At 43.2% G+C, this 215,933-nt stretch overlaps 2 protein-coding genes and 1 long non-coding RNA gene across 20 annotated transcripts; 1 reads left to right on the top strand and 2 right to left on the bottom strand.

Annotated features, from left to right (window-relative positions):
* Nucleotides 1-14,968: 14,968 nt before the first annotated feature.
* LOC103566986 (protein FAM163A) lies at nucleotides 14,969-87,455 on the bottom strand. 2 transcript variants are annotated; one of them, XM_070591715.1, is made up of 6 exons: nucleotides 47,916-48,126; nucleotides 45,914-46,129; nucleotides 27,330-27,587; nucleotides 23,480-23,571; nucleotides 18,775-18,889; nucleotides 14,969-18,183 (listed from the first exon to the last, which is right to left on the bottom strand). In XM_070591715.1, the coding sequence occupies exons 5-6, from the start codon at nucleotides 18,865-18,867 to the stop codon at nucleotides 17,767-17,769; spliced, it is 510 nt and encodes a 169-aa protein (XP_070447816.1). In that variant the 5' UTR covers nucleotides 18,868-18,889; nucleotides 23,480-23,571; nucleotides 27,330-27,587; nucleotides 45,914-46,129; nucleotides 47,916-48,126; the 3' UTR covers nucleotides 14,969-17,766. The 2 variants fall into 2 exon arrangements, with proteins under 2 accessions (XP_070447816.1, XP_008541777.1); XM_008543555.2 differs by lacking the exons at nucleotides 27,330-27,587; nucleotides 45,914-46,129; nucleotides 47,916-48,126 and adding an exon at nucleotides 87,028-87,455.
* On the top strand, nucleotides 87,323-126,649 carry LOC103566991 (uncharacterized). Of its 2 annotated transcripts, none has more exons than XR_011532244.1 (3): nucleotides 87,323-87,480; nucleotides 91,231-91,309; nucleotides 124,978-126,644. It is a non-coding gene; the product is annotated as an uncharacterized lncRNA (long non-coding RNA). The 2 variants fall into 2 exon arrangements; XR_548607.2 differs by lacking the exon at nucleotides 87,323-87,480 and adding an exon at nucleotides 88,213-88,791 and having other exon boundaries at nucleotides 124,978-126,649.
* A 912-nt stretch (nucleotides 126,650-127,561) lies between these two features.
* On the bottom strand, nucleotides 127,562-210,366 carry TDRD5 (tudor domain containing 5). 16 transcript variants are annotated; one of them, XM_008543525.2, is made up of 19 exons: nucleotides 210,279-210,366; nucleotides 206,294-206,373; nucleotides 204,494-204,731; nucleotides 203,481-203,888; nucleotides 201,558-201,751; nucleotides 183,160-183,243; nucleotides 181,214-181,270; nucleotides 175,820-175,973; nucleotides 173,373-173,581; nucleotides 172,098-172,318; nucleotides 167,396-167,608; nucleotides 166,799-166,865; nucleotides 162,934-163,134; nucleotides 162,273-162,431; nucleotides 160,344-160,502; nucleotides 151,966-152,148; nucleotides 151,078-151,221; nucleotides 142,889-143,099; nucleotides 127,562-128,147 (listed from the first exon to the last, which is right to left on the bottom strand). In XM_008543525.2, the coding sequence occupies exons 3-19, from the start codon at nucleotides 204,723-204,725 to the stop codon at nucleotides 127,900-127,902; spliced, it is 3,144 nt and encodes a 1,047-aa protein (XP_008541747.2). In that variant the 5' UTR covers nucleotides 204,726-204,731; nucleotides 206,294-206,373; nucleotides 210,279-210,366; the 3' UTR covers nucleotides 127,562-127,899. The 16 variants fall into 16 exon arrangements, with proteins under 16 accessions (XP_008541747.2, XP_070447805.1, XP_008541759.2 ...); XM_070591704.1 differs by having other exon boundaries at nucleotides 142,889-143,096; nucleotides 210,279-210,349; XM_008543537.2 differs by having other exon boundaries at nucleotides 203,712-203,888; nucleotides 210,279-210,349.
* Between the last annotated feature and the right edge of the window lie 5,567 nt (nucleotides 210,367-215,933).

Here is a 215,933-nt window from a genome sequence, read left to right as displayed (position 1 = left end):
GACTTTGAAAGTCTAAAAAACTTAATCTTGCAGCTTAGAAAAATAGAAACGCTCAGGAGCCAGCATATCTTAAAATCTGTGCTTTCAGTGAAATGGGCTAAAGTCTAAGGATAAGATGAGCCCGAAGGGAAAGAACATAGAATTTCCCAATATTTATTCCAAAAGTCCACAGCAGGTTTGCAACAACATTATTTTTTTAATACGTCAACTCACCACTAGAGGATGTCACGTACTTCTCCAGGTACAGTGGGACAGACTGAGGCCTTAAGACTGTGAATACTGATTAATAAGGAAGAGAGGTGATGTGGATTACTGTAGGAGTTGTAATTTAAACAGGGTGCACTAAAAATTATGTCAGGTCTGAAGTTGCAATCTGGGTCATGGAATATTTGATACAGAAGCTGGTAAAGATTCTTTGCTCGATCAAACTTCAGGCTCCTGAACCTTCTAGGCCCCTCAGTGCCCTTCCTTGTAAAACTCAGTTTTAGAAAGAACCCTGCTAAGTCGGTGTAACCAGAACCTGCTCCCTCCATATCCCATCACTCTGGATATCTGATCAGGTCCCCCATCCTCCAGCATCCCTCAGGTGAGGTCTGATCACCCTGGCTGTCTTCAGCAAGAATCCTGTGTGAGTTGAGCCAAAACCCTACTTATCCCTGATGTTTTCTCTCAGTAGTTTTCCATCCACTGACCCCCACCCTGCTCCTGGGCTGTAAATTCCCACTTGCCCATGCTGTACTTGGTGTTGAACCCAATCTCTCTCCCATACTGTAAAATCCCATTGCAGTGGTCCCTACACCTATCACGAGGGTCCTGGATAAAGTCAGCCTTCCCGTCTGTAACAAGTGCCATTGAATATTTTTTCTTTAACAAAGCAGCTTCGTCAAGCTAAACTAAGATAGGATCTTAGCTACTGAGTGAAGAGCTTCACTACTTTAAGAAAAGGAAACAGAGTAAGCAGATCCTGTTTTGTGTACGTGCAGGGACTGCTTTACTGAGGAATCCTCCCACGTGGTGTATGATTTTAGGGCCTGCAGAAAGCCGCTGGGCACACATGCACTGAAGAGAAGACACGTAAACTGTCTTTTTTGACCTGGAGCCTGACACTTTCTATGATCCCTAATTTTCTAATATACAAATCAATATTTAAGATGAACCAACAATTCAGTAAGCCTTTTATTATCGTATTACCTGAGATGTCATTTTAAGTTCTCACTTTAAGTTGGCGTCCTTCTGTAACTCCAAACACATAACAATAATAGATAAAATATTTCAAGGGAAATTTAAAAAGACAGAGCCAGGCTCAAAAACAAGAGCTGCATCTTCAAGAATCAGAAAAAGAATAGAAACAAAGTGGTAAGTGGGGCTGAAGCCACAGGCCTACTGGATCCTACATCCAGTCAGGCAAGGCTGCTGGGCACCTGGAACTGAGTTCTCCATGTGAGCTATACCAGTTTGGTTGTGTAAGCAAGATGGCTTGTTGGCAAGCCCCACAGTATTGGTATTGTTATCTGCAAATGTTCAGTAACTCTTTTGTGTCAAGCAGGCTTTTAAAAAACATCTTCTTCTGGGGCCCACCTGGTAGTGCAGCGGTTAAGTTTGCGGGCTCCACTGGGCGGCCCAGGGTTCGCCAGTTCACATCCCAGGTGCAGACCTATGCACTGCTTGTCAAGCCATGCTGCGGCAGGCGTCCCACATATAAAATAGAGGAAGATGGGCATGGATGTTAGCTCAGGGCCAATCTTCCTCAGCAAAAAGATGATTGGCAGCGGATGTTAGCTCAGGGCTGGTCTTCCTTGGGGGGAAAAAAAATCTTGTTTGAGTGCCTTGTCTAAGTATGCTACGAGTCAGTTTCATAATTTCTTATATGTCATGTAGTTTGTCTTTGGCTGAAGAAGGTTAATTTGAATGTGCTCCACTGTCCTTCTGCTTATATCCAGTAATTCTGTTACATGATGTGGGGCTATAATTACTCACCAAACACAATTCTGAGCCATGTGAACAAACATCGTGTACTCCTGGTTATTGAGTCGCCATGTTGATTCTATCATCGATGACAACTGCATCGCAATTTTCCATTCTCTATATATTTCTTCAATCAGATTTTTACTATATTGCTTCCTGAGTGAAACCCAGAAATTTCTCAGAAAGCAAGGAAAGCAGAAGCCTAGATGAATTCATCATTAATCCACTGTGCTGTCAAAACCACTAACGATTGTTCTCCTATGACCAAATGTCCCTTTGTACGTGATACTGAATATTATTTATAATAAGAGCATTTATATTGCACTTTTCTGCATACTCTATTCTTCCTTATATCTGACACATAGAAGTCCTTATACATAATTTTGGAATTATTTCCTCCTCATGAAATTTTGAGGTGGCAGAGTTTTGATATCCTATTTTTAACGTATCTTTACAAGATGTGAAAAATTTCTAATAGGACTCTTTAAAAAAAGACTCATGGCCTAAATGGAAATAAATACCTAAACGTTAAATGCCATTTTAAAAGACTATTTTGTTAAGTAATAGTAAATAATCATAGGAAGATTAAAATTATGATATCTAATCTATCTGCTTTGTATTATTTACGTTTTCCCCAGCTTTATTGAGGTATAATTAACAAATAGAATTGTACATGTTTAAAGTGTACAATGTGATGATTTGATATGCATATATATTGTGAAATGATCATCACAATCAAGTTAATAACATACCCATCACCTTTCATAGGTACCTTTTTTTGTGAGGTGAGAACACATAATCTACTCTTTTAGCAAATTTCAAGTATACAATACAGTATTATTAACTGTAGTCACCATCCTGTACATTAGATCCCCAGAACTTACTCATAACTGAAAGTTTGTACCCTTTGACCAGCATCTCATTATTATTATTATTATTTCTTTTTTTTTTGCTGAGGAAAAGCTAACATCCATGTCAGTCTTCCTCTACTTTTCAGTATGTGGGCCACCAGCAGAGCATGACCACTAACAAAGTGGGGTAGGTCCCGGCCCAGGAACTGAACCCAGGCCACCAAAGTGGAGCACGCCAGACTTAACCACTAGGCCACTGGGCCAGCCCCAAATTTACCATTCTTAAAATATTGAAAAGTGGAATGAGCACTGGTTCCCTTGCTGTGTGGTGATGCTGATGAATATAAGGTGACCCAGTGCTGTGAGTGTCCTGTGGTGCAAGGTAGTCTCACCGAGCACCGCCTGCCTGGTTTGATTATCCTCTCCTCGACCGCCATCTTCAGCCGCCCGGACGAGGTGTGCCAAATTCCACATTCTCCTCCTCCTCAGAGCTGCCGAGGGCTGGCCATGTGATCTGGCCTCATGGCGAGGCGATGCACTGACCAGGCTTTGGCTCTGTTGGCCATGTGGGTACAGACACAAATGCACACATGACCAAGGTCGGTTACATTTGGTCCAGCACCTGTAAACGTACTTTCTTGTAGAATAACAAAGCTGTGATGAGTCCTTCATCCTCTGTCTGCATCTTACCCATCCTGTAGCCACCCCTGGGTTTCCTTGGTTAGTCCTGTGTGGCTCCAGTATCTAAGAAACTATCACTCCAGTGGAATTAGAACCCTTTTTATTTTATTTTATTTTATTGGTGAGGAAGATTGGCCCTGAGCCAACATCCATTCCAATCTTCCTCAATTTTGAATATGGAACGCTGCCACAGCATGGCTTGATGAGCAATGTGTAGGTCCATGCCTGGGAGCTGAACCTGTGAGCCCCACGACGCCAACGCGGAGAGTGCAAACTTAACTACTATACTACCAGTCTGGCCCCTGTTTTTATTTATTTATTTTTTTGAGGAAGATTATCCCTGAGCTAACATCTGCTGCCAATCCTCCTCTTTTTGCTGAGGAAGAGTGGCCCTGAGCTAACATGAGTGCCTATCTTCCTCCACTTTATATGTGGGACGCCTACCACAGCATGGCATGCCAAGTGGTGCTATGTCCGCACCTGGGATCCGGGCCGTCGAACCCTGGGCCACTGAAGCAGAACGTGCGAACTTAACCGCTGTGCCACCCGCCTGTCCCCCTTTTTATTTTTTAAGAGCCTTCTGCTTAGGTGTTTTCTGTAGCTCAGTCCTCCTCTTCCTCTTAGCATAGAAGCAGCAGGAGCTTGCATTTTCTGAGAGGAACGAGAAGACGAAGTCAAACCTTTGCCCTTGAATCTTTGCAGGTGATTGACCCCATAATAGTTGTCAAACACCAGTGGGTCACACTCTGCCAGGGCTGGCTTTGCCCTGTAATGACATCGTAGACTCCAGGATTGTCTGATTATCCTTCAGAATTGGATGCTTTTTTCCCTGTCAGAGGGTTTCTGTGGTCATGCATCGAGGTGGGCGTGGACGTAATGACCTCTGGCAGTCTTCCAGCCCTTGGACCCTATGATCCTAACGGCCAGGATCAAGTCTTAGAGTCTATCTTCTTTCCTCTCTTGGCTCTTTAATTCACCCCATTATCTATTTCCATCGTCTCCAGGCTCTAGCCTTTCACCTAGCACGTCTTTTGTGTATCTGCACCCATCTCTGGTTGAATTTCAGTTCTTCTTCACTGTCTCCAAATTACCTTGATCACTGGTTTCCCGCCCCTAGTAACTAGGACCCATATGTTATTGACCGAATGCTTATGTCCCCCGCCCAGTTCATGTGTTGAAATGCTAACCCCCAATGTGATAGTTTTTAGGAGGTGGCGCCCTTGGGAAGTGATTAGGTCATGAGGGTGGAGCCCTCATGAATGGGATAATTCCCTTATAAAAGAGACCCCAGAGAGCATTCTTGTCCTTTGCACCATGTGAGGATACGATGGGAAGACGACATCCACGAACCAGGAGGTAGACCCTCACCAGACACAAATCTGCTGGCGCCTTGACTTGGCCTTCCCAACTTCTAGAACTGGGAGAAATAAATGTTATTTGTCTAAGCCACCTACTCTGTGATAGTTTGTTGTAGCAGCCCTAACTAAGACACCATCCTTAGTAATTTCACTCTTTTCTCTCTGATCTGAGGACAAAGTCTGGCGTGAAAGAAGTGCTGAGGTTGGTATCAACTTCCTAAAGTAATTATGCCACCTCTGGCAGGCGGATAGACCCACCCGTCTCTGACCATGGCCAGTCTGAGAACACCAACTCTGTCTCCTACTATCTGAGACTCTATTATGTGTTTTAGTCCAGGACAAGTAAATACCTGGAAGGGTTTAGTATTTCACCTGTGAAAATGTGTGTCAGTTTTCCAACCTGGGGTATAAACATCTTGAGGGCAGGGTGGTACTTTCCATTTATGTTTCTCTAACATCTAGCAGAATGTTTAGCACCTACTGTGGGGCCCCCCAAAATGTTAGTTGAATGGACAGTTTTGCCTATATTAGCCCTCCTCTCTAATGACTATTTTTCAAGATCAGTCCCCTTTTGGCCCTCCTGCCTGTGTCAGGTTAGGAGCACTTGGGTTCACCTTAGAGTAATAGCTGTCACATGGGCCGAAGCTGTGGACACAGCTGCAGAGGGAACCACTTGACTCACCAAGGAAATGATGACTTCTGGCCGATTAACTTCTTATATAACTTTATGCAACACAGATTCCTGAAAGTTACACGAGTCAGATTTCTGACAATCAAGTTGCTTTGTCTTTACTGAAACATTCTGACTGCACTTGATTGGACTTGGGTAACCAGTAGGTATCTTACACTTTGGCTTTAAGTTTCTTTGCCTAGAAGTCTCTAAGTCAGGAATCTGTGTGGGGAAAAGGGGGCGTGCAATACTAAAATGATTGAAATGGTCATATAGTCTAAATCCCTCATTTTCCAGATGGGGAAACTGAGGGACTAAGTGATTATCTAAGGCCATGTAGTTATTGGTGCAAAACTGAGACCAGAACCTAGATCCTGAGCTCTAGGCCACTGCGAAGAAACCCAGCAAGGGAACTAGAGAAGCACAGTATTTACAAGAAGCTAGTGTGACATCAAGAACAAAGAAGATAGTGGCTGGGGCAGGAGGAGGGTAAAAATGCAGAGCTTTAGAATGCGTTCAAACTTGAGTTGTTATCAACTTAAAAAAATAAAACCCACTTACAAGATAAATACGTCCTGGGGATGTGACGTATAGCACAGTGACTGTAGTTAATAATACTGTATTGTATACTGGAAAGTTGCTAAGAGAATAGATTTTTAAAATCTCATCACAACAACAACAAGAACAAATCTGTGACTATGTGTGGTGATGGATGTTAACCAAACTTACTGTGGTAATCATTTTGCAATATCTCAGTAAACAAACAAACAAATAAAAGAAACTACTATTGAACTATCCTGTGACGTGGAAGATTGCTGTTGGCCCCACTTTGTGGCTGTGTCAGCACTCTGGACTTGTTCCACAGAGTACTCCCTCTACTTTGAGGTGCTTATTGTCTAAAGCACCAAGACGGCAGGACCAGCAGCCCGGCAGGGGCCTTGGTGGGAGCGGAAGGAGGCCCTGGCAGGGAGGCCCCACTCTGGTGTTCACTTGGTCCTTCCACACACGTGATCCACAGGTACTGTTCTCCATCCTCCCTGGCTCAATCCTCCTCTGCTTCCCACGTTCCAGGAGCCCAACATCACTCCGTGGGCAGCCCAATGCAGGTGACACCAGATGTGTGGGCAGCAAGTAGGGCAGCTTCAGTGCTTCCAGCCAGGCCGGAGGACCTCTGTGGGGTCAGGAGCAGCTGGGGCAGGCAGAGCAGAGCCCCCAGGCAGGGAATGCACAGAAACAGGGCCTGGCGTGGAGCTGGAGGAGGAGGGCTCCACCCCGCAGTCTCCACAGGGTGGGCTGAGAAGGGTGTCTAGACGCCGGTCCCAGGTTGTACAGATGCTTGCTGGTTCCCTATGCTCCCGCTTAGAGGACAGAGCTACTGTTGCAAATGCTGTACTAGGAGGGGACTGTCCTTGCCATGCTAAGTCCAGGGAGATAGCCACAGCTTTGTGTGTTTGCAGCCCTGCCCGAACCACTCAGAGAGCTTCGAGCAGCAGCAGAGCTCCAGTTTCAATGCCAAAGCCTTTGGGAGGCACTGCTGTGGGTGGATGCTGCTCCCCCCAGGTCGGTCTGTGCTCCTGAAAAATGTGCCCCGGAAAAAAGCCAAGCCTTGACCTCCAGACTGATGTCTCTAGAATCCCACCTTTCCACAGCTGGGTGTGGAAGCAAGAGGGATAGGGTGGGGGGATCATTTTGCATGAGTTGATTTGGAGGAGCTTCATTCTGGAAGAATCTTTAAATGACCAACTTGTTTTATTGGGGTTGGTCCTGGTTGCTGAGTAAATGCCGAAAGCGAGGGAGCTTAGTGAGGAGGTGATAGAGAAACTGGAAAACTCCCACGTCACCAAAGGAGTATAGCTTTGAATGTTCAGGGCTTGCTGCTCCAGATCCTGGAGCAGGCGCAGAAAGCTTTGGCGGCTCTCCCAGCGGGCTGAGCTACACTGCCCAGCAGGCAACCTCGCCCAGAGGCCCTGGAGTTACCCACTTTGCTGCAAATCCACTGTGGAATCATTTTCTCCAGGGGCTCACACTGCAACTTCCTTAGATCCCTGCCATCATCACAGGCTTGGGAGTAAATGAAGCCCCAGCGTTTCATAAACATTGTAACCTAACGCCACTTAAAGGGAATAAGGGGCATTCTCTTCTCTCTGAATTCAAATCTTTTCTTCTCCTCTCGTATTTATTGTATTGTTCTATTTCTTCCTGGCCACTTCTGAATACATCTGTCTCTTTCAAAATATTAAAAACGGCTCAACGAAAGGGAGAAATGCATCCCCCTTCTGTTAGCAGACTTTGCTGACTGGGAACTGTGTGCAGAGCCCTGAGTTGGGTGCTGGGACTGATGCAGTGGTGAATCAGCCCTCCAGGAACAGCCTGTCTCCCAAGGAAGATACAGGGCCTGCCCAGCATCAGTGCTCCAACCTAGAAGGCCACGGAGAGGAGGAGATAGGATGCTTGAGTTATCCAAAAAAGGGAGTGATTACTTCTAGGGATGGCAGAGGAGTAAATCATTGAATCATGGGAAAAGTTTGAAGCATGGGTCAAATTTGGGCTGGTGGAGATGGGTGTGTGGAGTCAGAATTGTAATTGAAAAGTCATTCCAGGTGGGATGATGAACAGGATCAAGAAATTCCTGTTTTGTGTTTTGAACTTTTTTTTTGGCAGGGGAGGCATGGATCTTTTCTGGAAACCCGATGCGTGTGCATTCATGCTGAATCCCAGCGGGTTCGTGGGCCTCATGCACATTCAAAGGGATCAGTTAGATGAGGTCCCTGTGGAGAGTCTGGTGATGCTAGTGTGCACCTGGTGTCCTCTCCTTCCCTCCCCGCTCTGTGGTCTGTACTCCACCTGCTGTGGCACTCTGGGGACTGGGGACCATGAGGTGGCTGCTCAGCAGAGGAGGCCCAGTGCCGTGAGGTCTGCAGCTGAGCCAAGAAGGTCACCTGGGGACCGTGAGTGGTCTGCCTGAAGCCTCTGCCATCCGTCCCATTGGCTGGCACAGCCCAGGACCTGAGTGTGCTGACAGCCAGGGAGGAAGGAGGCCAAGCCTCCAAGCCACCCTCCCACCACTGTGAGATTCCACCCGCTGAACCTTGCATCTCCCAGCTGGTTCATTCTCTCCACTGTCCAAATCCTCTTCTTTCTCATCTTAAAATATGCTGCCTGCCCAGGACTCCCCCCACCTTCCCCCAGGATAGGCTGTAAAGCTACATTCCAGCCCTTCTATCTTCGGAGTTTCCTTGAAGTTGGTTTCTGCTTAGGAGATTTCTCTCATCATGGGGGAAGGGACGTGATGATCCCACATCACCCCACCTTCCTACAGGGGTCCTGAGCCCTGTCCTTGCGGCAAGACCGGCAGGATGAGCCTGCCTTAAAACTTTGCTTTAATGCAACAATAAAACATAGCTGTTAAAAATAATTCAAACATCGGGGCTGGCCCCGTGGCCAAGTGGTTAAGTCCGTGCGCTCCGCAGCAGGCGGCCCAGTGTTTCGTTGGTTCGAATCCTGGGCGCGGACATGGCACTGCTCATCGGGCCACACTGAGGCAGCGTCCCACATGCTACAGCTAGAAAGACCCACAACGAAGAATATACAACTATGTACTGGGGGGCTTTGGGGAGAAAAAGGAAAAAATAAAATCTTTAAAAAAAAAAATTCAAACATGAACGGTTACAGAGTTTCTGTTTGGGGTGATGAAAAAGCTTTGGGAACAGTGGTCATGGTTGCATAACATTGTGAATGTAATTAACGCGACTGAATCCTATACCTCAAAATGGTTAACATTGTAAATTTTATGTTATATATGGCTTACCACAACAAACAATAATTCAAAAAGAACTTATACAAAATGACCCTATGTTGCCTGACACTGCTTTTCCGTCTAGTCTTCTGCCTGTTGGCCTTGTGGGGAGAAAATTGCTTCAAGCTTGTAGCATGGACCGCCTTTTGTCTGTGGAGTCTCTGGAGAGAGGCCCAAGGGCAGCCGTGTCCCAGCCCCAGAGCCGGAAGGATTCAAACGTGGCAGCATCTTAGGAGACTCACGGCGTTCCCAGGCGGCCACCGTCGGACAACACAGCATCTCTTACAGTGGGGGATGAGAACAGAGGCCTCTGCGGGCTTCCCCCGATCACAGTGGGCACACGCATGCCTACGTGCAATACCCGGAGGGCACCCTCTATTCTCAGGCACAGTTTTGGAGTAATTCAACTCAAAAAAAAAATCTTTTCTAAATGTAGAGTTACAAAAATCAAAATACTATAACAGACATACATTGAGGAGCTTTGTTTCTGCGTCCTCATTTTCTCCCAACAGGAAACCATTTTTATTAGTTTTTTATGTATCCTTCCAATGTCTATCTCAGGCACATTTTATATTACCACTTTTTTTTTTCCCTGTTTACAATTCTCAGTTCTTAATTGAACTGAACTTCTGGGCTCCTCCTCAGTCATCGTCACCAGCTCCAGACTCCTCCTCACACGGGGTGGGGTGGGGGGGGTTGGTTCTCGGGCCGGGTGGGCGGAGGGAGGCAGAGGCAAGAGAAAGTGAGAGGGCTGGTGAAAGCCTCAGACTCAGGGGCCTGGGGTCTAGAGTCTTCTGATCCTTCCGGATCCCTTTGGTTGGGCCCTCTATGTTTGGAGAAAGAATTCAGAGGGCGTTGTGAGGAGGGTCAGGCCTCTGCTTTAATTTCAGGATGTTTAATTAGACTCAGAACACAAATCCTCTCAGAGGAGTGGTCCTTTGTTAGGAATAAGGATGTAATTCCCAATGGGTGGAAAACCTCTGGCCCAAGGGAAAACCCATCCCAGAAGAATGTATAGATCTTGGGATGGGTTGGAAAGGACGTGGGACCTGGCTTGTACTGGCAGGCCAGCGCTGGAACCCAGTGTTCCTCCAGATGATCAGGTGCCTGTGGCTGGGGCTGGATGAGCTCTGTCACCTCCTGTGGAGACCCGGAAGGGAAAGCAATCTCACATGCCCAGTGTGGTCCAGCCACCAAGCCTCTGGACGTTCACTTCTGCTAAGACTGGAACTCCCCTGGGTGGAGCAGGCCTGGGAGCCAGTGAGTCTGGGGAAAAGGGCTGCCTTACCTACCCCCCAGCTCCTAGCTATGGCAGGGGATCCTTGCTGGTGGTGGTGGTGGTGGTGGTGTGTGTGTAGAATGGGGGGTGGGGGCCAGTTGATGACAGGATAAAGAGGAAGTGGAGGAGCCAAGCGCTTCCCTGGAGAACTGGGCAAATCCTCCCCCAGGGACTGGCCACCTTTGGGAACGGCCCTCCTGGAAAAGTAGGCTTGCCTGGGATTGTGGGGGAAAGTCTTCTGGAGAGGGGTGACTTCTGCCTTCCTTGGGGCAGGGCCCCAGGTGCATGTTCATCTCCCAAGCTTCAGCAAGAGTTCAGGGCTGCCAACAAATGAGTTAAAAAGAAGGAAATACTATCCTTAAGAATATTCATGATGTGCGTTTATCCTGAATGTATTTGGATATGTTTGTGGGACAATAATTTCACAGATTTGGAGAACTGAGATTTTCACAGCCTGCACGTGGCTGCTTTCAATGATCTTGCCTTTTAGAGATTAGGCATAAGAAGGTGGAGGTGACATCCTCCACCCTCCTCCCATCCCTTTCCCTGGGACTCCACTCTGCCTCAGGATTCCTGCCTGGGTAGGAGTTTGGGAGACCCCTCCCTGGGGTTTGACCCCTCCTCAGCTATACTGCTTTTGTGGGTAAGAGTACCAAGTGGCCATCTGGAGAGGCCTCTCCTTTTGGTTGGGCCTGCATGTTTGGGAAGAGTTCAGAGGATTTTGTGAGGAGAGTGAGGCCTCTGTTTAACCCTGAGTTGTTTAGTTAGATCCAGAGCAAAACTCATGGCCTAAGTGTCAAAGAGTACATCTAAAAAGTACCCTGAAAGCCCCTTGAGAAAGAGGGAAAAGAGAAAAAGGCAGAGGCACTATGAGCTGCCCTGACGGAGCCCTGTCCCACTTGTACCCACCGCAGGGCAAGGAAGAGAGATGAAGGCAGATGGTGCAGGCGGTCGGTCGTGGGCGCTTCGTGGGCTGTGCAAGTCCTGCCGGCCACCCACCTCCAAGGGTGCAAGTTGGGGGGTGCCTGGGAACGGTTTGATGTTCTCTTACAGAACCAGCAGAATGAGGCCCCAGGGTCGTATTTCCCAGAGTTCAGTCTAAACCCAGTCAAGCTGCCTGAGCTCATCTCGAAGTAGAAACAAATCTGTGGATATGACATTCCCTCAAACACCTTAGAATTATAGAAAACTTACCAGGAGCCACACAGTGAGAGGCGTGACAAGCACAGATGAACAGGAGCACAGCAGGCTTGCAGGGTTGGCGTAACCATTTTGTAAGCTGAACACAGAAAGAGAACTTTGATTTTATTTCTTAGGAAGTTTACATCCTTTGGAAGGAGGGGATGTGAGTGATCATATGATGGCCAGTCAGAGAAAGAGAGTCCTCTGTGGCCATGGGTTAGGTCTACAGCCGGGCCGTCACTTTTCTTTGTCCTTTGTGGATCCAGGCAGGACGTGAGGAGGAGGACGCAGGGCACAGTGAAGGTGGGCCCACAGAGCCAGCGCCGGGAAGGGCCGTGTGGACGGGGCAGGTCCACTCCTCCAGCTGGTTCTCCTTTGGTTTCCTAACTCTGTGAAGATGCAGATGGTATCCTGCAAAAACACATTCCCACCCTTCCCTCCCAGACAGCGGGATACCCTTCTTCCCCGCTGTCACCTCCCCACTAACGCCTGGGACCCCTTGTCCACTCCTGGTAGCATGGAAGCCAGAATGTCTTCCAGTTTCTGAGTGAAGCCCAGCAGGGCCAGGGATGGACAAGCCAGGCAGTCCAGGCTCAAGAGGAAGGGCTGGAAGTCCCCTGCACCCCTTCTGATGGGACGTTCAAACCCAAGCCTTGAACTTGGAAGCCAGTGAAAGGAGAAGCAGAGAGCCAGGCTGAGAGCTGTGCTCTGAGTTGGAATGTGAATACTCTCCTTCATTCGTTCAGTTTATTGGGGCAAATGTGAGGTGAAAATGCAGTCCTCGGGTGACGGGAGCCTTGGTCCCCCAAAGAGTCACAGGCAGTTATTGGGGAGGGGGGTTCCGAGTGAAGAGAGAGGCAGTAATGAGCAGAGAGGTGGTCCCGGCAATGCCTGGAACGGGCAGGGAGAGGAGGCGAGGCTTAGGGAAGGCTCGGGGGCGAGTAGAGACCAGGAGATAGAGTGGAACCCAGAGGACCCCCCCGCCCCGGCCCCCGAGGCCTGAGCAATCCCAGCTCGGGGCCCTGCTGCCTCCACATCTCAGTCTTGGGTCCACCTGAAAATCCTACTAATGACAGTGGCTACCACGTGTGTGCCAGGCTCACTTAATTTTTACAACCATGGAATAAGGCAGGCAAGGTGATCCCAGTTTTACAGATGAGGAAACTGAGACACAGAGAGGTCTAAAAGTTGCCTAAATCACACAGTAAGTGGTGGAGCTATGGTTCAAACTAAAGTCTGATACGAAACTCCACCCTCTGATCACGACTAGATTGCTACCTCTGTGGGATGTGAGGTCACAGGGAGGAAGGAGGCACCAGCTTCGTGACCCGGAAGTTCTTCCTAACCTGATTCCTGCTGTACCCAGCACGACACCAACTGTGTCTGGGGATGAAGGTCTGGAGGGTGCTGTGTGCTGGGCACCCGAGGCGCCCTGTGAAGGCGCCAAGAAGACTGAGGTGCAGGCAGCGTCTTTCAAGAGCTTGTGTACTACTTGGTTCTCCACAGAGGGAGATGCTCGGCGGTGGAGGAGGGACGGCCAGTGGGGCTGGGGGACTAAGGTGGAGACAGTGGCCAAACAGGGAGGAGAGAGGAGCAGCCTGGACCAGCTGAGGAGGAGGGAGAGGTGCTGGCTGTCCTTGTCACTGTTGTCTGTGACATGCCCAGGTCAGTGCCCCAGGTTCAAGGAGTGTGGGCCATTTCCATCCTGAGCAAGTGGAGCTGGGGGAGCATTGCACCTCTTCTCGCTGCTGCGCTGTCTGAGAGCCCCCAACCTTGGATATTTATGATTCCGTGTGCTTCCCCTGGACATGACCAGCGGGCTCTGAGCAACACTTGTAAACTGGAGTATAGAAAACGGCTGAGAAGTTTCTATGGTGGAAGAAGCTTCTTGCAGAAACCGCAGGGACAGGGCAATGCTTTGGGGATCTGGGTTGGCATGACACAGCTTATGGGCTGATGGGGTCTAGGGCGCCAGGGACTGTGTTGGTCAGAGAGACCCATGGGTGTTGGGGAGATGGGCCTGCGATATTGCCCACAGCTTCTGCCCGCCCCTCCTCACCCCTTTGGGCCTGGACAGTGGACCTGTGACCAGGGGCTGAGGCTGTGGGGGCTCAGGTGCTACCAGGGAGAAGAGCTGGGCCTGGGCTGTGATCCCAGCACAACGCCTGAGGCTGCACAGAGGTGCGGGAGGTGGGGGTGGGGGAGGGGGTAGCCCTGCCACACCACGTGTGGGTGAGAGGCAGGGGTGGGTGGGCATGGGCCGCTCTGCGGGGATGCAGGAGACGGCTTGAGGTTGGGGTGAGCACAGTGATGAGAGACTTGATCAGTTTCTGTTCCCAGAAGACAACTGGTGACAGAGCTGTGGCCAACTGCCTCCTGGGCCGAGGGGGAAGCTGTGCCCCCCGGAAGGCCTGAGGCAAGGCCTGCCAGGCAGAGCTCCCCGAGCTCTGGAGGCCTGGGTGCTGCACTGCTCAGGTCAGGCCTCCCGCTGCCCACGCAGCTGGAGTCAGGGCTCCCTGTGGCCCTGTGATGGGGAGAGTGTCTTTCTCTCATACACACTCACGTGCACACACACGCAGACCCACCCTCACCCTCATCCTCGCTGCATTCTCCCTTTCACACACAAAACTATTTCCTGGTCCTCTGGTCCTAACTCCATACCTCTCCTGTTTTTACAGTCTCTGCTGGAGTTTGAGCAGAGAATTTGGTCCCCAATCTCTCCTCTTCCCTCCCTTTCCAACATGCGAGAGCTCGCTGGATGACACTCTGGGGCTCCTTGAGCTTCAGAGAGTTCATGCTTTAACCCTGAGCTACAGATGGGGACACCAGAGGCCTGGAAGGTGAGCGTGGGTGGGGCAGGGAGGGAGGCCGAAGCCTGGTTGCTCCCCAGTGAGGCCCCCCACCATCGGCACGGCCACTTCCACCTGAGAGGTCGGCAGCAATGACACTTCAAGTGCCCTTTTCCCAACAAAGAACACATCCTCCCTGGATGTGAGCTCTGCCTGAGGCAACAAGGGGATAGCAGGCACACCGAGAGGGCTTTGTTAGTGTGCGAGCGCAGGGGAGAGGAAGATGGTGGGTTTGGGCCTTGAAAATAGACATTCTAGGTGATGAAAAGGGGCATTCACTCTTAAATCCACGCCCAGCTGCCCCCTCCCCAGGTGAAGAACAGAGGACCCTGTGGGATTTGTATTTCAAATTCCTCATTTATTTTGACATTCACTTGGTTGTGACTCCAAGTTATCAAAGATGCGGGACAAGAAATCCGGAGCAGGAGTGGTGAGGTGGAGGTGGAGACAAGATGGTGGAGAGGACTGGGTGTTCCTCCGTCCCTCCCTCTCTTCCTGTTTAGGGTGCAGTTTGAAAAGTGTCCCAGAGAGTGTCCCAGAGCACAGACTCCGCAGCTGAAAAGTGCAGTGCAGCCGAGTGGGGTGAGCTTCCTCTGGCACAGGCCAGGCCCCGCCGCCACGGGGAGACGCACAGGCCATCTTGAGCCTGTGCCCTGAGCAATGGGGACTGTGGGGGAGAGCCGTGGCCCACCATCTCTCCAATGCCCCAAATTCAGACTCTGATTTGTGGGTTGACAGATTTAGGCTGTGGAAGCTACGGGAGGATATGGACTGCATGACATGCTTTGCACTCAGGGACCCCAGTAGATCAGGGGCAAGAAGCGGGTCGGAGTTAACTGGGTTGTCTTGATTTCTCCAAAGTAGAAAGTACGAAAGCATTGTTACTTTTTGGTGCGGAGGGACAGCCACTGCCGTGGCCGACTGGCTGTGGAATTCCAGGGCAGCAAGGCACTGGGGCTGGTGGTCAGGAAGCAGCGAGGGCGGCCAGGCCCAGCAGCTCACATCAAGGGGGTGCGCTTGGCCCAAGAAGGGCTGGCGGTGGGACGGGGTATGGTAAGGCTGCCCTCCTAAGCTGGTCCCTCTGCACTGAGAGACAGATCTCATTACCTCCACCTACAGTCACCTGCTGGTAGAAGACAGATGTTCCCATCTGAAGTCACTCAGTAGGAAGGTCAGACAAACCTGTTTGCTTTTCACTGCCGGTTACAATCGTTTTGCCTGCTAGTCCTGTGGTTTACTGTGGTCTCTCATCTCCCAACATGCATCCCTGCACACAGGACCAGGCAGTTGGCAAGTGCATCCAGCCCCTGCCAGGATTAGGGCAAGAGAGGGTGGCCAGGCTGGCAGATCTCTGGGAGGCTGGCTTCGTGGGGCAATTAAGGACCCTCAGAGTCTATCTGGGCAAGTCTCATTTCCCTGGAGAAAATGGAGTCTCAGAGAGGATAAGTGACTGGTCCTAGAGCTAAGGAGTGACCGAAGAGTGACCAGAGCCAGGTCTTCTGATTGCCTTAGTTACAGACGGGATGCAAGGTGACAAGTGCCCGAACAGAGTAATGCAAAGGTTGTGGTGAATTCTCTCCCCTCCCCCGCTCCCCCAGCTGCCCCGGGCCCTTTCTCAAATGCAAAATCAAGATTTCAGCAGAGGGGCCACGCTCTGCAACATTCAGAAGCCAGGAGTGGGTGGAGCTTGGGGGCGGGGCGGGCAGAGACCCCTTACTGCAGGGGCAACCAGAAAACTCATCAGATGCATTCACTTAATTAGCATAAGGCCACAGCAGAGTTATAAGTGGGAAGTGGGAGCTGGACTTGGGGCTGGAGTGAGACAGCAATAAACAGGCCCTCACCCGGAGATGGGGCCGGGGCAGTGGAGGGAGGGCAGCGAGCGTGGAATCCAATTGCTAAGTCAAACCCCTCCAGTCCTGAGGAGCGAGGGCTGCCGTCCCTGGTGGAATGAGTGGTCTGCTCTGTGGCGTCATGGGTGGAACAGAACTCCGGACCTCCAGAGGTGCTTTATGTGGCTTCAATGGCTGCAGCATCGTCCCACTGGAGACTCGCAGGTTGTTCTGTCCCAGCCGGCTGGCTGCTGTGGGGATTGGCCACCTTAATCACCTTTTGGCACAAGCTGTCTGGGGTCAGATTTTTCTTTCTAGTTGGGACATCAGAGACCCTCCACTCCGCAGCTCCTGAAGGTGGCAAAGCCCCCGCTGTGTGCTGGTGGTGACTGCCGTGTGTGCACATACCTGAGAATGCACACATCCTCACAGGACCGCATCCACACACATAGCTCAGTGCGGTGCACCAGGGCCCGGTGACCATCAGCAAATTTCATTCACTGAGCCACCTGAACTCTAGCAACAAAACTCGAAAAAGCTTCTCCAGCAGGGGCAGCTGGTTCCCGAGGCAGAGGAAGAGGATTTGCGGGGAGACAAGGTTATACTGTCACTTTTCGGTGCAGACCCCACAAATAACCTTACGACATGGCCTTTAAAGTCGACTCGACGTGTCCCACGAGGAAGGGGGCAGATACAGATGTGGTGTGTTCAGGAACCGATACCCATGTTGGAGCAGTGACGGGATGGCCGTCTCTGTGATCACCAAAGTACAAACCAGATTGTCAACTAGCTCTTGAATGCGTTTTAGCAAGTCCTGAAGAGGCCCCTTCACCACACCTCCCCCTTCTCAGATTCTGCAGTGTCCCAGTTCTCACCTCGCTCCCGCCCCTAATCCCCCTTTCTTCTTTCACGCCCCAAGGATTCTGGAGGCCTCCAGCACCTTTGGTTAGCTCTCCCTGGCACTTCTCTCCTCACAGTCCACAAAGCCGGGGCAGGGGAGGAGTGAGGGGGTTGTGGTGGTGCTGGAGCTGGCCAGAGGAACGTCCCAACAGAAACTGGCAAAGCTGACAACTCCAACTGTCAGGCTGTCACCTCTGGGCCACCGGGTTGGAACCAGACAGACCCTGCCCGGGTTCTCAACGCACTGCCCAGCCTGAATCCTGGTGACCCCTCCACTCTGGGGCAAGAAAAGCCAAAGAAACTGAGGCTGTCCTTTCGGGCTGTCGGAGGGGTCATGGCTGCCCCCACGGCTCCTGCTGGGCCAGCAGCTTGGTGTGTGTTGGGGGGTCAGGGGTGAAAGGGGTTACACGTCTGTACTAATAGCCCTTGGATTGGTGAAGGCCTCACGCCCAGAGCCTGGCCACGTCACCGGGTAACTCTGGGGCACTGCCAGTTTGAGGGATGGGGGCCCCCCCTCCTTGTAGTACGTGGGAGCAAAGGAGAGCCTCTCGCCTCCGCCCCCATTGGGCACCATGTCAGCCGTCCGTATGTAAAAGGGGGAGCTGTATGGGGAGCAGGTGGCACAGTGGCTGGCTGCCACCCCGCACGGCTGGCTGCAGGGCTCGCCGCTGAGAGGCACCAGGCCGCCTCGGCCGTCCCGGGCCTGGGAGCTGCAGGCATTGCAGATGGGGCCTCTGGGGGGTGTGGGCAGGTCGTGCTCCTCCTCCTCCGCCTCCTCCTCGTCTGCATCCTCGGCTCCGCTCTTCTTGCAGCAGTAATACTGGGGGGAGAGAGGGGAGGCCTGAGGGCTGAATGCTCCCTCTAGAGTGTGCGCAGGCACCCACACCCCTGCCCCACGGAGGACCCTGTGCCTGGCACTTTGTTGGTGCTCAGATAAAACTCAACACCAAGAAGCCCACGTTCCAAAGTGTGTATGCCAGCCTTGCAAGACCATCACCTTCCTTTTCCTGCCTCTATGTCCCAGGGCATTAACTCCAGGCGGCGGTTGAGGGAGGCAGGGAGGGACAGCCTCACAAATCATATTGAGGACAGGGCTGCTGGGAGCCGCTTTCAGAGTCTTCCCAGAATGGTGCCCTTCCCACCACTCCTGCAATCTCAGAGGTGCAGGAGACACAACACAATGACCCGGTGTCTCTGCAGCACACTCTCTTTGGGTGCCCTGAAGGGTGGAGAGGGTGGGGGATGTATGGCTCACTTCTGATTGCTCCCCAACTCCCAGCCACCTTGACTCATGCCCCCCACATTCCACAGCTTTGGGCTTTGTCACCCTTGAAGTGGGCCTCCAGTTTCTGCCCCCATAATGAGGCAGTGGTTTGCTGGTGGCCTCTGGCCACAGGCGCAAGGGACTGACCTGGAGCCTACAGTAGCACAGGACAGCGATGATGCAGAGGAGGATGACCGTAGCTAGGATTCCGCCAGTGATCACAACCGTTCCCGCTGTCATCCGCCCGACGCCCCATCAAACTCTGCAAAGATGTGTGTGGAGAGGTGAGCATAGGCATGGGGCGGGCCCCCCCCGGAGCTTTCTGCACAGCTGGAGGCAGGGGGACCTGAGAGCAGCCAGAGCAGAAAGGGCCCTGGGCACCAAGACACCAGGCACTTCCTGAAGATGGAGCGTGGCTGAGGTTCAGGGCCTGGGCCAGCCAACCCGGGGGGCGGTGGTGGTGGGGGAAACTTCCAGCTGTGGAGGGAAGAGAGGAGGCCAAGAGCGAACTGAAGTGTAATTAGTCTGGGTGAGGCACGGAGCAAGCACTCCCCTGGTTCTCTCAGTTGATCCTCCCAATAAACTCTTGGGATAGTTCTTAATTATCCCTGTCTCACACAGGATCAACTGAGGCTTGATTGGTTTGGCTGGAATTCCCAGCTTAGTTCACCCTAATGGCCATGCTTTTCATCACTGCCCTCTGGGGCACAAACACCAACGGTCCCTGAGCCCTTGACCCCAGCTGGGTGGACAAGGCCCGAATCTCAAAAAGTTCCACCTGGTTCTGCCCTGGCTCACACACACACTCCTTTTGTGGAAAACAAGAGCAAGCTGAGCCCAAAGGGAGGGGGCAGGTGGCATTCAGCTCCTGGAAGGTTGTGGAGGCTGGAAGATGGGTCCTGGAAAATGGAGGCTAAACTAACGGGATAGACGCAAGCTCTGGCCATGAGGCTCTCTGGCCTTGGGCAGATTCCCCTTTTAGGCCACGGAGTGGGGATTTCTGAGCCCCTCGGGTACAGGGGGACCAAGGCTGACTGTGCCAACAGAGCAAGAGGGTGGGAGGAGACCTGGCATATTGAGGCTGGAAGAGTGACAATGAACACTTAGGTTCAGTAAAGGGAATGTGACCTGCAAGACAACAAAGGGACGGAGATGTTGGAAGATTAAGAATGTCACTCCCTGAAAAAGACCCCAAGGGTAGATTCCTCCCTCTGCACCACCCCACCTCATCTTGCTTTCCTCACTGCATGCACATTAGAGTTTGACAACGCCAAGGGGTGTTCCCCTAGTTGTCCAGACTTTAAAATCCTCAGGTTCTTCTTTGGCTTCTCCCAGTCTTCTGTTCACTGAGCCTGCAAATCCCGAATATGGGTCTCCAGCTATGTCTCCAAATGATCGTAGACAGACACTTCACTTGGATGTCCCACTGGCATCTCTAACTCGATGATGACCGGCTAAGCCATCACCCTCTCTCCGACTGGGCTCCCCTCCTCCGACCTCTCCATCTGTTAGCCGTTCCACCAGCGCTGCTCTGAAGGCTTCTGCAGGTTGTTCGTTACTCAGAGGGCAGGCGGGGCTGGCACTCTGCTCTGAAGCCATGCACCTTGCTGTGTTCACCTGGCGGACGGGGCACCTATCTCCTCACCCACAGACCCCGCCTGCTCCTCTCCATCATGCTGCACGCACCCAGCACTGCTGCTGCTTCACTCGGAGGTGCTCACCGTGCGCTCTGTGGACCACAGCACGGGTGGCCCCTGGGAGTGGGTAGAAATGCGGCATCTCGGGCTCCACCCCTGGCTTAATGAGTCCGAATCTGTATTTAACAAGGCCCCAGGTGATGACTTTGCGCAGTAGAGTTTGACAACGCCCCAGGGTGTTCCCCTAGTTGTCCAGACCTTAACACCCTCAAGTTGTTCTTTGGCTCCTCCCGGCTTCCGTTCTCTACCTCAGAGAAGACTCAGCTCTCACACCTGCGCTGCTGCAGTTTCCTAACCCGGCTCACGGGGTGTCGTTGAGCACCCGTCGCCCCACCCACGGTTTAGCCTCTCATCAGGCCCCAGCGCCCCTGAGTCCTCCAAAGCCTCCCCAGCATCACACTGCCTGCAGCACACATGGATCTGGGCACGAACTTTTAGACGGAACTTTCAAGGCCTTGTCCTGCCCGACTTCCCTGCCTGCTCTCCACCAATGACCTTTCCCTCTCCCCGCTCCCATTGTCCCCCTGCATGAATCCTCTGCCCTCAGACAGTTCCAGTTCTTAAGAAGCTTATAACCTGGTGATGAGAAGACACTTAACATACCTATGATTTGGCGTAACACACGCAACCAGAGACACACAGACCAGGGGCTGTGGGGACACAGGGCGAGGGCAACTGACTCCTAGGGGAAGGTTCCATGGAGGATGCTATGTGAGTGAATCCTAGCAGCTGAGTGGGAGCTTGTCCAGTAGACAAGGTGGAGAGGGTAGAACGGACAGTCCAGGAGCGTGAAAGAACTGGAGTTCCAGGAACTATAAGGAATCTGGAGAGGCTGGGACGGGGTTAGGGTGGGCATGCAGCTGGAGAGGCTGTGAGCCAAGCAAGAAATGGGGATTTAACTCTCGGGGATGACGGGGGTTCCTGAAGCCTTTCAGTGGTGGAGTGTGTGACCTCACTTCCTCCATCCACTTGAATCCTGCCCATCCCTCAAGGGCAGACTAGGATGACTTTCCATGTGCCACTTTTCAAATCCTGCCTTGGTAGGATGCTTGTCAACTTTCACATGGAAACATCTTGATTCCTCCACTAAGTCGTGAGTCCTTTGGGATGAGGAGTTGTGTCTTATACTGTTTCCTATCCCCCTGCAGCATTACACACAGTGCCTGGCACACAGCAGGTACTTAATACAAGTTTGGTAATCCTTCCGCCGTTGTGCATTTCTTTCACAGGCTGGGCAGTTATGACTCTGATCTACCACCAGGGGGCAGCAGGTTGTCTCAGCTCACACCCTTTCTGCTGCCTTGAGCATCAACGTTCAAGACCAATTAGACTCTGCCCAGATGCATGGGGGGCCATGATTCAGGGGTTCACTGGGGAAGTCGGTGGGGGGCAGATGAAGCTCAGCCTTGGGAAGATGTTTGTGCCTTCACTGCACCCTGCCCGGCTTCCCCTGCATGCTCACCACTGAGGGCTGCTTAAGATACAGACAGGCCTACGGAGTGACCTGAAGTTGGGGGAGCAGCAGTGACCCACTCTACTGAAACTTGTGGCCTGGTCATCCGGGATGTGCCAGCCTATGTTAGAAGACAGGGAATTATGAAGCCGTGTAAGAACAGCGCCCTCCCTCCTCCTGCCCAGCACGCCTGGCCTCCGCTCTTTCAGTGCCACAGAGGCTGTGCAGCAGAAGTGGCCTGGAGATGGGGGCGCACGGCAGTGCAGGCAGAGCCACGGGTCTGAAGGCCCAGGTTCAAGGCCCAACTGTGCCACTTAGCAGCCGCCCTGTCTTGGAAACTGACCTTCTTTCTCACTTGCAAAAGAGAGATTAACAGAAAACTCAGCTTACAAGCATGATTATGAGGAAAAAGTGAGATTCATGGATGCGAGGGCCCCTTGTAAACTCTAAAACATCCTCCAAACATGGTTATTTGTGGGGAAAGGGAAGGCCCAGACATTTTGTGGCTGCTGAAGTCTGGCATAAGTCTTACAAGCATAAGCCAAGAAGACGTGTGTAAAGGGCACATGTAAACTGAACTAGCCAGGTCCCAGCCAGTTTCCCTGAGGGCCCAGGTGTGCTAATAATACAATTCAGCCTTTAAATTCCCATATCTGGCAGCTCCCTGTGGTTTCAGGTGGGCTCACTTTCTCTCTGCAGCTAGATGCAAATGATAACAATAATTTCCTGCATCGAAACAGCACTCTACAGTTTACCAAGTGCTTCCGTTTACGTCCCCTCCTGTGATGGGCAGGCTCTAAGATGGCCCCACAGGAACGCTGCCTCCTGGAAGTCATACCTCGTGGGTGGGTGCAACCCGTGACTTGCTCCTAACACACAGAATACAGCAAAGGTGATGGGATGTCACGTCTGTGAGTAGATTATACAAGATTCTGACTTCCCTCTTGCGAGCCGACTCTCTCCCTTGCTGGTGCTGATGGAGTATGTTGCCATGTTGGGGAGGCCCATGTGGCAAGGAACTGGGGTGGCCTCTGGCCCCCAGTCCAGTGGACAGCAGGAGTTGAGGCCCCTCAATCCTACGGCCCCAAAGGAACTGAACAATCGCATAAGTGAGAGCAGAAGCGGATCCTTTCCCAGCTGAGCTTTCAAATGAAACCCAGTGGACACCTTGAACACAGCCTTGTGACAGAACCTGAAACAGTGGCCCCAGACAGCCATGCCTGGATTCCTGACCCACAGAAACTGAGATAATCAGTGTGTGTTGGTTCAAGCTGCTAAGTTTGTGTTAGTTTGTTATGCAGCAAAAGATAACTAATGCACCCCCTTTGAACTGTACAAAAACTCCACACGCAGGAGGGGAAGCCAGACCGTTAAGTGATTTGCCTGAAGTCATATAAGAGCAAGCGTCCGAGTCAGGACCCAAGGGCCAGTGCTGTGGAGTTTCCATCAGACTAGCTGCCTCCTGATTAGCTTCTGAGGAGAAAGAGGTGTCTGTGTTCCCTCCTAGGGCCCAGCAGGTCCTGACAGAATGATTTGGTGGTGACCAACTCAGGAACTGAAGGCAGCCAAACGGCACGAACCTACTGCCCACTAAGGAGTCCTGGGGTCTGCCTTCTGTGACCAGGACTATCCGGAGCTCCCTCCCCACCAGTCCTCCTCCCCTCCCAGGGCCCAGACACCTTCTCTCGAGCCTTATACTTACGTGAAACAGCTGGAGCAGCGATGGCTCAGTCACACAGGCTGCGCCTGAGCAGACAGCAGTTGGGGGTGCGTCATGGCCAAGGGCATCAGTCCCTGCCAGAGAAGAGAGGGGAAGGTCAGTGAGAGCTAGAGGGGGAGGCCGAGAGGACAGAGAGGCTTGCATTTGCACCTGCTTGTGACCCCATGACTCTGAAGTGGAAGATCCCAAAGGGGCTTGTTTCTTGACATCCACATCTTAGGCCCCCAGACTAAGAACCTGAGGACAGACCTCTAAGGCCACATCCTATCCCGTGTGAGGATCCCGTTCTTTCCTTCAGTGCTGCTCTCCAGAACCCTCTGCTCAGCACAGCTGGATACCGGGCAAGAGGCTCTGCCCGTTCTGGGAAGTGAGGCTCACTGTGGGGAAGGGAGTCCAGCAGCCTTGTTCTTCCTCCACTGGAGAATTCGGACATGTCCCCTGGCGGATGTGTCCTTGTTGCCTGCACGGCTGATCCCTCTCCCTTTTCCCCACAGACGTCTTTTCCATTCTCTTCCCCTTTCTTCCCTGGGTCTGTCCATATTCCCAGGGCCCAGAGCCACACTCTTTTCCCTTACTCCAATATCCCGACTTCCTTCAGGCCAACATTCCCATTGCACCGTCAGATGAACAAGTTCTGCAGTATGACAAGGTCGTCACACGACGATAAGATCATCTAACGAAGTGCTGATGGAGGAGGGGGAGACAGGACCCAACTGAAATGTTTAGGAATCCAATTATTGGGGGACCCTTCAAGCCAAAATGCTTTAAATATCCACTCAACATTATTTCAAGGAGAGCCTGGCCCTATCCTGGGAATGGTGGTGTGGGGAGAGGAAGGACGCCCTCTGGTGGTGATGCTCAGCCCCCCGCTGGTTGTCCTGAGGAGGTCAGGCCCCATTGGGTGTGTGTTTGTGTACTGGAGAGGGAACACAACCATTAAGTGGATTCACAGAGTCACCTTCCGTGGGGAAAGGGCGGACCACCTCCGGGTTCTCTGCCCCAGCCATAAGGGGGAAGTCAAAGGCCAGATGTTAGCCTGCCTCAGGGACTGGTGCTCATCCGAGGTCAGCAGGTCTCAGGAGCAGAGCTCCGGGAGAAGCCGAGAAGGAGCAAAATGCTCACCTTCGGAGTCGTCCCATCCATGCTTTCACCCCCCTCCCCTCCAGATCTGGGCCTCAATACTGTCTCCAGTGCCTGCCTTGGGTGTTGTGGGCATTTGGGCTTTCTTTTCTCAAAGCTGTTCTCATGCTCATTAAAATGGAAGTCACATGTAGCTGGATGTCAGAGCGGGACTCTTCCTACCTATGTTTTGATTGAGATGCCAACTGATAGAAATCAGAGGACTAAAGTGAGCTGGGGACGGGCCCCTCTGCCCTGGCCGTGTGTAGGGGAGTATACATGGGAACATAGGAATGTCTGTTTCAGGGTCCACGAACCCTTTCCCCAGCTTTGTCAAATAAAGATGGGTCAATAATTTGGTGAGGATTTGGTGAGGAAGATTTCCTTGGCAAGAGCTGTTGCTGAGCCATAATCCCTCACTCCAACCCCCAGGGGACAGGGCCATAGTGCTGGAAAACACTGGTTGTCTTGAGTCCTGTCTAAAAGTGCCATCTGGAAGCACGAGAAGACCCCACTCGAGGAGGCTGGAGGTGGCCTCCAAATGCCCAGGGGCTGAGCAAGGAGTTGCAAGAAACACCTGAAATAAAGACGATGTGCTTACCTGGGTTAAGGGGACAGCAGGAGAGAGGGGCCCAGCGGGAAACCTCAGCAAAGCCACAGAAACATTCACAAAAGCAAGAGCCAGTTTTAAGCTTATTCCTGCTCTCTAACCAGTGAGAATTCCCCATTTCAATCCCGGAGCTAGTGACACAGCAGCTCTTGGGGGTGGCAGGAGGGAAGGTCAAAGTAGGGGGGTGCAGACAGCAGAGGGACGTGGCCCACCTCAAGCCGCTCCAAACCTGAAGCTGATCCAAACCGGAGGAAAGAAGAACGCAATCAGATTGGGAGTGTTTCGATTATTATTTGTGACTGGCATTCTGATGTCTGAGTTGAGGCTGCATCCATAACTTAGAGTGACTACAAGACCATCACCTAAGAGTGAACAGGGCTGGCCCAAGTTTTTAATCTAGGGCCAGCGGAAGATTTCTCCCACTGAATACATTTTATAGTAAAGAGATACTCGAAGAAAAAAAATCAATGTTGCTTTTCAAGCACAACCTATGCAGCATGCTTGTTTGACATACCAGTTGCTTGTAGAGAAACGATCCATGGAAGTAGAAGGTCTCTAAGAGATCTGGCCCCAAATCTTTATTTAATAGATGAAGAAATCAAGTTCAGAGAGGACTAGTGACTTGCATAACCACACAGAGCAAGATAAAGACGGAGCAGGAGAGGCGCAGGGAGTGGGGCCTCCTGGCTTCAGGCCGGGGCCCCGCTGTTAGTACGCTGTCTCTCTTTCCAGATCTGCAGTCGTTTCACCAGGACCTAAGGTATCCCCTGAAGCAGAGTTTCCCAAATTGGCTTGATGGTAGCAATCACCTAGGCCACATGTTAAAAAACAGAGACCCCAGACCTACTGAAGCAGCCTCTCCAAGGGAGGCGCCCGAGACTCTGTTTTTAACAGGTTTGAGTCTTCCCATCGGGCCCTCTGGGAAATGATGTAGGCACGAAGGTCTTTGGGAGGATTTCAGGCTGGAGGCAGCAGGGGAGGTGGGTGACCTTGCAGTGCCTGTGGCATCATCTGCTGCCCACAGCAAGACTGGCTCTGGATTCTGCGCCCTTGGGGCAAGAGGGCCAGAAGGCAGAGGAGGAGGGCATGGGAGGAGAACCATAGGTACGTGGTGTCCCTGGGGGAGGAAGCCAACCAAGAGGTCAGGATGGGGGTCCTTAAAAGCCATTCTTCTAGTAGAGGCTGGGGGTGCATTAAACGCCACCCTGATAGAATGTGTTGGGAAATGGGTTTCCCACACAAGGCCGGGGGTCTGTGTTTTCTCCGAAGGGGCCCTGCCCTCAGTGGCTTCAGTGCTCTGAGACAGGGTCACCTCCCTCACTGCCCTGGCGAACGCTGGCAGGAAACGCCAGCCGCAGCTGGCACCAGCACATGTAATTAAGGATCGGCTGCTCCCTCTCCCTGCTCGGCCCCCTTAGGAGTGCAAGTTAATTGAGTGGGGCCTAAGCACCGGCTGATCTCAATTCCTTCTGGTGACGTTAAGCCTTCTCCAATCATTTATTAACTCGTGAAATTGACACAGCAGGTTAGCAGCTGCGGAGAAAAGCAACAGTTTTTTTGCCTGGTTACCTGTCTTCCCGACACCAATCCTCGGGCAAGGCTGGCAGAGCGGATAGGAAGAAGGGCTCCTTGTATTCTGGTTTTACTTACGGCCATGACTAAGCCCTGACCTCCAGGATGAGGGTGTGAAGAATCGGTGGTCAGATTCCTTCCTCTGCCACGGATGGACAACTACGGCAGCAAAGAGGCACGTGCCCTTCGAGAAGGGGCTTCTCCAAGAGATGCAAGGAAACTTTGCAAATCATCAAGGGCAGAAAAAAGAGAACCTCAGCGTAATAACGGGCAATGGACAGATGGTTTATGAAAGAGGAACTCAAAAGTCTAACAAGAAAATGAAGAGATGCCCAAATTCATGAGTAATCTGAGAAATGCAAGTTGAAACCACAGTGAACTATTGCTCTGCGATGGTAGGACTGGCAGAAAATAGGATGCTGGAGGATGCCAATGTTGGAGCAGAGATGGGAATTTAGGGGCACTGCTGGTGGGGTGTAGCTGTTGAGGGAGAGAGCTGGCACTACTTGGTCATATTAAATTCACACATACCCCGTGAGACAGCAATTCTGCTCCTGGCTCTATGTCCCCCAAATTTCTCGACACATCCATAAGAGGTCATGTGCGAAGATGTTCATCACTGAGTTGTTTATGGTGGCAGGGAACTGGAAGCAAGCTCAGTGATCGTCACTGGGGAGGGAAGAGGTAAAATCAGGTAGATGCACACCTCAGAGGATGACGCGATGCTGAAAGCAACGGGCGAGATGGACCATAGCAACATATAGCAACAAGGATAGATCTTGCATGGCACTGAGTGAAAAAAACAAAAAATCCAGAATGAGATGTATAATACTGCTTACATGAATTTAAAATACAAACATACAGATCAACAATTCACATTTTCTTTTTTTTTTTTTGGGGGGGGGACGATTAGCCCTGAGCTAACATCTGCTGCCAATCCTTCTCTTTTTGCTGAGGAAGACTGGCCCTGAGCTAACATCCGTGCCCATCTTCCTCTACTTTATATGTGGGATGCCTACCACAGCATGGCTTGCCAAGCGGTGCCATGTCCGCACCCGGGATCCGAACTGACAAACCCCGGGCCACCGAAGCAGAACGTGCACACTCAACCACTGCACCCCTGGGCCGGCCCCAAGAGGTCGCATTTTCAAGAACACATACAATAACAAAACAAAAAACCAAAAATACCAAGCTCATAGATATAGAGAATAGACTGGTGGTTGCCAGAGGGCAGGGATGGGGAATAGGAGAAATGGGTGAAGATGGGCAAAAGGCACAAACTTCCAGTTATAAGAAAAATAAATCATGAGACTGTAGCGTACCACATGGTGACTATAGTTACTAATACTAATTGCATATTTGAAAGTTGCTAAGAAAGTAGATTCTAAAAGTTCTCGCCACAAGAAAAAATTTTTTCTAACTCGGTAAGGTGATGGATATTAACTGACTTATTGTGATCATTTCACAATGTATACAAATATTGAGTCATTATGTTGTACACATGAAACTAATGTAGTGTTGTATGTCAATTATACCTCAATAAACAAAACAAAAACAAAAATACTTCCCAAAAAATGGATACATATTTAAATATGTTAGAATGGCTGACTATGGAAGGAGGAGAATGAGAATGGGAGTAAGAATAAAAGAGAAAAAAATAAATAAAACAAGGGCCTGTATAGACCAATAATGATGATAATATGGAGCATCTGAGAAGTAATATGAGTGCAATTAACTTAACCTTCTGCATCTAAGGTCCAATTCAAACAAAAAAGAAGGTGGCTCTCACCGCCCCCAGGGAGCCTTCCATGATTGACATTTTTATTTGACCTTCCTATTTGAACTCAGGTAACTGTATTTGTTGATACACTGGTGTCCTGTGGGTGTATTTTGCTTCCTTCATTAGATCACAGCCATCTGAGGGCACAGACTTGGAACCCCATGTCTTTGTAAAGCTCCACTCCAGCTGCCTGGTGTTTTGCACATTCTAGACACTGGGATGGCAGGTCTAACGGGGAAGTTGCTTTGCATGCAGAGCATTGTCCCAACACACAGCCTTCCATTCTGATCTCCTTTGCTGTGTATAGTGGAAAGAGCGCTAGTCTACGAGTCCCAAGAGTTTGGTTTCGATTCTATCTTCTATACTCATTACTTGTGTGACTTTGGACAATAAATGATCTCTTTGAGGTTCGTCTGCAGAACGAAGGTAAATGATACACCTTCCCTTACAGGGTAAGGATTATGGGAAAGTTGGGGGGGGGTGGTGTTTAAAATTATGCTGCTGTCTAAGGAGGGTGCAGGGTCCCTGCAGCCCTCTGTGCTGCTAACAGAAGAGACGGCCCTTCGTGCTCACTCCTCCCTTGATGAATTGGCTATGCCAAGGTTTGGGAGTAGACCTGGTAAGAGCTGGACCACTTGGCAACATAGAGGGAGAAGAGTTTATTGGGGTAGAAGGTGGCAGGCAGACCAATGAGGATGGGGGGAGGAAGAGAGAGGAGCCAGAAAAAATGGCTGAGGCTGGGGGCTTCTGTTGAGTCTCCTGGCCAGTTAAAAATCCCAGCAGTTAGTCACTGTAAAAGGCTTTTGAGATTTGGGAGGTCTCTAAGCTTTTTGTATTGTCTTCTCAAATTGTCAGTAACTCACAAATGTGAGTGATATTTTTCTCACTTGTGGCAATCAGTGAAGGGGCTGAGCTTAGACCTCGGTGCATATGGTGGAACACAGATGACGCAGCAAAAACAAATTCAGCAGACACAGGAGTTTAGAGCTAGAGGTGACCATGAGAATGATGGCCTTTGGGACAGATTTTGGGCTCCCTATGAGCTCTGTAAAGGGGGTCTGAGCAAGTCCTGTCTAGATCCTTGGAACACATGCCCCCCCAGCTCACATATGAGTTATGCCTTAGGCCAAGTACGTGAAAATAGTTTGTCGCCCCTTGTCCTTTCTGGCTTTGACTTGCCTCACAGATCAAGTGTGTCCCCAAGGTTCCTCATCATGACCTTGACTAGCATTCCGGCTGGGACCTCTGTGTCTCAGCATGATACTGTGGAAACGCCGTGTTATTCCCCTCGTTTATTCTTCAGCTACTTGTTATTGAGCATAGCGCCCAGCTTTGAGCTCACCTCAGGGACACAAAGATGGTGAGGCAGAGCGACCTCAAGCAGCTCACAGGGTGGGTAGGGGGCTAGTAAAGAGCAGTGGACATCACCTGCCCTCAGGGCCCAGGACCCCCAGATGGAAGGCCTGGGGGAGACTGTGCAGTCCCTAGCAGACCACCACAGTTGGGAGCCTGCAAACTCCCTGGGGCAGGTGGAGCTGCTTGTCCAGTACTCGGGTTACCAGTAAACATTTGGTGCAGATAAACAGCAAAGACAAGGGGCCCTCTCCTCTTAGCTGGGGCAGTCCTGGAGATGCTGCCCGCATCCTTGATGCCTCTGTCAGAGGCAACCCTGAGTTCACCTCCTCCCCCACTGGGGTGGCACAAAGATGGGCTGCTCTGCCTGACCCCTCAGTAAAAACTGTGCTGGTCACGGGAGAACAGTGGGTGCGGAAGTGTGGGCACCCTCACACCTGCAGAGCCTGAGAACCTGGTTATGGGGCCCTTGGGCTGGGAAGGGCATGTGACTTTGACCTAAAACCCCATAAGCACGTTGCTTTGTGTCTGCCAGCGAACCCCCAGCCCTAGAACATGGCAGATGCTCAATACTTATTTGTCAAACAAAGAAACTAGTGAATAGGCGCATGCCAAGTTTGTGGGAAGGCTTCCCCGCACCACCCCGCCCCCAACACTGCCCACCTGCTCCTGCCGCAGAGCATCACATGGGCACCTCAGCCCCGCCTGCCCCACCTCACAGCCTTCCCTGAGTGCTCTCCCTGCAAACCCCAGTTGCACTGCTAGGACACAAGTGGGACTTTACGTCTGTGGCATTTTAGGTGGGGGTGGGCTATTTTGTACAGATGACCCTTGCAGCTCTCACGGTCAGCGGCCCAATCGTGGGTCTGCTCTCTCTGCTTCGGAGAGACAGGTGCAGAGGCCAGGACACTTGTCAAGGGCTTGGTTCACTTTGGACTTGGCTTGGCTTCCCTCTCTGCCTTTCAAAACAACGTTCATTACTGCTCACGGAGTTTTCCTGTGCTTCATCTTGTTGGATCTCCAGGCACGGAAGTTTTGGATTTTTCTTATTTTACAGGAAACATTAAGCTCAGAAAAGCCACGCACACAGCTATGTCGGGGGGAGCTGGGTCACCCTGCCCGTGCTGTCCTTCCATGACCAGCGTGGCTTTTGCCGTGCAGGAACACACACAGCGGCCCATCTCCGGGCCAGCCAGGCTCTTCTGACTCCACGTCTGGTCCTCTTTCCCAGGCTGACCTCGTGCAGGAGGCATGGGGCACTGTGGCCTGTGTTGTGGGAAGGGGTTCGCTTTTCCTCCCCACAAGGTGCGTCGTCCTGCACCGCGGGCTCAGGTTTCTCTCCGTCTGTATTTGACGTCTACTACTGTTTGGAAGGTGTTCAGAGATCCCCGGGCAGCAGGCCTCCAGCCCAATGACTGCTAAATAGGCTTGTTAGGGACGGCAGAAGCGCCTGTGGGCTTTGTTCCTGCTCTCTGGCAAGAGGTCAGTGGACTGGAAGAGATTCAGATAAGAACACAGGCCATTGAAGGGACCAAGAGTTGAGTTTTAGAGGCCAGATGGCGCTAAGGAGGGGTATGGCACCAGGCTCACAAGCCAGCCAGAGGGAGCTGGCCTGTAGGGACCGGTCACTGGACCAAGAGTCGTCCCACTCAGGGTCGCAGGGAGTGGAAGGCTTGCTTAAGGCTTTCCAGGGGGGACAAGATTTGAAGTAGGGATAAAATCATACCGAGGAAAATTTAGACCAAATCCAAATTACATCTCACAGGACACAAAGAAGTGTGACAGGGAGATCTGGAAACTGTCAACCCACGTCTCACAGGGAGGCCTGGGGAGCATTATTGGGCTGCTCTCCTCTCCTCTCCTCTCCTCCAGCCCAGGGCTCCTGGCCTATTTCTCTCACCAGTCCGGTCTGACTGGGCCAGCTGAGGGCAGGCGGAAGGTGGGACGTCCAGGGTGGGGCAAGGCAGCTTCTGGGTTTGGAGACCTTAAAAAATGCAGCAGGATTTATCCAGAATCCTTAACCGCTTCAGAGAGAACATTCTAGAATGGGCAAGCATGCCCTGAGGAGGGCTCTCAGAAGTCCAGTTGGAGGTGACCAGGTGCAGCAGGCAGCAGCCTTTTGCTGTGTGGGAGCAGCACCCCATGGAAATGACGGGAGAAGACGGGAGAAGGGGAGGGGCCTTCAGCAAGTGCTCCCGGCAGAACCCCGTGGGCAAGCCCAGGGCAGACACAGCAGGGCCTGTGAGCGGGTCAGCAGAACCTGCAAGGAAAGCATCTGACTGGATCAGAACAACACTATCCTCTCGGCCACAGGGATGGGAGCTCCCAGCCTCACTTAGCGAGCAGGAATGGGAAATTCACATCCAACCCGCCTCCTGTTCTCAATAGTTCACACACACATGCTCGAGTCAACTGCCCACCAGAATACACGTGGCTCCTATCCCACAGTCTTCGTGTAGTAATTCTCAGCTAATTCGCTGGGTGCCTTTGTGAAGTTCCAAGTCAAACGCTACTAAAAATCGACCTACTCGACTATGAGAGTCAATATCCCAGTGTGCAGAGAGTAAAACTAAGGAAACAGCAGCTGTATCTCAACGAATCCTATTTCTGCCTGAGTTACACTCTGATTTCTCTGGCTCCCCTTGGGGAGGGTCCTGTGTGGCTCTTGCAGCTGAATCTTTATCGCTCTGCATTCTGTAGTAGCTGGGGTGGGGGAGGCTCGTGCTAATTCTCACCTGCAGCTTCTAACTCTTCCCAGAAGTGGAGCTCGAGGACTGGAGTCCCATTTCACCCACTGGCAGCTGGGGGGCACGGTGGGGGGCTGCATGTGGCCAGCTTACCCATCACAGGTAAGCCTTGCTCTCCCAGAAAACAGGTTAGGAAGGTTAGGTAGGAGAGCGACGTTACGCTTCTTTTTTGTAACAGGAAAACATGTTAAGCTATAAAGTTTAGAGCCTTTCCCTCCTCTGCTTTCTGCTAACCTGTGTCTACCAGCTCATCTCCTGCTAACCTGTGTCTACCAGCTCATCTCCTGCTAACCTGTATCTCCCAGCTCATCTCCTGCTAACCTGTGTCTACCAGCTCATCTCCTGCTAACCTGTGTCTACCAGCTCATCTCCTGCTAACCTGTGTCTACCAGCTCATCCCCTGCTAACCTGTGTCTACCAGCTCATCTCCTGCTAACCTGTGTCTACCAGCTCATCCCCTGCTAACCTGTGTCTACCAGCTCATCCCCTGCTAACCTGTGTCTACCAGCTCATCTCCTGCTAACCTGTATCTACCAGCTCATCTCCTGCTAACCTGTGTCTACCAGCTCATTTCCTGGACTGGGCAGATCAGGGGTAAAAGATAAGTTGGGAGGTACCATGCTGTCTGAATTTATATGCGAAAGGTCGGAGTACCCAACCTGAACGCACTTAGACAATGAGAGGAGAGAAGGAGGAAACCAAGATTCAGCAGGAAAGGTATTTGAGGAACATCGTGGAGAGGCTGCAGAGAGGAAGTGACTCGGGGTAGCCATCATATGTGTGAGCTATTGGGAGAAATGGACACGGGGAAAGAGGATTTTTTTAAATATATATTATGAATGAAATTTCTCTCTTTGGGATTTTTCCAAAATCTTCAATAAAGATTTAAATTGCTTTCCAAATATATTTTGCACATTGGATTTGAGTTTCTTTGAATGTGGTACATTGAAGAGATTGAGCCCAAAGGGCAACTTTTGTGGGTTATGATCATAAAGGAAGGTGACTTGTCCGAGGAAAAATAACCAGTAGGAATTACCAGTAACTCTCAGAGATAGGGAGATGCCAATTTAAGTAAAGTTGAAAAGAAAGAAAGATAGGTTAGCATTTATAAACTTCCTAAATTTTAAGCAAGTGTGTGTGTGTGTTTTTCTGGAAAGGCAGTATGTAGCTTTCATCAGCTACTAGAGAGTTTTGTGACTTCAAAAATGTTAAGGACCACTGAGTAAGATGATGTATAGGAAGCACGTGGAAGAGGAAGGGGATGGCTAAGAAGACAACATCGGTTAAAAAAAAATAATAAAGGAGAAAGACTCCTGTCTTGGGTCCGACAGGTAAATGAAGCAGAATAATTAAATTTAAATCAGTTCTGAGTGGCCAAGACAGGAAGTCATTTCCACAAGCAAAACCAAGCCAAATAGGAGGGAAAAATAAAAAGACAAAGAAGGTAGGGATTTGTTAGAAAACATGAATGATAAACAGTTCCTGGGAGGTAATCCCTCTGGGACCAGCTGATGTCAGCACTGGCCTAGTCCAAGGCACCCAGGTCTCTGACTATTTTTTAACCCCCAAGGGGGATGTAAAAAAAAAAAATCTCCTTTTATTTGCATGATCACTTCTTAATTTCATACATTTTTCCTACTTGCTACTTTGTGCTTTTCTTATCACCATCTTTGAATATCACTAACCAGGTGTATCAACCCTTGCAGTGCCATAAATACTATAAATATTTTTCCCAGTATGGACTCTCTTTCCATGCAAAGGTTTTACATTTTTAGGGAGCTAAATCTGCCATCATTTTTTCTTTCCTACTTTGTTTAGGGACGAACAAGGTTATATAAGGAATTTTTCATTTTTTTTAATTTAATTCTTCGTCTAGCAGCGGTCTGTTTTTATATTCTTAGGGTTTCGGGTTTTGCATATTTTTAGATAGAGAGCTAATTCTGCTGCGGAGCCTAATTTTCCTAGAACTAAGTTATCATCTTTAGCACTTCTTAGTTTCAGATGTATATGCAGATCTATTTCTGAATTTGCTATTCAGTTCTATTTACCTATTTGCCTCTATCCCTATACTCTGTTTCTATCAACTTGCTGCATCATAAAATTTAATGGCTGGTGAGACCATATTTTAATTTTTTATTGAAGTGTAACATATAGAAAGTGCCCAAATCATAAAGAAGCCCTGTGATGAATTTTCTCACATTGAGCACACCCCCCAGAAGCCTCCCCTGGAGCTCTGTCATTGGGTCTGTTTCCGCCCCAGGGCAGACCTTTGCTGGGGGCTGTGAGTGCAGACTTTCTCATGGCCACCAGCCCCTCTGCTGCTAGCTCTTGAGCCACAGCTCAGGGCCTCATAACAAGAAGCCAAGGTAGGGAAGATTGTTATGCTGGGCTATGACAAGGAGAGAAATGGGGACTTCTGCCCCAGGGCTCTTCCACTTGGAAAAAGCACCGAGCCGTGCCATCTTACAGATGGCAAACAGGAAAAGCTACTAAAGCCTGTAGGTAGCGCTCAGTTTCTTCTTATCAACAAGGAGAGCTGGGCCATTCCCCTTTCAGTCTCCACTGTCCAGCCCGGTGGGATTGGAAGTACCTGGGACACAGTCTCCTTGAGAGAGGGAGGAGCTATGAGTGCAGGGGCTGCTGCCTCCGTCCTCTTAACAGAGAGCCGCAGAGGAGAACATCCAGCCAAAACCCGAGACTGCTCTGTGTAACACTGTAAAACGATTTCTCTATTGTGGACAGAGCAACCTCTATGGGTGATACTGTGTTTAGGGAAATGCGGGCATACCTCGGAGATATAGTGGGTTCACTTCCAGACCACTGCAATAAAGTGAATATTTCAATAAAGCAAGCATTTTTTTTTGTTTCCCCGTGCATGCAATAGTTACATTTACACTATACTGTAGTATACTAAGTGTGCAACAGCATACGTCTAAAAAACAATGTATATGCCTTAATGAAAAAATATTTTATTGCTACAAAATGCTGACCATCATCTGAGCCTTCAGCAAGTTGTAATCTTTTTGCTGGTGGAGGGTCTTGCCTCAATGCTGATGGCTGCTGACTGATGAGGTGGTAGTTGCTGAAGGCTGGGGTGGCTGTGGCAAGTTCTTAAAGTAAGACAACAAAGAAGTTTGCCGCGTAGCTTGACTCTTCCTTTCACAGACGTCGTCTGTGTAGCAGGCAATGCTCTGATAGCATTTTACCCACAGTAGAACTTCTTTCAGAATTGGAGTCAGCCCTTTCAAACTCTGCCGTTGCTTTATCAACTTAGTTGATGCCATATGCTAAATCCTTTGTTGTCATTTCAAGAGTCTTCACAGCATCTTCACCAGGAGTAGAATCCACCTCAAGAAACCACTTCTTTGCTCGTCCGTTAGAAGCAGCTCCTCGTCCGTTCAAGTTCTGTCCTGAGATTGCAGCGATTCGGTCCCACCTGCAGGCTGCACTTCTAGTTCTGGTTCTCTTGCTGTTTCCGCCGCGTCTGCAGTATCCTCCAGTGAAGTCTTGAACCCTCAACGTCATCCATGAGGATTGGAGTCACCTTCCAAACTCATGTCACTATTGATATTTTGACCTCTTCTCGTGAGTCACGAATGTTCTTAATGGCATCTAGAATGGTGAATCCTTTCCAGAAGGTTTTCAGTTTACTGTGCCCAGATACATCAGAGGAATCACCATCTATGGCAGCTGTAGCCTTACAAAATGTATTTTTTAAATAATAAGATTTGAAAGTTGAAATTACTCCTTGATCCATGGGCTGCAGAATGGAAGTTGTGTTAGCAGGCATGAAAATAACATTAATCTCATTGCACATCTCCATCAGAGCTCTTGGGTGACCTGGTGCCTTGTCAATGAGCAGAAATATTTTGAAAGGAATCTTTTTTTTTCTGAGCAGTAGGTCTCAACAGTGGGCTTAAAATATTCAGTAAACCATATTGTAAATAGATGTGCTGCCATCCAGGCTTTGTTGTTCCGTTTACAGAGCACGGGCAGAGTAGATTTAGCAGAATTCTTAAGGGCCCTAGCATTTTCAGAATGGTAAATGGGCACTGACTTCACTTCAAGTCACCAGCTGCATTAGCCCCTAACAAGAAAGTCGGCCTGTGCTTTGAAGCTTTGAAGCCAGACATTGACTTCTCCTCTCTAGCTATGAAAGTCCTAGCTGGCACCTTTTTCCAATAGAAGACTGTTTCATCTCCTTTGAAAATCTGTTGTTTAGTGTAGCCCCTTCATTAATTATCTTAGCTAGATCTTCTGGATATCTTGTGCAGCTTCTACATGAGCACTTGCTGCTTCACCTTGTACTTTTATGTTATGGAGACGGCTTCTTTCCTTAAACCTCATGAACCGACCTCTGCCAGCTTCAGGCTTTTCTTCTGCAGCTTCTTTATCCCTCTCAGTCTTCACAGAATGGAAGAGAGTTAGGGCCTTGCTCTGGATTAGGCTTTGGCTTAAGGGGATGTTGTGGCTGGTTTGATCTTCTATCCAGACCACTAAAACTTCCTCCATATCAGCAATAAGGCTGTTTCACTTTCTTATCATTTGTGTGTTCACTGGAGTAACACTTTTAATTTCCTTCAAGAACTTTTCCTTTGCAGTTACAGCTTGGCTAACTGGCACAAGAGGCCTAGTTTAAGGCCTATCTTGGCTTTTGACATGCCTTCCTCACTGAGCTTAATCATTTCTAGCTTTTGATTTAAAGTGAGAGGTGTGTGACTCTTTCTTTCCCGTGAACACTTAGAGGCCATTGCAGGGTTATTAATTGGCTTAATATCAATTGTGCTGTGTCTCAGGGAATAGGGAGGCCCAAGGAGAGGGAGAGACGGGGGAATAGCCAGTCGGTGGAGCAGTCAGAACACACACAACGTTTATAAATTAAGTTCGTTGTCCTATATAGGCGTGATTCGTTCCATCCCAAAACAATTACAATAGTAACATCAAAGATCACTGATCACAGATCACCATAGCAAATATAATAAAGAAAAAGTATGAAATATCATGAGAATGACCAAAATGCGACACAGAGACACGAAGTGAGCAAATGCTGTTGGAAAAATGGTGCCAATAGACGTGCTTGACGCAGGGTTGCCACAAACCTTAACTTGTAAAAAGCGCAATATCTGTAAAACAAAATAAAATGAAGTATGCTTGTATCTTTCTTTCTTAATTTTGGTTCAGACTGAACTGTCTCTGGGAATTATTTGACCTCGGGAGATACGTTGTATGAGTGCGTGTGTGCGCGCGCGTGCGTGTGTGTGTGTGTGTATGCATGTTTGAACCAATAACCCTCTAGAGAACTGCAGTAACGATGAGAAGGCATCTCTGTACATCACAACGCAGGAGAGACAGAGACAGACAGACGTGGAATGCCCACATGGACTGCCTGTCCTGGTAAAGCTACCCCCTCACCCATATGCCCAACGTGATTCTAGACGGACTTCGGAGGCTGTGAAGTAGACTGCTGCCATATTGTGTCCTCACATTGCCACGGAGGAACGAGGGGGACAGATCTTAAGGGATGGTCAAATTCTGTGGGTCATGAACTGAAGAATGGTTCCCTCTGAGAAAGACAGAAAGAGGAGGGAGGGAAAGATGACTTGCTTTCTCTCCCCTTGAATTATGGTATAGGACTGGCCAGGCTCAATATCCACTTAAAATTTTTCTTCCCTGCAGAATACTCCCCTCTAACCATTCCCAACCTGCCAATCAAGTATGTTACACACACACGTCTTGGGGGCGGGAGGTGGAAGTGGTGGACCACTAAAGGCAAATGTGATTCCCCAGCCCACTGCTCCATGGAGGCTAATGCAGCAGAGGCAGCATGGAACCAGAAGGCCAGAGACCTACGTCCTGGCTGAGAAACAACCAAAGTGGAGCTGAGCGTGGCAGGGAAATGATGAGAAGAGCATTCCATGCACAGACGCTGATGCCAGCAGCTGACTTGTGATCGGATGTGGCCGCTTCCTTATTTTCCTAAATGTTCTGGAGGAGGTGTGAGGGGGAGAAAGAGGAAGGGCAGGAACACTTGGGTAACAAATAAAAGAAGAAATAAGCTGAAAGCTGCCTCTTGGGAACTTTCACCTGTTCAAGCTGGTTTGTCCCTAAGGGTCAATATGATACAGCTATTGCTCTTCAAAAGACAGCCTTCTCAAGATCTCAGGACAGACAGCATGGCATACAAGGCCCTTCATGCTCAGCTAGCTGCTGTAACAGAGAAATCCCCATATCTCAGGGCCTGGGGACTTGGCAGGTGCCCTTCCAATTGGTGATGTAGGGACCCAGGGTCCTCCCATTTTGTGACTCTTGGCCTCTGGCTATCAGACAGAGGAAGAGTGGAGGGTCACTGGAGGAAGGTTTCCGTGGGCCAGACCTGGAAGTAGCAGACATCACTTCCACTCACAGGCCATTGCCCAGAGCCTAGACACAGGCCACGCCCAAGTGCAAGCAAGGCTGAGAGGCATAAAGGGGCTGTGTGCCCAGGAAGAAGGAGGAGCAGGTTTTTATTGAGCAGAGTCACCGCTACCACAGTCCCTACCCTCTAGTCCATCTTACTTCTTGGCATTCTCTCTTTGTACTTTTGCTCCCATAATACTGAAATACATGTTGCTCCCCAGGTAACCCATCTTCTCTCATGTCTCTTAATCTTTAGATATACTGCTCCTTCTTGCTAGGCCAGCTTCTTTCCAAGCTTATCTACTTGGCAAATTTCTATTGCTCCTTTAGGAATCAGCTCAAGTACCTCTCCCGCCCCTTTTGAGCATTCCTTGACTCCTCCAGGCAGACTTAAGCACTTCCTCATTCTGGACCACATGGATACCTCCACTGCAGCACTTGCAAACTTTACAATTCATAATTTATAACTGTTTTGAGATAGACCTGTTTCTTCTGCTAAACTGCAAGCCCAGTATGGGCAGGAAGGGTGTCTTTATCTCTGCACCTGCTTGGCAGAGTGCCTGGAAGACAGGACTCAGTAAGCACTTATGGATTGAATGAATGAGCACAAGACAGAATATTTCTTCCTGATTTTCTTTTTTCAAGGTGAAATGTTCTCTTTTCCTTCTATCTTTCCCCAAGTGGCAAGGCTCCAGTTTCTTCGCTATCCTTGTCTCCATCTTCAGAATGAGCTCCAATTTGTCTATGTCCATCATAAAATGTGGAGCCACAGGTCTGAACAGGGCCCTCTGAGTTTGAACTGATTGGTTGGATTCACTGGGCGGACTACCCCCTTGCTTCATGGTAAAATTCACAGCAGGTGTGGGACAGGGCCTCAGCTGTGGTTAGGACCTTTCCTTCCTCTTGGAATACTTGCCCCCAGCCATGCACATCTAATATTCCACTCAAGAATCATCCCTTCTGATAGGGCATTTTAAAGATCTTAGAGAAGGGATGTTATGTTTAGATGTGTAAGGTATTGCTGGGTTATGCGGTATTTTGAAAATTACGCCAGATGCTTCTCTGTCTATAGATAGGGACAATCACCTTGAAGCAGATTTTCTTTCCTAGTGGAGGAATCACTTGAGTAGCCTCTTTTTGTCATACAAATATAAATTACCAGTGGGAATTGGATCTGTTCCAGGCTCCTTCTTGTCTGTCTTACTGAAGGGCAGAGGCAGGAACACTAAAAGTGACATTTTCCAGACTCCCTTGCAGCTAGGATACTGGATATGATTTATGTGTGACAAATCAGATGCACTCACATGAGATTTGGAAAGTAGAAATATGGTAGAAGCTGCTTTTCTGTTGCTTCTGCTGGCAAAAAAAATATGAGGGTATGAATTTGCATAAGGATCCAAAAACCCTTCTGAAAGGGAAGATACCAAGACTTCAAACCTTTCTTCCCAAGATTTAAAGTTAGGGAGTCCTGTTGGAGTGGCTCTGACCAAGATCTGCTGGAAGTAAAGGACTCCAGGGGACAGTGGGTACCTGTGAAGGTGATTCAGGCTTAACAGTTGAGGGGGATGGGTTGTTCTGACTTGTCACATGGCTCAGGTCAGAAGCCTCTTTTCATCCAGCTACCTTGCCATACTATGGAGCTTTGGGGAGTAAAGTCTGGCTGGGAATAAACAGATATTGAACCTGGAACCATGGCCTGTTCAGGGACCACGTCAGCTGGGAAGACTTTACTGCAGCAGCGAACACATACGTCCGTAGACAGTGCAGAGCTAGCATTCAACAGGACACCATCTACCACCAACCAGGGCAAGTAGACTGACCAGAATTTCTCGTTTCCCTCTTGGTCTTATACTGCGAAATAGGACTAGCCTCCTCTGGGCTGAGTAAGACCCTTAAGGTTTGCAGGGAGAGGGTAAAGAGGTCTCAAGAGGGAGATATTGAACCTTTGTGAAGTAGGCCATTTGAGGGGTTGAACAATTAATTAGAGAAATGAGACTTATGAACTTATTTGGATGTGGGTCATCCAAGTTACACATACAAAAGAAGAACCTAACTACATTCAAAATTAAAACTTAAGTATGAAACAATCCAGAACAAAAATTAATTAAAAGATGAATAGATAGGGAAAGTACCTGTAGTAAATATGACAGCTTATTTAGGTGATAAAGGAATACATTAAGACCAAATAGGTAAATGGGCAAAGTACATAGATAGACAGTTTACAAAGGATGAAATAAATCAATAAACATAATATAGAAATATCCAACCTCACAAATAATCAAAGAAGAGCAAATTGAGACATTTCTTTCTTCTACTAAATTAGGGGGAAATTATAATACCTAGTGTTGATCAGACTGTTGACCTCTGTTGCTAGGTGAAAATTTGTAAAGCCCTTTGTGAAAATATTTGGATATTTACTTTAGAAATGCACATCACAAAGTCTTCTAGCTCTAAACGGCCGATCAAAACTGTATATTTATTTTTCCTACCTCCCAACGTCCCACTGCAATAATAGAAGACAAATGAAAAAATAAATAAATTTACAGTAGTCCTGGAAAACCAGGCAGGTAGGCCTCCAGTGAGAAATTCCTGGATGAGATAAGGCTGAGGGGAACAGATTGATAGTGAACCCCAATAACCCATCGCGCCATAACAGATGGCAGAGAGGGGTTTTCCAAGCAGAACTCTGGTGCAATCCCAAGATGAGAGGTGTTCAACATTGAGAAAGGAGCTGACCTTGGGCCTTGAACTTGGGGCTTCAGACAAACTAGCTGAGCCAGTCTCCTCCCCCTACCAGCCGAGCTGCTGAATTCCCATTTCGCGTTTCCTTATAGTAATGTCCGTCCTACCTTACACTGTCACACTGTTGTGTAAATGTCCCCCTTCAGCACTTCCTTGTTACCCAGAGTTCACCCCCATGTAATATATGTCTGAATTCCTCACCAGACCTAAACTCCTCTGATACATGGTTCTGCCTTACTTATTTTGCATCTCCCACAGCATCTAGCAAATAGCGCTGTAAATCATGGGTACTCATATTTGCTGTTAAATCAAAGTCACACATATAAAAGTACCATATAAGCCTTTTACAAAAGCAAAGGATTATTGTTTTTTTAAATTAGTATTATCATTAATGATTTTTGGTCTACTCAGTTTCATCTCACCATCAGGATTTCTCAAAGCGTGTCTGTCCACCACGTATAACAGAAACACCCAGTATGCTAGTTTAAAGTTCAGATTCCTGGGAACCCTTAAATCTTGTAAACCAGTTTCTCTGTGGGTGGGGGCCTGATAAGCTACATCTTCAGTAGGGTGATTATTCAATTTATTGCCCAAACTGGGACACTTTTGAGTAAAAGGGGACACTATTAATAGTTACATTGAGACAATTGGCATAAACCAGAACAGTCACCCTCATTTCAAGTATTTCCTTTTACAATGAAATATGAGAGCCACTGCCCAAGGTTCTAATTCCGTCATGGCGGAACCAAGTGTCTTCCCTCCTTTAACTTCCACAGTAAGGACAAGGCCCTGAACCAACGGGGTGAGCAGGCAGCTATGGTGCTGCCATTAGGCTGAGCAGAAGCGGAAGACAGCAAAGAGTGTGAGTGCAAGGACAGCTGGTGTCCTAGGCAGGTCCTGGCCCGGGATGGCCTCCTGCTACCTTGAGAGATGCTGGCTGTGGCCACCGAACAAAGCTGACGGCCCTGGTGCCAGTGTCCCCCTCCAGCTATCCTTCAAGGACCAGGCTCTTTTCACTCAGAGATGGGGCTTTAAGGGGACTGCATTCACACAAATAATGCCCCATATTCAACAGTGAGAAAGAACACCTGTGTTAAGTCAGACGGCCTGGGGCCAACAAGAGCCACCTAGCGTGTGGCAGGGCTCTGCCATCTGCCAGATGCCCAGGGCCGCATTTGAGACAGCAGCAGGGCCTTCAGCTCCTGCGGCTGGGCTGTTGTTTCCTTCCAGGAGAACTTCCCTTCTGTTCCTTCTGCCTTTCCTTTTAATTTACAATCATGGAAAAGCACCCAGTTCCATCAAAGGCCGTTTTAAGAGCTTTGAGCCTAAGTGAGCTGGGAAATTACACCTGCAATGTTAGTCTCTGACCTAGCTCTCCAGGATCCCTTGAGATTTAATAAGACACTGTCTCGAGCTGGAGTTTCCATTGTCCCCTAATAGCATTAAGCCAGCAGTGCACAGAATCTCTGCGTGAGCACACACATTCTTTCTCTCTTTTCTATGCCCACACTCTCTTCAAACACATACTTTTTCTGTGTCCACGAGGCAAGCCCACACATGACCTTGATGATGAGCTTTCTGTGTTGCAGCGTAGCTTGTAGATGCTTGGAATTTTGGAAAGTATAAAGGGCTTTAAAATCAGGTTTTAATTATGCTACAGCTAACAAACTGGTCATAGTAATGTACGTGACATGTGTAGACCTTTAAGTATTCCCTGCCATTTGGACACAGAGAATGGATGAGATCCAGGGCGGGCCCAGGGAGACTTCTAGCCAATCAGGTGAGCGATGGTTGAAGAAACTGAGCTTGCTGAGCCGCCCAAGAGAAGATGCTGGAGAAAGGACGAGCGAGAGAGGCTATGATAACTTTTGTCAAACATCTGAAGACCTGTCACTTGAAAGAAGGATCTGTATTTATTCCATATTTCTGTTCCAGCAAATGACGTGACTCCATGCTTTCTTTTTCATGATATCCCTCTCTCTACCACCTCCACTTCTCTCAAGTGCCACAAGGCTCTGTGAAGCCTTCCTGAGGCACAGCAGTTGTCCTCTCCTTCAGGCTGCCACCACCTATCACATTGTATTCTTTGTAAAAAAATTATTATCTCTTTGTCTTATCCAGTAGAGTGTGGGGCCCTCGACAACAGGAGCTGGGGCAAACTTTTGTATTTTAGCACCCAATACAGAGTAGACCTTTCATGCACATTTACAGAGTGAACAAATGAGTAAATGATTTTCTGGTAGGAGCTTTTCAATATAAGAGCTCTGTGAGGGGCCAGCCCTGTGGCCAAGTAGTTAAGCTCACGTGCTCTGCTTCGGTGGTCCAGGATTCATTGGTTCAGATCCTGGGCATGGATATACACATCGCTCAGTAAGCCATGCTGTGGTGGCATCCCACATAGAAGAACTAGAATGACCTATGACTAGGATACACAGCTAGGTACTGAGGCTTTGGGAAGGAGGAAAAACATGAGGAAGATTGGCAACAGATGTCAGCTCAGAGCCAATCTTCCTCACCAAAAAAAAAAAGGTGTAAGAGTGCTCATTAAAAAAATGCTCTGGGAGGCCAGCCCGGTGGCACAGCAGTTATGCTGTGGTGGGCGTCCCACGTATAAAGTGGAGGAAGGTGGGCACGATGTTAGCTCAGGGCCAGGCTTCCTCAGCAAAAAAGAGGAGGAGTGGCGGTAGTTAGCTCAGGGCTAATCTTCCTCAAAAAAAAAAAAAAAAAGCTCTGTGAGGAGATGGAGATCTTCATCAACTCCATTTTACTGATGAGGTAACCAAGGCTCAGAGAGGATGGGCGACTCATCTAAGGTCACACAACTAGTAAGTGGTGTTGCAGACTGGTTCTTAGGTCTTCCTACATCAAATACCAAACTCTTTCTGCCATGAGGAAAGTGTGAAAGCACCTAGGTGAAAAAACCCCACTATTTATTGGCACTAATTATGTCCCTCCTCACTTGGACCGGGCCTTCTGTTTAAGACATCAAGAGTGAATAATGTCCTCACAGCTACAGAGAATAGATTGATGGTTGCCAGACACGGGGGTTGGGGGATGGGCAAAATGGGCGAAGGGGTGAGAAGGTACAAACTTCCAGTTATAAGATAAATAAGTCATGGGATGTAACGTACAGCCTGGTGACTATCGTTAATAATACTGTATTGCATACGTGAAAGTTGCTGAGAAAGCAGATTTAAAAATTCTCATCTCAAGAAAAAAAATTTCTCACTACGTATGGTGACAGATGTTAACCACACTTATTGTGGTGATCATTTCACAATATACACAAATATTGAATTATTGTTTCACACCTGAAAGTAATATGTTAGTTACACATCAATTTAAAAAAAAGAATGAATAACGTCTACCATAGATATTTACTACCCACAACAACCCTTTGAAGTGGGAATTATTTATCTTTTTTTTTTTGTCAGGAACATTGGCCCTGAGCTAACATCTGTGCCAATCTTCCTCTGTTTTATGTGGGATGCACCACAACATGGCTTCACAAGTGGTGCTAGGTCTGCACCCGGGATCCGAACCTGTGAGCCCTAGGTCGCTGAAGTGGAGTGTGTGAACTTAACCACTATGCCACCGGGCCAGCCCCTGAAGTGGGAATTATTATTTCCATTTTACATGAGGAAACCGAAGGTAAGAGAAATTAAGAAACTTGCCCAAGGGGCTGGCCCCGTGGCCCAGAGGTTAAGTTCGCGAGCTCCGCTGTAGGCGGCCCAGTGTTTCATTGGTTCGAATCCTGGGCGCGGACATGGCACTGCTCATGAAACCACGCTGAGGCAGCGTCCCCCATGCCACAACTAGAAGGACCCACAACGAAGAATATACAACTATGTACCGGGGGGCTTTGGGGAGAAAAAGGAAAAAAAGAAAATCTTTAAAAAAAAAAAAAGAAACTTGCCCAAAGTCACACATCTAGTAAGAAGCAGAGTCAGGATTTGGACCCTGCTCTACATGAGGCCAAAGGTCATTTACCTCTGTACTTTATCACTTGGCAGAGTAAGCCTTCAATTATTACTACTAAATACTGTTTCTGGAACAAGAAGACCAACTTTGACTCAAAACAAAGAACCACTTCTTACCAGTGAGAAACTGCAGAGACGGAGTGGTCTGGTGACTCACGAGGCGGTGAGGCCAACGTCAACCATAATTGGGGGTGTTTAAGCATGTGGTGGGAACCTGAGCTTGGCTCGGTGGATGGAGCAGATGACTTCTATGGTTCCTTCTATCCAAGGTCTTGCTCCTAACATTTGTGGGGTCCAGGGCAAGATGACAAATGGAGGCCACAGACCATATTTCTAAAAATTTTAAAGTTAGAAATCAAGCTAGCACCTGTGAAATAAAATGTTCCATCTTCCTACCCTGATAAATATACTTTCATAACACCTGGACAGCCAGGTTCAGTTTTAGAATTCCAAGACTCCTTGGAACTCCATGCTGAAATGCAGCAGCATGGGGATGGCTGGATCACTTGCCAGCATACAGCCCACCCACCTCCTCTTTCCACCTTGGACTTGGTCCTAGACCCATGAGGGGCCTCATGTGCAAGGAGTGTAGACACTCCAGCCTGAATATCCAGGGTCCCTTCACTGTCCCCAAAGAACTGCCTCTTGGCCACCCTGCACGGAAGTATGCATACCCGTGGAAAGACAGACCAGGGGGAAGAGGCCTACACAGGCCCTGGAAGCAGCTCAGGGCTGTCTAGACAGAGCAAGGGTCTAGAAGTGGGGAGGGGGCACAGACACATCCTCTTGACCCCACAGACTGGTCCTCACCTGGGAGGGGCATGGCCTGAGGAGAGTCAGGACAGGGGCCTCTCTTGCGTGGGTCCAAGGGCTACTTCCAACATGGAAGTTCCATGATATTAAGTTCCTTGGGTCTTTCCTTTGTTCGGGATATTTTTTAATAGCTGAGTTTAAGACCAAAATCCTCTGTCTGGGACAAAGACGTCTAGGCTGGATGATTCTGAGCTGAGCATTAGGGGAGCTTTGCTGGGCTATTAGATTTTGGATGCAGTGGCCTAAAAACGAATATTGCTGGAGAACCCAGACAAAAATAACTGGTGGGGACTCTAATTTATTTCCTTTTTTTTTTTTTTGCTCATTTCTCCCTGGCTGGCTGCCCACACAACATCCTTTACTTAAGAATGTTCTGGGCTTTGGGGAATTTTCCTCCTTTCTCCCACGACTTTCTTCTTCTACTTATCTCTTCTCTCTCCTCATTCTCCGATGTTCCAAAGGCCACCATCTTCCCAGGTCTGCCCGGAGTCTGAAGTGGGGTTGTCTTCTCCCACCCCTACAGTAGACCTTTTCTCTAGCAAATATCTTAAACAGAAATCCCACTCAGTGAGGGCTGACTGCCATCTACCCACATCAGTGGAAGGGTGAATTTGGTCTTTTAGGAGTGACAGCATCTACAGAGGCCAGGTCTGCCTTGATCACCAAACCAACTCTCCCTCTATCCCAGCTTTTATCTGCAGGTGGGTTGGAAGGGCTGGTCAGTGCTGGGTTAAGAGTGTGGATTCTAGAGACTGTCAGCCAGACCTGGGTTGAAATACTGGCTCCATTGCTTATTAGCCCTGTAATCTTGGGCAAATCACGTAATCACTTTGGGCCTCAGTTTTCTATCTCTAAAATCTCTAAAAAGGGGATAATAAGAGTAACTGTGTCATGGGGCCATCAGGAGGACTTAATGAGAAAATTCACAAAAAGCTCTTAATTTTGCCATGGTTGGCACATACCAGCTGCCCAAACAAAAAAAGTCAGCAGTTATTATCAATAGTTCCTACTTTTGTTGATAGTATTCCTTCCACCCCAAGGCTTCGAACCTCGTATTATCTCTGACACACTTTCTTTGTCTCCCATATTTTCTTAATCATCTCGCTCTTCCTTTCTATACCTACTGCCATCACCTGAGCTGAGGATAGTATTTCAAATAGTTTGTCTCCTTCCTACCAATGTCTTTTCCTTTCCATCTTTCCTGCGTGCTGCTGTACTCACCTTCCTGAACCATTCTTCAGTCATGTTCCTTCCTTCCTCTAAAACAGTCTGGGCTTCCCCACCGCCCGCTGCATAAAGCACAAACCTGCCTGTTCAGCCCTCCGGATCGTAGTTCCAGTCCTATATGTCCACCATTATTTCCCACCATCCAAAACAGGAGTCTTCAATTCAAGCCAGATTGGTCTATTCCTGGATCCTGGCAGTCAGATGTCCTGCATTCAAATCCAGTCTGTGCCATGTATTAGCCGTGTGCCCTGGACAGGACTCTTAATCACCTTTGAGTCTGTGTTCTCATCCTGCAAAATGAGGGTAGTAATTCTACTTTATTCTCTAATGACTTTACCTTCCTTTAGGGTGGTTGTGAGGACCAGCTAAGCGACAGCACTTTGTAAGCTTAAACCACTCTGCAAATGTTAAGTTTTTAGTCATTGCGGGTCTGGTCCAGGACACTCTTTGTCCTTCTTTTGAGGGACAACTCAAGGCAAAGCTCCTCCTGGTTGGATGATCAGATCTATGGCTTAACAATGTTCTAAAATGAGAAAAAGGAGGAGAAAGAAGAAAGAGGACGGTAAAAGAAGAGGCGAGGAAGACTGTGATCTCTTCTCCTGGGAACGCATTTGAAGAGTTTGAGATGAAATAACCAGAAATTTTCACTTATTTCAAATTGATTTAATGACCTACTAGAGCCATCTTTGGGCTCAGAGAAGGGGGCCTGGTGACAGGCATGTCCAGAGGGAGACCATGCTGTCTGTGTCAGCACGAGGCTGGAGGTTGGGGGCTGACATGTGCTAACTGAGGAGGCTGTTTTAGGGGCCACGGGAGGGCAGCAAGGGCTGAGGCCTGGACACAGTGCCCAGAGAGGGGCAGTCTCCATGCTGGGTGAGTGCAGTGCCTGGTAAGTGAGGCAGGCCACAGGGTCTGGCTTTGCACTGCAAAGCAGTCACAGAGCCAGAGTGCCCAGTCTGCAGACATCTTGAGCCCTTTCACTTTTTGTGACATCTCTCCTCCCCAAAGTTGCAACTCCGCAATTCAGTTTTCTTGCACCATGGCATACCTGATATATGACATGCACGCTTCATTTCAATCTTGCAAGATCCCTGGGGTATAGGTCTTATTTCCTGCATTCTAGAGATGGTGAAACTCAGGCTCAGAAATTTAAATTACTTGTCTGAACCCAGGCAAATGGTAGAGGCAGGGCCAGGATCTGTACCCAAGTCTGTGTGTCCCAAAGCCCCACACACCATGAGGGGATCTGGACTCAGCCCATTAGAGATCTGTACTGGTTCTCACAGGCTTTGGCACATACAAGAAGGCAACAGGGTCCGTGCAAGCACAGGTCTTGGCCAGAGCAGACTCTCCCTGTGAGGCCTAGGTCAAGGAAGTCCCCCTGTGAGGAGGGAAAAGGGCTCTGAATAGTTAACAAGTGCAGTCTGGGAGTAACAGTCTTATGTAAAAGCAGAGGAATGTCACTCGGATTTACCAAATACACGAACAGGGGAGTGGGTGGTGGGAAAGAGATTATTCACTTCCAAAATGGTTTCCCTTTTGTTTCACTTGGCTGGTTGGAGGCTGGAGGACCAGGGAAACAGATGCAGACGTGTTAGAGACTGAAGGTCAAACCTGTCACTGATTATGCATTGAGAGAAGTGATCAGGTGGTATTTGGCAAAGTTACTTTTACAGAGGAAATCCTGAGAAACATATTACTCATATCGCTTAGCATTTTACAGCTTACAAAGCCTACATACCAACTCATTGTCTCCTAGAGCCTCTGAGCTGGAGGACACACAGGCCAGCCAGCAGTTCCCAGGCCGGCACCAGCATCATCTGGGGATTTTTGTCACCATCCAGGTCCCCAGATTCCATGCAGACCAGTGGAATGAGAATCTCTGCAGGTGGAAGCTGTATGGTTAAATGGTCCCATGGGGCTTCCTGCAGAGCACTGGATTTGGGTACTGTTGATCTCAGCCAGGCCAGCTGCCCTGCCTCCCATCCTCTCACCTGGGCTCGGCCCTCCAGTCCTTCCCCACCCAGTCCCTTCACTCTGCCACCAGGTTAAGTTCCCTAAAACACATCTGATCAGATCCCTCCCCCACCTCCCTCAGGCTACAGCCTGGCACTCTGGGGGCACCCCACAGAGTGGCAAGTCTACACTTCACTCTCACACACGCCCCCTCCCCTTGTGCAAAGCTCCTCTGTGAAGTGTTTGCTGACTTCGTCCCAGGCCTGTAGCAGGTGCTGTGTATCTTCTATTAGCACAGCTCTCAGGATTATGTAGTTATTGGATTTCCGACCCATTTAACTGCACAAGAATGTGGAAGAGGGAGCCTTCAAGGCAGGGGCTGTGTCTTGTGCATTTCCGTATTCCTCATGCCTGGTCAGGGACCAGCACAGGGTAGGGGCTCTATAAACACCAACTGAATGAATGAATGAATGAATGAACACACACATGCATGCAGGTAGCTTGAGCTGTCATTTATGTTCACTTTAAGCAAGCAAGACTCAAGAATAGATGTGTTTAGGGGCCGGCCTGGTGGCATAATGGTTAAGTTTGTGTGCTCCACTTCAGCGGCCCAGGGTTCACAGGGTTGGAACCCAGGTGCAGACCTACACACCACTCATCAGCCATGCTGTGGCAGTGTCCCACATATAAAATAGAGGAAGGTCAACACAGATGTTAGCTCAGGGACAATCTTCCTCATCAGATAAAAAAGAAAAGAATCGATGTGTTTAGAGTGAGCTCTCCTTGCTCAAAAGCCTACTAGCACAGCTAACTGGCTTACTGTATTTACTACAAATTAAGAGGAGCCTTGGGCTAACGAGATTGCTTGGAACTGGAAGACTCTGCTTTGGGTTTGATACCACTTGTTCCATGACCACTTAATGTTTTTGAAATAATCTCATTTCAAATATTATAAATAATACTGCTTTGTAAGTCAAAGGATGTCAAGGTTCACCTAATGGACTTTATCTAATTCATCCTCCCGCATCCCTGATGGTTAGGGAGGTCTCACTGCCTTTTCCTGGCAGCAGGCCCGATGTGGCCAGGGTGCAGGCAGAGCTGGTGGCAGGGTGCCAGAGTAGAGCTCAGGCACTCTGCTCTCCTAACCAGTCCATTCCACCTCAGCTGGACCCCCAAGGAAGGGCCCCGGCTCCTGGGTCCTGAAACTCGCAAAATCTGTAAGGATGAGGATCAGAGATGCTGGACTGAGAAATGCCAGGGGGCAGATATGTTATTGGTCACATTGGAGATGCTCCGTATTTGGAGGCTGAAGTCTGAATGTAAATCCTGCTTCTCCTTGTGACCTCGGGAGAGTTACTCAATCTCTCTGAACCTTGACATTTCATTTATAAATGGGGATAATACTTGTATCTTCCTTACTGGGTTCTCTTGAGGATTAAATGACACAATTATGTAGAAGGGCTTGGCGGGCAGCTAAGTGCTGCACACACGTGTGGCTGGTGGGACGGAGCCTGGAGATCCCTCTTTGCTGCTGAGCTGAAGGCTTTCACAGGGAAGCTGAAAAGCCAGCTCTGCACCTGGGCCCACATCCTAGGTAGTTTCCCGTTGAGACTGGCATTTCACTGTGCGCATGGCTCTCAGGCCCAGAGCCCAGGTTGGTGGCTGGCCCAGAGTATACTTCTTTCAGGCTGAACAGGACAGGGACCTTTCAGCCAACCTGTGCCTGGCTCTGTATCTACCCTGGGGGAACCCCAGACCCCAGTGCTGTCCCTGCCTCCCTCCTCAGGGTGAAGATCTCAGCAGGGCCTAGCCAAGGGTGAGGGGAAGGAGCATCCGCCACAGGTTAAGCTCCTGGTGGTTCAGGGGCCTTCTGTGATGTGTAAGTCAGTGCTAAGTGCTGTTTAGATTAAACAATGTGACATCTTTTTTTAATCCAACAAATTGGTCAAGATTAAAAATTATATCAATAGTCAATTTTTGGCAAGCTTGTGGGGAAATGGTCACAAGCATACACTAGTGAAGTATAAATAGGTTCGATCTTTCTAGAAGACAGCCTGGCAACATGTACCAGTCTTAAAAATCAAGAGCCCAGCAATTCCACTTTGCATATTTACCCTATATGCAATATAGGCTATATGCAAACTTTAAGTCATTAATGTTCGCTGCAGCATTACAGATGAGCGACAATCTGTATGCAATCTAAATGCTTAACAGCAGGAGAAAAGTTAAATACATTATGGTACATATAGAATACTACGGAAAATAATATTAACATAAATACTGCTGAGCAAGCAGGCTACAAAACAGCATTACTAAATGACACTCTTTAAACATGATTTTGTGAAGAACAAATACGTATACATACGGCCTCGGGGAAAAAAAAGCCTAGAATAATAAATCCTAAAATGGTAACAGATTTTTCGTAAGGGGTGGGATTATGCGTTATTATTTCCCCATTGTGCTTTTCAGTGTTTTTACCTTGAACTCAAGTACCTTTTATACACTGTGAAGAAATAACTGTTATGAAGAAACAAAACAGAACCTGGAGTCTGGGCTGAGGGGCCTGAGGCAACAGTCCCACCGGAGGCTCAGAATTCCCAGGCGCACTCCAGACGGCGGGCTGCAGCATGAAAACTCAGGGAAGGGCTTTTGGATCCCGGCTGGATGTTCTCCCATTTCATCAAAGGAATACCTCAGCTGGAAGACGTGGGTGTGGAGGAGACAGTGTGCTTCAGACTTCCACTCACAGTTTAGAAACGCCTGTATTTATAGCCTGTGCAGTGACCTTTCTAGTCGACTGCAATTTATGGTTTCTTAATTGGTTTTCCTGAAACAAGCAGTGGTAACTTAGATCCCAGGCAGGGGAGGAGCAGATCCCATCGGAGGCGGGGGCGAGGGCTGGGGACTGGGGGGAGGGCATGTGGACGGGGGTGGCAGAAGAGGCTGGACCTGTTCTTTCCGCAGCCTCCCTGACACGCGGAATTACGGTGCCTTTAATTGATCTGGTGCATCGCAGCAAGGAGATGTTGGAGAAGCTGGGCTCTAAGTGAATAATCGCTTGATGTTCTATATTTATTTGTCCCCCCGCAGTGACGTCCATGGCCAATTTCTAAGGCTGGGCAGCTTTTTTCCACATTTGGGACCACCTGCCTGGTAGCCTGGCAACAGAAGAGTCCAGCTTGCCTGGCAGAATTGAAAGGACAAGGATGGGAGGATTCAAGTCACCTGTTAAGTCAGTGAAATAAAATCATCACAAGGAAGGGGTCTGGAGGGAATGCCCTAAACCCGCAGTATCTGGCTTTTGTACCCTGCAGTGTGTCTCAATTCAGGGCTCTCTTCTATATAAAAGAAATGAGACGCAGGATCTTTTTTCTTTCTCTGCCATATAACAGGAATTCAGAAAATGTTAGTCTATTTTTTTTTTCTAATTTTGTGTTTCATACATGCAGGCTTTTTGCCTTCACAAGATGAGAAGCCCCACCAGGGAGGATGCCACACCATATTCCTCTGGGTGTGGGCACGCCAGTAGTTAGGGCAGGGCTGGACACAGAGCAGGAAGGGACTTGCAGAAGGTGACACCGAGGGATGCCTTTGAGGGGCCAGGCTCAGCATTAATTGCAAATTTAGTTCATCCTCACTACAAATTCTAAAATGCAGAATTGTCTTTATTTCCAGAGGAGACAGGGGTTTCAGAGAGATTAAAGTAACTTTCCCAGGTCGCCCTACAAGGAAGCGGCAGAGCTGGGATGTGAACTTAAGCCACGTGGCTTTGGACCCCACACTCTTACCTTCTCCACCACTGCTCTCAGAGAGGAGGCACTGGCCCAAGGGGGCAGGGGGACAGGGACGAGCTGTGACCAGGTCATTCTTGGAGAGGACAGGAGGTTCTGGAAGGCCCAAGGTTCTGGTGGGTGTAGGGCAGGCCTGTTGTCAAATATAACCAACTCTGCCCAACCCTGAACTGCCCTAGCCTTCCAGAGATCCTCCAGCACAGTCACTGCAGACCAGAGCCAACGTCCGACCCCTGTGCAGACGGACGGGCCTCTCAGTGGGCCCAGAGGAGACAGGAAGCTCACCTGCACATCTCTCCTTAGGGACTTCTATTCCAAATGTGTCCCCGAGGGTGAAGATGGCCAGTGTTTCAGCAAACTCCGGAGCCAGGAGGTATGATCCGAGAAATATTCCTTACACCCACCTAGCCTCACCCGTTAGAAAGTATAATTAGGTTTTTTATATGCTCAACTGTAGAAAATGTGGAAATTATAAAAAGGTGCAAAGCATGTGGTAGTCCCCCATCATGGTGGGGGGTTCATATAGATTCAGGATCAGATTCTAGACTTGCTACTTAATATCTATGTGACCTTGGGCACATTTTTAAACCTCTCTGTGTCCTGCTTTTCTTATATGTAAAATAGGATTATCCTGGCCTATTTCTTCTATTATTTCAATGGAATGTTGGGAAGGAGAAAGATAGACATAGGGAGGCCTGGACTGCAACCCTGACACTGCCTCTGACAAGTTCCTCAGCTTCTCTAGGAAACATTTTCCTCTTCTGCAAAAGGAAGGTGTGGACCCAGGACCTTTAAGGAAGGCTCTGGAGCTAATGTTCTTCATTCTCAAAGCAGGAGGCAGCCTGGTGAAGTAGGCCTGGGACTGTGGGTCTAGAAAGGAGAGGAGATAGCAGCAGCTGCACGGTCCCCAGGAAGGCAGATGGGCACAATTAACTATCTAGAACGCTGGTAATGGTCTTTGAGAATCCAGATCCCCACAAGCAAAGCCCACCAGGCAGACTTACTGGGGCCAAAGGAGGCTGGGCCCCACGTCTGTTTGCACACCTTCCTTGGCAAATTAGAAGACATCCGAAGGCAGCCCCCCTGACCACATCGCCAGGCCTCACTCTGGCCCTGCTGACCGGCCCCTTCCTTGTCTCTTCCCCAGCATCCCTCACATTAGTGCCCTTCTCATCCCCTCTGCATTTGCTAATTCAATGAGTCCCAGGTCTGTTAAATTAAGCCCACTGCTGCCCCTGCCAGAATCCTCTAACAGCTCTAATTGGAAAAACAGCCTCAGCCTCTGCCCATCAAAGCTGATTATATCTGCGAGCAGAGGGGCCTGGTGCTTGTCCGGGATGCTTGCTCCACCCAGGCCCGTGCGATCAGCCCGCCCGGTTCCCTGGGGCTGTCTGCGGCTGGCAGCAGTCAGCCCGGGAGAGGCGCCTTCTCCACATCAAGGAGCAGCAGCTGGCCTCCCAAGCTTTGTCTCTGGCGGCATGAACAAATTTGTGCTCATCGGGGGAACTGGAAACAACTCGCTCTTAAAGCAAGAAGATATTTCTCTCTAACCTGTGTTCACTTTTCCCCTCTACAATCCCAGGGGAGTCTCTCAAACTAGAGGTGAGGATTTACCCCAAGAAAAGGTACACTTGCCTCAGGGAGCCATCCCGAGGGTCCACGGTGCAACCATGTTAATGCCCACGCACCCGCCCATTTGAACCTCCTTCTCAGGGGTCAGAGCAGACAGCTAACCACAGAGAACTCTCTGAGCATCTATTACGTGCCCCACTCCATTCTGAGGGTGGATGCGGGAGGAGCGGAAATAAAAGAGAAGTATAATCGCTCCTCCCCATTAAACCACTGTTTTTTTGAGATAAAATTCAAATTTTATCCATTTGAAAGTGTACAATTCAGTGGTGTTTTAGTATACTCATAATTTTCTGCAACCAGTACTACTTATCTAATTCCAGAACACTTTCATCACCCCCAAAGAAACCCTATACCCATTAGGCAGTCACTTCCCATTCTCCCCCCACCCATCTAAGGCCTAGAAGATCACTAATCTACTTTCTGGCTCTATTAAATCACTGGATTTAAGAGTCATCCTGCCTACCTGCTCTCCCCCTTCATCGCTACATTTTTTCATAACTGGGTACCAAGAGACCTTCACTTGAAGCATATTGGATGCTTTTATTTCTGAGATTTCAAAGCACTTAAATGCTGCAGGTTCCTTGGTTCTTGCCACACATTGAGATTAAGTGCCCACTGTCCCCGCACTGCCAGCATGCTGAGAAGAACACTCCTGGTTCTTTGGGTTAAGCCTGGGAATATATCTCTAGTCTAGCTCATGTAACTAGGTAGTGTCAGAAGTGTAACCAATGTCAAGAACCTTAGTTATTTTGGCATGAAGAGTAAGGCATTGTAAGCAAAGATGGGAAACCATGAAGATAGTTCATGCAAACTATTTTGAGGCAGGTACCTGCATAGAAGTCACACAACCTTTAGCAGCATCAGAACCCCCTGGGGGGCTTGTTGAAACCGTTGCCGGCCCCTGTCCCAGAGTTTCTGATTCAGCAGGTCGGGGATGGGACTTGAGAACGTGCATTTCTAACAAGTTCCCAGGCGATGCTGATGCTGTTGGTCCAGGACCACACTCGGAGAACCACTGACAGTATATGCATAATTACGACCCCTATATTGACGAATGGCTACAGCAAAGAACGATAATCACCCAGCCCATGCATTCGGCTTTGTTCATCCATCGCCTCTTCAAACTAACGGATTAAGTTGAAGTCTTGTCTTGATTATAGTCATTGGTAAATAACATTGCGTATATTTTCCTAAGTATGTTTTATGTTCAAAATTTACCATTTCACACTAAGGAGCCAAGATCAGCAATTCCTTAATGTGCTTGCAAAGGGCATGATCAAATAGTAAAATACTTCCTTTCTGAATAGAAGTGTGACTGTGAATTTACAGATTATGTTTCCCAACTAGTTATGGTCGCCTTTCAGATCTTTACCCGTAACATAAATCGGCATTCACATAGCCCTGGGCCCTTCTGGTCCATCATCTGTAGGGCTTTCCTTTGAACACGTGTGTCATGGCTTGTATCATAATATCCACATGAACCTGCTTGGCCCCAGCTCCCCACGTGTTTTGCTTCAGGGATGGAGCAAAGATCAGGCTTTGGGTTATAGCCAGGCAGTCCTCAGGGCATGTACTCTTTGCAAAAACAACCATATCTCTTCTGAAAAGAAATAGTATTGTTCTTAACAGTAACTACACACACACACACACTTATACATATGGCTCCTTATAACTTGTATACTATTTTTATATCATCTAATAGAAAGCTTGAAGCAACCCTACAACATAGCTGGGATGGCATTACTATTCTATTTAACACATAAATCAATTAAGGCTTAGTTTTCTGAGGTGATTTTCCCAAGATCCCCAAGCTGGGGGTGAAGCCAGGCCTCTAACCAAGGCCATAGCCACATGTCACCACTTTATCATTCACGTGGATTCCCAGAGTTAAAACCCCACCTGTCATCATGGAGGCCTTGGGACCACCCCTTGAAAACAACATAAATCTATCTGTTTATCTATAGTAGGATAGCAAAAACCAATGGGAGCAGATAAGCAGGAAATGCGAATGCCTTTTAGTGTTCAGTTATTAGTCTCAAATGTCCAGAAAGCAAGACCATGTTCCCTGGAACATTTCAGTCTATTCATTTAGCTGAAACATCATCTTGTCACTGCCTGGCTCCTTTGCTGAGACCCACTAACCAGCTCCCACTGGGACTTTTAAGGCCTTTGGGAGGAAGCAGCTGTCTGTGCCAGCTAAGAGCCACCCACAGTCCCCAGCCTCACTAGTTCTCAAAGTACCAGGGGGACAGGAACAGTGATGGGTCAGGGGGCACGTGGGCTCTCCTGCTTTAACCACAAAGTAAAGGCGTGATTTCTCTCTCTCTCTGTCTCTCCCTGTCTCTCCCTGTCTCTCTAGCTCTCTGTCCAGGCTAACTCCCTTTTCTAAAAGGCTCAAATCCAACCCCTTCTTTCTACTCTTGCTACCAATACCCTGGTTCAGAGCTTTGTGACCCCTTGCAGACGACTGCCAGTATAAAATATGTTAAATGTTTATTTTGATATAACTTTTATTGACTCCTTTTCCAATAATATAAACATCGGTAAAGATAAAAAAGTATAAGGAAAATAAAAACGACCCAGATTCTTAATACCCAGGATAATCAACTGTTAATATTTTCTATCATTTTCAATACATGAGTGTATTTTGAAAGCATTCAGTTTTGTGAGTTACTTTCTAAAATACAACCATGTTGGTCTCCTGCCTAACCCTTTTGAAGGCTCCTCCCACCTCTAAGATAAAACCTAAACATTCTCTGCCTTCCAGGGTCTGTCTTCTCCCTCCTTATGAACCTGCTTCCCAAGCCCCATGACTCTAGCTCAGAGCCTGAGGCACACAGGCATCAAGCATGTGTCCAGCTGGCTGCTCTGTGATGCCCCACAGTGTCTGAAAGGACAGCATTTCTAGGCAAGGCGGGTAGTACCTGGCTCCACTACAAGCCCCTTGGCACCTACTACCTTACACACACACACACACACACACACACACACACACGGCCTTAGACGTGTATGTTAACTGCACACCCCTGCAGGCCTGTGTGTCTAGCTACACTGATCTATGTACCCTCCCCCACATCTGCCTCTGCTCAAGTGATTTCCCCTGCCTGGAACACTAATAGCCTTCCTACCACCACTTGTCAGAAAACTCAGATCAAATTTTCATCTTTTTCAGATCCTGTGGTCAGAACAATCTCTTCCTCCCCTTTGCTCCTGGGGCAGGGGATCCTCCATTGCACTCCTATGTACTAACCATGGTCATTTATGCACATGCCGTCTTGCCCTCTAGAATTCCTAGTGGCCTGAGACCATCTTTAGGTTGCCTTTTATTCCCTAAAGTGCTGTTCACAAGTAGCTGCACCGGGTCAATTGAACTGAAACTGATGACAGATGTCTAAGGCCTTGGGCCCACCCGCCTTCACCTGATCTGTCCTGGGTGGCACCTCCTCCTTGGATCCAGGGCCAGTAGGGTGTGAGCAGGCTGCTCTGGCCTCCTCATGCTCTTGTCTGGGCCACCTGGGGTTCTGCGCTCAGAATTAATGGCAGGAGGACATGTATACTCACAACTGCCAAGATGAGGTATAGTCCCAGGCTTAAACCAAAGAACCAGGAGTGTTCTCAGCATCTTGGCGGTGCGAGGACAGTGGGCTCTTGTCAAGGACAACGTGCAAGAACCAAGGAACCCGCAGCCTTCAAGCCAAAGCTAAGTAGTTTCTCACAAACTTTTCTACTCTGGCTATTTCCCCGCTCCACCGGGCCTTTGTCTACAACTCCCTCACCTCTCCTCCCCCAAGTCTTCCACTCTTTATAACACTGGGTATCATTCTCAGCTTCTAGGGGCTTACAGATCCCTTTGAGAATCTGATGTCAGCCATGGACACTCTTCCTGAAGGAAAAAGCACAGACTCTCAGAATTCTGCCTTCAAGTTCAGGGAATTCATGGAACCCCCAAAGCCCATCCCTGGGAGTTCATGGGCTCAGGGTTGGGAAGCCCGGAGTCCTCTCCCACTCCATCAGGCCTGGAAGCCAGCAGCAGTGCTCTCAGCTGGCAGCCCCTGCCCTGCAACGTGCTGGTCCCTCAGGACACAGGAGGGCTCTGCCAGGCGGGCTTCCACGTTCTCTTGTTCTCTTTCCAGGCCCTTGACCGCTGGCTCTGCCTGACTCAGTCCCTCCTCCTCACTTTCCCGGGTCTGTGCCTGCTTCCCTTTGTTCTTGCCTGTCCCTCTCTCTCTTCAGAGTCTTTCTGCCACCCAGGCACCTTTTTCCACGGTGCGGCTCCACTCCAGGCCTTCGGTACCGCCCTTCGCCCCTTTCGGGGGGCCTCAGAAAGCTGCTGGGAACAGCCTCTGGACAGGAGTCAGGCTGCGCAGAAGCTCCTGACATGCTGTTTAATCCCTTTCCCTGGGGGCACCGTCAGGTTCAGCCAAGCAGCCCGGGGGTGAGATGGCAGCTGGTGCTGGGCAACGCCTGAAGGAAAGAGCACCGGAACACGGAGAAAGATGACAGGACGGAACTCTTTCAGAGTCACTTCAGAGCACGCTTCAGTGCTCCCTGCCCTGACGGTAGTCACTGCAGCGACATATGGATCCACAAAGTCCCTCTCTGCTCACTGCCCCTTTCCATTAGACAAGCCATTTTCATTTTCGGTTAGATGGCAACACACCTAAGAATCTCGGTGCTTTCTCAGCATAGAGGCTATTGAAGGGCAGAAAAATACATTTCGTTGGCTCTATTCAGGACCATACAGGTGAAGAGGCAAACGCTTCGTAAATACTGGTCACAGCTTTGGGGCCCGCCCTCTAGAGCTCTATGCTTTAACACAAACATTAACCTGGTGGAGGAGCTCAGCATGTGCCACCCCAAAATATGCCACACGGTAGATTGGTTATTTTGAACTGAAGACACTTGAAACCAGCAAATGCATGGAGGGGCTTTCTCTGAAGCCCCCTTATCTGCCTAAAAACACATCCTCCAAAAGGAACTCGATGGTCATAAATCCCTTCCCAGCGAGTTTCATCAACCAATTTCCTCTTATCACAGGAGAGGAAACTAGGAGTCGACACCACACACAGACAAACTTTGTCACAAACTATCATAGCTTCCATCTGTTCTTCTAAGGGCCCATTCATCTTTCCGAAAAATCACTTATTTCCCCTTAAATTCCTAGATTCCCTTTCGCCTTCCCCTATTAATACCATATATAAGCTCTTAAATCTCACCAACTTTTTGGGTATTCACTTTTTTCCCCTGTGATGCCCCTGTGCACGTAATATTAAAAATTAATAAATTTGTATGCCTGTCGTCAGTTTATTTCATAGACCCAGCTATTGAACCTAGGAGCGTAGAGGGAAAGGTTTTCCTCCCCTACACTGCCAAGGCACGGGCTGCTCCGGAGGTACCTTACTGCTTGATTGTGAAGGTTTTATTATGTTAAGAAGCCTGTACTGTTTACTTGGGAGGATGGGTTTGGTTTATGGCAGAGATCCCTGGTTGCTAATAAGATCTCCTCTTCCTCATTAGTAATACAATTTGTTGTTTTTTTTTTAATTTTTCATTTGGAGAAAATGTAGATTTACATGCATTTGACAAGCCATTTTCATTTTCGGTTAGATGGCAACACACCTAAGAATCTCGGTGCTTTCTCAGCATAGAGGCTATTGAAGGGCAGAAAAATACATTTCGTTGGCTCTATTCAGGACCATACAGGTGAAGAGGCAATAATAATAATAGAGATCCTATACACCCTTCACCCAGTTTCCCCCAAAGGTAACATCTTGCAAAACTATAATGCGGTACCACAGGAGGAAATGAGCATTGATACAACCTAGTGACATTCAGATTGCACCGGCTTTATATGAACACATGCACGTTTGCAAAAAACTCTATTTCCCAGCTTCCATTGAATCTAGTGTGGCTGTGTGACCAAATTCTAACCAACTGGACTCAAGCGGAAGTGTTATTTATGTCTCTTAAAGGGAGCTGACTCAGCTGAAGTCCTCCTTTTGGCTCTTCTGCTTTTCCTCCTGGTCTGTATTAGGATGTGTGATATTGTGATTTACAATAAGAAATATATATATCTGGTCTTTGTTCCATTCCAGGCACAGAGCTCCTAAAACTCTAGGAATTACCTAAGTGTTGAGAGTGGTAAAGGTGTCTTTTGTTACATTAATGAGATGACTTTCGTAAAGCTCCTAGGAAGCCAAAGGATAGGGGCTGGTTGCAGGGAATCGACTGTGTCATTAGAAGGTTGGAACTTCCAGTCCCACCCCCAACTTCCTGGGAGGGGAGAGGGGCTGGAGATAGAGATCAACCATCAATGGCCAATGAGTTAATCAATCATGGCTGTGTAACGAAGCCTCCATGAAAACCCAAATGGATGGGGTTCCGAGAGCTTCCCTGTGGAGATTAGGGGAGAGTGGTGGGCTTGGAGAGGGCATGAAAGCTCCACGTCGTCCCCCATACCTTGCCCTCGTATCTCTTCATCTGGCTGCTGATTCCTATCCTTTAACATCCTTTATAATAAACTGGTAATCTAGTAAGTAAAATCTTTCTCTGAGTTCTGTGAGCCGCTCTAGTAAATTAATTGAACCCAAGGAGCAGGTTGTTGGAACCTCCAATCTATAGCTGGTTGGTCAGAAGCACAGGTGACAACCTGGACATGCAATTGGTGTCTGATGTGGGGAGGGCAGTCTTGTAGAACTGAATGCTTAACCTATGAGATCTGATGCTTGGACACCCAGGTGGTGTCCAAGAATTGCATGGTGTGGGGAAAAAATCCCCACATCGGAATTGGAGCAGAATCATTAGATATGATAGCCAGAACTCTAGCAGCCACCTTGAACCATGAGGTAACCTTGATGAGAGAGAGTGCCATGTTCCAGGAGTTGAAACAGAAAGCCATGACCCTGGGTTCTTGATGACACTGTAGAGCTGCTGTATCAGCCCTGCATTGTCCATGGTCAGACTTCTTTTAAGTGACAAATAGATTTCCATCTTGTTTAAACCACTTTTTTAGTTGTTATAGCAGCTGAACCTAATCCTAACTAAACAAAGTGTTTTAGATTTTTAAGCAGAAGAGAAACTTGCTTAGTGCTAGGTTTGAGGGCTGTGGTTCCCCAATTTTAGTATACATCAGTATCACCCCACACAGATTCTGGCAGGCCCTACCCAAAGAGTTCCTGGACCTCTGGAATGGGGCCTGAGAGTATGCATGTCCCAGGTGATGCTGAAGCTGCCGGTCCAGGGATCACACCTTGAGAACCATCTCTTCAAAGGGATGGACTTGGCAGCAGAGTGAACAACGGGTCGGGGCATAAAGACTGGAAAAAAGGATCTAGGGGAGAAGGAAGGGGACCAAATGGCTTCAGGCAGAGGCAGTGAGACCTAAACTAAGGGTGGGAGGAAAGGAGACAGATGTGAGAACTTCAGGGACCGCAAAAGTGACAGGACCTGTGGGCTGACCGGATGTGAGTGGAGGAAGGTGCCAAAGGCGGCTGTGAGTTTTTGAGCCTGAGGGACCAGAGAATGACAGTATCGCTAACAGAAAGTCCAGGGGAGTTGCCATCCAGAGGGGAGCAGTTTGAATTTAGTCTTATTCAGCAAAGTTGAAATGCAAAATAAGAGCAGGAGAGTTGTTTGGCCTGGAGACCATGATCTAAGAGCTGTCCACTTAGAGGGGTCTTTTAGAGCAGCTGGGTAGATGGTGCGGGCAGAGGACAGAATCTCAAAAACACTTACATACAGAAGCTGGGAAGATGGGGACGTGCTAGCAGATGAGTCAGAAAGTGTGGACAAGGACAGAAGCCAAGGCAGGCGATGTGGTGCCAGGGAGCCTAAAAAAAGTGTTCAAGAGAAGAGGATGTCGGCGGCACCCAAAGCAGCAGAGTCAAGGAGACTACTTAGGAGTTGTGATTAGATGGGCATGGGTGGCTTTGGCCATGGTGGTGGGGCTACAGGGGTGGGGAGTGAATGGAGAGCCACGATGACACAGAGATGGTGAGCCTCTTCTGGGGAGGAAAGGGAGTAGAGAGGCAGGAGGTTGGCTTATGGGGGTCCCAGGGGCAGGGGGGAATTTTATAAGAGATGGATAACCAAGCACAGTGTAGACAGAAGGAAAGAACACAGGGAAGAGGGGGACAGACAAAAGATACTAGAAAAAGGGGGCAGTGACGGCACGAGGTCCTGAACGAGAAAGGAGAGGATGGGGTGGAAGCACATTCAGAGACAACATGTGAGAACTAGGGAAGGATAGAAACTTCCCAAAGGAGAGAACAACTGTGGCAGAAGCTCTCATGGAAGAACCCCAGCAGGGCCCAGAGATCAGAGAGGTAAGGCTGATGGACTTTGAGCATCTGAGGGGCAGGAAAGGACCCCAGTGCTGGGTGAGGCTCTGTGGGTGCAGAGGTGGCAGGGCTGCAGGCACAGGAGATGCATCTGGGCAGGAACCTCTCCTAGGGCTGGATGTGCGGGACCAGTGGGTGGACCAGCTGGGAAGGCCCAGCTCCCCTGACCAAAGGGGGTGTCCAGAGGTCATTGTGCAGGTCCTCCACAGTCGAGGGGTACAAGCAAGGGGGCTGAGATCGGTCTAATGAATGGCAGAAGAGGGTGAGATCACTCCTCCAGCAGAGGATGGCATGACAGATTCCGCAGCAACTGGAAAACTTCTTTCAATGATAATCAGACCAGGGAATATTTGTGGGATGACCAAGAGAGCACAGGGGTATCTGGGGACTGAGATACAGCAACCTGTCTGAGGCAATATATATCGCTGTACTTTTCCTTTCTTTCAAATCAAATTTATTCAGTCAATTCAAAAAATGTCTACTGAACACCTATAATAAGTGAGGCTAAGTGCCACGAGGGGAGAGTTACATGATGGGCTCAGAGCAGGCACACCAACTGACTGGGTCAAGGAACACTTGCAGGAGGAAGCGAGGGTGAGCTGAGAGACCTGCAGGACAAGTAAGAGTTAGCCAGAAGAAGGCGGGGAGGGAGAGCATCCCAGCAGAGGGGACAGCACGCGCAAAGGCCTGGAAAAGAGAAAGAGCATGGTGTTTTGAGGAACAGAAGGAATTTCAGGGTGGCTGGGGCACAGGAAAAGAGAGGGGTGGGGGTGAAAAATTATGCTGGAGAGGTAATCGGGGTCAGGTCTCCAAGGACTCTCTAAGGCACCGCCAGAGTATGGACGTCATCCTGAGGGCGGTGGGAAGACTTTCTGGGGTTTAGGTAAGCAGGGCTGAGTGACATGATCAGAAGAACGGATGGGAAGGAGCAGGACAGGGAAGAGTGGTAAGGAGGAAACCAGTTAGAAGGTGTTCTAAGTTCCTGAAGGGTGGGAGGCAAGAGTGGCCCTATTCAAATATAAGATTTAAAACACATTTTAAGATTAAAACTTTTTATTATAGAAAATTTAAAACATATACAAAAGTAGAGAGAATTGTATAATGAGCCCCCAGATTTGTTTCATCCATAGCTTCTACTGATTATTTTGAAGCAAATCCTAGACATCGTACACTTAATTTACAAACATTTTAGTAGGTATTTCTAAAAGCTGTTCTTTTTTTCTTTCTTTCTTCCTTTCTTTTTTTTGGTGAGGAAGACTGGCCCTGAGCTAACATCTGCTGCCAATCTGCCAATCTTCCTATTTTTGCTTGAAGATGATTGTCACTGAGCTAACATCTGTGGTAGGCTTTCTCTCTTTTGCACATGGGACACTGCCACAGTGTGGCTTGATGAGTGGTGTGTAGGTCCACACCCAGGATCCGGGCCAATGAACCCAAGACCATGGAAGCAGAGCACATGAACTGAACCACTACACCACGAGGCTGGCCTCTGTTCCTTTTCTTTCGTTTTTTTTTCTTTGTGAGGAAGATTTGCCCTGAGCTAACATCCATTGCGAATCTTCCTCTTTTTTTTTTTGCTTGAGGAAGATTATCCCTGAGTTAACATCTGTGCCAATCTTCCTCCACTTTGTATGTGGGATGCCTCCACAACATGGCTGATGAGCAGAGTAGGTCCACACCTGGGATCCGAACCCATGAACTTGGGCTGCCACAGTGAAGAACACAGAACTTTAACCACTTGGCCATGGGGCTGGCCCCTAAAAGCTGTTCCTTTCAAAACATATGACACGATACATTAGCACACCTAAACAAATTACCAATAATTCCATAATATCATTAAAAATGCAGTGTCCTTACACATAGGACATTTGACCACACCAAAGCCAAAGCCAGATGTTCTCAAAGACACACAATCATCAGGACTTGCCTGAAGGCCATCAGCTGCCTCTCGACCTGTAGAAATCTTGGAGGGCCTATCCCAGGAGCCTCAGGTCAGACCAGAGCCTCCCAAATGCTGAGGCCAGAACCCAGGAGGCAAGGGTAAGAGCCTGAACAAACAGACATCTGATTGGTGGTGTGGTCTTGGGCAGGTCACTTGGTTTATGTAGGTGATCAGCTGCAAAATAAGGAGTTACAAAAACTGAGGAAGCAACCCAAACGTCCATCAGCAGATGAATGGATAAAGAAAATGTGGGTACGCACAATGGAATATTATGCAGCCTTAAGAAAGGAAATCTTGTCACAAACTACAACATGGATGAACCTCAAGGACATTATGCTAAGTGAAATAAGCCAATCACGAAAGGGTAAATACTGCATGATTCCACTCATATGAAGTATCTAAAGTAGCCAAAGTCACAGAAACAGAAAGTAGAAAGGTGGTTGCCAAGGACTAGGGGGAGGGGAAGGAGAATTAGTGTTTAGTGGGTATACAATTTCAGTGTTGCAAGATGAAAAGGGTTTAGAGAGCCGTTGCATAACAACGTGAATGTACTTAACACTACTGAATTGTGCAGTTAAAAATGGTTAAGGTGGGGGGCCAGCCCTGTGCCTAAGTGTCGGCAGGAGCTCCACTTCAGCAGCCCAGGCTTCAGTTTGGATCCTGGGCACAGACCTACTCCACTCCTCAGCCATGCTGTGGAGGCGTCCCACATACGAAGCGGAGGAAGACTGGCACAGATGTCAGCTCAGGGTGAATCTTCCTCACACACACACACACACACACACACACACACACACAGATGGCTAAGATGGTAAATTTTGTAATGTTTTTCCATGTAAAAAACAGCTTGTGAGGTCCATTCTGGCTGTAGGAACTCGAGGGACATCATAAATTCTGGGATGCTGTTGCTTTGATCTGGGTTGGGAGCCGTCAGAACACCATTACTCTCCATCAGGGAAATGGGGTGAGAGGGATCCTCTATTTAGAACCTCCTCAACTTCTGCCAAATCTATCAGGAAGCATGTGGCTGTGTCCCAGCAGGCTGCAGGGAGGGGGCGCCAGGGGGCTGGGCGGGCTCTGTAAGGTAGGAGTTGGGGGCTGGGGTTCACCAAGTACAAGAAACAAAAGAAAGCGGAGGCCTCATCCAGGGCTGGGCTGTCCTCGGGGAACATTCTGGCAAGAAAGGAGAAAGCCCAGCTGGCCGGGAGCAGCCATGCGGGGCGATCCGAAGTGACAGATACAAATGTGTCATACACTCGGCAGACACGTGGGGGATGAGAGGTACACGGATGCTGACAGCGGGGAGGGGAGGGAGCTGGACAGACGGAGTCCCTGAAACCTCCCAGGGCACTGGGGTCTGAAGAGCGCTTTTAGCGGTCATTATCAGAAGGCTGTTTGCCAAATTAGCACAAGCCTGGCCTCAGGGAATCCAGACAGCACTGCTCTTCCGGCTCCTTCTCTCCGACCTCTCCTGGGAAGTTCCCCGGGATTCTGTACGGGCCAGAGAGCAGAGAACAGATGCGCTGCATGGATGGTAACATTATCTTGGCGCCCGATGCGGTCTGTGAGGGAAGACAGTTGGGAGAGGGAGGGCAAGAGGACCCCTGTCCGGGCTTTGAAAAAGGAGTGAAGCCACCTCCAATGTGAGGGGTCTTCTGTTTATGCTTAATTTTGATACTCAGATTGTTTGTCTGGGAGAGTTGGGTCCGTCCATCCGAAGTGGAGTATAAGATCGGGACTCCTGTTCTGAGGTGGCAGAGGGAGTGTGACATCCCTCCCAGGCCAGGTCGCTGTGGGGGAGTTTGGGGGAGACACCCGAGGCCCCAAGCGGGGGCTTCTGTCTCTTCTGGCCAGCCCTTCAGAACCTTTCTGCAGCCATGCTCAGCCTGCGTGATCCCTGGGCACTGAGGGGCACCACACGCCTTTGTCTACCACTTAAGAGAGCAAATCCATGGACACAAGTGAGCGAGAAGGATATGATTACAGCAATAGTCTTGACCCAGTTCTGATATTTACAAAAAGCAAAAAATTCCTCAAGCTTCACTTCTCTAACCAGTATTATTGACAGTCTGCAACACTCCTCCCCACAGATCTCAACACCTGCCTAGAGTTTGGGGGCCCTGCCGGCTCCTCTACTCCTCGAGCTCCTCTCCTCGAACACTCTAAGTGCATCTTAGCAACTGCTCCCAGGACTGAAGCTCCAACCTGAGGAGCTTCAGTACGGCATGAATTTCACAGGCTCTCGCTCAGACTCATGCAGGCTGACACATGGTGCTCTCAGGGTGATCCTGGACCAGAGCATCACCTGGGAGCCTGTTAGAAATGCAAAATCTTGAGCCCCACCCAGCCCTGCTGTATCAGAATCCACATTTAACAGGATTCAAGATCCTGGGTGATCTGTGTGCACGCTCAATTCTGAGAGGTACTGTACTTAAAAATTGCACTCTACCCACCTGGCCAACAGGGGAAGTGGAGCGGCATCCACTCTGAGGCCAGACAAACAGCTACCAGCTGCAGCTGTCACCTTTGTGGGGGGATGTTGTGGGGGGGTTGGATACAGAAGGGGGTCACTACTGTGTGTGCACTGAGATGAAATCTAAGAAGGCATTCCATCAAGTCTGAGAGCCTGTGATCTTTGTAATTCATTAACAGGCACATGGTGACAATGCTTACTGAGCCTTTATTATGAGACACACACTGATCTAAATAAAAGTGCTTTACATATGTTGACTTATATAATTTCACATAGCAACCTCTTCAGGTATAGATGAGGCCACTGAGGCACAGAGAGGTCAAGCGACTTGCCGTGGGTCTGGCCCGGATGCCAGAACCAGGATTTGTACCCAGCCATGTGCCCAGAGGCCACGCTCTTGACCACCATGTGACTCCACCTCCAGAAGAGGGCTGGGGAAACATTCTCCCCACAGGAGCTTCTTCTGAAGCAGTGACATCCCCTTAGGGTGACCAACCACCTCGGTTTGCCCGGGACTGAGAGGGCTCCCCGGATTTGAGACTTTCAGTGCTAAAACTGGGAGAGTCTCGGGCAAGTTGGTTACCCTCCAAGACCTCGCCCCCCACAGAAGAGAAATAGAAGGAGGGGAAATGAAATGTAATAGGAAATCCTTGAGATTACAGAATTTGAGCTGTTGGAGCACTAAATCAGAGGCTGGGCAACCTGTTTCTATCTGAGGAACCCCAAAGCCTGTCCCAGGACTTTCAAGAAGCCACATTCTCCATTTACGGCTCAGTTTCTCCACTCCTCAAAATGGGTAGACTCAGCTGCCTTGCTGCCTTCCCCACCCCTTCTGCCCAGATGGTCTGAGAATAAACAGGAGCCTGCTGCTGGTGCATGCAACGGCACCAACGTCCTGAGAGAACAAGGGCAGATAAAAATACCAGCTAGTGTTTCCCTCGTCAAGGTCACCCCACACCCACACGGGCGTCTCCATCAGCTCTATTTTCTGCAGTGCTGCCAGCCAGTTCTGTGAATCTTGTTCCTTTTGGGCCCCTGGGAAAGTTATTTGATAGGTTCAGGTTTCTATTTAGCCTCAGAACCATTGTGATTCCCCAAATGAAATACAAAGAGCTCACTCAGTGTGTATGTGTGTGTGTCTTTGATCTTTTAGAAATGATTTTTAAAAGCAGTTCCCCAATCCAAATTGGATGGAGCTGGCAAGGAAGCACCAGAGGCAGAATCCGAGGGAGGGTCAAGGAGAGGAATTCAGACTCCTCCACACACCTGGCGGAGGTCTCTGGGAAAGTACCTCTTCTCACACAGGGGAAGGCAGTTCAGCTGCAGCCACTGCACAAGTCCAAGCATTACGATTTCTCTGCCATTTTTTAGGGGGGGAGGTCTGGCCCTCAGTTTCCACATCTGTACAATGGGACTTGCAAGAGCCTCCCACCAGAGACCATGCGTCTCCCCTCAGGCTGAGATGCGGTTCTCCCAAGTGTCCTAGGCTCTTTCTCAGAAGTCAGCTCCTTCAGGTCTTCCTGATTAACCTCATTAGAGTTGTGATTAAAGAATGACCGATTGTTAGGGCAGACGGAGAATAGGAAAAAGTAGAGTCCGTCCCAACTGCCTTCATTTTTCAGAAGAAACTAGCCAGTCCAGTGTGCCTCCTTGCTCGCAGGTGTTTCATAACAACTTCAATGGCATTGCTCTGTAATTTAAAGTTGGTATCAATTCATTCTCTTTCCAAGGAAGCTGTGAACCCCCGGAAGACGAGGACCATCATGTTGCCCGAAGCATTTCTCTTCAAGGCTGCTGCAGGGCTCTGGACACAAGGGCGTTCATTCCTGTTGCTGGCTGACTAATGCAGAGCTGGAAAAAGGAATATGAGCCTTTTCTATGCACGGCCAGGAAGATAACTAAGGAGATAAGAGATGTTCCCTCACTGTCTACTTGCTGACCCAATAACCAATCTCGAGCGTTCCTGAAGTTGACAGCACACACAGGGAGAAAAACTGCTCTTCATTTGAGCCAAGGGAGGGCTGTCAGTGTGATATAACCTTGAAAAAATAATAAATAAAGCATTTCCCTCACAAGTGGCCGAGGAAGCTGCACTGTTTGTGCCTCTGTGCTCCCCTGTGTCCCTGGACCACGAGAATAAGGGATGCAGGACAACAGCTAAGACACAATGGGACCTCGGCCACCAATTTGCAAACGAGACCAGTAGACATCGAGCTTTGTGCATGGGAGCTGGACCAGGCTAGCACCTCTTCTCCCCCGAACGGTGACAGGATTGACAGACCCACATACCCAGCATGATCCCAATTCTCTCCAGCACTTGGAAAATGACTCTCCTGATGTTTACTCCCATTACAGGCATGTACTTGTAAATCTTGGGTAGGGAACAGAAAGAGCTGTTGAATCCTGGCCACATCCATTTGTAGCAACTAGCTATGAAATAGGTTTCTAATGTGATTATCTCTCTCTAACTTTATATGATTATATGACCTTTTAAAAATCATTCTTTGGGTTCATTCACTCACTCATTCATTCACCCATCCATCCATTCAACAAGAGCATTTGGCATCTATTCCATGCTGAGTAACTTCTAAGCCAAAAGCAATAGGCCATTTCCCAAGCTTTAAAATTCTCTGCCTTCAAGCAGTATCCATTAAGTAGGGAGGGGGTGTGTGTGTGTTGGGGGGGGGGTGTTCAGTGAAGAAACAGCTGTTTTGAAACCTAAACGCTGTTATTAACTAGTTCTTCATTCTCTCCGAGCCTCAGTTTCAACAGCTCTAAAATGGGAATAATTCCTCATAGAACTGTTAGGAAGTTTAAAGAGGGGAAACTGTGTATAAAACTATACTCGATGCCTGCACAAAAAAGGGATCCGATAACTGTTAGCCTGAAGAAAGTGACCCAAGAATCGAGTTGGCTCCCCAACGCTCTATTCTCCTAACACCTCGCTGACCCCCGTCAACATCTTTCAAGTTCATTTTGCTTCCTAGGACAGTGTTCTGTTGTTTTAACTCTCTGGTGAGCTCGCCCCGTCTTTATTCTCACTGATGGGCTATACCATTTTGAGGATGTGATCTGTATCTAAGTCAGCCGTGTCGCTCCTGGAGCTTGTGGGAGGATGGATACAGACAGTCCTGTTAATAAATAAACACACAGACATCAAGGCTACCGGCTGTCGTAGTAACAAGACTTTATGCTTTCCTGGCTCCTGTCATCTTCGGGACTGAAAGCACTTAATGAATTAGTCTTGCTTGCGGTCCTCCTGGAGAAAAATACTGCTGTGTCTACAGTGAGCAGTCAGGGTAACCAGCCAGAAGTCAGTCACTCTCGGGAACACTGCCAACCAGATCCCTAGAGCAGCTTTGTTTGTTGTTTGTTTCTTATCATAAAAGTAATGATTGTGTATTAGAAAATATTAAATATACATAAGTCAGAAGATAAAAATTAAAATCCCCGGTAACTGTTTACTTGGTGATAAGCACTGTTAACATTTTATTAATTATATTCTCATACACATACCCACATTCACTTACTAGGAGTACATTGTGTCCAGACTGTTTCATAATTTAACAATAGATCATGAGGATCTTTTCACGTGAAATATGTTTCTACACCATTTTAAGTGGAAGCTAGTTTACTAAAGAAATCCCTTATTATTAAACATTTCAGTTGGTATTAGTCATTTTAACTGTGAGGACAATCTTATGTTTTCTCTTTTGAGGATTTCCTTTTAGGATTTAGGGGGCAGCATGAGTGAGGGCACATGGAAGAGAGTGGCGGTTTTGTAAATGTTACTCCGTGTGGCAGGAGTGGAGTGGGATGAGGACACTCAGGAGCCACGTGGGGAACCTTGTGGGAGACACAAGTCAAGGGGAGCACCCAGCGATCTTGAGGAGTTCTAGACTTTAGGAGGAACCCTCTGGCAGCAAGAGAAGGATGCACTGGGGTGGGGGGGGGCTACCCTAGGAGATGGAGACCCCACACCTCTCATCTGCTCCTGTTGGCACCACGAAGTCAGTTGCCCCGTGAGACCCAGAGGTTGCATTTGCTGTCATGGTCTGGCCCTTGCCAACCCCTCCAGCCTCCTCTCTTACGTATCCCTGCCCTGGGTTTTATGCTTCTGCCCTGCTACTATTTGCGTCCTCTGAGTCTTTACTGGGTTGTGCTAGGCCCGGCATGCCTGTTCTCCTCCATTTCACTTGGTTGACTGATTTTTTAATAAATCAATTTAGGTGCCACCTCCTGCAGTTCTGCCTGACTCTCCCCCTTCCCCCAGGCGGGGTTAGCTCCACAGACTTCCATAACACCTCATGCACACAGAATCACAGCACCTCCACACTCTGTTATCATTCTGTTCTGTCTCCCTCCTAGACTTTGAGCCACCTGGGTCAGTGCCTTACATGTCGTGCATACAGTGGGCACTCAATGCCAAGGTGGTGCCAATCCTTGGGTATGAGCAAAACATGTGAGGCATCAGGAACAATCAAGGCAAATCCACACCTCTCCATTTCCACTGCCATGCTCCAGGCTACCCTCAGTCTCTTGCCTGGACCAGAGTAATCATTTCCCAACTGGCTGCCACTCAGCACACAGATGATCTTCAAACATCAACCTGCGCGTATCTCTTTCCTACTTAAAACACTGCACAAATATTTGGATTACTCCTAGAATACCATGATTTACAAGGCCCGACATAATCTTGCCCCTGCCTACCTCTCCAGTCTCATCTTGGACCACTTCCCCTCTGGTCATGAGACCTCAGTCAATGAGCCTTCTTTCTGCTCTTCAAATAGCAAAAGCCCTTTGTTCAGTCCCTCGTTCCTCACATGACCTGCTCCTTCTCATCCCTGGGGCCTCTCCTTGAGTGTTGCTTCATCTGTGAGGCCTTGCTTTATCGTCAAACCTAAAGTAAGTCTCCTTTCATTCTCTATCACGGTACCTGCTATTTTTTTTTTAAGAGCATCTTTATACTTGGTAACTGTATTTTTATTTTTGTGATCATTTGTTTGATAATACTTTTTATCCTCTCAATGAAGGGAAGGGGGACTTTGCCCCCCAAGGAGACATTTGGCAATGTCTGGACATATTTTTGGTTGTCACAACTGGGGGGGGTGCTATTAGCATCCAGTGGGTAGAGGCCAGGGATGCTGCTAAACATCCTACAATACACAGGACAGCCCCACGACAAAGAATTATCGGGCCCAAAACGTCAATAGTGATTAGAATGAGAAACACTACTCTAGGCTATAGGTTCCACAGAGGGACCTTGCCTGCCTGTTTACCATTGTACCTCCAGCCCCTGACCCAGTGTCTGACACACGGTAAGCTGTGTGTAGCTGAATGGAAAAACAGATAGATGGATGCAGGGGTGTTATTAAAACTATTTAACAATGGTAGGACACATGACGACAGAACTGATGCCCACCATAGCACTGGAGCTGGGAAGAGGAGGCCCTTGCTGAGCCAGGCATTACCCCTTAGCTTGCTGGACTGCAGGGAAGTCTGGGTGTCCTAAGGGAGGGGCTGGAGCAGCCCCAGGGGTGGAGGACTCAAAGAACTCCAGGAAGTATCCATTTATCATGTGAAAAGAAAGTATATAAAAACTGTAACAGTCTGCATGACCCTCCCAATGCATACTACTAAATATCAGTCCTGGACAGATGGATGGACAGACAGAAGGCCAGGAACACCAATGAAGTAGCCGGTGAGTTGAAGAGAAAACAGGGACTAGAGAGGACAAGAACTAGTGTCTGTGTAGACTTAGAACCTCTGTGCCCTTCGCACTTACTCCAACTTACCTAGTAAGAGAAGGTGTGAGGTGTGTCGAAGCGTGAGCAGACATGAAGATGGGGTGGAGAGAAAGGGTGATGGGGTTGGGGTGGAGCAGTAGCTTTTCTTTATCTGTTGTTTTTCTCCTTAACCATTAAAAGCCTGTTTCTGAGAAACTGCGACCTTTTTTCCTCAAATACTGTAGTAAAATACTTTCACTTAGATTCTAAAAGATCCAGAAGACACAGTGACCATTTGTCTGCCAGTAGGGAAACATCTGGGAAGATGGCCAGGATTGAGGAAAACTCTGAAATCCAAATAAGCATTCTCTCCCAGAGCAGATCAGCATGTTCTCTGAGCAAGGCTTTGTTCATAGAGACAGAAAGGGAAAAAAAGCTACCAGAAGAGTTCTTTCCCAACCTACCTTTCTCCATAGGAACTTTCAATTAACAAGGTGTCAAGAATCCCATAACGATATCAACATCTGTAAGCCCATATCACTCGGTGCTCAGAGACTCTCCCCCAGTGTGTTACTCACATCTCATTGGCCTCACCATGTCCTCTGTCCGCGGAGACTGCCCAGCTTCTGGGCTACAGAGCTCTGTTAGCAGAGTCTGGAGGCTGGACAGGATGCAGGCTTTTAGCAGCCACATACCTCTGAGATATTCTCATCACCTGTAGGACTTGTTCTTATGGGTTTCCTGCCACTGCCCTGAATTTAATATGCTCAAAAACATCCTTAGCATTATCTTCCAAATTTTCCCCCACACAACTCCCATATCTGTCAACACAATCCTCATGGTTCAGTTGTCTAGGCTCAACACTGGAAGCCTTTATTCCACAATATTTCCATTCCCCTTAGGGACTGTTCCAAACATTCACTCTTCTTCTCATGCCTCAACCAGACCCCCATCCTCTTCACTCTTAGCACACAACCTTACCTACATCATGGAGGGTACTGAGGCCATCAAGAGTGAACTACTTGATCTTCCTGCCCCCATCCCTAGACTAACCCAAAATCTGATCCAGGACTGCTCCAACCCTCATCCTCTTCCCCCCATGTCTAAAGGCTGAAAGAGTCTTCCTCCTGGTCGGTCCAGCCTCCTATCTGTGGTCTAGATCGCACCTCTTCCCTCTCCTTCCAGTCCAGGTTCCACTGAATATTCTGCCTGTACCTTCCCCTCTTCACTCTATCCCCTCAGCCCATGGACATGATCAAGTTTCTTCCACTCTTAAAAGTAACCCATCCCTTCTCCTCACATGCCCCTGTAGCTACTATGCCAACTATCTCTCTTCTCTTTCCTGAGAAAGCCACTAGGAATAAGTCTACACTTGCTGTCTCCACATCCTCACAATAATCATCCACCTATTGCTGCATTTCTCTGCCCCTCTGCAGCAAAAGTTCTCAAACATTTGTGTATAGTTGCTTCTCTACTTTCTGACAACTTATTCACTCTGATCCCACTGAAACCTGGCATCCAACTCCCCCCACCACTCTGAAATTGCGTCTGACAAAGGTCTTCAATGACCCCCATATTGCCTCTCCCAAGCAATCTACTGCTGCCTACTCACTCCTACTTGAAACTCTTTATCCCTTAACTTCTCTCTTCTTCAACTATTCATGATATACCTCTCCTAGTTCAACTCTTGCACCCTGACTATTCCCTTTGACTGTCTCCTCTACACCACTCCCCTCATAAACATGAGTCTTTCCCAAGGTTCCAACGTAGCCCCACCATGCCTGCCTCAGACACTCACCTGTTTATGGATGACTCCCAAAGCTATATATCTAGGCTGAACTCTCCTTGAGTTTCAGATTTGCACTACCAAGTGACTCCTGGACACTGTATACTTCTATCCCACAGGAATCTCCAATTCAAATGGTCCAAAATGGACCTTATCATTTTACCTGCCCTTCCCACCCAATGTGCTTTTCCTCATGCATTCCCCCTCCTAATTAATGATACCTCCATCCACCCAGTCCCCAATCCTAGTAACATGTGAGTCATCCCAGTCTCCTCCCTCTCTCTCTCCCCTCACATCCAATCAACCATCAAATCTTATCCATTTTATCTCTTAAATGTTTCTAGAGTTTGTTCCTTCTCCATTCTTTTATTACCGTGGTCTTCATTTGGCTCCTCATTAACTCTTTTTTTCCCCTTTGTTAAAATACTTATTCTTAATACGTTCTCGGCACTTCTCACTACGTCAACATAGGCAACTGAGCTCCACATCCCTCCTCTTAAATAAGCTGCAACTCTCCATTTCCAAATCAGAGCTCTTCACCTCCCCTCCAAATCGCTCCTCTGTTGTACTTCCTGTCTCTCTGAATCGCACCACCACTTCCCAGGCCTCCTCTCCCAATCCAAAAACCTGAAAGTCATTTTAAATTCTTTACTCTCTCTTTTCCATCTCTCTTAACTCTTGACTAGATAGTTGCAATACACTTACTTCCTTTCCTGACTGACCTGTACCCAACCACCTACCCTTTAAACTAGACAAGGCATTTATTGCCTTTTACTTTTCCAGGTTGACCAGTCTAGCTTTTCTAATTAGACTATGAGATCTTTGAGAATATGGATCATGTATGGTATTTTTCTGAATCCTCCAATGTGCCCAGAACAGCACTGGGTACAGAGTAGATGCCCAACAGGAAAGTGAGTGAGCAATGAGACCCCTCTGCCAAGAGAAGGCTGGTGCTGAACTGTCAGCACCCTGAGATGAGGGTGCTGTTTGTTTAACTCCTTTGCCATAGTGAGAGGACATGCTCAGTATCAGCAAGACCTCAGCAAAGAGGCTGGAAATGGGGCTCTGAGGGGACTGAGAAAGGGACTCCACTAAGGACCACATCATGGATTGTGGCGTCATGATGAGGACTCAGCTGATTTCTGAGATTGAATCTGTGGGCACCCATCTGTAAGGTTGTGTGGTGTCCTCAAGCAGTGCTCAGTGGTCTGTGATCTTGGAAATACATCCTGCCCGTTTTGTGGTGACTGCCTCACCCTGGAAATAAGCAACAGTTAAAATCTTTCATAAGTCTATTCTGTTTTCTAGAAGTAGAGTGTAGAATGTTTTATTTTCATTATCTTGCAAAAATCCTAATTCCCTTGAGGTCCATGCTGTTTGATTATTCTTCACTCTGCTCCTTGCCGCATCTCTGACTCTCCCTCACTCATTCAGGACTTTAGCAATTGTCTCCCATTCATCTGAGGGTCTGCCATCATCCTAGAAAGTTTCAATACGCATGAAGATGACCTTTCTAACAGCCTAGCCTCAAATTTCCATGACTTCCTTAATGCCAGTAGCTTTCAGTTTCATTTCACCCATCCACTACCATAGCCATACCATGGACCCATATCACTGAAAATGTCCAGTGGTCAGCTCTCACCTAGACTACCACTACTGTCTCCTGGCCAATCACGCTGCCTCTGTTCAAAAATCTACAATGACTCCACATCTCCTACAGGGTCAAGTCAAGGTCCTTAGTCCAGGAGACAGATGCCAGGCTGCTGTCCAGTCTGTCATCTCATCTCCCTAATCTGACATTTCCTGTTCTGACATTACTGGATTATATGCAGCTTCCAGTTCCCCCTGCCATCTCTTGAGCCTCCTGGGCCTCCCTCTGCATGGAAGGCCCAAGAGATTTCCCTTCTTGTCTGCAAAGATGTTCCCTTCTTGTCTATTTCCCTTCTTGTCTGCAAAGATGTTCCCTTCTTGTCTATTTCCATTCTTGTCGGCAAAGATGTTCATCTTCACGTTCTAGCTCAAACACTACCTCATCTGGGAAGCCTTCCCAGTCTAGTCTGGTCACAAGTAGGGGCTCTTTCTCCTGTGCTCCCCAGCATGTGATACAGTTATTACATTTATCTGATCAGATTAATATCACAAGGGCAGGAACCATTCCTATTCATCTCCATATCTCAGCCCCGGGTGCAGGCCTGGCACAAAGTTGGCTTCAGCAGACATTATGAAAGGAATGAAGGAATGAGTTCCACAGATGCCCTGTCCTCTGTATATGAATGAGGCCAGAGGAGATTGGGCTCCTGAATTAATTGAACCTCTTCTCTTTTCATGCTGGCCCAGTGCCCTGCCCAAATGATTAAAAATCTTCTAATAGAATTTGCGCTGGCTAAGCATCACACATAAATTCCTCAGCATTAAGTAGTGGAAAAGCTTCCAAATGCTTAGAGAAGAGCCTGGTGCTCCAGAGATGGGAAGTGAGAGAAGCGGTAGATGGAGACCTGTCCATCTATTTCTGAGCTACTACCTACCTGGGAGAATTGACGACTATTTCATACTAAAACCAATTATGTATTCAGTACTGTGCTAGCCACTGATGGTGAGGATAAAAGTTAAAATAGCAGCCTACATTTGTTGATCACTTTCTGTGTGCCAGGCGCAACTCTGTGGAGTAAGCGTTATGGTTATTATTCCCATTTCACAGGTAAGAAAATGGGCTCAATGTCACACAACTAAAAAGTGCTCCGATATCATCATTGTCTTCTAGTTTCTTCACCCTTTCTCTTCACGGTCCTCATCATCCCCGTTCTAAAATAAACTTCTTTCTCCATCTTCATCACCCCTCCATCCACCCTTCCTTCTCTTCATCAGATGGGAACACACTCATCTTCCCACCACTGCACACAAACATAGTTACATCTGTCCTTATTCTAGCCTCCTCTCCGTTAAGCCTGAAAAGTGGTCCCTTCTCCTGCTAAGGCCAGTCTCTCCACCTGCACGTGAAATGCCGCCCACACATCTTCTTAGGAACCTTACATCATGAATCATCCTTCTTTTAACTTAACACTTTTCAACTGGATCCTTTCTATTGGCATTTAAATGTGTGCGATGTTTCCCATTAAAACAGAAGGAAACTATCCTATGTCTCCAACTATCACAGCCGGACCTCTAGAAAGACTTGTTTATTCACGCAGTGTCCATTTCCTCACTTCCCACTTTCTCCCCCACCAACTACATCCTGACTTGGCCCATCACGTCCCTAAAGCTCTTGCTTAAACCACCTGTGATCTCCGTGTTTCATGGATCTTTTTGGTCCTCATTTTAATTGACTTCTCAGCAGCACCTATACTTTCTCTTCTCTTCTTCAGGAAACTCTCTGCTCTTGGCTTTCCTGACACTTCTACCTCCTGGGTTTTCTCCTGTCTCTCTGGTTCATCCTTGTCGGCCTACCTTTCAGGCTCACCCTCCTCTACTTGAAGTTAATCCCAGGGCTTCTCGTCTAAGCCTATCCTCTCTCCCCAAGCAGTGTCATCCACGCCACAGTTCCAGTGTCCCCTAGATGCTGATGATTCGCAGATGCATGTACTGCCCAGACCTCTCCTCCAAACTCCTGCCTGTAGGTCCACTGCCTTCTTGACCTCTCCACTCGGATGGTGCAAAGGCTCCTCAAGTACAACATGGCTGAGATTGAACTCATGATGTCTGCCCTAAACCCTGGTTCTCTCATGTCTCAGGGAATGATACCACAAGCCACTGCTACAAAATTGGAAGCCTAAGACTCATCCTCAACACTTTCCTCTCAACCCTCACATCCAAACCATCACTTTCTGTCCACCTACCCTCTAAAACCTTTCAAATTTATCTACTTCCTTCCATCTCCACTACAAACATCCCAGTCTAAACAACTGTCATCTTTCGCCTGGACTACTTCATGAGTCTCCTAACAGGTCTCCCTCAACCCACGCTTAAGCACCTCAAATATACTGTCCACACTATACAGCCAGAGTTTTGTTTTGTTTTGTTTTGTTTTTGGTGAGGAAGATTGGCCCTGAGCTAACATCTGTTGCCAATCTTCCTCTTTCTTTTTTTTTCTCCTGGAAGTCCCAGTACATAGTTGTACATCCTAGTTGTAAGTCCTTCTAATTCTTCTATGTGGGACACTGCCACGGCATGGTTTGATGAGTGGTGCGTAGGTCCGTGCCCAGGATCCGAACTGGCAAACCCTGGGCCACTGAAGTGGAGCACACAAACTTAACCACTCGTCCATGAGGCTAGCCCCAAGAGTGGTCTTTTTGAAACAGAAAATATGACTATGTTACCCTCCTGCTTAAGTACTCCAGTGACTACCCAATGCTTTAGAATCAACATCAAAATCCTTAATGTGGCTGGTAAGACTCTGCACGTACTAACCCCTACCTACCTCGCCTGCTCCTCTTGTAGGTTTCTCCCTCTCACTCTCTGCACCCTAGTCCACTGGGCTTTGTCACCTCAAAATGCCATGTTCTCTCTAGCCATGGCCTTTGCCCATTCCTGGAATATTCCGTCACCTCCTTAAGTTCTACTCATTCTTCAGGTTTCAGCTCAGTCATCAATTCCTCAGGATGACTTCCCAGGTCCTCCCTGCATGACCCCAGGCCTCCTATCAAACACTCTTATAACACCATGTACCTCTACTTTATAGCTTTTATCATAGTGTCACTTTACATTGACTTCGTGACAAACTTGTTTGCCCTGAATGACTTCCAGCTCCACGAAGGCTGGGGCTTTGACTGCTTTGGTTTTTTCCTCTCATCGTTGTATCCCCAGTGACATTCAGCAAATACTTGTTGACATCTTGTAAGTGAGGTCTTCACTTTTCAACCCAACTCTATCCAGCTTCTGGCCTCATTACTCCTCTGAAATTGCCCTTGCTAAACTCATCAACAACCTTCAAAATGCCACACAGCGCCCCTGTGGAGCCCTGGGCTTCCACCAGCTGCACTGAGGGTTTCCTGCACTAAAATAGAATCCTGGCAGTCCTTTCCAAATTCACAGAAGAAAAATGAGCTGACAGAATATTCTCAATTTAAAGCTTTTGTTTCATAAAGTTTTCTTTCTTAAGACTTGTTCGCCGCTATTCTACCTCTGTGATAGAATCTACCATGAGATGTTCTCTGATTTCGTTCAAAATTGCATGTTCAGCCATTTTAATATGTAAATATTTCACAGGGTTCTCCACAGAGCGCCATGATTTCCATGGGTTTCACGACATGAACCAGTGTTTGAGACCCACTGGCCAAATCCAGAGAAGTGTTTCCAGTCCTCCGATTGCTTCTCTTGATGGCATCCAGGACTGTTTACCACGTGGTTCATTCATTTTAGTAGCCAGCAGTGATTGAACATACATTATGTCTCCCGTAGCCCTCTGTCCCTGTTTTCCTGTGGCATTTATCACCTTCTCCTGTGACCTCTTCTATGTACTGCAAGTTCCCAGAGGGCACAGGGACCGTGGCTTTTCCTCTTCACTCTCTCCCTAGTCAGCCCAGCAGCTGGCCCAGGGAGATGGATCATGTTTACTGAATGCAGGAATGAATGAATGAGAGAATAAATGAGTGAATAAACAAATTAATAAAATGTGAGGCAGAACTTGAATCTTCATCACCAGTGCCCTTGCTCGTATGCTCTGCTGCCTCCCCACTGAGAAGCTCATAGTGACGCGGTGATTTGATACAACTGAAAGGTCAATTTTACACACACAAAATACCCTAAGTTGTTATTTTTAAAAGAAAAATTAATCTGATAGAAACTTATTATAGTTTTATGGGTCTTGTGCTTGTGGGCTTCTCTTCCAATAGCTAACCCATCATCAAGCCCTGTTGATTTTACCACCAAAAAAAAAAAAAAAACATCAGAGTGATTGACTATTTTATGGGGATATAAATAGCTTCATTCTATAAGTACCTAAAAAGGCCATGTATTATGTCTGTGGCAGAAGCTGGGAAAATAATGACATTGCTGATATTAATGTATCTTTAAACACATTGCATTCTGGCTAACCCTGTGCTTTTGCCCATGCTCTTCTCTTAGCTTTCTTATCTACTTCTGCTGAGCTTGTCTATCAAAATCATATTTAACCTTCAAGGCTCAGCTCAAAAGTCACCTCCTCCAAAAAGACCTTAATAATCTCCCAGAATGACTTGGGCCGGCCTTCCGTTCACTTTAGCCCCTCTGCACGCAACAGCATGTCGCCTGTACCTTGACTGAGCATTTATGGCTTCAGGCTGCAGGGTCCTGTTGGTGGCGTGAGTGTTCCTCTCCCACACGGCCAGTGGGCAACTGGAGCCCAGGGACCACGCCTTGCTCATCTTTCTGTCTTCCCCGTGCCTTGAACAATAGACCTTTTCTGAATTGAAGTGTGTTAGACTGATCCTCCGCTACCAGGAGGCTATGTAAACATCATTTTTTTGTGTCATAAGGTGACTTTTATTTTCTAACACTTGGGGCATCTGGCTTTCCCCCTCCTGGCTAGGTTGTGGCAGCCTTAGCTGAGAGCCCACTTCGGCTTCTTGCTCTCACCCCTGTGGGCAGTGGCAGCACATAGAAGCAGCAGCTGCCTTGTGTGTTCCAGAATTTATTTGGGGAAAAATTCAAGCTGTTTCTTTTTGAAGTGGAATGGGAGTCAGAGGTGAGCCCTAGCCTGTAAGCTGCGTGGGAGGAGAAAGGTTTGCAACGAGCAACATTCTCAGCTCTCAGGCTGTTTTTTTCCAAACAGCAGACAGACTCCCAGCCCAGACATGGGGCTCAGGGGCCACCCTGCTCACCTTCCTCCTTGGGTGCAGATACAGGGCCTCACGAGCACATCCTCACAACCCTCCACTCCACCAGAATCTGGACCAAAGCAGAGACACTCCTTTCTCCTCCCTCCAGCCCTGGGGAACATCACACTCCAGTCCACTCAGCCCCAGACCTAATGCACACACAGAGATAGAAGCAAGAGAGATGGAAATCCAAACCAAGAACGCTGACTGTTTTGTCCCTGAACCCTGACTTCTACAAATGTATCCAGACTGCAGAGATTCCAGCTCATCCATCAGAGCATGTAATGCTCAGCCACATGAGTCTGGGAGCACCTATGTGATCCTGTTGTGCCTGCACTGCAGCTTACTGTGCAAAGAATGGAAAAGTCACTGAAGGCAGAGCAGAAAAAGATTGTTGCTTGATGCCAAAGAGCCTGGGCTCTCATACATACCTGATCAAGAGATTAAATGAGATAATGGAGGCAGAGTGCTTAGCAGGGTGACTGGAACATAGAAAGCTCCCAGTGAAGGCTTCCCACCTAACAGCGCTGGAGGGCCCCATCTCGTGTGGCTGGAAGCAAGTCTTCTTTCCACTGCTTCTGCTTCTGTCAATAGTCTGTCCTACCTGAGGAAGGAAGGCAGTACCTAATTCTCGCCCCCATTCCCCGCATACATCCGGTGGCTTCAAGGCTGGGTGATCAGCAGAAGGGAAATCTTGGGGGGGGGGGGAAGATTGGGGGGAGTACTGAACTGGGCCTCTGTGCTGATGGGAAGTGCTCAGAGGGGGCATTCAGGGCCACACGGATTGATGCTGTGACAATTGCATCAATAACCCTCCTTCCCCCTCTGGGGCAATACAGCCCTAGACCCCAGAGTAATTTTCAAACCTTTTCTTTCAAGAGTATCTCTCTTCCTCTCCTTTCTGAGGTCCAAAGGCAACACCAGAAACAGACCTCCTCCCTATCTTCTGCCCTCCTGATGTCCAACCACAGTGTTCCTCCCGCTCCCTTCCCTGACACTATCCAGGCACTGACGCTGTAGCCCGTATAGGGGAGCATTATGGCAACAAACAGAGGGGTAGTTTCCATTTCTCCATTTTGTTTTCAAAGCTGGAGGATCATGTCTCACCTACCAGCTCAGAGAGGTGTCTAAACACACCTCCCCCTCCAGCTTTCCAAGCGCAAGCTGCATATTTAAAGGAACTCTGGATGGCCCGGATTCTGGGGCCCTGCGTGGTCTCATAGCCCTTCGGCTTTTATTCCAAAGGGGACCTCTCAAGCCACCTGAGGGTGGGGGTGTCACCCCACACTGTTCAGCTGGAGAAGAGCTTGAGGGAACAAGTCAGGCACAGGGCAAGGAGAGGATTTTTTAAATAGTTAATACATTCACATGGTTCAAAATTGAAAAGGTACAAAAGGGTTTACTCTCCCTGGTCCACAAAAAGTTCCACTCTCCCTGGAGGCAACAGATGTTAGGTTTCGTGTCTACACAAGCAAATATCTTGGAACTCTCCTTCTTCCTCCTCTTTTATAACATGAACAGTAGCACATTATAAACACTCTGTGCATGTTTTCCACTTAGCCATATATCTTGGAAATGGTTCCATATCAGTTAGAGAGTAACCTTCCTAATTCTTTTTTTTATAGATGACTAGGACAGTATTTGACTATCTGGAAGTACCAAAAATATTTAACAAATCCCCCTTTGATGAGCATGTAGGTTATTCTTTCATAGCTCAAACAATGCTATGATGTATATATGTCTTTGTCCCCATAGACAAGTATAACAGCAAGTTAAATTCCTAAAAATGGAATCACAGGGTCAGATGAAACGCGCATTTCTAACTTTGAGAGATGTTTCTAAAATGCCCCCCAAAGTTGTTGTGCCAATTTACCCTCTGACCAGCAATATACAAAGTGCCTGTTTTTCCAGAACCTCATCAGCAGTTTATCAATCTCTTTGATGTTTGCTAATTGAGAGGTAAATAAGTATGGCATTGTAGTTTGCACTTTACATATTAAAGAATTCATCCTTTTACTCAGGGGTATGTATTAAACCCCTGAGTCCTAGAGGAATGAAGAGCCTCCATGCAACCAGGTGGGCACTTTCCCTGAAATCTGATGGGGTCACAAACGTCTCTTGGACCAACAACAGTTTTTAGTCACAATGGCTGTGGATTTTCAGCTACCATGTGTGTGTCTGTTCTTCATGGGAGGAGAGCAGCCCTGTGGAAGGAGCGGGGACTTTGGGACAGAGAGACCTGGGTTCCGAGCACAGCTCTGCCACTGACTAGCTTTATGATCTTAGCAAATTATTTAACCTCTCCCAAGCTCAGTCTCCTCCCATGAAATATGGGGATAATAATACTGATTTTGCAAAGCCTGTGTCTGGCACATAGAAGGTACTTAATAAATGGTAGCAGCTTTCATTAGTGTTAATAGTATCAGGCCAGATTCTAAACCTCGAGGCATTTTTCACAATCAACAAGACCTGGAACCACCACCCAGGGTCAAATGGCTCTTTTGTTAAGTGGCCACCCAGAGGATTCCCAACTCCTCCTCTGACCCACCCCGGCCTCCCTCCAAAGTTAGCAGGTGATATCCCTGAGATCCCACCCTGGGCCTCTGGGTGAGGGGTGGGCTGCTCCTGTGCCAGGCTCCCCTGTGGCCAGATGATGTCTGCAGTCAGACTGAGGCGCTCTCTGGACTAAGCAGAGCTCATTTCCAATTATAGATGGGCAAGCTAGAGACAAAGCAGAGATCTTGGAAAAACACGAGGAACTTGCTCTCATCAGCACCAGAGACCATCTTGCCTTTCCTGAGTACCATTTTTGATGCGATCACTTAGTGCAGATTTCTCGTTCTGGCAGGAAGGCCAGTGATGCCCACGACTAGGGCTTCTATCTGTGAATGTGACCCCCCACCTCTACTTCAAAAGACTCCAGGGGCTTTCCCATTCACACGCGGGCCTGCCCCATTTCATCCCCCTGGATGGTAGAAATTAGAGCAATGCTCCTTATGTGAGTGGGGCACTATGAGGAGGGCGCTGCGGCTGATTTCCCTAAGGCCAAGGCTGAACCCCGGGGAGCCACATTTCAGTTCCTCCCTGGGTGCCAGCATGCCCGCCCCATCTCTATATGCTGGTGTAGAGCCTCTGAGGCACGGGAGTGGAAGCTTCGGAGAGAGGTCTGAGAAATTACCGCTGCTTTCACGGAATGTGCCTCAGCTCTTTCTTGCCCTTGGTCCACCTCTGTCAGTTTGAAGGAAAGGGGCAGGACCTGAATGTACTTCCAAGTACTTCACTGGCACAAAAAGGAAGCTGCCTTTTCCCCAGAAGACTCCCAATCCCCGCGACTCTCAGGCAAAGAGAACGTGTGGGATCTGCAGTCCCCCATCATTGTTTCTCTCTCACACGGTACAAAGCGTGGGTCTGGCTCAGACACTGCAGGGCCCAGGAGGGTACAGAGATGGACTGCGGAGACGTTAAGCCCTGCCATTTCCACTGCTGCCTCCTTCGAATCGGACCCCTCGCCCTGCCGGCGGGAACTTCTCTTCTTCCCAACCCGGGTCCTCCAGCCAGGCCGCGAGTGTAGTCCGTCGGGCTGGGCGTGAGTCCGCGGCGGAGCAGACAGGAAAGGACGGGAGAAAGTGCCGCAACCGACTGCAGGCCCCGTCTGCGGGTAGGGTACCTGCCCCCGCAAGACCCTGCCCGCCACGTCAAACTTGCAAGGAAGAGCAAACTTCCAGGGCCCCACAATTCCACCGAGAGAAAAGGAATGCCCGAGTTTGACAAAAAGACACGGGTGGTGGACGTAGCCCAAGGGCACGGACAGGCTAGATCCCCAGTCCTGCCCTCCCTGGCTGCCATCCGAGGCGCAGAGAACCGAGGAAGCCACCCCGCAGGAGGAGCGCCGCGCCGGGCACTCCACCCGCCCCACCCCAGGCGGACTCGGGGTGAAGGCGGTGCAAGCGGCAGAAAGCGGGGCTCATCCGCTCACCCCCTGGTCTTTAGACTTGGGCCAAACCCTCCTCCCGGCCGCCGAGCGGAAGCTTCGGTGTGGCCGGCGCCTGGAGCCAGGCCCGCCGCGCCCGCCCGCCCGCGCACGGCCCCGCGGGATGGGGGAGCGGGACCCCGGCCCTGGGGCCTCCGGAGGAAGCGCCCAGTGGCCCGGGCGAGAGTCCGGTTTCCCCGTCCCCTAGGCAGGCGGTCGGCCCCCGGCTGTCCTGGACCCGCACGCACTGGCGGAGATGCAGACCCCGCCGCCAACGCACCTCTGCCCTCTCGATTTTGGAAAACTTCAGGCAAATCACCAGCAACCCGAGCCCCGGGGGCAAGGCTGGCCCAGAGCGCGCGCTCGGCCGAACCCGGACCCCCAACGGACCGCGGCGCAAGAGCCCGGCCCCGCCCGCCTGCCCCGCGCCCGCCGCCCGCTCCCCGCGGCCCCAGCGCCCCGCGCACTCACGCGCCCGGGAGAGCCCGCGGAGCGCGCAGCGTCGCCGGCCCCGGCCGCCGCATGGTCCCGGGGTGGTCCGGGCGCCGCGGAGCTGCTCGGCTAGGCCGGGCTGAGGCGAGCGAAAGGGGCCAGGGACTCCGCGAGGCCGCTCCGAGGCGGGACAGGGCGACCCGCGGCCTGGCCACGAGGGCGGAGACGCCCAGCCCCCAGCCCCCGGCACGGCCAAGCCCCTCGGAGCGAACGGCTACCGGTGCGGAGCATGGTTCCAGCCTGCCACCGCCAAGCCGGCGGGGACGGTGAGAGGCGGCCCGGAGCGCGCTTACCAGGGTGTCGAGGCGCCCTCGAAAGTACGCGCCGGCCAGGCACATCCACGCGCCGAGCGCGGCGACCCGCGGGGGTCCTCGGCACTCCCGTGCCCCGCCCCCTTCCTTCTCTTTCTTCCTTCGGGGGAACCTCGGCGCGGAGCAGCGCCCTAAGCTGTTCCCGCGGCTGAGCAGCTCCGCTCCGGCGATGCCTCCCGCGTTCGGATCCCACGGGGTCTGCGCGCGTCCTTCCGGGTGCCCGGGGCTGGGGAGGGCCACGTGAGGCTCCTCTGCCCGCCCCGGGGCTCCGAGTACTGGCCCTGCACGAAGCCGAGAACCTCATCGCCCTTCCAGGTGGCCGGGGCTGGGGGCAGGTACCGAACGACCTGATTGGCGCTGGCCCCAGTCCTGGAAGAATCCCCCACCAGGGAGGCAGCTTGCACGAGGGCGAAGGGAAGGGATGGAATAGAGCAGGTTGGTGCCTTCCAAAGAGCCTTCCCCTTAGCTCCACTGCCTTTTTGCCTGGGAAATGTAAACTCAGCAGTCGGGCGCCCTAGGACCGCCTGGTGCCGGCGACTTTGCGTGCTACACATCGGGTCCAGCACGGAAAATCCTGAGAGAACGAGACTCTTAAGGACCAGGGTGTGTCTCTGTCCACTGGACTTTGCTTTGAGAGCCGCCTGAAAGGCTCATCTGTTTTCCTGTTTCTGATCCCTGGAAGTCCAGTGACACCTGATGTCCCCAGAGTTGAGGGGTACCCCGTCCTTGTGGCAGGGCAATCAGTGTGTAATCAGAGTTGTGATGGCGAGATCTGTCAGGAAAGGGCAGGAAAGGAGAAGCAATGTCCTCTCCCGTCCCCCAACGCGAGGAGAAAACGTTAACGGGGCTCTTGATTTCTTGTCTAAAATCATCCTCTTTTAATGTTTTAAAACTCTGAGTTGCTTATGTTGCTGTACCTGGAACAGTAAGTTCTGACATCAGTCAGTCTGCTTGCAGAACATGATGAATGAGATGAAAAGTGTCACTTTTGGGCACTTTCAAAGCATCTCAATATGGAACTTTTACCTGTTCTGGTCTGTTCATCTTTGCCCCAACCCTGCTCTCCAGTCTTGGTTGGACTGAAGACGGGGGTGGGGGGGGGCGGGGAGGAGGCGGGGATGGGGTCACCCAGGTTAACGCTCGGCTCGCGGAGGGAGCGTTCTCCCCGAGTCAAAGCCTCTGGAGGACTCTAGTCAATGGGGAATAATGCAGCCACCGGAAAAATGAAAATAAAAAACCTTTGTCCTTGAGCCCAGGTCCAACTTGTAAAGTTGGGGAGTAAGAAATTTAGCTCTTGGAGCAACCTTTATTATTCCTAAAGCACTATTTTTTTTTAAAAAAAAATCCAACCATCCAAAGGCAAGCTACCCGTCTAATCATCCCAGAAGGTTTACGGTTGCTTCAACACTCCACTTTTTTCCTCTCCCTCATCACAGGTTTTAAATTTTGACCTCAGATTTTCATGTGCTGCCTTTTCTCACACAGTCAAACCTCACGCCTACATCCGTCCCTCATCTCATTTCCTCTTGAAGGCAAACAGTGAAATATGATGAGACGTGTCACTTTGTTATAAACAATTACACACAGAAAAGTGAAGACAGAACAAGTGCAGCCTAACAAATCATCATAAACCCAAGCTGTGTAATCACTACCCAGGTCATTGACATCACCCCAGGGCCCCCCATCCCCCATTCCCTTCATCAGCTCTTCCCTTCCCCCTAGAGCAACAGCTGTCCTGACTTTATGGTAAGTACTTCCTTGTATATCTTTACCGTTTTATCAGCTTGTTTTGCATTTCTAAACACTATAGTTTAGTTTTGCTTGTTTTTGAACTTTCTATAAATGGGATAATACAACATGATGTTTTGGTGTATGTTTCTGGCCTCTTCTTTCGCTTGGTTGTGTCTGTGAGGTCACCCATTCTTGTTGCATGCAGTCTTAGTTGCGGCTATTACAAACAATACTGCTAATAACATTTTTGGTAATATGTCGTGGTGTGCAAGTGCAAACTTTTCTTTAGGGTGTATACTTTGGAGTGGAATTGGTGGGCTCTAAGATAGGCTTATATTTAACTTATTAGATATTGCCAAATTGTTTTCCACAGTGGTCGTAAAATTTACAGTCTCACCAGAGACGTTTGCTTGTTCCAGTTGCTCCACATCCTTGCCAAAACATAATATTGCTAGATTTCATAATTTTTGTCAATCTGGTGGATGTGTAATGGTATCAAAATTGTGATCTTCATTTCATATCTCTAATTACTAATAAGGTTGTGCACTTTTATATGTGTTTATAGCCTATTTGACCTTTCTGTTTTGTGAAGTGTCTGTTCAAATCTTTACCCATTTTTCCATTGAGTTGTCTGACTTTTTCTGGTTAATTCACAAAAGCTTTTCGTATATTCTGGCTATATGCCTTTATCAGTTATAGATGGCAAGTATCTTCTCCTACTCATTAATCTTGATCTTTTGATCAAAAATAATTTTTTAAATCAGAATGTTCATTTTTAGATGTTTGTAGATTCACATGCAGTTGTAAGAAATAATGCAGAGAGATTTCAGTACCCTTTACCCAGTTTCCCCCATTGTTGACATCTTGCAAAAACTGTAGTACAGCATCACAACCAGGATATTGACATTGACACAGTCAGGATACAGAACATTTCCATCACCACAAAAATCCCTCATATTTCCCTTTCGTAGCCACACCTACTTCTCTTAACCCCCAGAAACCACTTGTCTATTTACTATTTCTAAAATTGTGTGATTTCAAGAATGTTATAGAAGTGAAATCATGCAGTTTGTAACCTTTTGGATTTTTTTTCCACTCAGCATAATTCTCTGGCAATTTGTCCAGATTTATTTCTTGGGGAGTATGGATGTACCATGGCTCGTGTAACCATTCATTCACCCATTGTAAGACATCTGGATTTTGGGTTTTTTTCTTCCAGTTTTGAGCTACTATGAATAAAGCTGCTATAAACATTCGTGTACAGGTTTTTATGTGAACGTAAGTTTTCATGTGGCTGGGATGAATGTCCAGGAGTGCAATTGCTGGCTCATGCGGTGGTTGTGTGCTTAGTTCTTTAAGAGACTGTCAACCTGTTTTCCAGAATGGCTGTGCCATTTTGCATTCCCACTAGCAATGTATGAGTGACCCAGTTTCTCCATATCCTTGCCAGTGTTTGATGTTGTCAATATTTTTAAAATTTTAGCCATTTTGGTAGGTGTGTAGTGTTATCTCATTGTGGTTTTAATGCCCATTCCCCTATTTGCTAATTTGGCATCTGTATTCTCATCTATATGTTCTCTTTGGGGAAATATCTGTTTGTGTCTTTTGGTCATTTTCTAATCGGATTGTTTGTTTTTATGTTTTTTTATTTTATTTTATTTTTTTGTCTTTTTTTTTTTTTTGAGGAAGATTAGCCCTGAGCTAACATCTGCTGCCAATCCTCCTCTTTTTGCAGAGGAAGACTGGCCCTGAGCTAATATCCATGCCCATCTTCCTCTACTTTACATGTGGGACACCTGCCACAGCATGGCTCGACAAGTGGTGCATAGGTCCACATCCAGGATCCAAACTGGCAAACCCCGGGCCATGGAAGTGGAATGTGTGAACTTAACCACTGCGCCACCAGGCTAGCCCTTGTTGTTGTTGTTTTTGCCTAAGGATGTCCAATTACGCTAGCACCGTTTGTTGAAAAGCTATTTGTCCTCCCTTGAATTGTCTCTGCACCGTTGTCAGGAATCTATTGGGCATATTTGTGTGGGTCTATTTCTGGGTTCTCTATTCTGTTCCAGTGAGCTGTCTATTCCTCCACCAGTACCACACCGTCTTGATTACTGTAGCTATATGATGAATCTTGAACTTGGGAAGACTGGCCCTGCCTATGTTATTCCTTCTATTCAAGATTGTTTTAGGTCTTCTAGTTCCTTTGCCTTTTCTTTTAAATTTTAGAATAAGCTCTAGATCTAGAAAGAAACTTGCTGGTATTTTGATGGGAATTAGGGAGAAAGTGTTCAGTCTTTCATCACTAAGTATAAATTAGCTGTAGGTATCAGTTTGACAAATTTTCCTTCTATTCCTCTATTTGTGAAAGTTTTTGTTATAGATGGATATTGAATTTTGGTGAATGTTTTATATCAGGTTATATAATCATGTGATTTTTTTTTTTTTCCTTTTTAGCCCGTTAATATGGTGGATTACATTAATCTTTGAAAATTGAACCAGACTTCAATCCCTGGAATAAAGCCCACGTGGTCATGTATGTATGTAACTCTTTCTATGTATTGCTAAATTCTATTTGGCATTATTTTGTTAAGCATTTTTGCATCACTATTCATGAGAGATATTGGTCTGTAGTGTTCTTTCTTTGTACTGTCTTTGCCTGTTTTTCGTGTGGGGGTAATACTAGCTTCATAAAATAAATTAGGAAGTGTTCCTTCCTCTTCTGTTTTCTGGAAGAGACTATGTAGATTGGATGTTAAGTCGTCTCTAAATGCTGGCTAGAATTCTCTGGTGAAACCATCTGGGCCTGGAGATTTCTTTTGTGGAAGTTTTTAAATTCCAAATTTAATTTCCTTACTAGTTACAGAGCTATTAAAATTGTCTATTTCAGACTGAGTGAGATGTGGGAGTTTGTATTCTTCAAAGAATTGACATTTCATCTAAGCTGTCAAATTTTTATGAGTAGAATGTTCATTGTATTCCCTTGGTATCCTTTTGATGTCTACAGGGCGTGCAGTGACTACCCATTTCATTCCTGAAACACGGGGAATTTGTGTTGTCTCTCTGTTTTCCTTTGTCAGTCTTAGCTAAAGGTTTGTTAATTTTATTGATCTTTTCAAGGAAAACAGCCCTTCGTTTATTGACTTCTCTATTCTTTTTTCAATTTGTTGATTTCTGCTCTTGTCTTAATTATATCCTTCCTTCTTCTTGTTTTAGGTTTAGTTTGCCCTTTTTTCCCTACATTCTTGAGGTAGAAGCTTAGATTATTGATTTGAGACTTCCTTCTTTTCTAATGTATGCATTTAGTTCTATAAATTTCCCTCCCAGCACTGCTTTAGCAGGGTCCCACAAATTTTGATATGTTGTATTTTCATTCACTTCAATATATTTTTTTTATTTCCCCTAAGACTTCCTCTTTGATCAGTGGGTTATTTAGAAGTGTGTTGTTTGGTTTCCACGTGTTTGGAGATTTCTTGTTTTCTTTCTGTTAATAATTTCTACTTTGATTCCCTTGTAGTCAGCCTTCTTTGTTCCACCTTTCCTGCCCTGGTTAGAACCTCCACCGGAATTTCCTCCAGCAGTGGAAGGAGCAGACATCCTCGTCTTAGTCTTAATATTAGATCTTAGATGGAAAGCATTCGGTCTTTCACCATTAAGTATAATGTTAGCTGTGGGTTTTTCATAGATGTCTTTTTTCAGGTTGAGGAAGATCCCTTCTATTCCTAGTTTGTTGAATGTTTTTCTAATAAAAGGGTGTTGGGTTTTGTCAAATACTTTCTGCATCTATTGATGTGATCCAGTGGTTTGGGCTTTTATTCTGTTTAAATGGTGTGTTATATTCATTGATTTTTTAACATTAAAACAATTTGCTTTCCTAGGCTAAATTTCACTTGGTCCTGGTGTATAATCCTTTGTATATATTGCTGGATTTGGTTTGCTAATATTTTGTTGAGGAGTTTTGCATCTATATTCATAAGGGATATTTGCTTGTAGTTTTCTTGTATGTCTTTGTCTGATTTTGGTACTAGGGTAATACTGGTCTTATAGGATGAATTGGGACATGTTCCCTCCTCTTCTATTGTTTGGAGGAGTTTGTGAAGGATTGGTGTTAATTCATCTTTAAACGGTATCATTCATCAGCTGTCTGGGTCTGGGCTTTTCTTTGTGAGTAGTTTTTAAATTACCAATTCAATCTCTTCACTTGCTGCAGGTGTATTCAACATTTTCTGTTTCTTCTCAAGTCAGTTTCAATAGTTTGCATCTTTCTAGGAATTTATCCGTCTCATCTAGATTATCTAATTTGTTGGCACACAATTGTTTATAGTCTTCCTTTATCATCCTTTTCATTTCTGTAAGGTTGGTAGTGATTACCTCGTTTTCATTCTTGAGCTTAGTAATTTGAATCTTCTCTCTCTTTTTTCTTGACCAATCTAGCTAAAGGTTTGTTAATTTTGTTCATCTTTTCCAAGAAGCAGTTGTGGTTTTATTGATTCTCTATTGTTTTTCTATTTTCTATTGCACTTATTTCCACCCCTAATCTCTATTATTTCCTTCTTTCTTCTTGCTTTGGGTTTAGTTTGCTCTTTTTACTATTTCCCTAAGGTGGAAGTTGAAGTAATTGATTTGCTATCTTTCTTCTTTTTTAATATGGATGTTTACAGGTATAACTTTCTTCCTCAGCACTGCTTTTGCTGCATTCTATAAGTTTTGGTGTGTTGTGTTTTCATTTTCATTTATCTCAAATACTCTAATTTTCCATTATTTATTCCTTGATCCATTGGTTATTTGGGAGTATGTTGTTTAATTTCTTCATTTTTGTGGATTTCTCAAATTTATTCCTATTATCTAATTTTATTCTATAATGGTTCAATAACATGCTTTCTTTCATGTCAAACTTTTAGAATTTATTGAAGTAGACTTTATGGCCTAATATATGGTCTATCCTAGAGAATGTTCCATGTGCTCTAGAGAAGAATGCTGTTGGGTGGAGTGTTCTGTAGATGTATGTCTAGAAGTTTTATAGTGTTGTTCAAGTCATCTGTATTCTTGTTGATCTTCTGTCTAATTGTTCTATCCATTATTGGAAGTAGGATATTAAACTTTTTCTGATGAATTGTCTATTTCTCCCTTCAATTCTATCACCTTTGGCTTCATGTATTTTTGAGCTATCATGTCACTTTCACATATGAATATGCAAGCAAGATTTTTAAAGTTTCACCGTTAAGTTTGATATTTGCTGAAGGTTTTTTGTAGATACTCTTTACCACAGAAGGGAACTTCCTCTCATTCTGGTATTCATGACATTTTGCAATATGACTTTGTTCTCCTCCCAGAAAAGGTGGGGTTTCTTTCTTCTCTCCCTTCACTCTGGCTGCTCTTGGGACTTACCAACACAATATGGTGGAATATGGTGCAAATAACATTGTATGAGTTCCAAAGCCTAAGCCTCAAGAGGCCTTGCAACTTCTGCTCTTGTCTTTTTGAAGCCCTGAGACCACTATGATGTAAAGAAACCCAGGATGAAGGACCATGTGGAGAAACAGCATTACTTTTGCCATATGATATTCATTAGAAATTAGTCGCTAAATCCAGCCCACAGCCAAGTACAAGTGCTGCCCCACTTCCCATTCACCCTCTCCTAAGTATAGCTCATTTGGGATCCCAATCCAAGACAGGGGCGAGGGAGTGTGTGGCAGTTAGCAGCATGCATACCTTTGGTGAACCATGGACTCCAACTTTTGACCTCTAACCAGGATTACCAAATGGCCCCTAGTGGCCTCAAATGTAAGGCTCATGTCTTTGGATTTCTGTCCTCTCTCGGGGCTTAAAGCTAATAATTCCTGATTAACTTGTTAGCTCTTTGATGCTTTTAAGAAGATTTTAAACATATTTAGTTTAAAAAATAAACCTTTAGCCAATCAATTAGTTATCTTCAGCTTAACCTTCAGGAAGATGGGTCTGAATTACTTAATTGACATTATCAGAAGCAGAAGTTCTCCAGTTGCATGTGTGGATGTGTTGTTCTTGTTTTAATCTGGAAGAACTTCTTTTGGGTGAAAACTGCCTTTTTGCTAAAGACATATAGGATCACATCAAGGAAAATAGTGACTGCCATATCCCTTGCCCTCTTAGGTGCATTCTAGTAAAGTAAATTATAAAATCAATAATATTTTTCTATTGACTTTCACTATAAAATCAAAGGACCATTCAAACAGGGGCACATCTCTTAATAGCAGTGAGACTAAACTCAGATCTCCCTCCAGCCTCCTAGATTGGCCAGTGGACGCATCGCCTCCTCTATTATCCGAGGGGGCTGTTCCTCTTTTCAAAGAGTTTTGGTGTTGTCAGTATAATTGGGAAAAAATTTTCTTTTTTATCTATAGACAAGTTCTTCTGGTGGAAGCTTCCTGAGATATCGAAAAGAAGTGTTAGTTTAATTTCTTCCATATGGCCAATACTGCCATCAGACATTCAAGCCATGTATCAAATCAGAGCTAAGATTTAAGTTTTTCTATTTAAAAGCGTCAAGTACTGTTTAATCAGTGATTAAGACCACAGATTTCTCTAGAGATGGATCAGATCATATAGCCTAGCTCAGTGGTTTTCTCTTATACAGGTTACAATCCCTTATCCACAATTTGAAATTCAAAAATCTATAAAAGTCAGTTTAGAAAAGACTTCATTTGAGTACAAAACCTGAGCTAAGCTGATCTAATTTGGTGGCAAAACTTAGGCTATAGTGAGGGTATTTTAAATCTTTATTTATCTCGCTTGGCGCCAATATTTATTCATTTTGGTGCAAAAACACAAAAACATTGATGTGTTTGCTATTCCAGTCTTTATCAGGGATGTATTATGCTAAGAGACGGGAAATGCACCAAATTGCCTTTCTAAATTTAGGGGGGAAATTGATTTTCAAAAACTGTTCTCCATGAGGCAGGAAGAAGACTTTCTTTCTTTTTTTGAAGAGAGAGTCAGGGATATTTATTTTATTTTTTAAAGATTGGCACCTGGGCTAACAACTGTTGCCAATCTTTTTTTTTTTTCTGCTTTATCTCCCCAAACCCCCCCTGTACACAGTTGTATATCTAGTTGTGGGATGTGGGACACAGCCCCAACGTGGCGTGACAAGCAGTGCCATGTCCGCGCCCAGGATCCGAACCCTGGGCTGCCGCAGTGGAGCGCGCAAACTTAACCACTCGGCCACGGAGCCAGCCCCAGAAGACTTTCTGTTTCTCCTTGGATGTAAGAACAAGATGGAGGAGAGGAGGCCAGTGGACACAGGCATATGGCAGAAGACTTTTCGCTTTATCCTGTCACCCCTTCCTGTGACCTTCCTCTCCCAAATCTTCAGCAAAGTTCCTAAACTAACAATACGCATTTTTGTGAGTGGATTCGTGGGGGTGTGGGTACAAGTGAAGAGGTTTGGCTTTGCACCTGCTTTGATGTGAGTCAGAAAAGAGGCAGCACAGGTGGATATATGAGCACAGAGGCAGAGAGAAAAGTGAGAAAGTGCGGCTGAGAACTCCCAGAAATTAGGGGGGGGTGGGGGTGGGGTGGTCTTTTCTCACAAGGCCTTGGCATTGGGATTCTGGTAGGGTGTAATCAATTATCTAAGGAAAAGGGGCGTGCTACCTCTATGAAGGTCTGAATTTCATCTTGCATTTAAATGTATTCAGCTCTGCATTTTCTCCTGTCTCCCTGTCCTGGTCTCCGTCATACAAGTGAAGCATCTATCCTCTCTTAAGGATAGTCATTTCTTGGGAATCAGGAATTATCGAATTGCATTTCAAATAATCACACTGCAAAAACAAATAGTATAGTCAATAGTCAAATGATTAAGAGCATGAAACTTTTAATCAAACGAATTGGGTTTGAATCCTTTCACAGCCAGAGTAAACCTTGGGAAAATTACTTAATCTTTCCTAGCCTTAGTTTCTCAGCTGCAAATTGGGAGATAAATACTCCCTACCTCTTCAGGTTGCACCTAGGGAGATTGCGTGGCCCAGTGCCTTAGGCACAGTTAGTGTGCAATAAATGATAGCTTTAAAAAATGCTGAGAGTTTCCAGGCTCCCTGACTCCTCTCCATGTGCTTCATGTTCACATCACCATCACACATCCCTTTTTACTTTCACACTTTAGCCAGCCTTTCTGAGCAGGTCTCCGTCCACCTCCTCTCCTCCGGCTCCTCTCACCTGCCCTCGTGGCCAGGACTGACTGATGCACGAGACTAAACAACCACTTTACAGCCAGTGCAGCTACTTTCAAGACTGAATGTGGTCAGTCTCTTCTCTTGGAGGCTACAAATATTATTCATTAAAACAATGTGCTGAAAAGTATTATAACTATACTGAAGTACTTTCTCATGATTGAGTTAAGGTAATTGGTACAGCAAACTGAGGGTAAAAAGGTGTTTGTGGCTCAATGGGGACATAGTACCAGTGCCCACACCCTAAAAGCTACATTCAGCAACAAAAAGATTTAGGGATCTATGTGTCCATATAAAGCAAAGTTGACATCCAATTTCCATTTTGGCATGGGCCACCAGAAGATATTTAGGGATGAATTGGTTCTTGAATAAAAATTCACGAAAGAGCTATGGGGTAATTCAGTAAATGAGTATGGAGCCATCTCTTATTCAGATTTGTAACCTCTGTAAGTGGTTTCTGCAACTGCTGTAAAACCTTAAATCAAAGGAGAATGATTTAAAGAAACAGAATTAGTTTGCCTTTGGTCTGTTTTCAGCCGCCTAAAACATTGGCAAGATATTAACATATTTATCTTTTTTAACACAATTATGTATTTAGCAATTCATTCATATGGTTGGAAGCTTCTTTGGGTACGTGAAAGCTGGGAGTATTAGCTAATGTTACACATGGGGATAGAGTATATAAGTGATTTACTCAAGATTATGCAAAAGATCTGAATAGATCTAGGAGCTCATTGTTGCACTACAGTCTCTCTTTGCCATCAAGGATGTGATATTTGAGCCAGCTCTGGTGTTCTAGTGGTTAAGATTTGGCGCTCTCACTGCCACGGCCCCAGGTTTGTTTTCCTGGTCATGTAACCACTGATAAGTTGTCATTCTATGGTGGCAGCTCACAGAGAGAACTAACTAACATCTAAGATACACAACCATGTGCTGAAGCTTTAAAAAAAGAGTGGGTGGGGGGAATGTGATATTTGTCTTGTTCCTGATCTTAGAGGAAAAGCTTTCAGCTTTTCACTATTGAGTATGATGTTAGCAGTGGGTTTGTCATATATGGGCTTTATTATGTTGAGGTACCTTCTTTTTATACCTAATTTGTTGAGAGTTTTTATAATGAAAGAATGCTGATTTTGTCAGGTGATTTCTGTTGAGATGATCGTAGGATTTTTATCTTTTATTTTATTAATGTGGTGTGTCACATTTCTTGACTCACATATGTTGAACCATCCTCGCATCCCAGGGATAAATCCAACTTGATCACAGTGCGTGATGCTTTTCTGTTCAATTCTGCTTACTAGTATTTTGTTGAGGATTTTGGCGTCTATGTTCCTCAGGGATATTGGCCTGTAATTTTCTTTTCTTGTAGTGTCCTTGTCTGGCTTTGGTATCAGAGTAGAACTGTCCTCAGGAACAAGACAAGGATGCCCACTCTCACCACTTCTATTCAACATAGTACCGGAAGTCCTAGCTACAGCATTTAGACAAGAAAAAGAGATAAATGCATCCAAATTGGGAAGGGAGAAGTAAAATTGTTTCCATTTGCAGATGACATGATCTGATATATAGAAAACCCTAAAGACTTCACCAAAAAACTGTTAGAATAAACAAATTCAGTAGAGTTTCAGGATACAAAATCAGCATACAAAAAAATCAGTTGTATTTCTATACACTGACAACAAACTATCAGAAAGAAAACAATCCTATTTACAATAGCGTCAAAAAGAATAAAACACTTGGGAGTAAATTTAACCATAAAAATGAAAGACCTGTATGCTGAAAACTATAAGACACTGATGAAAGAAACTGAAGATGGCACAAATAAATGGAAAGATATTCTGTGCTCATGGATTAGAGGAATTAATATTATTATAAATATCCATACTACCTAAAGTGATCTACATATTTAATGCAATCCCTATCAAAATTCTAGTGGTATTTTCCACAGAAATAGAAAAAAAAAACCCACTAAAATTTGTATGGAACCACAAAAACCCCTGAATAGCTAAAGCAATCTTAAAAAAGAAGAACAAAGCTGGAGGCATCATATTTCCTGATTTCAGCTATATTACCAAGCTATAGTAATCAAAACAGTAGGTTTTGGCATAAAAAGCACAGATCATTGGAAGAGAATTTAGAGCCCAGAAATAAACCCATGCATATACAGTCAGCTAATCTTTGACACAGGCTCCAAGAGCACACAATAGGGGGAAAGGATAGTTTCTTTAATAAATGGCTTTGGGAAAACTGTATATCTATATGCAAAAGAATGAAACTGGACCTCTATCTTACACTATTCACAAAAATTAACTTCAAATGAATTAAAGACTTAAATGTAAGTCCTGAAACAATAAGACTCCTAGAATGAAACACATAGGGAAAAACTCGTGGACATCGGTCTTGGCAGTGATTTATTGGCTATGTTACCAAAAGCACAAGCAACAAAAGCAAAAATAAAAAGCTACATGAAACTAAAACGTTTCTGCACAGAAAGGAAACAATCAACAAAATGAAAAGGCAACCTATAGAAGGGAGAATATGTTTACAAACCGTATGTCTAATAAGGAGTTAATATCCAAAATATAAAAAGAACTCATACAACTCAATAGCAAAAAGACAAATAATCCAATTAAAAGTGGGCAAAGGACCTGAATAGACATTTTTCCAAAGAAGACATACAAATGGACAATGGGTACATGAAAAGCTGCTCAGCTTCAGGAATCATCAGGGAAATACAAATCAAAACAACAATTAAATATCATCTCACACCTGTTGGGATGGCTTTTATCATAAGGCAAGAGATAACAAACGTTGGTGAGGATGTGGAGAAAAGGAAACCCTTGTGCACTGTTGGTGGGAATGTAAATTGGTACAGCCATTGTGGAAAACAGTATAGAGGTTCCTCAAAAAATTAAAAATAGAACTACCATAGGATCCAACAATTCCAGTTCTGGGTGTATATCCAGAGGAAATGAAATAAGTGTCTCAAAGAGTATCTACACTCCCATGTTCATTGCAACATTATGCACAATAGCCAAGCTATGGAAGCAACCTAAGTGTCCATCGACAGATGAATGGATAGAGAAGATAAGGTATATATTTATCTCTAATGGAATATTATTCAGCCATGAGAAAGAAGGAAATCCTACCATTTGTGACAACATGGATGGGCCTTCAAGTCATTATGCTAAGTAAAATAAGTCAGAGAAAGACAAATACTGAATGATATCACTTGTATGTGGAATCTAAAAAAGCTGAACTCAGAAACAGAGAGTGGAATAGTGTTACCAGGGGCTGAAGGGTCGGGGAAATGGGGAGATGTTGATCAAATAGAAACTTACAGTTATAAGATGAATAAGTTCTGGGGATCTGATATACAGTATGGTGACAAGTTAATAATACTGTATTGTATACTTGAAATTTTGCTAAGGAAGTAGACCTTAAACGTTCTCACTACACACACACACAAAGGTGACTGTGTGAGGTGGTGGATATGTTAATTAACCTGATTGTGGTAATCATTTCACAAAGTGTATGTCAATCAAATCATCACGTTGTAGACTTTAAAATATGTACAATTTTATTTGTCAATTATACCTCAATAAAGCTGGAGAGAAATAAAGGACAGCAACATCACAACAACAACAGCAAAAGGATGTAATGTTTGCTCTAAAAAGACTTTATACAGCATATTAGTAAGCAGGTGAATGGGCACAGGGAGAAGAATGGTGTTCTAGGAACCGGCAAGCTGCGTGAAGACACAAGGGGATCATTCTATACACCACAGTGTGGACAATGCTTAGTTTTGCTGGCATGGCCCAAGTCTAGAGCATTTTTTATTCAGCCCAAAGCGGGCCCCATAAGTCAGTATTTTCTTCTTATATCAGAAGTTATAGTTAAAAATCTACCATATAAATTTACTTATTGTCTCATATTTCATGTCTTGTAGAGCAAACTGCCCTATTTCCTCTGGAAATTTCTTTGAGATTGCTCTCATACCGTTACCGTGGTTGTCTAGAGAAGAACCCTAAATCTTCGTACTTGGTTCGGTATTGCTCTCAGGGGCTCTCGCATCAGAAATGATTTGCTCATTGTCATTGGACGTGTACTGCTACTCGAGTCCCTCCTTCGCTATTTCACATCTAAGTTCACATTTGTAGCTTTTCACGGCATATTACCTCATAAATCTATATCCCTTTTCTCTTCCCAGGCCATTCTGTCCGAACCTGTCTCAAGTCTCCTATACTAAACGTACATGGCATTCTGACGGCTTTCCCTAATGGGAGTCAGCGCCTGCAAGTGGTGGGGGGGGGGGGGGGGCGGGTAAATGCCCTCGTGTGACACGGGAGGCGACTGGGCTGTAAGGATGGTGAGTAAGGGCCCTTCGCAATACCAACCTGTCTTTCTTCTTGATTACCAGTCTCAAGCGCTGTCCTCATTTCAGCGGGCTGATGGGAGGCCAGGCCCCAAAGGTAGAGGCTGATGCTCAAATCTCCTAATGGAGCTTGACAGCGGGAGGATTAAAAGCGCAAGTGCAGCACCCAGAAAGCAGCGCAGGGAAGCGCACGCCTCCTCTCGGTGCCCCTTCGCCTGCCGCTGGCTCGCTCTTTTAGAGAGCTGAACCATAAAGATAAATCTTTTCATAGAAACAGAGGTTTAAAAAAAAAAGAGAGCGATGAAAGGGCTTGGGAGAGAGGGAAAAGAGGACAGGAGTAAACAGTGCTGTGAGGTTTCCAGGGGCCAGGAGCTGGGATTGTCTGTAGAACAAATTCCTTTTGGGAAACGGAGATATCAGTGTGCAAAGGACAAACGACAGTTGCAGTAATGCCACTATGCTAGCCAGATTCAGTTGTAAAACCAGGCCAAGTTTCAAGGCTACTGACTTATTCTCTCAGGGCAAGTGACAATTGCTATAGGCAAGGGAGCGGCTTCTCAGAGTGCAGCAGCCTGGTGACTTTCCCTCCCCTGACAACCTCGGCAGCGTACCTCGTGGGTACTACTTTTCTGTACTACGTCTCTACTTTTGTTGCCTTGTCCTGTCATTGAACTATTTGACCTGGGTATCTCTTGCCTCCCCAGTGAAACTCTGAGATCCGTGGGGGTAAAGCAATGCATGAAAACTAGTTCAAAAATATTTACAGAGGGTCTATATTACATACCCAGCTGAAGAGAATTCAAAGAAGTTTAAGGGAACTCACAATTATAATTGGAAAAATAAGATCCATGCACATGAAACAACTGCATATCAGTGCAAGGCAATGATTGATTGAAGTCACAAATACATATAGAATGAATAGACACCAAATTGCTTTGAAAAAGGAGACCATGCTAGAAAGACTACAAAAGAGGGCTTTAAGAAGCAACAGCTCCAAGAGGAGAAGCTTCAGGATGCTGCCATTCAGCTGGCAGGAGGAGAATCAGAAGGCTCCATTCGGACTCTGTCACCCTGAAGGTGAGAAGGAATGTTCTTCTCTTGCCAGAACACTAGCTATGCAGCTGGGTACAAATAGATATATTTACTAGGAATCTAGGATTAACTGATTCTTTAAGAGGACTTACATGCTGCACATATGCCCAAGTTTTGGAACAAATGTGGATCTACTGCTTGGGACGTGAGATGGTGCCTTGAGGCCCGGGACTACAGTAACTCAAGGATTAGCACCACGAACCCTCTCTCCCTTCTGCTAGGGTAGTTTACCTTGGTTCTAAGTTATCCAAGTTGCTTTATCTTTTTATCCCTGTGGCTTATCTTTGGCCATTTAAGTGATTATAAATAAATAATGACAACTGGGGAAATATGTCTATTTGGCAGACATTTAGCAAACAAAAAAACAGAACAAACAAACCAGAAACATGCCAACACCACCCCTCCCAAATTATGACGGGAAAATATGGAAATGCCAGAGAACCTGTGTGGAGACAAGGAATTCACTGGGTGCTCTCACATCTGTACTATGATCAAGCTGAAGGTGGGACAGAGCAGCAGCGAGAAAAAGGACAAAGATCACTTACTGCCTGGAGTTCGGTCCCTGGCAGCACCCTCCAAAGCAGAGAGCTGTCATCTAATCTCATCCTGCCAACACCAAATGCACTCCGACAGGCCATTACAACACAAAGCCCTTCCGTTTACAGTTCCTGGAAAAGTAACTTTCATCTGTAGTGGCCAGAGATTCAATCATTCATAACTCTGGGTGATTCTCTGAGTCACTGTACATTCCCAGGACTCAAAAAAGATGATCATAGGTTGAAAACGTTTTTAGGGAAAAAATGAACTTTGAATAGACATAGAAAAGACTAGGGATAGGAAATATCATAGTAAGAATAGCTTGGTGCCCGCTCTGTGCCAAGCCCCGGGCTCGGCACTTTAAATACGCAATTTCATATAACCTGGGCAACAACATTCCAGCTACTGTCCCATTTCTCTGCCCACTCATGGCAAATCTCTAGAATGAGCTGTCTAACGTTGTCTCCACTGTCTCATTTCCCACTCATTCTTCTACCCATTAGAATCAAGGTCCTGTCTCTACCCTCCACTGTCAAGGTCACCAACCCTCTTCACATTGGGATATCTAGTAGACATGTCGCTATGTCCTACCCCCTACCTAAACTTTTGGCAGCATTTGACAGAGCTGACCTTGTTCTCCTTGAGAACCTCAAAGGCTGGTCCTTCTCAGGCTATTTTATTTTTCTTGTAGGATCTATCAGTATCCAGAGTTATTCTGTTTCCTACACTAGAATGTAAGCTCGTTGAGGACAGCGACTCTGTTTTGTTTGCTGCTCTAATTGCCCCTGGGATAAGAAACTGGAAGATTAAGGGAAATGGATGGGAGGGAAACTTTTCTATGGAGACCCTTTTAAATCTTTTAAGTTTTGTACGGTGGGTATGTTATTAACTATAAAATAATAATTGCACAAAATTTCCCAAACATTGGGTTTTACAGTATGGGAAGTTAAAGAATCTTGAGAAATCATTCATTCCTCTCCCCTATCTGTTACAAGACCACACTGAACTGCCCAACATATTGTTTTAGAGCAAGAGGAATGGAAACACATGGGAAGTGATATTTTTTTTAAATGTCACCTCTTTTTTTGTTGCTGGGAAAGATTTGCCCCGAGCTAACATCTGTTGCCAAACTTCCTCTTTTATTTTCCTCCCCAAAACTCCAGTGCGTGGTTGTATGTCCTAGTTGTAAGTCTTTCTTGTTCTTCTATGTGAGCCACCACCACAGCATGGCAACTGACAGATGGGTGGTGTGGTTTTGTGACCGGGAAATGAACCCAGGCCACCAAAGCAGTGAGAGCGCTGAACTTTAACCACTAGGCCCTGAGAGCTGGCTCAGAAAGTGATTTTTGTAGGTCACTTTGATAGTTAATTTTGGTTTTCTTGCCATTTCACTCAAACCCAGATGTATTAGCAGTTGTTTTATTAGACATTGTAGGTATCCATTCATCAATCTGAGAACATGTTATACTTGGGAAGACTGGCATTTTTCATCAACAGTATAGTCCTGGGAAAATGTGTAGTGGGATTTCTTGATGTTGATTGTCCTTGGAAACTGGGAGCCAGTTCAGGTTTTATTAAACCTGGCCCTGGTTTCTGGCCACAGATGCAAACTTCTCATCTGTAATTAAGCAGCTGATAACTTTGCAGGGAAGAAGGGTGATTCGTGAGCCCAAGATAGATTCAAGATGGTATGTGCCCCTCTCTCTGCCAAAGTGTCAGACGTGACCTCTGTAGGTCTGGACCAAATGGTGCGAGTCATTGCTGAGGTAAGAGGATCGTAAATCATGGAAACAGATTGAGGCCCTCCGCAGGGTTCTTGTCATGAGTCATTCTTCTTTTTCTGGGAACCACTATGTTTGGGACAACCCTTGAGAGTTCGTGTTCTGATACTTGCCAAGACTGAGGTTGTGAGCAACAGATTTACATACATAATGTCATTCAGCGATGAAGGATATTTCCAAGTTTCACTAGAATTCATATTTACTTTTAGATTAACTAGTATTAATCCTTACCTAAATTCTTTTAATCCCAAAAGTACTCCAAGTATTATTACAAAAGCTACTATTCCAAATTCCAAAGCTACTATTAAGGAAAGCTATTCATTCTTAAAGATTTAGGGGCTCAGACATAAGCTGATATAATCAAAGAAGGGAAAATAAATTACATTTATTAATTTCCTCTTACATGCCTGACACAGTCGAGATGTTGGCATGAATTTGGGGAAAGAAGTGTCAGTGACCAATATCCTTTGTAAGTATTCTTCATGAAACGTGGGGTGGACAGCAATTGCTCTTAGGAGAGAATCCTCAGCATAGAACCAAAATGACTTACAAGAAGAGGCATCTGGACTTCTTGATTCTGATTTCTAATGTTGTCCTCTGGGCAGTCCTAAGCATCTAAGCCTGGAATATATAAAATCCTAGGTTCGGTCTGATCCACACTTTAGGGATAGGATGTGCATGGGGCATGGAAACATTCATGGTCCCACCCCAGACCCACTAAATCAGAAAACTTAAAAGTGAGTCTGTTGACTGTGTAGTCTAAAAGCTCCACACGTAATTCTGATCCACGTCTCTGATTGTGATCCATCACTGGACAGCGCCATCTTTCCCCTAAGCTGCCTCTGGAGTCTATGAGGTCAACAGCTCCCTGCTAGATCAGACAGAGGCTTTTGCTCCTATCAAAAGGCTGTTTTTATTAATTTTTTCCTCAGATATAATCCATATGCCATAAAATTCACCCTTTTAAAGTCTACAACTCTGGGGGTTTTAGTTTATTCATAAAGTTATGAAACCATTGCCATTATCTACAATAACATTTTCATCACCCCCAAAAGAAATTCCATACCTATTAGCAGTTACTTCCTGTTCTCCTCTCCCCACTAGCCATTGTCAATCACTAATCTACTTTCTGTCTCTATGGATTTGCCTATTCTAGAAATTTCGTATAAGTGGAATCATACAATATGTGGCTTTTACCATAATGTTTTCAAGGTTCATCTATTTTGTAGCATGAATCATTATTCCATTCTCTTTTATGACTGAATAATATTCCATTGTATGATATACCACATTTTGTTTATCCATTGATCAGTTGTCATGAAATGGTTAGGTGGTTTCTACTTTTTTGGCTATTATGAATAATGCTTCTATAAACATTCATGTACAAGTTTTTGTAAGCACTAACTTTTCATTTCTCCTTGGGTAAATAGCTAGGAGTGGAATTGCTAGGTCATGTGGTAATTCTGTGCTTAGCTATACTGTTTTTGAAAGCAGCTCCCACATTTTATATTCTCACCAGCAATGTATGAGTGTTCCAATTTCTCTACATCCTCACCATCACTTGTTATTATCTGTCTTGTATAGTTATAGCCATAGTGACTGTGAGGTATTACATTGTGGTTTTGCTTTGCTTTTCCCTGATGGCTAATGATGTTTAGCACCATTTAATGTGCTTACTGGCTATTTGTTTATCTTCTTTGGAGAAACGTCTGTGCAGATCCTTTGCCCATTTTCTTTTTAAAGATTTTATTTTTTTCCTTTTTCTACCCCAAAACCCCCGGTACATAGTTGCATATTCTTAGTTGTGGGTCCTTCTAGTTGTGGCATGTGGGATGCTGCCTCAGCATGGCTCCATGAGCAGTGCCATGTCCACGCCCAGGATTTGAACCGACGAAACACTGGGCCGCCTGCAGCGGAGTGCACGAACTTAACCACTTGGCCACGGGGCCGGCCCCACCTTTGCCCATTTTTTAATTGAGCCTTTTGTCTTTTTATTATTGAGTCGTACGAGTACTTTATATATTCTAGATACAAGTGCCGTATCATATATATATTTGCAAAAGTTCTCTCCCATTCTCTGTGCTCCCATTTTCACTTTCTTGATGTGTCCTTTGAAGTGCAAAAGTTATTAATTTTGATGAAATCTAATTTATCTATTTGTTTCTTTTGTTGCCTATGTTTTTGGTGTCATACCCAAGAAATCATTGCTAAGTCCAAGATCACTAAGATTTACGCCTATATTTTCTTTTAAGAGTTTTATACTTTCAGCTCTTAAATTAGGTCTTTAATCCATTTTGAGTTAATTTTGTGTATGATGTGAGGTAGGATTCAACTTCATTCTTTTTCTTGTGGCCATCCATTTGTCCTGGCACCATTTGTTGAAAAGATGATCCTTTTACCCATGAATCATCTTGGTGCCCTTGTCAAAAATCAATGCCATAAATGTATGCATTTATTTCTGGACTATAAATTCTATTCCATTGATCTATGTATCTATCCTTGTGCAAGTGTCACACAGTTTTGATTACTGTAGCTTCATAGTAAGTTTTGAAATCTGAAAGTGTGACTCCTTCAGCTCTGTACTTGTTTTTTTGCCCAAGGCTGTCTTGGCTATTCTGAGTCCCTTGTACTTATATATGAATTTTAGGATCAGCTTGTCAATTTCTACAAAAAGCCAGCTGGGATTTTGATAAGGATTGCATTGATCAATTTAGGAGTATTGACATCTTGACAATATTGTTTCCCAATCCATGAACATAGAAAGTCTTTTCATTTATTTAGGTCTTCTTTAATTTCTTTCAGCAAAATTTTGTAGTTTTTTAGCGAACAGGTCCTGGACTTCTGCTAAATTTGTTCCTAAGTGTTTTATTCTTTTTGATACTACTGTAACTGGAACTGCTTTCCTAATTTCATTTTCAGATTGTTCATTACTAATGTATAGGAATACAATTGATTTTTGCATATGGATCTTGTATCCTGAAACCTTGCTGAATTTGTTTCTTAGCTTTAATAAGTTTCATGTGTGTGTGTTTATTAGGATTTTCGTTTCTACAAGATCACGTTATCTGCAAATAGAGATTTATTTTCTCCTTTCAAATCTGAATGCTTTTTGTTTCTTTTAGTCATCTGATTGTCCTGCCTAGAACCTCTAGTATAATATTGAACAGAAGTGGCATGAGGCCACATCCTTGTCTTGTTCCTGGTCTTATGAGGAAAGCTTTCAGTCTTTCACCATTAAGTACCATGTTACCACTGGGTTTTTCATCAATGCCCTTTACCAGTTGAGGAATTTCTCTTCTCTTTCTAGTTTGCTGAGTGTTTTAATAATGAAATGGTGTTGGATTTAGTCGAATGCTTTTTCTGCATCTATTGAGATGATCGTGCGGTTTCCTTATATATTTTTAAGCTATTGTCTTAGCGGTTGCCATAGGGATTACAACTAACATCTTAATTTATAACAATATACTTCAGATTCATACAAACTTTCAATTCAATTTCAGTAGTGTGATGATTCATTCTATGTGTCAGCTTGATTGGACCATGGGATGTCCAGATATTTGGTCAAACATTATTCTGGGTGTTTCTGTGAGGATGTTTTTAGATGAGATTAACAATGAAATTGGTAGACCAAGTCAAGCAGATTGCCTTCTCTGATGTGGGTGGGTCTCATTCAATCAGTTGAAGCCCTGAATAGAACAAAAAGAATGACCTTTCCCCAAGTAAGAGAATTCCTCTTGCCTGACTCCTTCAAACTGTGATGTCGGCTTTCTCTTGCCTTCAGACTTCAGCTGAAACATTGGCTCTTCCTGAGTCTCGAGCCTGCTGGCCCCAGCCGTGAACTGCACCGTCAGCTCTCCTGGGTCTCCAGCTCACTGACCAACCCTGCAGATCTTGGGATTTGTCAGCCTCCATAATCACATGAGCCAATTCCTTATAATATATATATATTTTAAAAGATATATATATATATATATGTTTCTGATTATATATATATATATATAATATATATATATATATATATATATATATCCTATTCATTCTGTGTCTCTGGAGAAGCCTGACTAATACAAATAGTATACAAAAACCCTGCTCCTATATTGCTCTGCTTCCCCTCTCTTTGTGCTACTATTTTCGTACAAACTACATCTTTGTACATTATATGCCCCTCAACACAGATTTATAATTATTACTTTATACATTTGTCTTTTAAGTCAGATAGCAGAAAAAGAGTTACAAAAACTGTCTTTTAGAGCCAGGCCTGATGGCCTTGTGGTTAAAGTTAGGCGCTCTCACCACTTCAATGGCCTGGGTTCATCTCCCAGTCATGGAACCACACCACCCGTCTATCAGTTGCCATGTGTGGTGGTGGCTCACATGGAAGAACTAGAAGGACTTACAACTAGGACATACAGCCACGCAGTGGGGCTTTGGGGAGAAAAAAAAAAGAGGAAGATTGGCAACAGATGTTGGCTCAGGGTGAATCTTTCAAAAAAAAAAACAAAACAAAACTGTCTTTTATATTTACCTATGTAGTTACCTTTACTGGTACCTATTTCTTTATGTGGATTTGAGTTACTGTATAGTGTCCTTTCATTTTAGCCTGAAGGACTCACTTTCTTATTGCTTTATTTTATTTTACTTTTTTGCTAAGGAAGATTCCCACTGAGCTAACATCCGTTGCCAATCTTCCTCTTTTTTTTCTTTTTTATGTGAGTCTCCACCACAGCATGGCCACTAACAAATGAGTGGCATAGGCCTCTGAACCCAGGCCGCCAAAGCAGAGCCTGATGAACAAACCACTAGGCCATGGGGGCTGGCCACTTTATTCTTTCTTATAGAGAAATTCTGCTAATGATAAAATTCTCTCAGTTTTTATTTATTTTGGAATGTCATAGTTTCTCACTCGTTTTTTTGAGGGATATTTTTGCTGGATACAGAATTCGTGGTGGACAGTCTTCTTTCAGCACTTTGAATGTATCATTCCACTGTCTTCTGGCCTCGATGGTTTCTGATGATAAATCAGCTGTTAATCTCTTTGGGGATTACTTGTGTGCAATGAATCACTTCTCTCTTGCTGCTTTCAATATTCTTTGTCTTTGGATAGATGGATTATGATGTGTCTAGGTGTGGATGTGAGTTTTTTCTACTTGGAGTCCATTTGGCTTTTGGTTTTCATCAAATTTGGGAAGATTTTGGCCATTATTTCAACAAATATTCTTTCTGCTCCTTTCCTTCTGAGACTCCCACTATGCATATATTGGTACACTTGGTAGAATCCCACAGATCTCTGAGACTCTGTTCATTTTTCCTTATTCTGCTCCTAATAATGGATAACTTCAATTGGATTATTTTTGAATTTGCTGATTCTTCCTCTCTCTACTTAAATGTACTGGTGAGCCCCTGTAGTGAATTTTTCATTTCAGTTATTTTACTTTTCACCTTCAGAATTTCTATTTGGTTCTTTTTCTTTTAACTTCTATTTCTTTATTAATATTCTTTATTTCACAAGGCATCATTCTCATATGTCCCTTTACCTCTTTGAACATATTTTAAACAGCTGATTTAAAGTCTTTGACTAGTAGGTCAATATCTAGGCTTCCTCAGGTGCAGTTTCTATTGAATGCTTTTTTTTCCCGTATGTAGACTATACTTTCTTATTTCCTTGCATGTCTTGTGATTTTTGTTGAAAATGGAACGTTTTAAGTAATATAATGAGCAACTCTGGAAATCAGATTCTCCCTCCTCCCCAGGGTTTGTTGTTGTTGCTGTTGGCTGTTGTTTGTTTAGTGAACTAGTTCTGTGAAGTTTGTATTCTTTGTTATGTGTGGCCGTTGAAGTCTCTGCTTCCTTAGCTTAGTGGTCAGCTAATGATTGGACAGAGATTTTCTTAAATGCTTAAGGCCAATAAGTCTCCCAGTCTTTGCCAAAGATCTCTGCATGCATGTTGGGGCACACCTTCCACATTCAGCTGGTAGTTTACAACTCTGCCTTAGCTTTCATCTTCTGCTTGCACAGATCCTCAAGTTTAGCCAAAGGTGAGCACTTAGAGCCTTCTCAAGTCTTTTCAGAGCATGTGCACAGCCTTGTACATGCACCTGGCTTTCTAGATTCCCAGGAAAATGTATGTCAGAGCTTTTCAAAGCTCTATATGTACATCTCATTCCCTACTTTCCTTTTAAGCTTTTTGATTCATCTATTCTCCCAACTATTATCCAATATCTCAAGCATTCGCAAAGCAAAACAATTGCCTCTGATTGTTCTCAATAAATACCCCCTGGGGAAAAGGCTGTTTGCACTGGTTGAGCCCTGGAATCAGGTCAAATAAAGATGTACTTGCTAGTGGAGTCTTCCAGGGAACTGCTAGACAGGTCAAATAGTGAAAGTTCTCTGGTAATGGGGCTTTGAAGGAGCTCCAATCCCATTGTGCCTCTTCCGGTGGCTGCCAGGCTGCTGATTTTCACTGTGATTGTGGGCTGTTATGTTTTAAGTCTACCGTGGAGCTGGAGAGAGGGAGAATGGAAATTGGGCGAGTTAAAATGCCACAAAGTTTGCTCTTCTTACTAATTTTTTCTTGAATAAACATCCTGAATTGCTGCAAGCCTTTGGTTAATATCCAGAGTTCTGAAAAAGTTGATTGACAATTTTCCAGTGTTTTCATTGCATCTGAAGGAGATTTTTGTAGATCTTTACTCCACTAGTTTCCCGGGTGGCTTTAGGTCCCGGACTACTCTGTTGTCTCCTTCTCAATCTTAAATAGCCAGTTGGGACCCCACCCCCTTCCAAGAGATCAACTTATCTGTCTCTCTACTGCATGTCAAATAAAATACCAACTTTAGCAAAAGAAAATGATGCATTTTTTAAAGGAAAAGTGATTTGATTAGTTATAAATGATTCATTGGAACTGTGAAAATGGAAATTTTCTGTTTTCAAAAGACTGGAGGGGATATAACTGTAGTTCAACATTTCTCCCAGTTCTCCTGAGGCTGCTCTTCCTGGGGATATGGGGGAGTTTTGTGGGCTCTTATGTGCAGCATAAGATACGGCAGGAGAGGCCAAATAGCAATAGATACTGTCCTCTGAATAGCCTCAAGACACGTAGGTAAAATTCTTGTTTGGAATTTTATTACCTCTCTTCATACAAATAGATTGTGGAGACAAGAGATGGAAAACACTTGCATTTTCTGATAAGATCTTTGGACAGTTTCCTTTTCAAGGGGAGGTAATCTGATCCTCTCTATCCCCTATGCCTTCCTTTAGGCTTTCATTACTTCTATGTGGATTATGGATTATTGCAATAACCTCTTAACCGTCTCTCTGTTTTCAGTCTTGCCTCCTTCAGTCTATGCTTCATATTTACTGTCAAAGTGATCTTTATAACATGCATTTGAAATCCTTCAATGACTACTTATTGCCCTCAAAAGTCCCAACTCCTTTGCATGGCCTGGAGGCCCCTTTTCATTTGGCTCCTGCCTATTTGGGCAGCCTTATTTCTCCATTATCTTATCTGCACCCAATGATCCAGTCATATCGATCTACTGGGAGCTCCTAAAATACACTATGCCTTTGCTCCCCACATCTCTATGCCTCTGCACATGTGGTCTCTTTGCCTGGTGCATACCCACTCTCCATCTTATTTATCTCTCTATTTATGTTCAAGCTCATTTGTCTCTCTATTTATGCGCAATTAATTAAGTGAAGAAGAAATGAAGACCTTTAAAAATATCCATGCACTAATTTAAACATTACTCAGTTTAAACTCAAGTCAAAAGTTTTGGGTCTTGTGATGGCCAACTCAGTAGAAAGTGTCCTAGTCACAGCATCGCGCTATTTCCAGCAGGATGCAAGGTGATTTGCTGGCAGGTATACACATTCTCAGTTGCCACATATGGTTCTGATATTCTCAGATTAATCGCTGTAAATGTGGGTGCTTTCTGAGAGAATTTTTAAACCTCAGGGAAAACACAAATTAACGTTTCCATAAGTCCCCAGAGGAAGCAGTGGAAAACCATGCCCATGAGTGCACACAGGTGCCAGAACAATAGTTGAGACTGCTGCCCAGATGAAAGTGCTGGGTCTACAACATTGTTGAATATCACTATTTTTCTTACAAGGAAAAAACAGAGGATCATGTAGCTAGTGAGGGTTGGGTGATCTAAGTAAATTAAAAACCTTTAATTAATAAGTACTTTGCATATAGCATATGCTTTTATAATGAGCTATTTATTTTCTGCTCGTACTTATCCATCAAAGTGTAATTCTCAAAATATTAAAAACCTAATTCTTATACAAAAAATAGTTAGCTCATTTCAGTTTTATTTAACTCTTTAGTGATGAAACCAGCAGGATGGCAAAGCTGTTTTCAAAGACAATGTGAAAACTCAGAATTTTTATAATGAGTGGGGGAAGAAAAGGAAGGATGAGATAAATTTCTAAGTTAGTTGCAAATTGGTTAACATCCTATAGGACGATAAATGATAACCCTTGGAGTCATCAGTACATTTGCGGAAAAGAAAATCACCTTAAAAATTTTAAAGATTTGTAAAATGTTTGGGCCATGGTCAGTTGTGGAAATAAAGTATGGTAGGCTCATTAGAAAATGCTCTTAGCGTAACATAAAAGGTCAAAAAAATCATCTTTTACCTTCGTTACAAGTTTTCTGTTATTTTCCTTAAACTGATTTTTTTAAACGTTTTTTTCCCAACCAAGTGGAATGTATCTCCTACACTTCCTTTCTTTCTTTTGTGCTTTTGAAATCCCTTTTTAAGTGCTTTCGAAATATTTTCCAAGTATATGACCTTCAAAACCCAGCATAGGTGACAACTTCTGAGAAAGCTTCCTGTGATATATCCTGCTCTCCAGCCCTAGGCGGGGTCAAGCTCGGTGCCGCCAAGGATCCTTTCCAGGCTCACAGCACTATTCACAGCCCGTTCGGGATGCTCATCTGCAAGCTCCCCCTCACCAAACTGTGAAATCCTCAAATGTCTGGCACACAGTAGGTCCAACAACAATCTGTGTTGGTTGAATGGAGACGCTGAGCTTTAGCCCTTCGGAGACAATCATCTAGACATTTCTTCACACTCGGTGTCAGTGTCTCCTCTTAGAGCCTGTTCCTCAGTTTAAAGTGGCTCCTTTGAGTTTGGGGGACCTAGCAACTTAATTCATCTTGGAAGAAATCTTTAACATCTTTCATTCTGTATGTGATTAAATTATACATTTTTGGATAAAGTGACAAAGAAATTGAAAATATTTTCCAGTTAAAATAATGCCACTTCAAGTTGCCATAGATGAGGAATTAGAAACAAGGGACCTACACACTATTTGTCCAGAAAAGGGGAGGATTGATTAAGAACTGGGAGTTGTCTCAGTTATAATGAGGGTCAATGGAATGTTTTCTCCCTGGCACAACTCTCAGGATTTTAGTTAATTCTCGTATTCCTTTGAGACATAGGATCTAAGAAGGGCCTGTTTATACCTGGACATTTACAGCCTCGCTTTCTTCATTCATTCGTTGCCTCTCCAAAAGGCAGGCACTCAGGAAGGGTTCTCGGGACTGTTATATTCATTAAGTCATTAGCTCTTCCTTTGGATTTGGTTTTGTCACATTCTTCTGCTAGACAGCTAAGTTTCCTGGGAATTTTTATAGGGAAGACATCGGGGTTTGGGATAAAGTTGTAAGTGGATCCTGTAAGATTCCCGTTTTCTGTAGCTGTGGAAACTTTATTCACTTTTAAAATAAAAGTAACCACTGAACATCTCGCCTGGATGCGCGGCAGTTGTGGACAGCCTGCCAGGCTCTCCCTGAGCATTTCGTTCTTGGGACAAGATCTACTAAACTGATTGAAAATAGTTTTCTTGCTTTGATGCTCAAGGTGTAATTTTTTCCTAGTAAAATTATTTAATTATTTTTTAAAACATATTTTTTTTTGCAGTTCGAATCTTATTTATTCCCACATTCCCACTTCATCAAAGTAATAGGAAGGATAAATGCACAGTGCCAAAATGAGTTTAAAATACTTCCTCATAGGGCATTATTACCAAGAAACAGAAAAGTGTTATATCAAGCCAAAGATAAGGACCGATGGGAAAATTTTTCAAATTGTTGAAGAAAGTATGCAGAAAGCATAGATTCTCTCCCCTTTTTACATGTGTTGTTAAAAAAAGGGGGGGAAGATTTAGTGAGGGGAATAGAGTTCACTATAAGGCAATAATAGTTACTAACAGTAATAGATAAAAGTTTAAACTGGGTAGCTAAATCCTAAAATGTGGAACAAGGGTCAGTGCCACCTAGCAAGGGCCTGGATGCGTCGTGACGGGGGAGGGCAGGCAGGGGAACTTCGTGGCCAGTCGTGGGGCACCGGGAACAGAGGTCAGAGGGAGAAGAGCTGAAAATGAAAATCAGAGAATGCTGAGGATCAAGAGGGCTCCCAGTTTTGCTGGGCCTGTTCTGCCTGACAAGATCTGCCAGGTCTAGGATTGCCCTCTACAACCCTGGGCTGTCATCTAAGGGGTCCTTAGGTGGTCATTTTTACAAGAAGAAAGAACAGGTTCCTGCGACCGGCATTTCGTTGGTCCCAAGGCCCACATTTTCTTACCCCCTCTCTGCCTGGTCAGTTGCGCTAGGGCGCTGTTGTCTTTCAGTAAAGGATGAGCTCTTTTAGTAAATTTAATACCATGGAAACAGGAAGTTAGGCAGCCTGTGTCAGACAGGTTCATGGTGAATCTTCACTGAATTCCAACAGGACAGCCTCTCATTTAGCAACTAGTACCTGCTGAAGGTCTGCCCGGGCTGAAGGGGGAGAGGCAGAAGAGAACACCATCCTCCCGCAAAGATGCTTCTTTCCCCATCTTCTAGTTTATGCATTTCAGCCATGTTACTACTACACTTCTGCAAACCGCCTAGATTTTCCCAGTTAGCAATTGCACGTTAAGATGGTAATTTCCCTAATCAGTGATTGAGGAACACAACAGTGCAGAAACAAGGTGGGTTGAAATTGTATACACAGCTATTGAGTAAACATTATTATTCCAGTTGTAATGGTTTTCTTTCCTCCTGGGACACTCGAGGGGAAATGATTTTCAGCAGCAAGTCTGCTTCTCTGAGCCCATGTGTGTACCCGCACATCCCCCCTCTCCCGCCCCACCTTCCTGTTGGCGTCATTCGAGACTGACGCCAACAGGCTTCCTGCAAGCACTGGCTTTAATCTGTCTCTGCCGAGCTACCGCACTGGGGTCACAGAGAGGTTAGAGCAGATGAGCTCTAACTGCTCCTGCTCCATATTCACTGTGTTCTTCTCCTGGGGGTTCCCCAAGAGTAGGACAAAGCTGGGGGGAGATGACAGGATATAAAGGACACCTGGGAGCTGTAGTGCTTTCTTTGGAAAGGGGCAAATGTGGCCAGTCTGGTCCAGTTCCTTCATGTTATCAGACAGGCAGGAACCTCAGCCACACTGTAAGGTCCTCCTAGGTAGGAATTTTCTTGATGATTCTCGTATTCTTTTAGTTTAGCAAAGGGCCTGGCAATATAGAAAATAAACAAGTGTTTTGTTAAATAGAGGACAAAGCTGAGGATGTGGGACACGGTAATTGACTGGAGCAGAGAGGCGTGGACAGTTCTGTGCCCTGACCCAGAACATCCCAGGACAGAAGGACCATTCCAGCTGGGATGTCAGTGCACGTCTCGTCTCTCCAGGCTGTGCACTTTCAGGTTCTTCACATATTTGTCATGGGACAAGTTGGAACACGGGGGATTTAATGCAATGGAAAGGAGCACAGGCTTTGGAAATCATTCATTCATTCAACAAACATTCATCGTGTACCTATGTGCTGTTGTTTTAGCCTCTCAGGATACAATAATGAATAAAATGGACAAAAACACCTGCCTGGTGGAGTTTATATTTTGGTTTTTGGAGACAAACAATACACAATAAAAAGTTGTATCATAGGGGCCAGCCTGGTGGTGCAGCGGTTAAGTTCGCACATTCCACTTCTTGGCTGCCCAGGGTTCGCCGGTTCGGATCCCGGGTGCGGACATGGCACCGCTTGGCAAAAGCCATGCTGTGGTAGGCGTCCCACATATAAAGTAGAGGAAGATGGGCATGGATGTTAGCTCAGGGCCAGTCTTCCTCAGAAAAAAGAGGAGGATTGGCAGTAGTTAGCTGAGGGCTAATCTTCCTCAAAAAAAAAAAGTTATATCATATGTTAGAAGTTAGGTGCTATGGAAAAAAGTAGAGCAGAGTAAGAGGGAGCAGGAGGGCAGGGGTTGAGAGGTAATTTTCAAAATGACCTCTTGGGAGATGCAGACACTGGAGAGAGAACAGTCAAGGCAAAGCAAAGGGTGGGAGCTGCCTGTTTACACTCAAGGACAGGAAGGACAGTGTGGGTGGAACGGAGTGAGCAAAAGGGAGATAATGGGGGATAAGGCCAAGAAAGGTAACAGGGGGCACACGTCACATACGGGCCTTGTGGGTAGGTTGGCAGACTTAGCAAATAAAAATGTGGATTCTCAGTTAAATCTGAATTTCTGATAAACAATGAATATTTTTTAAGTATAACCATGTCCAAAATCTTGCATGAGACATACTTATACTAAAAAATTCTTCGCCGTTTAGCTGAAATCCAAATGTAACTGGGCATCCTGCATTTTGTCTGGCAACGCCACTGGAGCGCCAGTGCTGGGACTCTGAGTAAAACTGGGAGCCCATGGAGGGTCTTGGGCCGAGGAGGAATTCCATCGACTTATGGTTTGAAAAGCTCTCTCTGGCTGCTTTGTGGAGAACAGAGTGAAAGAGCAAGGTGGGGAGCTGGGGACCTGACGAGGCTGTTGAAGTCTTCCAGGCTGAACACCGCGATTCAGACCAGGCAGTAGGAGGGAGGTGGTGAGAAGGGTCGGATTCTAGACACATTTTGAAGGTATAGCCAATAGGATTTCCTAGCTGATTGGATGCGGGGTATGAGAGAAAGAGAAGAGTCGGTGATAATGCCAAAGCTTTTGGCCTGCATAGTTAGATGGAGGGAGTTGCAATCACCTCAGGTTACTGAGGACCCTGTAAGTGGCGTGGTTTGGGGTGCAGATGGGGCAAGAACATGAGTTCCATTTTGGACCTTCTAAGTGTGAAACGTCCTTTGGATATCTGAGTGGAGAGGTCAAGCAGACATTTGGGTATGGAGTTCAGGAGGGAGGTCTGGGCTGGAGATATAAATCTGGGCATCTTCAGCATCGAGATGGTGGTTAGAGCCATGAGACTGAGGAACTTGCCAAGAAAATGAGGCCTGCTGCCTCCAGCACTAAGAGACCAGGGAAAAGAGGAGGAGACAGAAAAGGAGATGCGAAGGATTGACCGACGAGGCCAACGAGTAGGAGGAAACACTAGAGAACGTGACATCCCTGAAGGAGAGAAAGGGTGTCAAGCGCTACTGATAGGTCAGGCAAGATGAGGAGGACTGACTCCTGGCTTCAGCATTGTGGAGGTCACTGGAGCCCTCCCAGGAGCGCTTTTGGTGGAGCGGTGTGGGTGGAATTGGAGGGGGTTTAAGCGGGGAAAGGACGTGTAATGGAGACAATATAGACAACTCTTGGGAGGAGTCAGATACATTTAGTTCCTGCCACTTACTAGGTGTGACTCTGGATAAGTTACTTAATTTTTTGAGCCTCAAGTTTCTACTCTTGTAAAAAAGGAATAGTCATAGGGATTTTGTGAATATTAAATAAAATATCTAAAGGGTATGGCATATAATACGTACTTAGTAAATTGATATTATTAACATTATTATGACACAATATTAATTTCTTTCACCATGTGGGCAAGATCCTTAACCTTTCTGAGCCTCTCTTTCCTTCTCTGTAAAATGGGAGTAATAACAGTACCTATCCGGTAGTTTTGTTATAAGGATTCACTGAGATAATCTACATAAAGCACTGAGAACAAACAGCGTGTGGCACATTATATGAACTCAATAAAGCTCTATTATCCAAGCAATTCTTTTGTGAATGCTGGTCAACCTCTTTTGTAAGCACAGTGCTGCCGAGAAGTGAACAGGGTGCTGAACTTGTGAAATAACTTCCTGTCTTAGATACTATCCTTGTGTTGATGTGGTCTAAACTCATTAGTTTTTGTTGGCAGCTGTCTCTGCTGCTTTGTGATGTGTAAAGCCCTCCGCAAGTGATGGTTATCATAACTGACTCAGAGCTCGTTGGGAGCTAACGCCACTCTCTGCACCATGGAAGCTGCTCGTCTTCACCTGGGCGTGAAGGCACAGGGTCAACAGCTGTGTTCCATCTCCGCAGACCCTGCACAGCACGCAGTCTCACAACACAGGATGCGGAGCTCCTGCAGGTATGCGTCCTCATTTTTGAGAATCTCAGGAAGCCAAGGACCTTCCCCCAGAAAACATACAAACACACAAAATTTAATGCCCTGGGATAAGAAAATCCTTGTAAAGACTCAGAATGCCTCTAAACTAAGAATTTTGCTTTTTTTCTACAACAGAAACTTACAAAGGAGGTAAAAAGCCTCTCTGCCTGGAAAATCCAAAATAAAGATGGAGAGGTGATATTTTTGCTCAGAACTTTTTCAACGGAGCGAGATAGAATTAGTAGTTGTAGTTTCCAAATAGGATTAGAGACTTGTTGGTGTGTCCCCACCGCCTTCAAGGAATAAAGATGGACGTACAGGATGAAAGTCTAAGTGCTGTAAACAGGGAGGGCTCTGGCAGCTTCCTGTAGGGTCAAATTAGGAGAAACGTTAAACTGTAGGAGGGAAGATCATCTTATGAGAATTAATCTAAGACCCTTATTTCCCAAAGAATTCACTTATGTCACCTGTTTTTTTCAAGTAAAAAGAGAGGTTGGACGAAGTGAGCTCTAAGCTCCCTTTCCAACGCTACAATTTCACAGCGCTGTGAGACAGGATTTCAAGGAGAGGAGCTTTAGCACCAGACATGGTAACAGAACTCCTGTCCTCGAGCGCCGCCTAGCAGTGAGGAGAAAGCAAAACCTAATCTCCAAAGAGTAACTACTTCATGTGACTTTTAGAACAAAATAATTTTTTTAAAAATCCAGCTTTGGTGAAATAGCCCCTTCACCAACTCTGCGCTGAGAAGTAACTCGGGTGGAGGCACCCAGGGTTATAATCCCCAAGCTGAGTCTCGCGAGGAGTCCGGAGCTGCTTTCTCCTGCTCGCCCGTTTCAGCGGCGGCCCCTGCAGGCCGGGCCGTGTCTGGTCCTGGAGGAGCCCGGCGGTGCTGCCAAAAAACCCACAGCGACACCAGGCCCCCAGCCCTCCGACAGACTCCTCCCACAGACGGCAGGAAATGGAGCTGGGTTGAAGTTTCACCTCAAGGTCCCGAGTGTCCCAGTTTATCTTGAAGATAAAATGATTACTGTTTGGTTTCTGCTGGCTGCACCGGTGGGCATGTTGTTTCAACACTTTCCGTGCTGCTGGAACATTTGGTCCGTGTTGAGAGAGGGGAAGAGCCACCATTCAAGCCTATGGCACCGCCCATATTAAATCTTTACCGGAGTTGGTGGGAATGTGCCGCCGCGAGAGAACAGAGAACATGGGATTTAGACATTAGATAATCAAATTAAGATCAGTCTGGGGGAAATGGGGAGTCGCTAATCAGTGGGGTTAAAGCTTCAATAACGCAAGACGAATAAATTCTAGAGATCTGCTGTACAACAGTGCGCTGATAGTTAATGTTATATCGTGTACCCGGAAATCTGTTTAGAGGGTAAATCTGTTAAGTGTTCTTACTACAATTAAAAATTAAAATAAAAAATTCAGTTGCAGTAGTCGATCACTACCCTGTCTCATTTATTTAAAGTAAAAATGACTTTTGAGCACAGTAGTTAACTCTTACTCCCACGCCGGAGTTTCTGAGGGGGGAACACTCCCACCTGTCACAGCGGCTCACGGCGTCAGACATGCGGGGGACGGGGGTGGACGGTGGGCTCTGTCAGCACGAGGCAAAGGCGGAGGAAATGGGCGGGCAGCATGAGGGGAAGACGCTCTCCCCTCACCGGGCGGTATGCTCCTCTAACCCCCTCGAGAATGCCCACTCCAAAGCTCACGGTGAGAAAGGTCAGGAGCCGCGTGTGTGGTTTTTTCTCGCGGCTGGATTATCCTCCTGGACTGCGGTTCTCGGCCCCTGCTGCTCACTGAAACACTTGGGACCAATTAAGTCAGACCCCGTGGAGGCTGATGTGGTCCAAGCTGTGGAAGTTTCTGAAAGTTCCCCCAGGCGATTAAAATCCAGGCCAGGCTTGCACCCTGCTGCCCTCCCCGCCGCCTCGGTGACGCTCCGGAATGGTTAGTCGTCAGCTTTCAGTTTTCAGTGAGAATCCATCACTTAACCTTTGCCATCTAACAAATTTAAAGCTAGTGGTAGTTTCCCTGCTCATCTCTTTAGTTGCGTTAGCAATTTTTTTAAAATCACATTTTCTCACACTACAAAGAATTCAAAACAGAACAAAAACTTCACAATGGCAATTTTCAAAGTAAATATATTCGTAAAAAGTATTAATGGCAGAGAAGTTGCCAAAAAACTAAAAAGGAGTTCTTTGGCTTCTTTCATTTCGCTTTTGCCCCTGGAGTTCAATATTTGGCACAGCTCTCTCTCTCAATTTAGCCCCAAACTGAGAGGCCACCAGACAGTCCACAAAAAGCAATTTACGTCCAAACTAATACGTTAACCATTTTAAATGAATTTCTTCTGTTTGTCCACTGAACTGGGGTCTGTGGTGCTGAAAGGATTTTCTGGAAAATAAACTGGGAAGTCAGAGGTGTGCCTCCAAGAACAAAGAACGATCAACAAACTGAAAGAAGCCAGTTTGGTAAATCAGACTTTCCTGAACAGAGGCCAAGTGGCTGAGAAGCTGCACGCATTGAACTGCTTCTTTTTCTTCTTTGCACTTTCACAAACCGAACCAGGAAAATAACCAAATGAGGTTTATGCAGAAGAATAACCTTGACAAAATATTTCCAGTCTTTCTACTCAGTTCTCTTATCTGGAGGACATGCTCTTTATTCAATTTGAAATGCAAAGGTTAAATGGGATGTTTGATTAGACTCTTCTCGATAAAGCCTTCTGTTTTACAGATGTTCAGAATATGGTGTTATAGAAAAGGGATCAAGGTTTCAACAGACCTTATTTATATCATATACTCTGTCCTGTTCACTCATTAATTCACTCAATAAAACTTACTAAACCTCTGCCACATGCCCGAAAAGACATGAAGGCGGCTCGGCTTGGGTGGTGGCAGTAAATCGAGAGAGAAATAGGTGGACTAACGAGATCCTTAGGAGGTAGAATTTGACAGGCCTTTATAGAGGATCCAGTGGGGGGATGAAGGCCAGGAGCAGTGAAGGATCGTTCTCCTAGGTTTATGTCTGAGGCAACTTGTGGATGGTGGCAGGGAACACCCCGGGAGGAGGTGGAGGAGGAGCCGGGGGAGGAGGGAGATTTTTCTGACCTTTCCCTGTTCAAGAAAGTATAGGGTGAGCTTCAGAAGTCATAGACTCCTAGAAATTAGGGAACAATTTTGTATGAATGTGTACTTTCTGGGAAGACAGTCCTCAGTGCTTGACATTTACTTAAAATAGTTAATGACCTCATGGTTCTACCAAGTTGCTCAAGCAAATGGTTTTTAATAAGGTTATGTCTCAAGAGCACAAGGCAGTATGAGTGTTAATCCCCTTCAACTTAACTGAGAGACTTGACAAAAATTCCATAAACTCTAGATTTAATACCAAAAATCGATTTCCACAATATGTTGAATGACTCTGTAAATCTGAAAAGGTCCTAAGCAAAGCCAGTACAGGATGCAGGTTTACTGATAATTAATGACATGATGTTTCCTACAACTGATTTGGCTTTTATTGTAAACTCATCATTTTTCTCTTAAATCAAGTTGATTTTTTCCTCTGGTGAAGAAGATTGGCCGTGAGCTAATGTCTGTGCCAATCTTCCTCTATTTTGCACGTGGTACGCCGCTACAGCATGGCTTGACCAGTGGTGCACAGGTCCAACAGTTGACTTTGCTGAGCCTCGTGAATTTGGGTAAAGTCAACTGTTGGACCAATTTCAAGTAGAAACTAGATAAAGACCAAAAAGTTTTAGTGGAGTAATGTTTCTAAATATAAAAAGTTTAGCAAAAATAAATCTGCATCAAGTGCACAAAAGGTTGTTGAAAAACACATTGTTTACCTGATCATAAACAGATGTTCCACTGCCTAAAACGTGAGATGTAGAAAGCTTGCTATTACTTAATTACAGCCAAACCTTCCTACTCTGTTTAACTGTCCTACTCCAGATCAGTATAGGAATGTTATTACTTTTGAAATTCAGAAAAGAAAGGATAAACTTTTGGCTCTAGCCCATATCACGTACGTTTGCTTAACTTTCATCTTTCTAAGGGGAAGACAGGTGTCCACTAGGAGGAAGGATTCACGAAGAGGAATCAGGGAACATCCTCTGGGGATGTCCTTTGCCTACAAGTATCCTAAATAGGACACAGAGAATCTTATTTAACTGACAGATATTTTCACATATATGAAACCACATATATTCACATATATGAATTATATATTCATATTTCATATATATGAATTCATATATATCAGGAGAGATTTTTCATCAGAACATGAGTAACAACGCTGCAGTAACAGGACTCTTTGTTAAGGAGTCATTTGTTCCAGTAAGAAATGAACTGGGCTGTCTTTGGTTTCTACTTATGGTCCAGTGGAATGACAGACTAAGGAGAACTTTGTACTGAACATCACCTCACTGGAGTTTGAGAAGCACCTGGAAATGACCTGCTTGAGGCAGAGAGCCACTGCAGCAAGGCCCCGACTGCGGGATCAGGAAAGCGCTCTCTGCATTGCGGCACAAGGGGGTGCTGGTATTCAGTGTGCGCAACAGTCTCAAAAGAGAAGCGAAGACACTGGAAGATGGCTTAGAAGGGTTTGACATGTTGCTAGAAACAAGAGGAAGAAAACAAGTCTCTGAAATGTGGCCGTCAGGTACTCAAGAGGAGGCTCCAGGGTGAAGGAACTTCCAAGTTCATGGAATAAAAGTATTTGCCTACAATATAGCAAAGATTTGCAAAGGCCAAAGTACTTTAAGAATACAGAGGTTGTGCCAAAAGTGAAGACAAATATTTTAGTCAAGAAGAGTGTCAAACCTCTGTTTTTTACAACCACACAAGGAAATTCTGTATTTTACTCAACTAAGTCTTTTGGGTCACATATTTAAGTGAAATCTTCATTCCTGCACAATCATCACACAAAAACTAATTACACACACAAAAAATCTATAGATATTTTTGACAAAACAAATTCCAACTTCACAAATATTTAAATAAATCAAACAAAATGCTCTTACAAACTCCAAAGATTGGGCTAATCATAATTCCTGGATCCCAGTAACTTCCCGTTAGTTCTGTAACAAAAGTTTAGAGAGCAGAGAGAGTCATAAATCTGGTTTCCTCATCAAATTATTTATCTAAATTGCACCAAGAAGTAAACATTCTTCCTTGTAACTATTTTTCCATAAATTAAAAAACATCTTAAAAAATTTTAACAGAAATATAAAACAAAGTTTATACCAAAGAGAAAGCTAAAAGCATTTCCTGAAAACTATGCTTATCGGCAAGAAAATTTAGCTGTAAATAAATCCTCTACTCAGTATTGGGGTAGAGATATACTCAATTTCATGTGAAAAGTGGCACACAAGTCTATTGTGATTTTAAATATTAAAGAAGTCCTTGAATGAGAAGTTACAACAGTTTCTGTCTACACAGAGTTTAAAGGATTCTGGTTCCAACAGGCTAATGACACCAAAAGGTTACTAGGTTGACTGGTGACTGGCTGAATGAGAAAAATGACGCCTGTTAGGAAGAGAGCCACATTCAAAGCGCACAGATAGATTTAGTTGATAAGCACCTTGGCTGGCATCTTGGAAAATGTCAAGATCTGAATGGATTACAGGAAATGAAATCTTTTAAATGTCTTAGTGATGTCTCATGTAAAATTATGAATAATGCTGTCTGTGGCACTGCATATATAAAAAAGATAAATTTAATGCTGAAAAGATATCAAAAGTTTGTTAGAAAAGCCTTGCTACACAGTTGACATTTATATGTTAACAGGAAGCTTCAGAAAGATTGCTCTGTAAAAATGTTGGTTTCTCATCCCTGACAATGCCCTCCTTTCAGGTTCTTCAGCTGGAGAACGGACCCACTGGGACTTAGGCTGCGCACATTCAAGAACATGACACCTTCCTCAATCAGCCCCTCCCCCCAGCCCCAGGGGTGTGCTCAGCCATCAGAACAACCATTCGTCTGGACTCATCTACCAAACTACGTCTTCTGGCATCAACTCATTAAACTACACAAGATGGAGTTGCAGTCTTTTCCTGTGGGAAATTTCCCGCGGGCACTGAGCTAGGAGAAAGCAGATACAGGAATTTAAGCTGTGTGACCATAGGCAAGTCAGTTTTCTTAGGCTTCAAATTTCCGTATGTAAGGTCCCTTCTAGATCAAAATTCTGTAATTCTAACTCTCTAGGTTAGGCACAGTCTGACTGGAGGCAGAAGTCTCTCGTTATCTCCATGCCTTGAAATGGGCAACTGGCATCTCGAATGTGTGAGAATTAGAGGGAAAAGGGGTGGCTGACGGCAGCTGGAATGGCTCCTCTTTGGATACCCCACGGTGTGTTTTCGGATGGGAGAGGGGTATTGGCCACAAGCCACTGGAGCTAAAACCTGAGTGGCAATTAGTAAAGTCACTCCCTCTTCCATCCCTAAGGAGTTTATAAGCAGGATTTTCCTATATGTTCTCACTCCCAGTCCCTCTCACGCACCTCAGGGCCCCTTTCCCAGTTAACATTTCTTGAGGACCTCTATTATTTCCAATAGGCCGTTAATGCCAAAAACGTGCGGAGGGAGGGCTGTTCTTAGTAGACCGCAGCCCATCTTTTGACAATAAAAGATAATTAACAATAAAACCACACAGCATCTACCTATCTTTTGAACATGACCTATTGCTGTTCCTGACCATATAGAGAAATTTATTTGTTCATTTTCAAATTATCCATTAAATTTGTTTGATGCTTTGGGCTATTTTAGTTAACTACCTAACAAAGCCCACCTTGTGGGTGAAGGTAGGTGAACAGATTGGTTAGGATATTAATTACTAAATAGGCTTCTTTCAAAGTGTGTTGACACTCATCAGTTTGGGATGGCTTTGTCTAAGTGATTCTGTATCTGGCCATTTGCAAATGGAGAGGATTCTGAAAGAGCCTTAGCACAGTGATTTTATAATCCCGACCTAACTGGCAAAGTGTAAAATCAGTCACTGTCAGGTTACCCAATGTTGGCAGAGTTCCTCCGGGTAGTTGAGTCTGTTATAGAGAGGGTTACAGTTTGACCTAAATATGTAAATCTTGCTTCTACCAGATTCACCCTGCCCCAAACCCAATGATTGCCTATCTGGAGAAGTGAAATATATCACTCAAACTTGGTTTCTTCTTTAAGGGAAGAATTCTAAGAAGCATCATTCCAAAATGAATTTTCTTCTTTAGAAACAAATTGTAGATAATTACCTAAACCTATATGAAAAACAGAGCTTTTCCAATTCTTAGCGCAGTTGCGTATGATATATCTTTGACTGTCATATGATATTCAACTGTTCACTGACCTTCCATATAACTCTTCAATTGTCTTCTCCAACAAAGACGTCTGACGTAAAATCACAAAAACTCAAATGGGAACCTGTTCTTTCTGTTGGGTCAACTATCAGTGATGTTTCCTGATAAAAAACTTTTTAATATAATGTCATTCTTATAAATATATGAGAATTAAAGGTGAATCTGGATTTTTAAATTTTAGTGCGTTAAACATGTTTTCTTTAAGGTTTTTAAATAGAAAAAATATCAGTATTTAGAGACTTTGGGTTTAACTTTGTTTCATGGTTACTTAATTCTCAGAAAACTTTAGCCAGTAATACTCTAAATTTAAATGCACTTTTATATTTACTCTCATCTCACTCTCTTCCACAGTGGACATTTTGCTGATTAAGTAGTTGAGAAGGAAAGAGGAGAAATTCCTTGTTGTGGAAAGAGAGAATGGAACTAGGGGTCAGCTCTGCCCTTTACTGCCAAACAGGAGGCCTTGGAGGAGCGGGTGGTGAGGCGAGAACCTCGTCAAAGGCAGCCTGCTGGCAAGTCACACTCCTCCTCCGATTTCACTTCTAAGAAATGCTTCTGTATTGGATTTTTTAAATTTGGGGATAAGTCTGGTATTTTGCCACAAAGAAATTAGAATCACTCTCATTCTTTAATTTCATCTGTCAGTCTTTTCTCTTGATGATGTCATATAATATTTCACACAATTTGACGTCAGAGAAATCATGTTAAGTAAATGCTTACACAATACCACTGTTGAACTACTGTTCCATTCAGGCTCCTGGGAAGTGTGAGGACTACACAGATGGCTAAGTTTCAACAATCGGTCTCTATCATTTTGTTATTAGTCTTCAAGAAATTGCCTATACTGAAAGACAGCTTAATTTTTTAAAACGTAAAAGTGTTTACGTGACCAAAGCTTCAGGGTGTGGGTTTTAGTACTTAATCCTATTATTTCAAAGAAATAACGAGGGTAAGGACTGCAGCCCTGGATTCTCTCTAATATGGAAGGTTTCAAACGAGATCAAAAAAGCAGCCTTAAAATTCAGACATCCGTTTTCCTGGAGATAGGGATGTGAGAGAATTTTTGTCTTACTAAATATGGATCACAAAACATTAGTTTTTCAGTTTTCATTTATCATTCATGATATGTACAAGAAAAACTTTTACAGAAACAAAAAAACAAAAAAAATTAAAACTCCTTTAAACTACTACATTAAAGGTGGACAAACCTATACAGAATAAGAAATATGGTCAATAAAAATGGAAATTAACATTAATATCAATACACAACAAAGTGGACTATTGGCAAAGTGCAACTAACACAGTCACACAGGAAGACAAAGGCATCAACTATCAACATACCATTTCCTCTCAATACCTCCTCCTTATTTTGGCCTGAAATCCCCAAGCCCTAAGTATCTGGATTACTTTCCCTCCCTCCCCCCTTCCCCTCAGGCGTCCATCCTTTTCACACTGGGGTACCAGTGCAGGAGGCTCCTGGACGTGGCCAACCGCGCGGCAGCTCCTAAGGCAGCAGTGGCTGTACTTCGAGGAATATAGAGCTTCTGAGGAATCTGGTGCTGAGGAGACAAAATGAGAGAAAGCTGGCCCATGGCTCCCTCACTCTTGTCTTTGAACACTGGAATAGCAGGGCTACTAGAAAAATCTTCATTCTTGAGGCTCCCTGGAGAGCTTTCCACTGAAAAAGAAAGAAAACGGCCGTCTTTTCACGGGGTTCTCACACGCACTGGCCTCTCTCTCCCATTCTAGACCTCTACTAACATGTGCTTAGTCATCTTCTGTTAGGTGATGACAATTGCTAATGGCAAATCAGAGAGGATGGAACTCCGAAACCAATCAACAAATGGTAAGGAAATGAGGATGGGAATCAGGCAGAGATAAAATAAATTCTTGTCAGGATGAGGGCAAAAAAGAGAGGGAAAAAATGCACTTTCAAATAAGGAAGGGAAGATTTCTCCTAGGACATTATAAAAATGAATCAGACGTAACTTCACTTCCAGGTAAGACTCCTTAAGCTCCCCTACTTCTTTACAGCAGTGAGCAAGAGGGCATTCAACGGGCCATCAATGGGCCTTCTCTGTTGCAAAGTGGTTCTAATCCAAGTCTTGTGCCAGCATCAGAACAAAACTAACCAAGACTCTGGTTGCTTTGAAATTCCAAAAACCAGTTATTGGCCATAAAATGAACTCCTTAGGAATTAGTTTTAACTAAGAAGAAAGAACCTTTTAAATGAAATGAATTGCTGGGAACTCCAATGGCTCAGAGTTCCAAACAGCCAAGGAAAGGCATTCTCACACTTGTGCTCTAGACCAGCGCTATTATTTATTACCTGACTGCAACGAGAGAAGGAGCTTTCGCCAGCATCTAAGCCGACACACTGCTTCCTTCAACAAGGTCCTGCTTTGGGAAAAAAAATCTAGGTGAGCTAAACAATGCGCTATTGTGTTGTCCATCATGGCGAACACTTCGTGGACTAGCACCAGCGTGCTGACTACATCCTGAAAAGCACTGCTCTAGACCCCAAAAACACAGATTTCAAAAAAAAACAGAGAAAAAGCAGGCATAATGGAGTATTTCATTCATCTTTGCATCTTTAGCATCTAGCATGGTAGCATGTGGTAAATGTGCCAAATATTTATGATGAATTATGTTCAAGGAGGATTTGACAGGGTAGTCTAAAAAGTAAAACTCTAGTGCCCACTAGAGAGGAAAAGAGATGGTGAATTCCAATGAAATTTTTTGGTGAGCTCATTTTAAAAGGTATAAAAATATGAAAGCAGGGACCATGATGAAAGAATTAAAAGAGGAGTAAAACTTCTGCTTCTAGACATCATGTTAATTCAAAAGGAATTGGAAAAAAATCTCTCTTGCTTTAAGCAACTGGAAAACTGGACAAAATAAGAAACGACAGCTTCCAGACACTGAAGAACAAGCGTGCAGGACACCAAGCCCTGAGAGAAAGGAAATAAATGAAGTGAGCCCATGAGTGCCTTAGCTCCCTGTCTGAAGATATTTCCAGGCTGCACCACAAGGAGCGAGAATCCACACCGAGCCTGAGGTTGTACTGGGTTGAGAAGACAGAGTTTGTTATTCATGGAGGCCGAGGTGTCTGGACTTTTTAGGGGAAAAAGTAACAGAGAAGAGGCAGCTGCAGAGAGAGCAGCAGCTGGAATCTGCACAGGTGTCAGCCGAGCAGTGATCTGGCTCACACACATGAAGAAACCACCACGGCGGGGAAACCGACCTGAAAGGAGTCGGCAGAACAACCACTGGAGCTTCCATTGGTGCAAGCGGTTCATGTTCCCACCAGACACAGTGTAAAAAAGTCCTCACACACAGGACGTCAAGTCCCGTCAGTCCCCTCAGAAAGGTGCTGCCTAAATAGCAGGGCCGACAGAGTAAAGGCTCTGCTAGGCCAGGCTGGTGAAACTAAAAGAAACACAGAGATAATAAATCTAATTTCATTGCATCCCTCCCATCCAAACAGATGGATGGATAGATAGATACAGACAGACAGGAAAGGAAAGAAGGGAGGGAGAAAGGAAAAATGAAAGAAAGAAGAAAGACCCAGCCAACAATGCAAAATTCACAGTGTCTGCCATCCAATAAAAATTACCAGACAAGCAAAAAAGCAGAAAAATACGACTACTAATCAGGAAAAAAATCAATCAGTATAAGCCAATTCAGACAGGATACAATTGACAGAATGCAGAAATGATACATATGCTCGATTCCCAAGACAAGGATTAAAATAGCTTTATAAGACTACTCCAGGTATTCAAGAAGGCAGAGAAAAATATGAGTATAAATGAGGAGAGAAATGGGAGATATTAAAAAGACCCAAACCAAGTCTCTCGAGATGAAAAATACAATTTCTGAGATGAAAAATATACCAGATGGGAAAATAACATATTAAACACTGAACAAGAAAAGGTTAGTACACTTGGAGACATAGTAACAGAAACTATCCAAAATGAAACAGAGACAGCAAAGACTGGGAGAAAGAAGAGAGTATCAGGGAGCTGAGGAACAACACGAGTGGCCTATCACATGTGTAACCTGTAACTGGAGTGAAAAAAAAACGAGGAGGGAGGGAACATCAACAGAAAAAAATATTTAAAGAAATAATGAAGGAAATTTTTCTATATTTAATGGAAATTCTGAATTCACAGATCCAAGAAGCTCAATGAACCCCGGCAGAAGAAATATGAAGAGAACCACACCAAGGTGCCTTATAATCAGATCGTTGAGAACCAGTTTGCGAGAGAAAAATCCTAAAAGCAGCCAGAGAAAATACTTTACAGAGAACAAAGAAAACAATAACAGAATTCATGTCAACAGTGACAAGCAGAGTAACATCTTTTTTTTTTTCTTTTTTTGAGGAAGATTATCCCTGAGCTAACATCTGCTGCCAATCCTCCTCTTTTTTGCTGAGGAAGACTGGCCCTGAGCTAACATCTGTGCCCATCTTCCTCTACTCTATATGTGGGACGCCTACAACAGCATGACTTGCCAAGCGGTACCATGTCCACACCCGGGATCTGAACCAGTGAACCCCAGGCTGCCAAAGCAGAATGTGCACCCTTAACCGCTGTGCCACCAGCCGGCCCCTGAGTGATATCTTTTAATGCACTGAAAAATTTGTTGACCTATCACTTTATATCTAGAAAAATAATCTGAAAGAAATGGAGGGAACATAAAGGCTTTTTCTAATGCACAAAAGCTGAAAGAACACATCAGACCAGCACTACAAGAAAAGTTTAAGTTCTTCAAGCAAAGAGAAAATAATACCAGATGGAAACTTGGATCTACAACAGGCACTGGCAGACTACTCCTACCACTTGTTTCTTAAATAAAGTTGTACTGGAAAACAGCTATCTTCACTCATTTGTGTACGCCTGTGGCTGTCTTGGTGCTACTTGGCAGAGGTGAGTGTCTGCAGCGTAGACTGTGTGGACTGCAAAGCTGAAAATGTTTACTTTCTGGCTCTTTACAAAAAAGTTTGCTGAACCCTGATGTACACAATGGAATAAAGAGCACTGGAAATGGCAAACATGAGTAAACAACAAAAAATTTTCTCATTTTTAATTTCTTGAAAAGAGAAGTGACTGGGTAGCAAAAATAATAAGAGTGAATTCTGAGGTTTACAACACATGAAGAAATAAAATATATAACAATAGCTCAAAGGCCAGGGTTGAGGAAATGGCAACATGGATGGACCTTGAGGGTATTATGCTGAGAGAAATAAGTCAGAGGGAGAAAGTCAAATACCATATGATCGCAAAAACGACGACAAAAAAAAACACATAGCATTGGGGATTGGATTGGTGGCTATCATGGGGGAGGGTAAAAGGGGTGATTAGGCTCACATGTGAGGGGATGGACTATAATTAGTTTTTGGGTGGTGAACATGATGTAATCTACACAGAATTCAAAATATGATGTACATCCAAAAATAAATTTAAAAAATTAAAATTAAAATTAAAAAAGGAAATGGAAGTAGGCTATTGTAAGGTTTTCATACTATACAGATAACAATCTGAGAATGATAATTTAAAGATATGGATTATAAATCCTAAAGCAACCATTCAAAGAGCAAAAACGAAAGAAAGAAGTAAAACTACTAAGTCAATAAAGGAAACAAGTGGAATCATAAAAAAATAATTAAAAAGGAAAGAAAAGAGAAAAAAAGCATAAGAACAAATGCGAAAGATAGAAAACACCAAAATGGTAAATTTAAACCCAAACATACTGATTATCACACTAAATTATCCAAACACTCCAATTAGAAAGAAGAGATTATGAAATTGAATAGAGAAGCAAGACCACACTACAATACTGCCTACAAGAACTCCACTTTAAAGATAAAGATACATTAAAAGAAAAAAGGTGGAAAATGATATACCATGCTAATATAAATCAAAAGAAAGCTGGAGTGGCTATATTAATATCAACAAAGTAGATTTCACAGCAAAGAATACTACAGTGGATAATGAGTGTGTAATTTAATAATAATAAATGGGTTGATTCATCGATAGGGCATAATAACCCTAGTAACAGTGTCAAAGTACTTGAAACAAACCTGATAGAACTGAAATAAAAAAAAAGACAAATCAACAATATAATTGTAGAGTTCAACAATTCTCTCTCAATAATTGAGCAACTAGACAGAAAATTAGTAAGGCTATACACTATCCATCAACTTGACTTAATTTATTATAAAATACTTATCCCAATATCAGACTACACATTGTTCTAAAGTATACATAAAACATTTACAGAGATGAAACATATTCTAGACTATACAATAAGTGTTGTAATTTAAAAGGATTAAAAGTATGTCCCTTAGTCAAAGTAAGATTAATTAGAAATCAATAAATAATAGAAACGAATTTGGAAAATCTCCAAACAACATACTTCTTGAAGAGAAAACTCATAAGGGTAACTAGAAAATATTTTGAACTGAATGAAAATAAAAACACAACATATCAAAATTCATGAAAAAAAATTCATGAAATGCAGCTTAAAGCAGTGCTTAAGAGAAATATTATGAACATTTCATGCTAATTTTACAACTTGGATAAAATCTTTGAAATTCAAAACTACCAAAGCTCATTCAAGAAGAAACAGATAACCCAAAGAGCCTTATATCTATTAAAGACACTGAATTTGTAGCTTAAAAACTTTCCTACAGAGAAAACTCCAGGCCCTAAAGGCTTCAGTATTGAACTCTACCAAGTGTTTAAGGAAGAAATAACATCAATTCCACACAAATTCTTACAGAAAAGAAAAGAGGAGGGAACATGCCCCAACTCATTCAACGAGGGCAGCATTCTCTGGATACCAAAGCAAGACAAAGACATCACAGACACACAAAAACTAGAAACCAGTATCCTTCATGAACACAGACACAAAAATTCTTAAGATTTTAAGAAAAGAGCCCAGCACTCTATAAAATAAATAAGACATCATGGGGAGGACTGCTGGGAAGATGGCAGCATGGGAGGACTCTAAACTCACCTCCTCCTATGGACGCAACAAATCTACAAGCCCCTGTGCAACAGTGGCCTCTGAGAGAGCAGGAACCTGGATAAAAAGAACTCCCACAACAAGGGACAACACTGACAGAGGTGGAAGAGGCAGAAACACCCCCTCTGCTGAGGGAAAAACACCTTCCAGCTGTGGCGCTTCACGGCCGGGAGCAGTCCTAAGGTATGAAGCTTCTCCTGGAGGAGCGGGTGATCTGAGGAGAGCTTTGCCACAATAAGCAGCCTTTGAATTCAGCACAACTGAGACGAGTGCCATAATACCTGGCTTTGCTAGCTATTAAAATCAATGTGGAATAACCCCAGAGAAGGTGTCAATCACAAGAGAAAGAAAGCCTGCTCTTCAAGGGTCCATGCACAGACTCACCAATTCTGGAAACCAACACAAAGACACCAGAAAGGTGCATAGACCTTTGGTAACAGAGACTCACTTGATAAACTCTGAGCGCATCTCAGAGATTCAGGAGATGGATGGGCCCACCTCCTCACGGACTGAGACACTGGCAGCAGCCATTATTATGACCCAGTACAGGCATGACAGATGCTGGCAGATGCCGCTGGAGTTCTTCCCTTGGCCTCTTAGCACATGGGTTTGCCCCGCCCACTACAGCACTGATTTAATCCAGCTAAGCCAGAGGAGGCAACCCCCACTAGGGACTGGCCCCACCCACCATCAAGTCCACAGGGAACTTGTGGGCCCACACAGGTGGGGTGTGTGGGACCTCCACAGCAGGGCAAGTGGGCCTGCCTCAGTGGGGCAGGGCATCCATTTGGGGTGGGACTGCATTGGTGGGATGTGTGGGCCCGAGGGTTTGTTGGCTGCAGCAGACTTGTGCTGCTGGCCATGTCAAACAGCCACACAGGGGATCTGCCCCACTTCCAATGCCTGAAATGACTGTGTGCTGCCATGCTTGAGGCCAGTCCCACCCAGCTGTGCTCCTGAGAAAGCTGACAATAGCCTCACTAGCTTGAGGACTACAGCAATTGTGACCCCTAAGCCTAGCAACCAGCCACACTGGGGGCCTGACTCACTTAAGAGCAAAACAGCAGCAGGTGTGTGCCATTAGACCTTGCAGCCAGCCATGCTGGGGCTTGCCCCACCTAATAAAGTGACTAAAGTGACCATAGCAGCCACATGCAGCTGAGCCTTACAACCAGCCAGTCCGGGGGCCAGCCTAGCCTACCTGTGCACCCACAGCACGATTAACTCCAGCACAACAGAAGGGCACATGTAGCCCACAAAGGAGACACTCCTGGAACATTTGCATCTGGTGATGAGAGGAAAGCACAGAACTGGGCCCTGTAAGGTATCTCTTACATAAGGCCACATCTCCAACATCAGGAGATGTAGCTGATCTACCTGATATATAGATACAAGCACAGAGAAGCAGGCAAAATGAGGAGACGAAGGAATATGTTTCAAATAAGGGAAGAGGACAAGTCCTCAGAAAAAGAACTAAATGAAACAGAGATAAACCATCTACCTGATAGAGAGTACAAACTAACAGTCATAAGGATGCTCACTGATCTTGGGAGCAGAATAGATGAACACAGTAAGAATTTCAACCAAGAATTGGAAAATATAAAAAAGAACCAATCAAAACTGAAAAACTGGGGCCAGCCCAGTGGTGCAGTGGTTAAGTTCACACATTCCACTTCAGCAGACCGGGGTTCAGATCCTAGGTGTGGATCTATGCACTGCTTGTCAAACTGTGCTATGGTGGGCATCCCACGTATAAAGTAGAGGAAGATGGGGATGGATGTTAGCTCAGGGCCAGTCTTGCTCAGCTAAAAGAGGAGGATTAGCGGTAGATGTTAGCTCATGGCTAATCTTCCTTAAACAAAACAAGACAAAACTGAAAAATGCAAAGGAAATGAAAAATTTACTACAGGGAATCAATGGCAGAGTAGATGACACAGCAGAACAGATCAGTGAGCTGGATGAAAGAGTAGAGGAAATCACCCAAGCAGAACAACAAAAAGAAAAAAGAAGTAAAAAGAAAAAGGACAGTCTAAAGGACCTCTGGGACAATATCAAGCATACTAACATCTGTATTAATGGTGTCCCAGAAGGAAAAGAGAGAGACAAAGGAGCAGAGAACCTATTTGAAGAAATAATAGCTGAAACCTTCCCAACCTAACAAAGGAAACAGATATCTAGGTATACAAAGCACAGAGAGCACCAAACAAGAGGAAGCCAAAGAGAGCCACACCAAGACACATTATAATTAAAATGTTAAGAATTAAAGATAGAGAATCCTAAAAGCTGCAAGACAAAGGCAACAAGTGACATACAAAGGAAACTAGCTGACTTCTCAGCAGAAACTTCACAGGCTAGAAGGGAGTGGCATGATATATTTCAAGTGCTGAAAGGAAAAAACCTACAGCCAAGAATATTCTACCCAGCAAGGTTATCATTCAGAATTGAAGGAGAAATAGAGAGTTTTCCAGACAAGCCAAAGCTAAAAGAGTTTATCACCAATAAACCAGGCTTACAAGAAATGCTAAAGGGACTTATTTAAGTGGAAAAGAAAAGACCACAATTTTATCAAAGAAAAAAATGACTGGTAAAGGCAAATATACAGTAAAGGCAGCAGATCAACCTCCTTTAAAGCTAATATGAAGGTCAAAAGACAAAAGTACTAAAAACATCTATCTCCATGATATGAGGTTAAGAGATACATAAACACAAAGAGGTTAAATATGATATCAAAAACATAAAATGTGGGGGGAGAGGAGTAAAAGTCTAGGACTTTTAGTAAGAGGTCAAACTTAAGAGACCATCAACCTAATATAGATTACTATTTACGAAGGTTATTGAACATGAACCTCATGGTAATCACAAACCAGAAACCTATAATAAATAAATGAAAAATTAAGAGAAAGGAACTCAAACATAATACTAAAGAAAGCCATCAGATCACAAGGGAAGAGAGCAAGAGAAGAAAGGAACAGAGAAGAACTACTAAAACACCCAGAAAAAAAGGTAACAGAATGGCAATAAGTACATATTTATCAGTAGCTACTTCAAATGTCAATGGACTAAATGATCCAATCAAAAGACACAGGGTGGCTGAATGAATTAAAAAAAAAAAAGACCCATATATACGCTGCATGCAAGAGACAAACTTCATACCTAAAGACACTCATAGACTGAAAGTGAAGGGATAGAAAAAGACAATCCATGCAAATGGCACTGAAAAGAAATCTGGGGTAGCAATACTTATATCAGACAAAACAGACTTTAAAACAAAAACTGTAACACGAGACAAAGAAGGGCACTGCATAATGATAAAGGGAACAATCCAACAAGAAGATATAACACTTGTAAATATCTATGCACCCCATATAGGAGCACCTACATATATAAAGCAACTATTAACACACACAAAAGGAGAAATAGTAACACAATAATAGTAGAGGACTTTAACACTCCACTTACATCAATGGACACATCATCCAAATAGAAGATTGATAAGGAAACACTGACCTTAAATGACACATTAGACCAGAGAGACTTAGTAGACATACACAGAACATTCCACCCCCAAAACGCAGAATATACATTCTTTTCTAATGCATTTAGAACATTCCCCAGGATAGATCATATATTAGGCCACAGAACAAGTCTCAATAAATTTAAGAAGACTGAAATAATACTGAGCATCTTTTCTGATCACAACGGTATGAAACTAGTAATCAACTATAAGAAGAAAACTGGAAAAGCCACAAATATGTGGAAATTAAACAAAATGCTACTTAACCACTATTGGATCAATGAAGAAAGCAAAGGAGAAATCAAAAAGTACCTGGAGACACATGAAAATGAAAATACAACATGCCAAAATTTATGGGATTCAGCAAAAGCAGTACTAAGAGGGAAGTTTATAACAATACAGGCCTCCCTCAAGAAATGAGAAAAATCTCAAATAAACAACAGTTCACCTAAAGGAACAAGAAAAAGAACAAAGCAGCAAATCAGTAGAAGGAAGGAAATAATAAAAATCAGAGCAGAAATAAATGAAATAGAGACCAAAAGAAAAAAAAGAAGAAGTTCAATGAAACTAAGAGCTGATTCTTTCAAAACACAAACAAAACTGACAAACCTTTAGCTAGTCTCACCAAAAAAAAAGGAAAGAAGGCTTAAATAAAATCAGAAACACAAGAAGAGAAATAACAACGGACACCTCAGAAATACAAAGGATTATAACAGAGTACTAGAAAAAGCTATATGCCAACAAATTGGATAATCTATAAGAAACAGATAAATTTTTAGAATCATGCAAGCTTCCAAAACTGAATCAAAAAGAAATAGAGAACTTGAATAGATCAATCACCAGTAAGGAGATTGAAACAGTAATCAACAACCTCCCCAAAAAACAAAAGTCCAGGACCAGATAGCTTCCCCAGTGAATTCTACCAAACATTCAAAGACGACTTAATATCTATCTTTTTCAAACTCTTCCAAAAAATTGAAGAGCAAGGGAAAGTTCCTAACTCATTCTATGAGGCCAACATTACCCTGATACCAAAACCAAACAAGAACAACACAAAAAAAGCAAATTATGGGTCAGTATCCTGATGAACACGGATGCAAAAGTCCTCAACAAAATACTAGCAAATTGAATACAACAATACATTAAAAAAATCATACACCATGATCAAATGGGATTTATTCCAGGGATGTAGGGATGGTTCAACATCTGCCAATCAATCCATGTGATACACATCAACAAAATGAATAAAAGTCACATGATCATCTCAATAGATGCAGAGAAAGCACTCAACAAGATACAACATCTATTTACGATAAGTCTGAATAAAATGGGTGCAGAAGGAAGTACCTCAACATAATAAAGCCCATATATGACAAACCTACAGCTATTATCATACTCAATGGTGAAAAAATGAAAGCTATCTCTTTAAGAACAGGTACCAGACAAGGATGCCCACTTTCAGTGTTCTTATTTGACACAGTACTGGAAGTCCTAGCCAGAGCAATCAGACAAGAAAAAGAAATAAAAGGGATCCAAATTGGAAAGGAAGAAGTAAAACTGTCACTATTTACAGATGACATGATTTTATATACAGAAAACCCTCAAGAATCCACTAAAAAACTCTTATAAATAATAAATGAATACTGTAAAGTGGCAGGATATGAAATCAGCATACAAAACTCAGATGCATTTCTATACACTAACAACAAAATAGCAGAAAAGAAATTAAGAATAGAATCTCATTTACAATCTCAACAGAGAATAAAATACCTAGGAATAAATTTAACCAAAGAGGCGAAAGACGTGCATACTGAAAACTATAAAACATTGCTGAAAGAAACTGAAGACAACACAAAGAAATGGAAAGATATTCTGTGCTTATGGGTTGGAAGAATTAACATAATTAAAATGTCTCTACTTCCTAAAGCAATCTACAGATTCAATACAATCCCTAGCAAAGTCTCAGTGACATATTTCATGGAAACAGAACAAAGAATCCTAAAATTTATATGGAATAACAAAAGATCCCAAATAGCAAAAGGAATCCTGAGAAAAAAGAAAAAAGCTGGAGGTATCACACTCCCTGATTTCAAACTATACTACAAAGCTATAGTAATCAAAACAGCATGGTACTGGCACAAAAACAGACACACAGGTCAGTGGAACAGAATCAAGAGCCAAGAAACAAAACCACACATCTCTTGTCAGCTAATTTTCAACAAAGGTGCCAAGAATATACAGTGGAGAAAGGAAAGTCTCTTCAATAAATGATGCAGGAAAGCTGCACAGCCACATGCAAGAGAATGAAAGTAGACCATTATCTTACACCATACATAAAAATCAACTCAAAATTAATTAAAGACTTGAATGTAATACCTGAAACTATAAAATTTCTGGAAGAAAACATAGGCAGTACACTCTTCAACACTGGTCTTAGCACCATCTTTTCAAATACCACGTCTCACCAGGCAAGGGAAACAAAAGAAAAAAAATAAACAAATGGGACTACATCAAACTAAAAAGCTTCTTCCCAGCAAAGGAAACCATCAACAAAACCAAAAGAGAACCTAACAATTGGGAGAAGATCTGCAAACCATATATGTGATAAAGGGTTAATATCGAAAATATATAAAGAACTGATACAACTCAACAACAAAGAAACAAACAATCCAATTAGAAAATGGGCAAAGGATCTGAACATTTTTCCAAAGAAGATATACAGATGGCCAACAGGCACATGAAAACATGTTCAACATCACTAATTATTAGGAAATGCAAAAGAAAACAATGAGATATCACCTCACACATGTCAGAATAGCTATAATTAACAAGACAAGAAATAACAAGTGTTGAAGAGGGAACTCTCGCACTGCTGCTGGGAATGTAAACTGGTGCAGCCACTAAAGAAAACAGTATGGAGATTCCTCAAAAAATTAAGAATAGATCTACCATATGATCCAGCTATTCCACTTCTGGGTATTTATCCAAAGATGACGAAAATACAAATGCATAAAGATAGTTGTACTATGTTCACTGCAGCATTATTCACAACAGGCAAGACCTGGAAACAACCTAAGTGTCCATCAATGGATGAATGGATAAAGAAGACATGGTATACATATACACAATTGAATACTACTCAGCTATAAAAAAAGATGAAATCCAGCCATTTGCAACAACATGGATGGACCTTGAGGGTATAAGCAAAATAAGTCAGATGGAGAAAAGTCAAATACCGTATGATTTCACTCATAAATAGAAGATAACAACAACAAACAAATGCACAGACACAGAGATTACATTGGTGGTTACCAGAGGGGAAGGGGGGAGGGAGGAGGGAGAAACAGTTGATAGGGCACCTGTGTACAGTGATGGACGGTAATCAGTCTTTGAGTGGTGAACATGATGTAGTCTACGCAAAATTCGAAATATGATGATGTACTCTGAAATTTATATAACATTATAAACCAATGTTACCTCAATTAAAAAAAATCATGATCAAGAGGGCAGTATCCCAGGAATGCAAGGTTGGTTTAACATTGGAAAATCAATGCAATTCACCCTAGGAACAGCCTAGTAAAAAAATTCATCTCAACTGATAGAGAAAAAGCATTTGACAAGCTTTAATACCCATTCATGATAAAAGCTATCAGAAATCTAGGAATAAACTGGAATCTACTTAGCCTGACGAGGGCATTTATGAAAAACCTACATCTAACATTATACTTTATTTGTGAAAGACTAAATCCTTACCTGAAAGGTGAAGAATAAGGCAAGGATTTCATTCTTACCTCTTCTATTCAACCCCATATTGGAGTTCATAATCAGCACACAAAAAAGGGAAGAAAGCAATTTTCACTTAAAGTAAACTGCTTTTTCCCCCCCAGATGATATAATTCTTTACAGAGAATCCCAAAGACACAACCACCTAAATTTAGTAGGGTCACAAGATATAATGACAATATATAAAAATCAACCATATTTCAATAAACTAGCAACAATCAAAAATTAAAATAAAAATACCATTTATACACTAATTTAAAAACATGAAATACCTAGGGTTGAATTTAACAAAATATGAGTAATACCAATACAACTAAAAACTTCGAAATACTGCTGAAATTAAACACTGAAATAAATGGAGGAATAGATCATCATCACAGATGAGAAGACTCAATATTGTTAAGATGTCACTTCTCTCCAAACTGATCTACAGATAAAAAAAAAAAATCCCAATAAAACTTTTAGGTTTTGTGTAGAAATTAATTCTAAAATTCATGTGTAAAATGACCTAGAATAGCCAAAACAATTTGAAAAAGAACAAAATTATATGACTTTAAGACTTATTATAAAGCCACAGTAATCAAGACAGTGTATACACAGACCACTAGAACATAACAGCAAGTCCAGAAACAGACCCTCACATACACAGCCTATTGACTTCGACAGAGATAGCAAGGCAGTTTAATGGAGAAAGGAAAGTCTTTTCAACAAATGGTGCTGAAACAACTGAATATTTATATGTAATCAAAATAAATATTGATCTTCCCATCACACCATATACAAAAATTAATGAACTGGATCACAGACTTAAATGTAAGACCTAAAACTCTAGAACTTTTCTGAGAAAATCTTAGTTTCTTGGGTTAGGAAAGATTTCTCAATAGGACACAAAAGGCTCAAACTATAAAGAAAAAATCAGTAAATCTGACTTCATCAAAATAAAAACTTTTGCTCTTCCAAAGACGTTGTTAAGGAAATGAAAAGGCAAGCCAAACACTTGAAAATATTTGCAATACATATATATATCTAACACATATTTTGTGTCTGGAATAAAGAATTTTTACAAATGAATACAAGGATGATAATCCAATAAAAATGAGCAAATGCTTGAACAGGCAATTGACTAAAGATATACAGGTGGCATATAAGCATACGAATGATGGTCAACATCATTGGCAACTAGAGATATGTAAATTAAAACCACAGTAAGATATCACTTGACACCCACTAGAATGGCAAAATTAAAAAAGACTGATGGTATCATGTGCTGGCCAAGCCGACGGAGCAACAAAACCATCATATATTGCTGGTCTGAATACAAAATGGTACAGCCACTTTGGAAAAGATTTTGGCAGTTCTTAAAAAGTTAAACATGCAGTGACCATATGAGTGAGCAATTCCACTCCTAGGCACATACTGAATAGAAATAAAAAACATGTCTGCACAATGAGCTGTATGTGAATGTTGACAGCAGCTTCATTCACAATGGCCCAAATCTGGAAACAACCCAGATATCCATCATCTAGTGGACAGATAAATAAATTATGGTATATCCACACAACTGGGTACTACTTGGCAATAAATAGGAACAAACTTTTGACAATGGAAACAAACTAAATAAATCTGTAAGACATTATGCTAAGAGAAAGAAGTAGGACATAACAACTACATACTGTATGACTCCCTTTATACAGAATTCTAGAAAAGGCAAAGTAACATGCCAGGAGCCAGCAAGTAGTGGAGGGAAGGACTGACTGCAAAGGTACATGAGGAAACCTTTCAGATTGATGGAAATGTTCTATACGATTGTGGTTGTGGTTATAAGACTGTATACTTTTGTCAAAACTCACAGAATTGTACACTTAAAAATTGGCGAATTTTACTGTATGTAAACCTGATGCCCCCATACACACCGAATTACAGAAAAAAAGAAGAGTGGTAAAGTAAAAGGAAACAATGGAGCCTAGAAATAACATGAGGATTTGAGACAAATGATACAATCAGCAATTTTTCAAGTTATGTTCTGAAAAAGATAAACAAAGGTTTTTGGCAGGATAGCGAACATTATATTTGCTGATTATACGTAAACCTACCTGAACTAGAGTGATTTTCTGGGGAATCAACCACTGTAGGAGCTGAACTGAGTGCTGCCGTGGACAGCTGAATTTGCTTTTCCTGATTCTGAACATCGTTAGGCTCAACCCGGTCCCCTTCTGCTGACTGCTGGGACTGGATAAGAGAGATGTAGAACTCCTCCAACTGGGGCAATGCGGAAGAATCTGAAGAACTCTTTAAGCCTGGCTGCTGCAGAATGGGAAAATGAGGCAAAAGCATGCAAAGTAACTGTTCGTATAATAGGAACAATTAAGCCTGTTTTGGTCCCTTACTTATATACAAAAGACAGATATTTTTCATATCATAATTAATAAACAAAACTCACTTTTTTTTTGGAGGATTAGCCCTGAGCGAACATCTGCTGCCAATTCTTCTCTTTTTGCTCAGGAAGACTGGCCCTGAGCTAACATCCATGCCCATCTTCCTCTACTTTATATGTGGGATGCCTGCCACAGCATGGCTCAACAAGCAGTGTGTAGGTCCACACCCGGGATCCAAACTGGTTAACCCCAGGCTGCCAAAGTGGAACATGTGAACTTAACTGCTGCGCCACCAGGCTGGCCCCAAACAAAACTCACTTTTAAGAACCTAGATACTCTCTAGGAAAAACAAGTCCTTCTCTAAATTAGTGACCATGAATTCAATTCAAGAAACACTTTTGAACACATATTATGAACAAACATGGCACTGAGTGCTGCCATGTACAGCTAAGGAAGAGTGGCAGGAAACAAGAGAAATAACATTCAGTGAGCACTCACTGTCGGGCAGTGCTAGGTTATTTGCAAGCGTTTCTTCATTTAAACATTGGTACAACCATTCTAGGATAGGTGTTATGTCTGAAGACGACTATGGCTTCTTTCTCTTAGTGTAATGCTTTTTATGAGAGGCTGAGCAGGTTATCCAATGTCAACCAGGAAGTGGCAGGTAGAAATCTGAACTCAGCCCCATCCATGTTCTCTGTGCTCCACCACACCGCCTCCCAGCAAGAAACGATCCCTGTCCCTAAGGAGCTCCCGGTTCTCCATTAGGGAAACAGTCTATGTGCTGCAGCTAGCCGTGAAGGGAGGCATTCCGCAGTGTGAACACCACACCAGGAGAACACAAAGGAGTTAAAGGAAGGCTCCTCAGAAGAAGAGACAAAATGGAGTATTAAGAAGCAGAGTTTGAGAGAAAAAGATGAACGTCCCAAACAGAGGCTAAATTTGGGCTAAAGTAAATGGAGTGACAAATTTTAACCATTAGATGCTATGTCGTACCTTATAGTCATTGCGGAAGTAGAAATAGTCTATGCTAACTTAGCAGCACTTACCTTCTGTGATGTTAACTGGCATTAACATGACTAACGCAGGCCCTACCAGGACTAGGCTGTAACAAACTGACCCAAGTGGCTTACAGTCTGGGAGTGGCCTAGAGTAAAGTGAAACAACGATCATACACAAACAGAAAATGCAGCTTTGTATGTTCTTCAGGTTCATGTGCAGTAGACATTTTAGATTAGCTGGTGTTCCTCTTTTGTCCTGTGACAAAAAATCTTGCTCACTTTCAAACATGGCTGGCATGAATGTGGCTTATATAATCATGTGATATACAAATGGCTACATGTGTAACCTTTTTTTGACAGAAAAAAATGAAACTCTAAAATTCCAGATGGCTAGGGCCAGCCCTGGTGGCCTAGTGGTTAAGTTTGATGTGCTCCACTTTGGCGGCCCAGGTTCGGTTCCTGAGTGTGGACCTACACCAGCCGTCAGTCAGCGCTCGTGCTGTGGTGGCGGAACACATACAAAAAAAAAAAGAGGAAGATTGGCAGCAGATGTTAGCTCAGGGAGAATCTTCTCCAGCATAAAATAAAATTCCAGATAGCTATACTGGCCATATAATATGGTACTTTGGGAAACCAAAGACCTGGATTCAAATTTTTGCTTGGTTTATGCAACTTACGTGTGTGCTTTAATTACCCTTTAAGTTTATTCTCACTTAAAATAAGGTTGAGCACCAGAGAGTTCTTTCAATAAAGCTTCAGTAACAAGTCAGTAAATATTAATATGATAAATTTTACAGTTCTAAAGATCACTAGTCTAAACCAGTCTTTGCAGATGGACAAACTGAGGCTCCAAAAGGCAACTTGTTGAAACCTGTAAATTTAGTTGGTGGTAAAGACTAAGCCCTGGTTTATAAAACTCTCAGACCAAGTGCTTTTTACTCTATGCCCTGCTGCCTATTTTCAGTAGATTAATAACAATCAAAATCAGAAATAAATTTTTAAAAGCTCTATCTCTTTTTTTCCTCATAAACATGATTTTGAAGAAAGATTCACTGTTACAACATATTTAAGACACATTCCGACAGATTTTCATGCTGAAAAACAAGAAGACAGGGGGATGCTTTCTAAATTTGAAGGACACTTTGAAAGCAGGTACCTGTAGTCAATTGAAACATTTAATTGAAAAGCAAGCGTCTCCTCCTCTGGAGTGGTCTAGCCCTGCTGCTCAAGGTGTGGTACGCCAACCAGCAGCTTCAGCATCCCCTGGAAGCCTGCTGGACATGGAGAACCTCAGTCCCCTTCCTAGACTTGCTCAATCAGAACCTGCATTTTCACAAGATTCTCAGGTGATCTGTACGCACATTACAGTTTGAGAAGCACTGCTATATCAGATTTATCCCTCCATAGTTATCAATGACCGACTGCCCCATAGTTGTCTGAAAATATACCTTCATGGAACTAGAGGTTAGTGGCAGAAGCTCAAGAAACAAGTTCATGATTTCTGAAACATTAACATACGCGATCAAAAGCACAGCCCCAAACCAAAATAACACGCAACTGCACACCCACTAAGATGGCTATAATTAAAAAAATAGATAATAACAAGTGTTGACAAAGATGTGGACAAACTGGAATACTCATGTTGCCAGTGAATGTAAAATGGTGCAGATGCTTGGAAAAGTCTGGCAATTCCTCAAAACATTAAACAGAGTTACCAAATGGCCCACCAATTCTACTCCATGGTATATACCTAATAAAATTCAAAATATAGGTCCACACAAAAACATGTACACAGGGGCCAGCCCTGTGGCTGAGTGGTTAAGTTCGTGTGTTCTACTTTGGGGGCCCGGGGTTTTGCTGGTTCAGATCCTGGGTGTGGACGTGGCACTGCTTGTCAGGTCACACTGAGGTGGCATCCCACATGCCACAACTAGAAGGACTCACAACTAAAAATATACAACTATGTACTGGGGGGAATTTGGGGAGAAAAAGCAGAAAAAAAAAAGATTGGCAACAGTTGTTAGCTCAGGTGCCAATCTTTAAAAAAAAAAATTACACAAATGTCACAGCAGCATTATTCATAATAGCAAAAAACTGGAAACAACTCAACTGTCCATCAGCTGAGAATAAACAAAATGTGGTCTATCCATACAATGTATTATTCAATCATAAAAAGAAATAAAGTACTGATACATGCTACATGATGAAACTTGAGAAGATTATGCTAAGAAGCCAGACACAAAAGGCCACATATTGTATCGATTCCAATTACATAAAACATCCCTAAGAATAAGCAAATCAATAGAAACAGAAAGTAGATTAGTGACTGCCTGGGGGCATAAGGGCCTTGGGGGGGCGGTGACAGCTAAGGGATGCTGGGTTTCTTTTGGGATAATAAAAATTTTCTAAAACTGCTGGTGGTGATGGATGCACAATATGCTAGTGAATATACTAAAAGCCATTGAAATGTACACTTTAAATAGGTGAACTGTATTGAAAGTGAATTATATCTCAATAAAGCTGAGGAGCCAGAGGACGGAGTCTGAGCCCCAGCAAGGTTTGCAGCTGAGATCCCCAAAAGGTCATGCTTTATGAGTAGGAGCCACATCTAAGGAGTTAGGACAAAGTGAAATAGAGCAGTCCTAACAAAGCCTAAAACCAGCCTCAGAGCGTGTGTTAAGGTGAGTGGCTGGTGTCTGCTGGGCACAGGACAGCTTACCCTCCCTGGAGGAGGGTGAGCCATCCAGTACCTCCGTAACTTTTTATCCATAATGTCCAACATTCAATTAAAAACAATCATGAGGTACGCTTCCCTTTTCTCCACCTCCCCCACTCCCTGGCCCATGCCAAGAACAGGATCAAATGACAAGATGAACTAGGGAAGGAAAAAAAAAAAAGACAATAAGAACATACCCAAAGCTGATTCAGATATTGACTTTATCTGAAAAAGACTTTAAAATAACTATGATTAACATGTTCAAGAAAGTAGAGGAAGTGACAGGCAAAACTCATAAAAATATGGAGAATTTGAACAGAATTTAAATCTATAAAAAAGAATTAAATGGACATTCTAGAACTGAAAAAATAATATGTTTTAAATTAAGAACTCAATGAGCAGGTTTGACAGCAAACTAGATCCTGTAAAAGACAGGATTAGTGCACTGGAAAAATCAACAGAAAATCTCCAAACTGAGGTACTGCAAAAGAAAGAAAGTAAACAAGAGAACAGAGCCCATGAGGCATGTGGAACTTAGCCAAAAGTTCTAACATATGTATAAGTGGAATGCCAGCAGGAAAGGAGAGAGATAATGAGGAAAAACAATATTTGCTTAGATAAACGGGCCAGAATTTTCTAAAACTGATGAAGGGCATCAATCTTCTGATTCAAGAAGCTCAGTGAACCATAAGCAGGGTAAACCCAAAGGACATAACATCTCAATATATAATTATCAAAGAGCTGAAAGCAAAAGACAGAAAAATCTTAAAAGAAGCCAGAGGAGAAAAAGACATTACCCTCAGAGGAGCAATGCTAACAGACAGCTGACAATTTAACAGAAGCCAGGACAAAATAGAATAACATCTTCAAAGAGTTGAAAGAAAAAAGTGCCAACCTAAAATTCGACACTCAGGGAAAATATCCATCAAAAATAAAGATTAAATTCAGAAATCTGGGAAATTAAACACAGTCCTGAACCACCACTGGGTCCCAAAAATAAATTAAGGAAAATTAGAAAATATCTTGAGACAAATAAAAATGAAACCACAGCATATCAGAATTTATGGGATGTACCAAAAGCTGAAGAGGGACATTTATAGTGATTAATGCCTAGATAAAAAAAGAAGAAAGATCTCAAATAAACAGCCTAACTTAACACCTTAAGGAACTATAAAAAGAACAAACTAAGTCCAAAATTAGCAGAAGGAAGGAAATAAAAATTAGAGCAGAAATAAATGAAACGGAGAATAGAAAAAAAAAATCAATGGAACGAAGAGTTGGTTTTTTGAAAATATAAACAAAATTGACAAACCTTCAGCTTGACTAATGAAGGAAAATAAATAAAATCAGAAATGAAAGAAGAAACATTACAACTGATGCCACAGAAATAAAAAGGGTCTTAAGAGACTACTACAAAAAAATTATACACAAGCTGGATAACCTGGAAGAAATGACAAATTCCTACAGACAACCTACAAAGACTAAAACATGAAGAAACAGAAAATCAGAATAGACCAATAGCAACTAAGGAGATTGAATCAGTAATCAAAAACCTCCCAACAAAGAAAAACCCAGGATCAGATGGCTTCACTGGTGAATTCTACCAAACATGTAAAGAAGAATTAATACCAATCCTTCTCAAATTCTTCCAAAAAACTGAAGAGAAGAAACATTCCCAAGTTCATTTTATGAAGCCAGCATTACCCTGATACCAAAGCGAGACAAAGACACTACAAGAAAGGAACACTACAAGAAAGGAAAACTACAGGCCGTTATCTTTGATGAACACAGACACAAAAATTCTCAACAAAATACTAGAAATCCCAATACAACAGCACATTAAAATAATCATACACCAAGTGAGATTTATCCCTGAGATGCAAGGATGGTTCAACATATAAAAATCAATTAATGTGACACATGACATTAACAGAATGAAGGATAAAAAAAATCACACAATCATCTCAATAGATGCAGAAAAAAGCATTTGACAAATTTCAATACCTTTTCATGATAAAAATTCTCAACAAACTAGGAATACAAAGAAAATTACCTCAAAATAATAAAGGCCATATGAGAAAAGCCTACCACTAACATCACATTCAATGGTGAAAAACTGAAAGCTTTTCCTCTAAAATCAAGAACAAGGTAAGGATGCTCACTCTCACCACATCTATTCAACATAGTACTAGAAGTCATAGCTAGAGCAACTAGGCAAGAAAAAGAAATAAAAGGCATCCATATTGGAAAGGAAAAAGTAAAATTATCTCTGTTTGCAGATGACATAATCTTATACATAGAAAATCCTAAGGTCTCCACCAGTAAATTGTTAGAACTAATCAACAAATTCAGTAAAGTTGGAGAATACAAAAATCAACACACAAAAATCAGTTGCATTTCTATACACTAACAATGAACAATCCAAAAAGGAAATTAAGAAAATAATCCCATTTACAATAGCATCAAAAAAAATAAAATAACAAGGAATAAATTTAACTGAGGAGGTAAAAGATCTGTACACCAAAAATTATAAAACACTGATGAAAGAAATGGAAGAAGACACAAATAAATGGAAATACATTCCATGTTCAGGGATTGGAAGAATTAATATTATTAAAATGTCCATACTACCCAAAGTGATCTACAGATTCAATACAATCCCTATCAAAACATCAAGGGCATTTTTTACAAAAATAAACTTTACCCTAAAATTTGTATGGAACCACAAAGGACCCCAAAAAGCCAAAACAATATTGAGAAAAAAATAAATTGGAGGGATCACACTTCCTGATTTCAAAATATGCTACAAAACTATAGTAATCAACACATTATGGTACTGGCATAAAGACAGACACATAGAGCAATGGAATGAAGAGCCCAGAAATAAAACCACACACATTCAGTCAGCTGATGTTTGATAAGGATGCTAAGAGTACACAATGGAGAAAGGATAGTCCCTTCCACAGATGGTATTGGGAAAACTGGATATCCACATGAAAAAGAATGAAACTGGACCCTTATCTTACACTATAGACAAAAGTCGACTCAAAATGGATTCCAGACTTGAACATAAGACCTGAAACTGTAAAACTCTTAGAAGAAAACATAAGGGAAAAGCTTCATGACACCGGCCTTGGTAATGATTTATTGGAAATGAAACCAAAAGCACAAGCAACAAAAGCAAAAAGAAACAAGTGGGACTACTTGAAACTAAAAATCTCTTGCACAGCAAAGGAAACAACACAATCACAATGATCATATATTATATGACATGCCCCAAACAGGCAAACCTATAGAAACAGAAAGCAGATTAGTAGTTGCCTAGGACTGTGGGAGGATGGGGAAGGGGTGGGACTGCTCATGGGTACCAAGTTTTTTTTGAAGAGGTGATGAAAATGTTCTAAAATGAATTGTAGTGATGGTTGCACAAGTCTGTGTATATTAAAAATCATCTGCATTGTGCACTTTAAATAAGTGAATTACATGGTATGTAAATTGTATTTCAATAAAGCTGTTATTTCTTAGAAACAAACTACATGAGAAATAAAATATAAAAGTCTATTTTATCCTGAAACTAAATCAACGCTCTCAAGAAATTTACATTTCTGGAACAGACTATTCTATGTAATACAGCATACTTTGAGTGCTCTCACACAAAGTAACCACATTCTGCAGGAAATATATCACTCAGAAGGTTCATCTTCCACAAATCTGCTTTTCAACAAGTCTCCTAGATTTGACTCCTTTATTTTCAATGTAACACGCAAAAGTACAGAGGCCTGATAGCCAAATTTCATGCTTCACACAAATTGTGCTGCTGTTTTCAGGACACTTGATATATTTGAGAAACACAAAAGAAACAGATTTTGTTTCAGGGTTAGTACTTTCTGCCAAAGCAATATTAAAAAAACCTGGCCTAGATGATAGGACAGATACAGAGCTCATGAAAATACTATTTTCTCTATCCCAACATAGAGTTTAATCAATATTTTAATTCTAGCTTCGAGATTTTCTTCTGAAGAGATGAATAACTATATTAAGTTAATTGAAATTAATCTAAAAATCAACTCCATTTTATGTATATGTATTCTACCAAATGCTGAGAGAGAGATCATTAACCAGAATTTTACTTTCTAGAAATGAAAGCACTTGCTCATGAGAACCTGTCACAACATTCATTAGACAGTCACCTTCTGACTCCTGGCTGTGTCTGTACTGTTTTCCCGAGCGCCCAGTCCTTCTGATTTTTGAACTTCTACTTTCATTCCATTCACAAGGCCTGAAGGCTGCCATGAATCATCCCACATATCTTTTGGCATAGAAAAACACCAATCCTAGAGAGAAAAAATTGCAACTATAAACTGAAATATAGTGCCACATGATCCAAACAGAAAATAACTTGGGCAAGGTAAAGGCAAGGCGGCAATGCAAATTACACAGGAAAAGGTATTTATTAACTTTTTATGTCAGTGTGACTTTTCCTTCTTGCTTTATCGGTCCATAACCAACGTCTTGAATTCTTTTGAACACATGGATCTCATAAAAATAAATACAACTCTGTAGTATTTTCCTCAATACTGTTTTCATGGCCAGATGATTCTTAATGACCATCCAGTATTCAAATGGCACAAATAGTGAGGAGCAACTTAACTGTAGATATTTCTTCTTTCTAATAATTGTGGGAAATAAATTTTAGATAGACAGGCCCAATATTAGCAAATATTTTTACTGCAGAGATCCAGACGTTATATTACAAGGCTAATGCAACAAAAATAAAATTAGAGAAAACAGTTTATTTACAGATCCTAAAACCTTGATTAGGTGCCAAGAATAAAACAAAAATCACAATGATTGAAAGGGTAGACAGGTACAATAAGTACATTGTTTATTCTCTCCTGCTTCATCCTGCCCCCCCTCCCTACCACGACCATTTTTGGGGGGAAAAAAATGCATTCCTCTGAATTACTGTCTGATAAATCCTTTTGAATTCCAGAATGTATAGCTTTCCTGAGTCTCAGATAATTTACATTTCCTTTTTTTCAGTAGTGATTTGCTTTCTGTTTCCCCAAGGATCTAACCTTCGGTGGCATTTCTTTACAGGATGGATATGGCTTCTTCCCATCAAGGTCTGAGGTAAATAAGTGGGAGGCAGCATCACCTCCGTTTCCCATTTTAGTCTGCAAAAGCAACCAGTTTTCATCCCAAATATCATCATCTATGGTCACTGACTCCAGGCATGGCATTCCAGTGGGGATCTCATCCTGGAATGTATCAGAAGACAAAGAAAAACTTTAATTTACAGTTCCTGTAAAACGAGATTTTAAAATTTAGGTTTACAAATTTCCTGATTCTAGGTAAAGACGGTAGTTTGAATACAGAATTTATTCCCTTCTGAAACATCACTAAAATATAAGTAAAGAGATTTGGGGTATGGTCAAAGAGAACAGAAGAGGAGAAAATACTATCTACATTCTGGATACAGGAAAACAGAAAAGTGACAACTTATTAAGCAGTCTTAAGAAAGTAGAGTCCTGAGCTTGTAGCAGAAAAAAGCAAGCAGCAACCGCAATTGATACCACAGATACTGAAAAAGCTCAGGAATTGCTACTGTGAGGTTTTTGGAAGTGAGAGTGTAAAGTGGGAACGAAAATAAGAGCATTGGTTGAAAGTCTGTGTAAGCAGCAGTCAGATCTCCAGTTACCCTCCCCTATTTCAAGAACCTGGGACACTATGCCTCTTCCTCCTGCAGGAAGACTAAAGGGTCTTCTGGAGGGTAGAACTGAGGGTGGAGCAAGCATAATAAAAAGAGTGGAATTAAGTGAAAGTTTCTATACTGAATATTGAGATTCCTGACTCTCCTTTCAATAGCAGGGCAGAGATGAGAATAAAGAATGCATGAACTTGAAGACAGTTCCATAGAAATTATCTAATCTGAACAATAGAGAGAAAAAAATTGGGAAAAAAATAAACAAACAAACAGAGCCTCAGGGACCTGTGGGACAATATCAAAAGGTTTTAACATTTGGGTCATTGGAGTCACAGAAGGAGAAGAGGAAGAGCGAAGTGCAGAAAAATTATTTGAAGAAATATGTCTGAAAACTTTCCAAATTTGGTGAAAGACATAAGCCTACAGATTCAAAAAGCTTAGCAAACCTCAAACAGGATAAACCCAAAGAAATCCATGCCTAGATTGATTATAATCAATCTGTTGAAATCTAAAGACAAGCTTCTTGAATGTAGTGAAAGAAAAATGACACATTATTACAGAGGAACAATTCCAGTACTGCATATTTTGCATCAGAAATAATGAAAGCAAAAAAGAAGAAGAATGAAATTTTTAAAGAGCTGAAAGAAAAGAACTGGCAATCTAGAATTCTACATCCAGCAAAAATATTCTTCAAGAATGAAGATGAATAAATTCACTCTCAATGAATAAAACTAAAAGAATTCACCGTCAGCTGGCCTGCCCTAAAAGAATTGCTAAAAGAAGTTCTTTGGCCAGAAAGGGGATGGTACCAGAAAGAAACTGGAATATCAGAAACCAAGGAAGAACAACAGAAATAGTAAATATCAGGGTGAATAGAACAGACTATTATTTTCCTCTTGAATTTTTTAGAATACGTTTGAAGGTATAAAGCAAAAAAATACAACATTATAAATTCTCAACATATATAGATGTTATACGTAAGTACAGCAGAAAGGAAGGCAGTAAGGAGTACACGGTGGTAAGATATCTACCTTCCACTCGAAGTGGTAAAATACCGATTAATTCCTAGAGTAACCAGTGAAAAAACTATACAAATAGCGATAATAAAAATATAATAAAAATTTAAAAATAATAAAGTAATAGACCTAAAATCAAAACATATCCATAATTATATTAAAGGTAAATGGTCTAAACATAGTAATTAAAACTCAGATTGCAAGGGGCCGGCCCCGTGGCCAAGTGGTTAAGTCCGCGTGCTCTGCTTCAGTGGCCCAGGGTTTCACCGGTTCGGATCCTGGGCATGGACATGGCACTGCTTCTCAGGCCATGTTGAGGTGGCGTCCCACATGCCACAACTAGAAGGACTCACAACTAAAAGAAATATACAACTATGTACTAGGAGGATTTGGGGAGAAAAAGCAGGAAAAAAAAACCCAACTCAGATTGTCAGAACGGATAAAAAACATGACCAAACTATATGTTTTCTCAAGAAACGTACTTCAACTATAAGGATGTTAGAAGTAAAAGGATGGAAGAAGATATACCATGCAAACACTCAAAAAAATAAAGCTGGAGTGGCTATAATGCTATCAGACAATGTAGGCTTCAGTGCAAAGAAAATAATCATGGATAAAGAAAAACATCTCATAATGATAAAAGGGTCAATTCACCAAGAAAACATAATCCTAAATGGATAGCGCCTAACACTAGAGCCTCAAGATAAAGAAAAAAGCTGACTGGAAGAAAGGAGAAAATAGACAAAATAAAGATTGTGGCTGGTGAATTCAACGTTCTTCTCAGTAATCAATAAACTAGTAGACAGCAAGGATATAGAAGAACTGAATGATAACACCAATCAACTGGATCTAACTGACATCAATAGAACATTCTACCGAACAACGCCTACATTCCAGGAACCAGAGCCCTCCTGGAGGGCCCCCTTGTTCCCTCAGACTGCAAAGTCTCTATGCTAATTCTCCCACAAGAAGACAGCTGGGTTGGCCAAGCCCAGGACTGTTATCATCATAAGTGCTGGCACATAGCCCAGACAAGGAGCCTTAAGGACACATGGTTTAAAGGGCATGTAGGCTAGTGCCCCTATACTATCCACCATTCTTATTCAGATTTCCCCAGTTTTACTTGTGCTTATTTGTGTGTGCGTGTTATTTAGTTCAATACAGTACTGACATGTGTAGGTTCGTGTATCCAACAGTGTAGTCAAGGTGATGAATAAATCTATCATCACAAGGTTCCCTTGTACTGCCCTTTTATAGCCACACCCACCTTCCTTCTACCAGCCCTCTCCTCACCATCCCTGATCCCTGGCAACCACTGATCAGTTCTCCATTTATAATATTTTGTCATTTTAAAAATGCTATGTAAATGAAATCATGTAGTATGTGACCTTTTGAAACTGGCTTTTTTCACTCAGTGTAATTCCCTGGAGATTCATGCAAGTTGCTGCGTGTATCAACAGTCTGTTCCTTTTGTTGCTGAGTAGTAGTCCATGGCATGTGTGTGTCACAGTGTGTTTCACCATTTGCCCATTGAGGCTGTTCCAGTTTTTAGCTATTGCAAATGAAGCTGCTGTGAACACCTGCTTACAGGTTGTTGTGTGAATGTAGTTCTCTGGAATAAATGCCCAGGAGTGCAATTGCTCGGCTGTATGGTAATTTCATGGTTAGTTTCAGAAGAAACTATCATCCTGTTTTCCAGAGTGCCTGTACCATTTTACAGTCCCTTCAGCAATGTATTGAGAAATCCAAGCCCACCAGACGAGATGCCCAACAATGGTAATACATCAACTGAATGAACGTGAGAGGCGTACCCAACCCAGTGCATATCAGAGGCTGACAAAAGGACGTGATGTGACAGTACATCTACAGACAAGAGCTAATCAAGGAGAGTCACTACAACCACAGATGGGCACTCCAAACAACTTGCTTTTTCCTCTGCCACAAGAGCTCCCTACTGAGACCCACACAGTCACTTGGTCCTGGGATGGGCAGGTGGTGCCCCACTGGTGTGGTCTCACAGCCCCCTGGAGAAGAGAGTTAAAATTGGGTATCACAGTAACAACTTCAGTTCCCCAAGGTACATTCATCCTTTCCCTCTGGTGTGTCTTGTTAGGCAGTTATGACCTCACTGTTTTAGTTCCCTTTAAACATCTTACTTTTTGCCCTTAGAACAACATCTGCCAACCTTTTCACTGCTTGGACACGCACCATTGCTGACATACAAAACCACTCCAACTTCTGGGTGTGCAGCGAGCTGCCTCTCTTCAACCATGGGGTTACCATGGCGTCTCCAAGCTGCCAATGCCTCTGTCTGGAGAGCCCTGCAAGAGTGGAGGAACGTTGTGCACTTTCCCATTTCTACTCCCCTCCTGCCAAGTAACCTGTCCTTGCTTTTTACTACTTCTTTTATTTTCGTGTTGTGCTCTCTATTGCTGTGGAGGACTCTGGCTACAATGCTCCTCTCTGTGTCTGGCTCAAGGGAAACTGTGGAAGACTGGCACGATGAGACTGTAAGGGCCACCTGGACACATGAGGGGTGAAATGTAGGGGCACTAGCCAACGTGCCCTTTAAACCATGTGTCCTTGAGGCTCCCTGCCTGGGCTATGTGCCAGCACTCATGATGATAAGAGTCCTGGGCTTGGCAAAGCCAGCTGCTTTCTTGGGGGAGAGTTAGCACAGAGACCCTCGCAGTCTGAGGGAACACAGACGCTCTCCAGGAGGGCTCAGGCACTTGGAAGACAGGTCACACAGGGACAGTCCCCGTTGACAAGCAGGCAGCCTTTGTTCCTCTGCCTACTTAAGCGAGCTTCTCTCAGGGGGAGATAGCAGGTGCACGTTGCCAGTCCAGCTGGGTGCCACTAGACCTTCCCTGCAAGTCAGTCCCCAGTAAACCCATATGTCTTATTCACTGTCTCTGGGTCTTTTCTTTGGTCTCTCAGCAACCTATCCCACACCCCTCACCCAGCTGGGCACGTGGCGGGACAACTGTATCAATATCAATATCCTGGTTGTGATAGTATACTACAGTTTTGCAAAGTGGGACCATTAGGGGAAGTGGGTAAAGACTACATGGGATCTCTGTATTATTTCTTATAACTGCACACGAATCTTCAGTTATCACAATAAAAATGTCAGATAGAAAATAAAAAAGAAATAAATTAAATTCTACATTCTCTTTTCCAGAAAACAGAAGAGGGAGGAACACTTGTGGACTCATTTTATGAGGCCAGCTTCACCCAGGAACTAAAACCAGGCAAGGACAGTACAAGAAAACTACAGTCCAATATCCTTCATGAAAACAGATGCAAAACTCTTCAACAAAATATTAGTGAATGGAATCCAGCAATATATAAAGAATAATAAACCATGACCAAGTGGGGTTTATCCCAGGAATGCCAGTCTAACTCAATATTTGAAAAGCAATTAATATAATACACCCTATTAATAAAGGAGAAAACATGATCACATCAATACATGCAGAAAAATCATTTAATAAAATTCATAGCCACACGCACATGATAAAACCTTTCGGCAGGATAACAAAGATGTTCTCTCTCATGACTCCTGTTCAACATCATATCTGAAATCCTAGCCAGTGTAATAAGAAGTCAGGAAGAAAGATAAAGATGTACAGATTAGTGAGGAAGAAATAAAACTGCCCTAATTAGCAGACAACATTATTGTCTACGTAGAAAACCCTAAAGAAATCTACAAAATACCTCAAAGGACTGAAAAGTAAGCTTAGTTAGTTCACAGGATACAAGGTGACAACACAAGAATCAATTTCTACATACTAGCAATGAAAATAGGGAAAGTGAAATAAAAAGATGTCATTTATAAGTGCTCCCAAAATAAATGAAATACTTAGGTATAACGCTAACAAAACATGTTCTGTATACTGAAAATTTTAACACCATAATGAAGGAATAAAAGATAATCTAAATAAATTAGATATACTGTGTTCACAGATTAAAGACATTAATTCTCCTCAAGTTTATCTATAGACTTAATGCAATTCCAACCAAAATCCTATAGATAAGTTGATTCTAAAACTTGAAAGGAAAAGGAACTAGAATATTAGAAACAATTTTGCAAAAGAAGAATCAAGTAGGAGGAATCATACTACGTGATTTTAAGAGGTATTATAAATCCACGCTAATCAACACAGCGTGGTACTGGTGAAGGGACAGACACATAGATCAACGGAGCAGAACAGGGTCTAGAAACAGACTCACAAATACAGACAACTGATTTTGGTAAGTCTGCAAAGACAGTTCAATGGAGAAAGCATAGTCTTCTCAACACGTGGTGCTAGAACAATTGGACATCCATATGCAACAAAATGAACCTTGATCTAAACCTCACATCTTCTACTAAAATTAATTCAAGATGTCTTGACATTGAAAACACTGTACATGAAAGAAAAAAACTGATAAACTGGACTTTCTCCGAATTAAAAACTTTTGCTGTATGAAAGACACTATTAAGAGAATGAAAGACAAGCTACAAGTGGGATAATACATTTGAAAATCACGTATCTGACAAAGGACCAGTATCCAGAATACACAGAGAACTCTCAAAACTCAACGTAAGAAAACAAAAACCCAATCAATCAAAAAATGGGCAAAAGACTTGAACAGACATTTCACCTAGAAGTATGTATGGACAGCAAGTAAGCACATGAAAAGATATTCAAAATCATAGCCATTAGGGAAATGCAGAGTAAAGCTACAGTGATACCACTACACACCTGTTAGAATGGCTAAAAATAAGAATTACTGACAAGCCCAAGTGCTTTTTAAGATATGGAGCAACAGGAACTTGCACATTGCTGGTGGGAAAGCAAAATGCTACAGCCAGTCCACAGAACAGTGGGACATATACTTACCACATCACCCAGTAATCCTATTCCTGATTATGTTTATATGAAACCCTGCATAAGCACATTTACAGAAGCCCTATTCAAATTACCAAAACCTGGCAACAACCCAAATGTCCTCCCACGGGTGAATGGATATATAAACTGTGGTATAGCCATACGACAGAACGCTACTCATCATCAAAAGAAACGAACTACTGATACGTGCAGCAATCTGGATAAATCTCAAAAATTTATATTGAATGAAAGAAGCCAGTCTCAAAAAGCTACATACCATATGATTCCACTTACATGACTGTCCTAAAAATGGTAAAATTATGGTGACAGAAAACAGATCAATGATTGCTGGGGTTAGGGATTTGGGGAGATGGTGATTATGAAACGGTAGCACCAAGGAGTTTTTTTTTCAGGTAATGGAACCATTCTTCATCTTATGGTGGTGGTCACACAAATGGTGTATGGTCACACAAATCTATACACGTACTAAAATTGATAGGATGGTATTCCAAAAAGAAAGTCAATTTTACTGTATGTTGATTTAAAAAACGATTAACACCAGAGAAAATAAAAGTTATGAAGGAAAGGAGAAGTTGCCATAACATACTACTTGACTGTGAATAGCATTTACAGAGTCCTAATAACGTAAATATTGAATGGTACTCTAATAGAAAGTTTGATAGAACTATATTAGTAAGATGGTGGAAGGGGACAGAAAGGGTATGTTTGTGTATGGTGAGGGTGAAGGGATGAAAGAACCAACCCTCCTCCTTCACAGTGGGAAAACCATGCAAACTTAAAACTGAAAAATCAGAAAATAACAACATAAGCATGTTATGTAATGAAAGAAACAGAGGTAAATTCCAAAAGCAGCAGCTAAAAGAGATGAAAATGGTTGTTCTGTGAAACAGGAAATGTAGGGGAAGGGGTTATGGGGGACTATAACCTATATGAACATAAACATTTGATTAAGACAAAAATAAGAGGGACAGCTCCACGGCCGAGTGATTAAGTTTGTGCACTCCACTTCGGCGTCCCAGGGTTCCCTGGTTTGGATCCTGGGTGCAGACCTACAGACTGCTCATCAAGCCATGCTGCGGCAGCATCCCATACAGAAGAACTGGAATGATCTACAAGTAGGATAGACAACTACGTACTGGGGCTTTGGGGAATTAAAAAAAAGAGGAAGATTGGCAATAGATGTTAGCTCAGGGCCAACCTTCCTCAGCAAAAAAAATAAATAAAATAAAATAAAATATATTCTCCAAAAAAGTTGTCAACATTTTTCCTGATGGGTTTTCCTAGTATTGTTTCTCAATACTAGTTTCTAATCACCGCATAATTCTTGAAGACTACCCAAAGATGCGGGATAGTAACAACACATCAAAGCCAGTTAATGCCTTTTCATTTTTGTGATCAAAGCCATGTTGCTTCAACTTTGGTCTCGGTGACCGCTAAAGAGGGAATTTGTAATTCATCTGTGGGGGGTGCTCTGACAGTACTGAAAGCAGCAGGGTTAAGAGCTATTTTATTCTAGTCCCCTTCACTTATGAAGTAATTATACTAATTACATTTTCAAAAAACTGTCTTTCTGGGGTTGGCCCCTTGGTATAGTGGTTAAGTTTGGCGTGTTCCACCTCAGCAGCCCTGGTTCGCAGGTTTGGATCCTGGGTGCAGACCTACACCACTCATGAGCCATCCTGCAGCCACGACCCACATATAAAGTGGAGGAAGACTGGCTCAGGGCTAATCTTCCTCAAGCAAAAATGAGGAAGATTGGCAACAGAGGGTAGCTCACGGCTAATCTCACTCAGCAAAAAAAACCCCAAAAAACAAACTATCTTCCCTTCTCCTACCTCATTTTCTTCCTTTGGATCCTTTAACCTGGGGATGCACCACTTTGGATCTTCTTCACAGCTCTTATCTTGGGTTTTCAAAGAACTGAATTCAGAATCCTTTGGCTCCTTTGACTCAGATTTAAGGCGACTGAAAGCCTTCTCATCCTTAATATCTTGCTAATAGATATGAAAAAAGAAATTATTTTATTTTCTGTACTAATGCTGTTTCCAAAATCTATGTGTCTATCAACTCTGGGGGGGAATTTTTTGCTATGGTTCATACAAATGCTACATTATTTTCTAACTCTGTCCATGACCCTAGGTCTTCCCATCCTGCTAAACCAGTTCAAGCTGACAAACACTTATTGAGCACATAGTACAAAAGGTGTAGCTCTGTGGATATAAGCAGGAATCCTTTAGAGGTCCCACCTCTAAAGGAACGCAGAATATAGAAGACACACAATCAGAGAACCACAGCACAACCTTCCATGTCGAGCCAGCAGAGAGAGATGATGAAAATAGTACCGGGGGAGGAGGATGTCGAGAAGACACAGTGAAGGAGATAACACACACTAGCTGTTGGGATGCTTAAAAGAAAAGGAATTACAGGGAGCCAGGTGTACAGATGTAGGTGTATGCGTGTGCAGCATACGGGAGTCTTGATACGTTAAAATATAGGCTGGAGTGGAATAGGGGAGTTTTAAGTCATCTCTTTTGCAGAAAAGCTTGCCTTATTTCATTCTCTGGACTGAACTATGATTGTCTGAAGACATCAACAGAATAATGATAGGATATTTAAAAATTTTTAAGGTTGAATTCAAGAACCAGGCAATATAACTGTTCTAGTCAAATAATAACTAAGAAAAATTCAGGCTTCAGAGAGAGTTACAGGCCAAACAAGCTCAATTAATTTTAATGTAAACCAGAAATCTAAAATCCTTATGTTGTTTTAAACATGCAGCAGTAAACACTCAAACCTATTTTTCAGAGCAGGTTAATCTCCCACTAGTCAAAATGGCTTTCCTTTTTATCTTTTCTAGTAATTAGTATATGTGTACGAAAGAAGTAAGGTCATCTCTATAATTTTATTTTCACAGTCAGATATAGAAAACATACTTAAAACGAGATTTTCATATTTTATTCAAAGGAAATAAAAAGCCTTGCTCTGTCCAAAAAAACACATTTTTGGCTCTCAAACTCAACACATCCTATATTCTTAGCCTAGTACTTGTGGTCATGAAGAATGTAAGACTCAGAAGACATGTCTATTTGTTCATTTGTTGAAAAATCATTTAAGTTCTTACTATGTGCTTCACTTTACTCATATTTAAAATGGGGATAAGAAACTACCAACCTGGTCAAGTGCTTGTGAAGATTAAACTAACTAGCACATGTGAGCACTTAGAACAGTACCTGCCATGTAGTGCAAGTTCGGTAACTGTTGCTGTTGTCGATATTTTTTTATTACTACTACTGTGGGCTGGAATAATATATAATAAAAAAATTATTATTGTTATTACTGTGGGTGGGAGTTGTCAAAAGGTTTAGAGAGAAAGCAAGAAGTGAGAACAGCTGAAGAAGAACCTGAGCGCAGAGGGCAGATGAAGAGCGTCTGGACAGGCGCAGGTGAAGGCACGGCCGCACCAGGGGAGCAGGGGAACCGACTGTCGGAGGGAACCTCACAGGGAGAAGTGGGACTGAAGCAAAGGGGTAAACCAGCAAACAACGCGAGACGAGGGAACTGGGAAGATCACTGCGTAAAGTTTCCAAACTTTCGTGGGTTTGGAAAGCCTCAGTTTCCTTATCTATAAAATAAGGACAATTATAGTCACTATGTTACAAGGATTTTATGAAGATTAAATAACGTATCATATTTAAAGTGTTTGGCATATAGTAAGTACTCCCTAAATGTTAACAATTATAAAAACATTTGTAAAAACCTCTTACCAGGGTATACAGTTCACTCTCTTTTGACTGTGGACTTATCTCTCGGTCTTCATGAAAATAGTGCTGCTGGGAAAGATAACCCAGGTCTGTCAAGCCCACGTCCTCCGGCCCCGCGCTGGACTCAGTGTATAAAGCTAAAGGGTTGAGTTCTCTGAAACCCTAGGATTAAAAAGAGAAGGAAGGGTTTAATTACTCGGAGGAAAAGTGAAACAGTCAGCACTTCATAATTTTCAAATGTTGTGGAAATGTATTATCTTCTAAAATTTTTTCTATATTGATGATATTCGATATTGTTTTTCCTAGTCACAAAAATTATCTACATCAATATTAACGGTGATGTAGACATTGCTATCAATAATTACAAAATAAGAACATGTTCTTCTCTAAGACCTCAGAGAATTAAATACTTTGGGGTGAGACAGAATCCTCAATCAATTATTTAAAATAAAAATATTCACATTCTAAAGGACACCAAGCCAAATGTAGTTTTCTGTGGTCTCCTGAAAATTAAGAGAATGCTCTGCATTAAGAAGGTGGGAATCTCACAGATGTCTCTAAGATTAAACAATAAATCAAATAACCTTCTGTATTAAATTCGGTTATACCTTGAAGTGTTGAGATTCAATGAAATACGTTACAAAATACATCCAGAGAGCTCTACCTTAGAAGGGACATTTTCCCGGCACACGATAGCATGGCCCTCTAGCCTCAAGACATGATGGAAATAGACGTCTTCGTTTGAGGATGTATCACACAGAAAAATGTTGAGGATTCCGTCTACATATTCATCCACTACCCCCACTAATGGCTTCAAGCCACACAACTTCTGGAACTGCAAAACAGCTCTCGATGTCCAATGTTCCTGAAATATAACCAAGATACGGATTCAGATGAGAAATTCAAACCATATACAAAAATGAATTCCTAATGAACTAGAGAGTGTGGTGTAAAAATAAAACTGTAAAAGTACTAGAATAACACATTGGAAGATGCTTACAATTTGGGGATGAGAAAGTCAGAATAAAGGAAAAATGATAAAAAATGTGATTATAGAAAAAATTTTTTTTATTTATGTGGTGAAAAACTTTCATTTTCAGAAATCGTTCAGTTAGATTATTGGACCAACCTTCCCACAGAAACAACTAAAATTTCTAGATAAAATATTTCCACAAAAAGTATCAAAGAACTAACAAGAGAATAACAAATTATCAGGCCAGAATTAAAAGCAAGAGTTCCCACTACTTTTGCCTTAATGTATCTGTCAATCCAGGCAAATGCGAACTTTGGTTTCGGTGGCTTCACAGGTCAATGGAGACAGAAATCAAAGCCACTATCCACCCACGGTAGGGGGAGAGGAGCACTTTTCTTCATTAAGTCGAGTCCCTGTAGGGCTACACGTTCAGGAGAAGGGGAGAAAGAAAGGAACCAGCCCTCGTATGGATCTGCAGCTCAATTTCACATCACCTGGGTGGTACACAAACCCTCAGGTTGTGCAGTTAAATTAACATGGTTCCAGACTGGTAGTATTCCTAGGTACCTGGCAGAAGCGAACGTAAATCTCTCTAGAGGTAGGCAATCTCAGCCTATATTATTCAACCATTCTTATAAATAATTTTTACAAAGAGAGTGAGCAGTACGTAGGCAAAGATAAAAAGCATACAAAGAGGGGCCCGCCTGGTGGCGCAGCGGTTAAGTGCGCATGTTCTGCTGTGGCGGCCTGGGATTCACTGGTTTGGATCCCGGGTGCGGACATGGCACCACTTGGCAAAAGCCATGCTGTGGTAGGTGCCCCACATATAAAGTAGAGGAAGATGGGCATGCATGTTAGTTCAGGGCCAGTCTTCCTCAGCAAAAAGAGGATTGGCAGCAGTAAGCTCAGGGCTAATCTTCCTCAAAAAAAAAGAAAAGAAAAAAAATCTCTTCAAAGTAGGAGATGCAAGGTGAGAAAAAGAATAGGCAAGCCAATAATTTTTCCCTGGGGCCACTGGGTTCTCCCCAGAGCCTGCCAAGTTTAGCTGTCATCTAGGGACCTGGGCAGACTGAACACACTGACTTTGGAACTCCCCCATTCCGTGGCTCCCTCCCTTCAAGTATTTCCCCCTAACTTCTGGTTGTTCTGGCAATCCCAAAAAATATCCTCTAACTCTTCAAGTCAGCAAGGCTGTAGACTGGGGAGCGACCTCGGGAAAGAAGCTGAAAAATCCCTGATTTTCCCGACTGCAGTTTGACTTCCAAAGGAGACCTTTGCTTTTCTCCTGCTTTGGATTTTGTCTAAGAGAGTATTAGTCCACTATGCTACTCTATTGCTAATCTGCCATTATCAAATGCATTAACTACTTTTTTGTTTTTTTGCCAAGGAAGCTTTCACCCTGAGCTAACATCTGTTGCCAATATTCCACTTTTTGTATGTGAATGGCCGCCACAGCATGGCCACGGATGAGTGTTGTAGCTCCGTGCCCAAGAACCGAACCTGGGCCACCAAAGTGGAGTGTGCTGAACTTAACCACTAGGCCACCAGGGCTGGCCCTACATTAACTATTTTTGAAACCAGAAAAAAGACATAGAAAAAAAGTGAGATACAGTCATTCAGTTAGAAACATGTACTCAGCACCTACCATGCACAAGCATTGATGTAGGCACTGGAGATACGGCGGTGAACGAGACAGACAATGTCCCTGATCTCAGCAGCTCACACTGCTGTATGAGAACAAATAATCAAGATAATACCAGATAGTGTTATGAAGATAAAACAAAGTGACAAGGAACGACTGAAGTGGACAGGACCACTTTAAGTTGGCTGGTCAAGGAAGTCCTTCTTGGGGAAATAACACTTGGGCTTAAATCTGAATGACAAGGAGTCAACCATGAGAATTCTTTGAATAAGCTATTCTAGTGATCACAGTGGGCAAAAGCCCTAAGGCAGAGGCAGTTTAGGAAGGAAACAGGAAAACACAACAAAGAGAACCAAAACTGGAAGCCATCTGGCTGACTTGAGAATAATGCACATAGGCTACAAGTGGGTCACAAAGCCAGCCCCGAGCTGCCTGAGGGAAGGGGTAAAAGGAAAACTACTTGGGGCTAAAATGCACTCTAGAAAACAATCCTGAATACTGACTTGCACAAAAACCATACTTTGCACACATTGTTTATAATTCTCAAAAGCCAGAAGCAGACTGAATGTCTACCGATAAAGGGATACGCAGGCTACGACGTCTATTTACCCAACAGATTACTATCAATCTATTAAAATTGAGAACTATAATAATGTATAAATGTATTTATGCTATAATGCTGAGTGAAAAAGCAGAACACAAAATAATGATTACTATTTTATACAACCCTGAAAACCCTACAAGAGCCCTTACCCCCAATATCCAATAAACTAAACTGAAAGAAACACATCAAATTTCTGAATTGAACACATTTGAGTAGTGGAACTATAGGTAACATTTTTATCGTGTTTTCCAGATAAAAAAAAATTTTAAAGGAATAATCCATGCATATGTAAGCAACTGATAAGTTATTTAGGTTCAGCAGACAAATACGGTACAATTAATGTGTATAATTAAGAGTTGCGAGGGAAAAACATAAAATTAGGTGCATAATTATAACTACACAAACAAATGTTTCTGTATGGATGAAAATGCCTCCTGCTCCACCCCACTCCAATCATCTCCCACACTGATGTCACTAGAGAATTCTTTAAAAAACATATCTGACCGTGGCAGTTCTCTATTTGCCCCCTTTAGTTGCTCCCCAGGAGCTAAAGGACAATGTCCAGATTCCTGAACACAGATATGGATCTCCCCGTTAGATTCCTGCCTATTTCTCTGACATCATTCGCCACGCACCAACTCCAGCTCATTCTGTATCATGTAGCCAAACAGGTCCACTCAAGATTTTTCAAATTTGAGATGTTTAACGCTGCTCTCCCTTTGCCTGGAATGTCTTTCTTCTCTTTTTTGTCCAGGTAGAGTCCTTATCTTCCTTCAAAGTTCCACTCAAACGCCACCTCTATGATGGGGCCTTCCCTGATTGCCCTGAACGGGGATGAGCACTCTTCCTTTTGCAACTCCACCATACACTATAAAAATCTCTGTAGCAAACATGACACAGCACAATTATTTTTGTCTACATGTCCATCTTCCATACTGTGTACAATGATTTCTTTGATGGCTCATTCCATGTTTTATTTTTGTATCCTGAGAACCCAAATTGTTCATGGCATCAAATGTTTGCTGATTAAATGAGAAACAAGCAGAGGCCGGCCCAGTGGCACAGTGGTTAAGGTCGTGTGCTCTGCTTTGGTGACCCAGGGTTCGTGGGTTTGGATCCTGGGGGTGGATCTACGTACCACAGGTCAAGCCATGCTGTGGCAGTGTCCCACATGCAAAGCAGAGGAAGACTGGCACAGATATCAGCTCAGAAACAATCTTCCTCAAGCAAAAAAGAAGAAGACTGACAATAGAAGTTAGCTCAGGGCCAATCTTCCTCACTACAAAAGAATAGAGAAACAGCAAACATACCTCTACTGGTCTCACCCAAGCCAAAGAACAAGGGATAGCCTGAGCTGGAAGCTTTGTGTAGCAGCACCTGCAACAGATAATCAAATACATGAATATTTAACCACACTTTAAAACTGCATTTTATGGAATCTCTAATCCATTTCTTGATTCTAGCTATCCATGCCATTCTGGAGTGTTCTATTCATGCATTTTTAGATTAATATCTTACACTTTAAAGCAATCTAAGAAATAAAATTGTAAAACATAATAGTCTTTGAAAACCATGCAACTAAAATATAGGTAGGAACGGTTCAACCCTCCTGCTGTATAAATGTGACTCTTAGCTTGACACAAGAATCATTTCCTTAACAAGAGACTGAAATTTAGTCCATGGCCCATTCAGATTCACAGTCATGTGAAAGAAGACACGAGAGAGTCTAATCAAACTGTGAACCTAAACAACCATTTGCTAAGCATGCACTAAGAAGAAAGAGGGACGGAAGGGAGGGAAGGACGGAGAGAGGAAGGCAAGAGGAAAAGAAGAGCGATCCTAACGCCACAGAGCTTCAGCATTGTGATTCAGAACTTAAGCTGTCCTTGTTAAACGTGTTAACTCACTTGAGGAACCTCAGGGCAGACTTCTGAACAGTTCCGATGTTTCCAAAGTCTGGGTAGAACACTTCGACTTCCTGTTTCCCCAGGACTCGATGGATAATGACCCGATACCACCACTTATCCTCAGAAATCTTTACACAACAGAGATGTCCTGGTTGGATAAAATATTCTGGCATGGCATATCGATCAGAAACCAGCTGATTAGAATAACAGCGCCTGTGGAATTCCATAACACAGAAACCCATAGGGGAAGAAAAAGTCAAAGATGATTTTTATTGATGTATCAAGAGCAGCAAAATCTTGGCAAAAAGCAAAGATAACATCCCCACTTTTTCTGATTTATTAAGGCTTATTAATACCAATTAATTTTATTTTCCTTTTTCTTATCCAAATCCTTTCTCCTCACCAACAAACTTCTTCAAATAGAAACTTACACACTCATTTTATCCCATGTTCTCTGCTGAACAGAATGTAATCCAACTTCACTCCCCAGCACTTCCTAAAATGGACGTTTTTAGGACATCAATCGCCAGTTAATTCCCAAATCCAATAGCCCTTCTCCTCAGCTTTCAACACACTTGCTCTGTGCTGCATGATCCCGATCTAGCCCTCTTCCAAACTCTCTCCTACTTAATTTCCAGACACTATTTTCTCCTACTTCTCCCGTGTCAAGAACTATTCCTTTGTTGGCTCTGCAACTGCTTTAACAGCTTAGTTTCTCTGGGGTCTTACCTTTCGGACATATAATAAGAGCTCAGGCTTTGCAACCAGTAACCTGGGTTCACATCCTGACTCGAGAGTTTACTAGCTGTGTGGCTTTGTCTTTCTCTGCTTCAGTTTACTTGGTGAAGATGGGGATGATGATGATAAAATCTTAGTTAAATAATATGAATGTTTAGCAGAGTCCAAAAATAGTAAGCACTCAAATATTAATCATTTATCATTATTCTTGCTGTAGAGCATCTCATCAATTTTCATGTGTTATACGACTACTGATAAAGTGATGATTCTCCATCTCTCTTTAGACCCTGCATCTCTCTGAGCTTTAAAACTTTATTTCCAACTATATGGAAAAGATGTTAGTTGTCCCCTAACTTCCATTCTCCTCTCTTTTTCCTCTAGTAATAGAATCCCCAATTTTAACTGAGTAGACGGCCATTCCGATTTCCCAGGCTCCCTTGCATCTAGATCTGGCTATGTGAACACTAAGTTCTACTAGTAGGATGTGAGAAAAAACAAAGCATGTATGCTTAAGATGGTAAATTTTATCTGTCTTTTACCACAATTAAAAAAAGTAAAGTGTGAAAATTTCAACTGGTGTCTTTCAAAGAAAAGGGCATGCCTCCAACCCCCCTACCTTCTTCTTTTTCCCCGTCATTCTGGCTGAAATGAGGGCCCAGTGGATGTGGTGGTGAACTATATCCTAGGCCACGTGGATGAGGCTACACATTGTCTGGGGCAGTAAGACAGAAAATACTTGTATCCCTAACACCATGGAGCTACCTTATCAGCCCGTATTGCTTATACATGGACTATTATGGGAAGAAGAAATAAACTTTTATCTTCTTTATGCTACTATGGCGAAGTTACATCTTTGTAATTCTAACTAATATTGTCCATTCAACACTGCCAATTCATTATCTCATGGACATCTTAGAGGCACTATGCATAAACTTCTAACCCCAGTTCAAACCTACCCAATCTCTAAGGTCAACACAATTTTCATACTCTCCTGCTTCTCAACCCCATTCTTGTCACCAAGACCTGACAATTTTACTTCCCTAATTTCTCCTAAATTTATTTCTTCCTTTCCACTCACTCTCTTTCACCAAGACCAGCCTATTAATGGACATTTTCCTCTTCACACCATCCATCGTCCACATTGCAACTGGAGTTATCCTTCTAAAATACGAACTTGTTGATGTCCTTCCTTTCCTAAAGCCTTCAGAGGCTCCACATTGTCTACACAATAAGGCAAAATTCCTTCCCATGGTGTTCATATTCTAACTCTTCCCTAATCTTCCAGTTTCACATCCAGTCACTGTCCCCCCAACCTCACGTGGTAGTGACTTCACTTCCCTATTTTTTCCCAGAGCACGCCGCTCCCTCCTGTGTTAGTGCTGGCTTGGTGCCAGTCAGTGAACCTGCACACACCCGCTCACACCTCCCTGACCGGCAAATTCTTGTTTTAGAGGCCTAACTCAAGTATCTCCTTTGTGAAGCTTTCCTCCACCTTGCCCAGGCAGAACTACTGCCTTGTACAACATCCCACTTATCCCCTACCTATCTTCCTAGCTAATCGTGGTGTTCACAAAGGCAAAGACATGTCTGTCTTCTCCTCGTACCACCAGTGCTTCAACATCCCAACACCAAGCACACAGCAGATACAGTTTTAATAATAATAGCAGCCAACATTTGAGCGAGACTCTATTCTAAGTACTTTAATCTTCACAACTCTGTCACGTAGGTACCATTATTATCTCCACTTTGGAGATGAGAAGACAAGACCTAGAGAAGTAAAGTAGTTAAACTTCAAGGTCACAGAACCAGTAAGTGTGCCTGAAAACGTGCACTAACTCTTATAGACATACTGGAATGGAATATTTGATAATATTTTTAGTAAGTGATTATTATGTGACTTGCATTATGCTAGGGGTTCTTGGGTGGTAGATGAGTATATAACATGGTAAAATTAGAAAAAAACATGAAATGCTTTTGGAGAGATACAAAATAAATAAATTATTCTTATATGTGACAGCAATATAAAAATCAGACGTTGTTCATGAACAAATCTAAAGTGATTGAAAATGTACATATTTTACATAGTGTTTACTAACAAAAGAGCATCATTTTTCAGGAAAGAAAAGGTATTTAGAGCAGTAGTCCCCCAGGCGTAGTTCAGGAACTCCCAGGACACTGATATCCTTTCAAGAAGTCCATAGGATCAAAGTTATTTTGCTATTTTAGTATTCTTATGAAAATAGTTATTTGCCCCTTTCACCGTGTTAACATTTGCATTGATTGTGTAAAAGCAAGGGTGGGTAAAACTCCAGGCACCTTAGCTAAATCAAGCCAGTGGCACCAAGTTTTACTAGTTGTCATTTATTTGTCACTGTCATGCATTCACAGTAAATAAAAAAAGAAAAAAAAAAGCAAATCTCACTTAAGAATGTCCTTGATAAAGGAATAAAAATTACTAAGTTTATTAAGTCCCAACCACTGAGTGACTCTTCTCAATATTCTCTGTGAGAAAAATGAAAGTAACATAAAACACTTCCCAAGCTGTCTTAAGGAAAAGCACTTGTCCATTTGAGTTGTGAACTGAACTAGCAGCTTTTTGTGGAATATTATTTTTACTTGAAAGATGAACTAGACACTATTTTCATGGAACACCATTTTTGCTTGAAAGGACCACTAACAAACTATGTTTATTCAGACTTGGGTAACTCATACACTTTCTCCAAAACGAACTGAGCCTGCCATTGGAAAACATTGATAAAATTCAAAGCTTTCAAGTGACAATTAGAATTTTGGAAATCTTGCATCCACCACCATGAGCTTGACAGCTTCCTAATACTTAATACTTTTCTGATAAGATCAGTGGCGATATTAATGAATGTGATTTTTTAAAAATATATTGTGTGATGAAGTATGTCAACACTTGGAAGCTCTACGTAACTCAGTGAACCAGTATTTTCCAAATGACCAAGGCATGTTTTGAAATCACAGCCGGGGGTCACACAGCCATTCAGGGCCAGTTTCACTGAGTCCACACTTAGGAGGGCCTATGCTTGCTTCAATGCTCTGCTACTGTTGTCTTGAAATTCTTAATTTTTAAACAAGAAGCCTTGCATTTTAATTTTACACCAGAGCCTCCAATTACACAGCCAGTTTTAGATCCATTAAAGTGCAAAGGCAGGGGGCAAGCCCAGGGCCGAGCAGTTAAGTTTGCATGCTGTGCTTCAGCGGCCCAGGGTTTCTCTGGTTCAGATCCTAGGCATGGACCTAGCACCGCTCATCAGGCCGTGCTGAGGCAGCGTCCCACATAGCACAACCAGAAGGACCTACAACTAGAATACGCAACTACGTACTTGGGGGCTTTGGGGAGAAGAAGAAAAAAGAAAGACTGGCAACAGATGTTAGCTCAGGTGCCAATCTTTAAAAAAAAAAAGTGCAAAGGCAGAGCAATGGATTTTAACACAGCAGAGAATGAAAAGTTCAAATTCCACATGGCAACTAATCTTTAAAAACTACCATTTGTCAAGATTTGGTACACTATCAAAGATATTCTTCTGGAAAGGCTATTAAAATACTCCTTCTCTCAGCTACCTATCTGTGCGAGGCCAGATGTTTTCACATACTTCAACCAGAACAACGTATCTCAAGAGATTGAAGACAGAGGGAGATATTAAAACTCAACTTTCTTCCTTGAAGCCAGATATTAGAGATCTGCAAAAATGTGAAACAATGCCACTCTTCTAATTTCCATAAAATAGTTTCTTTTCATAAAAACAGGTTATATTCACACAAATGGACTTATCATTATTTTTAAACTTTCGTGATTTTAATTTCTATATGATAAATATCAATAAACAAAAGCTCTCTTAGGTCCTTAATTTTTAAGAGCCCTGAGACCAAACTGTTTGAGAACTGCTGATTTAGAATGAGATACAGGGAAAATACTTTGAAAAGAACAGATTCCTACCGCATTTCAATCATCATGTCTTCAAGTTTCTCTGATGAATCCCTGCTATAGATTCGGATGTAGAATTGACTAGGAGAGATGACGTACTCCACAAAGACTCCCACGAGGGTACTGGTATCTAACGGTGGCAACCTGCACAGTTTCTTGTCCCGCACAGCATCTGGTGGGATATCATGATTTGCCATTGCCAGGTTGAGCTGTGATTTGCTAATTTCTACTTGCTATAAGTTAAAAAAAGAAATCATAGAAACCACTATAAATCTTTGGGTGACATTTCAAACTCTATGACAATGTATTCAAAGTATATTTCACGAGTCACTTTTATCAGAATCACCCGGGAAATTACAAAAATGAAGATTCTTAGGCTTTAGCCCAGATCTACTGATGCAGAATACCTGGAAGTGGGGCCCACAATTACTCATTTAAAAAAATTCCTTAGGTGATCCTTACCTGTGTTAAAACACGAAAACTCCTGCCTTATGATGTTAAGAATTAAGTGTGCTACACAACTGCCCTATACAAAATTGAAAATATAATACTGCAAATATTCAGGCTGAACTAAGATACTCATCCTACCCAACCCTTCCAACAAAGGTAACTTTAAAGAATGGATTTAATTTCAGATTAGTCTTCCGATCAAAAACAGGGTTTCTCAAACTCTCTCATTCTAAAATATATTATTTTCTTTAGGCTTTCCTACTGTCCTTGAGAAAATATAGCAGGCTCCCCAAACAAAATGTTTTCCTTCCATGAAAGAAGCCACAAATAGAGGGTAGAAGGGAAGAAGAGTAAGCAATTAATTCTTTAATAACAACAAAATAAGTAATAGGAGATGAGGACACAAAAAGGGAGAATTGTGTGTGGAGATGTAATGAAGGAGAAAAAAATAAAAGCACCCCATAACTGAGGATAGGGGCAGCCTGCAGCAGTGGTTGAGGCATACAGCTGAAACACAGCTCCTCTGTTCTTCCCACTAAAGCTCTCGAGGGTTTCAATACTACATTTTGAAAAACATGGACAGAGAATCAGCAATGTCATCTTGAACGAACTGTCAAATCTTCAAAGCCATCTGAAAAATTTAAAATGAGACTTGAGGGAAAGCTAGTTATAGAGAAGACAAAAACCAGAATAAATCCTCATAAGGCGACTTCCAAGAAATCACCTGTCTAGAAATAAGACTTTTCTAAAACACAATTTTGGTTTAAAGAAACATTCACTCAGTTACTTTCCATAATGCTGACTCTCCAATGCTCAAAGTCTTTAAACCTTACTCACCAGCTGTAAAGGCTTTACCACCAGATTAGGCTTCTTGCAAATCTTCTGTTTCTGCTCTTCAAGGTTTTTTGAAGGGCAATCCCATGTAGTCGCCTTGACAGCAGCAGTAGACAGTGAATTTCTAGGGGGACTGGAGACACAAGCTTTGGCCTCTGTTTTCTTATCTGATTGAACCAGACATGAATTTCTAACTGACGAAACAGCTCCATCTGAAATGACCAACAGAGTGTCCTATGTATATATATTAAAATAACTTGTATAACTGTTCCTAAGCACATTCCGTGTGCCAGGCACTGGGCAGATAATGATAAATGAGAGAGAGGAATCTGTCTTTGCAGATCCAGTACGAAGGGATATAAATGAAGTTCCAGATAGGAACAAATCTTTATTTATGTTGTGGGGGGAGAGGGTAAGTCTGGTAAGGTTTCTTAAACTTCGGTGAAAGGTTTTATTTTTCAACATCCTGATTTCGATTCATTTCTCGTTCAACGTTAGCAGTGAACATTCATCACTGCTTAATGTATGTGACTACTTAATATTTCATTATACGTGTCTTAATTTTTAGGGAATTCCCAATAAATCACGTATTTTATTCAAATTTACATGTGTATAATGATTACAAGAGGTTGCCACATTAAAACAGACCCCATATAGATCTAAAATCACGGTGGCTCCTAAAGAAAAACTAATACGTGCACAAAGATGGAGATACAAGAATATTTGTCACTGTATTTTTAATGATAAAAAATGGATAGACTTTACATGTCCATCAATAGGAGACAGGTTAAATGAATTTATAATACAATCACATAAAAGAATTATATGTAGTTAAAAAGGATGAAATAAACTTGTATATGCTGATATGGAAAAATATCCATAATATATGAAGTATAAAAAGCAAGGACTTACACAAAACTATTATATCAATATTGTATAAGAAAATTATACATATGATAAATAACTATATTACATAGAAGAGGTCCAGAAAAAGACCCACTAAAACTATGACTGCTAGTTACCACCTCTGCATTGTTGGAATTGTTTAAACAAGCAAATATTGTGTTTGTAATTTTTTAATAATCCAGCTATGCTTACATATACATCGAAAAAAGTCTGCGGGGGCTGGCCCTGTGGCCGAATGGTTAAGTTCACAGGCTCTGCTTTGGGCGAAACCAGGGTTTCGCCAGTTTGGATCCTGGGTGCAGACACGGCACCGCTCATGCAGACATGCTGAGGCAGCGTCCCACATAGCACAACCAGAAGGACCTACAACTGGAATATACAACTATGTACTGGGGGCCTTTGGGGAAAAGAAGAAAAAAGAAGATTGGCAACAGACGTTAGCCCAGGTGCCACTCTCTAGGGGAAAAAAAAAAGAAAAACATCTGGAAGGCTACATAAAAATTCTAACAGCATTTTTGGGAGGAGTAAAATGTTCAACTGTTCTACTTTCAAACTGTTTTGGGGGAAATGTTCACTTTCAACTTTCTACTTCTCTGTGCTGTTTGAATATTTTAGAATGAACATGAGTTATTTGAATTATCAGAAAAATCAACAAAGATACATTTACATTTTGGAAAAAAAACAGCTGTCCATCATGACCACTTGTAAAAACTTATCAAAATACAAGCACTATATTGCATATGAATCTATAATAATCTCAACATAAATTTCAAAAGAAAAAAAAGTTAAGCCCAAACAAACAAAAATCAAGTTCCCTACAGATGTTAGCTCAAGGCCAATCCTCCTTACAAAAAACAAAACAAAACATCAAGTGCCCTAAATGCAATGCGGTATGCAGGAGTGAATCCACAAACAGAAAAAGAACAACGGTGGGAAAACTGGTCAAATGGGAATGAAATCTGGAATTTAGTTAATAGTAAGGTACCTATGTTAATTTTTTACTTTTGATAGATGTATCATGGTAATGTTAATATTAGGGGAAACTGGCGGAAAGGCACACGGAAACTCCGTAGTATCTTTGAAACTTTTCTATAAAATTCTAAAATTATCCCAAAATAAATAGTGTATTTAAAAAAAATACAAGTACAAGGTCTCAGTGCACACCGATTTATTCTAAATCTCCATGTATTTCTAAAAAGCTTTTGATGTGCAGCCAGAGTTAAGGACCACTGAACTATCTAGCGCTTCCCCACCAGATCTTTTCAGAAAATTGATCTCCTCAGGATTATCCAAAAATCTGGACAACGAAGAAACTAAATTTTAGAAATTCAGATGGTCTTTATTAATAATATAGGTGAGCCTTATTACAACAAATATCACCAGAAAGAAGGTCATTATATGCAAAACATTTTCAAGGCTAACGTGTGATCTGTTTGGCTGATGCGGTTACAACAAGGAACATTACATAACCAGTGCTTTCTTTTTCCTTGTCTATACAGGGACAATTAAAAATCAGGTTTGCATCATATTGTAATTCAACTCACCAGGTGGTAGAGGCTTCATATCAGCATCAAACACCAGTAAATCTTGTTCTCCTTCCCTGAACTCAACATGGAGAATGTCACTTAGAGCTCCAACAAGTTCTGTTACATTTAAGAAGCCCAACTTTTTTGGTGAAAGTTGCTCTTTAAAATGTACCTGTCAGGAAAAAAAACCACACACACAAATAATATGAAACAACAACGTCAGATACCAGGAACACAACATATACAGCTGCCCTTGGACAACGCTTCAATCTGGACTTAGCCAAGCTAAATTTGTAAGGCTCAGTGAATGCAGGCGTTCTCAAGGCTGCTTCCATGCAAGTACAATGCAAACCAAGAGACCTAAAAGCCCTCACCACGAAACTTCTAGGGCAAGCTCCAGCTCCTCTTAGAGCATATGACAAACTGAGGTGAAAACTAGGGGACCTTTTTATCTCTCATTTTTAACGTCTGATTATAAAGTGAAAGTCAAAAAAAAAAGAGAATGAACAAAATACAAAAATTCTAATAAAACTGTTGATATTTCCCTATTTTGAGAGAGAATATTCACTACCACTTTCAATATGCAATAAAGTAATACTATTTTAAAATATTTCCTTAAAATTTTATTATTTCACCCAAGAAGTTGAGACAAATAAGCAGGTGTCAGTGTATTTCTTACCGTATACTGTTTGATTTCCTTGCCTTGGAAAACAAGAAAAATTATACCAAATATAGATAGAAGAGAATATATCTAGGATAGATACTAAATGTTTGGTTTAAACTGTACAGTGAATTAGGAAGTTTGCTTCCTCATTAATAAGACCTCCCATTAAAATGTTCAAATGCTTCTTCTTCTTTTTTTTTTGGTGAGGAAGATTGGCCCTGAGCTAACATCTGTTGCCAATCTTCCTCTTTTTGCTCGAGGACTATTGTCACTGAGCTAACATCTGCACCAACCGTCCTCTATTTTGTACGTGGGATGTCTCCTTAGCATGGCTTGATGAGCGGCACATAAGTCAGCACCCAGGATCCAAACCCGTGAACCCTGGGCCACCCAAGCAGAGCACACGATAAAAATGTTCAAATTCTTAACTAAACTTGTGTCTCCCAAACTGAGGTAAAGCACTTGAGCTAATCATAATTCTTGCTTTCTTCCTCTGACTAGGTGTTAGGAAGAAATAAATCCTTGCTCTGACTTACACAGTGGGGAAGATGGACAGGTACACAGAAGGCAAACACTCTAAAAGGACCGACCCTGACAGAGGCTGGGACTAATGCAGGGCAGACCTTCCTGTTCGTGTGATCCTCTGAGGCCCAACTTAACTCTTTATGACTTCTCCCAGGACTCTTCTAAAAATGGGGGCCCACCATCAGTCAAGCCATGGTTTAAAACAGTCATTCATAATCACACCTACAGCCAATAGTGAACACCCCAAGAGCGAAAGAACTGGTACAGGCCAGGGGGAGGGTGATGGTGAACCAGACTTGGCATCTCTGTCTACTTGTTTGTACGTTACATATCGTGGCTTCTTTTCCTTTTATGCTCATTAATCTCTTTAATTTTTTTTTACCTTCTCTGTAAGAGCCTAATACTATGAATATACAAATCAGTTGAGCACAAGACTAGTTTGGCAAGGATTTTTTTAAATGTAAGTTATTAATTTTTTGAATAATTAAGTGATAATTGGAAGTTTCAAACAGGTATCCAGCAAAAACTAAGTCTCCAGTCCACTCCCATCCATCCCTCAGTGACCCAGGAGATCACCTGCCTAGAGGCAGTTTCTTGCACAAACCATCATCACCAGTTTCTTGTGAAACTTTCCAGAAATTGTCAAAACATGAACACGTGTCATCCTTCAATATAACACATTACATCTATTATACACATTTTGCTTTTTTCAGTTAATATAGAGATAATTCCATGTCAGTATATGAAACATAACTGAGCTTTGCTTTGTGACCCTGGGACTCAGTTTTTCAGTAAGTTTAGTCCACTGATTGACATGTCAGATATATTTTGCCCTAATTCCTTTGTTACGCTTTCTGCTTTACAGACTCCCAACCATAAGCAAGGAAGTAACTGGTATATTTCTACTCCCATTCTCCTCACTCCTCTTCCATCTCCAACCCATTTTTAGTTATATTATTCTTTCCTTAGAGTTTATATTTATGCCTTCAAATATATGTACACATCCCTATTACATGATTTCATTTCCTCGCAGTTGGATTCTGCAGATGACACACACGTAGTGCAAACACTATTTTCTGTAAATTGACAGCTGGGTCCATAGGCTTGATCAGACTCATGCTCCATCTCTTTGACAACACTGTAAGCGATGCTGTGTTCTGAAAAGAGGCACATAGTGTCTGGCTGTCTCTTTTTTGGCATTGTTAGGAGCCATTACTGATCAATGCCTAGATTCACTATTTTATTGAGGGTTTTAACATAGTGATAATCTAATTTTATCAAATTTTTTTGGTTATTTAGTTGGAACATTTTATAGAGATATGCTCCCCTCATCTGCTATTTGGTTAGCTAGTCATACCAGTTCATTTAGGAAAGCCAGGATAAGTGACTGGCTCTTTCTCTTTATTTACCATTTTTCAAGAAAATGATTGGTTCTCTATCATCCTCCATGGTGACCAAACAGTTTTTAATATCACATGAACTCAAAGAATTAAACATATTTGATGGGCTTCAAACCACTGCAATTATTATCCATATTGAAATCTGAAATAACTCCTCAAGTGGATTTCCTGAGCCCTCCTGGTGTTGACCTAGTCTTTAAGAGCTTCCTTGTGGTCTGGAATGATAAGATGTTCCAGGCTGGATTTACTTAATTATAATATCCTTGTACATACAATTAAAATTATCCCATAATTACTCCCATATATCCCGTAATTATTAATATGCTCTATACCACATTACACCATAGTCTCAGAATGATAGTACTAATATTACCACCAATATAATTAATAAAAGCAGTTAAAATTTTTTGCCCATGCTTACCCCTTCTCTTTCTACTATTTTGCGTAACTGTCGTTTATCTACATTGTAAGGGTATATAGCCATTACTTACTATATTCTCCCCTTTCTAACGCTCATTTGGTCTTAGTTTTATAAGTGGCGCTCACTGTCAGTTCTGTCATGTCTCCTTAGTGAGTTTGGTCATTTGAAGTTCCTTCTTCAGTAGACTCCTTGTGAAGGGCTCATGGGAACAATAGTTCTTGAATTCTTGCACAGTGATAATAGCTTGTCTGGTTCTCTATAGTTGAAAGTCAATTTTGCTACCTATAAAATCCTTGGCTCACATTTTCTTTCCTTGAATACCTGAAACACATTGCTCCCTTTTCTTCTAGCATAGAACATTGCTGTGAAAATGTCTATAACTTAATTCTGTCTCCCTTATAAGTCACTTGCTCTTTTTGTTTAGATGCCCAAAGAATAGCTTTCTCTTTTTCTTTAAGTCCAATAATTTGGTGTTGGTCATTCTGGGTTGATATTCTCAGGTATGCAATGTGCTTTTTCAATATATAGTTTCAAATTTTCCATTTCATTAAAGTTTACTCAAATTACAGTTTTCAGTATTTGTTCTGTTCCATTCTTTGGCTTTATTACAAACATATAACCATTTACATTACAACACATGTAGATGTAAGACATGTAATTACATGTACATGTAACACAAGAATGGTATACTGTTGACCAAGTATTTCAAGAGGACTAATCACACAGGTAGCTTTAATATCATGTTGGATAAATAAAGGGTTAGAAAGTGTTTCTACAAGTTAGAATACAGGTTAAATTAAATCTATACTTACTATATATTTCTAATCATAAAGTTGGATTTCTGCTTAAGTGTGTTTATAAAGAAGAGCAAAGAGCCTCTCCATAAAATTTAAATGTTTGTTTTAATTTCTCCAAAATTGTTGACTTGTAACCTTAACACCATGCATTTTTATTACAGGAAACTACATTTGCTAAAATGTTCATGGCAGAAAACTGTTCACTTTGAGTCATGAATCTGGCATAAGAGGTTGATTTTACCCATAAATTTTAGGACAATTAAGTCATATTCTATTATTCCCAGACTTTATTCTGTAATTTCAATATTAGATAAGTGACTTTATTTGTTAATCCAAAAAACATCAAGACCCTTTGTTATAGCTTTCTCCCATGGGCCTATTTAAATAAACTTTTTGGCTCTAAAAGATTCATTTCTTTAAAAGAATGTGAATTTAAGTTTTCTCCATCATTGACAGATGATGTGTATCTTTCCTATCTAAGTTTTCTTCTTCTTCTTCAACTATGAGTTAACATTTATTGAACAATTTCTATGTGGCAGGCACTGTTCTAAGCACTTTATTTTAAATCATTTAAACTTCACAAAACTCTATAAAGTAGGTAATATTATCCTGACTTTACACATCCTCTATAAAATAGCACATAGAGGTGAGTGACGCATCTTAACCATTATGCTATAGTATCTCATAATATCCATGTTTATATTTACAAATATATGATAGTTTTCACAGCACAGTAGTTAAGAGTTAGGATTCTGAAGCCCCATGTTGCCCAGGGTTCAAACCCCATCTCTACCCATTACTGGCTATCTGACCCTTAAGCAAGTTACTTCTCTGTGTCTCGGTTTGTTGTGAAAAATCAAATGAATTACCATATGAATGGCAATCAGAATAGAGCCTGGCACACAGTTAACATATGTACAGTCTTACCATTTTTAAAAATTGGATATGTGGCAGTATCTGAATTATCATTCTGCAACTTGATTTCTTCACTAAACATTATGATTCCAAAAATGATCATGCTACAGAGCAGATCCAGTTCAGTTATTTTCTCTACTACATATTATTCCATTGTATGGAATGTCAATCTCAATTTATTTATCTATTCTCCTCTTGACGGCCATTTAACTTGTTTCCAGTTTTTTGCCATGCTGCAATGTACATGTCTCATGTATGTCTCCATGTGCACACGTGTAAGAGTGTCTCTAAAGTGCATACGTAGCAGTGGAACTACTGGATCACTGGGTAAATATCTTCAGCTTTACTTGCTAATGCCAAAATGCTCTCCAAAGGGGTCTTGTCCCACAAGCAGTGTAGGAGGTATTCTGTTTCTCCACATTCCCACTAACACTTGGTATTATCAGACATTAAATAAATTAACTTTTAATCTAACAATAACAGAAAGTAGTAAAAAAAATCCTTCCTATGCATAATCAAACATTTATTAAGGACCATGTTCTTAACTCTTTAGTAAAGAAAAGGACACCAAATTGCAAAACAAGATGTTCCAGAGCACAGACTTGGAGGATCCAGGGAGTAGCAACAAAACCTCTATCACAAGAAACATAAGCCATAAAAAACCAGGTTGGTGAAAAAGAAAACACTCACCTCAAACTCTCCAAGCAGTTTAGAAATAAGCAAGCCTTCTGGAAACTTGGATACAACCTAATACATAGAAAATAAAATACAATATAACCATATTTAGCTTTAGCTCTCATAAAATAAATATTCTACAAAATAATTTCAAGCATTTTAAATGGCAGAAAAGAAGTACAATGGACATTATAGAAAACTTTGGAAAATACAGTTAAGCAAAGAGAAAATGTCCATAAATAGTAGCCATTGTTGTCCATATGCACAACAATATACCTATATTTAATATAAAAATAAGGCCATTATTTCCATAACCAGTTTTTTACTATCATACCACAGACATCTTTCCATGTTGGTAAATAGGGATTGACATGTTTACTGGCTACAGACTTTTCAAAAAGTATTCAATATACTTAAATTTATTTACTCGATCCTCTATGACTATTTCCTATTTTTCATCATCACAAATACTGTAACAATTATCCTCACACTTGCATCTTGCACACCTGTCCAATTATTTTTTAGGATAAATTCTTACAAGTAGACTTACTCTATTCCTATAAAATATAAAAAGCTTTGTGTTTTCCTAGATTTGTCCAGATATATTTTATAAAAATTTCTAATTCAAGCTTCAGAAAAATATAAAGTAAAAATTATCCCCAAATTCTGTGACCCAGAGATAATCACTGCTGCTTTTCAGAAATCATCCTTCCAGAAACCTCTTTATGCACACATATATGCAGACTGTTCATGATTTTATACAAACGGACAATACCAAACATGCCATTATATAAAATCTCTTTTTAAAGCCCAACAACATGCCAAGGAGATACTTGCATGTAAATAATAGTGACACACATCAACTTTCTTATGAGCTGCATGATATTCCCTAGTTTGAGTGGGTAATTTAACCAATCCTTTATCAAAGGATTCTTAATTTTTCTCTGATTTTTTGTTACCATAAAGAAGTCATATTGAGCACTGTTGAGTAAACCCAATTGTTGGACACTTGCTAAAATGTCCAAACAAAAAAACGGGGCCTGAATCCACCAAGGTTTTTGTATTTCTCCCAGTAAAATCACAACAGCTAAAAAGGAATAATATAAGGCAGTTAAGTGCGGTAATAGCACTCTGATTATTCAAATCAGAATTAACAGCTCCCACCTAAATTTTAAGTGTACATACTCTCTAGCCCAACACGTAACAGTCAGAGGGCTTTTACAAATTAATAAGGCAAAACAGTAAATTAGGGCAAGGACATCAACAGGCAATTCACATAACAAATATAAACGGCTACTAAGCATATGAAAAGATACTTAATGTAGAAACCAAAAGGTATAAATTAAAACAACATGATTGGATAATAACATTTCACTGTAAGCGGGAGTGTAAATTTGTTCAAACATTTTAGAGGGCAATTTAGTAATATTTAACATCAAAATTTAAAATATTCAATACCATTGGCAATTCCACTTCTAGATAAATGTTTAAGGATATTAACTACAGCATTTTTTAATAGCCAAGGCTAGGAATAACCCAAATGTCAGTCAATCATGGATCTCATAAATGAAATACGGTACATCAACACAATGGCATACCATGCACTGTTTAAAATAATAGTTCACATATATGTATATAAAATTGGTATTTGAAGGATCTTGAACTGTTTGTTAAGGATGATTTATTGGGGTGAGGGGGAGAAAAAAGAGGAGAGAGAATTCATGGAGGAACAAATTTTCTACATAATTTTGACAACATTTAAAAATTTTTAGGGGTGTGTAATTTATCGGGTTATTTTCCTGATCTTAAAAGAACAGCCCCTCCATTTGCAACACATTTGAAAAGATCAGGTATAAATACAAAACTAATAATAGCTGTAGGCAAATTAAATTTATCCACAAATGATATCTAAATGTACAATTACTTATTCTTATCCATTTTCAGAAAAAGAAAATACTTACAAATTTTATCTTATCTTTTAGTTCTGGATTGATAGTCCCTCCAGGTCCAATTTGTGCAATAACTGATTTGAATGTGTTCTCCAACTATGAAAAAAGAAAAAAAATCTAGTAAAAAAAATGTCAAAAATAAATCTAAACTGTATGTAAAGGAAATATCTATCAGAGGAAATGTATTTCAATCAAATGAATAAAATACCTCTTAAGAGGCACTGTAGCATTTCATAGCATATAAAATACATTTAGAGTAGATGGAATATTTATAAAACTAAACACTCTGGAATCTTCCAGGATAATTAACATTCTCTATAACAATTAGATTCTAGTCTTCAATTACTCCATCCCATACTCTTATCCAGAAAGGACTTTTGTTACTCATTTTCTTCTGTTTATGAAAGTATTCAATGTTTATTAAACACATACTTAGTGAATGCCTAATGCGGGGAAGAGATGGGATGGTGGAAGGGCCCTGGAAGGTGGGACTAAGTGTGAGCCAGGGCACTGGTGGAATGACTGGCCCTCAAGCGAGCACAAGAAGGAAAAGCTCCTCTGTTGTAGAGAAAAGGGGAAAGACAGACCCAGCAGGGATAGGGAAAAAGCTCCACAAATGTGGGTCAGAAGGTGGACAGAGTTACTATCTGATGGCTTCAGTATTTCCTCTGTGAGTTCAGAAGCAAAGCCCATTCCTAAGAGCGGACAGAAAGGGGAGAGAGCTCAGACAGTTGAGAAAGTAGAAAAAGTGGTAAAATAAAAGTTGAGGAAATAATGGATGATAATCTAAACTATAGGGAGGAGTAAAGACAGGAGGGGCCTGAGTTAAGAAAGCAGGGGATCTGAGGATTTTAGCAGAGAGAAGCCAATGGCATAGAGAGGCCCCAATAAGGTAAAAAGATGATGTATGGGAACAACTGAAAACATAAGCTGGAAGCACAGGAGATTACGATCAGAGAGTAGGATGGAGCCTATCCAGACAGCCAAGGTCCAGCGAAAAGCCACAGCAGGGGAGATCTAAAGTGGAGTGAAAGATCATTATGCTTAAAGAGAAACGTAAAAAAACACACATTAGAAAAGACACAAAGATATAAAGAAAAACACAGATTACCTAAAATCCTATCACACAAGCACAATCACTTAATATTTTTTCCTTCTAAACTTCTTATTTTTTAATCTTTCATCTTATTGTCACTTGTAAGGAATGACAAACTGTGTGACCTTTTATGTCTCAGTTTCTTCAACTGAAAAATGAAAGATAATCTCTGTATCTCATAAGGTTAATGGGAAAATGGGATCTGGGAAGCGGAGGATTAGATTCCTACGATTACATCACCAGCTTCACGAAAGGCCTCAGCCCTTGGTCTTCTGTTCTTTGTACTCCTTGCTGCCATGAGACGATTCCCTGAAGCCCTCCCAGTGAACAGTAAGAGAATCTAAACATAACTGACTTTTCACATCCCAATATGCTCCTACCACCTGAAGATTCAATACAATAACTTATTAAATTATTACTGTGCTAGGTGTTTCAGGGGACAAAAAAAGGTCATCTTTGACAGCGTCATTCCTCTCAAGCCACTTACACAATTAGGTGGGGAAATAAGATCAATGCATCAACAGCTCCAACCTAAGGCGGGCTCTAAGTGCCATTAAAGAGGTACAAAGTGCAGCGGGATATTCATCACATTCAGTTATAAATATACGGAAGGCTTCCTTTTAGAAGGGCCTTGAAGGATGGGGAGAATACTGCAGAGCGAGGTGGTAGAGAGGGCAATGAAGGTAGAAGGAACTTCACGAACAAAGGAAAAAGAATGAAACAGTTTCCCTGAAGGCATTAAGGAAGAAGTGAAAGAGAAAACTGAGAGAGGCGGACTGGAGGATATCACAGAACCTTAAATCCAAACTAAGGAGCTTTCCTTGGCCATGTAGACAAAACTTCCATCAGAGATTTTTGGCAGGGGAAAGACATTACCAGAACTTTAATCCTGAAGCAGAAAATTAGACTGGAGGGTGGACAACCAGTTAGGAGACCACTGCAACTCTCTGAGTGAGAGCTGTCACAAGGCTGCTAAGAGAACAAGAGGAGAAAGGGGGATATTACATAAGTGGAATCCACAGAAACTGGGAAGGAAGACAACAGAGAGGAAGGAATTGCTGATTCCACAAGGAGGAATAATAAGAAACCATGGAAACAGCCTCAAGAACTTGAAGTTTTATGCAGGCAACTAAAGGACCTTGAAACACAGAGGTAGGTTTTTGCTGGTTTTTAATCAATTGCAAGAGTGTGGGAAACTGGAATGTAAATGGCGGGATGGTGATTAAAAACTTGATTTGTCTCTCTTGAGCACGGACTCTGATAGGTCAGCAAACTGTGGCCGTTGGGCCAAATCTGGGCTGACATCTGTCTTTGTGAGGCCATGAGCTAAGAATGGCCTTGACATTTTTAAATGGTTGGGGGAAAAACATCAAAAAAAGAATAACATTTGTTGACACATGAAAATTATACGAAATTCAAATTTCAGTATCCATAAATAAAGTGTTATTGGAACATGGCCACACTCATTCACTGACATTGCCCACGTTGCTTTCGCTCTACAAGGGCAAAGTAGGGTGGGTACCACAGAGACCATCCGGCCCCCAACCTCAAATACGTACTATGTGGCCTTTAGAGAAAATATGTGCCAGGCCTGGGCTTAAGATGTCACATGATGGGCTCTTAGCTAGGAACAGAATGCTTCTCAAAAAAGTAAGAAAAAAATATTTTTTGCCTCAAGCTAGATGACTAAATTAAGCTGACTTTAAACCAAAAGTGGTGGGAGCGATTTTTTTACATCTTTTAATTTTAAAGTCCAGGTAAACTTGGGGAAATGTATAATTAGAGAATAGAAGTTATAATGTCCGGGGGGAAAAGTAAGAGTGGGAGGTAATCAGTGACTGACACGAGGAGAGTAATCAAGAGGGGACCCTGATTTCAATAATGCTTTAGTCTCAGACGCCTACATACCAAAACACAAGGAACGGGCAATAAATCAAGAGGACAACGGGCATAAATAAAGATGCAAAGTGACCCAAAACAGGCCATATTCAGAGAGCAGCCTCTAGGACCAGAGAAGAGTTTTGAATCAAAAAGATACACTCCTCAGAAAAATGGACAAAGACATGAACAGACAATTCATAAAAATTAATACTGAATAGCCAATAAAAGCAGAAAGTTCAACTTCTAATAAATAGGCACTAATAGATATACTTATTTTCATATCAAATTGGAAAATTTTTACAATAATGCCCATTTCTTCATTCAACAAATATGTACTGAACACACCCTACGTGTTTCACATTATACTAATTATACCCCGGGATATACAGGGGTAATAAACTGGATATGGTCACTGCCCTCATGCAGCTTGCAGTCTAGTGTGAGGAGACAGACAGGAAACATCACACAAATAATACATAGTTACAATTACAATAAATATTATGAAAAAAGCCCAGAGTGTCATGAAAGGATAATATGCCTGAAGGTGCTGGGAAAGCAATGAGAGACCTAACTTCGACTGGGTTTGGTGAGGAGGGAGAGGCCAGGGGAGGTCTTCTGAAGAAGTGCTCATCTATTCTGGGTATTAGCAAAGGGACAGGAAGCACGTTCACGTACATCTATGTGAGCATTAACCGAAACAGCTCTTATGGAGGACAACCTAACTGCATACACGACAAGCCTTACAAGTACACATTCCTTCGAAGCAGTGACTGTTCCTCCAGAAATTTATCCTGCGGAGTAATGGAGATACGTGCAAATTTGAGCAAGATTTTCATCATAAGGTTTTTCTAATAGCAAAAACTAGAAACAGCTTAAATGCTCAACCGAGGTTATAAGTTAAATTATGACATATTCATACTGCCATTAAAAATTATGTTACATGACAATATTTAAGAATGTGGGATGTTCATAACATGTAATTAGGGCTAAAAAAAAAGCAGTTCACAAACCTAGATCAAAATGATTCTAATTTTATTTATTTTTAAAAAACTTTTCTGGGTGATAAAAGTATAGGTGATTTTTATTTTTCTTCTATCCTTTTTCGTATTTCAAATTTTCTGCAATCAATCTGTATCACTTTTGTAACAAGAAAAAGTTTTAAACAGACACCTGGACACCTGGGTGATATTCAGAAACACGAGGGCAGAAGCATTTTGGAAGGAAGATGCATGAGGCTAAAAGCAGAAAGGAACAGAAGTTACATCTTAGAGGAATATACTACAGAAACTTTTGGCCATATGGTAAAACATTAATACATTTCTGATAAAGATCACAAAACTGGCAGACACACACATGCAGAAGTGATGTTTTCAACTGCTTAAATATTTGCTAGGTAATCTCATTTGACTAAAAGCTAGGCAATATGAAATCTGACTTGCCATACTAAAAATTTCATCTGAACTCATGGGAAAAAAAACTATTTTAAGTTGGCCAGAAAATGCAACTTCCAGAGAATTACATTAATTAACTCAATGAATGGCTCTTTCTAACAATAATTGTTTAACACATCCAGTCACTTGTCAAGGATACTCTTAAAAGATAGTTCAGCCAGATCATCAGGTGACATAAAAAAGCTTCTTTTCTTATATGCAATACCAAGTATAACACCTAATTCACATAAAAACTATCAATCATTTAGGTACAAATTCAAAATTAGGTGCAAACTAAGACCCCAGCCCTTATTTTTAATTCATTTAAGACCAGAAGATCTTCCTTTATAATTCCAGGTACACTACTTTAAATCTTATGCTGAATGTTACAAAAAAGCTTTCTAACGTTTAAGACAGTGGGTAGGGTAGGATGGGGTACTCTTACATGGTCTTAAGGCTAGAGAACATAGAAATGCCAGATCCCTGGTTCCTTGACCACTCTTACAGGCAATGACCTACTAATGGCAAGCAAAGTAACACCAGCGTTAGCTGTGGTCTAGGACTGGACACTAATGCAGAGAATTCTGATGAGCTGGGCTGGACAGCGCATCTGAGGCTTCATTCACCAGAAAATATAGTTAATCCATACTCACCCACTCACATTTTCATTCCTCACCTCAACTTCCTCTCAAGAGCTCAAAATAAAGGAAACTGAAGGGTAAAAAACTTATTCGTGTCTTATAAAACAGGCTTCTAACCATTTGCTGTGTGAAACACAGCATGGCAATGGGCAAGGATTGGATGCTAATGACCAAGCCTGCCTGTTCCTCTTGCAGTAGAAAAATGAAGAAGGATTAATTCTCATTTCACAAAGCAGAAACAAATATTTGTCTTTTTTTTTTTTAGATTTTATTTTTTTTTTCCTTTTTCTCCCCAAAGCCCCTCAGTACATAGTTGTATATTCTTCGTTGTGGGTCCTTCTAGTTGTGACATGTGGGACGCTGCCTCAGCGTGGCTTGATGAGCAGTGCCATGTCCTTGCCCAGGATTCGAACCAACGAAACACTGGGCTGCCTGCAGCGGAGCGCGCGAACTTAACCACTCGGCCATGGGGCCAGCCCCAAATATTTGTCTTTTTAATAACATTTTTCTCTTATAACAAAATAACATATTTTCACTGTAGAAAAATATAAAATACAGACGATCAAAAGAAAATAGAAATCTGCAAATTTACAACTTTAATATTATTAACATATTTATGTTTCTTTCTATGCACATAAAGAAACATATACTTGTAGAGTTTTGAGGGACTACCTAGCAAAGTGATAGGTCTATAATTTTAAAGAAATGGAAAGTTGTACTTTTTATAAATAGGATTACATGGGATCTGATAATTATGTAGACTCTAGCCTGCTAGGAAATTAAACTATATAGTTTAGGAATAGAGCCCACTCCTTAGAATAAGATTTAAATAGTTCTGATGGCCAAAACTTCAACTGGAAGTGAGATGTGGTTGTTAGGTTACATCTACGAGGAATTCTTGGAGCTGCAAAACACAGGACGAAATGCAAAGGAAAATAAACATAGAAAAAGTGTACCTGGCATCTCTCTCACTCCATTCCTTGGAGCCATGCCCAAAGCAAAGGTCCCATCTTTGCAGTTGTTACTGCCTGGCTCAGCAGTTAAAGGCAGAGTCTTCCCACTCAAGTCTACAAAGTTTAAAGTCTCCAAAAAAAATTATGCACTATCATATTTTAATATTTTTTCTGGAATTCTTAGTCGGTACAAGAAATTTAGAAAATGCAAATAAGAACATTAAATATTGGAGAGGCCAGCCCCATGGCTGAATGGTTAAGTTAGCGTGCTCCACTCTGGTGGCTCAGGGTTTTGCTGGTTCAGATCCTGGGCATGGACATGGCACCGCTCATCAGGCCACGCTGAGGTGGCGTCACACAGAGCACAACCAGAGGCACTCACAACTACAGTATACAACTATGTACTTGGGGGTCTTTGGGGAGAAGAAGAAGGAACCAAAAAAAAGGAAGATTGGCAACAGTTGTTAGCTCAGGTGCCAATGTTTAAAAAAATAATAATAAAAATTTAAAAAGAACTTTAAACATTGGAAAAAACAAAGCAAACATTATTCATAAACATTACCATGGTCTATTTGGAAAACCTGTGAGGAATCTATTTAAAACAAACAAGTTCAGGGTGACGTCAACATCATGGTGGAGTGCGTTATTCCCTTTGTCTCTCCCCTCTACGTTGGGGACATCCATTGGCCAGCACAGGACCCCTGACACAGTACAACAGGAGGCCTAACAGATCCATGCATCTATACATCTGAAGGTAGGTGAACTAGACCTCCGCAGGCAGTGGAACCGGGGGAGTAGCCCACTCCCTCCCGCAGCAGCAGCCATCCAAGGGGTGAACCTCACACCAGTGCCCGCACCTGTGAACAGAGGCTGCAGGGGGTGCACTCGCAGCTCAGCCCCTGCCAATAAAAGGGATCCAAATTGGAAAGGAAGAAGTAAAAAACTCGCTATTTGTGGACGACATAATTCTATATATAGAAATCCCTAAAGAATCCACCAAAAGACTAATAGAAATAATCAACAAACACAGTAAAGTTGCAGGGTATAAAATCAACATACAAAAATCAGTTTCATTTCTATACACTAATAATGAACCAGCAGAAAGAGAAATTAAGAATACAATCCTATTTACAATCTTAACAAAGAGAATAAAATACCTAGGAATAAATTTAACTAAAGAGGTGAAAGATCTACACACTAAAAACTATAAGAAATTATTGAAAGAAATCAAAGACATAAAGAAATGGAAAGATATTCCATGCTTATGAATTGGAAGAATAAACATACTTAAAATCTCTATACTTCCTAACTCAATCTACAGATTCAATGCAATCCCAGTTGGAATTGCAATGATATTTTCTCTTTTAAAGGTTGGCACCTGAGCTAACAACTGTTGCCAATCTTTTTTTTTTTTAATTGCTTTTTCTCCCCAAATTCCCCTAGAACGTAGTTGTATATTTTAGTTGTGGATCCTTCTAGTTGTGGCATGTGGGATGCTGCCTCAACATGGCCTGATGAGTGGTGCCATGTCCACACCCAGGATGTGAACTGGTGAAACCCTGGGCCGCCAAAGCGGAGTGCACAAACTTAACCACTCAGCCATGGGGCTGGCCCCGCAATGACATTCTTCACAGAAATAGAACAAAGACTCCTAAAATCTACATGGAACAACAAAAGACCCCAAATAGTCAAAGTGATCCTGAGAAAAAAGAACAGAGCTAGAGGTATCATAATCCCTGACTTCAAAATATACTACAAAGCTACAGTAATCAAAAAAGCATGGTACTGGCAGAAAAACAGACACACAGATTAATGGAACAGAATGAAAACCCAGGAATAAAACCACAGATCTATGGACAGCTAATTTTCAACAAAGGAGTTAAGAATATACAATGGAGAAAGGAAAGTCTCTTCAATAAATGGTGTTGAGAAAACTGGACAGCCATGTGGAAAAGAATTAAAGTAGACCATTAGCTTACCCCATACACAAAAATTAACTCAAAATGGATTAAAGGCTTGAATTTAAGACCTGAAACCCTAAAACTCCTAGAAGAAAACAAAGGCAGTATGCTCCTTGACACTGGTCTTAGCAGTATCTTTTTGAATATCATGTCTCCTTGGGCAAGGGAAACAAAAGAAAACATAAACAATGGGACTACATCAAACTAAAAAGCTTCTGCATGGCGAAGGAAACCATTAACAAAATGAAAAGACAACCCACCAGTTGCGAGAAAATATTTGCAAATCATATACCTGATAAGGGGTTAATTTCCAAAATATATAAAGAACACATACAACTCAACAACAACAGAAAGAACAACCCGATCAAAAAATAGGCAGAGGATATGAACAAACATTTTTCCAAAGAAGACATACAGATGGCCAATAGGCACATGAAAAGATATTCAACGTCACTAATTATTAGGGAAATGAAAATAATCTAAACTACAATGAGATATCACCTCACATTCATCAGAATTAAAAAGACAAGAAATAACAAGTGTGGAGAAGATGGAGAAAAGGGAACCCTCATACTGCTGGTGGGAATGCAAACTGAGCAGCCATTATGGAAAATAGTATGGATATTTCTCAAAAAATTAAAAATAGAAATACCATATGATCCAGCTATTTCACTTCTGGGTATTTATCCAAAGATTATGAAAACACTAATTCAGAAAGGTTTATGCACCCCTATAGTCACTGCAGCATTATTCACAATAGCCAAGACTTGGAAGCAACCCAAGTGGCCATCAACTGATGAATGGATAAAGAAGATGTGGCACGCACACACACACCCAATGGAATACTACTCAGCCATAAAAAAAGACAAAATTGTCCTACTTGCAACAACATGGATGTACCTTGAGGGTACTATGCTAAGTGAAGTAAGCCAGACAGAGAAAGACAAACACCATATGATTTCATTCAAATGTGGAAGATAAACACATGGACAGACATAACAGATTAGTGGTTACCAGAGGGGAAGGGGGTTAGAGGGTGGGCATAAGAGGTATAGAGGCACATTTATATGGTGACTGACAAATAATAATGTACAACTGAAATTTCACAATGTTATAAACTACTAGGACCTCAAAATTTTTAAAAACTGGAAAAAAACATTTCCAGTTTTTGAGAAAATTATAAATCCACATACAAGAAACGCAATGATACAAGAAGCTCAATGAATCCCAACCAGAAAAAATCTAGAAAACTACACCAAGGGACATCAGAATCAAACTGCAGAAATAACGACAAAGAGAAAATCCTGAAAGCATCAGAGGAAAAAAAACATTTTATACAGAAGAACAAAGAATTACTATAGGCTTATTGTCAGAAACTATGCAGACCAGAAGACAACGGAATTGCCTCTGAAATTCTAAAAGGAGGAAAAACCTATCATCCTAGAATTCTACACCCAGCAAAATTATCTTCCAAAAATGAGGACAAAGACTTTTTCAGGTGAACAAAAGCTGAGAATACTCACTGCCAACAGATTTCTGTTATACAAAATGTTAGTTTTCAAAGCAAAAGGAAAATTATACTGGAGGGAAATTTAGGCACAAGGGATTGGAGAGCACCAGAAATAAATGTGGAAAAATATAAAAGTTTTTTCATTTTTAACCTCTTTAAAAGATAGTTGATTTATTTTTTTAAATAAACAGTATTTTAATACTCATATTAAATTTAAATATTGTTTATTCAAAATACATATTTTATAGCAAAAATAATGATGCATTAAGGAGTATATAAAATGTAGAATTAAAATGTATCACAACAATAGGACAAAGAATGAGAAGGGGGAAATCTAAATCTATTGTTCCAAGGTTCTTACAATCTACATGAAATGGTGTAATATTATATGAGGGTGAAATGTGACTATATGTTGAAAAGCCTTAGGCATCCACTAAAAATATTTTTAAGAGGTATAAGTAGTTAACAAATAGCAGCAACAAAATGGAATCACAAAAAATACTTAATGAGGAACAAGGTAAAGATGTCCCCTCTCATTGTTGCTTTTTGACATTCTACTATGAGTCCTAGCTAATTCAATCAGACAAGAAAAGGAAATAAAAAGTACACTAATTTAGAAGGAAGAAATACAACTATATTTGTTTGCAGATGACATGTCTACGTAGAAATAAAAAAAATCAACCAAAAAACTCCTGGAACTAATATGCAATTATAGCAAGGCTGCAAGATACAAAGTTAATAATACAAAAGCCAACCACTTTACTATATGCCAGCAATGAATAAGGGGAATTTGAAATTAAAAACACACAACCATTTACATTAGCACCCCCCAAAATGAAATACTTAGCTATAAATCTTATGAATAAAATATGTATGAGGAACTGTACAAAACTCTGATCAAAGTAACAAAGAACTAAATAAATGGAGGGATGTTCCACATCCACAGATAGGAAAACACAATATTGTCAAGATGTCAGTTCTTTCCAACTTGATCTATAAATTCAATACAATCCCAACCAAAATCCCAGCAAGTTTTTTTTGTGGCTATCAGCAAACTGATTAAAAAATTTATAAAAGACCAAGAATCACCAACCCAACATTGAATAAAAAGAACAAAGTTGGATGACTGACACCACCCAACTTCAAGACTTACTATGAAGCTACAGTAATCAAGACAATGTGGTACTGGCAAAAGAACAGACAAACCAATGGAACAGAACGGAGAGCCCAGAAATAGATTCACATAAATACAGTTACGCATTGCTTGATGACAAGGATACGTTCTGAGAAACACGTCGTTAGGTGATTTTGTTGTTGTGCAAACATCAGAGCGTACTTAACACAAACCTAGATGGGACAGCCTACTACACACCTAGGCTACATGGTATAGCCCATTGCTCCTAGGCTACAAACCTGTACAGCATATTAGTGTACTGAACACTGTAGGTAATTTTAACACAACGGTAAATATTTGTGCATCTAACCCTATCTAAACATAGAAAAGGTACAGTAAAAATACAGTATAAGAGATAAAAATGATAAGTCTGTATAGCTCACTTACCATGAAGGAAGCTTGCAAGACTGGAAGCTGCTCTGGGTGAGTCAGTGGTAAGTAAATGTGAAAGCCTAGGACATTACTGTATACTACTACTGACTTTACAAACACTGTACACTCAGGCTACACTAAATTTATTTCAAAAAGCTATTTTTTCAATAATAAACTAACTTTAGTGTACCGTAACTTTTTTACTTTATAAACTTTTTAATGTTTTTAACCTTTTGACTTTCATAATAACAGCTTAAAACACAAACGCACTTTATAGGTGTACAAAAATATTTCCTCTCTTTATATCCTTACTCTAAAGCTTTTTTCTATTTAAAACATCCCTTTTCTTTTTACTTTTTAAACTTTTTCGTTAAAAACTAAGACACAAATGCACACATTAGTCTAGGTCTACACAGGGTCAGGATCATCAATATTACTGTTTCCCACCTCCACATCTTGTCCCACTGGAAGGTCTTGTCTTCAGGGACACTAACACACATGTGGCTGTCATCTCCTATGATAACAATGACTTCTCCTGGAACACCTCCTGAAGCTCTTATTGAAGAGGTGTCACTTTTGAGAAATATGTCCATGGTGGTTTGCATGATTTGGTTCTTTTTTTCATCATAGATTTGGTTGTAAACAGATAATACACCATGAACATTCATCTCTATGAATAAAAACTTTTTGTTGTTAGGGTCCATGTTTTCAAACGTTTTAAGGAGCTTGCTGAGGTCTGCAAAAGCTTCTGCTAAACACTTCGTGAATTTTCTTGGTAGTTTTTCTTTTCCTGCAGTTTCCTTTTCTCTTGCCTCTTCTTCAGCTATGCGTTCCTGTTCCAGTTCCAACAACCCCTCATTAGTCAGTTCCTCAGGAGCCACCTCCAGGAGCTCCTCAGTGTCATCTTCATCCACACCCAGGGTAAAGCTGTCTGCCCTGTCAACCACAGCCTTGTTGATTTTTACAACCTCCTCATCCTTGGAAAATCCTTCGAAGTCATGGACAAACCTCTTGACTGCCTTCCTCCAGATATACTAGGCAATAGGAATTTTTCAGCTTCATTATAACCTTATGGGACCACTGTTGTATATGTGGTCTGTCACTGACTGAAACGTCAATAAATGGCAGATGACTGCATAGTCAATTGATCTTTGATGAAGCAGCAAAGGCAATACAATGGAGCAAAGACAGTCTTTTCAACAATGGTGCTGGAACAATTGGACATCCACATGCAAAAAACTGAATCAAGATGCAGACGTTACATCCTTCACAAAAATTAACTCAAAATGGATCACAGATCTAAACATAAAATAAAGACTATAAAAATATCCTTGAAGATAACATAGGGGAACAGCTAGATGATCTTGGGTGTGGCAATGACTTATTACACAAAACATAAAGCAAAATCCATGAAAGAAATAATTGATAAGCTGAACTTCATTAAAATTTAAAACTTTGGCTCTGTGAAAGACAACTTCAAGAGAATGGGAAGACAAGCCACAGACTGTGAAAAAATATTTGTAAAAGACATATATGATACAGGGTTGTCAGTGAAAATATACAAAGAACCCTTAAAACTCAACAATAAGAAAACAAAGAACCCGGCTAAAAAATGGGCAAAAGAGGGGCCGGCCCTGCAGCCTAGTGGTTAAGTCTGGCATGTTCTTCGGTGACCTGGGTTCAGTTCCCAGGCACAGACCTATACCACTCGTTGGCAGCCATGCTGTTGTGGTGACCCACATACACAATAGAGGAAGACTGACACAGACGTTAGCTCAGGGGAATCTTCCTCAAGCAAAAATAAGATTGGCAACAGATGTTAGCTCAGGGCAGATCTTCCTCAGGTTAAAAAAAAAAAAAGGGGGGGGGGAAGACCTGAAGAGACATCTCACCAAAGAAAATATACACATGGAAAGTAAGCATTTGAAAAGATGTTCCACATTATATGTCATTAGGGAATTGTAAATTAAAACAGTGAGATATCACTACATACCTATCAGAATGGCAAAAATCCAAAACACTGACAACACCAAATGCTAATGATGTAGCAACAGGAACTCTCCTTCATTGCTTGTGGGAATGCAGAATGGTTACAGACACTTTGGAAGAGAGTTTGGTGGTTTTGTATAAAACTAAATTTATTCTTATCATCCATCGTCATGTTCCTTGGTATTTACTCCAAGGAGGTGAAATCTTATGTCCACACAAAAACCTACATTTATATGTTTACAGCAGTTTATTCATAATTACTAAAACTTGGAAGTAACCAAGACGTCCTTCAGTAGGTGAATGGATAAATAAACTGGTACACCCAGATAATGGAATATTATTCAGTGCTAAAAGGAAATAAGCTTTCAAGCCATAAGAAAACATGGAAGAACCTTAAATGTATATTTAATAATTAAGTAAAAAAAGCCAATATGAAAGGCTATACATTGTATGATTCAAACTGTAAAAAAGGCAGAAGTATGGAGGCAGTAAAAAGAGCAGTGGTGGCTAGGGGGGAAGAAGAGATGAGCAGATGGACCACAGATCATTTTGGGGGCAGTGAAACTATTCTGTATGATACTATAATACTGGATACATGTCATCACAAATTTGTCAAAACCCATAGAATTTCAAATACCAAGAGTGAACTCTAATGTAAACTACAGACTTTGGGTGATTATGATGTGTCAATGGAGGTTCATCAATTATAACAAAGGTACCACTGTGGTGCAGGACACTCATAGAACAGAGGCTGTGTGAACGTAGGGGCAGGGAGTATAAGACAACTCTCGCTCATTTTGCTGTTAACCTAAAATTTCTCTAAAAAAATTTTATTTAAAAGAATTAATTCAAAATAAAGAAGGAAAAAAAATGGGTGAAAATCAAAAAAATAGCAAGATGATAGATTTAAATCCAACCATATCAGTAATCACATTCAATGTAAATGGTATAAACACTCCCGTTAAATGACAGAGATTGTCATATTAGATAAAAAAGCAAGACATAACTATATGCTGCTTACAGGAAGCCCATTTTAAAAGTAAAACAAGTAGGTTAAAAATAAAAGGAGGTGGGGCATCCCTGTGGCACAGTGGTTAAGTTCAGCACACTCCACTTCAGTAGCCCAGGTCTGCAGTTTCGGATTCTGGGTACGGACCTACACCACTTGTCAGTCATGCTGTGGTGGCAACCCACATACAAAATAAAGGAAGATTGACAGAGATGTTAGCTCAGGGTGAATCTTTCTCAGCAAAAACTAAAATAAGGATAATTTTAAAAAATAAAATAAAAGGATGTAAAAAGATACACAATGTTAACATTACACCTAAAGAAAGCTGGTATGACTTTGGTAATACCAAACAAAGTAGACTTCAGAACAAGGAATATTATGAGCAATAAAAAGAGACATTTCATAACGATAAATAGGGCAACTCATCAGGAACACATATCAATCCTAAATGTGTATGCATCTAAGAGAGATTCAAAAATATCTGAAGCTAAAACGTAGAATAGACAAATCCCCAATTACATTTGAAGATTTCAACACTGCTCCCTCAGTAATTAATGGGAAAAGCAGGAAAACATCAGTAAAAATACAGAACTCCTGAAGGACATCATAACTAACTTTACTAATTGACATTTATAGAACACTCTAATCAAATACAGCAGGAAGCACATTACTTTGAAGTGCATATGAAACAGTCACCAAGACAAACATTCTGGGCCATACAGCAAGCACTAATACATTTATAAGAGATGAAATCAGACTATGTCTCTGAACACAATGCAATTAAATTAGAACTCAACAACATCTCTGAAAAATCACAAAATATTTGAAAATTAAACACCATACTTACAAATAATCCATACGAGAGAAGAAATCACAACGGGAACTAGAAAATATTTTGAACTCAATGAAAATGAAAACACAACATATCAAAATTTTTGAGATGCAACTAAAGAAATACTTAAAGGAAATTCATAGCCTTACATGTTTATATTAGAAAAAGAGGGACCAAAATCAAAGATCAAACGTCTACCTTAAGAGCAAGAGGAGAAAATTAACACAAAGGAAATAATAAAGATAAGCACAGAAATAAATGAAATATAAAACAGAAAAATCAATAAAACCAAAAGCTGGTTCTTTGAAAAATAAATGGATCAATCTTTAGTCAGACTGATCATAAAAGAGAGAGAGAATAGACACTGATTATCAATATTAGGAATGAGAGAAGGAGCTTCACCACAGATCCTACAGACCTTAAAAAGATACTGAGTGGATATTATAAATAACTTTACTTCAACACATTTGACAACTTAGATGAAATGGACAACTTCTTGAAAGACATAAAGTACCAAACCTCATTCAAGTAGAAATAGATAATCTGAATAGCTCATTATCTGTTAAAGAAACTGAGTCCATAGTTGAAAATCTTTTCAAAAGAAAACCCCAGGCCCAGTTTGCTTCACTGATGAATTCCAAGAAATGTTTCAGAAAAATTAATACAGACTCTTTCAGAATAAAAAAGAAAAACTTACCAACTCATTTCAAGAGGACTGTATTACCATGATTCCAAAATCAGATAAAACATTACAAGAACTACAGAGCAATATACCTTATGCACATAAACACAAAAATCCTTAAGATATTAGCAATTTAAGTCCAGCAATATACACAAAGGATAATACATAATGACCAAGTGGGAGCCATCCAGCAATATCAGGTTGGCTTAACATTAACAAAAAAACAATGTAACTTATGATATAAACAGATTTGTGTTTAAAACCTATAAGATTCTGATTCCAATTACAAGGTATGTGTGGGTTTCCCCCCACATCTAAGCAATTCTCCAACAGCAGCTGGGTATCCTACAATTCAACTCATTCTGATGCTATCTACCCGGAGATAGGCAAGATTCTACAGGTTAAGGGCCAAGTCCCACAAGGCTGTGTGCGGCCCCTATCCCCCACTTCAGATGCCAATCACAAGTCCAGGCTATTACTTGTGTTTCTGACCAAGTGCCTATATCAGAGGTTCCCATGACCTCCTCCTTGGGTTCATTTAATTTGCTAGAGCAGCTCACAGAACTCAGAAACTTTTTACAAAAAGGATATAACTCTACACTATATACAAAAATTAACTCAAAATGAACTAAAGACTTGAACATAAGACCTGAAACCATAAAACTCCTAGAAGAAAACATAGATGGTAAGCTCCTTGACATCGGTCTTGGCAATGATTTTCTGGATTTGTCACTCAAAGTAAAGGCGACAAAAGCAAAAAGAAAAACCAAGTGGGACTACATTAAACTAAAAAGCTTCAGCACAGCAAAGGAAACCAACAACAAAATGAAAAGGCAACCTACCAAATGGGAGAAAATATTTGCAGATCATATATTTGATGAGGAGTTAATACCCAAAATGTGTAAAGAACTCATACAATAGCAAAAAGCAAACACTCCAATTAAAAAATGGGCAGAGAATCTGAATAGATATTTTTCCAAAGAAGACATACAGACAGTCAACAGGTACACGAAATGCAAATCAAAGCCACAATGAGATATCACCTCACATCTGTTAGAAGGACTTTTATCAAAAAGACAAGAAATAACAAGCGTTGGTAAGGGTGTGGAGAAAAGGGAACCCTGGTGCACTGCTGGTGGGAATGTGAACTGGTGCAGCCACATGGAAAACAGTACAGAGGTTCCTCAAAAAACTAAAAGTAAAACTACCATATGATCCAGCAGCTCCACTTCTGGGTATTTATCCCAAGGAAACAAAAACACTAACTCAACAGGATATCTGCACCCCCATGTTCACTGCAGCATTATTCACAACAGCCAAGACATGGAGACAAAGCAAGTGTCCACTGACGGATGAACGGGTAAAGAAAATGTGGAATGTGTGTATACATATATACACAACGGATTATTATTCAGCCGGAAAAAAAAGAAAATCTTGCCATTTGCAACAAGATGGATGAAGCTTGAGGGCATTAAGCTAAGTGAAATAAGTCAAAGAAAGACAAATACCATACGATCTCACTTATATAACCTAAACAAACAAACAAACAACAAAAACCCAAACTCACAGATACAAATAACAGACGAATGTTGCCAGAGGCAGGGAGCTGGGGGTGGGCAAAATGTGTGAGGTGGTCAAAAGAACAAACTTCCAGTTAGAAAATAAGTAAGTCCTGGGGATGTAATGTACAGCATGGAAACTATAGTTAATACAGTATTAATAATAATTAACATATATTAATATAATTAGATAGATAAAATTATGTATTATATATAAATTATATATTATATAAAACTCATACAGCCACTTTATAAAAAAATGCCAAACTGTTTTCCAAAGCTAAGCATACATTTTCTGCATGACCCAGCAGTCCTACTTCTGGGTATTTACCCAAGAAAAATGACGTCTATGTTCATACAAAGTGTGCATACTTTGTTCATAGTGGCTTTATTCATAATATCCCATACAGGAAGCCACCCAAATATCATCTAATGGGAAATGGATGATAATTTTAGGTTTATTAATACAGTAGAATGATACTCAACAAGAGAAAAGAACAAATTATTGATAAACACTAGATGAATTTCAAAAGCACCATGCTAAATTAAAGAAGCTAGACACAAAAGGCTAGATATTATTTAATTCCATTTATATGACACTCTTGGAAAGTCAAAATTATAGAAAGCAGTGGCTGTCTATGGCTGCAGCTAGAGAAAGAGATTAACTACCAAGTGGCATGAAGGAACTTTCTGAGGGATGATGGAAACGTTCTGTTTCTTGATTTTATGGTGATTACATGACTAGAAACATTTGTCAAAACTCAAACTATACATTTAAAATGGATAAATTTTACTAAATGTAAATTGTTACTAAAGCTAATTTTTTTAAGTTATAGAAATAAGGCACTTTTATGTCTTGAATTTAATTTCCATATGCTTATTCTGAGCTCTACTTAAGTTGTTATCTTGCTATCTTAACCAAGCCTTTGTTGGTTAAATTCTAGTAGTTTTTATTCAAAGCCCTTCAGCACTACAGTCACAGAAAAACAGCAGAACTGCAGTGCTCAGGGCCAGCCATTCAGGTGAAGATGCTCATGAGGTAAGTTGTAAATATGCTTCTATAACTTTGGTGAGAAGCTGGAACTAGAAATACTGATTTGGGAGTCATTTGCAGAAAATAGTAGAAACCACAGAGTTGATAAAATTGTACTCTTTTCTCACTGCCACCTCGCACTTCTTCCTAATCCACAGAGCCATAGAAAATACTTGAGTTAAATCTGAAATAAGTAAATGACTGGAATTTTTAAAGGTCAGCTTTTCCATTAGATCTAACTTAAACCCATTTTTGGTGTATTTATATCTCCAAACTCAGATATCTCACCTGGTTTAATTTTTCAGTGTGATTCAGCCTTGAGGTCTCCACTACATTTGACTTAGAAGCCTTTTCCACATTCAGTACTTGCTTCGGTGGTTCCACGTTTGAAGTGGGTTGTGAAAAGCGTGTCTTTGCTACTGGGGAGCCTGTGGGGTATGACCCTTGTTTTTTCACTCTAAAAGGCTGGGTAAAAATTTTACCTTTTGTGAATAAAAGAAGAAGAGAGAAAAACGGTCACTAGCAATTTCTACTTTATTTTCTGGCAGTTATATATAGAGGCTACTGTGAGCTAACTACCCTCAACTCAGAACTAAAAGTTAAAGTAAGTAAGCTTAATATTTTCATAATAAGGTGATAAAATTTACATATAATGGAAGTGATTAGTTATCTATAGAAGAAAACCAAGAGACCCTAAGTGTGTTACTGAAAAGGCTGGGGCTACCTGAAACTCCACTTAAGGTCACCTGAAGATAACTACAGAAAGGCAGGCTTCAATAGATAAAAACCTAAAAAGCTGTTTAGGAGACTAAAAGGTGTCTCAGCAAGGAGTCTGCTTAGAACTATGCTTCTCAAACTGGATAACTACCTAGCGGGATGCGTGGCGGGGGGGGGGGGGGGGGAGCTACAGAATAAAGGATATTATTCTAGAGTTAGAATTTTTTTGTTCAAGATTTGTAGGGAGGGGACTACCAGTGGAGAGGTGTACTCTGTTGTACAACATGGAAGGTGTATCACTGGACCTCACCATAGCCTAGCTCTTTATTTACTCTAAGATCAAAGTCACCAAAAAAAACCATTACTTCCAAGATCTCCTGATGATAGGAACAAGAGACCACGGACGGGCAACACGAACAATCCAATCACTAGAAAGGAATATCCACCTGCACTATTCAATAAGTTGGCAGACTGCTGTATACAACTCAATCTCTTATAAGCTTAATAGCATGAGTTGTCTCCCTAAATTCGAGCACCTCAAGAATACTGATACGGGTGAGGGCTAGACTCAAAACACTCAGTGCCCCCCCAGCTTTCCCTGACCAGAGTATATAACCCCCCCCCCGATATCCTCAAATTACATTACACACCAGAGTGTAAATACCGGTTTGTAAACTCATGACATTCTCATGGTTCACCCATATTAATCTAAATACAGATTTTGGAGAAAAAGAAAAATCACTGAAATAGGCACAGAATTCCCCAAATAGGCTCAGTGTATAGATTCTACACTGTCTAGGGTCTAGAGAGACACTATACAAATGATCACATTGGTCTGATGGGGGAGTAAATGCACCACACGAGCAGTAATAAGAGCTGTACTACTTTTCTAGCCCTGTAACTCTGAAAAAGTCATTTGACTTTCCTGAGCTTTGGTTTCCTTATCTATAAGATGAGGTTACCCACCCTACCTGTCTATGGTACGGCAATGAGAATCCAAGGCAAAATGCTATACAAAAAAGGTGGTTATCATTACACCATATAAATTACTGCAGTGCCTGCCATGATACCAAAAATCAGTGACAGCAAAGATCAGATAGCAAATGCTATTATTTTTAAAACTTTTCATTTTCCATGTTTCTTTACATGAACACATACAACTAATGTTCATTTTCAGTGCCCTAGAGAGCACTGATCTTGTGTTTTTATAATAACAGCTGCCACTTATTACGAGCTTACTAAATGCCAGGCACTTTACAGACCTCATCTCATTTAATCTTCAGCACAACTCCAAGAGGCAAGTATTATTATTCCTATTATACAGATGAGGAAACTAAGGTTTAGACATTTTAAGTAACTTGCCTGAGATCACTCAGCAAGAGGTAGAGCCAGGATTCAACTTCAACCAACTCTTGGAGCTCACATACCTCTATCTGTGCCACGACTGCTCCAGAATTTGCCGACCACAATAGTTACGAATGCTAAGATGCTTACCTGCTGACCATCCTCTCTGCTTTTCCTCTGATACGCTCTTCTTTAGCATCAACAAAGAACCTCCTCGGGTCTGCTCTACAGAAATTACATCTGAAGCAGCATTCAGCACTTCAAACATAGAGAGGAATCCATACTGCACATACTGGAAAGATCGTCCAAATCGCTTGGCAAACGCCTTTTCAAAATCAGAGAGGAGAACAGGAGAAAATGCCAAGAGGTCTTTCAACTCACTCTTCACAACAGCTGGAAGAATAGGGGGCACCCTTCCTCGGTAAGGTACTCGCGGACGAGAGCTTGGCCCAGAGCAAACACTGGCCCTTCCCTTCTGCACGGAGTTTCGAACCTTATGGCTGCTCCTCTGTTTTGCAACTAAGCTTGCTATTCCTTTGGTGGATTCATCTGGAATGGCTAAGGAGGTGTGAAAAAAGAAATCTTATTTAGGTGAAAATTCACTCCCTTCTTGATCCTTTGCATTTATGGTAATACAGACAATTTTTAACTCTCCAAGGAACTGTGCATCTAGGTAGCATGATAAACAGGAACCCTCGGTTCCTCTATTTCTTGCAGTTTAGCAAGAAATGGGCTTGTTAGCTCCTGTACCAGAGGATGGAGAAAGATAAAGCCCAATATATTCTTACTACTACTAATTGACTCCTTAAAGATCTGAAACTCTGAAGATAAATAATAAACTTCCCTATGAATTTTTTTGTGCTTCATGAAACTTAAAGCATGATTTCATAACTAAAAAGTCCCACTGTTATGTTCCTCCTAATGGTGCAATAATCTGAAATCATATGCAAGATGTAGTTTTTATGAATGCACATCTTTCTGAGGAAAGGTTTCTTGATTTTGCTAAAGCTCTAATTCTGCCCAAAACCTCAAAGGTGCCTATGATCCCCTCCCCTTCAAAGAATTAAAATCCCCTGCCTGGGAGGCAGGATAATTGGTAGAACAATTCTTTACTAAGTGAGTTATTATTACAAAGTTTCTAGACCTTCAAATCTTAAACCTACCTTTCAGTATTACAGTACCATCCCCACAGGGGCAGACACTGACAACATCAGGCATGTCCAACACGAGTTCCATAGTGGACCGATACCCAAGGATTCGGAGTGGTAAATGGTTGCCAACCATGGAAAGGTACTCCTTTTCCAACTGCTGCGGGGTCAAACCATCTTTGGTGGAAATGAGAAGTGACCTTATTTCTTTCCTCAGGCATTCCTGCATACGCTCTTGTTCAGACATTGCACCCTACGGGATTTAAGACAGAAACAGTGCTCACGAGGAAAAGCAGACAACCCCCCACCAAAAACGTAAAAAATAAAACGACCAAGAGCGGAATATAAAACGGAGATGAGAGTTTTAAAAGTGGTTAAGGCAGAAGCAATATGGTGAGGGTTTTCTCAAACTTGTGAAGCCCATCCCCCAAGTCCCCAATTCAAACTGTAAAGCTCAACCTGTGTTGATTAACCCACGTGCGTCTCAAGGAGTCCCTGCCATTGGCTAAGGTGTGAGAAGTCCAAGTTCCCGTCTCGTTTTCGCGGAAGCGTTCACTGGGGTTCGTTTGGGGTGAGTCTACACCGCAAACATCGTATCAGATAGAATCTCTCGTGGACTCTCTGGGAACCAGGACTGGGATGGAGGGCAACGCAAGCCCACCTTCCCCAGCGCAGGCGGGGCGCCCCATAAGGGCGCTCGCACCAGCCTCCTTCCTCAGCCCAAACCCGCGGGCAGCCTCCCCGCTTGCCCTCGCCGGAGTCAACGCCCTGCCCTCGCCAGCCCCTCCCCATTCTGCCCAGGCCGGGGTCCCCTTCCCCGCCCGGCCCCCAACGTCTCTCACTGCCCCTGGCGGAGTGCGGCCCCGCAACTGGGGCGGCCCCCAGACGAGACCCCTCAGCGGGCCCGCCCTGCCAGGCCGCCCTCACCGTCTCGCCCCCGGCGCCGGCGCTGCCGTTGCGGGCCCGGGAGAGTCGAAGGCGCTGCCTGGACTAGCGGCCCGGACCGAGCAGCGGCGGGGGCGGCCCGCGCGCCTGCGCACCAGTGCCCGGGGGCCGGCGGGGTGCGCCCGGGCCCACAGGCCAGCCCCGCGGCGCGCGGCCAGGGCGACGGTTGGGCATGAGTGGCAGCTCGAGGGTCTAGTCTGGGGGCCGTCCCAGTTGCTGGGACGCTTGGCGGGACTCTCGGGCAGCGGGATCGCCGGCGCCTACCTCCTCCGACGTCCTTGGAAGACGTGAGGTGGGGCTGCCGCGCGAGAACCTCTCCAACCACCTCCTGGGCAGGGGGCCGTCCCGCCTTAGGGACCCGCAGCCAGCGGGGAGGAGAAGGCGGCCGCGAGGTTCTTAACCCGGGTGTGCCTCAGAATCACCTGTGGAGCTTATTCAAGGGGGAAAAGAAGATGCCCAGGTCTGATGAGCAGAGATTCTGATTCAGCAGGTCTAGATCTCTTTGGGGGGCAATTACAGGCAATTCTCATGCTTGGTGGAGAATCACTGCAGAGCTAGATGCAATCTAGGCTCCCTGAAGAGAGGAATGTGGGCCGTGGAGAGCTTTTGGAATGAGCGGAGACCATTCCAGGTGCCACTGGAGATAAAAGAGGTGGGAAACTAAAGAAGAGGCTGTACGGGGAGAAATAACCTGGGGATGTAAGGTCTTTGAAAACCAGGAAACAGTAGTTTAAGAAGTATAGAATAGAGAGGCATAGTATAAAGACTTCCACCTTAAAATGTACAGTCTAATTAAAGGAACAGACAAACCAAAAGAGAACCAAGGAATGTGAATCAAGAAGGAAACCTGAGCACACACATCTACCTTACCTCCCATGACCTATTAAATCCAAAAACAAGCTCTGGGGAACAAAACCTTCCATCAATGAGCCAGGAATATTGAGGAATCCCTAAAAGACAGAAAATAGAACAGATTTATGGGCTGGTTTATAGCAGAATGGACAGTACTAATTAGCAAATTAACAAAAAGGAAAATGATAAGACATGAAGAATGGATCCAGATAGTCCAACATCTGAATGACAGATGTTACAGAAACAACAGAAAGAATGGTGGTGAGGGTTAGAACGATGAAAATGCCCCAGATTTTCAGATTAAAAGGGCCCACTGAGTCCCTAGACTAACTAATGAAAAAAGATCCCATCCTAGACAAAGCCTAGGACAAAGGGAATCAAGAGTTCTTATACAGAAATATGTTACCTATAAAGCAATGGAAATTAGATTGCCATTCGATTTCCCAATGGGACAAAGCTGAACCTGGAATCCGTTACCCAGCAAAATCAGCATTCAAGTGGAGGAAAAGAAGACTCATGCAAGGATTCAGAAAGTTTATCATCTCACTAAATAACTTGAAAATGATTCCTGCAAAATAAACAATGAGGTGAAAAACACATGATCCCAGATGCTCATCCCCAATTATCTGAGCTAACAGGTAACACATTGAGCACTTAACTACATGCGATTTACAAAGATTATTTGATTTTCTTCCCAATTACTCTGAGAAAGTTACAATTATCCCTATTTTAAAGTGAAGAAACTGATAAACAGACACGGACAAGGATATAAAAAGAGTGACAGGCAATAAAAATATAAAACTAATGATTGCATCTAGAAAGTTATTGGTGTACATGGTGAAAATAGAGTTTTAAAAAGATATACTGAAGCTAAATCCCAGATCAGTAACTGCAAACTGAGTGTCAGGGGCTGTTTGAGTCGCTTCAATAAGAAGATCCCATTTGGGGGCTGACCCCGGGGCCGAGTGGTTAAGTTCTCGCTCCGCTTTGGCAGCCCAGGGTTCCGTCGGTTCGGATCCTGGGCTCGCATGTGGCACTGCTCATCAAGCCATGCTGGGATGGCATCCCACATGCCACAACTAGAAGGACCCACAACTAAAAATACACAACTATGTACCGGAGGGGCTTCGGGAGAAAAAGGAAAGATAAAATCTTAAAAAAAAAACAAAAAGACAGAAGAAGACCCCATTTGGAAGAGGAGCTACAAGGAGTCGTCATCACTCGGTTGGGTTTACAGTAACGCATTGTCATTCTCCAAGACCTGTCAGTGTTTTGTGGTGGCTAACCTGGGAAGTGAATGGGAGTGAGGTAGGAACCATCACACCCACATCCTTCACGCCTCGGATGGTGACACTCACCGCTGCGATTCTCCAGGTATGTGGTCATGCTTCCGATGTACAATTCTGGCCCTCCACTGGGCGCTTCGTACCAGAATAGCCCTTACTCAGTGAGCGAATGCACCAACGTAGGAATTCTGTCAGTTGCTAAGATCACTTACTCTACCTACTCACGTGGCAGGCAGGGTACATAACCATAGGATGAATTCACAGTCCCACTAGACCTGCCCAAAGGTGAACTTGGACCAGAATTCAGTTCATGTATCACCTAACCCCCATAAGCTCAAAATGTTGAGGGCAAACAGTGATATTTTGGGTCCCAAAAATTAGTGTTAGTTTGTAATTAGTAAGTGATAGTCATGGGAAAGTTTGGGTACTTTTCTCCAGATCAGTTATCTATAAAGGATCACAAGGCCTCAGGGGAAAGGCTGGGATGAAAGTTTTCAGTGCTTAGCTACAGCGTTTCAGCAGCATCCTTCCGTAAGAATATTTAGGCTACTCTTAAGAGGGCCTGTGTCTGGGATCTGATTTAGTTCCGGTGAATAGGGTGACAAGTCATGTCTCTTTTGCTCATGAGAGGCCTCTGTTCCCCAGACCTAGAATTGTGTTTTCTGGGTTTGCTTCCTTTTGTTGTTACACAAATAAAAAAGGAATAGTGGGTCTTTGTTGAGTTTGTTGAGTGGGTTTGTTGAGTTCATTCCCTGGGATCCTACACTTAATTAACCACAACAGAAAGCTCTGTGAGTCAAACCAATGTGTTTTCCACCCTGCTGCCTATAATAATGACCAAGTCCACTTTTCTCCTGGTAATTAACTGTCTCCACCTGCTCTCCTCCCATCCCTGCTTGCATCTGGGAGTATATTTCAATTGCAGCTGCTCCTACCAGCATTCCTGCCTTAGAAAACACCAGTAAAGAGGTTTTGTCTGTGTTTTTTCAAGCTTCTGAAGCTTTAACATATGCCTCATGACAAGAATGAATCTTTTGGAAAAAAAAAAAACAGTGAGGGAGTGGGTGAGTTAGAAGCTGGTGACAGAACCAATACAGCATTCCTGCTTGCCAAAGTTTTTTTAACATTATGCCCAATCTGGGGCCATCTGATGCCACTGGTTGATTCTATTTCCCACTGCAATTACTTCAAGCATTTGCCATCCTTCTTACACTTCTTACCCACTCCTGCCTCGCCATTAGAAAATGACTTTGTACCAGCTCCCGGAGAAAATGGAGGCTCTCATACATGAACCCCCTCCACTTCCAGCCCAGGCCTCAAAACTGGCCCCGCTCAATCTTTCCTAATGGTCTCAGAGGGTGAGGGGCCATCCATCCTAGCCATCCATCCCATTCTTGAGTCTATCCCCTCGACTCCTCTAGGACCATGACTTTGACCTTTGGTTATTGTTACACAGTCCTGTATATTCAACAAGTCTGTACAGACTCCTTTCCTATAACATAAAATTATGCTCTAATCCTTTTTATGTTATACACACGCACACCAAATACAGAGGGAGAGAGAGAAAAAAACACTCTCTTTTGAACTGCATCCCCCTCTCGCCATTCCTTCATGGCCAAATCCTTGAATAAATAATCCACACTCATTTTTTCCCTCTTTTTCATCCACCATTCACTAATCAACCCAAAGCAATCTGCCCCCGATATTCTGCACATCTTAAGTTATTTTTAGCAAAATCATTGAGAAATCTTCTAATTGACAAGTCTTAAGGACTTTTCACTCCTTTCATCTTGGATGATCTCTGCTGTTTATTCTTGGTATCTCCTCCCTTTCTGAAAATCTCTCCTCTGTGGGTTTCCACGCTGCTGCTGCACTCGGCTTGGCTCCTAGCTTTCGGCTCTACTTCTCATTTCTGTTATTCCATTAAATGTCCATGTACTCCTGGGTCTGTCCTCAGCCCTTCTCCTTTTTCCTCTTACCCCCTCTTCCTGACCTTTTCACTCTCATGGTTTCAGCTTTGGCTGATGCCTTCCAAAAGGCATGCTCACTCAAGCAACAAATATCTTTTAGCTCCGACTAAGTACCAGGCACTGTTCTAGACGATGGGACTACGAGAGAGTGCAAAACAAAGCTCCTGCTCCCCTGGACCTCACCAAGGACAAACGAAAAGCAGATAAATACATTATATATAATGTCAAGGAATGGTAAGTGCTCTTAAGAAAAATAAACCAGGTTAAGGGAGTGAGAAGGGGGTGCTTGAAGTGGAGTATTTAGAAAACACTTTTGTTTAACCTCTGTGACAGTGGTTCTCAATGTGTGATTACGGCATAAACTGGAAACTTGTTAGAAATGCAAATTCTCAGGCCCCACCCTGACCTGCTGAATCAAAACAGGGGACGAGGGTGGAGGGGAGGGAAGTCCGGCCATCCGTCGTTTAACAAGCCCTCCAGGTGATTCTGACGCGTGCTAAAGTGGGAATCACCGCTCTAGAGCAGCTCCTCGCCTCTTGTGCCGTGAATAGAGCACACATGTGCAGTCTAACACCGATTTTCTCAGCCCACGGGGCAGCTTGAGGGTTGAGGGGAAGGGAGGCGCTGGCAGCCCTCCAGCCCAAAGTAGCCTCCACCCAGGCTTTGCAGAAGGCAACCAAGTGGGGTCAGCTGGCACGCCCACAGGCCTCCAGCTAGTAACATAAGAGCCATTCAACACTCACTGACCTGCAAGCCGCTGGGCTCTGCTAGGATCTCCGTCCACCCACTCGGATCCGCGAGCGAAGTTTCGGCTCCAGTGCGCAAGGCGGCTGCGCAGCGCACAGCGCGGCCGGGGCGCGGGGCGGGGTTCCCGCTGGGCGCGCGCTCCTGCGCTCACTGCAGCTTCCACTCCAGCCCCGCGGCTCCTGCACCTGCTGGGATCCCGGACGTCTCATCGTTGTCTTGAGATACTCGTTATGAAAAAGTTTGATTAGACTTGAAATCCAGTTACATCATCACAATAAATATCAAAATTACCCTTGTCGATGAAAGACATTCGATCCTTTAAGACGTAAATTTTTAAGTGGTTGTAAAAATGGTTTTCAAAACTTTTAATCATTTCACAATGTATACGTATATCAAATCATCACCTCGTATGCCTTAAATATATACAATTTGTATTTGTCAGTATACCTCAAGAAAGCTGGAAAATATATAAATACACGAAACTTTTTAAATTGTGTGAACACTTTTCTAATCAGTAACAAAAATTTAAAGGGCTTATTAAAAAGTCTTGATTAGGAATTTCATGTAACCATTTCAAACATAAAATTTGTATCTGTGGAAGCAAACTCAAGATTCTATCTTACGTTTTGAAAATATTAGTATACAAATTTAATTTACTGATATTGAATCACTAATACTTTGCATTTTATTTTTCTTACCATGATTATATATAAAAAATATCACTTTCTCACCAAGCCCAATACAGATACCCTCAAATCCCCTCAACTTTGCCCCAGTATGCCATTCGAAGAGTATCATTTTCCATGTTTGCCATAATGGGAAAAGGTTGGAAGCACTGTTCTAGGATCTCCACCCCCCCCAACCCCTCACCCCCCAACCCCTGACAGGCCCCATTCCCTCCATAACACAACACTGAACTGGACAACGTACAAAATAAGTCCTCAGGGTCACACATGTCACCAGAAGCAGGAAATGTTTCTTTAGTGATGGGAACAGAGAGATTCCAGATGGAAGTATAATGGAGCCAAAGCTACCAGCGGTCACTTTTCCGTGCGCTGTGTTCTCTGTCAGTGGTTCCTTGTCTTCCCTTCCATGTGGCAATCAGGGATACCTCCTGATCTGAAGAGAAAGATTACCTAAAAATCAAGGAACAGCCCTATACCTGAAAGGCTGAGTGGGCACTAGGATGGGGCTTGGGGTAAAGGAACTATGGAGTGGCTGGCTTAGGCCAGCTCTGCACTTGATTATAATGTCAAAACCAGAGTGCAGGCCTAAGGAAACTGGGCCTAAGATCAAGCCCCCTGACTTTTTTCCTGATCAGCTTTTTAAGTCCTAAAGGAAAGAGCCAAGAGAGGCCTCAAAGCCTACAAAGCATCTAACCCAACTGGCAAGGGTGGAGGGCCAGTTAGGGGAGGGTCCAAAGCTCAACCCAGCAACAAGCACGGTGGTGGAGAGTCTGTGCTCGTGTCTCCTGAGGACCCCACCGAGAAAGCTGAGGCCATGTTGGCAGCTGGTGAAAGATCAAGCTCTTGATCACAGAAGCACCATTTGTCCTGAGCGTCAAATGTAAATATTCAACTGTCTACTGTGCATTTCCAGACAGATACCCTATAGACACTGCTAGCTCAGTATATCTAACCCTGACTTTACTGTGCCCACCTGCCTTTAAACAAAATCTGTTTCTTCTCTTGTATTCCCTCAGCTGGATGTCAGCCCTATGCACCCAGTCACTTTGACCAGAGTACTGAGAGTCATCACCTTTTCCTCTGAACATAACTCATATTCCCCACCTTGACCTGCATTATTGCAAGTCTCCTTGCTAGTCTCTCTTCCTCCATCCTCTTCCCTTTTCAATTAACCTTCCACCTTGTCCACGAAGGCACTTTTCTAAATTGCAAGTCTGACTATATGATTCCTTGCTTAAAATGCTTCAATGGCTTCTTCTGCCTATAAGATAAAATCCAGATTTTTACATCTTATATGATATAAAAGGCTTTTCATTTCTGGGGCTGCCTATCTCTCTGGTCTCTTCTTTTGCCAGTCTTTCAAGCCACCAAATGACCTGCCATAGATGAGGTGCTATCTTCTGAAAAGCTCCCTCTTGTGGAAGACCCAGTTCTTAAAGCTCACCTGATCACCTGAGGATCACCCACCCTTTTCTTAATCTGGCCCAAACTGGGTCTCCTCTGACTCCACCCAGGTAGAATGACTTACCTTCTCCTCTGTGTCCTCATGGTACCATATTGATTAGTGGTATTGCTCATATTCTCAACCAGGACGGATTTTGCCCCCATGGGATACTTGACAATGTCTGAAGACACTTTTGGTCATCAAAATTGGGGGTGGGGGGCCCAGCCCCATGGCCCAGTGGTTAAAGTTCTGCGCACTCTGCTTCAGCGGCCCGGGTTCATGGGTTCAGATCCTGGGTGTGGACCTACTCCACTCACCAGCCATGCTGTGGTGGTGTCCCACACACAAAGTAGAGGAGGATTGGCATAGATGTTAGCTCAGGGTTAATCTTCCTCAGCAAAAAAACCCCAAAAAACTGGGGGTAGGGTGCTACTGGTATCTAGTGGGTAAAGGCCAGGGATGCTGCTAAAGATCCTGATACCAAACCTCTTAATCTCAAGTGTGTGTGCCCAATGCCCAGCAAGTCAAACACTGAGACATCCGTGCTTGGAGATAGAGAAAGATTTATTTGAATTGGCCAAATGAGTAGGTGGGAGCCTGGGTTCGCTCAAATCCACCTCCCCAAGAACAGAAAGCGGGGGTGTTTATAGAGCTAAGGTGCTTCTCAGAAGGAGCTTCAGGGAAACAAAGGGGTCACTCCCAGTAAGCTCCTGGGCAATCTGACCTCTGGGCTTCAACGCTGCTAAGGGCCGGCCATTTGGTGATCACAACCTCCCAGAAGGCATTGTCTTTCTCCTGCAAAACAAGCTCACAAATCCTCGAGACCCCTGAGTCACCCCTCAAATTAAAGAGGAAAAATAGCAAATTGGTTTAATATCTAGAGTACCCCTCAGGTAACCGAGTTCAATCTTAGAATGCAGAGGACAGCCCCCAGCAACAAAAAAGTATCCACTCCAAAATGTCAACAGTGCTGAGGTGGAGAAACCCTGATGTAGAGCCTTCTGTCATATACACTTATCGCACCTGTCTGTCTGTTTACATATCTGTTTCTCCCTGTTAGACTATAACTTCCTCCAGGGAAAATATGTCTTCCCTTTACATCCTCAGAAGGGAGTGATGCTAAATATACAGTAGATGCTCACTAAGTATCTACGGAGTGAATTAATGAGAAAAAAGTCAAGGCAGTCTTATCTTACCACAGCGCCTAACAAGCTGGCAACTGCATCTCCCGGCCAAGAAGGTAGGAACACAAGATGCTTAAGGTCAGTTTAGTTAGAGGAAGTGGGTCTGCCAGAGATCCCTGCAATAAGGACCAATTGCTCAGCCTACAGAGGTTGAAATCTCCATCCTTCTCAAGTCTGCTATCCCCTCACTGCTCCCCCTCTATAACCCCCTGTTACCAAATTCGGTTGATTCTCTGCCTCAGAAAGGCTTCCTGAATCCAGGCCATCCCCACTGCCTAAGCTTCAGACCCAGATCTCATCAGCATCTCTTTCCTAGACCACTGCTGTGTCCTCCTGGTTGGTCTTTCTGCCATCTGCAAATGGAGAAAGTAAAATTTAATAGCTCCCGGTAGTTTCTTCCAGCTCTAAAATGATAAAATTTGCAATTTTATCTGGTGCCAATGAATTTCAGGTTTTCCATGAAATCATTCATTTAAATCAATATTCACTCCTTCATTTACCCATATGGATATAAAATTTCAAAACACTAAATGGGAATAAGTATAATAATTTAGAAAGCCTTGAAATCTTTCATGACCTTTTTTTCTTGGAGACAAACTCAAAAGTCAACAACTTTAATTGGTCCTCCCATTCTTCCAGTAACCCTGTTCCCAGAGATGTCAGTCTCATAACATATCCAAACAAGGAGGAAAGTATTAAGGGTTTAAAAATGTGTACATATAATATTTTCAACAAAGGGATGACCAACAGTTTCAATTAAAAAGGAATTTAAAAGAAAACAGCCGCATCATTACAAGAGCCAACGAGGCCAGCCAGCCAGACTCACGCTGCTGCCTCAGCACTCCCCAGCCCCTCCACCATTCAGAGATGCTGCGCTAACCTTTTTACCACAGAATGTGATGCACTTTCTCGGGTATTGTCAATGTCATTCATAATTCCAATAGACTTACGTTATAAGCAGGTGCTTGTATTACGGTTCTATATAGACAAGGAAAATGAAGTCACAATCATGTAACTTGTCAGTGGTCCCACAGCAAAGGAGACGGAGAACAAAAGTCCACTGTGGACTCTAACACCAGGCAGAGTCTTTCTCATCAGTTTTTGTCCCACAAGAAATCCCTCTGTCTTATTGGGAGACAGGGTCCATTTCTGAGACTATCACTTAGCCAGATAACCTGCTGATTCTTGGAGTAAAAACTGAGGTGCAATTTTAATTTAAGAGTCGATAGCTAGGACTCTAGATCAAATTAATCTGTAACAGAATCAAAGGCCGAGAAAAAAATCAATAAGTGCTATAGTTTTATGCTTTCACTAGCAGGAAAATATTTACAGGATGATAAAGAAACTAGCTATGTTTAATAGCAAATATTAACTTGAGTGAATAGTAAGTAATCATGATACTTTTCCCTTTATGCGCCAAATGCAGCTTCAGAATTTTCCTCCGTGTCATGCTCTAGGCAGGAGCCATTAATTGAGGGCAGCACCTGGCAGGGGGAACATTTGCCCTCCCTTACGTAGCCCTCACAATAATCAGGTTTAGAGAATAAAAAATAAATTTATTTAAATTACTTTATTGCTAATCTTCTAATTACTTCATTCACAATGGCCTAACTTGGAATATATGGAAGAAAGGAGTGGAATGGTTTCTCCAGACCCATTTGAGTTACTTTAGATCCTCATGCGTTAAGAAGGTTTTTGAGAGGAGGAAAAAGCTATCACTGTATGAACTCACTAAATACTGAAAAATAAAAAAAATAAATGAACATTATTTCTAACATCATGTGCTCTGAGCTATTTGAGCAGAATCATGAATCTTGAGTTTGAAGGGTTACCTAGACCAACTTCCCATTCAGTGAGAAACATTTATAGGGAGTAAAAGAAATCTATTCAGTGTTTTAAGTGGTCAGAAGCGAGTGGGGCAGGTCCGCCAGTTTCCTGCTGGATGGAGCAGGACCAGTGAACCCTGAAAAAGCAAAACTCCTGCCTTCATCAAGGAAGCACGGGAACAGGGCTAGCCAAGGACAAAACGTCTCTTTCCTAAAAGGAAAAGTTAAACCAGATCCCTTCCCTTCCATGATTTTCAAGAAGCATGACATCAGCGACAGGCTAAAGCATTACTTAAAATAATAATAAATTAATAAAAGCAAAGATATACAAATAATAAGAGAGAGTGCATGTGTGTGAGAGAGAAGGGAAAGAGGTCTAAAAGAGTTTTCCTTCCCCGTTTTAAAATGCAAATCCTGCCAGGAGTAGTCGGCCAACACCATTAGCCCTTATAGCATTAGCAGAAAGAGAAGGGGCAGGATATAAAATAAATTAGTGGGCGAGGGGAAAGGCACAC

Source organism: Equus przewalskii, chromosome 23, assembly GCF_037783145.1.
Source record: "Equus przewalskii isolate Varuska chromosome 23, EquPr2, whole genome shotgun sequence".
Taxonomy (NCBI): domain Eukaryota; kingdom Metazoa; phylum Chordata; class Mammalia; order Perissodactyla; family Equidae; genus Equus; species Equus przewalskii.
This window is presented reverse-complemented; position numbering and strand designations above follow the sequence as displayed.

What these genes read in the sequence shown, in the direction of transcription:
- LOC103566986 (XM_008543555.2), bottom strand. Translation starts at nt 18,867, where the DNA reads ATGACAGCGGGAACGGTTGTGATCACTGGCGGAATCCTAGCTACGGTC. An exon ending in TGTGCTACTGTAGGCTCCAG is followed by an intron (nt 18,184 to 18,774) that starts GTCAGTCCCTTG and finishes CTCTCCCCCCAG; the next exon opens with TATTACTGCTGCAAGAAGAG.
- TDRD5 (XM_008543525.2), bottom strand. Translation starts at nt 204,725, where the DNA reads ATGTCTGAACAAGAGCGTATGCAGGAATGCCTGAGGAAAGAAATAAGG. An exon ending in GCAGAGAGGATGGTCAGCAG is followed by an intron (nt 201,752 to 203,480) that starts GTAAGCATCTTA and finishes TATTCACAAAAG; the next exon opens with GTAAAATTTTTACCCAGCCT. An exon ending in AGAAAATCACTCTAGTTCAG is followed by an intron (nt 128,148 to 142,888) that starts GTAGGTTTACGT and finishes TTTCTTTTTCAG; the next exon opens with TGGAAAGCTCTCCAGGGAGC.